Genomic DNA, 276,323 nt, shown 5'->3' with positions numbered 1-276,323 from the left:
AATATTGTCAAATGTGAAGGAATCCTGTTTTACAGCAAACACGTACATTAGCCAATTCATGGTATTTCTAGGATTAAACAGGAATAGTTTTTAATATAGATTCTGGACATTTGTATGTGGTCCTAAAAACAAATGAACAAACCCAAGAAGACCCAAGCAAAAATTCGTTAGCACTGTTTACTGTTTCTCCTGTAACTGTGTCTCCATGGACATCTTTCATGCCATGTGGGCACTGTGCTGGATTCATTGCTCTGATGTGACAATTCATTGCAGACAAACATTTTCAGCAAATTGTACCTGTGATTAAAGACTGCCCAGAACCTGGGAAGCTCAGTCTCTTCAAACTGAATGCAATTCAACTCCCCTGCACATACCACAATGCTGACACTTCCACTTTCCCCTTGCAAAAAAGAGGGTTAAGAAATGAACCACATCTACCCTGCTTCTGAAAATTGTTTAGGGGAAACCTACTTCTTTGTAGTAATCCACTCATGACAAAGAACATTTGTGTGATGCCACATTTTGAATTATTATGCATGTTGCCTGGTATAATCTCCATGGTTACAGATATATTTTTTGCTTCAGCACTTTATGAAGGAAAATTCTATAGAACAATTTAGGGGAGAAAATTCCTTTTCATTGTCATTTATATTGCATTTATTTTATTATATTTGCTTTCACTTTCTAGACAAGTAAAATTTCAGTAGAGATGGAAAAAATTGTCTCTGGCTGTTGCTTTATCCTGCCATAACATCTTTTAAACTGCAGATTCCTGGAGATGGGGACAGTATTTTTATGCATATATTTACTTTCTAATCCACTAAGAATGTAAGAGGGCAGTGTGTGTCACTGCCAGAGTCATAAACAAGAGTAAGTGTGGTGGGATGACTGAACAGTAAATATTTTTTCTTTGCAAAGATTAGGGCTCGTGCTTCCCTTCTGAGCAGCTCTAAATAGAAATTAGCTGAAGTTAGTTCCAGAAACTGGTGATGGGAAAAATGTAAATGCCAGATATTTAGCTCTTTTCCTTCACCCTTTGCACACCTGGTTGTTCTTTGATAGTATTCATAGGGGAACCAGAGGAATGCTTGGGGAACAGAAACACCACCCCCTCACTGCATTATCTAGAATGCTGTGATGTCCCATTTGTTCCCAAAACACACAGCTTTTTGCATGTGCAGAGTTCAGCTGCCAGAGTTAGTCTAGGCTCAGATCACTTGTAAGAAGAGGTACATGTACATGGTGTGCCCTCAAAGAGAGTTTGTTCTATATTAAAAATAAAGTAGTCAAAGATGATTTTCTATTTGGGCATGGATAGCCTAACAAGAAGTACATTTTACAGATTATTTGTATACTTAAGAGAATGCAGCTGACCTCACCATGAGTTATGAACTTCAGCATTCAAAAACCATAAAGCAATAAACTAAAATATATCTGAAAGAAGCAATGAAATATGCCTCTGCTTTTGGTCTTGTAAGAGATGATGGTGTTTTGACTGTACCATTCACTTTATTTTTGTTACAAGCAGCCGGAAGTCACCACACTAAAATAAAGTTCACTGTCAAATAACCTTTCCATTTCAGATACAGCTGGGATTTGTCAGGATCATATCACAAGGTCATTTTTAAGGAGATTCTCACTGACATTTTGTGAGGTAAGGGATTTCACATTCCAGTTTTACAAGTGTTACACTTCTGATCGTCATGATTATCAACACCATGACAGATTTAGGGCCTGATCTTGGAACTTTTACAGAAGGAGCTAAGTTTATTGTAAATAACTTGATAGCCAAGAATCAAAAGAAAATAAAGGGTCTACAGAGAGAAGAGGTTGTTCCATGGCCCAAAGCCAAGATCAGTTACACATATATAATTTTTGGCATGCCATTTTTTAAAATGCAGCTAAGATTGTGGTATTTTCATAGCAGTTTGTTTAAAGTACTGGACTACTTTATCATAAGGAAAAAACCCAACAACATTCACCTTACCTGTCACTTTCTGCAGATTAAGCATATTAATTAGGTCCATACTGGACATAGCCATGAGATTTTTTTTCCCCCTTTTTTGCACCTGTATGATAAATAGTCAAAAATCATTACTTTTTTCACTCTTTATAGTTCTTTTCCTCTTTCAAATAACACCTGATTTTGCAGCTGTTTTTTGTAGATCATGTTTCCTAACTGCCAGTCACTCTCCTTCCCCTTTGGACTCCCTCCAGCTGGCTGATGTTTCCCAAAGTCTACTGCTTCACCTGTGAAATGTAAAGTAGAAAATGTGCCTTAGTGTCTCACAGAGCACACTGAAGCCAGTTTGGTAAAAACATGAACTATTACAAAAATGGATAAGGCAGGAGGTTTTTGTTTTAGAATAATAAGCAGCTGACAGAGTTGAGGATTTACCTCCCTGAGTTGGACAGTACTACCTTGTTGAACAGCTTCTGTTGGAAGGCAGTGTGAGCAGACTAGAAAAAAGTTCATGCTAACAGATCTTGTCCCCCTTATTTTTAAATCAAATTTTCCAGATTAAAATATTGACAAGTATACTACATTAATAATGAAAATTACTGGCTTTTATAGCAGCCAGCATCCTAGCAGTGTGGGAGGAATACTTCAGGAAGAAAAAGAATTTTTAGTTAAAATTATATTATTTTTAAGTACTTACTTCTGTCTACAATCTCTAATTAAGGTGATGTAACTTAGAATGAGGTTAAAATGTCTTTCTGAAAATTAAACCAGATAATTAAACCAAACTTTTTCATGTAAAAATATTCTGACCACGAGAGCCCTTAATTTTTAGTCTATCTTCATTACTAGAAGTGCAGTTTTCCCTATTCCATGTTTAATCACAACATCTTTTGCAAATGTTTGGAAGCTTTGATGCCCCTTCACTGTTTAAGTGGCAATAGATTTTTTTTTCTAAAGCATCTCACAACTTAGCAGAGAGATCCTGGCAACTGAATTTTGTAACACAGTTTTTCATTCTGACAGTATTTTACCTATTCAAGAATGGCACTCCTTCTAGAATAAACTCTGACACGACTTGGATAAAAACTATCAGACTTTTCTTGCACCTACAACATAACTTTGCACTATTGTACTGGGAAATGTCTAATTTAAAAAGGTCTAAATTTGAACTTGAATGGAAAATCTCTTCTGGAATTTCTGTTTGAAGTGGTTTGGATGGTGAAACAAGTGGCTACGAATTTTGTCTACAAAAATTCCTCTTCAGCTGCACTTTGCTACAGATACTAGTCCCTAAATTTACATCATATAACACTTCACTGTTTGTTAATTCCTGTATTGAAACACAGAGATGAAAGCCTTAAAAAGTGGGTAAACTGGGTATAATCCTGTAGGAACTTATTCCACCAGTGAAGTCTTTGAGGAAGTTTGTGTGCCTGTGAATACATTGATGAAAGTATTGTATTATTATAGCATTACATTGTCCTCAACTAGAGAGCTTGTTCAGCACATTATGCACTCATATGATAACACTGCTGCATTTGAGAAACCTTCACTACTGAGCTGAGTGTTCCTGTGGTAGTTTATGCAGCATTCTTTTCTAGAAAAGACATGTTACTTGTGGTTGATAAGTCCACAAAGTCTACTAATACAGTCTACAAAGAGCCCCTCCTCCTTTTCAATGTTAAATTGATAAGAGGACAATATGCTTTACATTAGAGGATTAAGGAAAGCAATTTCAAAATAAGCATGCATTGTATCCTGTAACATTTGGGGTTTGGATTGTTTTTTATCTTTTCAGCGAACAGGAACACACACTTAGGATCTGTCAGGAGAGTCAGAGATTAATTTTTTAGGAAAAAACCTATTTGCTAGAAGCTAATTATATCATTAGTAGCAAATTGTGATTCAATATATTAATAGGTTTAATCAATATTCAGTCTGCTAACTCGTTAAAAATACATTGTAAATTAAAAAAAAAAAAAACACCACTACATTCTGTCTTCTGATGCAACTTACAGTAAATCTCCTATTCCTTTGGAAAAGCTTGGGAGGAGGTGTGCTGGTTTGTAGGGTCCTCAGTCTACAAAAGTAATGTACCTTGGCCAAAAAAATAACTACAGTACACTCTCAGTTCACAACCATGGCATAAGCTTCTCTTCAATCCTCAAGTTTTGCTATTTCATTATGATTTATTTGTGGACAAATTTTTTTTATTTCTATATAAAAAAATAAAACAGGAGCACTCCAGTAAAATGAAGGTTAAAAAATTGCCAAGAGCCAGGAAGTTCTGAGTTGAGACTTCTGATATTGTGGATAATGTGAGCAAGCAAAGGGGAAATATGAGGAGGGAAACCTGTGAGGAGAGAGAGAGATGCATATGTATGGGGGTATATGTACATTTCTAATTTAGAAGTTGAAGCTGTTGTGATTTTGCACAACTAAAATAGTGTTTAAGGGACAGAAATACTGTTTGTGCCCAAAAGTCATTGAATCCACACTGGATTTGTAGCACAAGAGAACTGCATTATGTAGTCACAAGCAAATCCACCCACTCTTCTACCTAGGCTAATCTCCTCAAAATAAATAACTGAAATCCCAAATTCACCTCACATTTGCAGCCTAAAAGGAGCTGTTTACTGGAAACAGTGAATATTTACTTTAATTTAGTCTGGCTTTTCCCTTCCATTGCAGGACTGTGTTTTAAGACCTTGCAAGTTGTGTTACAGATTTGCCTAGTGCAGAATGACCAAAGAATGGCTTCTTCAGACATTTTTTGATAACTACAGTTTATTGAATAGTGTCATATCTTGGCTCTCTCAAATTTTGTTTTCTTGTTTTGACATTTTAATAGATGAGAGCAGAATCTGTGTATATCATTTACTGCAAATCTGCACCTGTACTACTGCTGAATCAGTGTGTCTGTAATGCACATGCTGAGCAAATTAATGCAAAAAGTTCCATCTATTCAGAATGAAACTCTAAAAATTACAGAGAAAAATAAACCTATGTCCGCGTCTTCTACAAGTCCTTGAGAACTATGATTGCCTTTAATCAAACAAAACACCTTTGTGTAACTTTGAGGTCTTTAGTAAGAAGCTTTACACAACCTTTCAGGGAACAATAAATCAAACTCTGACTTTTCAAAATTGATTTGCTGCCCTCAGGCATGAGTTTTATCTTAAAGCTGGATTTCTTGAAGGGCAAAAACAGACCTTTAGTCTATTTTTCCTGATCATATTTTCAGTAGCAGAAAATGAATTGGTTTGATCTGGCTCACATAACTACAGTTATTCTCTTTATAATTCTTGCCTTTTTTGGGCTTTCCATGTTCTATGCAATAGTTCACTAACATTTTAAATGGAATGATAACCAGGTCATGAGATGTACAAGACCTGCTTTTCCCCTAATTCCTGTCTGTGAAAACACCTGCAAAATGCTAAATGTCAATTGATAGAGATTTAATCACTAGAGAAATGGTCACATAATGTGGGGAGGTGGCCCATAATCTTATTTTTCCATTCTCTGGAAGCAGTGCACAATGCATTAAAATGAATGTGGAATCTTCCTTCAGTCTTTAAAAAAAAAAAAAAACAACAAAAAAAGCAGTCCTTCATGCTCTTTGGAAAGCAAAAGTGCCTTGGATTTGGCCATTGTGGCTGCAGATATCCATCATGTCAGATGCAAAATGCAACAGTCATGTCACGTCCATGCCGGATTCAGCTTGAAGTAGTTCTGCCTTTTCAGTTTCCTTTCACAGAGCCTAAGCAATGTGACCACCCGCTGAATCCCTCTCTGTAGCATGTAAAGGATCCTTTGTCTGGATCAGCTGGGCTTCTTTGACTTCTTAGCTCAGAAACAGTTTCCTTGTGGCTTTTCTTCTACCTCTCCAAGGGTTTTCTTGGGATAACTTGGGAAACTTTCAATTCAGGACAAGATGGTAAAACTCAATTCCTTTTCCACTTAGCTGATTTGCACTTTCTTGCTTTGTTGTATATCAATGGAGATAGGTCTAAGCTACCATTTCTAAATACAGTCTGAATCATGGAAGAAACAGTTGCAGCACTATTCTACTTGCATTTCAAATTTTCTTAAACTTCAGGACTCATCTTTAATACTTTATTAAATTGAGCTCATCTTTACAATTCTTATAATTTCTTGCCCAGAGAGAGCTGTGATTTTACAAAAGTTTTTAGTTTCAATAAGCCACAGCTAGCTTTCCTGCCATTAAGGTTCCATGTATCTTATGCAAGTTTCATTTCTTAGTTCTTGTCATGCAAACACAGCAATTAAAAAGTAGAAGCAGGTAAAGATTTCAGCATGGGGAAAAAAATCAAAACTACTGATGGAGAACTATTTTGCAAATAGAAGTAAAAGATTCACTTAACTTTTACCTGTGTTAGAAGAATTGATTACTGGCACTAAAAGTTAGGAATCATTATAATATGATTCCAGAGAGCCTTAGGAGACCTCAGATCCAGGAGTCTATTCCAGTTAAAAGCAAATGAGATTTATTCAAGAGCTTGATGACAGTGTGGGAAACACTCTGTCTCATCCCCAGAATTTTCCAGCTTGGTTTAAAGCTCTCCTCATGAGGTGACTCCACACACAAGATCCTTATGATATGAAGTTTAACTGTTGGCTTTTGACATAGCATGACACAGGTGAACTACCTGATAATTATCATGTCTGCTTCTCAGGAATGGGTATAAATCAAAAATAATCTTTCCTGTCAGTTCCCAAAAGCCATAAATGTAAAAACAAGGTGTGATTGCCATTATTTGTCCTTGGTTGCTGCATCTACAGCATCAATTTCACTTCTCTCTTCTAAAATAAAAGCTCTTTTAATACAAGGGCTGCCCTCCTACTATGTCACTTGTACAAAAGCAGCTGTCATAAAGAAGGATACTGCCTGATTTTACAGATCTCAAGATCACAAATCAACAGTGAAAAAGGCTGTAAAATGTATTTCTCTAAAAAGATGGTTTCCATCTCCCTCAAGCTAAATATGTTTCTTTTAATTACAGAAGCAATAAGACTTTTTGTGTTTTTCCAGTCAGCTAAAGGAGGACCATGCTCACCTATCTCTTTAGAGACTTCTTTCAGTATACAGCCATAATTAAGAGGAAGACCAGCCTTTAAAGCTGACCAATAAAAATCTGTCATCTTTTAAAGATGTACATTCCTTCTCCATCTAGCAAATTTCAAAAATGTGTCACAGGTTTGGATTGTGGAGAGGCTCTAAAGTTGCTGCTAGAAGAGGTGTGAAAGCATGCTACTCCAGATTAGAAAGTGCTGAGCAGCACACAGAGCTACATTAGAAGGCACCACACTTGTGGCTACTCCTGATCTTATTTTAGATCCACACCACAGAGATATTTCCTATTTGTATTTTGGTCCATGTGCATTTTTAGTTCTCTGAGAAGCATGCTTTGTGTTCCAGCACAGAGATTTTGAGTCTGTTTTTATTCTTATTGACTAATATTAATTCTAACTCCATTTCTGTGAATTCCAAACTTTTGACTATTCATTTTCAGGAGAATGTCAATGGCTCATTGCTCCAGGACATAACTCATTTGTATTCTCAACTCACTAAAGTAGACTTTTCCAGCCTGCTGGAGACACAGCTCCAGTTATTTGGGTAGCCAGAGCTCTCATTCAAACCCTAAGTTTTGAGTGAACATTTTTCTCATATACTCCTGATGTTTCCAAATCTACCAAAACAGTCTGCTGGCAGCCTTGTTTTAGTTATATAAAAAAATGTTTTAGTTCCAGCTCTTACTCTGTTCCATGTACAACCATTTCATTCTAATTCTGCCAAAACTTTTCCACTCTTGTTCTAGTTCCTGTTAATAAAACGCAGTGTTTCCTGGTCTGCATCCTGTTAGTGCTGACACAGTCTCCTCATATCCAGTGTGGGTTCATCCCACCAAGGACAGGAAATGTTCTGCTTTGCTGATTCCAATCCAACCAGAAATAATGTGGACAAAGAAACTTTTAAGAGAGATAGTTTAGGTAAGAACACGAGAGTTGGGAATGTAACAGTCAAACTCAAAGGGACAAAATATCAGAACTGGCTTGAAAGTCCTTGATAAATGGTAAGAGTAATAGTAATGAAAGATAGTCTGACATTTTAGATATATTCACCTAATATCACCTTTCTTCTTTATGTGTTTTTCCTAAGGTTTTTATTTTGTTGTTTTTTTTTTTTTTTGTGATAGTTTTCTTTTTAAATGTATTCTAGTCTGTATAACTTATTACTTACAATGGTTTGAGCACATACCAATTTAAATTTATATTATTTAACAAATGTTTCACAAGTATTTTTGGAATTTTATGTTGCTAATAATAACTTCATGTGGAATCACCTTATGAGGTTGGCAGCTTTAAATCTTCCATTAAAGCTGCCCTTTGTGACCAATTGTCTAAAAAGACAACCAAATCCACTTCTAAACAGTAAAAACAATAAACTGTGACATTGACTGTGGTGGATTCTTGAAACATTAATATTACAAAAATGGCTGTGGGACTGGCAATTGCTAGACAAGAAGTGAAGGGCTATTAGGGCACCAGAGGCTGAACTCTAAGGACTCACCTTGGCTTAGGGGATATGGAAATTCTGTGTATAAACACAAACCATTGTTATTCAAACTCTGCTACTTAGTCACATTAAATATATATGAATTTCACAAATTATCAAATGGCCTGCAGGAGCTGTGCTGCTGAAAGAATGAAGGTTCTCTGCTGAGAATTTGATTGGGACATGGTATAAATATTTGCCAAGGCATAGCACAAAAAGGGGAAAACTGACCAAGTGTGCTTGTTAAAGCTTGATAAAGGGGGACAAAACAAAGGCAGGTAAACCCTCAGGTTCTTCATTTCACAGCTCCCTTGAGCAAATTGGAAAGTCACAGTGTAGGAGAGTGAAGTTTAATGGGTACTTTGCACAGCCACATCCAAAATCATGGCTTCTTTTTCCTAACCAAATCTGAATATCCCTCTGCTTCAACAAGGATGGGTAAGGGATTTGCTGTGTTAGTGGGGCCTCTTTAGCTGATTTAGCATGACTAGGCAGGATGCTGTCCTTCCTCTGAGATTGCTAACGAGTGTCAGGAAGTATTGCCTTCCTTCCTGGCTCCAAGCTTGCTACCTCTACAACATCCTATGCCTCTTCTGGCAGGGCTTCCTTGCCAGAGCACAGAGCACATATCCACATGCTGCTAAAAAATAGAGGGTACAGACATTTCTGGTGGATGCAATAATCTTATTTCTTTCTTCTTCTCTGTTGTATAAATGTCATGTTTTATCTAGTAGTGAGTCTTTTGGTTGTGAAGGACCAATCTTTATTATGATAAACCTTATTATGATAATTATTATAACAATGTAGAATTTTGGACATATAGATTAATTACAATTTTGGAAAGCAATAGTTTTGACACCTTTGGGTTTGAAATATGCTGTATCAACTGATTTGGGTATGTTCAATATACCTACAAAAATTAGAGTATGTTCAAAATACCTACACTTGTAGTTATTTTCTTTCAATTCTAGCTGTCACAATTACATGTTTCACCTCTGTAATAATGGATTTTCCCAGTTATGACTCAGAGGAAATAGTCTCTCCAAGCAATTTTTCACAGAGTAAATCACAGAAGTTTCCCAAAGTTTTCACTGAAAACAATGCTACTGTTCTGCTAGAGAAGGAATTTAATGCAACCCCAAATAAATACTAGCCTAAATATGTGACCAAATGTAATTTCATGAAGTTGTGACTTCACCAGAATAGTGCCTGGTTTGGGAACCTTTTTACACTGTTACATAGCAGATGTGCACTTCTGAGCTGTACTAGCAGGCTGTAACACAAGGCAGCACAGACTCAGCTTGTCCTGCTGACTAAGCCTTATTTAATGTCTGCATAGTCTGAGATACTGGGAATGAATCTATGAGCTGCAGTATTACTGACCTCCTCTCCCCTTCAGTCTCTCTGTTTCAAGAGTTATGACCATATTCCATTCCAGTGACTTTAGCACCAAATCTGGATATACACTGAGATGGCAGAGTGGATTGTGACAGCTATTCAAGATGGGGCTAATTTGTATTGTAAAATTACTTCTTGTTTCCTTCTTGATCTTCACTATTAGCTCAGCTGGTCAGAGTATGGTGCTAATAACAACAAGATCATGGGTTTGATCTCCATATGGGCCATTCACTTAAAAGTTGGACTCAGTGATCCTTATGGGTTCCTTCCAACTCAAAATATTCTGTGATTCTGTGATTACAGAAAGTTACAGACATAAATGATGCCTTAAAAGGCATAAATGATGCTTAAAGACAAATACCCCTTCCTTGTGGAGATTATAATCAACAATAAGTAATAAAAGCACAATATAAAGAACTACTGCCAGGAGGCAATAGATTCTTTCCAGAGACTCTGCTTTCCTATGGGACATGCATGCACTTAGTCATTCTTACTCTACAATCAGTCCAGATTAAGTCCTTTGTTTCTTTTAAAGATGTAAACAGCAACGCCTAGTGGATTAGCATAGAAACACCTTATGGAAGAAATGAATTTTAGGAAGGATTTGAATGAAGATAGATTTGAATGCAAGTTCTTCCAGAAATCTTATCAGAAAAGATTTTACATTCAGAGAAGAATAGTTGCTGCCTTTTCATCACAGTTACTTTCTGAAAAACAAGCATTGAAGAGAGATAAGGAGACTTTCTTGTAGACTATTCCTATTATCAAATAGCAACTTTGCTCCACCCTTCCCTTGGATCTGGCTTCTTACAGAGTGCCTGGAGCTGCTGTTTTGTTCCAAGATTACCTTCAGAAAAATCCCCTGCCATTATCAGACATTCTAACAAAAGAAAGAAGTGTATATCACTTCCAAAGAGAAAAACATAATTAATTGCCATTGATCAAAATCTGGAGAGGTACCCTGCTAGCTTGACTGAGACAATCAATAGCAGCTCAGGACTGTGATTTCATACCTCCTCCCATTCACACTGTCATACTTGGGCAGTGAATCAGGCTTGAGGGGAAGGCTGGGTAGAGCAACAGGCTGCAGGGGAAAATTACTGTCCCTTGCTCCCTACTCTGTGTCCCATCCCCCCTCCCCACCCCCCAACAAGCAGCAAATGAGAACAGCACTGGTGGAGAGGTGCTGCTGTTCTTACCTGCTCAGCAAAGAGATAAGGCAGCAGGCTATCTAGGAGTGTTTCTTGTGCATGTCCAAGCACTCCCAATCATTCAGACAGAAGCACAGCAACAACTTCTCTCTATTAGGGTGCTCTCCTTGCCCACATTTTCTTCTCTTTGGGATGAGGCAGCAGCTCATCCTGAGAATAGTCCTCACTCCTTTCCTTCTCTTTTGGAGGAGGCAGCAGCTTGCTAGCTAGAATTTCCATAGAAGAGGTGTTTCAGATGACAGAAGATCCTGCAGACCAGACTGGGCCAGAGGGCTGCATTTTGAACCATGCTGGTCAAGAATCTCCAAAATGCATCTGTGTCAGCCTGACTGCACCCACTGACTGTGCTCAGTGTTAGGAGCTTTTGGAGATCACTGTTTATATCTGGACATAAAGACTCTTACTCCATCCTCAGTCTTTGTGCAAACCTTCTCTTTAAAACAGGACACTGCTCACAGCAGAGCTACACAACCCTATCAGGATAGTCTCAGACACTGGGCAACATTACAAAGGAAATTGTCATCGCCCAAGAAATTCACACACAGTTTGTGGCTTTTGGAGTCATCAGTCCTTACTAGAAACAAACAGAGACCAATACGAACAGGCTGAAGAATTATATTGAACTCATAATTGTGACAGCTGTAGCCAGTTTGATTTTTTCTTGGTTACCTCATTTGTTGTCACAACACTTCATTCTGGAACAGAAACCCAGAGGATAAAGCATGGGATCAGTAAATTAGTAATGTAACTGCACCCTTAGCACTAGTCCTTATGTACTGTAACAATGTGGAGATTTTTGCACAGTATTCTGAAGGAAAGAGTTGTGTCACAGTGCTGAGGTGGGAAAAGTACTGTTTATGATTCTGATTGATACTGGGTTGCTGCACCATAGTTTTAGTAAGAATAATGCTGCAACATAAATGTTTGCTTCAGCTGGAATATACCTTGTTTGTTAGACTACAAGAGTAGAAGGAATTTCCAACATTCAAGCTCATAAGATGCCTTTTAAGTGAAAACAGAGACTTGGCTGAGACAAAGACTAAGGACTGAAGAAGCTTGGCATTTAGATCACAGTAGTAGCAAAACCAGATGACAAAGCAGAGCTTTAAAAAGCCTCTCAGATGGAAAGATTTAGGATGGAAAGGAAGTGAGAGGAATGCAGGGTGTCTCTTATTAAGGGGAGGAGACAGCAAACAATGATGCTGTTGTGGCAGCAGAGCTGATGAAGGTCAGAGACAATAAGCTCTGATTTGCATTCTTTCAAAACACTTATACAAAGTTGGTGATTTTTTAGTGTAAGATTAGGGACATTGTGGCCAGGGAGTTTGATGTGCTTGCATGATTGTAATCTGCACTGCTTTAGTTTTTCAAGCAAAGATCAGTGCCTTCAGCAATTTCATGCAAAGGATATCTGCTTTGCATTAGACTTGCCATAAGCCTTCTGAAGAATTAGCTATAAACCTTAAAATCTGCACTTTACAGGAGGCTCTGGGAAGGGTCAGCCCAAGCTCTGGTATCTGGAAAAGTCACTGGAGGACATGGAACAAGCAATGAGGTTGTCAGGTCTAACTCCATCCAAGAGATACTAAACAGAATATTTTCACTTTAAATACATGCTTTTCTGACCACCTATTGAAGAACTGTGCCAGACACAAGAGACAAATGTCTGAAGGGCATGGGATCATGGCTGGATCTTGTGAAATTAATAAGGGACAGTCCTACAGGGGGATCCATTTTAAATTTCTTTTACAGAAATAGGTTATATATATATCTATCTCCTAGGAAACAGTATTTATCTACATTAACATTCTTTATCTAGTACTAGATATATAGAATATGCCTAGGTTCACTGCAGTTTAGATTTCCCTTCTTTAGCATTCCTACAGCTTGCCAGAATGTCTGCTTCTGCAGAAACAAAGGTTAATTAAACACATCCGCCCATTAGATCAAGGAGTGAACATTATTACAATCTGGCCCCAAGCTACCTTCTTCAGCTGTCAGCACTGAAAGACACTTGGAACTACAAATTAGTCCTCAAGCAAAACTAGTTTCAGCAGAAACCACCTGTTTTATTGAACAGAGAAGGTCTTCCCCAGATTTATAGTTTCGGCTTGTACTCATCTCGCTGTTCCTAGTTCCAGCAAGACACATTCTAGGGGTATTTTGCAAGTTGTGTGATGATCCACAGTTCTTGGAACTTTATTGTGCTATGTTAACATGTAACAAGGAGTGTTAGAAAAAAACTTCATTGTCTGCATTGCTAATGCCATATTTTATAATTAATAGAGTTTAAGGTAACTCATATTGGATTTTTTTTTTTTTTAACTTGAATGCTTAGTTTTCCCCCTTTCACTGTGCTTTGGCCAGTAGAAGAGCTTGCGAAATAAACTGGCCAACTCCCTCATTATGCATTTCTTTTCACTTTCTTTTCCCTTTCATTTTCTGGCTCTTGTGTATAAGCACCATATTACCACAAATGCCTTCTCAATTCTGTGAATCAAATCTAAAGAATAACACATTAACTATATGAAACTCTTCAGAGCAGCACTATGGCTGTACCTCAGCTTTCCTCTTGCCATCATAGGGAATGAAGTCTAGCAGCATATACCTTTCACAAACATGTGCTGTTACGATGCCTATAATCCCCACTACTTCAAGAACTGACATTCTTAAAATGTTTTCTTTCTGTGCTGAATCAACAGAACAGGGCTGCAACAGAACTGCCAGGGAGCAGTGACCAATAATCTGATTATTCAAAGTAGGCAGGACACAGTGAGGTCTTCTCTGAAAGTAGGATCTTAAATAATGTTAATTATGTAAACAAGCACAGTATCTACTTAATCATAGAAGCTGGCTTGTATCTATTCTCTTCAATAATAGATGAAGCAAGTATAACTCTTTGCATCCAAAATTCAAGGCCCATATTTTGTCAGAACTCCTCTCAAATGTGATAATGTATTATGCATCCCCCATTCTCATTCAGATTATCCACAAGTAATTTCTGCTTTTCTCACACTGACTCATTCTTCATCCTTATTAGCTGAATTGTTAATGAAAATGAATCTCTACCCATGAACTGAATGTTCATGTATTTAATTTCTACTGGTTTGGGTAGTTTTGGTCAGACACACAGACCACATTCTTTCCCCTATCCCAGTCAGGAAGAGAACACCTGGGCATTTTATTTTGAACTCTGTTTTTTTTTAAATATTGCCTAATGTTTGATTAAAGTTTTCAACTACTCAAACACTATCACCATTTCACTTAATGGGTTAATAATAGGAACTACAGATAAAAGAAGACATGAATGAAGAGCTAGCAAAGCAAATCAGTTATTTGCATTGCTTTCTTGGGTTTGGTTTCAAAGTCTATAAAAGTCACAAAACTGTCTTCTTTGCCCAATTTGTACTGAACAACTCCTGCCTGCTTTTCTAAAACCCTTTGAAAGGCAGCATCTCTGTCCCTGATAGTGGTACACAGACACAGCGCTGTCCTGCAAACTGCTCATCACTTGGCTTCAGGATATTTGCTGAAATCTCTGAGAAAAACCTCTTACTCTCTAGCAAAAACAGAAAGCAAATCTGGAGTGGTACTCCAATGGATTTTGGACAGCTGATCACTGATTACACAGCCCAAGTGGCAAAGTGCAAAATATGCTCATAGTTAACATCTTAAGAAGAAGATAAACCCCAAAGGAAAACTACATGGTAAACTAGAAGTATTGACCCCAAAGAGGAAACAGAATGTCCTTATTGGAACATCTCTCCTTAGCATCTTACCTGACACATTCTGTCTAGCCTGTAATTCAGTAGGAAAGATGTGAGTGTCTTCTTTACAAGTACAACATGTTAAATTACTTTAGAGTTGTTTCTATAAATATAGCATGCCAATGCCTACTGACTGATTCTGCCACCTAGGAGCTTTATTTGCATTCAGCAATGAAGCAGTTGAATTTTTAAGGTATTTTGTCATTAAATTTCAATTAAGTTGTACGGCTGCCTACATCCCAATGTAAAATGTAAATTCGTTAAATGTGGCAAAAGTCTTTACAAAAATCTTGGAGCTGACCACAGCCTTTGCTGCTTGTCTCACCCACACTAAAAATATTGTATGACACAAAGTATTGTATAAGGCTGTGTAACAGACAGCTATGTTTGTACTCAGGTTTCATAGGGAGGTTTCACAGTAATATCATTCCCTCATTCCTCTTTCCTGAGCCTCTTTAAGTCTTATGCCTATGTACATATTTTCTGGGCCATTTATTCTATCCTATGCAGAAGAACACTATCAAACAGGTAACATGGCAAGGATTGGAAAAATTTATATATGTCCTATCAGCATAAACAAATCTGTGGATTGTGCTCAGGAAAGCTCTAAAACTGCAGGAGCATTTCATTAGCCTGAACATGGGTACTGTTCATTTAAACAGGTCTGCAAGGATGGCATCTCTTTCTCTACCAGTTTATTCAGAGATGCATGTAGTTCAGTACTGCACTTCTAAGCACATATTTCTTAATATGCTGTTTGCTCTTTTGTGCTTCAGGATACATTTTCATTTAGTCATGACAACATAAACAGCTGTCTATCTTTTGCTTTCTGTGGGCCAATAACCTCAGTGTGCTCCATTAATTAAAGCTATGGCTGTTATTGAGTGGAACAGCCCTATACTCATGAGAGTATGAAAAAAGTTATATTGACTGAAGGAGATTGCTCTGAGTTTTAAGTGCATTTTTAAAGTGCATTCCTTTTTTTTTTTTTTTTGGTGGAGATTTGCTTGATTATATTTTTGAAGTTCAGGATCACTGTAAAGAAAACAAAGAAAACATATTCAGCTAATAACCTGAAGCAACATCTGAACAAGAAAGACAAAAAGGTCCTAAGCAAGAAAAACTCTTTTAAATATTTCAGTACTGCTTAGGTGATTAAAACATTAAGCAAAATTTAGAACAATTATTTTAATAGACTAAGGAGTTTATTCAACTTTAGAGTTGAGTCTACTTTGATGATTAAAATACAGGGAAAAGAACCAGAAGACAAAGTCTATTTTCAGCATTAGCACTGACTCACTGTGTGATATTAAGCAAGTCACTTAATTGACTGCCTCACTCTGTCTCACCTGTAAAATGAAGGAGCCTGCCTCACAAGTGCTGTGTGGGATTACTTAATTAAACATTTGCTATGCACCTAACATTTCTTGAATGCAAGGTGCTGGAAAGTTTATTTTTGAAGATGTATAAAAACAGGATACAAGAGCAGAATCAGATAGTTTCTGTAAAGGAAAATACACATCTCTTTCATTTGATTCATTCTTTTCTTTGGATTTCTAAAGCATGACAACAACACAATTAACTACTGGACCTGTTAGTCAGCCACACAAGTGAGCTAATTGGTGAGATCAATATTGGCAGCACCCTGGGCTGCTGTGATCACACACTGGTGGAGTTTGCAGTCCCCAGGGATACGAGTTAGGTGAAGAGTAAAGTCAGGCCCCTGAATTCTAGTGAAGCAAAAAAAAATTTCCAGCTCTTCAAGGAGTTAGCAAAAGGAGCCCCCAATAAACCATCCTCAGAGAGAAAGGAGCAAAACAGAGCTGGCAGACCTGGACATTTTCCATAGAGTGCAAGAGCTCTCAATACCCAGGTGTAAGAAATCAGGAAAGGACATGTGGGACAGGGAGGAGATTTGAGATATTCAGCATGGCTTCATCTAGGGCAAGCAGCCAACCTAGTGGCCTGACTACATCACATATTCTAGAACTCTAAAACTGTGAGTCAAGCCTTTGAAATAAGTTTATAAGTTGAAAAAAATCATTGTCCCATACTAGACAGACCAAACCATAAGTAGGAATAAAAATATATCATTATTCTTCAGTAGATCACACAATCGAAATACTAAGTTGAGTTTTTTCTATGATGTATAAGCAAGTTTATATCCAATGGAAGTGAATGGCAGTGATTTAAATCCAGAGAAAGGAAATAAATGTTTTTTCTAAAATAGAATTTTTACTCAATTCATGGCCACACAACTTTGTTGGAACCAAGATCTCCGTGAATTCAAGAAACAAACATTTCTATGGAAACATGAACATCCACTGTGATATTCTATTAAATGAAAGAGTTACAAATCTCTCATGTTGCAAGATACAAGATGATTATTAACCAGTAGACATGTAAAAGTACTAATTGGAAGGCATGTAAAAACAACACCTGTGAAGCCTGTTTGCCAGCTGATCTCTGGACTGAGCTGGGTCAGGTCACTGTGGGAGGCAGAGCCTGGAGGAGGTGTTCTAGTGGTCACCTCTGGTACAGCAATCTCCATGCTCATGAGGCTGAGCAGCACACAGCACAGCTTTAGCCTCCTGCTACTCTTATCATAGCTGTGTTATAGAAAATGTCAGGTTTGATCTATCATATAGCCAACTCCATCAGCAATTTTTTAATTAACAGAGCAGTTATTACCTCACAGTGCAGTTTAGCAGACAACAAAAAGCAATGCTTTTTACTAACACTGTGCTGTGACCCCATGAAGGAGCTCATCAAAACCACAGTGAGCAAAGTAAAAACACAAAGTAATGTCATCAATGACATATGCAGAGGTTATGTGTTTCCTCTATAATTGCTCATATCACCAAGAACTTTTTTTGAAGACAATTATTGTTATCTTAAGCATTCACAGAAATATCACTGCTGCTTTCTGTTGGTTTCAGCTAATCCTAGATTGAGGCCTTTATGTAAAGCATGGTCATAAGTTCTTTACAACCTTGGAATGAAGTTAGTGCTTGGTATTCTATGAGGACAACAGACACAGGAAAATTCAGATGCTCTATCCTTTTAAAAGCAACTTTCTAGGTTAATAAAGGAGTTCTGCAAGTTCATTTGGTAGATATAAATGCATGTCATTTATTTACTTTCATGATAACATTTTCTATGCTGTGAAACATGGATCATACTACCTTACTCATACAAATATTAAATATAATAAGAAATCATGATCATAAATTTATTATTTATATATTTACCTTGTTTCTACTAAATTATCATGCCAGAGACATCTAGACAAAACCTTAGGCTCTCCACCCATGGTAGCAGAGCCTTTAGCTCCACATTTCAGAGCTACAGATGAAGATGTAAAAATGCAGCAGTAACACCACCACAGGTTATAGTTATGCTAAAAAGAGTCAATGACTCACTGTGAATGTGTACTTGGCCTGCATGCTTTAGGGATGAGTGAAGATTACTGAAGACAACTCTTTCTTTTATTCTCCTTTTATTTTGCTTATTACTAGCTAGTACTACTACATTCCTTATATGAAACCAGATTAAGAATAAACAAGAGGTGCTTGTCATCCAGTATTAATACAGTACCATGGGCTTGGGCACAGCTCCTTGCACATACATTTTAGCAGCTGTTTTTTTCCTTTCTGCCTGTCCATCCACAACAAATACGTATTGCTGCCTGGCACAATACAGGTAGCTTTTCTACACCTAGCCCACACCTTTAATCCAAGCTCTGCACCCTGAGAGCCTCCCATGTCACTGCTGTTCCTTTTCTCGCCCCAGCTGGGCCAGGGAACTCCCTTCTCCACTTCAGTGTCAAATACTGACAGCAAGTTTTGCTTTTACTTTTGTGTCCCAATCTACGCAGAAACGTAAGCACACAGAGCAGTGATTGCTCTCTGATGCAACTTTACAAGCTGGATAAATTGGTTGCTTTCTCAGCTGATACTCACTGTGCTTAAAGGATCCTTTGTCCTAGAGCAGCAGTTTCTTAAGGAGTATGAATCAGGCAGGCAGGAGGTGGCAGAAGGAGCTCCACTGCAGTTTTACAGGCCAATCCTCATGATGACTGGAGCTGGACTCCTCCTAGTGCCTCAGAAAGTTACAAGAAAAGGGAAGGGCTCAGGATATGATATCATGCACTCATTCTAAAAACAAGGAAACTGTTGTAGATAATTTAAAAAGTAACAGGTTAAAAATCCTGAATGGCCAATACGGAAAATTACTTTTTAAATTTATCTCCTACTTTTTCCAGTGAAACATTTCAAGAAATAAAAATTACGAAGTTAGAAAACTATGTTTTCATCATTAGTAGGACAAGCCTAGGAGACCTATTACAGCTGAGCCACCTCAGAGCAATGCTTGCTGCTGCCTCTGTCAGAGCTCAAGCTTTGAGCTTGTTGCCAGCTCTGCTGAGGCAAATATACCCAGGCCCAACACAGCTGGGTCTGCAGCCACAGCTGGGTCTGTGTAAGCAGCAGGGACCCACGTGTATCCACTCCTTGCCAGTATCCTGACTTGTTCATTGCCTTTCTCAGCAAAAGTAAAATCTTCTAAAGCATCTGAGTGATTCAGGAATCCAATTAACATTTTCTAAAGCAACGTAAGCAAACATTAAAAACCTTCAACAGGTTTTTAAATCTTATGAAAGTCATTTTGATTTTGTGCAGATTTGCCAGGTTAAGTTTTACTCCTTAGATCCTTTTCTAATTGCAAGTCTGCTTCACAAATTATTTGCAGGGATATATTACTATAAATGCATTTACCAGGTCATTGTCTACAGCTTTTAAAAAAGAAGTTAATAAACATTTGAAGCAAAGCAGATGTCCTAACTCAGCACAATTGTTCTTTACCTGGATTTAGCTTTTTCTGTTTTTACTTCAGATCCAAAGCAGCATTTGCATGCCTGGAAGCTTCTTTGCCCTTTCCAGCTTTATCAGTTTGTCTTCTGAGCCACTCATTTTTCTTTCAAGTTGTCAGGATAATTTTGTTTCTATTATAATCCCATAAAACACACTCATAGGAAAATTTAGCCCAGATTTCAAGCAAGCAACATTTTAATGCTGTGTTAGGAATCACTACATTCTCTGTTATGGAGGTCGTTGTGCTTGCCTTTCAAATTCTTCTTTTTGTATTAAAAATTTCCAGTGATTTTTGTTCATGCAACTCATCCAAGTCTCAACATTAAGGCCACCCATGAGTGATATTATAGTTTATAAAAATTTTCATAAATGTATTGGCTTTTAGTTTAATGGCTGGGATTTGGAGGACCCCAAATTATCATATTAAATCAGTTTAGGGATCAGGCATTCTGTGTTTCAGTATTTGTCAGTACTCTTGTACTGAGCTGCACAACAGGGTGTTGCTCTTGCAGCTCTATTGTTAAAGAAGAAATATTTTGCTGCCAGATTTCTTGTTCTATTTGTACCTTTTGTTAGTGAACTTTCAATTTCAGGAACTTGTTCTATTTAAGAGGATGAGGGAAGAACAATACTTTATAATATATTATTTATTAAACAAATGCTGGTATTATCAATGCTCGTTTATCCGGTGGTGATGCATCTCCCAAATAAACCAGCAGCAGCAGTAAAATAAACCAGAGCACAGAACCATTTTCTTCATGAAGATTCTGGGGACTTTTTAACTACTTGTACTCTGGAATGAAGGATCTGGGGGCAATGACTTCTCAAGTTGTTTATGAGTTGGAAGACTGTGATTTAAGATCACTAATACATTAATTTTTGTAGAATTTGGGAAGTCCTTCCAAAAAGCTGATAGAGTTTACAGATGTATTTTGGTTTCTCTGCTCTCACCTTGATTTTTACTAGTACTATAAAACTTATAGAGGTGATCACCTGGATCTGAGATTTCCTAAAAGTGCAAACACTTGTCATAGCTCTGGATTTGATTTGGACATTTCATGTATTCACACACTGGACTGCAAACCACACCTTTGAAGTGTTCATAGGACAAGAGAGCTGGAACTGCTGCTTGCCATGAAGGGGGCAGGGGCACCTCTGGTGTGCTCCTACTGCTCTGCAGCCCCAAGGGGGTTAATCTCCAGTGAACATCTGGCTGCAGCACCCAGGGCACTGCTCAGCCCGAGCTCTGAGGAGGTGGGTACTGCCTGCATCATGCTCCTACTCTGAATCTGCAGCAAATAAAACAGATGGTGCCTTGGAATATTTCAGAGGAGAATATTCTGAAGCCACACACTCAGTTCTAACCAGGCTTTGAGGTCAAACAGATGAAGTAAGCCTTGGTTAACCACAGACACGTTGGTGTTCATTCTCTTCTTGGTTCTCTGCAGATTTTAGCATCTCTCTGATTGCATCCTGAGTTCCTTCAGTGTGAGCATGAGAAGCAGGATAACTGTGCACAGCTCTGTTTTGTTTTGTTGCATTTCTTTTGCTTCTTGCCAGAAAACCATCTTTTTCTTAGATTCTTGTGTGTTCTCCTTCTTCCTCTTTTTCTTCAAGATTTAATTAGAATTATGAAATAATTTTGATTAAAAGGAATCACTGGAGATAACCTCATCCTTTACCTGCTAAAAACAGAGCTTCCAAGTTAGGTCAGGTTGCTTAGCACTTTGCCTGGTCTAGGTGTGGACATTCCAGTGTCCCTGGGCATCCTGTCTGACCACCCTCACTGTGAAGTCCATATGAAGTATAACTCATGTTCCTCTCTCATGTACATATAAAAGGCTGGGAGGTTTCCTTATGATAACATACAGCATCTGGTAGAAAACCTGGACAGGGAAGAAGTTTTCTTTTGGGAAAGAAGTGGAAGGGATTTGTAACATGGGGAAATGAGGAAAAGCCAAGATTTAACATTTATAGTAGGAGAGACACTGATGAGCAGCAGTAAAAGGAATCATGGCAGTGAGAGAGAAAAGCAAGGACTACTTCACAGGTCAGGCAAGGTTGTGTGTGGGAGGAGAACTTGGATGATGACAAGGCAGGACCATAACTGAAGTGGTCACCACCCCCAGATTTGGGTACCTCTTACAACCCTAAATAAATCTTCAAGAGTGTGTCATAGCTAAAAATATCTTGCCAGTTCTGGCATGAAGTTGATTGCAGGAGCTTCCAGAGCATTTTGCTTTCCTGGCACCCTGTGCAATTCCAGTTGGATAGTACTTCACATTTAAAACAGTGCTGATCTTTTGGTCTGCTGCTGTTCTGTTCCAGAGAAAGTGGCCTTTTTGAAGAAAGAACTACAGGTTCTGCAGCATGCAAACACAGGCAACATATAATATTTATACAGAGGCACTGTTTATAGGTAACTCCAGTTTCAATCACAGTTAATTCTCTTAAAGACTGCTGGACTAAAAAATGCTTTATAGATATATGCAGATATTCTTCTTCATAACAATACCAAGGAGTTGGAGCAGTGATAAGAAATTTTAGTAGTCAGCAATATGAGGTAGAAAGCATTACTGATAAAAAGGAGAACAGAAATTGAAGAAGAATTATTTTCTTTTGCTGATTATCTAAATGTTCAGGAAAATACAGTGTGATTGTTAAAACTGTTCTCAGGTGTATAAAAGCAGTGCTAGCAGCAATTGCACTTTGCAATAGCAGAATGCAAAGAAGAATACAGATGTGTGAAAAGAGGGAGAAGATCTTTAAGAAGGGTGAGATGAGTTTGTGTTCATAAGAACCAAAGACTAGGTGATTTATAATAGGAAATCACTTTTAGTGATTTAAACATGTTAACTGATGATTCCTCCCAAGACTGCTGTGAAGCAGGGAAGGATTATGCCTTGTTTTGACAGATGGAGAAAAGGCTAAGTTCTTACCAGGAACTTTGCCAGCTCCTTTCAAAGTAGTTTCCAAGGAAGATCTTTCCCTTCAGAAATCTTGAAGCTACAGACATCCTTCAAAGCTTCCCTCCGTTACCATGGGAGAGCAGAGATGGTCATAGGTGCTGAAGGTACTGGCCTGGCTTTTTGGAACTCTGACTGGATTCAATCCGAACAAAGAACAAGCAGAAACAACCTTTCCAATGTGATGACTCACCCTGCCAGAGGAAGATTAGTCAATGGAAATTTGTGTGTGCCTGTATTAGTCAGTAAATATGTACCCATGCCTGCACAGGGCCAGGGGCAAAGCACCAGGGCAGTGGGAGTGCAAGGCTGAGTGGAGCAGTCACAGCTTTTTTGCTGTTGGCACTCCAGCATCAACAGAAGTAAGAACAGAGGAATGCCAGGCTGATTTCCAATACTGTAACAGAGTTAACGTGTGAAGGATGTCAGGTACAGAGTCTCAGCTCCCCCATTTACCCTTTCTGCTCAAAATCTACCCAAGGCATAGTCCAACCTTTCCCCAAAACACGCTCTGACCTGGGGTCAGTACAGGACTGTTAATTTTTCCTAGATTTTTTCACAAGGAAAATTATTCACTCTAAAACTCAGGTAACTAGGTTCATTTTACACTGCCCTATTAATCAGTAAAGTGGTAATGTGGTAACCAGAGTCTCACAGTGGTAAAGGTAAGTAGAGATTTAAGAAGTTTGCATTTAATAAATATTCGTTAAAAAGCCAGTCTGCTTCTTTTCTGCTTCTTCATCCTGGTGATTGACCACACTTGCATCAGTTCATATATACAGTCAGGTGTACCTTGGCTTTGCCGTTCTTTCCCAGAAGTTTATGAAACAGAAAGAATTACTTGCCAGCTAAACCAGCTCCAGCTCATATTTTCCTAATACTAGTTTGAATGTTGCCAGCAACATGGTATATCCATGTTCATATCCTAAATGTAGCCTTCACTAGAGATCCAAACAGAAATCTTTCAAAGCTCTCTTCATGGCAACTTCTCTCTACAATCAACTGTTGTTGAAACAAATCTGGAGATAAATGGGATTCAACAACATAACTTGTGCCTCTTGGTTCACCTAAAAATTCAGGAGTTTAAAACCTGCAGATTCAATCACGTAAACAAAGCCTGCTAATATCCCACTCTAAAGAAATATTTTCATTAATCTTAATGATTATAAGATCATCCTGCTGCCATATTCTCTCCACTACTCATTAATTGTAGGGCATTAATAAAGTTCCTGCTTCCAGTGTATCTTGATGAAACAATAACCAATAACAACCCCCAGCAACACCAACCCGAACCACTGGACCCAGTTTCTCTTTTCCAAGCTCCTAATGTGAGCTGAGCAACTTTAAAATAACTGTTCCTATATCATTTTAATGGCACACACAGAGACTGAGAAACCTCCCTGACCCCTAACTGAGGGTCTTCAGAGGGGCTCCACATGGAACTGGGCTGGGAGAGCCATTTGGTTACTTATTCACGATTTCCTTAGCTTAACTACCAATGCCTACAAGCTTCCAGTTTAGTCTGTTCAGAGGGGAAAGGGAAGACAAATTCCTCCTGGTTAGCAAAGAAATTTCTTAATCATCACTCCTTACTCTTTTAGAAAAGTTCCCAAGTTACACATCTTTGCAAAATAACAAGCCATTCGTCTTTTCTCAGTCTACTCTCACTCCCATGGCTTCCAGGTTTTATCAGCATTTCAGGTGAGCAGAATGCCTCCTGTTGCTCTCTGAAGATTATCTGTCTTAATATTTGGCAATGTTTTGCTCTCATTTGCAGAGAAGCCTCCTTCTTTATATGCACGCTGCCTTCTTTAGTCATATGCCCCAGCCAAAATACTCCAGCTCTGTCTGCATCAATGGAATTTGGTTTTTTTGTGGGGTTAGGATGGGAACAAGACACATTCAGAGATTACATCTTTGACTACCTGACATTGGTCTCTCAGTTTTAGTTATTGCAAGTTGAGAGGTCAAACACTGCCCGGTCTGAGCATCACAATAGACTTCATCCAGATTTTTGTACAGACTAGAAAAAGACAGAATGGCAAACCTAGTGCAAATGGGCTCACAATACAAAACCAGTGTATAATTCAATGCAGATATTTTTGCTTCTCTTAAGTGCACCTCATTTCTCGTAATGAAAGCTATTGGGATGACAAGCAGTTGCTGGTTAGGATAAGAACAAAAGGGAGAGAGGAAAACATGACTCAGAGTGGGTTGCTTGTTAAAGAAACTCATTATTTAAATATTAAAATAGGAAACACACTGCAGAGAAAGAAAAAAGTTCCATTTAACTGCTCTACACATTTCTTTCTTGTCATTGAAAGCTATCAGGTATCATTAAGTCTAATTAATCACATCCTGAATTCCCATGCATAAAGTAAATCTGTTCATTTAGGGGATCAAAAAATATATGTAAGACTGTGTTGTGTGATTTGCTTCTGTTTCTTATCCACATATGCTGTATCTCAGCTTCTCCTAGTGCAAGAGGATGTTCTGCCCTCCTGAAATTAGGTACTGAACACATTTAACCTGTGTAAGTTTCAAAGCTAGCCCACATTTTCAAAGATAAAAACACAAAAAAAAAAAAAAAAATTCATCACTGATTATTTGACTCTTAGCTAAAGGAATTACAGATATTGAAACTACATTTCAACTACTGAGACAGTCTTTAGCTTAATTTTCACTGAACCGTCTTCTTTGCACTGCAACGCACCTCTGGGGCAGAACATCTTCCTTTGCCATGTTCTGTCGAGCCACTAGATGTCCCTCGTTCCTGCATAAAGCTCCAGGTGGGAGACAATCCATGAGGAAAAGCGGGACTCAGGTGGAACTCGGGCACTGCAGAAGCACGTTTGTGTTCACATCATGCATAAGTTTCCTGTAACAGGTGCCGGTGGTTTGAATCACACCGAGTGTGATTCTGTAAGTCACAGCAGTTCCAGATATTGGTGCTCCAAACAGACAACACCAGTAACTGTGTTCAGACAAATTACAAACTCAAGAATCATCAGGCTGGAAAAGGCCTCCAAGATCATCAAGTGCCTTCAAACAAGTATGGCCATGCCCACTAAACCACATCAAAAAATGTCATGCCTACCTGTTTTTGAACACTTCCAGAGATGGTGACTCCACTATTTCCCTGGACAAACTGCTCCAACTTAACTCATTCAGTGAAGAAATTCCTAATATTCAACCTGAGCCTCCCCTTTTGCACAAAAAAGTGCACATACGGCAAATACAAAAATCAGATGAGACTGAAGAAAGCAGATTAAGATAGCATTGAAGAAAATGGACCAGAAACCCAGGCATCACAGAAACCTGCATCATTCCATCCCAAACTACACATTGACAACAGCATTTTTCATATTCACACATTATTATTTTTTTGCAAAATAATGAAGTAAAATGGCATAGTCTCTCATGGCAGTCAGACTAGGTCTTATTTAATGAATCCATACATTTGTCTGTAGTTTAGTTGGGGTTTGGAAGGATCATATCACCATGCAGATTTAGATAACTCCAGTCTAGACATGGAATGGTCATGTCAGTATCAGACTGTGAATGCTGGGCAATGTAAGCCAGACATGACACAAATAACAGCATTTGACTTACACTGGCAATGATGAAAGCAAAGTCAAACACTGCTCTGGAGGAAACAAAATGTTTCACCAAGTAAATAGTGTCAGGAAGCTGCTTGCAACTGCCCACTAGTTGTTCAACTCCCTTTTCCCTTCCTGCACCCTATCTGCCTTTCACAAGTTTCCTGATCCTCCTCAGTTAATTTATACCATCAGCACTTTGCAAGACCCTGCCACAGAAAGTGCTGCATCTCCAATTGTGTTTTGGAAACTCTTCCTCTGATTAGGACTCACTTCCTCAGTATTTTAAATTCACAAAGTGGAAGGGAAAGGTCACATCTAAGGAAAAAAAAGAAGAAACCCTTCCTCTGGATTACTTTTGCTTTTTAAGTAATGTGAGTGATGCCAAATTATATCCATATAAGAAACAGGTCTCCAATGGCCTGTTGGCTTTTTTTTGTCAACAAAATGTTCATGACAGAAGGTCACAACATGTCCTTTCCCAGTTGTTTTCAAAACAGGAGTGCTGTCATTTTTCAGTAAGGATACATATAGAAGGTTCTGCCAACTCAGTGTACTTGTAACCTAATTTTAATGCCACTGACTGAATGATACAAATTTTTATTGCTAATTAAATATCAGATCATGGTGCACAATCTCAATGTTATTCATGCTTTTAATGCCTGATTATTTCAGGGGGACCATAAGTAGCTAAATGCCTTTATGAGTCTTGATCCTATTCTTAAAAGATGAAGGGAAAAAATATGCAGTTCTCAACAATGTATTCGTTTGTCCAAGGCATTGTCAAAGCACAGAGAGCTGGGAATGTAAGAACTTAAACCTACACAATATGCTTTTGGTCTTCTCTACAGGAGGCCTTTGAACTCTTCTTCTGATTCTCCTTCCCAGCTGTTCTCAGATTGACTCCACAGGAGTGAGTGATGGTTCAAAACATGGTTCTATACAACCATTGCTGGCCCTCCAATTGCTGCATCCAGTCTGGAGCTGTTCGGATCAGAGTTAACAACAGTTGCAACCAATATATTGTGTACTGGTGACCAGTTTCCAGCAGGCCATCTATCAGCAATAGCAGAGAGGGTCAGATCCAGAGCCCAGTGACCATCAGTGTGAAGTGTTGTTTTGTTTTCAGTGGGATTTGTATCAGATTGTTATTTCCACTGATGAAAGATAAACTATTTGGGGGCTAATAAATCTTACAGCTCCACATAATCCCTGGTGTTCATTGCAATGCTTAATAACTCGGCTCTCACCAGTTATCTAACTAGTCTGAAGCTAAATGGATTTTTTTTCACAGGCCAATACACACATTACACAGAATCTCCTTTCCCCTCATTCTGTTGGCCATCTTTTTAATAGGAAACTGAGAGCTAAGAAATGGAGAGAACAGAATGACCTATTGAACCAATTCTGCTGCACAGCAGAGCTGACAGGAAAACGGCTGCCTCAGCTCAGGGTTCCAGGAATGGGAAAACAGATGTTTCTTGACTGCATTTAACAGATGCTATTCCAGCTTGAAACAACATTTTAAAATGCAGATCTCAAGTGTTTATGTATTTCCAAAGTATTCAAAGAATGGGAAAGTAGAAATTTCTTGCAAAGTCTTCAAGTAGTGCCAAGCATGCCTTTTATTCTTTCTTTTCCCCCCCTTTATTTTCCCAAACTAACTTCTCCAGTTTAGCATTCCTGTGGCTGATACATGCACCTAAATATGCATTGGTGCCTACATGCCTTAGATAATCAGATCAGGTAGATTAACAGTGCCACAAAACTTGCATGTGACCTTGGGCAAATCCTTTATTTCCCTGGATCTCAGTTCTCCACTTATGCTACCTACAGCTTGTAACTTTTCTTTAAGAGCATCTCTCTCAACTACCAATACCTGCAATAGCTAATACATAGAAACCACAAACAAGAACACAGACCTGGGGAATTGCCACAAAATAGATTTTAAAAATTAAATTAACTATCAGCTATTCAGTGAACGGCAAGGGTATATACACCAAAGTGGGTGAGACACAGGTGAAGTGGAATTGCAGACTATCCTGTCAACTGGGAATGCTCTAAGTCCCAGCATCAGGTGTAAAGACAGAAGGGCAGAGATGTGAGAAAACAATAGTTCCCAGCCTTTTCTCTAAGTATATTCAAGTTGCTGTGTTATTCAGCCATTACAGTCAATTCTTAATTTAGAATTAAAAACCAGGGAGGGAAGGAAAGACGTGCTGAAACATTCTTACCCTGTGCTGACAGGTTTGCCTCTGAGTACGTTCAGCCCATGGAAGGAACTCTTCTGTCAAGCATCACAGAATTTGTGAGTTATTATTCTCGTACTACAAATAGAGAACTGAAGTGACAGCAAGGAATAACCAAAAATATACATTAAAGATCTCAAGTCCATGGAACTGTGCATTTCCCAAGAATAAGCTTTAGCCCATATTTACATAGTTTCCTTCTTCCAGTTATGCCAAGTAAATCACAAGATCTGGCTGTGATCAAACTCTGAGCACTTCCTTCCCTGGCTGAAACCAGAGATATGCTACCAGCCCCAAAATAGAAAACACCTCAGCTTAAATTGGTTACCAGCTCTCGTGATAGTTTTGGTGAAAGTGAAGGTAGGGAAGATGACTTTACTGAAGGAGTTCTTGAACTTGTCAGATATTCCTCATGTTCAGAGTACTGTGCAGTCTGGGGTTGGGGAACTGAAGCTCTTAGTGGGAAAGAGGTGTCACCATCAGTACCAACAGAAAAGGAGCAGAACCACAAATTTAAGGAAGATATTTCCCTGATGTTCAAAAGTACTTGCAGTAATTTCCTGGTGTTCTCCCATACACCCCATTGATACACAACAAGCACAGAGAACATTAAACCAAATGGGTTATCTTTACTAAAGAGTTATTGGGAATAGGATTCTATTCCACTAGAGAGCTGAAAAAACCACCACTTTTTAACAATGCAGATTTAGTCCAAAATTGATTCCTTTTCAAAAAACCTAAATACTTTCTGAAAAAAATGTTGACTTACAGAATGATTATTCTATGTGAAAAAAATGAGCCATTATTCAAATATTTCAAAATAAAAACATAATATTTGGGATTAGAAATTATTGAAACACTCTCCAAACATTTTAAATACATAGACTGGAAACTTTAAAACAAAGACTTCAAATGTTGACTTTCAGAATTAAGATAACTTCTTGTTTTAAGCCAGCCATAGTAGAAATTCTTTGTACCTTTAAATACTGTATAATACAGCAGTCTTAAGGGCAAAACCACTGGCTTGTAACAAGGCATTAAAGGTTGGTGATTAGAATTTAATGTAGATTGTAATAACACAGAAGAACTGATGCTGGGTGCTCTTGGTCTTTCATGGCCAGAGCCTCTGCTCTTGCTCCTTGTATTTATGTCTCATAAATTGTTCAAAAACTTTAATAATTGAATTAACAGTCAAAATATCACTTCTCAACATCTGGTTCATATTCTTGTCCCAGCTATGCTGGTGCAACTCTAAATTAAACTAAATGCCCTACATGGAGTACCTTTATGATGGTGTTTGGGAGAAGTGGAAGCCTTTAAGAAACGGCTGTGTTTGCAGCCAAATAAAATCACAGGTGGTTACAGCCTCTGTGGCACACGATTGCCATCCAGTGGTAATTCCCAAACCTGAATTCACTGAAGGCATTCCCAGAGAGTTGACCAGCAGCCAGTGCTGCTTATATCTACCAACCTGCTGGCTGCAAATTCAAACTCCTGAGTAGCTATTGCTAGGCTGAGAGGAACCTTTCTGTTAAAAATTGATAACTTATCTCTTTAAAAAAAAAAAAAATCAGCTTTCCATATTGAAATAGTTTAGATGTATGTAGATTTTTGCTTCCTTAACAGCAGCAACATGCTGAAGGGGGAGGCCCCTGGCACAGCCATATTCAGAGGTACTACCACCACCCTCTCTGCTACTTTTCAGCCCCCTCTGCTGGCATGGCATTAGTCAGATCTGAGAGGAACACACCAGTGCTCATTTAAGCATCCTTGTACAGAGCTTCACCACCTGCCCTGGAGTGCCCTGTGCAGGGGATGGAGCTGAGACTGTGAGTGATCAAGCTTTGAGGCTGGTTTCATGTGAATACTTACCCAGACATCAATATGGCTGCTGGTACCTCTGATCTGCAAAGAACAGGCCCTGAGCTCAGACCTTCCACCTCCTGGATAAATGCTCTACCTGCTCTAGTAGATCACAGAAATGTCTTTCAGCGGGAACAGGTACAGCTCCAGTTGTCAAGACTCAGTCTGATTGGCATCCTTTAGAGAGGTTTGAGGATTACCTCTTGAACTGAGCCTCTCTGGGGAACTGAATGAAGCAACACAAAGCTTTTAGTTCCTGATTGAGCCGAGATATGAAAGGGTGCCAAGCTGCCCAGCCCTGTTGAACTGGTGCAGATCTAGGCACACAGAGAGGCTCTATACAGCAGAATATTGCTCCTGTATAAACAGGAAATGTGGTTTGGGAATCTAGGCGTGATGCAAGGTCAGACACAGCTCACTGGGGTTTTTCCACTATCTCTGTTTTAGACATAGGAGCTCAAATTCTGCTCTAACCACTTACTTTTTGGACTTGGCCGGTAGCAAATAAAATAAATTCTGGTTACAAGCCCATGTATTTCATGCCAGATGTACTGATCTACCTTATTCTCTGTTTTACCCTCCCCCCATCTGTAATGTTTTCCCTTGTACTTAACTGTATCTCTTGCAATGCAGATGTGTAGGAATGATTATGAATGATTCATGGATTTGTTTGGCCTGATTGCCCACAGATTAAATAATTTCATACAATGTTCCCATTGGCATTACAGGCATCCTACTTCTGAACAGGAATTGAGTTATCTGGGGTTGTGGAGGCACCACTGCTGTTAATACTTGCAATCCCAATGAGCAGCCCTTTCTGCCAGGTCTCTTTAGGAGATGCAGAAACAGGAAAAATAATCCTTTTCTTTCTAGGAAAAATTCCATTTTGATGCACCTTTTGCAGTAACATGTGAAATGAGATGCTGAAGGTTCAGGCTGCTCCTAAGAGCAACACAACAGTAGAGTTTCTCCCTCTAATTTCTGAAAGAGATCAGTGGGTGCACATAAAACTGAGAATTTCATGTTTTTGTGGTCATTTACTTCTACTTCATATTTCACTCTGTTCAAGAATGAAAAAGTACTCACTAAATTAGTACAATTAAACTATTTTACCTACAATTGGTCTAGCCAAAGTAGTAATATTTGAAATTGTATGAAATATTAACAAGTGTGGAAAAAAATATACACAAACATTTTGCACTGAAGAATAAAGACTCAAATGCTGAAAATGAGATTTATTCTCCAGGACTAAAATTAATGTGATTTGACTTATGAATTTTGTGTGGTACAATTGCTTTGAGACACAGAAGGGGAGAGACTGGTAAATCAGCTCTTTGTGTGCTTTGTAGCCATCATCACATTATGGATATGTGGTGGAATAAAACAATGAGTAATTTGCATGTCTTAATTCCACAGCAGTTAAGTCAATAACAACAAAAAAAGTATCCTCAGACATTTTTAAAGCAGTTTGATTAATTTTCTGTTCATTAAACCCATGCTGCAATCCACAATTAATTAAAAAAATCAGAAAAAAATGTAAGAAGAGAAAAAAATCAGAACCCAAATGCTTATTATCAGAAACACAGATATTACTTGGTGTCTACGGGATCAATACAGTTTCCTCACATTTGACCAGTAAAACAGAACAAATATTTTGCTAGTCTTTTCTTAGGTAAGCTGCTTTCTCCCAGATAAATTTTTACTGCTGGCTCCTGTACACAGGGAAAGGAAATTATCTTCTTGGAATGCAAGTGCTCTGTCAGTGCAAAAGCCTGCAGTGGGCAGTTGCAGCAACAGGATTAATGAGTTGCTGGCAAGAGAAGCTTTGAGCAAAGGTGGGATATGGACACAATCACAATTTACATTTTCTGACACCTTTGCTGGGGCTTTCTACTCAGGAAAAAAAAATTGATTGGGGGGTGTCTAAATTTAGTGAAACCTTCATACCGTTCATATTTGATCAGACTGGAAATGAAAAGACAACTGGCAAAATCTCACCCTTCCAGGGTGCAGACCTCAAAGGAAGAGCCAAAGACAAGTGCAGATCTGCCACCTCCTGTTTCTAGTGTGGACAATACAACGACGGAAATAATTAGCTAATCTTTCATTTAAATAAAGCCTTTTGGGGGAAAGGCTAAAAATAAACACTGATTCATTCCTTGTCAGGGAAGTTTCTTCTGTCAATTATCACATTGTTACTGCTGTTTTTAATCTAGTCAGATGGTGAGATTGGCAATCCTTTCTGCAGGGGCTTCTGGGTGTTATTTTGTGGAGAATCTTACTTGAAGGACTGATTACTGCTTTTATGGGAGCCAGTGGGAGTTTGGCCACAGTCCTTCATGCATGTTAATTTGAGGGACTTCCAAATGTTAGCTAATGATCTCAGAGTTCTTTTTATGAAATATGTGTGGGTTTGGTTTGGGGTTTGGGTTTTGTTGTTGGGTTGTTGGTGTTTTTTTTAATCCCTAGGAGAACACAATTAAGGCTGGAGAAAGTGCTGCACTGTAGCTCTGGAGTGGCCTCTCAATAACACCTGAGTTCTAGAATAAAAAAGTTCAGACGTGCACATCACTACTATAGTCAGATATAATATACATAATATATTAAAATCAAATGTATTTGAATTATTTATATACTCCACCCCATATGCTTTGCATTGCTATGGACCCGGTCTATCTGTCGGCCTTCACTTGCAGCTACCTAAGTAACTCTTTTTTTAGGAACAATACTTAGGGGTAAGCTTTAGCCCCCGCCTCAAAGCAGGGAAATATGTCAGCATGGAAAATAGATGCACGTGTGGGTGGGGGAGTTTCATTCCTGTTTTCTGAAGCCTTATGTAGCTGTAAACGAGAAACAGGCAAAAAAGCGAGCGGGTGGCAGCCGATCGGAAAGCCAAGGACACAAGTCCAAGCAAGCGCTGGGGCTGCGGCTCACTGAGGAGCGTGCAAAGGGAACTTTGGCTAAACGCTGACTTGAAAGGGCTTGAAACGGAGCACACCAACAAACACCGCTCTCCCTCCTCCCCCTTCGCACAGCCGCTACCACAGAAAAAAACCCCAAAAGTTATAGAGATGTTTGTTTCTGGCTGCGTTCAGGCCAAAAACGAGATTCTGCACTTTCCCCGTGACTAACAGGGCAGTTAAGGACTAGGAGCCGTTCCTCCCGCAAGGAACGCAGCCCGCAGCGCCCCGCGCATCCTCGGCTCAGCCTCCGCGCCGCTCCGGCCGCAGGGACAGGGACCGGACCCGGACCCGCCCGCTCGGCCCCGAGCGCGTCCCCACCCGCGGGGCGGGCGGCCCCGAGCAGCCCCGGCGGCGCCGCGCAGGCTCCGGGCAGCGGCCGCGCCTCCGCCAGCCCCGGGCTCGCCGGCGGCAGGGGAGGGGAGGGTAAGGCCGGGGGAGGGCGGGGGCGCCCGGCTGCTGCCCCCGGGATGCGGGGGCGCTGCCGCGGGCTCCCGGCCGTGCGGGACGGGCGCGCTGCTCCCTGCCGTGCATCAGCCCTGCCCGCCGGGCTCAGTGCCTTGGGCGGGCCCGAGGGGCGGCAGCGGGCGCGGCCGGGCTTGGTGCGCCCCTGCCGCATGCCGGCTCAGAGACTGTTTTTCCTTTTCTTTCCTTGCCCCCGTCTCGGTGGGGACAAGCCCAGCCGTGTGAGGATCAGAGGCCTGAGGGGGCACCTGCAGCAGCCAGAGCCGGCCCGGGGCCCGCCGAGGAGCAGCGCCCGGGCCGCAGGGGGAGAAGGGCGATGAGGGAAGGCGCTGGGGGCACTGGGCAGCGCTCTGCACGCCCAGCAGCCCAGGGAACACCGGCACAGCCTGGCCGGGCACACCGCGGCACTGCTGGGCAGCGGGGCTCTGTGCAGCTGTGCAAAAAGTCTCTTTCACTCAAAGGTACGAAAAGAAACAAAGCGCATGAAAGGAAGGAAGGAAGCGCCCTCAGCGCTCAGCAGCCCGGAGACCGCTGGGGACAGGGACCTGCCGCTTCCGCGATGCTGCGCAGGAGGTCTGGGGTAGGAATTGCCAGAGCTCTTGCTGCCTGCTTCCAGTTTAGGAGATTCACCACCCTCTTTTTGCTCATTCCCTTTTCCACAGTCAAAGAGCATAAAGCACAAAATGCCTTGTATCGAGCAAAAGACAAACAAAGAAATGCAACCATCCAAAACCCAAGCCAAAGTGCATCTGGCTTGGGATGAATACTGGACCATGTCTGCTGGGAGTGAGAATTTTTCAGAAGGCTGGACTCCAGTCCAAAACGGACCCTGTCATTTGGAGTCTGAATATGAAAACAGCTTGCAAAACATTTTTTCAGGCTTCTGACAAAAGAGTTGGTCCTTCTTTTGCTCTGGTATCTAGGCTACATTGTGCAGGCTCATGCATATCACTGGTTTTATTCACATGAGTAATTCCATTTGAATTTGGAGCGACAACGTGTATGTGTAAAGTTACTCATATGCTTTCTGTCTCTTTTGTATATTGAAATGATGTGGGTTTCGTTTTTTTCCATTTGGTGCTGCAGCCCAGTAACTGTTGGCATCAAGGTTATAGTGAACCATCACAGTTATTATTACTGTTTGTCAGCTGACACCTTTGTTTTCCTTGCCAGACTAAAATGCAGCTATTCCTCTCTATGCAGTTTATTTCATCTATGCAATTATATCATGTTTTTATGCAACCGTCTTTCACCTGATGGTGTAAATTCATCTCTTCATAAAAGATCTTTTTGTACTCAGCTTTTTCTCCAGTCATGACTGACAGTCATTCCAGTTGTGCCATCTGAGTTTTTCTCACACAAGTCTCTCATGACTTCTCCCATACAGAATAATCTAAACTCATACTGATTCTAACAGGATATCTGGATGTTTTAGTATCTGCCAGCTGGAACATTTTATTTTTCTGATTGCCAAATGCCCTTTCTTTCCTCCTTCATATTTCTTCAAGCTACAGCTTCTGCTATTCTCATAACCTTGTATGTCTTCTCTATCTCATTGCTGCATTTTTGTCTAAGGGCAAAATGTCACGGGGACAAGGAAAACACAATGTCTATCTTCCATGAAGTGTGGCATTAAGTTTTAAGTGTGACTGAGTGTTTTATTAGATGCTGCTTTTCCTCAGTCAGGGGATATAAAGAACAACCAAGTAAAATTCAATGCCAACTTTTTGGTTTTAGTGGAAGATAACAGTTTTTCACTCAAGACTCTCAGCTGTCAGGCACATGCTCTAGTACCTTAATTCATGCCTGAGGAGAGTAGTCAGGCTGAGCAGTCACTGACTCCTTTGTCAACCACAGTCTTTCTTCCTAACCTAGAAAATTTTGTGAATTAGTGTGAGTAGAGTCTCCCTTAGGAAATAAAAGTATTTTGAAGTTACTTCAGCAGCAGGTCACAAGCTGTCAAGAAGATGCATTCAGTCACACCTAAGGACAGATTTATTACATTCAGTCTCCAGGGGACCTGCCTACTGTACCTTGAAAGAATCCAGCTAGTTAGTTTTTGTGAAATCCCCAAATGATGCCTTCTAGGAACACTGAGAACTGCTGTTTCTGGGGGAAGGGTGATGACCTGTGCATTGAAATGACCTGCTCCAGTGGTGACAGTACAAATTACTTCCAAGGAAAGGCTAAAAGGCCAAATACATCTTAAGACTGCCCTGAGAACATGGTGGGAATTTCTCATTTCTTTTCTCATAAAGTCTGAGGACCAGGAACTGTATTTCCTCCCTCTGTCATACCTGGAAGATGCAAAATCACCTGTTTGTCTTGGGTAATTTCTGCAGAGCTTCTCTGCAGCAGCACTGCAGAGTCAGGGTGTCCATTCCATTCTGCATTGTGCTGAGACCACAACACACACTGAGTTCTGCCCATGGGTGGAGTCACCAACAGGACCCTAAATAAGATTTAAAAAGCAGATTAGGTTCCTGAAGTGAATATCCCAGTAAGGACCATAAATAAATAAAACCCATACACACACTGAATATGAGCATAAACTTTTGCTCAGACATGGCTGCTGCCCTGGATTTCTGTATCCATAACATGCTACATTTGTGCCACCCATGGATGTGGATTTAGGGAAGCTCTTTGTCAGAAACTTCATTCAAAATTGAGATGCAGTTAAATAATTAATTGCAAATGTAAATTGTAATTAACAGATTACCTGGGGAGGTCTACTAATCAAAACTATATATTCTAATTTTTAGTTTTTTAAAAACCCCATTCTTTAAAAAAACCAAACTATCAAACAACTAACAAACAAAAACCAAACAAAAAAATCCCCAGCAAATGAAATCTTAATTTACTAAGGAAACTAAACTGGGAAAAATGTATTCACTTTCATCTTACCATAAAACATATTTAAATACAGTGGAAAAGGCAATTTCCTGATTCATATGCTAGAAATGTATTTAAAAATGTAACAATTCCAGAAATATTTAAAATACTGAATTTTTTTTTTCAGATACTTCCTCCACCATATTTGGGAAATAGATTAAATATTTACTGTATTATTCTAAATCAAGTGTGTATTTTTGTGTGTGATAAATTTGTTTACTTAAAAATAAGAAATATTCCTAGCATATAGGAAATACAACTGCATATATTTATATTTATTTAATAAGTTAATTTATTACTAGTTAAGAATTCACTTTGTAACAGAGATGAAGTAGTGTTACAAAACACTAACAACTAAAGGATTTTCATTCTTGGATGAAAGCTTCTAGAAAAAAAAGACAGTGTATTAATAATGTCAATTTGCAAATTTTAATTTTGCAATGATACACAAACATAAATTTATTATGAACTTCTAAAATTAAAGCTTTAATATTAATGTGATCTGAATTAAAGAAAAGCAATCTCTTGCCTGCAGAGCTGCAGAAACAGGCAGTGAGCTTTTCTCTGGGAGAGATTGATGAGGTTCTCTCTGTTGTGCAGTGAAGGTGCCAAAGCCCTCGGTGCTGTGGCACTGCTCTCTCCAGAAGGAGCAGTTACATACAGAGCCTTACAGCCTAGAGAAACTGTAATTATATGGTTTATAACATAGAACATATTATAGAAACTGCAATATATGCTGTTTCAGAAGAGTTGCCCCCTTTAAAATACCTGTTCATGTCAAAAAGCATTTTGAAGCACTGAGATATGGCAGTGATCATGTTTACAAATACTGCCCTAAAACTGTTAAAATTCAACTAAGAGTTATTCAAATAAAAGCTGCCCAGTTTTTCTGTCAGTTTTTAGTATGTCTGCTCTAAGCTTTATTCAGACAACAGGGTTGTTATTGTTGTACTTGAAAGTACCTGTCTTTCTTCTGAACTCTGAAATCAGGATGGAGCTGTGTCTTCTGCTTTGATTTGTCATTTTACAAACCCTCCTTCTGTCCATCAGCTTCTCCCTGTAAGAAGCAATACCTCTTTCTGTTCCTTTTGTCTTAACTCCTGCACTGTAAGCTCAGGCATGTGTAACTGCATGTTTTACAGCACGTGGCAGAGCCAGGCCCTCATTTCAGTACAGAATGCCAATAATACAGAACTGTCACAGACACCCAACACTCCTGGAGCCATTCACGTTTTCAGGGTGAAACTCTGAAGCTGAGCATCTCTGAAAATTACTTCCTGTATTTTGATAAAAAACCAAACCAAAACAGAAAAACCTCACCACAGAAACAGTTCAGGTTATCTTGAGTTTAGGAAAAAATAAAATAGTAAACCAGAGGATACTAGATTTACCACACATAGTGAAGCATTGCAAGTAAACATGATATACTGAAAAAAGCCTTTTCCTCTATTCTAAACAAGTTGGGTTTGTTTCTAAAACTTTGTAAGGGCCTTGCAAGTCTCCAGAGTTTCCTCATTCATGCAGGCAGTCCCGTTAGAACAAGACTTACAATAAAACCACCTCCAGAGCCAAGGTTTCTGGGATAAGTACAAATGGGAAGATCTGTTATTATTTTTGAAAAGCAGTAAAACATCAAGTTGCCTAGTGAGAAAATGCAGTGTTCTGCCTGGAAAGGCTCAAGGCTGGAGTTCAGAAAACTGGGTCATTAACAAAAAAGCCCCAAAACAGAACAAGGTTTCCTACTTGGGCCCCTCCCCATACGAGTGGTTTCATATCTCATTATATTCCAAAAAGCTTGATCATTTTAAAAATGAAACTTTTCTGAGTGTATTGAAAACAGATGGAAATGAATCAAGGGGCTGAGATAGAAAAAAGCTTTACTGAAGATCTATTTAGGCAATACTTTAAATAAATAAATCATTTGTCTGAGAAACCACATCTATCAGAAATATAAATAATTATATAATGAACATATAAACTACATTTCCTGATGTAATTCCTGTCTTGCTACATTTCCTGAATTATTTGTATTATGAAACAGTAGTGGGGCACCATTAATTGATACACACTCAGTGCTATAGTTACTGCACTAATTGCAGCTCTCCGGGCCCTCCACTCAGCTCCTCCAGCCCTTCAACAATTGGGATTGATTGCACAGAAGCTATTTTTAGAATGGAATGGCAGAAGACTTTGGAGAGCAGCAGACATTTTTGTGTGTGCTACAGCTGTTTTGGGGGAAAAAAAAAAGTTGAATAAAAATGTTCAGAGTTGTCTTTTTGGATGTTTTTTCTGAAGTCAGAGCTTCCTATTGGATAACTGATATTGTGTCAAGTTGAAACTGAGGTCAGTGGTGCAGGACACAGAGGACAAGGCTCGGTGATATTGTTCACAGAAGAGGAGCAGCTTTTCTTTGGAAATGGGACTGCTCAGGTTGACAGTAGATGAACTCTGGTGGGTTGAGTTCTGTAGACAGGCAATCAGGGACAGGACAAACTTGACAGGGAGTCAGGTTTGCAGTTTAAAATACCAATGATGAAAGGCAAGATTCATTATTAACTTGGTGGGGTTTTTTCACAGCTCTGAAGTGGAGCAGTTAACTGATTGTTAGGGACTGGAGGTCTGCTTCCAAGAATGCTTCAGCTGAGAGTAAATAGCCAAGATTCACAAGGGCCAGCCAATGCTGAAAAGGTGTGACTGGGAGCTGACACCCATTGAGTTCATCCCCACTTGGCCTTTTGTTATCCCATCCTGCTCACCTGCCTTGCAAGAGTTCAGCTGGGCTAGATAAACAATTGGACAGGACTTTGTTGCTAATCTGTTCTATGAAATCAGGGCTGTCATCATCTCTGAATGCTTGTACAACAGGAGGCAAGGCTTGGAGGAAGAAAAACAAGGAGAAATATGTAGGAAGAAGAATAACCAGCTTTATAACTGAGAAAGAAACCACAAACAGCAAGGGGACAAGCCTGTTTACCTATGTAAAGTATTGGTAACCTATCACCTTTTCAGAGTTAATGATATCAATAGCAGTAATACCTTGGCACTGTCACACTGCACTGCATCAGCACATTTGAAGTGTTGTCCTAAGGAAGTGACTGTCCCCATTTAGTCGTGGAAGTGAATGATTTGGCTGTGGTTGCTCAGAAGCTTGGCAGGGTTAGGGAGATAATCCCTGTTTCATGCCTTCAGCTGCTTTTCCCTTTTCAATGGGATGCCAGAAAGCATTAGGGACTTACCTATAATGTGTCATTACTTCATATCTGCTAATTCCCCTGGACATGAGAAATGCACCCTTAGTAACTGCCACCCATCTTTGTGTTCCTTCAGAGAAAACATACAAAGAATATGCTTCAGTTTCTACAGTAATAGCTTACAATACTGGTTTGCATAAAAAAAAAAATCCCAACAAAATTGAAGTAGTTAATCTTGCCTGAATATGCTGCAAGAGATTCTCTAGCATCTCTTTGTCACTGAATATATTCCAGTTCTAAAAAGGGTAACTTTTAGAGATTAATCAGCTGATAAATTAGGTACAATGATTTCATATTAATATGAAATATAACTAGCTTTTGTATCTAGCTTGCTTTACTGTAATCTTTGTTCTTCCTCAAGTTGAGTGCAGCTTGCCCTGGATTTACACATTACTCTTAGGTAAATCACTCTTTCCTATTGATTTCCCATCCTGGGTTCTCACTGCAGCTGGAATCTGGCTCCCACTGAAAAGTCTTGGAATTGGGAGACTGTCACTTCATTTGGTGATGTGCCACCTCAGACACATTATCAACACAAATTCCAAAATCTGGTCTTATGCTGGGGGCTTTTTGGGTGTGCTTTGCAAAATAATCTATGTTAAAATAAGCCACTGTTTTGAAGAGGGTTAATAGAAGAATGTTTTCCTGGTAGTTATGTCTTCACAGAACACAGTGACATCTTGTGGCATGGGAAGGGCTGGTGTCATTTTTTTCCAGATGCATCCTCATTTCAGCAGTTTTACAGGTAAAAGTCTAAACAAATTCTGGACAACTGCTAATGCATTACTTCCATCTGTAATATTCACTCTTTCCAAAGTTCTTTTTAGTACAGGTTTGTCTAAAGTACTCTTTTAGTTGTGAAAAAACGTCAAGTCCTGGTATTGTAAACATTCCTTGGAAAACTTTCAGCTCCAGGAATGTTCCTGTCCCAGCCTCACTGGTACAAGAATCTGAGTCAGAATTTCTGGTGCTTTACTCAAGTTAGTGTACTATCACAGATGGACAAATTGTCCACTGTTGCTTTCGAGGGGATTGAAAAGAAAACACAGTAACGTTTTATCATAAAGTGGAGATTTGCCTTTTTTCCTTTTTTGTCTTTTTGCAGACTAAACAGGGTTTAGCCCTGTCCCTGATATTTTGGGACCCTCCTCTGGCATGGCAGCCCTTTGCAGGCTGATCCTTGGATAGGATCCCGGGTATCAGCATGAAGGGAAGAGCTGCCGGCGGAGCGGCCGAGGCGCAGCAGCCGCGTCCCTGTGACCGCTACAAGCACGCCTGTGCTGTGTGCAGAGGCTTTGTTTATCTCTACGGAGGGCACGGCTGCACCACGCTGAGGGACTTCTGGAGATACCACACAGGTGAGCTGGCCCCTTCTCTTGTGTGCCAGGGTTAAAGCCATTCCACCTCAGTCATCGTGAAACTGAGGCTGCTCTGTGCTTAACAGATTATCCTCGTTTAAGGTCTTTCTGTCACAGGGCTGGATAAACTGCTTTTTGTTCATTGGGCAGATGGGGGGTGTTTGCTCCTCTTGCAAGTGTCCACAAAGTTTTGATTTCAGTTCAGTTCCTTTTGTTTTTGGGGTTTTTTCCCCTCGAGCAGAAATACTGAGTCATTTAAAGTATCCTGGTTCTAGCAAGAGATATCAATGAGCTTCCCTGACTCTCTAACACAGCAATAGTTCGTGCATATAAAAGTGCACAAGGGAACACGTGAATACAATACCTTGTAGGTTTGTAGTATCAATGCACTATCAAATATAAGCCTTGGTATTTTTTTACTTGATATATAGTTTTCCCTGTTCACTTGTTACTGGAATAAAACAAAATTGTGCTGGGGTTTGTGCTCATGGAATTGTCCAAATTTGATGTAGGTAACAATTAAAACACAAGCAGTAACAATTATTGTATTTAAATGTAACTATTACTGTTATATTTAAATTTGCTAAATAGAAAAATTCATATATTTCATTTTTAACAGAAGAAAGATGACAAAATGCTTCATTTTAAGCAGCACAGCCACATTCAAAGCCCACCTTTTCACCTTTTCCCTACTGTTAATGTGTTGAGTGCACCACTGTCATAACTTCAGCTTTGGTTTATAGTGAAAAATGAATGGGAAATGTTGGATTGCTCAAGAGACGGTCCAGAAGAACTGGAAGAACATTCAATGGTGGCTTATAAGGTACTAGACCAGATTATATTGTCCATATCCTGACATTTTATTTCCTCCTATACAGTGCAATAAAATGCCATAGGTATTATGTACTGAAATGCTGTGCCCAGAAAGCATTTTTGTGTTGATGCAGCTCTGGATGTAGCTGTACCTATGTTTGGAAATCCTTCTGAACAGTGGCAGTAATTCAGCTCTGCAGCAGCCCCCTGGTTTCCTCAGTCAGTGCTCAATAAGCAGCAGTAATACCAGATAAAGACCCTGGCAGCACTTTCTCTGACTTATCTGTGCAGTTGTAACAGTTGCTGTGAATTCATTTGCATGATCAGCCGCGGCACAAAAATATTCACTACAGAACTCGCGTAGAAGAGGGACGGGGGAGTAAAGCACAGTAAGAATTACAGCCCTGCCTGTGAGGGGAAGACAGAATTTAGGATATCAAGAGCTACCACACAAGGAAACATTCCTCTAAACATGCATAATCCAATACACCTGAGCAATGCCTGAAGAGAGCTCCAGATTCCCAGCCCTGAAGCTGCCCCAGGCTGACAAGAAACGAGCAGTTCTGAAATACTGTTCCCATTAAACAGCACAGTGTTCTTCAGGGCTTCCCACTGGGAGAGAATAAAGAGAGAATAATTAAAATCAGTGGCTTTTTGGGATTGTTATAAGATCATCATATTGTTAACTACATTTTGCTGATAGCAACCTTTGCATTTAAGAATTGTTTTTAAAATTATTTGCATGCTATGTGCCTTCCTGTAAGTGACAAATATTTGTGCATTTTGCAGGGCAGCCTGTATATTTTTGGTGGGATGGTGGATTCTGCTTTCACACAAGCAAAAACTCCTCTCTGGATATATGACATTGGTATGATACACAATAGCCAGTATTTTCCATGGGATATTCCACAGGCAGTAATAAATAATGAGAACCAAACTGTTTTCTGCTGCTTGTAACAGAGCCTTCCTTAAACTTTACAACAAGTAATGTGTGTAAAACTGTGTGCATATTTTCCCCTCAAAATTAGGCTGTTCAGCTATCAGAGATGCAGGTCTTACTTCAATTAGAGAGGATTTTATGGAAAAATTGTATGTATTTTAAGGTCTCAGAATTTCCATTCCTCCCTCTCTCCTTTTTACATTTAGTATTTGATCATAAGACCTGGTAATTAATGTATTATTTAATTTTTATTTTTAATGCCACATATGTTTTAAAACCAAGCTCTTATGAAAGAAAGTAGATCAATAAAATATATCTCATTTATACTTTTACTGAAGAAAAACATAAGCTAGAGCAAGAGAAATCAAATATTAAATAAGATGGGAAATTAACATCAACATTTTATAACATGAATTTCTTTTTTTTCTCCTAAGAACAAACATTTGGGATCTCTTAAGTGTGTATTCTAATAAAAACAGTGCAGCATTTGAATTTAATAGCAATGTCATACACCATGGATTCACCCTTTGGAAGTCCTGTGTACAGTAATAGCTGTTATTTTGATGTCAGACTGGGAGGAGAGAGAGAGAGAGGCTCTGTTCTTTTTGAGCCAGTAAATCTTGTGTCCAGACCAAGATTTAAGTTTCCTGGCTTCTTTTGCTACTTCACTATGTAACTTTAAGTCAATGGGGTTTTTTCAACCCTTCCTTTGTGTTTTACACCCCTTCCTTTGTGTCTGAGATAACCTGCTGGAAGAAAGAAAAGCCTCAGAACATGTTTTAAAGAAGAAAGCATCTTATTACTCACAGTACTTACCAGTGGAAATTGGAAATGAGTTATTCACCATTGGTTGTGTGTCTAGCTGTTTCAGTTATTATTTAAAATCTTTTGGCAAGAATAGCTTTAAGTAATGCAAGCCTGCACTGATTGCTCATTGTATCTCTGTGCTGTGTTATCAGATATTTCCTCTCCTTCACGGTGATCCCAGATCTGTGATTGCTGGCTGTTATTTGAGGGCTATTTAAGGGACCTTTGAAAAAGAACAAGAAGGAATAAGTCTGCCATAATAAGGTGTGTGTGGCAAGCAGAAGGAGTCATACATCCATAGGGAAATCTGGGATTCCTACATGTTCAGAAAATGATAATCCCAGGTTACTTCTGCATTATGAAATTCAGCTTCAGGAAACAGGAGTACAGTGTGGCACCTGTGTGATCCTGTATCAGATAAGGATAGAGGAAAACTGTTCAAACTGTCCCCTGAAGTCTCTCAGGGCTGCTATCCTAGCGGGATTTCTTCAGCCTTGTCAGTAGAAAACACCAGGACGAGACTTCCTTGAGAGTGAGCCGTGCCATTTGAGCAGTTACTGTGGGAGGAGTGTCCTCTTGTGGTGCGGGACCTGAACTGCGCTTTATTAACTCAATCCCCAGATTCCGCAAGATGGACAGAGAGCTGCAACGAACCAGCAGAGACGGAGGTAAGGAGCCAGGAAGTGGGGAATGTGTGAATCAAATGCCTGTTGCTTTGTTGATTAAACAGATTGCTTTGAAATATGTTCCCCCAAACAGTTCCAATCTCATCTCTTCAGAGACATGTGGCTGTACTTTATTTCTTTGCACTTTCAATAACTTAAGGCTTTTTCCTTCTTCAAAACAGTGTTTAAAAATACTGCTCTTAAATTTTAAGTCCTATATAAGAAGTTAAGTCCTCTCCTCTGCTGCTGCTTCTGTTTCTCTGAAATCCCTATCAAGAAAACTAATTTTAAATGGAATATTGCAACCATACGTGAAGCCTGTGCTTTTAAAAGTAGGGTTGTGAAAACAGATTGGCAGCCACGCTAATACATTTTGGAACGTGAAGTGCTGCAGCATTTTTCAATTCTTCAGTGTGAACACGTGGACTCACCAAGTTACTGCCACTTCTAATTGAAACATGAGTGGAAGCATTTGTGACTTGGTCTTTTGAGATTGATTTTGTATCACTACACAGTAGGAATCACTCATTTTTTGCTACTGAAACTTCATCATCACAATGCTTCTATACCTTGAAATTCCACCCAAAATTTTCTTTTAAGATGTGACACAGTTACCACTCTGGTTACCTTTGCTTGATGGAGGAGTAAGAGAAAGTTTAGGACTTCAGGGTCATTTGTGGGGAAAAAAAAGGTGTATTTCCCAGACAGACATTGCTGCTGATATGACTTTAGAGGTTTTTATTTTTGAACTGTTCTAGAGCTCTGCACCAGCTAACAGAAAAGGTCACAGTGCAGTCGTGTACCATTCCAGCATGTACATCTATGGGGGATACTTTGGCATCAAAGGCATTTCTCAGGAGTTTTGGGAATTCCATTTTGGTAAGTTAAAAAGCAGGATAAGGTTTTGATCCAGTGTAAAACAACAACTGCAGCAGGAAAGCTTGCTCTGCTAAGAAAATTCTTGTCAGTAGAAATGCTCCAAGTTAGTTTTGGCTTCTCTTTGACAACATTTAGTGATAAATTGTTTCAAATTCAATTAATTGCTAGCTGAAATTAATTAGACTATTAAACTGGAATACATTTTGCAGTATTTGCCAGTTTCACAGCTGAAAATCAGGGAGAATATTTGTTTACTACCCACTAAAATTCTTCAAGGATTACTTAAAACTTTCAGATCCAGCAGGGACCCTGATTTCAGCCTATTAATGTCATCTTTTGATCTCAAATCTCCAACTGACCACAGAGAGTCAAACCTGAAGGAGATATTTTATTAGCATATTCATGACCAGTCTGATTATTGCAAATGAGATGATTCCCAGAGATTTCCTAAATGCATAACTTCTTATCTGATGGCCATTCTGTCACTATTTTGAAACAAATGATGGCTTTATCTCATCCTTCCTTCCCTCACAGGGAGAATAAGCATAGACATTAACAAATTAATGTTTTTGTTGACTGATTTTTTCCCTCTAACAGCCAGGAAAGTATCTTTCTGTATCAGAGTCAATGAACTGACAAAGCTGCTCTGTAAATAAAATTTCCATGGCATCTGTCACACAGCATCTGACATTTTCATTAAAAGTTTATTTCAAAACTGATTTTTTAAAATTCACTTTTTCAGTGTCAGAATTTAATATGTTAACTCATAATAAGCTTAGAGCAGAAACCCTTATTCTCCAACTGAATAGCTGCCTCCTCCAGGAAGCAAATCCTTTCTCAAATAGGGTAAATTTGATCCATCTATAAATCAGTGTTTTTGTTTCAGATACCAGGAAGTGGCTGTGTGTCTCCAGCCCCTGTCACAGCAGCGGTCCCGGAGCGCGGCACGGCCACTCGGCAGTGGTTTATCACACAGCCATGTACCTCTTTGGGGGGCTGGTGGGGCTCACTGAACAGAGGGACTTGTGGAGGTGGGACTTTGGAAGCAGCAGCTGGTCCAGCATCAGAACAAGGTAAACTGTTGTATTTGTTACACTAAAAGAGCAGAGAAAGAGAATTGATCTTACTCTGATTCTGTGTGCGGGCGGAGAGGGAGCCGATGCCCTGTTGGTAATTGCGGGGATTGTTCAGTCAGGATGCAGTGCTGCTGCCATGCCTGGGGCTCCAGTTGGCTTTGCTCGGGAGAGCTGTTGGCAAGGCGTTGATGCAGCTGTCAGCAGTGTAATTTTGATGTCCCAATGCAGCTGTTCAGCAGTCATCCTTCTGAGTCAAAAGGAAAACAGAAGCTAAAATCAGTGCTAAGTTTCTTTTTGGTCTCCCCTTAACTGCTGGTTTCTCTTACCTTCAGCCAAGGACCTCCTCCAGTGGTAGGTCACGCTTCAGTAGTCTGCAAAGACTCTATGCTGATTTTTGGTGGAGGGATTTCAAATTCCAGCCCTAACGATGACCTCTGGAAGTATCATTTCCACACGCAGACATGGAAGAAGCTTAGCAGTACTACAAAGGGAAGCTTTTCTCCTAAAATGTATCACTGCATCTTAGGAATTGGTGTGGACTTCCAAACTACTTCAGATTTCACTGATACGTTCCCCAGCCACTGCAAGAGTGAGCAGAAGGAAGATCCCCAGCTGGTGCCCATCCTGAGGCACTCTGGCTTTTGCAGCTTCTTCTGCCCACAGCCCGCGGAGCGGAGCAACGCCATCGAAATGAAAACCTTCAGCCTGCCCCTGCAGCCAGCAGAATTCCCTGCCTCCCAGACCACTTCAGAGACAGGACTAGGCCCAAAGAGAGACAGGAGCTGTTTGTCCAAGGACAAGGCTCTCCCAGTGTTGGCCTGTTCAGGAGAGGCTTTTGCTGCTGCTCAGGGTGTGGGTGAAGAGGAGAGACCTGACTGGGGGTGTGTGGCCACGGGGGGTGGGATCAGCAGGACCAACACACTGCTGCTCATTGGGGGCAAGCCCTTGTCCAGCTTCTCTGAGATCTCCTTCAGGCAAATGGAGTTTGATTGCTTGTGATTGCTTTGCTTGCAAAGTGAAGGAATAAATTTCCACCACCGTGGCAGTAGGTGGAAAACCAACTGCTTGCAACTGTCTTCAGCTTCCTATCAGCACGCTGGGGAAAAAAATAATTAAACCTTCTCATACTTGCTGTGAACAGATTTTTTACAATGTTAACAAAACCTGACATATATTTAAGTCACAACTTGCATGTAAGTTGTGATTTCTGAGAGGAGCTTGTTGGAATGCTGCTCTTTTCGTTACTTTTCTCCTGGTCACTTCATACCATTTCAAATTGGCAATGGCTGAGGCTGCCTTGAAAATCAGAACTGCAGTAACCCATGCTGGCTCCACAAGATGCCATTTCAGGGACAAAGCTTGCTCATTTTGCACTGGCATAAGAGAGAAATACAGTCACATTTGAGAGTTTCAATTAGTCTTAACATGAATGTTCTCTAAGATTTTATATTCTTGAGTGTCCTTTGCAGAATGTATTTGCAACATGAAAAGGCCTATGATAATGGAACCCAACAAACAAATCAGCAACTGAATTCTAGAAGATATTCAAGGATTGTATATAACCTTGAGGAAGTGAAACAATGAGTGCCCCCTGGAAATCATCAACAAGGACCAGAGGAAGCGCATTATACCTGTGAGAACAAAGGGTGTGCCAAATGAGTGTTGGCTTTAATGGCTGAACACAGAATCAAAAGGATGTGATTTCCCACAGTGGGGTGGGAAGGGAACAGAAAAAGGAAGGCTTGACAGAGTGGCACAAAGCATGGGCTGTTTGCACTGGTAACTCATGTTTTAGTCCTAAAGAGATTTCTGCTTTTCCAACTCTTTTATCACCCTACATAGTACTTGTTACACATTTCCTCCCTGTTGCACTAAGTTCTGAGTTCATATATGGCTTTTCTTTGCTGAAAAGAAAAAGTGCTTGTTTTGCAAGGTAATCTTGTCCAGTGTTCAAAGCATTTAATTCCAAAGACGTTACTAAATACCCACCTTCTGACAGAACAGCAGCTGTCTGTAAGAGCTGCTGGTGTCTGAAATTACTTGAAAGTTAATACTTCCAAGTATTTGAAAAGTTCAAATACTTTCCAAAAGTTTCATAGGAATAATGACTTACAAGTAATTTACAGATTTCAAGAATATTTAGAGATACTTTCATCATCTCTTCACAAGTAACTGTCATGTGAATTCAATAGGAAAATTATAGATGGATTTGCAAAAGCTACTTAAGAGTTATTTGCACCATCCATGACCCTTACCTGGAAACAGAGAGGATGTACACTGCCACGTGAATAAAGCCTGCTCTGTTTCTTATCACTGTGTGCTCATGTTCACCTTTATGAGTCTAAAATATGTGTTTGTATTTTCTAACTGAACAAGGAACTTACCTTTCTGACCAAGGAACACGATTGTGCAAGCCCCAGTCATCTCCCTGCACTTCAGCCGGCTTCAAGGGCTTTGAATTTCTCCTCCAAGAACAAGAATTTCCCAGTTTGAGGAGGTTTGTTTGGAAGGGACATCAATACAGCGCCTGAGCTGAGCATGTACTCAGCACTGCAGTGTTAAATCAGCAGCTTGTTTTCCTGGTGCTGACTGACAAGTCTGTTTTGGCTTTATCCTGAGAGCTGCCGTAACATACAGCCTTTTATCTAGGATTGACAAGGGAAGGAAATTTAACTGGAAAGGGCAACAATAAGCCAGTGATTGTTCCAAGTCACGCGAAGGCCTCCTGGCAGGTAGCGGTATCCTGGGGATGTGCAAGAGCCCAGGAAAATGGCATCCAGCCTCTGCCATTCCTTTCTTCCTGCCCCCTCAAACTCTCTTCCTTTGGCAGCCCCACGAAGGGTTTAACATTTACTCGGAGCCAACGCAGGCGGGACAGAAGCCAGCCCAAAGGCAATGGCTTGGCACGGGCAGGAAAAGCAGCTTGCAGTGAGCCCATCTCCCTGTTGGCTCCCCTGGGCTCTGCCCGTGTGCCAGGTCAGGTGGGGGCACAGCAGTGGCAGCACCACACCCACTCCATCACTAAGGGGTGCCAAACCTTGAGCCAGCCCTAAGGGCCCCGCTGTTCCCTGCCCCGGACAGGACACCAGGAGGGCAGGGGCTCAGGAAAGGCCTGGCTGCAGGGATGGGAGCTCAGGGCTGGGAGGCTGAGCTGGAGCTGGGCCCAGCCAGGCTGTGCAAGGAAAGAGAGCCTTGATCCTGAAGTGGGGCTCTGTGCTACAGCAGCTTAGCTGAAGCCACTGGAGGATCTTTTTCCCCCTGTGGTCCAATCCCAGGTCTTCAGAAAACAAGGGTGAGCTCAAGCTGGAAGAGGGGTGCGTTGGGAAATGAAGTGACTGCGTCCCACAAATGCCCACAGGAGTGCCTGACAGCTCAGTCCACTCTGGCCATGCACAAACCATATTTCAGGTACCCTTCAGTGTCCAGACCTAGGGACACAATCTTTGCTCGCACCACTGTGAGACTTCCTGATCATATCCCCTTCAAACCTCAGCCAGCGCTATCAGCTCCACCAAAAGGGTTCTCAGAGCACCTCACTCCTCTTTTCCCACTGCAGGCACCTTTTCAGAGAGGCAGAAAAGAGCCTTTGTGGATATGCTTATGATATTTCTCCATAACTGTAGCAGTTAATAAGAATTCATCCCAGGCCCAAGCGAGTGACTAAAAGCTGCTGCCATCTGAAAGCTCGGTGGTGGCCTGCATGAAATAATGAATGGAATTACTTCAGCTAGTGGCAAATATTTAGAAACAAAACACAACACCCCATTTTTGGCTGGGACTGAAGGGGCTGCCACTGAAGTTGGCTGTTTAGAATGTCTATGAAGAGCAGGGAACCTTGCACATATCTGATATGCTCACAGAAATGCAGTCCATAGAACAAATGCAAAAGGATGCAGAATTCTTGGCAACCTCATCTGACGTAAGATGTGCTGTTGTATCATAAATTTTATATACGGGAAGAAATTGATCAGCACTAAACATCTCAACAAGCTCATTGTTTTAACTGACATTTGGTTTCTGAACATTAAAATGTATGAATGGCAGAAATATTATCTTCTAAAATGCAGATATTCACTGTGCAGTGTGTGCTCAAAGAAGGTTTTTACTAACAGAAACACCTGTTTCATTGTTTTGAGTTGTAAGTGGATTTGAAGAACAATTCAGTGATTTATCAGTGGGATCACAGTTTGACCTACACAACAAATTATGCCACAAGAGAAATTATCTCCTATGAGCTTAGTCATTAGGATGGAGTAATTTCTCTTCCTTTGATACTTTCCAAATAGCTTTTGAGAAACAAAGATGATCAAAGGGTTTAGTTGCCCTTTGCTACCATCTTTAGCATTTAGCCAAAGTTTAAACAATCAATCATTAGTGCTGCTGCACTTCAGAGCACAGCCCAGTCCCTGGCTGGAGACAGGAGTGAGGGTGCTTGGTGAACTGGCCTGCGCTGGAACCACACCGGGCACCTCGGGCTCCCCTTCTGGCACTGCACACCTGACAGTCCTCCTGGACACTCTCAGCTCTGTTGGGAAAAAGGCATTGAATTCTTTAGCATCTACCTGCAAGCTCTGGTGCTGTCCTAAGTTACACTTTAACTGACAACAGGCTAAGCTTAGAGCAGCAACCCAGTGTCCCAAGCCCCAGCTAACCCACCTCTGAGTGCTGTGCCATGGAACACAGCGGGCCCAAAGATGACTCTGCAAGACTTTTGCACTGACATGGTGTATTTAAGACAAAACTACAGTACAAACATTCCAACACTGGGTTGAGTGGACTACAGATCTACTTGTTCCCATGTACAGTTTCAATACAGATCTCAGTGCAGTGCCTAAGACAGTTCATATGTCACCAGTGTTGTGAAACAGAAGCAAGAGGGTGCACTTCGTTTTATAAAAAACCCAACAAATAAATTATACATTGAGAGCTATTGCCAAGCTTTACATATAAAAAGTAAAAATACAGTAGTTAGTGCGGCTTTAACAAAACAAATCTAGCTAAAAAAATATTCTTATATACTTTAAAAATAAGTTTGTCCAGTTATATAGGTGGGGGTGGTGTGTGTGTTTATGGAGCAGAGTGCTCAAGCCAAGCAGTCTAAAGGAGGTGAATTCTGCAGGAGAATCCCGTGGCTCCCGGCCCTGTGGGTGTGGCAGTGCCTGCTCCTCAGGCCAGCAGCCCCACGGAGCCGGGCGTGGCTTTAGGGGCCGTGCTGAGCATCCCCGCCAGCACTGCCCGCAGCCACCGCAGCTCTGCCTCTGCCCGGCGCTGTGGGGAGGGCCCTGCACTCCAGTCTGTGCTGCCAGCACCTGGAGCAAACACACCCGGGTCACCCCGGTGTCACTGAAAGGCCATTAGTATATAATCTTTTGGTTGAAAAGTTGATTGTCCAGCTGCATTTGAAAGCTGTGACATTACAGTGTCTAACAGCTACATATATATATATGTATGTATATAGATACTACAGCTTCCTAAACTCAGAAACAGAGTGCCCAGACAGAGCTTTAAATGCTAGCTGGCTGCTAGCTGCTATCGCTTCACCAGTAGATTTGGGTTGTACCAGAAAATGTTCACAATGTGAAAAAATACATCCAGTGCTGTTTGTGAAGGACAGGCTCATCCCAAGAGTATGTCTTTGCTTCATGAAATGAGAAGGAAGGAGGAGCAGGGTGCAGACAAAGGGAGAGGAGGCAAGGACTGCAAACAGCTTGTACAGAGACCCACACATAGCTGCACTGTTCACCTGAGATGCTCTAACAGGGCTGTAAATTTTCTTGCCAAAGTTGTCTCCAAAGATTGTCCAAAATTATCTTACATAGCTGTCTGTCTTTCACAAAGTATGAGAAAAATTTAAGTTTAAAATCAAATACATTCAAGCTAATTCATTAACCATGACTGATTAACAGGTAAGTAGGTAATTTATGTGCTATAAATTACCTAATATTAAACTCTATTACCACTGAACTAAAGAAGAGATTCCCTTAATTCTGGTGTAAGAAAGCCTCAACTCCCACATTTTAATGTCCATTTCCTAAGCCTGTAAATACACACAGCACATGCAGACTCTGGTTGTCCTAAATGGGTGAGACTGAAATGCATCTCTCTCAGGTTAATCAGTCTGAGATAAGGGCAGAGATGCTGTTATTATAAACACCAAGATTTCTGTAAAACCTTTTACTCCAGTCACAGAATGTGACTGGAGTAAAATCACTTTTACTTTCAGATGCAACCATTTAGCATTCATTCATTCACTCCTGTCAACTCTTACAGCTTTTCAGTGGTTGGCAGACCTGCCAACATCCTGACACCAAATTCACACAATTTATTTATAAATCTCTTTAAATAAATACCAAAAAATAGACTTTAAGAACAACCTTGGACCCTATAGCCAATCAATCAATAGTATAGCAATGGCAGGAAAATCCTTTTTTCTCAGTAGCACACAGGCAATAACTGATACTTTATAACACTAACTGTAGGAACTATTATCCCTATTTGTGTTTGATAAAATGCAGGTGATGAGGAATGCTACATTACCTGCTAGGCAGTCATGTTGTAAGACAGTAGTTCTAGCTGCAAACCAGAACAGTGATGCCAAACTGCAGGATGTTCAGATCACAAACCTGTGTCACCTTGGTCTCGCCAGGCTCCCTACATAAGCAATGGTTTGGTTAGATAAGTAAGCTACATCGAGGTCCAAGTATCAGATTTTGCTGAGAGAGTTGGGTTTGTAGCCCCAAATCTAGAAGATATTGCAAGTTCCCAACTTACCAGTTGAAATGTTTGCATTTTTATGTGAAGTTTCAAATATTAGTCCTCTGAAAGTTGAGGAAAGCCTCGCCCCTTTGAAGTTTCTGTGTGTGTGCATGTATGTAATTACAACATTCCCCTCCAAACATGGCTATCCTGACCATGCTGAAATAACAGTTGGTTATTTGGAACCATTTAGATTTCAGGGGACACACTCAACACATGCTATTTACTTGTTATTTGCTGTGATGGCTTGGGAGGAATCTAAGGATGGTATTCAACACACAGTGCTGGAAAACTGTAAACTTCTGTTATTCCAGTTTTGGGAGGGATTCAAGCTGACAGTTCGCAGAGCTCCTGAACCCAACGGGAAGAGCCAAATATCGAACATGCCTAAGAAAATGCTACTGCATTCTGTCTATTTACAAACCCAACACATGTAGCTGGTGAATGCCAGCTCAGCTGCTGAGCAAACAGATGAATAGCAAGTGCCAAGTTTCCACACACAGTCCTGGCTTTGTGCAGAAAGCAGACTGTTGCAGCCATTGCTTCCCTTTTCCTGCAGGAACTTTGCTGGCAACTGCATTATTAATCCAGACTGAGACATTTGATATTCGAATCAGGAATCTTCTACATTTTAAAAAGCAGTAAGGCTGAGACTTAAAAGTGTAAAAAAAGCCAATACTCAACTGGAAGTAGCAATGAGAGAGCTGAAGGGCTGGGAGCAGGAATCCTGTGCCTGGCTGGGGCAGTGGCTCCGCTCATCCAGCGGTGCAGGAGCAGGACCTGCCGTGTGCGGCCCTGGTGCTGGCTGGAGAGGCACCTGCAGCACCTGCCACTAATCCTGAAATCCTGGCTCTTGAGGCAATGGCTGCAAATCACTGCCTGCAGAGTCACTCTGGGATGTCAGTCCTAGGGGCTTTCTCTGGTCCCTACATTCCTCTGTTAAGGCCTCAGGGGTTTTGAGACGTGGCAGTGGGTCATGTAAAATCCAGATAAAATCCACGTGGCTTCTCCCTTAACACTCATTCAGCAGCTTACAAAGAAGAGCACAAGAACAACAGCAGCATGAACACCTTGGTCTGAATGCAGCAGCCTCGCTGGGCCCAGCTCACTTGCACAACCCATAGTGGCTTGGTCCAAACCCTTATTTACACTGAGATATGTGCACACAGCCAGTGGGCAGAAATGAAATTGTGCATACAGGATCCAGAACCAATTTTCACATTTAAGTTTGTTTCTAAGAACCACATGCATGTAAGTATGTACAAACAGCAGCACTATTCAGAAAATGCCCTCCAACCTCAGTCACAGGTTCAAACTTCTTCCTCAGAAAAAAAGATCACAGCTGTTTCATCTGTACTTCTCTGTTAGATGTGGGATTCATCATCTCTGTTTCTGCTCCCTGTGACTCTGCATTACTTTTCTCACAGGCTACATCATCAAGGTCCACGTGATGATACTGCAGCCCAGAGCTCAAATGATCTCTGAACTGTATGCACTGTACCCCAAACTTCACCTGGGCACCCAAATGCCTTCACACTGTGCAGTGTGTGCTCTTACCTTCCTTCTACAAAGAAGTGAATTGCTTACGGGAATTTTTAATCCTTTTTTCCTATTTTCACCCTAGTCTGTTATTTTTTCCACATACAACTATTAGATGACACTTGGAATAGGATTCAAAGTGGTGTTAAAAACTGATCTAGTTGTATCCTCAGGTTGCAAAAATACCTGCTAAGTATTCCTTAAGCCCAGTGTCTGGAAAAATCACCCAGAAACAGCATGAAGAGAAACAAGAAAACTGTTTTCCTTTCTAGTCTTAGAAGACAACAATGCTAATCAATAAGCAATTCCTGAAGCAAGCTGCACTCACACCTTCACTGCTTTGGCTCTTAAAACATACAGATCTCTAGTCTAAAATGTATTTGACTCATGTAGAAAATGAAATCATCAGTATAAGTATTCTGCTGTATTCTACTAATGCTACAACCTGTTTGGCAGGTAATTTCCATTTTCCTGGTTGCAGTGAGCAGCAGCTCAAATCCAGTCTACACAGCTGGTCACCGATGGACTAGACTCCATGCTTTCCATGTACTGTAACAGGGTGTGCAAGGATTATTAAGGGGGTTAAGGCCAAAAAGGAGAGTATGTGTTGGTACAACGAGGGAAAACCAGAGAGAATAATCACACAGAAGAAAACGTCCTTGGCTGTACGGAGGGACAGTGACCACCACGGAGAGCCCTGTGCAGGGCACGGCCACGAGGGGGCCCTGCGAGTTCTCCTCATCCCTGCTACGTTCATCATCCCGCAGCTATCAGGGCCCCGGCTCACACCCCACAGCTCTGACACCTTCCAGCACCAGAGCCAGCTCAGGGTAAGGAACCATCAACCAGCACGAGCAGGACACAGCTGCTTTCTTTTCCTCAGTTCAGAACTAGCGCCAGTGTGACAGTTCGCTTCTCCTGAAGGAGAAGATCAAATGTGCATGCGGTTTTACATCCCAGTTCAGGCTGCAGTTCCAGTTATTGTGAAAAATGCAGAAGTCTCTTCCTGGATCCTGGCAAACCAGCTGGCTGGCTGACTCCCATTCAGAACGAGTTTGATCCCAAGCAAGTCTTTTGGAAGGATCCCATGGAGACATGTTAGAAGATTTGAGTTTTTACAAGGTGAGAGTTTCAGAGACTCCTTCTTCTAGAGTTCAGTGGTGAGTAAACATTTTGTTCTTACTGTAGCATCCTCAGTAACTGGGCTAAAAGGGGTGAAAAATATAAGGCTCTGTAAATACATTCCTCCAAAAAGGTCTGCCATGATGCATTACAAGAGAGGAGTATTGCTTCAAAGAGCATTCATGGCTGTTCCCCTTGTAACTTAATGAGACCAACAGACAAACTTTTCTAATGGACAACTGCAGCAGAGCAAACAGAATAAATTTAAACAATGCAGCAGTAGCACCACTGCCATTCTTTAAAGATTGTCACTGCAAGGCCTGGTTGTCACTGCCATCATTCTGCCTCACCAGCACGGCAGAATGGAATAGCAAGGGAAAAGGCTTCTACCAGTTGGGTTTTCTGACACTCTTATAGCTTGGAATTAACTGGGGGGGCATCTCCCCCCTCCCACCAATCCTCTGGCAGGTACTGAAACACTGTAAAGAGATTTCTCAGAAAATTCTTCAGTACCATAACTTCAGTCTATCATTAGAACATCCGAGCAGATAAGGAAAGAAACTGAAGTGAAATTATAACATACACACATTCATTTATTTGTCATACTTGAAATGCTATAAACTGAGACAGAGCTACAGTTTATTAGCACAGCAAAACAAGGCATTGTGTCCAAATGGCCACTGTGACTATGTCAGTGGAAGCAGTAAGAGTGCCCACACAGATCTGTGGAGTGAGCTCACCTCACTTCAGGTGCCTGCTGGGATGGTGTCAGCCCAGCTGAGGGCATCAGGGTCTCTGTGCTGCCTTTGACTGCCTTCAAAGATAAGGCAACATTATTTCCCAAAGGCCCGTTGGAAACCAGTCCGGTCTGAATGGGGAAGAATGAGATAAGAAACTCAAAACACCAGCCAGGACAAGACAAGCTAACTTTTCAATATGATTTACATATAAATGGCAAAAATAAGATTCATTAAACTCCAGATTGGGCTTTACTAATACAAATTCTGTAAGAAATTTTATAGCATTTACCTGCAGTACAATACAGCAAAAATGAAGTTTAACTATTAACAGGGTATGTTGTCTGATTTACTCCAGCTGAATTAGTTTGCTTTGTTTTTGAAGGTCTATAAATTAATGTACCAGATCAAACTATAAAAAATTATTGTATTTTATTATTTAACTTGAACTCCTGTTTCTTAATCATGACAAAAGCTTTTGCTTTTTTCTTTAAGAAATGGTTAAGTAACTCACTGGCACTATCCACCTCGGTGTTACAATGGGCTGAGAAGACACCTACAAAAAGCAAACAAAAACTCAATTAAAAGGTTGAAAGCAGTTAAGAAACGTTGTCAGAACAGCATACCTCCCAAAACAACACCTCCCCCAAACCAACCTCAGATATTTGCCCCTTGTTAGCCTTTGAATCACGCTAGTGATTAGCTGGCACCCACTGAGCACAGAGCCAGACATTCACTGGGTGCAGTTTCAACTCAGTGCTCCCTTCCAAAGGAAAGAATCCATCATCTTTTAGTGCTTTGTGGACATTCTTAATCCAGAGAACACTACTGTGAAGAGTTTGAAAGTCCTCCTTCTTCCCCCTTTCTCTTGGTGCATACAATATAGCTCATTTTTGCCAGCATAGATTACAAAAGATTTCTTTTTATCTATATAAAAGGCTTGATTAGTATTACAAGTTTACTATTCAAGTATTTGTGTGTATATCTATACATACACAGACATATACACATGTACATACATCTTCAAAATATAATTTCTGAATTATGTATTTCTGAACCCTTATGTATCCCTTATCAAGTGTGAGAAGCAGGCTGGCACTTGCAGCTCTACCAAAACAGTACTAGAGCTTCCTGTGGTTCACTCTCCAGGCTCCTTCACTTCCCCTGCAGAGCTGTCACATCTACACCCCTACAGCAGCCACCCTGCAGGTGGGGGCCATGTAAGCAGTGATCCCTGTCCATCACTTGTTTCCATTGCTGCAGATCCAAGCCTGGCAGACAGACACTAAAGCCAGAGAAGAGTCCATGAGTAAAAATCACTGTTATGTGCAAAGGAAAAAGTCTGGGTTTGAAATACATTTACCCGAGGTGTGGCTTCTGTAAAGTCAATTAGATTCTCTGTCAGTGATGTTAAGGAAACGTCCTGGTCATCTGGAGTGCTCTATGGAATAAATCAGTTTTGAATTGAATTCCCAGTAGCAACCACACAGGTCTACTGAACACTCTAGTGGCTTCCTGAGTTATAGACCAGTATCTTTAATGAACACTGCTTTTTATCAGGCTTATTTTTTCATGTCTTTCCATTTGATCTTTTAAAACAGCCTTTTGATTTCCCTTATTCTCATTAATGTACTGGAAACAACATGATTGCTACTGTAAGCAAGCAGTGAAACTGCCCCCTCCCCTCTGCGTGGGGTGGGGTATGCACCATTTGAAAGCTCAGCAAGGTCTGGAGTGGGGTGTTTGAATTCAGGGAAATTTATGATTATTCAGTGGGATCAACTATGTAATACTGGTACAGCTACAGGGCAGGATGTTTTGGTCATCCAGAACAACCTGTCAGTCTGCTCAATTAAAGGTAGCACAGGTCCAATGCTATTGGACTCTGCTTTTCTTCTAGAGAGGGATGAAAAATTTTAATCCCTGAATTTGTGCTCCTCATGAAGTCCAGTTAAAAAATACCTTAAGGTAACTAGAATATAACAAATGAACATCTAAATTTAAACTTTTGCTTCTGTGGTTCTTTTGATGGGAACTGCCTATGTCAGAATTTCAGCCCTACCACCTTCTTACTGGAGCATGAAATCCTTGGGATGCAAGGGGCTCCCTCCAGTGTGAGAAAAACAACCAGTTTAGAAAAATAAGAGTTATGCCATGAACTGGAAAGGACACAAATAAATGGCCTTTGGAAAGATCTGGGCAGTGTCCCTGCCTGCTTCAGACAGCACTCCCTGGCATTCCCCAGCGGCTGGCATTCACAGAGCTATGAAAGGCATGCAGCAAGGTCTGCTGGGCTTGCCTGGAGGCATCAGAGCTCAGAATGTGACAGAAACCTTCCAGGCTGGCAGGTGGTGATACCTTTGAAACAGCAGCCTCCTCAGCTGGAGCCAGATTAGCTGGAATTAGCAGGTCCTCATGGTTAGAGTCAGCATTGTCCTCATTCAAGGTATTACTGAAAGGGGAAAACATCCTCATTAGCACTCTGCCTGGATAGCACGGAACAGGGCTGCTTCCCAGACAGCTCAAAACCTTGACACCAGTTCCAGGGAGGCAGACAAAAGACTGGTGTTGTATGTTAATGTAAATACCTTCCAACTGCCTCCACAGGTTACTGCTCTCTCCCACAGTTCCAGCTACAGCTGTGACCCAACGGTATCCATGTCCTCTATCTCGAAGGAGTTTCTTCAGCCCCTGTGTCTAATTTGCCTGAAGCGTTTCCTGTCATCCTCTTATCTTCCTCTTTAGAGCCAGGGGCAGCAGGATGTCAGGAATCTCAGTCCTTTCAGAAGATGAGGGAGATTCCCATACTGCCTGCAAGGATACTCACCCCGAGGCCTGGCCCACTGATTAACTGCTGCAACGGTAATTAAAAATGCATCCCTAAACCTGCTGAGATGTAGCCTAAATGCTCAGCAACTGTTCCTCATCTTTTCAGGTCTTTCATCATACCCTGCACGTGGTCCCCTGACCACAGAACCACGTTTCTCCTGAGTCACTTACGGAACAAAGGTGTTTGAAGCAGGGATTGCTCTCAGCAGCTCTCTTGGATCTTGAAATACCGGACTGGTTGCTGGGGGGCTGCTCTGTGATTTGCCTGACAGGATAAGGTTCCTGGCACAAACCAACAAAAAACAAAAAGAGAAAACAGGTACAACCTTCCATGGAAAGCTCTTTAGGAATCACTTGTTACAACAAAGTTTTGGGACTGCTAATGTAGATTTTATTTGTACATTTTATTTACAGTATCACCCTCTGCATCATCACAAATAGTCAAGAAGTTAGATGTGGTAACCTTTTACATTTTTCAATGCCTGCAGTCCCACTGGACCTGCAATCATTTCATATTTAGTAATTCTCAGGAAATTGTCACTGCAGGAGTTTGTATACAATTTTTTTTCCTCCACTGGAAAACACCAACTGTGAACAGACCCATCCCCTCTCCCCACACTGAAGCTGTTCACATTTCAGAAATAATTAGTGATTGAAATTGCTGTTGTAACAATGGTCATCAGGTATGGGAGAATAAAGAGCATCTGTATTATCTTGTATATAATAATAAAACTTAGCAGTTATAATTCTGGTTTTCTTCTCAAAACCACTTCACACTCATGAGGTTGGGGTACCCTATGCAAGGTAAAATGCAATGCTGACTGAGCCACTGGCAGACCACACTAAACTGCAGATTCTCAGTTCTGTAGTGAGGTAACTATATCACATGTTTCTTACAAATCTATTCACTACCTGGCAGCAGCCTCCTGAATATTGGAATTCTTGACACCCGTCACGCTGTCATCTTTTCCAACCTGAGAAGAAGAAATGAACAGAGACAGACATTTCTGATACCTGTTTGCATCTTGTGTCAATTCTGAGATTCACAGCAGAGTCAAGTATCTCTATCCCAGCACAAAAAAGTGCTGTTCATCTACAGCTCAGGGACTTAGAACATCAATTCCATGACAACTTCAGTGCAGAAATAAAAATAGTTCACCAACAAAACCAAATAAAATACTGTAATTTGCTAAGGAATTTACTACAACATGCAAAAAGCCCAGTCTTAGTGACTTGATTAGAAGGCAACCTCTGGAGGTTACCTATCTCAATGACCTCTCAAACCAGGGCTTGCACAGGGTCTTGTCCTGTTACCTGCTGAGTATCATCAAGGACAGAAATTCCTCCTTGGGCAACCATTCCAGTACAGAACCATTATCACTGTGAGAAGCCCTTGACTCTGCCTTGGACAAGGCTCCTGGAGCACTCTTATCTGCAAGGCACCTTCTCCAACACCAGTCAATTGAAGAGAAATAAAACATTTGAGAGTGTCCCAGCTCTGCTCAGTCGAGTACTTACCTTGTGCCCTGCTTCTGCCTGGGCCTTCAGGATATTGCTTTTGAGATCTGCTGGAAGCCACTTGGCTGCTACCATTGGGCTCTCGATTGCATTGTTAAGACATTTATCTGCCAACTTCACCACTTCATCCTAGACAGGAAAACATCTTTATCAGAAGCAGTTTCCACATGGACAAGTCTGGGCTGAAGTTTATCAACATCTCTAAATAACAATAAGGCTCTGAAGCCAAAGGGAAGTCAGCAGATTTATATTGAAATGGAAAAGCCATTTTTTTCCTTTATTTTGGAACTAGTTATAATGTCAAGCAACACATAAAGGAAAAAAAGCACAATGCTTGAATATGGATATGCAAACTGCTGTGCTAAAAATCCAGTGTGCAAGAAATGAAGTGCATCCTAAAACTGCAGCCTAGTTTACTGAGAGGAGATTAATAAAACAGCCATCATATCAGGTCAGTGTAGCCTTAAGTAAAAGTTGATAATTTACTCTCAGATGCAAGTTGGGAGGATTTTTAATTTAAAATCCACTTATAAGTTAGACCAAGAGTTTAATTAATGTGCTACTAACTACCTCTCCCACCACTGATTATATCAGAGCAAACTGGCAGCCAGATACATAATGAAGAGAAGTAAGAACGAGATACCTTTCATGACAGTATATTTCATTATGAGAATTTCATTTCTTAATTATAAAATGTTAATTAAGCATTCAATCTACTAATTGCTATTTGAGTAGTGGCAGAAGTTAATTAGCTGAGTGAAAACTAAACCCTGTGACCTTCCTTTTGAGGGTATGACTCAGCAGGGGGAGACAGAGTCCTGCTTTCCTCACCATATGCCAAGGTCTAGGGCAGGCTGTTCCCCCTAGGGACAATCCTGCTGCACTCCCACCTGCACCAACTGCAGCAGGCCCAGGAGGAATGGAGCCCATTGCAAAGAGAAGAGCAGAACAGAGGAGTTAGAAAGAGGTGAACACCTGTCCCCCCACAGCTCTCCATCCACTCTCAGATTTCTACATTCCCTGGAGACACTGCTGAGAACGTGTAGTTATTTGGTCTTTAGAGAGGGGAAAAACATTTCCTTTTTTTTGTCCCCCTCTAAATGGCCCTTTGGGATATCCAAACAAGATCTTAGAAGACTATCTAAAGGAGAATCCATTTTCAAATTTTGACCCAGTCGGCCATGAACTTCACAAAATATTCAAGGGTCACTGTCAGCATAAAAAGCTATGAGGACCAACAGTACTTTTAAATACTTTTATTTCAGAGAAGTTGCTGAATTACCAAAAGGAATAATTACAACTATATTATTATTATTTGTACAGCTGCAGCACCCACTGTGATAATCTTTAAGTCTCTACTGGACCTCACTGAAGCAGATGCCACGTGTGACACTACCTGTGCAGGATTTTGAATGCATTATTCCACTAATACAATAAATCAAATCATTTTAACTGAGCACATCAGTACACTGGTGCTTGAAGTACCATTTTATTGATTAACTTCCTCTCAGCTTCCTCCACCTGAAAAATCAATTTAATTAGGTCACTCTAGTCTGTTAACAATTAAGACTCCCTACTTTTCAAAAAACTTAGCACAATTACAGGATATTTTAATTTAATAGAGCATAAATTTCATACCACCAAGAAAGCATTTCCCTCATTATTAATGATCCTTTTTTTTGACCCTATTTTGCACTTGAAAAAAGCCTAGGTGTCTTACAGGTTTTTTTAATGAAAAAAGCATGTAGCTAGAGGGAAAAGCATCCAGCACCTGCTAATGCCTCCAGATGTCTAATTTACGAGATATTTCAGGTGTTCACACAAAACAGTGAAGCTGCTGGGGTTTGTCATTATTCCAGCTCATTAGGAACGCTTGCTGTTTCCATGAACCAGACAAACTACACTTGTACTGTGTTCTTCAATCAAAACATGGAGCTAGGCAGTGATGCAAAAAGGCAAGGAAAGATTAAAGGCAGTAACAAGGCATGTGATCCCAACCCTTTGTGCTTTTGAGTTCTGCTCCCTGTGCCACTAAAAATCACTTTGTGCAGGAAGATGGAGCCTAATACAGGTACATTTTGAACCAACTTCCACGTATTTACAGCTCACAACAATTCAGAAAAAGTAAACCCTCATGTCCTTGTATTTCTGACTCGGGAGCAGACTTTGAAGACGGGCAAACAGGGTGAACCTCTATTGTTCATTTCCCTTCAGAAGCTGATGAAAGCAGAGCACTGGTGTATTTAAAGCTATTTGCTCTCTTTGCCAGATCTGGTCACTGCACTACTGAAAGCTGGGAAAAGACAAAGTCTCATTCTTCCATCCCAACAGATTTTGGCAGTGAGCAGCAGAGAAAAATGAAGCCATTCATTCCCTGGCTTCCTCTTTTTCTCCAGAAGAACAGGGGTAGCTAGATAAATATTTCCCTATCAAAGGAATCAATCAGGATTGATTGATTGCAAGCATAGAATTACATAAAGATGACTGTCAGACCATCTCTATCTCCTGATGGAAAACAGTTAAAGATTTTTAATTAACAAAGCTGAAGCGAGTTGGCATGTAACAGAGTCATGAAGTTCAGGATGCAGCTCTGCCTTCAGGAGTAGAAAGATAACACTTTCTCCCAATGCATTTTCCAAACCTTTTATGTACTGTAACAGTTTCTGCATGTGCTGAAATTTGTAATCACACACATTCAGAGAGAATGCTGCAATACTACATTCCTCTGAAATAATAGCAAGCTCCAGGATCTAAACTTATTGCAAGGTTTTAGTGGATATATTGCAGTCTTATGCAATTCTGCCAGAAGAGGATAGCACAAACACTTTTACTAACAGATTAAGAAGAAAAGTAAGTACGGGAGAAGAGCTCACAGGTACATTTTATAACAAACATCATAAATGAAAGCTTCTGTGTTTTCTAAAGCAGCCTTCAAAGGCAGGAAACAAAGTATTTTTAATAGTAACTTTTAGGTCACTCTTTTCAGGACTGGTTTCCAAAACATTAACCTTCCTCTCTGAAGGGTGTGCTCATTTGGTGCTACTATAACCTATATGTCTTTGCAATCTGAAGCATTGGGAATTTCAACAATGCAGAGAGTCTCTAATCTTTGTCTATCTTTTTTAAACAAACACTCTCAAGTGACTTCTTGGCAAGCTACATCATAGGCGGACAAGTTTTATTCTGTCTCCTGTACCCTAAAAAAACCTCCAGTGATCTACTCTTACATTTTCATAATATAATTTGCACTTCCTTCTTTAAAGCTGAACTGTGTTTTACCACCTACTGGCATACTGTTGATCCATAATTCTCTGTTATGCAAATGTTCTTGCTCTCTAATCAGATTACTGTCCTCCCAGTATCTATAACCTATGAAGTTCCTCAGCACCTTATGTGACAGCAGCTGGATGACTGTGACTGTTCTGTATTGGCAGCTGTTTGTTAGATTAGCTCATTACAGGAATCTTAGCTTACTTATAAATCAGCCACAACTTAAAAACCTCTGAAACAGGTCCGGGCCAGTCTCTTCAATGAACCAATTAAATGTTTTTTCCTCTCTCTGTCTGAACTAAAGTGGAGCTCAACAGGCTAAAATATTCCTAAATAAACTGTGTTCATTTGCTTTAGTTTATGTAGAAGCAGTGTTTCAGCATAGCAGGACTGACAGTCTACTGACTAATCTTCTTAGAGACCTGGTAATCTTTGTAATGCACTCACCAAGCAGAGAGGTGCAGCAGGCAGCCCTGCCAGCAGCCCTTAAAGGGGACACAGCCAAGCAGCCTGCAGCACCAGCCACAGCAGCAGCCTCCTCTCACGTGGAGGTGGGAAACAAATGCTTAGGAGAGGGCTTAGCTCAAACACACTCTGCTGAACACCTCTCCTGGCACCTGGTTCCTGTTACTATTGAGGGAGCAAGAAAAATCATAGCTGCTTCATTCAGAGCTAGATAAATCCTTGGGCCTCCCTGCAAGAGAGGGTAGTCTAAACAGAGATAACACTGCCAGGTGTTTCACTCTCTCTCTGTTTTTTTCTCCCAAATTCTCCCAAAAATCTGCATCAGAGAAGGCAGAGTAATGAAAAATTGTTATGGTTTAGGCCTGGCAAAGAATACATTTCATTTTTAAAGCTCATTAAAAAACCACAGAAGAATATCCTGTCTGGGGGTAGTTGTCTGATAACCAGTGAATTTCTCAAAGTTCACTGCTGTTCTAAGGGAGGATCCTGTCTTCTCCAGCCCTTCTAGCAACAGTATGTATTTTTACTATGGCCCTGGCATTTCTTTGACCCCTTCCCTGAACCTATTTAACTCACTATTTACCAACTTAAAGAGCAAACTAAAAACCTAAAGAAATCCAGCACCTCAACAAAAAGTTCAAAACAAAGGCAGGAAAAAAATTGTTTGCCAGTTTGTAGATAGATATATTTGTTCACTGAAACCTGCAATGATTCCTGGTGGTGAGAGAGGAGAGAGGGAAGCTGGGGAAGAAAGAGTGAAGAGGGAGGAGGGAGAAGAGAGCCCTCACCCTGTTCAGGGCACTCAGGCTTGTACTTGGCTCAGCTGCCCATGAAGTGCAGCCTGGCTTGCTCAGAGGGATTTGAGAGCAGTAAATCAAAGCACATCACTCCTCTTTGTGTAAACACCAGCACCAACACCTCCATCAGAGAGCAGGTACAAACTGGCCACTTAACAGGAGGGATGGATCATCAGCAAACTTGACTCAAAACAAAACGTCAGAACAACCTTCTTGGAATTGAAAAATGCCAGGAAAGCAGCTCAGCCCTTCCAGACAGAGGGTGAACTACCCAGCACCATGCAGGTAGTAACCTACAGATAAAGACAACTGACAAACATTTCAAGCATTTATGCCTTTTACTCCCACTGATTTTAGAAAATCTCACCAGGCTGCAAGTCTGCACACATGCACCTCTGCCCCCATCTTTATCTCACTGCCTTGTCACACACAGGTTTATAGATCATAAAGCATTTGTATTTCCATTGCTATCCCCCAGTATCACTCACTCATTGCAAACAGAGCAAGGCAAGTGGAAGGCTTTTCAGAAGGACCTGAACAAGATCCAGGACTGTAACAGGGGAATGCAAGCCAGTTACCTGGATGTTTATGTTTACATTGGGACGCTCAGTCGGCACGGGGCTGCTGCGCTCTGTCTCCAGCTGTTTCAGTTTTAGGAATGTGTCTTCAAATGCTGAAAAAGACAAGAAAGGTATCATCTTTCTAATGTTCCATGGAGTTATTTGACTTTTAACTTGCATTACTCCTGAATACCAATTACATAATTTTGGAGTTGTGCAAAAAAGCACAGGGATGGGGGAATCTACTTGCTCAAGCTTCGGTGCAAATTCCAAGCTTGCAGACTGTGTGCACCAAATGACAACACTGCACTCCTGGGAGCTCACTGACCCAGCCATCCTCACAGTGAGCAACAAAACACAGAGTCAATTGCTTAGATGGTTGCACTTTACTGTATTTGTGGACAAAGTCACATCCAATGAAGAACTGACTTTTCACTTGTACATGTGTCCTTGTTGTTCCAGTAAAAGGTAAAATTTCTGCATATAATCTAAGGGAGCATCCTAAAACAATCCTGCATTTTTCATAAGGAAACAATCTCACATGAATCTATTATTTAATCTTGAGCTCACACATCACAATATGGCAAAATCTGTCAGTTTGCTTACGATCAGAGTCTGCTTTGTCTGCAGCAGTTTCCTTTGTGCCAGGAGCAGGGCAAGTGACAGCCTCTTCTGAATCTCCTGCTGCCAAGCCAACAACTGGACGGCCCAGGGCATCATCCACACAAGTTTCTGGCAAGTCTGTGCTGTCTAGCAAATCAACAAGAGGTATGCTGCAAGGGCAGAAAGATGGGCAGAGAGATGCACAATCATGTTACCACTCTTCCTGGAACAAGAAAAAGCTTTAACACATGCAATGCCTTTTTTCAAGCTGTCTTCTGCTGACCAGCCACAATCTAGAAAAACTGTTTCAGGTACCTAACAGACACTGGTTTTCAGCGAGCTTAAGAAACATGAAAAAGGGAACATTTCATATCTGTGTAAGAGACTTCTTAACAGAACAGGTCCATGTTGCCTGCTGTGTCATTACATAGCAGTGGAAAAAGCGAAGAGAGAAGAAGGGAAGTTTTTATCCATGAAATACACTCTTTGGAACAAACATTTGCAGTTTTTCTAAAAAACTTAATGTACCCTTTAGGATTTTACAAGAAAAAAAATAAAAGTTAGGGGAAGGGAAGTTGGTATCACAAAAAGCTGTTTGTGCAGCACTTCACTCAACACTGGTAAGCAGAACAGAGGGCAGAAGGGTGCACTGCACAGGACTGCTCTGACACTTATGGTCAGGCATAGAACCAGTTTCAGTTTTGTTAACTTAGGCCGAGCAATGAATGAAACTTTAGCAGTCACAGTGTTTTACAGAGCGTGTACTCTGTACCCTGTCAGGATCACTTGTTTCACCTCTCTTGGTTTCTGATGCAAATGTCTCCTTTTAATTTTGCCCTATGAGCTCTATTTTCAATGAACAAGGAAAAATAGTTACAAAAATAAAAATTATACTATGATGTTTATGTTGAGCAAGCAGTCAGGCATCTCATACATTTCTCTAAAGCTTGGTAACAGCCAAAGCTATCCTAAGAGCAAACACAGAAACCACTGCTGCACAATGCAATGGTTCATCAGACAGCCTGTGCACACAACTGCAGCTTTACTGCTGCCCAGCTCAATCAACAACCACTCTCCATCAACACAGTTTGGCTGCAATATTGATTTAAGAAGAAAAATCTATCAATCCTTATTGCCAGTCCAGTCCTGTCCCAAATATGAGAACAATGATATCAAGTCCATACCCACCACGACAGAATAGAACCTCCCCTTAAGCACAGACAAGAGACATTTTCCACTTGACAGCTTAGACCAGCTTCTCCCTTACCACTACCAGGTTAGAGCCTCATGCCCCCCTCCAGTCCCTGGAACCAATGCCCTGTTGTCACTACAGAGGCTGCAGGGAAAAACTCCTTCCCCTTCAGCTCAAGCACACAAAGAATTCTTTCAATGCTAAGCATATACTCTGAATCAGATGACAGGATATCACTGATCTAGTGCTAATAATGTATGAATAATTTTAAGTCAATTAATTGCTGTGAGGCAAACTGAGGCCACTGGCTTGATTCTCTTAAAGCAGTGGAATAAGAAGCTACTAGCAAAGCAAATAATAGGGAAAATTTTTCAACTTCCTGTGCAGCCTCTCTCTGCAGCACTAATGGGAAAAGGCAAACAGCACACAGTCTTGCAGAGAGGGAATGATGGATACAGAGATTTAATTGCTAGAACTAATAGACAGGAAGAGATGCTCTTCCAATTAAGGCAACAAGGAAAGTGGGACTGAATCCCATAGCTTACTTGGCTGATACATGAGTTGAAATGTTTTACAATCTTCACATGGAGACAACAATTTTCTTCCTATTTTCTGACAATTTTCTGTAAATAGTCTCCAATCTTTAATAGGACCACCATTTTAAGATGTTCAGATTTTACCTACATCATGCAGTTGCTGACACCATGACAGTTTGAAGGAACTTTCACCCCACATCAGGACAGGGCATCAGAGAAACAAAATGAATTTTAGATAAACTCAAGGAAGCCTCCTAAGTCAAGATTCAAGTAGAATCTTGCCTTCAGACCCACTGAAACACCTCCTGAGCCACCTGAGATTGGCAGTCAATAAGAGGAAAATCATACTTGGGAGACCCTCAGCCATTGGAATTTGCAGGCAGGAGTTCCCCAAAGAGCAGCAAAACCTTTGAAATTTCCCAGACCCTTCACCCTCTTCAGAGCACCAGCAGCAAGATTACCAGGCAGGCTTCATAAATGGCCCAACCATGAATGCAAAAAGCACAAAAAACTTGAATCACTGCACAGAATTTCTGACACCTTTTACAAAATACTGATGAACTGGCACACCAGCCATAAGGGAAATTGTCCAAGGCTTCCCAGGAAAAGTAGGGATTCTGCCAGTCAGCTCCCAGCACTCAGGAACTGAACAGGCATTAGCCTTCCACAAACCTGCATTTACCCACACACAAAGGGATATTTTGAACTTTGCATAGTAATAAGTGCTAGGCTTTATGTCTCCAATCAACTTCTACCATCATATTTTAAGAAACAGTCTCTGGGAAATGCTGATAAAAGATACCAGGAGTTCAAGCCACATAAATAAATATGAATATAGGAATAATGAAGGGTTGTAATGCATGCAAAGGTTTGTCAACACATTAATAAGTCATTACATGCTCAGGGAGCTCACACAGTTAAGGGAGTAGCTAATGCATTACCCCTTCTTTTTGCCTGGCCCCAATATTGGTATAAACAGATACCACATGGCATTCAGTGTATAACATGACTGAGAAATCTCTCAGTTACAAGTGGTGTGAGATACCTTGTCTTTTTCTCCCTCAACTACACAGACATTATATGGTACTGTAAAGGTAAACAACTTGTTTTCATTTGCATATTCTTATGCAACTTTATAAATAAGAAAGAAACAAATGGGTTTGCTTCACTCCAGAAGTTTACAACATCCACCTTTCCAAACCTAAAACTAAAATGAGCACAAGAGATTGTTCCAATTAGCTTGGTAGGTGTCACAGATCTTCAGTTTACAGCCTGCTCAAACTTTTTTTTCAGCAGTATTGTAAAATAGAGACTCATAATTCATTAGCAAACTCTTTCCCCCCATCAGATGTGGGGGTGAGGAGGCCAAAATATCTCAGGCAATATTAAGTTATGTCCTGGCTGACACTTACTTCTTGGTTCTTCAGGTCTGGATAACTGAAAATAATGTTTTTTTATTTCTAGGCTCTGTGGCAATTTGAAACACAGTGAAATAATTTGAAAATCATTCAAACAACTCCTTTATCCTAAAAGCTACACATAAATTAACTTCAAAATCCCTCTGTTACCATATTCCCTTCTTTTTTTTTTAACTAGGAAAAGAATATTGCAATTTAAAAGCAACAAAATACAGAAAACACAAGAAAACAGTGTGTTCAAGGGTAAAGGTTTGTTCTTCATGTTGTTAAAGGCCCCCAAGAATACCACTGACCCATGAAGCTGGAGTCTTAACCTCTGACTTAACAATTAACCTTGCGAATCATATGGTAGGACTGGTGTTTGTCAGGAAATCTGTTTCTTTTCAACTGGACCAGAAAAGCAAAAAAGAAAGAAAAAGTTGTAAAAAGCAAAAAATAATTTAAAAAATTACTCTTTGCCTTTTTGACAGTTCTGTTAAATTTATTCTTAAAAATTGAAAATAATTCTATTCCATTTTCAAACAATATTTCTCAGAAGAGGTCTTATCGAGAAAAAAAAGGTTGGTTTTCAGATCAACCACGTATCTTAGATATTTTTACATGATCATGGTTCAAAGAAGGGCCAGTTACATCCTCTGTTTCTCAGATTTTTGAAACCATATTATAACCCACTGGTCATATACTTAGTTTTAAAATAAATGTCACTTCCTGCATGGCTCTCAAACACAGCTAAAAAAATTGGATCTTTTGGTCATTAAGAAAAACCTTAACACAATTTTAAAAATATATCTATCTATATGCACACATAGATAGATATATACTGTTTATAAAATAAAAGTGATGTGTGGCTTCCGGTCTCTATGTCGTTTCTCTTTAAAGACTCACTACCAACAGCACAATCTGCAGAGCCTTTGTCATAAAAGCTTCTGCCCCTCTACAGCCAGCTCCGGGCGCGCAGTCCTTGTCGCAGAGGGAGCTCAGGAGGCGATTTCCCAGCCCGGCCGGGAGCACTCCCGAGCTGCAGCAGCCCCACGGTCACAGCGCGGTCATGGCGGCCTGCAGGGCGCCGGGCAGCGCCGCGCTCCTGGCGCTGCGCTCGGGGGCCCACGCGGGGCTCGGTCCGTCCGGGGCGCGGCTCCTCGGCGGGGCCCACGCGGCTCCACCACGCTGACAGCGGCCGGCGGCGTCGGGGGGCCTGGAGCGGTGGGGAGCGGGAGGGGGAAAATTAGTCAGCGGGAAACGAGGGGGAAAGGGGGGGAAAGGACAGCAAAGGCGAGGGCAAGGAGATTGAGGAGAAAAGACAAGGAAAAGAGGCATTCCTGGAAGGGGAATACTGGAGGGAAGAGGCACGCACATGATGAGTACAGGTGCACATGATGACACTGCCAAACAAACCCCTTTCTGCACAGCATCGTGCACGTTTCTGTTCAAGTCTGAACTGACTCTCATGTTTATGTTGCTTACACTTCCCAAATGTAAAGCGCTTCATATTTCAAAATACTTCATGGAAGTAAGCAAGAATTGTGTGCATTTTACAGATGGGAGAAAATAACGTGAATGAGGAACAGACCTCAAGTATACAGCACGTTTTATTTGCAGAAAATAAGTTTAAGTGGCAGCTCTAAATGTACACCTGAAGCAAACACCTAAAGCAATATCAGTTTTCAAAGTGACTGGAAAGTGCAGATTCTAAAGCAATTAAAAAAAAAAAAGTAGAAGAAAATAGAAGCTCAGAAAAAAATGAACATTACTGTGTAGGAGCAAACAGTAGAGCAAACGAATCATCCACAATTTAGGTGACTAAGGGATTGATACTATTGAAGAAGTTGCCTGCAGCTATAACTTGCATTAACATAAAAATTTAGCTGGAAAAGAACCATTTTATAAAAGGTCACAACACAAACTAAGACCTCACTTTCTAATTTTGCATATGAAAGCATAATGGCTTGTAAGTTTTAAATTTAGAGTTCCTAAAATCAAACCCATAGAAATGCTGTGCACAGTTATGGCCACTCTTTGCCACACTTGGTATGAAGTCCTCCAAAAGCTAGAAAGAGGTGCAAGGGAGAACACTCATCACTTTATTCAGTCTTTTGAAAAATATTATTATGCAGGAGCCCCTAGCTAGGAAACTGTAAGGCTTTAGGCACAAACATCTCCAAAGCAGCAGGGATAAGCAATTAATGGAAAACAGCCAAATTTTAAAATACTTGAAAAATGGGCAATGATCTTTTAACTGTTGTCTGTGCAACAGTTAGGGTCCTCCTAGGGTCCTCCACCAGTATATTTTGGGAGAGGCTGATAAAAGGTACAGTCATGTATCAAAAAAGTGCTTGGAAAAAAGAACTTCATAAACTACTCAAGTAAGGAAATTCCTAAAACAAAGGTATTCCTTCAGTTTAATGTAAAAGATTCGATTTAATGAGCCAAATCTAAACAAAGTGGAAGGATTGTTGCTGTTCACATAGAGGGGTCAGATGGCCTTCAGCTCAAATTCCACCTTCTCATGTTCCAGAACAGCCAAGCAGACAGCTGAGTTGGAAGATCACACGTGTTAAGGCAGGCAAGCAGAAAAGCATGCAGGATTCACAACAGTGGTAAATGATTAACATGTGGGGATAGTCCTCCTTTAGAAAAGAAACAGGATTTATACAGAGCTCACCCATGTGTAAATTCAGAATTTTGGTTTCTGTGAAATACACTGAGGAAGTGACCCGTGAATACTGAGGGCTCCAATCCCCAACAGTTCATTCTTTTATTTTACCATTTCTCTCATGGATGTGGTTAAGGAAAGCTACATCCACTAGCAAAAAAAACCCAAAGAACTTCCCTACTTATCCCATAGTAAGGAAGTAAATATTAAATCTCTGTCTGCTGTCCTAACTTAGCAAAAAAATCCTTTCTATCTGGCAAAGTACTTTCTACAATCTGGCAAAATTGCTGTTGGCAGCTGCAGCACTAACATTTTAAATTAAAGGAAACATTGACATTAGGAAGGGATCTAAGCTGCAAGGTAGCCAGTAGAGGCATCTGCCAAGCAGAGTACAGAAACCCAGGAGGTCAGGACCTTACTTCTAAACCCCTTCAATCTAACTATCTACAAAATCCACAGTCCAGAAAATTTTGGTGTTCTCAACAATCTTTGGCAAGCTCTCTCTAAAAGAAGACTATTTTTCTGACAGAAAGCAAAGATAATTCATGCAGAAACAGGCCAATTAAAGACAGTAGCAGTTGAAAGGAGATCTTGTTAGCAGCACCAGACACCCTTGCAGGCACAATAGCCAAGTCACAGCCCCAGCAATAAATATGTAAGTTCTGGCAATTCCATTAACCTAACCCCACTTCCCATCTAGGAAATCAGACTGTAGCTCAATTCCTGACTCAGCTCCAAACTGTTGTCTTTTTCCTACAGCTGGATTTGCCCTTTATTGCAGGCAGTACTGTTTCCAGTGAACACAGTAAAACCAGAAAACAACTACTTTCACTAACAATGTCTCAAAGAAATGTAACACAGACACAGTAGAAGCATTGCACTCTCAATTAAAATGCATCAGTTGCCAAGAAGCTTGTTTTCTTTAGGACACACTGTTTTGGGTTACATGCAGGTATATTTTGCATTCACTCCCACTCTTCTATACAAACACTACATCCTGCAGCAGCTAGCATGTAAGCTGAGATTCCTGGACAATGTTAAGACAGACTCAAGCTCTCAATCCTAAAAACACACATAAAAAACCCAAAACTGAGTGGTTATAGAGCCTTCTCTGCTTCAGACCCAAAGCAGCAGGATTTCAGTAAGCAACAGCAGCCTTGCAAACGTGAGCAGGAACATTAGCACAAATCAGGTAACCAAGAAGAGCTGGTCTGGAGCCAAGTCAAACATTTCCACCAAAGGAAATACAGGTGACTAGCACTCATCTTGCAGTTAGGCCAAAAGAATAAAAATATAACCATATTGAGAATGCTGAAGAATAAAGATGCCACCACCTTTCACCCATCACCATGGAAGGAATCGAGCGATCAACAGGATCCCACCATAGACAAGCACAGATTTCAGATACTAGATAAATCAAGGGTAAAAGAAAGAAAAACAGCATTTATCATCATATGTTCTGATTGAAATGTCAATAAAATGCAACTCAAAGCAGAATTACCATCCCCTTTATCATTCAAAATTGATAGTATTAGAAACCTTAAAATTATTACAATTTACACAATTGAAGTACATTTGTCACAGCACTGTTAGAAACAGGCACCATCTATTTGTAAGAGATACTGAAGCAAAGCAGATTCATATGGCTGACAATGGGAGAAAGACCCTTTCTCTTGAGGGCTGAAGCTGCTTAGGATAAGAGCTTTGGTGTCACTCCATTCCACCATGACTGCTCCTGAGGAGTCTGGCAGAAGCCAGAATTTCCCTTCTTGGAGAAGCCATAGGCAAGAGAAACCAAAGAAGTTAAGTTGATCTGTGCACAAGTACTGGGTTGATATACGCCAATTTTTGGACTGAAAATAGCTTTGCAATATAGAATTAGTTTAAGAAAAGATAAATGACATGTATATTTATCTATCTTCAAACTAATCTTCTTCATTTTGAGATGCATCTAATCCATAAAACAAATACTCTGATTACATGAAATCAAAGCTCTTATCTTCAGCTTGTGTCATTTTCCTCAAGCTCCCATTCTATACAAGCTCATGAGAAAAGTCAGCTTGCCTATTTCAGAAGGTTCAAAAGACAACTCACAAGGATACCAGTTTACAAGGTTCTGTTTTATCCTAAGGATCCAGGTTAAGTCCTTGACTCCATGACACCAAGCAAAGGGTTACATGCTTATGGCCAATGAGAAGGACCCAATTCTCTCCAAGACTTTAAAATGCTATTCCTCCTTAATTCCTTTAGCCCCGCCCCTGAAGAAATTTTCTTTTGGTTGGCAGTGACTAAGCCTGTTGTCCTCACCTCTCCACACACATTTCATAGGAAGAAATCAGCTGCATCATCCCTAACTTGATTGTCCACTTACATTAGAGATACAAGGATGGCAGCTTATTTAAGCACAGATAAAGGAAAAGCTACTTGAATCATGCATAAGTAATCAGAATTCATTTCCCAGCAAAGCTTAACATACCACTTCTTATCTTGCTGGCTGGCTCCTGGGCTCCTTGGGAGGTTTTCTATTTCCACTAAGACTGGTGCAGAAGGAACTGCTGTTAGGACAGGCAGGTTTGGCTTTGCATTCCAGCTCTTTAGAGACAGAATACAGACAAGTTATTACACACATTAATGAAGTGATGACACATTAAAGTGAACAAAACATATCAACACTTCTTCTTAAGGACAAAGCTAAAGCAAGGCCATTTTCTTCCCTTACTTCCCTAGCACTGGATATTCCAGTCTTTTCCAGCACTGTACACAGTTAACTATTAACTGTAACATTCAATTGGTCAATCACTGGATTTCAAGAACAAATAACAAAATCTTCAAATCTGTTGAGACACATGAAAATTGCCTTTAGAAAGAATGAGAGTCCTTACTTGTGATCCATTAGTTTGGCTGATAACAGCATTGTTTGCAGCACTGAAAGACAAGAAGAATTATAACTGAATCAGATCAACAAACTGCTTTTGCAGGCTGGTAGAACTGTCAGGGCTTTCAGAATGAAACAGTCTAAGATATTTCTAAAGTATTAATCTCTTTTCACAAAGGGTATCAAGTTATTTTTTCTTTGTTCAAGCTGTAGTTTATCTGCAACTCATCTGTTTCAACTCTTCCTTTCCTAAACCAGTTTGGTTTAAAAAGTCTTTCTGATTCAGCAGTAAGATGTGGCACTTCTAAAGCAAAAATTATATAATTTTAGTTAAAACACCCAGCAAAATGTGACATTGTGAAAAGCTCACCTACATGCTGTAGATATTATGTTTGTTCCATAACTAGAACCCCCCTGATTTGATGCTTCACATCACAAGAGTTTCTTCTGCAACCTCTAATGGACTTAAAAGCAGCTATTCAAATTTACATGCACAGCAACTCAGCGTAGCATTAATAATAATTTTATGTTATTAAATATTTACTATATTTGATTAATTAAATAAGACCCATATCCCTATTCTTGATGATTTCTGAACCTGCAAGAGACATTGCACATTTCTGAGAGACTTAAAAGCAGCAATTATGCATTATAGATTTCATGCAAAGCAAATTTTTTCCCCAGACTTCTAGCCTTTTAAAGAAGGCTCCCATCTCTTATGACCTGTTAATTTTCTGATTTATAGTCTGGATAACAGCTATCCAACCTGGCAAGCTGACAATTCAAATAGATTTCTGTATTTACTTCAGTGACTCTTTAGAATTATTTTATTTAAAACACCATTATGTCAACACTGAACAAGCTGTTCCTTGCCTGTTTCCCCCTTCACCCTTTCTCCATTGAGCAAATGTGGAGGCTACTCCAGAATTTTCAGAAATATTAAGGAATGCCTTCTGACTAGCACATTCTCCTGTGCTGGGTTAACACAAAGAAGGGAACACCATACATCTTTCATGATGCATTTCAATTAGCAACACTGCAGTGTAGAGTTTCAGAAATGGCACAGCTTGCTGTGGAGACAACAGTGCCACACCTATGCACAGATCAGGAGACTGCAGTCTTATCAGGAGGAGAAACTGCACATGGAGTTTCTCTTCCCACTCTCAGAATGACCTAAGCAACCTGAAACTCGGGGAAGGGCAGGACAACTCAGTGTGACAAGAGCACCAATCAAACAGGCACATTTTGCATGCAGAGGATCTTAATGACACCCAGCTTTGCAGAGTACTTTCCCATTGTATAGAAAGAAAAAATAATACAGGAAGTCACACTGCAGCCTTGTCCCCCCACTTCCAGACTTCTGCTCTCATGCAAGAACCAGCCCTGCTACTACAGGCAGAAAATGTTGGGCTGCATTAAGTCTGTTGTTCTGAAATGTTATTTTGGCATTCCATGGTGCTCAATATCTATGAATACCTACTTTTTAAAAAATAATTTGGTTGCAACTGCTCACTGAAGTGTTCACAAGTAATTAGGGCAAAGGACAGAAACCAGAACTGAGTGACCTAAGTTTCTTCACTACCAGGCAGCTCCTTTTAACCTGGTTTCCTCTCTTCCCTCAAGGAAGGGTATGAAAATCATATGATTCAGATACATCTGAGTAATTTACATTTCAACAGCAAGTATGAACCTACAGATCCAGGAACTTTTGGTAGAGAAATAAAGAACCAAAAGGTTTCCCTCTCAATGTTGATCATGCATAAAAATAAATGCAAGTGTAACACAGAATATAAACCCATCAACTTAGTTCAAAAATATTCATTTTACTGTCTTTTCCCTGTCCTTGACCTTCACTGAATGAGGTATTTCAGTCACAAACTTTTACCTGATCTCTTTACATGGCAGCACATCAACTACAGCTCATATCCAGCAAGAACCATAGCTAGTAATAAAGAAACTTCTTTGCTAGCTAGTAAACAAGTCTGGCAAAATTGTCTGTGTGCAGCAACACAGAAGCTTTGCTTTGAACACTAACTTTTTATATAAAGCAAACAATACCCACAGCAAAACCACAGTTAAGAGTCCAACATTATATCCTCCTTCTGCATGTGCTCAAGTACAGGTGCCAAACACCAAAGACAGAAATTCAAACACTGGAATGCATCTTACCTTGTTTCTTCCAGTTTAGCAGTGTATGCTGCAAAAAAAAAAAAAAAAAAAAAGAAAAAGCATTAATTAAAATTTAATTTATAATTAGGTTACCTGTTAAATATTAATTATATGGTTAATAAAAATAGCCTAGCACAGTCTGAAAGTAGGCAACCAAAAGAGCAAAAGTTGAACCAAAAGAGCAAAAGTTGCACAGATCTCATGTATAATGTGAGAAAAACAAAATCTAAATTGGAAAATAAAATAAAAAAATCTGAAGAGCAAACCAAAGCCAGATTTAAGCAAGGATCTGAAGGCAAACATGGCTGTCACATCTCATCTATGCAAGAGTGGGAGTCAGAAACAAGGTATCAGCTGCTGTCAGATCAGGACAACAAAGGGCAGCTCCTAACAACAATGGAAAAAGTCTCAATGACAAAAAATTTGAACTCAATTCATAAATTTAAAGTACCCTAATTAATGTATCACTGTTTCCTGTGTCCAAGTTTTCCATCTTCATACCAAGACCTACGGTGTAATTTTGATGGGCAAGCTGGTTTGGACATGCTTTGGACACAAGCTTTTTCTGGTAAATACATGAGATCTCTTAACTAAGTCAAAGAAAATCTATTGTGAAAATTCAGGAGAAGGGCAAACAGCTACAAGAGAATTCCTACCCAGAAATTTTAAAGGAGACGATTACCTGATTCTCACATTGGATTTTACTTCTCAGAATGGAAGTTCTTTTACCTTTCATTTGCAGGGTTCGTCGTGAGTATCTCTTGCTGGGCCTTCTTTCAAAGGATGCTGATCTCCTGGCTTTGTTGGTCTTTGTGGTTTGATATTCTGTTTTCCCACTAAAAATGTCATGTAAGAGCACAAAGCAGTAAAATAAATCACTTATTTTTAATGATGGAATAGAGATAATGTTCATAAAAACATCACACTTCTATTTTAAATTCATAGCTTACTATCTCATGTCAGTTCTAAAAAAACATCCCAAACTTCACACTTCAAAAGACCTTTCACAAAAGAGGGTAAGAGTTTTAGAAACATTTTCCTCTTCACCCAATTTCCCCAAGACAAATGGCAGAAGCAACGACTTTTTAAATACTAAATTGCTGACAAAAATATGTGAGCCCTTTGCATATTTCTGTGATCTCACTGCACCAGTTTTGGGAGAAGGTGAAAATTCTAGGAGAGAATAAAGCTTAAGTAATATTGCCAAAAGCCACAGAGAAAGCTGATAAAGGGACTGAACCCCAGCAGGCAGGAAAGCAAGGAGTGCCAGGAGGTGTGTGCCCAGTGCCAGTGGCACTGACCTGTAGCGGAAGCGAGAGCCCAGGCGGATGAAGCCAGACCGACTGGAGCTCTTCTGGACGGGCCCCCGGAGGCGGAAGAAGGCGTGGTGCTCCACTGCACACTTCCACAAGTGTTTGCAGGCTTTGGGATGATCCAGTCTAAAGACAAAAGTGTGCTCCTGCTCCTTTCCCTTAAAGCACACAAAGCACACTGATAACTTACAAGGGGTTTGAATAAGTCCAAGCTAAAATTCCATACAAGCCAAATAAAATTTGGTTTTTATGATTCCTAATAGATATATTTAAAAAATGTTTTAGGCAGAAGAATCAACCTTTGTAGAAGCTATAATGAACAACTGCTATATAGTCTAAAGTTGGAAAATGCTGGAGTCCATACATTGAACAAGCCAAACCTCTGAATAACTACAAATTAAAGATACTATTACAACAGGAAGGTACTTGTTGGTGAGGCTAACACGGTTTCACTTCCAAATCTAATCTTCTCAAATTACCAATGTTCACTTTTGAATTGTCTCAGGTGCATGCAACTTCTTCCCAATAGAAACAATTCTGAAACCTGTTTAAGTAGTTCATTCTACTAAATGTGGTATGTGGGATTTTTTTAAAAAACTTTGTTGCGCAATGCAGGCTGTTGCCAAAGTACCTGCTCTAGTTTCACCAGGCATTCTCTTTTTAAAAAATGGATGACAGAAAAGTTTATTTTTTACTTAAGTCCCTTCATTTCCCTCCTTCCCCCACAAGTCACAATCAAAAATCTTTCAGGCACCGGCATTAATTCTCAAAACTTAAATATAAGGAAAGATTAGGAACATGCACATTAGTAGTGTATAATAAAGACTGAGATTTAACTAAAAAGATATTTATCTACCTGTTCATCATCTTCAACAACAACCAGAGTGAGTTTGTTCTTCTTGAAGTCAAGCCTTGTTATCTTTGGCCTGCCAGATGAACAGAAAGTGCAGGTTATGTCTGACTTTCAGTAACTTAATGAGAATGTACCTCAAATTCATGGTGCTCCCACAACCCAAACAATTTTTTTTTTGCTATCATAAAAGAAACAAAAGAACCAAAATCGAGAACATATTCTAGTGTACAATGAGAGAACTTACCAGAAAAACAAACCAATCTTTGTGTCTCCTTCAAAGACAAGAACTCCTGTAGGTGTTAGTCCCAGGCTGTAATCATTGCCATCTCTTGCCTTATTGACACAAAATAAAAATTAGATTCATTTTGGTGTTTGACCCTCTATCCAATTTACTGGAGTGTAATTTGTTTGTCCAAGCAAAGTGTTATAATTACACACATGTCTGCTATCCTATACAACAAAACTCCTATATTTTGATGATCTCATGCAATGTATTTTTCTTGTTTGCAACCCTTCAATAAGGCTGACTAAAGAGGAAAATTAAAGTTTCTTGATCTGTTTGTGTAATAAAGAAATCCTTATGCATTTGCTGCACTTGTATCTCCACAGGAGATCTATGCTTATTTGTAGTTCTTCAGCTGGTAGCTGACTACACCCCAGCAAATAGGAGTTCTGTGAAAAATCACAGTAATTCAAAGTCTAAATACAAACTGTAGTACTACTTCCACATCAATCACACATTTAACATACAGCAGATATGCTTGGACTCAAGTTATACCTTCTAGAAACATATACCAAAGAATGGAATGTTGACACAAAGCCAGATCACTTATTACATAGATTGCAGGAGAACAATATTCCTTTTCTTTCCCCCCTCAAAGCAGAACCAGTGTTGAAATGCAACACAAAACTAACACTATCATTTCCTAAGGTCACCATGCTGTGGTTAAACATACCTTGACTATGTGCATGTCTACACCATACATTTCCAGCCACTTAGCTTTGTTTAAGTAGTTAGTTTCAGCCTGTGCTGGTGTTTGGCCCCTGAAATAAAATTTTTTTGCTGTTAGGTAGATGCCTGAAAAAGCACAGAAAGGAAAAACTGGCAAATGAGCAAAGAGGAAAGGAACTTCCTGAAAGTTCGTGAAAAACATAAACACTGGTGACACCTGTTCATTTATTGAAGATCAAGGTCATTTTTTAAAGTTTTAATCTGAAAATGCTGCTGCAAAAATGACTGTGTTTCAAGATTTTGTACCTCATCATTTTACTCAAACCTTTGAAAAAAGCTTCATTTATCACATTATATTCTTTTACAAAATAGGACAGAACCATATTAAAATTCTATTTCTGAACAAGACCGCAGAAGAACCATCAGCAGTATCTTTTTAAGAGATTCTTTTCACAGAAAAATCAGTGCAAACAGCATTCACTGGAAGATCTAGTACCTGCATTCCTTCCACTTCTCAAAAACAGCTAATTCCATCTCTTCAGTCTGAGTGGGAACAAATCTGAACTCAGACACCAGCTCAGGGACGTGTTCAGCAGCATCATAGTCTCCAAGTTCAGCTACAAAAGAACAACAGTGTTAGGCACTGTTCTCAATAAACACAGTGGAAATTTCTGCAGACAGAAGAATTTCTGCACACTTTTCGAATTAGTCGAAAATATTAAATTTCTTTTTGTGTTCTGTCTCCTCCATCCAGAAATGCTATGTAGAAAACATACAGGAACATACCAGTCAAGGGGTTTGCCACATCAAAGACACAACTCCATCTCCCACAGATGCTAACAAGTCCAGTTTTAAAGACAGATAAATATCTAAAATGCTGAAACTGACAATCAGAAACCTTTACAAAAATGTACTGATTTTCAGTCACTAAGCACTAACTCCTCCTACTAATTTCAAGTTGCTTCGTAATGCGCAGCTCATAGCCAAAAAATTAGGAATAATTCTGTAACTTGGATTTTGGAAGTCTGATGCAGGCCAATAGCTGCTCTGTCTGAAAAATGAAGCTATAGATCTTTATGTAGAGAAAAATAGAGAAATCACTGCGAAGACCTGGCAAAGTCAAATAAATGCCAGTATTCCACAGGTATAGAAATGCCACATGATATAAAACTCCATTTCTTGGATTCTGAATGCTGCAAGCATAATAACAGTCTTTTCACCCCTTCCTTTTTCTTTTTTTTTTTTAAATGCTGACTGAGGAAGTCTGTAATTCTATAATAATTTACTCCCACTAAAATGCCTGCCTCTGTTCAAAGGAATGCTGTCAAAGCCAGCTTAGGTTCCAGCTGATTTAAATAAAAGTACACAGCTGTCAGACAGTAAGATTAAAGCCCAGCTACAGGCCTCATTGTGGAGAGAGGAAAGAAAAGACCACCACATAAAGTAGTGGATATACGACCTAATTAGATCACTTTGTTCTTCCAAAATCTTATTTACTGAACCTGTATCTTAAGGCTCTAACAATGCTAATGTTTTTAACTGTGGAATGTATTCTAACTGCTTTCCTTCCACACAAAATAGCAGGTTAGAAAGACAAGTGTCTTCACAGTTTAGTCCCAACTCTTATACCTACACATGATTTAGGGCATTAGCACTTCCTGCATGAAAAGAAGAAAGTGTTTTGAAAAATACTCATAAGAGACCAAATTTCAGTGACTTAGTCCTACCTCATGCCGAGTAAGTACAGCAGATTCATGAGATAAATGTTGTGTGGAGAATTTGTGTGGCTCAAACACATGGCACATCAATTGGCTTGAATAAGGCCATATATCCATATACCTATATCCTTCAATAAGGACCCAAAAGCCTACTCTAGCAGGCATTTCTGAAAGTTCAAGCCTCCCCTGTTTCTTTTGTGAGCTCCTCTGCTTGAAACCATAGGAAACTCCACATTTGATAATATCACACTCTCATCCAAACAACACATTCTCATCTGGAATCAAAAGTTAAAGACAACTTATTAATAAAATCTCAGATGACTCAAACACAGTGCTGTATAGCTGAGGAAAAAAGAGTGTCACATCTTGTGGCTGAAGAAGGATCTGCAATCCCAACAAGTGTAGTTCAACCTGGAATGCTCAAGTACAAGCATGAGACATAGGGCATTAAGATGTTCCTACAAATCAGATGAAGTCAAAAGCTGGTATTCTGGTATTTTATACACAGTGCAAAGAAAACCAATTTTGTATCTGATTTATCTGACAACAAAGACAACACTTGACAGAACCTATATGATGAAAAAGAAGTGAGCTGTGTTACTACACCAAAGTGATTCAGGAAGGCTGCAGGCCTCGTATCTTCTGTGAAAGTGGACAGATTTGCACAGGAGCACCTGAGAAAACAACTTTAGGGCAAAGCTGTTTATGTTCAGAACCTCCTTGCTCTGTTTCCTGAGAAATTGAGCAATTTTCTCTACACACTCTCAAGCACAAGTACAATCTAAAAGATCTGCATTCATACTGGATCACTAATGTCTGGGCAGAGTCTATTTTATGGACATAACAAGGACAGACTTTTTTTAAACAGTTAATAAGAGTCTACACAAAATTATCGGTGCAACTTCACCCTTCCCTTGTTGCACCTACTCACCTTGCATGTTATAAGCTGCCAGCTGGACAGCAGTGTCAAAAGGACATTCCAATCTGCCAAAAGAGAAAAGCTTTGTTAAAACCTGAACTGACACCATTAGCAGACAACTCATGTAACTGACAGTAAGAAACTGCAAATGTCTGGGATAAGAAAATTTAAAAGTATTGGTAGGTTTTCAGAAAATTATCAGGAGATAAGCAATACATTATTTAAGCATTCCTTTCCTGATATTCATGCATAGAAAAATAATATTTTAGATTAAAAAAAATACACTACTATGAAAAACTTATTAATTATTCAAATATAAATGTAATAAACTCTATGCTAAACACACTGTAATGGTTTAAAAGGCTGCTTACTTTCCACTAAGAATATCCAGTTTCAGCTGCAGAACAAATAAATACCTGTAGGATTAAATAAGAAATAAGTCATTGAGTAATAGTGCTAATGTGTCACTCAGTCAACAGGAGTTAGAGCTTGACAAATAAAAATGTTTTCTACTTTTAACATGAGTTTCCAAGACGAAAGAAACTGCACAGTGACCTCTCAAGGCTTTATCAGTTGGGTTTGTGTGTTTTGCAGGCATTTCAAATGAAGCAAACCCAAAAGTACAAGTTGTCAGAAGCTGAACTACAGTGTTGCATGGAAAAATAAACAGGGTACTGAAGTAAATATATTTTTTATTCTCTTCTGATTCTACTTGAGCAAAGAACAACTTGCATCTTCCACATTCCCTTCATTATTCATACACATACCAACCTCAAAAAAGAATGGTTATTTTTAAGTCTTGAAAAAAACAAATGTTTCTACTATGGATTGCTTAGTTAAAATCTAACCTGGAATGCTGACTGCGAAGTGACTAAAAATAAATAGCAGGCTGCAGCCTTTTCAACTTGTTTACCCTTCAGAGCCAGCTCTCCTACACTGCCTTGCATATCCTCTACTCTTTTTGCCTAGAAATGGGGCAAATACTGACTATGAATCCCTTTGGTGTGCACTACCAATTATTCTGATCCAAAACCCCTGAAGAGCAGCCCCTTGCTCCATTATGGTACACAGCTTTCCTTTAACAAGAGAAGAGCTCTGATCAAGTATAAAACACTGGCATCCACCATGGTATCCAGTCTGAATTCTAGTAGAGATTCCTAGAGAAACCTCTATTAGAGGTTTCTAGTAGAGAAACCTTACACATAACTTCTGCTTCAACATGTGCCTGTGTCTCCTCACTCTTTCATACACAGACACAAAACTGGTGCAGGTTTTTCCTACAGGTTTCACAGAACTCCACAAATACTTTGCCAAATAATTTATTAACCAAAATCTTTTGAACACTAAGGCCTCTGCATGGGGAATAAATTTGGTTAGTACTGACCTCAGATATGAAAATGAACACAGGCCTCCAGTGTGTAGTGGGTGTGGCCAGTCTGTGCTTATCAGCCACATAACACTTCCACACAATTCAAGCACTTCCCATGCTGTGCTACATGACCACTGGCTGAGAACAGAGCAAGCTGCACCTGTGGAAGCTGAAAAGCTCCAGCTGGGTGTCCTGCTGTTTAAAGGTGGAACCCTGGGAAAGCCCAGTGACACAGCAAAGCTCTGCTTCCCACTGCTTCTGCTATTTCAAGGTGTCACACTGTCTCAAGACAGAAGGACAACTTGCTGCTCTCCTGTTCTGGGGGATTAGTTAAGCAGGCAGACAGTGTTTAAAAGCCCTCAGGTTTCAGGTCTGCCTGGCTAAAACCTGCACAGCAAGGTCTGACTGGCAGAACTCAAGTCAAAATGGATGAAAACCTTCCATAGTAGTAGATACAGATACAGGTCTGAATTTTGTCTGCAGTTGCTGGTTTTAAAGACAGTTAAATGATTATTCAGGAACATGTGTGGGGAGGTAAAACATTCTTCCCAGATCAGCAGGAAAGCATTAAAAAGCAGCAGTTACCACATTATGTTACCACATGTAAATATGAAGCTGCACAGGGTACATATGGCTGGAAGGGGTAATGCTACTATAATCTTCCTGGTAGCACTCCAAGGGATTTGGCTAAAGTGCAGATTGAAGATGCACACAGACATAAACGTGAACAACAAACAAATGCACTTCACACCCTTACAAATGGCTGAGGTATGAAATGTCTACAGCTATCATGAAAACATAACTTTGTTTACTCTCCAAAAGGGATCAGCAGCAGTAACAAGGCAAGGAAGTGCTGTGTTTTACAACAGATTTATACTCCTGACAGGTGGTAGGTTTCAAAGCTCCCCTCCTTGTCTCAGCCCATTCAGACATGCAGTTCTATGAATGGATTTGTGAAATGCTTTAATATACTACAAACCTACACCTATAGTAGTGTTAACTCAGCTCAACATGGCAGCAAAATACTACTTTCCCTTTCCATAAGCTCTCTGAGGACCACACATGCAATGAAATGCTAACTGAAATTCATTTTTTCAAAGAGAACCTCTAACTCGCAATTCAATGCTTTTCTGCCTGGAGACAGGATGATTGCATGCATTTGAAACTAACAGCTTAAGAAAACAAAAAAGACAGAGGAATGATGTCTGTTCTCTTCAGTGAAAACCTCTGTCCATCGTGTATAAGCTACTCAGATAAGTTGCCAAAATTGCCTGATGAAAAATGGTGCACTAAGTAATACATAAATATTTAGATCTCTCTGTGTCACAGCACATTTATTTCCACACACAAAATAGCCACTTTACAAAAAGAAAACTACATTTACAAAAAGCCAAGTAAGCAAGCAGTTCTAAAGAGTTGTCCAAATTGTTTAAATAAATGCTATGGAAAACATTTCCCTGGCCTTATTTGGGTCCCCCTCTCAGACACAAAATCCCTCTTACCTTGTTAGCTCTTCACGTAGATTGTTGGGCTCTGATGAGTAAAACTTTACACGAAAATGCAGACAATATGGGGGGCCAACTGCAAAGCACAATTCATGCAAGACAGCAGTAACAGTTACTGGATGAGACAGGTTATTTATTTATTACACAGAATCACATCACAAAACTTGACTGAAATTGGTTGGCTATGTTCTACACAAGGTCTTAAGGCAGGAATTCCTTTATGCCAGGGAGATCCATGAGGAACATCAGGCTGAAAGGACACTTAAATATGCACACAAAACAGTTTTATGTGTTACAAGACAAGCCAATGATCATATCACATGAATGTGATTCTTCCTGCCAAGAGCACGTGAATCCAGGTTAATCCCTATATTTAAGGGTTCTATCCATCACCACAAAAGCTAAGCATCTGGGCTCTACAGTTGACTAAACCTGCAGGCATGCTGTTGGTCTCTGCAACACCTTCCCAGGGCTCTGGGAAACACTGCTGACAACTCAGGCCCTTCTATTCCACAGAAGTTTAGACATACTTTGTGGGAATTTAAGAGACCCTTCCACAGAAGAAACATCTCTTCTGGAAACCAAAGAGTTAACTCAGCAAAAGGGTGGATTAATAGCTTTTTAAAAATGTGCATCGCTCTGCTGATTCTTGCATTTGACAGGAGGAATTTTCTCCCTCTCAGTGCTTCCAAAACCTCTCTTGCATTAAAACAACACCACAAATCCCTGAAGACTTCCCACAGTGCAGAGCAAGGAAGCTGCTAAACAACATCTTCCCCAAGCACACACCACTGCCACAACCAGGCCACACTGAAGCCTTGTGCAGCAGGTGAGGACTTGGTGGACTGGACACAGATTCAAGCAGGACTGTGCCATGCATGAGGTTCCAAGACAAGTTTTCCTATAGCCAGGAAAATGCTCCATAACCCTAGAACATCTTCAGCTGCCTTGACTCCACTTCAACTATAATTAATGAGCCCATAACATCTTTAATTAAGAACATTAGAATAAAGTAGTATGAGCTACAGAGGGAAGATGCCATTAAACAATCAGTAGCACCATGCTGGGCTTTTGTCACTTGCCACCCTCACCCCCTCACAGGACACTGCCCCCACCACCCATTTCAACTGCTGTGCTTTCTGTGTGTTAAATATAATGTACCAAGAGAAAATGGAAAGGACACTTACTTTTAACTTGCTTTTTAATGCTTTTGGTGTTGTCCAGCCAATGCTGAAAAACAAATTAATTCCACTGAATTATCAATACAGAAATCTCCCAGAAAGAACAAAAAAGAAGTGTCAGTGAAGACCGTCTTGGAATAACAAGTAGTTTGTTAAAACAACCTAATTCAAATCTTTCACAATTCATAGCTTTCTGTGCTTGCTGAAGATCATTTTGCTCAAAGTTTGTAATGCAAGATGTCAGTTTTGAACAACATAAACATCCTGTAGTACCTTATTTAAACCAAATCTTCAAGACAGCATTGTCTACTTAAAAGAAAAATAAACATACTAGCAAACCACTTCACTAGATTTTCATCCTGTCCAGACAAACACTTAATTCACACATTAGTAGGTCAGCCAGTAACAATCAGCCAGAGAAGCATAAATCATAGCTGAAGATTCTGGCACTCTGCTGTGTGTGATGTTTACTTGGGGCAGGAAGGGGAGAGACAAAATAAATATTGTTGGCTTTCAAGCATTTTCTTTTGATGATTCAAGTGCAGTAACAGCAGAGCTGTCTGTGTCCCAACATCAGAGTCAGCTCTACCTAATTCTCAAAAATCTATTCACAGGTGACATTTCAGGAACTGTCACATGGGAGGACAAGTTACTGCCTCACCTACTAATGCTAATTATAAGCTATATACTGGACAAGAAGCCAAAACAATGGCTTGACTTACACTGTGTACAACAGCACATGAAAAAGCTATATTTGGCAGATTGAAATACCTAAACATGTACACTGTGCTCCCCAAAATAATCACACTGCTGAAGAGTTTACAGCAGAAGTTAAAGCTGGAAATCCAACACACATCTAGCGGGACAGATCTCCTTTCTAGTGCTGGGCAGGGCCAACAGCTCCCTCCTCCTAAGGAGGTGACTCACCTAAACAGGAAACACGGCACCCTGACCAGCATAACTGCACTGACTCAACTGCCAGAGCCAACTACCTGACACACCATGGCCTGCATGGCTCACCATGGCCAGGGAGCAACACCTCATCAGATCAATCTCAAATGTCACCTTGCAACTAATACAGATGAATTATATACTTAGTAAGACTCCTTTTGTTAAACTGTGTGACATGAAGTTCACAGGGAGCTCCAGGGAGGACAGAAAAGCAAGAAGGGTATGAAAAAGAACCAGTATTTTCAGGTTGCACTGCCAAGTGTAAACACATTCCTGCCTCCAGAACAGCCCTGCCTTCTCAGAGAGCTGAAGCCAGCCTGTAACACAGCCGGGCTGTGACTGATTGCTATATTAGCTGCAGATGAGAATGTTAAACCATCTGCTGCTGCTGTGCACACAGCTGAGAATGCTCTCATTGCCTAGTCAAACTAAGTAGCTACAGAGAGCTATCTGAAATGTATCTAATACATTTTTAAAATAAAGTAGGAAGCTTAAGGAGGAATGAAGCAAATATTTACATAAATTTTGCTTACCCTACCAGTGAAATGGGAGTTAAGCAATTTTTTTTCTACAAGGAAATCATATAATCTTTTTTCCTATTCCATAAACTCACTTGCTGTAAGAGAGTTTACTCACTCCTTCCTCCACCAAAAAAAATAGAAACTACACAGCTGGAGGCTTGCAGGTGATTTAGATACTGAAATGGCAAGGGGAGCCCTGTCTAGGCTCCAGGGCTGGCTGTGCCCCCTGTTTCATCTCCCTCCTGTTTTCTCTCATCTCCTGCACATTCCATGGGAAGGCAACAGAGAGGCAGCCCCATGACAGCACCGATAGCATTTCACTCTGCTGGGCTCTGACTGCTGCTGCCCACAGGAGCTCTGCTCAATGGTGATGGTGTGCAAGGGAGAAGGGAAACAGAACTGCTTTTAAGTGGGGGTGGGAATGAAACAAAAAAAAAAAAACAGCCCCAAAACCAACACATGAATGGACACAGACGTCAAGAAACTTGAGATTTATTCCAAGTGATTATAATGGAATGCAAGTGGACCTGGAAAAGAAGTTTACTTTTGATGAGGGTTTGCACAGCACAGTGTATTGCTGAAAATCAGAGATAAAGTTTTCCAAACAGAAGGCATTACAAACAACAGACTGCACAGAGTACTGCAAGTCCTTACTAAAGGTTTGTTGCTGCAGAAATTAAAAACAAAACACATACAAAACCCCTCAAATCCTCACCCAGCAACATTTCAAGACGTTTGGGCAAATGAGGTTTGTTAGACAAGATGTTGAGGCTAAAATTGATCTCTTCCTGAACAGCAGACTAGAGTGAACACAGAAATCACATGAAAACAACAATTCTTTCATTTCACTAATGATTTCAAGAACATTTTTAAAGAAGCTATTATTTGAATACTAAAATCCAAAATGCCAGGTAGTTTCCATTATCTGGGTTTCCCCCACTCCACAGGAAATCTTTAACACGCAACTAGTGATCACTTCAGCAGCAGAAAAGAATGAAAAAAAGGAATTCTTCAGTTGTTCACAACAGATCTACTGAAAATTTATTTGTACTTAAAATAAGTGTGAGATTTCTAAAACTTTTGTGTAACTATGTATTGCTAGTTTGTATCAGTAAAATTAACTAGCAAGTATGGCAATATTCTTAGATTTAAATTGGATAGCAGAAAAGATTATATCCTTCAGAGCCAGTGGACAATTCTGCCTACAGTAAGGGACTCGATTCTTGCACTGTTTATTTAACAGGTCTCCTGAATAATCTTGGACAAGTCACTTGATTAGTCTCTGTTCTTTGTTTCCAGCTGCAGACTGGGTTTCTGCTAAAACTTGCCAGCTCCTTCTGCAGGAATGGCTGCTATTGCAACAGTTCTTCATTTCTTCAAGCAAGTAATTATCTCTGGCTGTTGCATTCAGCTCTTCTGGCAAAATTCAATCTTCTCTGCTTCATTATACACAGCTCATCATTAAGGTCCAGTTTAAACAGATTGTTATCTCTACTCTGCTGCTTTTCAGTCACACATAGTTAAAAAAAGGAAGCAAACCGAGTTTGAAATCTCCTGTACCTGGTAGATTGGGCAGTATCAAATATTCAATCATGTGCCCTCTGGACTGGCAGTAATAATTTGCTAGACAAAAGCAAGGCATGAGCCACTGCTGTGGCAGAAAAGATTAATTCTTATTAACACATTTCAAGATGAAATAGGTTTCTTTGCTAGCAGATCAGGAAGAGAAAAAAATTATCATATAGAGAATTCTACCAGTTAAAATTAACCCACTGTGATCTCTTATGAGATCCTGGACAATAGGGAAATACATCAGAAGCCACATGGCAGAAACTGAGTTAGGATACCTTAACCATACAGAGTACTGCTTTTCTGAAGCAGAAGGATAAATGCAATAGAGTACTTCACTATCAATACTCAGCATCTTGGACTGCACATGCTGAGCACAGCTAACATGATTTTGAGACATATAAAATGGTATGCAATAGGCTGTTTCCTCATTTCTGTTGTGTGCATGGCTCTGAATGCCATCCATCTGTTAGGGTAATGGTCTTTTCTCTTCAGTGTTAAATGTTTCTGTTCTGCAAGGGGTTTAAGACCACTTTCACTACTGGGTACTACAGACCACCAGCAGCTAATCCCAGTGGCTATGAAGTTTGCTTCAGATGCAGAACACCAAAAATTTTCTCTGAGGAGCACGATCTTTACAATTACATGCTAAGCATAAAATTTGACAACAATAATTCTGGAAAGAAGCCATCAGGTTAAAAGTGCTTTGGGGTGGAGCACTGCATCCAAAGCTATTAGCTTCTTTCAAAGGTTCAAGTTTGTGGATTTTTTTTTGCCTTTATCCAAAGTTACAACAACTAAGAGATCACCTTCAAACTGTTATGGACACAAATCTTCACAGAACTAAAGGAATATAAATCACTGCCTCCATTTTATGTATGCTGACCTTGAACAATTCAGATATTGAGCTCAACTGTCTGTGCTTTCCCTCTGCCATCCTAAGCATGAAATAATTCTGAAGTTGCCTTGAAACACAAAAACAATTAGGTTATACATCTAACAAATAAGATTGAGATACGAAGCAGGAAAAGACCGATCTCATTCTTCCTGGGGATGTTGGGCTAAGTGAATACAAGTTTAAGTTGCAGGACAAAGAAAAAAACACTCCTTGCCTAAAGGCTCACTTAACTTGCAGCTACCCTAGGTGGCAGGATTAAATACTTGAATATAAGAAGTACCTATAAAAAAGTGCATAGCCCACAAGTGAAAGAACTGTGGTTACTACTGACAATGCTCTGCTTCTGACTTCAAAACCTGTTACATTTTTAGAAACACACAATAAAACATCAACAAACTTGGGCTTGGAAGAACCCTCAACTCGAACAGATACATACAAACACACCTGTAGCCTCCTAAAAACTTACAATTGCAGGTCTGAGTCACAACTGATTTGAACAAATCAAAGGTATACCCTTCCTGCAAGCAGACATTAACAAAGTGACTTTTGCTGACAAGAAAGCTGACAACGTTTGCAAAGGAAAACCCTCTCCTCTCTGTATAGCACACAACAAAAGGGCCAAATACACACTCTGATTTTGCTCCATCCTCTCTGTATCATCAGCACCAAGAGTTTCTACACCACACACCAGGCTCTGGGGTCCAACTGGACCAGCCTGCTAGTGACAACAGAGTGTGACAGGAACATGTGGAAACAAGAAAGGAAGAGACAACAGAATGGTCATATGTTAAAGTGCAGGAGGCAGAATTAAACCTGGGGACACAGAAAATCTCCAGAGCTTCTGCACAAAACTTAATTCACAAAAGGCAGCTTTCTTATAGTATTTCTGTCAGTATTAGGATTTAACTTTTACACTGTTGTTTAAAAAAGAGCATGACTACTTACTGCCACTTGTGCTGAATCCATGAACCTCAACCCAAAGTAGTCGCTTTCGATAAGGTCCAGATGATACATGATCTGCTCAAACAGGAGCTGGCCTTTGGCTTTTTTCTGAAAAGATAACAGGACTTAGTACACAGCAGGTAGATTTATTGTAGCATCTACCTTTTTGTCTGCACGTGTTATATAATTCCAAAAATTTAGTTTCTGAAAATATAATGTAGACACCTTTTTTCACCCCCTTGTATTTTCTGATGACTTCTTTTCTAAAATGCAAATGTACACCCCACAAGAAACACAGAACATCCATAAAGAACTTGCATAATCTCTTTTCTTGGAAAATGTCAACACTGACTTGCCAACGGAGTTAAAATGTCATTTTATCATTTTTCCTTTTAGGTTTTCCTTACTCACTGACATTCAAAAGAACTGGAAACACAGCCAGTACAATTGCAATAACCATTGTACTGGAAAACTTTAGGAGCCAAGCAAACTGCTTATGAATTTCCTACTGTTTGGCATCTGGGTGTTTCACCTGTTCAGAAGCAGGTAGCAAAACCCATTGAATTAGCAGATAGCATTCCATTAGCAAGTGCTTTTAACAACTACTAGGAAACAGTCTGGGGCAAGCAAGTTGAATAAACAGCACTTAGATATCACATTTACAAAACTAAGTTCATAAAACTAACTTCCAGGTGCAAAAAGCCAGCTCATATGCTCATACATAATTTATGAAAAAAACAGCTCTAGCCCCAAGGAAACATCATTTTTACAGTGATGATCTAAAAAATTAAACAGTTGTTTTTAAAGAGAAGGCACATAAATAGCACTGAGCAGTTTCTACACAACATATATTCTTCATGCTGTGAGCTTCGTTATAACAATAAATGAAAATAATAGCTTAAGAGTTATTATACACAAGATGCCTAAATGTAATAAAATACATTAATAAATTATTAGATCAGAGTAAAGGTCATAGTGTAAAAAAAACTTAAATACAAGGAAATACAGACATTATTTATGCTTATTCTGCCAGCAGCTGAAGGGTTTCTCTATTTCTGTAAAACCACCATCTTGCAACATTTTACCTCAATATTTATACATTCACAACATGAGAAATGGGATAACTTTCTAAGCATATATTTAGTAAGCTAGCAATTAGCAGATTTAGTACAGCTCTGAAAATTCTGGGCCAGACAAATTTTTGTTCTCAGAAATAACCTGGTTTAATCAGTAAGTAATACCTAAGTAAGAAAAGTTGCATGCTGTAATTCTTGTCACCTTCCTGTACCCTGATCTTCAAATATTTTATATCCAACTTTGCAATCACCATCATTAGTTTACTTCATGTGTCAGTTAAATTCAACACAACATATCACAGCTTAAAGCAAAATCCTAAAGAAAGTTTGTAAACAGAGCCTGTCTAAGCAAATTCTCACACAGTTATTTCTTTCCAGGTACTGGGAAGAATAGCAGGAATGGAAGGCATTTGGGCCAGCAGGGAACCTCACAAACACATAGCATCTACAAAACATTGTATAACACAAATACTAAATGTCAACCTATCCAATTCATTCAGACAAAGTGTCCTCTGTTGGTCTCTGGAAAAAAATCATTTCTCAGGCAACAGCAGATTTATGAAACACCAGCTCAAACAAAAACCTTAAGGCAAACCATCCACACACAGAAACCCATACCTTTCTTTCATTAATAGAATGTGTAAGCCCCAGTCTTGAAAGACCAAGGCATGGAACTGTTGATATTTTTTCTCAACTCAGGATATCTTCTACTTAATCATTAATATAATAATACAAGTGCAATCAATTCAGCACCTGAAACAGCAAAACTAGAAAAACACTCTATATTACATGAAGCTTTCAGTAGCTTGTCTAAAACTAGTGGAAAATCTCCCCTTATTGAGCGGAACATTTGAGATCCTTTTCAATTCCTCTTTAGGTGATCTTTAAAAAGTGGAATTTACCAGTTATCTCAGCAAATTCCCTGCTGGTGACAGAAGCACTTTGACTCCAGCCTGGAATATTACACATACTACTTCAGACTACCCACGAGCAAAACTTCACTTTCTGCAGTGTCAGATTAGTTTCAGAATGTGTTTGGCATTTCAGAAATCTCAGCAGAGGACTCGAAGATTAACTGGACCCTGAAAGACTGATGTGGGATAAAGCCCCTGAAGGAGCAGTGGAGCAGCTGTGGAAAGATCTGCAGGACTTCTGGTTGTTCTCTGACTTAAATCACCAGGGCTGTCAACATGGAATTAATTACTTACTACTTTGCATATGACTTAAATCATCAGCAGCTGTACTTGGTGCAAGTCAGCAGAAGTGTCACACATGCTTTACTTTACTTAAGTCCTTCCTCCTTAAACAAATAGCAACCAAAAATATTAATGCTTTGTAACCAATCAACTTTCATGAATCAAAATTAATTTCTTTGTACTCAATAAAACTGAGATCTCAAGAGTTTTCAAAGAGCAAAGATAGACTTTTATTACATTTTCCTGTAAGAAACGACCGAACTAACTTTCTCATGGCAACATTGGTGCTAATAACATCAAGGTTGTGGGTTTAATCCCCATATGGGCCATTAAGAGTTAGACTTGATGATCCTCGTGGGTTCCTTCCAATTCAGAATATTCTGTGATTCTGTGAAAGTGACATTTTTATCCTGTTGCTGTCCTATGCTTTTTTCCCCCCTCTCCTTTCTTTCCCTTGCAGCAGAGCTCAGGTTGCACGCAAAGGACAAATATTTTCAAACTGTTTAATGGTTACTGATGAACTATTAACAGCCCCACTCACAAGCAGTCCAGCCAGTAGCTGGTCCTCCCTTCAGGGCACAAATTAAACTTCTCATGGGTCTGCAATTCAGTAAAGCCTGACTATTTGATTTACAGAGTTTGCTATTCTCTCTAGGAAGCAACAGCGAACATCTCTCAGCAGGAGGACGAACAACAGGAAAATGTAAACAAAATACATCATATACATAGGGCAGAACCTCTCCTGGTTTTGCCACACTGGATAAAAGCATCTTCTGATCACTTGGGAATGAATCACACGGCCCCCGCCCCCTCCCCCCCTTTTCGCAATGAAAGGGATGCTCCCAACTAATGACATCTCCTGCTGCTCTTAATAACAGCAATTGCTGCCTGAGTGGGTGTTCCACGGGCCGGGCTCAGCCCGGTAGCTCAGCAACAGGCTGGGTGTTCACCTCGGCGCGCTGCTTCGTCCCTGCACTGCCGGGTAAGGCGATCCCGGCGCATTCTCCTCGGCTCAGGATCTCAGCCACTGCCTAAAACTTGAAAGGCAGCATTTGTACCCTCTTCTCACGGCCTCAGAGTATCGGCCATTTCATGGACACGCATCCATGAGGAGAAGCCAGCCAGGTGCTCCAAACCTGCGTGATCAAAGGTCAAAGCCTCCTTCAGTACCAGCGCAGCCAGTACACCGCGCTGGAGGCGCAGCGCAAGCTCACAGTAACCGCAGAGGAGCTTGTGCTGGTGAGCACCAGCTGAATGGCTCATTTCACGTTTTTAACATCGCAGCAAAGTAGTTATTCCTTTTCCAGAACTTGAAAAAAAAACCCCAAGATCAAAATACCCGCCTAATGAATGTGCTAATTAAAATACTTATCAGAAAATAATCCCTCCTGTTTGTTTATTTCTTTGTGAAGAAATGGAGGGCCCTATACAGGACGAACTTGGAAGGTAATGTTTATTCATCAATTTTTTTCATGGAACTTACTATCCTTTGCATCTTTGCAGCTGTACTTTTTGTTTAGATTTCTTCAAATGATCACGTTAACATTTTATTAACAATAACCAACAGTAGCTATTGTCTTCAATAGCTACCAAGTGGCAAAAACTGTCCTTCCTGGTTTTTGTCAACTTATCAGGAGGGTTACCATTCACATGCATACGAGCTTCCTTAGAAATACACCATTTACACACACAGAGAAGGTACGGCTCCCTATTCAGGATTTACAGCTACCCAGTTGCTAGGATGTCACCTATGCATGTTTGCAGACCACAGCAGCACAGAAGCAGCAGATAAGCCTGCCCATTTTTTAAATGAAGTAAAACCTCTTCTCTGAAACCACAGGTTTCAAATACCTAAGCTTCAACAGTGAGAAAGCTTCAACACTGAGCTTTAAAGGAAGATTTCATATCAATATGACACAAAAGGTGTCTGTCTATAGTTAACACCATTAAAGTTTGCTGCAGAACTGGAGACTTAAAACCCCTTATCGTTAAAAGGCAGCATTAGAAGTACACATTATTTGTATCACCCTTATCTTCTTATGGCTTTAAGTTGTGACCTACAAATGGAGCTGCTCCTCTCCTCAAACACCAAGCACCACTCCTGCAAATAATTTTTCCAAACTCTCTAGTCAATTTTTTCATTCATCTAAAGATGCCACTGGCAGCAAAACACTAATTCTTCTAGTGCTTCTTTCTCTGGTTTATCCTCAGTTTTTAACACTGCTATACACACTTGTGAATATAAAACGCTGCAGTCTGGAAGGCTGGAGAGAATTTCTACCTCCAGAGACAGCTTATCAATTCTTGAATTTACTCAGTGTCTCACAAGTAGAGGAAGGTAAGCATTTGGGATTAAATATTTTGTTCTTTTATTCTCTGGAGAAAAAAGGCATTTCCCAAAAATCTTCATGAAGAATTTTTTTCAATACCCATCCTAACTGTACATTCATTAGAGTGCTATGTAGGAGGATTTTAATGTACTGTGCTTAGGTTTATTGACCCTATTACATAAGACAAAGCCTCAAAACATTCATGTCTGACAGTTTGTTTTGTGGAAGTCTCTGTTTCAACTTCCTGACAATTTTTATCTTCTAACTACCAATTTGATTTAATTCATTTTTTAATTCTTTCTAATACAGAATATATTCACATTGCTTGTTCAGTATTAAGGTTTACAGATTAAATGCCTCCCCCTATTATATTGTCAAACATGTCATTTGGTGTTCCACCTGCAGGTTTCTCACGAGCGCTCTGATTAAGAGCACCAGAGAGTCCCAAGCCTTTGAGCTCTCTGCAGAGGCAGCTCAGCAGGAAAGCAGGACTCCAGATAAAATTCACTGTGAGTTAAGAATGTGAAACTTCCAGGCAACTAAACCAGCCTGCAGCACAAGCCCCAGAAACACTCTGGCAGCACACTGCAGGCCAAACAATCTTCTCTTCAAGCAGCACAGATTGCTGCTAGCTGCTCCCTTCCTCCCTCCTTTCCACCAGTGCCAGGGCACGGAGCATTGCACCGAGCCTGCAATGCCTGCCTGCCACGGCCCCGGAGCGGCTGGGCTGCGAGCAGTGCGCGGTGCGGGCAGCCTGTGCTGCTCACAGGGCACAGGCACAGGGCACAGAGCCTGTGCTGCTCACAGGGCACAGGCACAGGGCACAGAGCCTGTGCTGCTCACAGGGCACAGGCACAGGGCACAGCCTGTGCTGCTCACAGGGCACAGAGCCTGTGCTGCTCACAGCCTGTGCTGCTCACAGGGCACAGCCCACACTGCTCACAGCCTGTGCTGCTCACAGGGCACAGCCTGTGCTGCTCACAGGGCACAGAGCCTGTGCTGCTCACAGCCTGTGCTGCTCACAGGGCACAGCCTGTGCTGCTCACAGGGCACAGAGCCTGTGCTGCTCACAGCCTGTGCTGCTCACAGGGCACAGCCTGTGCTGCTCACAGGGCACAGAGCCTGCGCTGCTCACAGGGCACAGTCACAGGGCACAGCCTGCACTGCTCACAGGGGACAGCCTGCACTGCTCACAGGGGACACAGCCCGTGCTGCTCACAGGGGACAGTCACAGGGCACAGCCTGCACTGCTCACAGGGCACAGGCACAGGCACTCAGCATCCCAGGCTCAGGTTCCATCTCAGCAAGGATTGCAGTCTGGCACCCCGGGAAGCACGGGCTCACCCTGCACTGCCGCCGGCCCCCTCCCACCGCACAGACAGCAGCGCCTCTGCTGCGGCTCATTAATCATTTTGCCCACTTTCAGTCCCCTAAAGCTCTCTCAGAAGTTTAAGCAAACACTCAAAAGCATGTCAATACTTTCAGACAGAAGATCACATGGGAAATAAAGTTTTAATCCAAAACTTTATAGCCTTAGCACGTACAAAAAGGGGCACATTCAAATGTTTATTACTACTTCTGTCAGCTGAGCTTTGTTTTGAAATTTTAGAGGTCAGCCTTGAACACTCAGAGTACTCATTTTATTTGATGACTGATTTTCCAGCATTTTTAGCAGTACTAGATTTTCTTGTTAATCAGCATCCATGCCAGGGAGAGCATTTTGCATTTCATATCTACATCCACAAATATTCAGCAAGTGGCCATAAATATTCCAAAAGTTTTTAATAAACCAGAGTGGATTACTGAGTAAAATCAACTACCACAATGCATCTCTGATCTTGCAGTCAGATCAACACCAATCATCTCTCTCCAAACAAAAGCCCCTAGCACTCGTTAATGATCTTTACATTCCAGATAGATTTCTTAATTTTTATTTAAATTAGTCACCACAGATACACTCCTTTTTTCATCTTGTTTTTTACTCCAAAAGTCTAAACAGCTTAGTTCAATTCCACTATTACACACAACCACTGGACTGGTTTATACAAGACCTTGTTCTAATGAAACTTCATTATAATAAGGACAAAACCGTCTCATTTTGCAACCTCCGTATCAAATTTCATGCATGTGTAAGTAAAGAATATTCCAAAATAAAAAGCTACTCAGAGAGAGCATCCATTCTCATAATTTCTGTCTTTCATCTTATACCACCAGGAAGCATTTACCTAAAACTTTGCACGTACAGAAACTGGAATACAATTAACGCTCCATTATCCATGAGAAGATTATGTAAATTGTGGGTTAGGCAGGGTCAGGTTTTTTACTGAAACACTGCTGGCTTCCACAAAGTGCAGTTCTGCTGTAAAAGAAGACAAAGACCCTCCACTTACTGTCTCTTGTGAGGCTGACCTTGCTCCCCCATAAAAAGCAAACCAAAAATTTTGTATTTCAAGTGCATGTATATACATTATTTATATTATCATTTTTCCCTCTATCTACGTTATCTTTTCCCTCTCCCAGTTGCTACTATGGATAGCATAGAATTAAGTAAACAAATACTCAATTGTAAAATATTTTGATTTTAAAATCCTCTGGAGCTCTCTATGACTTAAAACAGCACTTTATTTTAAACTCTTGACAAACATTTTTGTTCTTAATTATTTCATAAGTTGTTGGTGGGCCCAGATGAAAATTTTTTGTACTTTCAAGTTCCCCCTCACCAACTTGTCCTTCCCCACAAACACCAAGAGAGCTGCTATTCCAGCTGTTGAAGGGTTCCCTTGACAGACCAGAGTGGCTGATGGAATCCTCAGGTAATAAACCAGGGCTGTTCGTGGCTTTTGAGCCCTGGCAATTCCAGAGGTGCAGTGGGGGAAGATGTAGTTTAGTTTTGCATGGGAACAGGATGAAAAGTGAGATAAGGGATGTCAGCAAAAGAGAGTTCTTGTCCTCTCACCACTCATTCCACTTAGTAAACATTCCACCCACGGATCTTAAACAATGGGAAGAAAAAGCACAACCTGACGTTTCTCCAAGCTGAACTCGAGTTAACAGAAAAGCAGAATGTGTAATGAACAACATCCACAGCAGCATTTACAGACAACATCTATTTTATAAAAACTTTTTTAAGATTAACAGAGTAACAAGCTTCTTAGTGTTTCACTAGGCACATAAATCTGTAAAAATGGCTGAATGCAAAGCTTCAAAAGAGTGGTAAGAGGAAAACTACCAGGTCAAAAAGCAACTTTAAATCTGATATGAAGCTGTGAGAAAAAGTCTGACATCATTCAATCTGCCCCAAAAAACCACTGAAAACTCACATTAAGTTCATGCCTCCCATTTTGAACATACCAAGGTGTCAGTAAATAGCACACATGACACTGACATTCTTCAGTCATTGACATAGCTACAAAAGGAGTAGATTCTTGCAAAGAATCCAGTCTATGTACTGTGTATGGCTGCAGCTTTGGTGAAAAGTTCAAGTCAGGCATTTTTCTAATTAAAAACAACAGAAGACATAGAAAAGCAGAAAGATTAAGTGGCTTGACAGATACCAAAGATAAGATCAGTGGACAAAAAGCAGAGTTACTGCTCAAATCCTGGCTCTGTGTCTAATAAGTTAAATCTCAACTGCATCATTTACAACCTGTCCCTTCTGTCTCATTGTCAATATTCATAAAATATCAGCCTTTGCTACTTCATGATTCTCAAATGTGTTTGGCTTACATGGCAACATCCCGTGTGGTTGCTTCTTGCTGTTGTTTTTGCCTTTCCTTTTTTCTTTTTTTTAATTAAGGAGAAATCCAGCAATCTCAGGTTCAATTCTATCAATGACTGTAAATGCAGAATACTCTTCTCAGTAAAAAATAGGATAGAGCTCAACAGCTTTTTGAGCAAACTTGAGCCTGGTATCACCTCTAAATGCTTCTTCACCACATTTGGGGAGGCACATGGGGAACCAGATTGGAGAATCGCTCCAGCTGGAAACTCCATAACGAAATTATACTGATTATTTTCAGCCACAGCATTTTCTTGACTTAGCTCACTGCCTGGCTGCTAAAATGCTGTTTCTTCTGCCAAGGGGTATGAGAAAACAAGGACAAACGCAATAACGAAAGCAACATCTTTCCTTCCTGTGGCAGCAACAGCTTATGCCACTGTAAAGTATTTGTGTAGCCATGGATTTTAAAAGGTATGGCATTCATTCCTGCCGAGACAGCCCCTTCTCTGGCTGTGAACTAACCTGTTTGCTAAATGATTCATTCTTAAGAAAAGCTTTGTTATTTATTTTTTTAATAGAACATTTTCACAGTGACAATGGAACTGTGCACAAATGAACTGGCAGAGCAGGGGGCACCTCTTTGACAGAAAGAGTTCATTTTAAAGCAAATTTACTGCCAACAAAGTAGCAGTACCAGTCCTGGAAAAGACCTTATCTAAAAGAGCACAAAGATTCTCAAAGAAATCTTTGTAAAAGAAAAAAAATATACACATGTATTTTTAATTTAAACTTTACATTTTAGAAAGTGATGTTGTTTTGCCACGATTTTGTACCCTTCCCCACTTCATCACCAGTCTTCCCTACCCTTTTTTCTTTCCAAGAGTCAACCTCAAAATATGAATGATGCAAGTGGAGAAACAAGAATAAACACTCTAGGAAGTCTGAAATGAAACATTTAATTTACTTTTAATTTATTGTACTTTAATCACTGAAGAAACTGGTACATGTCAGGCACTGACGATGCACTCTAATTAACAAATCTGGCTGTGTCAATTTGGTTACTGTTACTCATAACTCAGATGTTCACAGTCAAGGATCTATGCTGCCTTTCAAAGAAAAAAATCTGGAGTGAAAAGAGTTTCTTAGAGAAGTAAATAGTTACTACTGCACCCTAGCCTGAGATTTATAGGCCAGGTGGCAGGTCGTGACACCTCTTCAGGTTCAATTTATGCTCCTCAAAGCCTTAGAAATGTTGTTGGAGCCACCAGGAATTTGCCTACAGAGCCAGCTCCAGCTCCAAAGATTACTGCTCAGCTCATGCAGAGACACCAATTTAAACTTGAGTACTTTTTAAGTGTTAACTCTTGCTATTAAGTGTTTGTGGGCATTCCTGGCCTCAAATCAAACATCCCAGGCACTAAGCAGCACTGGATATATTCATTACATTGCTTCAGAGATTTACAAATTGACTTTACCACTCTCTATAAACGCCTATCTGTACAGTCACTTTGCAAATAAAGATGTCAAAGGGTTTCTCTAACTCTAGATTATTTGGGGTTCAGGATATCACAAGTTATTTCTGCTATGTCAACAGCACTGCTCAATCAAGCTGACTTCCTTGCACTGCCTAAACACTGCACGATTAAAAAAGAAAGGGAAGAAAGCTGTGTGGAGCAGCCAGTCTTGAAATGGCTTTTCTTTCTAGTCAGCAGTTCCAACACCAGCACAACTGTGACTGCAGCCAAAATCCTCTGGAACTAGTCAGGTCCTGCAGATCCACACCTTCCCAACTTCCTAATGCTCTGCGAGCTTAAAACAAGTCACAAACAACTACAACACATGGCAATGGAAAAACAGAGCACATCACTTCTGGTGCTACTGCTCATCCTGTTGGCCAAAACCAGGTATGTAATTAGGCAAGCAGAACAGGCACGTGCATATTAAGGAAGCTTTAGAAATGTAAAACAGTGGCTAACACCTCACTGGGAATAAAGCACCATGCCATGAGACAATCCCTACTATATAATCTGCCCTGAGGAGGGGAAGGAAGCAGATTTTTCCTCTTCCCCTCCCCTCTCAAGTTAGCGCTAAAAACTGCATCCACCTCTGACACAAAACCAAACCAAACCCAACCCACACAGAAATTCCTGCTGGTACTTCTGCTCATCCCCCTCTTCAACAAGTTTCACCAAGAGATTCACCTTCTTTGTCAAGACAGATAGCTCACCAAAAAGAAAACCAATTCACCAAACAGGCTACTCTCTCTAAGTTATGCCCGGGCACAACAATTGCATTAAAACATTAGAAGGCATTCAGTGTGTAAGGCATGACGACATCCAGCAAACACTCTCGAATTTCAGTGAATGCCAAAGTTAACTATTCTTTCAGAACCTTTTCATGAGCAGCAGCTTAGTGGACATCAAGGCATGGGGCCGACTGCCAACAGCAAACAGCAATCCACATCAGAATAACACAACCCAAGTGTATTTCAAAAACCCACTTGGATCGCTCATACCGGTAAGTCCACGCTGACATCGGTGCCGTCCAGCAGCGCCACTCGGCAGGTGATGATGGATTTGGCGTCCCCAGCTGCAGGGATGTGGGTTGCAGCCCTCTGGGCCTCTCTCAGCCTTTCCTTCTCCGCATGCTTTCGCATGGACCGGCGGCCCAGCGTGCGGCGGAAAAAGCTCAGCATCTTTGCTACAAAATCCAACAGAGAAAATGAACAGGGTTAAGTTTTTTACAGAAGAAAAACCCCAAAGCCAAAACAAACAAACCTCAAACCGAGTCAGAAAAAAAACCCAAACCAAAACAAAACAAAAAAACCCCCCTGCAATAAAGTTGAATCCCAGACTTTGATAAAGAAACGTCAGGATCAAACAGATTTTCACTTCTATTTAAACACCCACAGTCTTTGGCTGTGAAAGTCTTTGAAAAAGACTTTTGAAAAAACCCCAACTCAGAACTTTGAAGACTGTTGGGTGACTTCTTGGGAATACACGAAACTACGCTTAAGGGAAAACAGAGCGATGGTGCAGATCACCTTCTGTTCTCCGCAATCTTTCAATAACACAAACGCCACGGCGCGCTCCTCAGAGACGGTGATCGTGCACAGCTGGGAGGCAACTGAGCGCTACATACCACCGGCTCCTCTCCTGGCTCACAGCTCCACCTCTCCCATCGAAAACAAGCGATAAGCGACCCTTCCCGCCTCACAGCCGCGCTCCCAGCTCCCCCAGCAGGAACGGCTCCGGCAGGACCGGCGAGCGCCCCTCGGGCACGGCGCTTCCCGGCACACACCCGGAGCTGTGTGGGGAGCCAGCCCCGAGCCTGAGGGGCGACCCCACACGAGACCCGGCCCCGCTGGGGGCCTTCCCCGCCCGCTCCGACCCCCGCCCTTACATAACGCCCCGGCCCCGCGGCCCCGCTCCGGCCCCACCTGCCGGGCTCACCTGCGGGGCGGCGGGAGCGTCCCCGCGGCGGCTCCTCCAGGCCCTGGGGGCGGGCGGGGGGCGGTGAGGGAGCCCCGGGAGGGGCCGGGCCGCCGGACATGGCGGAGCGACGTGGGAGGCCCTTAAACGGGCAGCGACGCGCCGGCCATTTCCTCCCCCCGCCCTCACTCACCTGGCCGGCTCCCCCGGCCGCGCTCTCCTGCTCGGTGGCGGCGCGGGGATGGAGGCGGAGGGCGGCGGGAAGGGAAGGCGGCAGCCGGACAGGACAAGGAACGCTCTGCTTGCCGCCGCGCCGGGAGCCCATCGCCCCTTTAACGGGGCGGGGCTCGGTGGAGAAGGGGCGCCCCCCTCCCGTGCCAGGTGGTTTCGCCCGGCGGAGGGGCCGCCGCGGGGGGTGGGGGGGCGCGGCGCCGACCACGTGCTAGGCGGGGGGGACACGGCAGCGGAGCCTGGAGCGGGCTGAAGGGCCGCGGAGCAGCGGGGGCGGCCCCGGGGATGAGGCACCCCTGGGGATAGAGCCTTCGGGACGCGTTCAGGGTATTTCCCAAAAGTTCTGGAGTTTTTGCTAACGCGGCGTGGAGCTTTCCCCTCGGTGGTTTGGCCAGCACTGTGACCAGCCTTCGGCTGCCCAGCGATAACTGGAACCTTCCGATAAACGCGCGCTTAAACCATAAAATTTGTAAGAAAATCTTACCTTTAAACAGTGCCTGAAAGAGCAGCAGTAGCAGTGTATTAAATCAAGCAGAGCCGTCTACAAGCGAACACTGCTAACATGTATACACTGAACTAACTGTATATTATACACTATTATAACTAAACCAGTGTATATTTATACACTGAAATAAGCGACTACAAAATGCAGTTTTGTACTTTAAATGCAGCCGCCCAGCCTGTGTCGGTGCCCCGCGCTTCCATCGCTCTTCTAAGGAGTCACTCCAGCCCGGGCCACCAGCCCCGCTCCTCGGCAGCAATTACTGAGGACTGCACTAGACTGTGCTTTTTTTATTAAATAAATATTTGTGTCCAAGTCAGTATTTGAGGAAAAGCATTATTAAACTTTTCGTGCGTAATGTCTGCTAAGAGTGACAACGCTCGGCATAAAGGAGCTCCAGACACCTCAAAATCCCGGGATAACTGGGACTCCAGCCTATCTAATAGCCTGGGAGAGCAGGTATTAGGCTAAAGATAAAACAACATTTTTTATGCTCAGCTCTGAATCGCGGGCTGACACCGGTCAGTCCCTGCCAGGCAGTGGAATTGGCATCACGAAATCCACATTAATTAATACCTCAGCTCCAGTGCCTGAATATACATCGAGTTCCTTTGATGTCATTTACTTAAATGGGGGGAAAAATTAAAAACGCTGGCAGGTAATTGCCCACCATTTGCTGACGAAGTAACAGGTTGACAGCCACTCTCCTGCCGCTGGGAGGAGCAGGGCGAGCTCTGAGGAAAGGTGAGATTCACATTCATGTGCCTGTTTATTTATTCAGAAAAGTGGATTACAAAACGGGGGGGAATTTAGATATTTACTGTTTTTCAGAGGAGCAGGGACTATGCTTGTTCTCAGTAGCCTATCATGAAATACCTGTGGGAGCTTGCAATAAAGTTCCCAAAGAAACCATACAAAATCTTACTATATTTAATGTGGAAAAATAATTTATCTTGAGGGTTTGCAGATATCTGATGAATTCTCAGATCAACTAACCAATGGTTTGCATATCAAAGATGCTTAGTTTGTAGTGGAGATCTGCCAGGTAAATGGGAGTCTCCTGCCTACTAAGTCTACAGCAGTTCACATTCTCTTACATGACAAAGAATTGTAGGGAATTCCCTGATTCTTGGACGTTGTCCCTAAATGTTCTAACCATCTTTCACTATTCCTCAAATTGAGCTTCTTTCCACTCAGCCATTCACAAAGGTTATGTCCTTCCTGTAGCTTTAGTGACACAATGACTCAGTTGCTCATTTTTGCAATTTCTACTTCACACCACCCTCTTGCTACTCTTCCTGTAACTACAGTCTGCTCCTTCCTCCCTCTTTGCTACTCAGATACAGTCCAAGTGTGCACAGTACACATTCAGCTGTGTTATCTGCTACTTGTGTCATATCCAGTCTTCCAGTTTAAACAAATCTCCTTCTATTGAAAAACCTCTTCTTACATCTGTTTTTCTCCTCAAAGTGCTTTCCCACTGGTTTATATTTTTGTACTTCAAATCCAAACACCCTGTCCTCACTTTAAAGTCCTGTATTTATCAGTGGAATTAAGACCATACAGGGGTCTCAGACACTCATCCCTCCCGAGAATTTTGTCTTGTGTTCCAAGTCCTTTCATTATCTTTATCCACTTTTGTTTTGAACATCCCCTCACTTTGTGGCAGCAAATACTTCATCACAACCTTCCATTTGGAGTTTTTGTTCTAAACATCAGTGTTTATCATACCCTCAGCTTTTTGATCAGATTATCATCTCTGCTGAACACTATCTCAAATACACTCACTGCATAAAAGGTAATTTAAAAGTTATTTTTCTATTAGAGTAAATCTTGCAGTATTTACATATTTTCAGGCAAAAACTTGGGCTGATGCTTTAACCAGGCAACTTAATTCCGAATAGTTTGCAACCTCTTCTAATGCATAATCCACAGGGGTGTATTTATGTCATACATACAATGTCAAGAAGGAAAATACAAGGTGAACATTATCTGGCACCAGACACATATAAATGTGGCACAGCAAAACCGTGTGTACAGTAGCAAGAAAATCACAAAAAAATATTAAACTTTAAATTACTAAAGCACATCTTTATTTTGCAATTAAACAATTAAGATCCACAAGTAAACTATATATATATTTTCAAGTCTGTACCTAGACAACTATTTGTCAACTGAAATTAAATATATCCACAAAATATGCATAACAGCATTTTTTCACATAATAGAATGAAATTTTACTTAAGACTAAAACAAGACTTGTTAAATGTTAATTAGCATATTTATCCTGGGAACTGCTGGTTTTCGGTAGAAGTTAGTGTATAATTTTAATGGCAAGAATTTTAATTTTATCAAAATGAGGACAAATACATAAGGCCCTTTAAAGCATACAGTAGCTGCAGTGACAAAAGCTGAATTTATTTTCACATTGTCCAGTGTTGACCAATTTCAAGTTTCCATCGTTTTTCATCAACCCCCCTGGCTGCTGAGCCAAGATGATGCATTTAGGTTGTTGGTTTGTTTTTTCCCTCCCCCTCATGTGCTTTTAAACAAATTTATAGGCAGAAGTCTACTTATGGGAAGAGCCTTTGCATCCCCCCAGTATTAATAAAGATACACAAGAGTTAGTCTAAACAATGCAAGAGCTGTTCAACTCTGAGATGATTTACTCCACATTGCAGTCCATCATTCAGCAGTATGAAACTGAGATGAAATCTGACAACTGAAATCCACAGCTGGAAATGCAAATTAATTACCAGAAGTAACTGGCAAAAATATTGCCACCATCTGATTGTTAATGATGGAACTAAAAAATACTCTTCCCTTTGTATTTACGCATAGTATAGCACCTGTTACAGAAAAAAACCCCAAACCTTACACAAACAGCCCTGCCAAATTGACTGGTTAAAAAGGGATCACTGGTAAATGAAGCAAACCAAATGGAAAACAAATCTGGATACACTGGATAAGATAAAACCTTCACTCTCTTACCTTAATTTTCCTGTAACATTATTATGGGCTGTTACTGTGGTGCCCCAATGTACTGAGATAATTGCACTGGATCATTTACAGTCTAGTCCTTGTGGATATATTCTAGTTAAAGAACAAAACAGCTTAACATAAACTGTTTAACCCTCTCACTCATGTCTCAGGCCCCTGGCCTAGGTGCAAAAGGGTGACAACTTCCTTAAACTTTGTTGTGCATTATCTTTAGTTATCAAAATTCAAATAAGTTAAGTAAAAAAAAAAAAAAAAAGAATACTGATTTCCAGGTAATTGATCTAATGTTAAAAATAATGCTTAGCAGAAACATTTACAGTAAACATAGCTAATTTGCAGCTAGATGAGAGAGATCACATAAATTTACAAGTACCCTGTAAGTTTCTATTTGCACCTTTTTTTTCCTTTTTTTTTTTTTCCCAAATGTAGGCGTCATATTTGTATTAAGACAGGAAAATTGAGATGACAGAATTATCTTATTAATATCTATTTTCTGAAAATCTCTCAGAAACACATGAACAATCAACAAGAAATGGCTGCAAGAACAGCAAGCATTTGTACCAGGGTGTAAGCCAAATCATCTCTGTACAGAAACCCATTAAGCATCTCTCTCCAAACCCAATTTATTTTGTCCAATAGTTCAGTCAGTAGTAAGCATGACATAAAGTGCTACTATTCAAACATCAAAACACTTTGAAAAAAAATTATCCTTTAAAATGTGTAAGCTTGCTAAATATGAAATACCACAACTAACAAGCTGCCAGCCAGTCTGTGAACCATCATTCTTCCTACAGCAGACTAGAATCAGACATTTTAGTGGCTTTTTCAAATAAGGCTATTAATCAAAATGTCTAAATTTTAAAAATGGAATATTTCAGCTTTTTTTTTGAGAAAGTTGCTAATGTCTCCTTTTTACCATGGAAATCTCAATGAGCAAAACATGCCAAAGCCAATAGCCAGAACTTAGAGCTTATGCACCAGATCAAAACTTGTAGCAGGAGAAGTCCTATGAAAAGATAGACACCTGTGGGAGTAACAAGCACAGAGGTAAAATCCAGTGATAAGGAACTGGCCTTCTTTGCAGACTTCTAAACAAACAAGTGACTAAGTGCAGTGGGATGACAGAGACTGGACAGAACAGTTACACTGAAACAAACCAACCATTTCCTCCTTCTAACAGCTTCCAAATCACCACTAATTATAAATACCTGCATATTCATGCAAGATCCACAGTTAATCAATGAATATGTTTTTTACCAGATCTTCATACTGGATCCTAGCACTAGAAGTAGTAATGGGAGAGAACTTTTTCAGTCTCAAGACAAAAGATGGGTACACTAAAATTAGCAAATACACCCAACCCAGCTAACTGGGGACCTGAGATGTGAGCTACAAAAAAGACTGCAACTGATATTAAAGGACATCATTCCTCTACTTGGTGGAAGTCTAAATATGCAAAATTTTCATGTGGACCATAACCAAATCACTCCTTTTATCCTCAGGGCTGAGGGGCTTGCTGATTGCCTGCACAGTGGCTCTACAGTCAAAACTACAGCACATGTACTGGACAACCTTCTTTTGCTTGGCTTGGTGGATCTGTAGAGCTTTTCATGCTCATGCTAATTCCCTGAGCCACCAAACATCACCCACATACCTGCACACACTGCATAAGCATAAAATATCACATAATTCAGCTCCACAGCATGCCTGGAGCTCCAACATCTCTGTGCCAGACCTTCCCTTCGTCCTGTTTCCCTGGGCAGCACAACTGCAGCACAGGTGCTGCATTTTGGCCCTCCCACAGGTACCATGAAGCTTTTTGGAAGGTCTCCATGGAAAGTTGCCAACTACACAAGTTCCATAACAACCTCCTCATGTTCCTTAATGTCCCAACTGCTTTCTCATCCTTTCTGTACTAGATGGTGTGCCAGACTGTAATCAGATATTCTAGAAGAAGTGTTATTGCTTTATCTATATGGCATATAAGCTTTTGAGATTTAACAGAGAAATGTGGAAGAAATGTCAGCTAGCATTAAATCCAGCGAGAAAAATCCCCAGGCGTTCTCTTTCTCATAACGGGGAGAGAATAGATAAAAATAAAATGCATAAAAGCAATATTTTACTGCTTAAGACCTACAAGTGATTGAAAACACTAAATGCTTCCAAGTTCAGGATAAATGAAATTTTCAGCCTTCAATTACCTGGGATATCTAATGCACTATTTCTCAAAGTGGACTGGCTGACAGTCTGTAGGTGGTTATTAAATAACACCTGTATCTTATTTCATATTTAGCAAAAGTAAAAAATGCTCCCAAAAACCACTTAAAGCCTCCACTAGAGCCCCATGTCTTTCTACTAAAAAAACCCCTTCAAATCCATTTTAAACAAGAGATGGTAGTGGTAGTTTTCAATCTGAACCTAAAAATAAAACCAAAAATCTTAACATTTTACATTGGCACAAATTTTGTCATAATATTGCTCTTATTTACAATGAAAACTACTTTTTTTTTTCTTTAACTGGATTTGCATCATGGAAGTGTTAGAAACATACTCTTTCCCACACCCATCCAACATTTTTCCTAATCAAATGGTATGAAAATAATTATTCATAAAATCCAACAGTCATAACACCAATCACATATAGTCTATAAGTCATTATGTCTGAAAGATACATTCATGTTTTGTACAGCATGAAACATACAAAAACTTCTTTAAAAAACTCTTAAGGATGATACAGATCTTCATAACCCAAAGTAAAATATTAAGCAGTTTTGATTTTTTTGGCCATATAAAAATATTTTAAAGGCCATTTATACCACAACAGGTAGAAAAATTTAAATGACTGATTTATGCTGCAGAAAGGCTTCAGTGCTATTCTCTTTCCCAAGCAGTTTTTGGTTACCTTTATCCTGGCTTTGGAACAGCCAAAAGCCACTGAGTTGCTAATGGCCAATTCATTAAGAATAGGTACTTTGTTTCAATTTTTTTCCCCAGTGCAGCCAGTTAATAAACTACAAGTCAGTGCAGAGAAAAATTTTGAGGAGATCTATTATTCTTGCCTGTGTTTGTAATCAAAACAGTAATGACAGATGACCAATACATATCCCACACTTAATTGTGGTATAAATGGGACTTTTGAACTCGAACTGCTATGGCAATTTTGCATAAGAATATTTAAATATGTGACATACCAATGCTATATAATGCTGCATAAACTCCATTTCTGATTTCCCTCAGGATAACAGGGCAAATGCTATTTTTGTTTGCAACTTAACTATGAAGAAAACTTCTTTCAGTATAATGGATGATTTTTTTTTTTGTACATTAAGTGCTGAGTTCAATATAACCTTCTAACTAGCCAGTAACTCAGCTAATGACTTCATCATATGGAAGTTAAAGAATTATAAAAAAGATTTTTTATTTGTTGCAAATGGCTTAAAATATAACTGAGATTAAAGCTACCATATTCCTCTTTTTCAGTTCAGTTCAGATCCAGAGATTCTTGTAAAATTTATTTTTCACTGAGGGATAACATTGACTTCAGCATCAAATCTAGAAATATAAGTAACAGGGCCACAGCCCTCCTAATATTATTTTGTTTTCTAAAAATATTTAAAACTCTCTTTCATTTGGCATTGTAGTTCTTGTTCATTACTAAGTCATAAGCCAGGATTTCACGTTGCCTGAATCCCTTTTCATTTAATAGTTCATAGCTGATCTGTTTCAAATGTCCATAGAACAAAGTATATTATACAATATAATTCTTCAACAGTTAAAAATTATTTAGCGTAGAACTTTGCATTTAAATTCTATGCTATATATATAGCTTACAACAAAATTTAATGGATAAACATTTTTAGGAAACCAATACAATAAATTAAAACTTTTAAATAGAGGGCACAAAGTTATGCTGTCAGAGGGCAGTCAAATAAGTGACTGGTTTTTTCTTACTGTATATTACACTGGGTACCTTGCTTCTGACTTGGTTTCTGCTATACTAGAAAAATACTTAAAAATGGGGATACTTATGCATCTTTAGAATGAGCTCAGATACTGTATCAGACAGACATTTCTTACAAATCTTCTACCTACTTAAATAAGATGCAACCCATACCAACTGGAACAATTTTGCACAAGCATAACAGAAGGCGACTGGGGCCATTATGAAATTAAAATTAAGTTCTGGGGTAACTTCATAGTGTTCTCCTCCCTTCTCCCCTCCAAACAAATAAAATAAAATAAAGGCAGACCTGTACGAACATGGCTTGAAATCAACTATGAGGACTGAACAGGTTAGTTAGAAGGTAATGGAATTAAGTCACATCTGATTGTAAGCTCAACTTAATTATCAGTGCTATTAAAGAGTCATGTCTAATTGAGTAAAACAGCTATTCTCAATAAAAGGATAAAACAAGGTATCAGCTTCTAATGACCTGCCAGCATTTTGTAGTAAGATGCTAGTAAGTTACTAGTTGGAAGGAATGAAGGAATGTGTCAGATTTTTGATATAATTACAGCACAGCAGCATACAATGCTCATTCAGTAAGTTGGCAGAGGTGCTTTTGCTACAGAGTAGCACACAGGTACTTGTATAACAAAAGAGGGAATGGTATTTCCATGACCCCTTGTGGTAACATACTCCAAGCACCAAGGGCCATTTAAAAATCTGAACCCATTAAGATAAATATGACAGGACAATACCACCCCCATGGAATCATGAGTGCCTTTCACTGGATGTATGCTGTAAGTCTGAAGGCACTTAAGGGGTTAAGACATAATGCATGCACTAGTTCCCATCACATAATCTGAAGTCACACAAATCAGAATACACCAGTGTATGACACACAAGCTGTGCCAAAGAAATGCTGTTTATTTATGTGTTGGTTTTTTAAATTTTTTATTGTTATTATTTTGTACAAGATGCTGGTAAGTGGGCATTATGCAGCTACTGCTGGGTTAACAGATGCCAGCTCTCCTCTAACAACCAGCTGGTCTCTAGTAAGGGTGTAGGACAAAGTGTGCTGCATCAGTAGGCAGTGTGTATCTATCTAGTATTGGCAATATTGCTAATGTTGTAAAAAACAAAACTGTGAGAGTCTGTACATAGTAAATAAACCTAGCACTGGAAAAAGACCATGGCTTAGTGTATTTTTTCAATTGTTTTTCATTTTAAGAGACATGGGTGTAAAACAGAGTGAAATAATTCCAAGCCTTGTTTGTAGCAATTCAACCAGAAGCGCAGTATATGGCACTACAATGAAATATCAGCGATTACCCTGAACACAATCAGTTCTTTCAGTCCATGGTTTGTTCGGAGCAAATCACGAAAATAAAGTCTTCAAACAGATGAAGGTTAGAAGAGTTTCAGAGACTGATTTTGTTTCAACGTAAAGTGCAACAGTGCTGAAGTTTTCAAAGTCCTTTGTCGATTCTTTGCTGTACTTCACTATCATTTCCTGCAAGCAGTATTATGGCACAAAGAATGTTGCCAGTTCATTATAGAGGACAGGATTCCTCAATTGATATCATAGGTTTTTTGCTCTTTACTTATGCAGTGATGCTTGTAAAGGTTTAATAAATCCTTCTTCATACACCTTCAAAATAGCTTCACATACAAATCTGTACTGACTCTGAAAAGGAAAGTAGATTCAGTAAATTGAAAAGAAATGTAATTGAAAAATGTCATCTGGAAACAGAAAAGGCCTCTAAGATTTCCCCACCCCATTCTCTTGACAGGCCAAGAACTGTGTTTCAAAGTTAGTTTAGGAAACATAATCCAAAAGGAACTTTAGATGAGAGCATTTTGTTTCTCAACAGAAGAATAGCATGAATGGCCCTTTGAATTATATACCAAAAGTCATAACTCAAAACCCCAGTATTATTATTACAGCATCACCTATTTAGCAATTTTCTCCTCTTTATTTCCTTGCTGAAATTTCACTGACCTGAGGTTTCCATGCCCTTGGATTTAGAAGCCATAGTTTCAAAGCACTTTTTCATACTTACATTAACTCAGGCATGTTACTGGCACCGCCCTGTCAGAATCTGATTTAAAAGAAATGTTTCATGTTTTAAAAACCCAAACCTCCCATTTCTTGACATTATATAATGTCTAACTCTTCAAGGCATTGAAGTCTAGCAGCTGCATACACAGAGGGGACTAACAGTTTGTTTTATTCAAATAACAGTCAAAAAACCCGACAGTAATCAAATGAGAATATAATGAAAACAAACTGAAATAAATGCAAAGCACCACAACTCACACTGCATCCTGCACAACGAGTCTATGCTAGTTAGAACTGCAGCACAGCTGCACTGTCAGTGTTGTGGAACAGCCCTCTCTATGCAGCAGTTAGTGATGTCAGATCTTGAGAGATGAACCTATGAACACATCTAGCACTAGAGCCATTATTTGCCATCCTGCCGCGTGTATATGAAACATTAATTTCTCTCCTTGGGGGTAAATGCCCGTTTGTCCCCAGCGCGCCCCGAGGGCGGCGGCGCGGCCGCGCACAGCGCCCCCCCGCGGACAGCGGGCGAACCGCGGCACACGCGGGCCCGGCGGCGGCTGCCGGGGGAGGAGCGGGAACGGCGGAGGGGCATGGAACCTAAAAAACCCCAACTGCTTCATCAGAGCTTCTCCCTCCGATGCACTAAACACCCGCTTTTCACTGAACCTTGAAATTTTTTTGTTTTCTAAGAAAAATTAAGAAACTAGATTATATTAAACCAGATTATATTGAGCACATACTGTGAAAAAAATGCAGTTAGAACTCTCACCACTGCAACTCCTACCTTCACTAATAACACCTTCTCCCCCTCTACATATGTTAGAGAGACAGCTATCCATCCTGAAGAGCTGTCACAAACAGCAAGAGCCATCCTTTGCTATTTTTCATGTATCATCACCTTTCTCATCCTTCCTGTGCTACCTGAATACAACTTAGTGAAACATGAGTACTGGAACAAGAATTCAGCAGCACTGAATGACTGATGAACTAGAAATGGAGACACATATATAGTTTTTGTCAGCCTTAATATTCTCTGAAGAACAAAAAAATTTTATTCAAATTTTATTCGAGGAACAGCAGCGGGGACATGAAAATTACTACAGCAACTACCTTCAAGTAATTGTGATTCAATACTGGATCTAATGCCTTTTCTCCTTCAAGATGCTTTTTCTCTAAATGCTGTATACTGTGAGTAAAACTACACCAATTACTCATGATTACTCTTTCAAAAAAATCTGTAACTATCCAAAGTTTGGAACAACCAAAAATCCAATCTTCTTTTATTCTTCTTTCTGAAAGACAACACAACTCAAACTTTTCACCCTTTTTAGGTACTTTCTAAAAATGTAAACACTACACTAAACTGCTTTTAGAGATAAGCAATACCTGACTGATACAATAACAAGTCTCTAAATCTGTTCTAAAACTCTTACAAATCTGAAATATAATACTCGAATTATCTCACAAAACCTAAACCTTACAGTTGCATGATAAGTTCTGGTAGCTTAAGGTATGAAACCCTCAAAAAAATCCTGTAGTAAGTTACTTTTTTATGACTAAAGAAAAAGGTACTTAGGATTGCTTTGATGCATCTCACATGAGATTTAATACGCTGACTTTTACAAATATTATTTCTCTGATAACTTCCCTTTAAGTCATTTACAGAGCATAATTAAGGCTTGTTTCCATTACAACTGAGGCATCATAAAATCACTGAATTTCATCACAGAAGTTTTTTCTTGCATACTTTGGATCTTTCTGTGTTTATCTTTTATACTACTCCCATTCTTAACACCTGGAATTAAGCTCCTTCTTTCTTCTCGGAGTGATTTTTACACTGCTTAAAATTGACCCTTTTTGTCATTATTTGCCAGGTATCCTTGAAACAGCTGCTGCTCTTTTTTCAAGTTTTCTCTGTAGAAATTTAAAGAATTGCTCCTTTCCAATAGCCTTAAGAATTTATTTTTACCTGGAGCCAAGGCTACAGCTACACTGGATAAAGGTGATCTCTGCATTATGATCAACAAAAAACCCATCCAGTATGACTGGATCACAGGAAATCATTGTTCTGCAGCCCAGAACAGCAGGGATGATACTCACAGGTGTTTGGATCATCATGGCTCTTTGATCTCTCATGGTTCTTACAATATCCAGAGGATAAACAGGCTGGTTGCACTCAATGAGACACATGGCTGTCTCCATCGTGATCAGAACCCCTGTCCGGCCAATCCCAGCACTGCAACAGCAACACAAACACAAAGGGGAAAATGAAATCAAGTGTCTGGAGTACTGCTCATGCTTAAAGACCTTCCTTCTCCTGGATTCTCAGGGCTGCCCATTGTGGCTCCCATACTGCTGGGGCAGGGACAGGACTGCTTGTGCCTGTGTCTGGAAGCAGCCTCAGTCCTGGCTGAACAGAGCAAAGCCCATCAGTGCCCACCAGAACTGCCCCTCCTGGGAGGAGAAGTGCCTGACCCAGCCACTCCCCTGAGCTGAACTGACAGAGATGTCTGGTAGGATCCTGTTACAAACCACACTGACATCTAGGGGATAACAAAACACCAGTGCGTGCTGGACACCTTGTGTCAGCTGGGCCATTGCTGAAATGATTTCTGCAATGTTGGGCCAATAAAGTCAGATTCATGTCCTTCAAGCAATGCATACCTTCCTATTTCCAAGTAAAACAACAATTACTATAAACCTCGGTAGGCTGACAATAAGGATTGTTTTCTTGTTATTAAAAGGAATACATGATAGCAATCCCTTTCAAGACAAGGAAGTACCATAACATACACATCTCAGAATGGAAAAATTATCAAGAGAGCTTACAGAAAAATATTTTTACTTAAAAATAAAACAAATCTAAAGACTCATCTACTTTGTTTTATGTACACATAGGCTTTTCCAGAAGTGGCAGGCCTTGAAGACTGAATATTTAGCCTTGAATTCAATGAACAGTTTCAAATCTTTCAATTAATGTTGCATTTTTGAAATGGACAACAAATGTTTCCCCATACTGGAATATAGGAACAAATACATATTTTGAAATGCCAGCATTATCCTAACTCATACAATAAATCAAATTATTTGGATCTAAAGTGATTAATATAAACATTTCAAACTTTGAAAGTCACTTGTTCTGATTTTAAAGAGTTACTTCAAAATAAGTCTGGCTAAACTACTATTTAAATCTTTGTCCAGGAGGTGGCATTAAAGCTACTCTAAATTTCAGTGATGTCATAAGAATTTTAAGACAAGCTGTACATGTGCTGGTTATATAAAATGATTCAGTAATATTTATACTTCTAGAATTTATATGCATAGAACTTAAATGCAGAATGCTTTATCAAATCCAGGCACAAACAAACAGTAACTGTAAAAGAACCTAATGACTCATTTTACAATTTCAAAAGATTCAGAGGGCAACCACGATGGAAAATGTGATCATTTCCCTATGACAAACATGAGGTAGGGGAGGACTCTTCAGCTTAAAAAATGCAAACACTGACTGACAGAGTAGAACACTGAGACAGGGCATGAAAATCATGAAGGGCATGGACAGGATGGGTGGTTCCTATCTCATCTAGAACAAGAATTAGAAACTGTTCAACAAAACTAGTAAGAGCTTGTAAAGATAAAAATAACCACATGACACAACATCAGAAACTAGTGGTTTATGCAGCTCAATATAACAAAAACCTTTCCAATTCCTTAAGGTATTGGTTGCTTTATAATCTCTATGGGTTTGGACCATTTTGTTTTTAAATTATTATTATTGTACAAAATAAAATAATTTTCTATTAGCTACTTGGATTCCTCACACTAAAGTTGGTGGCTTAGTCCTGAAAACAAATTTTGTTGCACTAATGCCCTGTCCCATTATACTGAAGAGATGTTAAAAATAGACTGCATGCACCATATGGAGCAACACCTGGGCTCCTTCTGCTTGACTCCCTGCTGGAATTTGGTTATACTTCCCAACAGCCACCAAGTTGGGCCAATTAAGTAAATTATGTTCAACTGTGATAATCCATCTCTTTTCTTCTGTGAAACATAAATTTTTCATAAAGCTTCAGTTGCACATTGAAATTATCAGTTTCGAGCTGAACTGGTGCCTCCTTGAGATGAATGAAACTGTTCCTACTCTCCAATGTTGTTTTTCCATTGTTCCTGCACTTTTTATAACATAGAGGGTGTATTTGGCTGCCCTTTTCACCATCTTTGCACAACCATACTAACCAGAAGTATATCAATAATGGAAGCTGAGAAGCAGTACCAGTTAAGACACTGGCATTCTGGTACTAGTTTCCCTAGTCAGTAAGATTCACCCTGACCTGCATAAAATGGAATTTGAGAGCAGAACTAATGAAATACAATTTCTGATACACAAGGTGTATTTTTCTTTTTCTTTCATCTCCTTCAATAAATGTCCAGTTTACTTGTAGTCTTCAAATTTGTTTTATCCCTTACACTTCTCAGCTTCTCTCTGAAAAGAACGATATATGCCTGGCTCAGTAACACTGACTCTTTGGGGAGTATTCAGAATTGAGAGGTCAAATATTCACAGAACTGCTCCTCAAGAATTGTGATAGCACATGTTCATTTGAAAACAATTGGTATTATTCTAGTTTGCCAATCAGGTATTTTAAAATGATTAAGGTCTTGAAATTCACTAAAGGAATGGAGAATGCTATAACAAAGTGTTGCACAAGGAAAAGAAAAATTACATTTCATGTGTATGTAAAGATCTAAACAACAGTTATTTTAACTCATGACAAAGGTAAACTGTTGAGAAAAATGTTTCATCTTAATGTAAGCATCAAAATACCACCTAGCCTAAGACTGCAGATTTGAGAGAAAATGTGTTTTAATTGATCTTTTAATAAACCACCCACATTTTCCACTATGGATTATTAACACAACTACTCTAGAGCTTTGTAGAACAGGAATCTATTCCTCATGGCTAGCAAGTATCTTTTGCCATTTCCCTGAATTATTATGTAGATTGTTACCACAAGCATTTAAATTGGAAAAAAACCCAAAACATCCCAGCAAAATGCCTGAACAGATCAACACATGTTGCTGTTCAAAATCTTGCTTATTGAAATGTGATTACCACATTAAATATTTGTTCTATTTCAAGGTTTGAGTTTTCCTGTCATCCCCAAAGCAGATACTATTAAATATTTATTTCAGGAACAAAGCAGAGAACAGCTATTTGATGATAAAAAGTTCCCTTTGATGATTTAATAAAATGGGAAAAAAATGTGATACCTGCAGTGAACAACAACAGGTTCTTCTCTGCCAGCCCTCTTCTTTCGCACGAGACACACGAAATCGAGGAAATCGCTGGAATCGTCAGGAACCCCATGGTCAGGCCATGCAATGTACTGGATTTGGGTCAGCTGGCGGCTTTCCTCTTTCTAATCAGAAACATGAAATTTCATCAAGGGTAATTCAAGTCCCATTTTTAGAAAGCACCAAAAACAATAATAAAAACATCAATAGTACATTTATAGCAACTTGTACCCATAATCAAAGTGGCTTCAGACAACTAGCAGTGCTTTGTGAGAGCTAACCATCAGTCATCCTGGATTTTACTATTACTTTTTTTTTTTCCTTAAAAGTAAAAAAGGAAATCCACAAATGCTTTCATCTTCAACAGGTGAAAAAAATTACAGAGCACGTAATAGAAAAGCAGTTAAAGGATGCCAGCAATCTAATTGAACACTAGATGTTTAAGAAGGTGGTCATACTCTTAGCAAACCAAATTTAACAGAACGAGATAGCATCTTACAAGATGAAATGACAGAAGTGGGGTAAGGAGGGGAGATCAGACATAAAAGCTTTCCTTCAGACCCTGTGTGAACAGCAGCAGTGTTTTGGCTTGATCTGAGCCTCCTACACCTACAAGGCACAATGACTTTGTTTTCCCCTCCATGCCGGCCCTTGCTGTGGTATCACAAATATAATCAATCGGCCTCTGGTTAGGGGAGGGGACAGCCCGGGCAACCAGAGTCGAATTTCAAAAGAAGAGGAGCTACTGCACTTTAAATAGCCTTTAGGCACTGAATCATTTACAGAGATTCCACGGCTGATAGCAGATGAGCAATTGTCTCAACAGGACACAGGGCAGGAATTTTAACTGCAAATTGACTAAAAGGCAGCTCTATAAAACTGGCTTCTCAACTGGCAACTCAAGCAGTGAGAAATAACTACGTGAACTAAATTCCAGATACTCATTTCCAAACATTTCTGACATTGAAATGCTGGCTGGGAAGGCTCTGAAAACTACATATGCCCTGAAAATCGTGCAGTGCATGTCCAAAAAGGTCCTTGTTTACATGTAGTTACCACTCCAGATTCATCTTTCAGCAGGATTTATCTTCCATCTTCTAGCACATACTGTTCAAGATGGAATTATTAAGAACTATTTGCCTCTACAAAGACTTTTCATCATCAGTGTGATGATGAAACACCTCTAATGTCTCACATGTTCTGAAAACATCAAGGGAATAACAAGTTTCTCAACTTCTTTTGTTACTCTTTTTCTTTGGCCCGGTTATGAAATACACCAATAAAAACTTTTAGGATAAATGACATATCCTTCATGTGATCCAATTAATATGATTATGAAAAATGAATCTCAGTGATATTTTCACTCATGAAAAGTTTGTTATCATTTTATGGACAGAATTCCTCCTAGGAAAGTACATGACAATTAGTTTTCTAGAGGGTTCTAGAAATAAACAGTCTCATTTATATGGATATACAGTCTCATTTATATGGATACGCCACCAAGTTGAAAAGAAAATCTATGCATGTTTTAGGTAGTATCCAAGGATTCTGCAGAATAATACATGAAAATATATTAAGATTTTACCTCCAGATTAGTCAATGTCATTTCTCGAAAGACATAAGCAGGATTTCCTTCTTCTGAATGGCAGGTAATCTGAAAATTCCCATATGATGAACTTCCCGATGGCTCTGGCCAGTACTGATGGCATTTAACCTAAGGTCAACACATTTTTAAAGATGCCTGTGTTTAAATTCAGAGTATAATTTCCATTTCCTCTAGTTTTTATACCTTTATTTGTTACAGTTATTTTGATCATTTTGTAAACACTATTTAATTACTTACCAAATAGACTTTGTTATCTAATTACTGTTTATAAAATAGGGTATCATAAAGATTTCCTGTTTCTCTTTCCAAGAGGACACATGCACCAGCTCTTGCATTAGTTTAACTGAAGATGGATGCCGCCTTTAACATCCATTGCAAAGTTTTAAAGACTTTGTCTATAAATATTCCATCTTAACACTTGACTGACAAAGATGCTGCTTTATAAATATTTCTGACCTTCAAAATCCTAATCTGATCTTCTCAAAGTACATTTATATGGGAAAAGAACAAACAAAAAAAAGGGAAATATGCAACAAAAAAGTTGCTAAGCTAATGCAGAAAATAAGGGGATGAGGATGGTGGACTTCAGGGACTCCCAATCAAGTCCTCAAATGTGAATGAAAACTTCAAACACTGTGATTTTCTGAAATATGGTTTGAATGCCTAATGACAGAGGTCATTTCAGCTCAAGTGTACTTTTGCATTTCCAACCCACCTGGCGAGTCTTTAAGAGCAGCCAGATTTGCAGACTTCCTGCTCCACTGAGACATCCCGGCATGCAGTGGGATAGTGATGTCAGAAGCCTCATGATCAGCTTTAGAGCAGGGAGTCTGCCTATGGGTATAAGACAGATAAGGCCTTTTATTTCATTATTAAGCAGCTCTCTAAAGAACTCCACAAATATCATTATTGAAGGGGTGGGGGAACCTCAGAGAACTGCTATTGCAAGTCTGTTCTTAGCAGATCTGCAAAGAAAACTCCAAGTAAAAGGGCACTTGTACTGAAATTCCCTCTAATCATGTTTATTTGGGAGCAGGCAGCATCATGCAAACATTGAGTCACTGAAAAATGGCTTAAAACCACTGCAACTTCCCTTCAATTATTTTAATTCTATATAGAGTCCTGACCTCACAGCAAGTATATGGTTGTTAAAAAGTCAGAATACATACAGACAGCTGAACTACAATTCAAGCTGGTCAGAACAACCACAACCCATTATAAATCCATCTTCAAAAGAAATCCTGATAAGGAGGAATTCCATTGCACTGAATTATAGCAGACAGTCATTTCTGTCCACACACTTAACCAGCCAGTGCTACTGTGAATGCTCCAGACTAAACCAAGTATCTCAGGAATTACACTGTGTAAGGCAAAACAATCCAGTGTGGTCAATCTCCAAAGGATAGAACTGCATGAAATCCAGAGTTATTAAGGAGAAACTACAGCTTAAACCAAAACCAAACAAGCCAAAAAAATTCACCTGAGGCCTTTTATAGCACCACACACAATTATTTTTACTAATTTTAACTCTTAATTACTCTGTTACTGGTATTCTGTTTTAACACATTTCATATACAAATTAAAGGGCAATGATTATTTCACATGATTAAACAAATCTTTATAACAGAACAATATTTTATGGGAAATTTTAGAGTTCAAGTTTTAGGAAAATCCTTGATAAGACACCCATCCAGGCATGGGATATTAACCCTACAAAACTGTATTAGGCTGCCTTAAAAATTAATCTCACTACATATCGAAGAAGTACTCTATGAAAACTGATGGAACTTCTTGGAGTTCCTTCATTTGAAGTTTGGAGAAAAAAAGTTCTATGAAGCTAAATTCTAGATGCTTTTTACTTTACAATAAGGAATCTAACAAAGCAGACTGAAAGTATTTGAGGAAACACATGAAGAGTTAAGTGTATTTCAGGACTGAACAAAGTTTAACTATTGGCTGCATTAAGAACTCCAGAAGGTTTAAAATCTCAGACTCATCATTGCAAAAGAAGTAGGAATGCACTGTTCTTATGAAAAACAGTTACAGAATGACAGAACAGGTCTGGTTGGAATGGATCTTTAAAGACCATCCAGTCCAGCCCCCTGCAGTGAGCAGGGAGCTCTCCAACTAGATTGAGTTACTCTGAGCTCCATCCAACACGACCTTCAGCCAGAGAGATGAACATTCACCACCTCTGGGCAACTTGTGCCAGTATTTCACCACTGACATTGTAAAAATTTCTTCCTTATATCTACTCTACCTACACTTTTCTAGTTTAATACTACTTCCTACTATCCCCTTGACATATTATATGCCATCACAATATATTCCTCTAATCTTTTAAAGGCTAATCACCAACAATTTGTTAGAAGATTATGGAAGTGGCATTTAAGGAAATGTTTTACTTACTCTGCCCCGTTCTACTTGAGTTGTTAACATCACAACCATGGAAGAGCCTTGCTCCCAAGTCATCTGCCAGAAATCAGGACAAGTGTTTGGTAATGGACCTTGGCAAGCAATGTACTGGTTTATTATTGTGGAAGAAGGGATTTCCATCTAAAAGAAGACAAAGTCATTATTTCAATTCCTACAGCAAATAAAAGTCAGGCATCAGACATTTACAGTTTAGCAACTAATTTTTTAAAAAGCACCCATGACGTTAATTCTATTTCTTACAGGCTAGCAAATATGAATTGGCACAGATAAAAATTCTTTAAGTGTTTCACATGCAAATTACTACAAAGATTCAAATACACTTTACACTTTACTGACAGTCACGTAGTTGCCATAATGAAGATTAATGGGTGAAAAAAGAAATTACAGAGCAGTTGGCAAATAATTCAGGTGCAACTATTTCTTGCTCTGTGGCTTTTTGACACTAGCTTTTAAAACACAGATCTCAGAATTTAATATCTGGAGTTTTTTTCATTAAAGTAAGCAGCTGTAATTTTTCTGTTACTAACAATGAAAAAAATAAGAAGCAAAAGAAATTGATGCCAAATTAAACTTTACTGTTGTTGAACACAACTGTCAGGAAAGTAATCAGAAAAGAAGAATTAATGGCTCTGGAGAGGGCCGGCTTCAGTTTGCATTTTTTCACATTAAATGCAGGGCTAGACTTTAAACATTTCTGAAAAGATGTGCCACCAAACATTAGGAAGGAAATATATCTACAGGAAATTTCAAATCACCTGACTAGAGGCTTAGTATTCCAGCCTGAACTAGATTAATGAAAAAAGATTTTTTAAATGAATTTTTTCACTGAAAAACTATAGAATTACTTAATATCAGAAGCACTTCTGAAAAATACTACTCACATTTATATAATTTGCATTGATGTAATCTTCATTACTTTTTAAAATAACCCGTGTAGCATCATCTGAAAAAAAAAATCAGGAAGATGTTACTAATTTAGTAAGCACAGTAAAATACTTTCAGAGCACATACAGACATAGCAATACTTACAAGGCGAAATGTCTCTGTATCTATTTTTGGAAATGTTTTGAGGTAATCTGGCACAAGACATTGTCATTCCAGGCTTTTTCCTATACAATTGCTAAAAGACAAAGCTGATGGTCAGAACATAATAAATGCAATAGTCTCATTATTATATTATTTGCCTAAAGAGAATTTGCTCTAAAAAGAGGTGCTTTTTAGAGCATAAACTATGGAGCAACAGTAGTTTCCACAAACATGAAAACACATTTAAAAATAAAGCACTATAAATTTAGTTATGCTCTGGGATCACTGAAAATGACCAAGATGTAGCCAAAACTTGGTTAAAGACAAAGTGAACATTAAATTTCAATCTTCCACTAGAACATTAATCCAGAGAAAAAGTAGTATTGTATAGTGGTAAGTGAACTCACTGATATAGACATCCCACTTGGTCATTTGGGACAAGCAGATTATGTTGTGTACAGGCATCAACCTACATTGCACTTCTTTCAGTTATAATTTCTGTTTTTTTCCCCAGATGTCCTTTTGTATTCCAATAACTTTAGAGCAAATCCTGGTTACCTTGCACTTTTCCTGCACAAAATTGCCTTTGAGAGGTTCCTGCCCTTTCATGCCTTAGTCATGCATTGCCACAACCCTTGTGCTACAAAAAACATCAGTGAAATGATCCAGGTTTGAAAAAAGCAGTTTAAAAAACTTTTACACATTGAACCTGCTAGGGAGAATAAAACTTGCATTAAAGCAGAATTTTAAATAACTTAGAAAAAAAATCTGCTCTTTCTAAATATAAAAGGAAATTTTACCAAAGTTCTTAAAGAATAGTATATAAAATGTATTTCATAGATATTTGTTGCAAAATACAATGCTAGGTCTCCATTTGGTGAGGAATTCACAGAATTTGCCCTGCTGTGTTTTACAAACCTACACTTTCCTGCTTTAAGCCACTTGATCTCATGCATTTAAGAGGCATATCACCAAGTCAGTGCTGAAGAATGCCCATGGCTATCAGCAGCTTAATGCCCCACAGAAAATGCACTACTGTTCTGAAATATATCAGTAAAAATCAACCATTTATAAAAAACACAGTTACATCAGCCTTTAACATTAGGGCAGTATTTTCCATTGGTTATTTTACCTTCCCTCACCAAGAATGCCTATAAAATGTCAACAGCTTAGTGTCATTCAGTTTCTGCAGCAACTTAGGTATGGAATGAAGGCCTGAGTACAGAACACATATTTTGGTAGAGATTCTTCAGCCTTCATCTTTATGAAAGTATTTTATTAGCATGTCCCTGATAACCACAAGAAGTGTAAGTAATCAATAGCACTATTTATAAAACTAAACCCCAGGATTAGATATTCTTAATTTGCACATACAATACAGGATTGATTTTTTTCCCTTGGTTATTTTTCTTTTGAGAGTGTAAGGCAATTGTTTTCCCAAAGAATGCTGACTGTACTGAAATTTAACTGAAATCTGCTTCATTTAAAAATAATTGCTGTCCCAAAAGAGGTGGAACTTGCCCCTGGCTCCAGGCAATCCAGTACTCACATCAAACTGAGCCAGGACAGTTCCAGTGATGAGCCCCTCTGCTAACTGAATCATGGACTCCCTCAGAGCATTATCATCTTGATGGACACCATCAAGGGGAGATTTCTCAGGGATGTACTGAAAATCAGGCTCACTCTCCAGCTTCTCTTCCACAACATCGTAGACAGCTACAACAAGAAAAGGTATGAATGCTCTGAAGATGCTGTTTCATTAAAGTTAGCTATAAGTTATTTATTTAAAATAGCAAAAGCACACATTTCTCCTGTAGAAAAATCCACAGTTATTAGCACATTGATTTTAGTCCCCATCAGCAAGGACAGGGAGCCTTTACTGATCATTATAATCCATGACAAAACTATTTTTTTTCTTAGGTGTAATAGAAATTTTAAGTGAAAGCCCATCACTGACAGCTAAAATTTTGATCAAAACTCACATTATACCCTGCCTTGTCTGATATAACTCTCAAATCTCAGATTCTCACACCATGCCTCTGATATCATTATAGCTGCATTTATATTTTACTTACAATTCACTCACAACTCATTTTAGGCTTCAGTAATTAGGGCAAGATGTGCAGACCACCTGAGAAAATTGCATTTGATACATGGCATTATAAAGCTATCAATGCTCTATCTTCTTGCCTATAAGCTCAGAAATTATATGCATCCTCTGCTACACATAATAGACATATGCTGTTCAAAAGCCTGTTTTTAAATTATTTTACATCACTACAAAGAAGGAAACTGGCAACTCCTCACTTCTACAACTCACATGTTTTTATCCAGAATACAAAGGTAATTAACATATGCAAGGGGAAAGACTGTTTTAGAAAATGTGCAAACAAAGCTGATAATTTTGTCTGAAAAGAAAGTAAGCACACAAAAGCTGCAAGAGAACTTATACACAGAATGACAGCACATGTAAGTGGGGAGTGCAAGTTAGTGAAAAAGGAAAAAATTTATGAGGTGAATGAGGTACTCTGCAAAAGTAATTTCAATTATTCCAATTAAACGTCAATATTTTTCACTCTGCTTTTTCCTCTCCAACTCCACTGTAGTTAGGAGGTGCAGCAGAATTAAATCCAGTGCCCATCTGCTGGCTATGATCCAACAGTGTATTTTGTGAATACACTACATAAGCTTTTACTTAGACTGCATTTTAGCACTTCTACTAAGACTCCTCAGTAGAAATGTTACCAGTGGTTTTGGATTGATTTAAAAATATATGGAAGGATTTTGTATGTATTGACTTCCAATGTTACCCAAACACTGAGTATTTGGTAAGGGGTTTTTTGTTTGTGTTTGGTCTAAATTTTCCTTAAGAGAACAATAATAACCTTATGAAATATATTCAATATCCATATAGCTTTCTGGACATTTTTATCAATGAGAGTGAGAACAAAATTTAAATTAGCTCACTGTTAGAAATATTTTATGCCTGACATTATTATTTTGCAACACTTAGTTATACACAGCTCCTTAGATTACGGGATCAATATACTCTGTTGTGACAATTCCTTTTCAGGGAAGGGAGTTATTTCTTACAGGTTACACATCCCATGCCAGGACACAAAATGGAGGTTAGAAACTGAGAGCAGGGTGTGGATTTTTATTTTTAATTATGATGCTCAAGCCACTCACCATTGGGTCGAACTAGGAGCACCAGTTCCCCTGAGTGTCTCTCACAGCTGGCTTTAATAAACATCACAACTTGGTCGTGGGTATGCTCTGCTATGTCCCTGCCATTAATCAGGACAACCTGGTCCCCTTCATTCAAACGAGGGACACACAGATCAGCCTGCAAGGTTGAGGGAAAAAAACAAAACCATCTGTAACACCAGTCATTACCAATGTTTTACCTTAAAATAACAACTTAAAGTAACTATACTTGGGCTCTCCAATCCTTACAGCCCTGTTGCTATGGCTGCTGCACTGTATTTAAATGATAAATCCAAGAGTTACACAATCCACTGGCAGTGCCATTCCCGTTTGCAGCTGGGAGGTGACTGGCACTGTAATGTGTCTTTCAGCAGCTGTTACTCTACCCCTCAGCTGATGCAGAAAGCTCCTCTGTTTGAATCACCCTTTGTACAGGCAATTAAAAAGCAGGATGTTTTTATCTTTGCAGGGAGGGGAGAAACACGGCAAAACCGTGTCCAAATCAATTTCACAGGCTTAAATGCTTCAGGTCTGAAATACTGCAATGGTAATGGCAAAAAACAATGCACAACTCCCAGTAATCCCAGGGAGAGGAATCAGGTGATAAAAATTTTTATTATAACCACAGTCTAAACATCATTGCAGAAAAGAAAGAGCACAAGCCATCATCAACTATCTTCTCCCTACAGAGTGAATGTTTAAAGCCAAAACTATTCATGTTATTAAATATTTCAGGGATAATAATTAACAAGATACATGAAGAATTATTTCAGCAAACATTTCAATACTTTCAAAGAGTAAAAAAAAAAACCAAAAAAACAAGGCAAATAAATGGTTAACTCCACTCTAACACCTATTGACAGAGCTGGCTCCAGTCAGCTGAATACCAGGTCAGGATTTCTGGCAATAAATTGACAAATATTGTGCCTAGTTTGAAGACACTCTTATAGTCACTAAACATGAGTAACAAACACAATCAGACCTGATGAATGATTCATAATGTCTGGTTTTAATCTACATGTTGGCTTTACTCAGCTACATCTGTCACTGAAGTAAGACATTTGCTATTTTAGTTATTTTTAACACTCTTTCAATATGTAATTTATGTGAAATTACTGAATGTCTATATCTAAAAAAAGCAATAAAGTAAAAGTATTTTTAGGATGGAACAGCTCAAGTACCAGTACATACTGAGCATCTGTAATGCCTTGTAATTTTCAGAAATTAAACTTTGTTTCAGCAGGAAAAAAATACTTTTAAAGATTGACATATTTAAAGATTTGACATACTTTTAAAGATTTAACATATTTTAAAAATATGTTATACAGCCCCACCAAATTTTTACTGCATGTAATTTGCTTTGTTCTGGTAACTTTATAGCAAAACCTAATTTTCATAGTCAGCTAGAAAACAATTTATAATTTTCAGTACACCCTTCAAGATACATAGATATTGCTACTAAGTCTGCTTTTTTGATAACTTACAGGTGTTCCTGGAGCTACCCTGGACACTATTACCGGCATCTTCTGATCATATCCGCCCTTTAAAAACAAATTAAATTAATGAGAAATCCCAAATGTCAGAAAAGAACCTTAATAAACATAAAAGGAATAGATGTACTGTTACCTTTACATTGAAGCCAAACCTTCCATTTTCATCTGGTTTCATTCTGATCATAACAAGATTGTCATGGGGGACACCACCATTGGGCTATTGGACAAAAGTGATATTATATTAGTATAGATTTTGTTCACAGTTAGATTTTGAGGATATTGTATTTAATAATTCTGCAGTTTCCTTATCAAATAACTGCTCCTGGACACTTGAGAAAATATCAAGCAAGAACACAAACATCTTGGGTTTGCATAAAAGGGAAAAATTACACATTTAAGAGTCTTGGACATAACTAATTTAAAGGCCTGTTCTGTCAAAGTAAGCTCAAAGTAAGAAAGAATATTAGAAAAGATTAACTGGCTTCATAACTCTAATAAAAATAGCTTACTAAATGGAAATTTCTTAAATTAATTTTAATTACAATCACAGTGAAAAGCTGCAATAAGGATGCATTACAATGAAAAGGAAGATAATTGAAGATGTCCTTTTGTTTCTCTTAACTGTAATATGCCAGTAGTAAGCAAGGAAATCCTGGTTCCCTATCCCTTGCTCCATTTTCAGTCTAGTGGATTCTGTGGTGTGACATATGCTCTGCACTGATTCACCTCTGAAAATTTTAGCTGCTTTCTTCTTGGTTTTATTGGGATGACAACAACACTAAAGGAGATGCCAATAAACTCAGGAATATTAGCTACCTCTTTAATCTGAAAAAAACCAACTTAGTGCCATTGAAGCGATTTTTAGCTGGTTCCCATCTATATTTATTTCACAGACTGAACATTCTGTGAATTAGCTAGCATTTCCATAGTTCCTAGAGTGAGAATGCAAAGTAAAAAAAGAAATGTTTTTCAAGAAAGTTTTCAATGTTACTAGTTACAGCAAAGCAGAAGACTCATACTCAGAAAAATAAACAAAGAACTTAGAAAAGCAAGTATTTTTATATGTTAGTAAGTTCAGAACCTGGAGTTTCACTAGGCTAAAGAAGTCTGCACAATCTGGCTCATTAGAAGTTAACTCAGCTGCAGGTGTCTTCTGTTCTTGGTTAAAACAAAACAAAATTCACCAAATGTATTCATAGTAATGAAAAAGTGAAACATTTGGGAAAGTAATGGCACAAGAGATATTAATGAAAAAGAAGGGTCTTAGGAAGCCTGATCATATGCCAATCACTTCAGCCTATGCTCACTGGTGTGGGAGATCAGACAGAATGAACATCTACCAAGTGCTCACCTGCAGCATTTGGCAGCTTTTGTGCCCCTGCATTTCCCAGACAGAAAGGAAATGCTAATTTCCTGCTTTAAGATGCTATTTTGAGCAGAAGTTTATAATGCAAGTATGCAGAGAGGACTGTATATGCCATCCTTAATGTGTCTGACTGAAGGGATTTTGACCACACCTGTTTTCAAGTACTTTCAAGTACTTCTGACATTCTCAGACTGGACACTTAGGGATTGCAGATGGAGTAAAAAGTTGTCATTCTCATATGTGTCCTACTACCTTTCAACACAGACCCTCCATACATGCAACAAAGAAAATTCAACAGTTTTATGAAGTCAAAATGGTGAGGGGTGCTCTCTAAAATATCTGAGATGGAAGAGCAGAAGACTAGCAGCACAGGAACCTGGATTCTGGTCAGAAAAAGCAATTTTGAAACAAAGTACCATTCCAAAAATTTCAGTCATGCTATGTTCCTTCTTCTGCAATCCCCAAAATAAAAAGTCATCAGCAGACCAAATTAGATGTTCAATTACAACAGTGAGCTGCCTTCAGCGAGCCTGCATAAATGTGTCCCACTGCAGCACAGCAAACAATCACACTGACAATGCTCAGAGAAAAAACCAGCTCATTCACACAGCTGTGTTGGTTTTGCAGAACTAAAAGGAGTTAAAAAAACAAGTGAAAGTTATTTTTGTCAATTTGGTAAAGATAACTGAATACAGGGCAGAAAAACTTGATGACTAAAGTAGTGCTATCTTTCAAAACAGAACAGTACTTTAATGTGACTCAGGTAAGCACTGCCTGAAGACAAAGCTGTTACAAATTCTGTTTCATTATTTAATTATAACAAAAAAAAATTTACAACATTCCCAAAACACTCAAAAACTTAAAACTTTCACTTTTTAGTCTTTTATTAGAACCCCAGCTATGAAATGAAACAGGGGCTTTATGGAAATCTTAACTTTGTTGTAAGGCCTGAGAGATCAGAACTCCAGAGGTTTACAGTTCAGGATGCAAAAAAACCAAACTAAGGCATTTCTAAACATCAGCTTGGGGAGGTGACTCATAATTTTGAATGCCTGAGGCTGACAAAACTGTCTACACAGTATGGATGTTTCCCCATCCTCCAACACATTTCTTGTTCTATTTACTGTTCACATTGGTATAACATCTAGAACCAACGGAAAACTTCTGGAAGGACAAAAACCACAAAAATGACCAGGGAGATCTCTCCTCAGTCAGACAATCAACTGACTATCTTACTCATCTCACACATGCTTGATTATGGAAAAAGAACTGGTGATATTTTTGTATTTGCTATCACAGGCCTCTAGATACTCTCTTTCTTGGAAATTCTGATGAGAAATGCAACCACAGACTCAAGAAGCTTCTCCTGATAAAACTACTTTAGAAGCTGGTAGGCATTTTCAGGTTTAGCTTTTTAGCTAAAGCTAGATTAAACACCTGCAATGTCTTTAAAATTTTTGGCAAATGACTTCTCAAAGAAGAGGTTAGGCAGAAATTTCTGCATGTGCTGAAAAGCTAATGCTCAAAAGGTCTGCAAAACCATCCCAATGTAGTGATTTGTTATCAATTGACAAAGCACTACTCCAGCAGCTAGAGTCAAACCAGCAGGAGCCAGTGAAGGGACAGTAGTGCTGCAAGGTGATGCACAAACACAGCAGCTCTGAAATGCCTCAGAACCAAGCCCATGTACAATAGGACCATCACTCTGATAAAAAGCAGAATGGTTCAACTGGATCAAAAAACTTACGGTGGATTTTTCAGGTGATGCAGGAACATCAAAAGTTTCATTAATATGGTTATCCAGTTCTTGCTGTGAGTGTGAATGATGAATTTGGTTCCAACTGTTCTTTTTAAATTGTTTGGGTGGTAACGCTGGAGGCTGCCCATCCATAGGAGTCTCTTGAGATCTAAAAACCAAAATAGAAATATGAAGTGGAACAATCATGAGATATTGACAGTTCTTTCAGGGCTGCAAATAAACTGAAAACTCTAGAAGAAACTCAAAAGTTTGAGAGATGGTTATCTGTAGGTATTTTTAGAACCTCAAAATGTAGTGCAGTAGAATATATTGGCAGCTTATGTTTGCACCTGTTGCAGCATTTTTCTCGACAAGTAACTGTACACAGAACCAGCAAGTTCATCTTTTACCTATAACCTTCTTAAAAATGGTTTTACATGCTTTAACCCATTACTTCTGACCTGCAAGCACTCCATTGTAGATTAATACAAATGTTCTCTGTGTTTTTGTATATTATGGTGAATTTCCTTTTGTTAGTCCTCTTGGAAAAAAAGCTAAACTCTGTAATTCGTATTACATAAACACATGATTCATCTTTCATTATAGGGATTTATATTTAAGAATTAAAAAGAACATTTGGAAAGGCTCAGAAGGGCAGCAAGCTCACAGTTCCCAGTTACTTGGTTTGAATGCCAGTTTCTAAATACCAGCAGGATATGTCTCCTCCACAAGCACCCCATGAAAAGGTGCTATTAAGTCATTTAACGATTTCAGACAACAGCCCACTGATACCGGATCCACAAACCATCAAGAATGAACTTACAGGTTAGAGCTGAATCTAAAGAGAATGCTACCACCAAAAATAGGGTGTCTGTTCTTTCACCCACATCCCTGGCTGCTTCCTTGAAGAACTGGTCCTCCTCCCTTGGCTAAGGCAGCTTATGCCAAGCAACCAAAGCCACTTTTTGGACAAGCCTGGGTCCTCCAGTTTATCTCAGGGCTGGCCACATGCAGGGAGGAAGGACACTCCCAGAGGCAAAAGGAAGACACTGCTCCTTTCATTATCAGCAAGCTGTAGTGGTAACTCATCACAAAACTCCTTCCAAAAGACACAAACATGAGCAGCCCTGCTGTATTTAGTAGTCTTGCCTCAGTGAACTGTTAGCAGGGCAAGACTCTCAGTATGAGACTGCACAAGGTTTCATGTTGCTGCAAATCTGAAAACCTAAGGCACACATCAAACTTGACACCATAAAATTTGTCTCTATGCAATTCAAGAAAGTCAGATCCCAGACACATGTTCAAAAATAAAAATCTCAGCAAAACGGAATATACGGATAAAAATAAAAAAGAACCTTTTTCAAAAAGCATGAAAACTGGGAAGTAGAACACTTCATTTGGAAATGCCAAACATTTTCTGCTTCAGTTTAAAAAAATTACTCAATAGTCTCAGAAAACAAAACTGGTAACATTTTTGTCAGTGTATGAAAGAAAACAGCACATTCTAAAAGATCCCAACAATATTTTTCTCTATTTTTCTGCTTTATTTCAACTTTCAGAAAATATTTTTTTCATGAAGTGTTACAAGAAAAAAAAAAGCACTAATTATTCAGTCTGATGTCTGAAGAACCTTATGTTCAAAACACAGTTGGGAAGAAAAATAGTATTTCTTAACACTTTTTAGTGCAAGTAACAGAAAAAAGAGCACATTTCATTTTTCAAGATAAGCAGCTTTTCTAAATTCATTTTTGTGGAGAGAAAAATATGATGATTGTCAACATTTGCAAAACAAATCTGCAAGGCAGCTATAAACTATTTAGACATCGACTTACAAAGGTCACCCAGAGATTTTTAGCTGCCTATGCACTCATTCATTCAAGTTTGGCCAGCACAGATTACTCAGTCTTTTAAGTTATGTATTTTCCTGAAAACAATTACTCCTGAGAGTTTCAAACCAAAGAAAAAAGGAACAGAAAACATGAATAGAAACACAAAAGAAGTTATTCTGATAAAAGCAGAAGATGGATCTGATGTTTGACTAGATGTCTGTACATACATGTCAACAAACACAAGTAAATTCCTACCGAACACACAAACTTAAAGAAAGGATTTGAAAAGTTACTTAAATGAGCATTTTACAAGCAGCAATGCAAGTTCTGTAATATATTAGCATAATGAACTGTGAGAACTAACAATCAAGCCTCGGGCATAAACTTCAGTGCTTTATATTTGCCCAGTCAGCTTTGAATTTCCTTATGAATGCTCAGACAATGGCAGTGAAAGCAGCCTATTTTGCAGGCAAAGCAGCTCTCTGTTACTGAATTCAGCAATTTACATAATAATAAAATAACATACAAACCCTGGCACTGGCAAGGTTTGGGTATTTTTGTTACAGATATCCGGTCTGATCTTTTTAATATATTTAGCAAAAGTTCCATACACACCCCCATAAATTTATTAAACTAAACACTTACCACGTGCTTTTGGAATTTGAGATTATAATTAGCTAAGGGAACTACAAGCATTATCTCTCCATTTAGTGTTGAACAGGATGTGCAGATAGAGAAAAGATGTGCAGTTAAAGGTGATATTAGCTAAACTATAATATCCTTCTGAACTGCATGGAAACTCTTAATTTCTTTTGCTATGTTGATTCCAAACTCAAAAAGATCACCAAACCTACTGCCAGTCAGGTTAGCCCCTCTTTTGCACACATATAAATTTGATCAATAAATAAGAGTTTCTGACAAATTAGCACATGGACTACTCAAATCTTTTCCACCAGAAAGGTCAAATTGATTTAGAAATAGCTTTTTGGACTGTAGAACAGTATAGTTTAAAATTATATAGCTACTATGAACTTCATGTCAACTATTTTCCTTCATAAATGGCAAATCTTGAATCAATAACATCAGCTTAAACCTTCAAAAGACCTTAATGGAATTCATATATTTTTGAAAGTCAAAGTCCCCATTCTTGAAAGTATCTTATACTAGAGATCTATACCGGGATATTAAATTTTAGTTTTAAGCTTCTAACAAGAGGAAAAAAAAAAACCCGAAATGGAACCTCTAACACTTAGTGCTTGGGCATAAAAAGTGCAAAAACACGAAAAAGAAGCCATAGTTGTAGAAAACCACTTCCTCTCTTTCTAAGACTCATTTCTATGGTGACTTACTCAAGAAATAAGTACTAAATAAACAAATCCTAAACACTCAGGAAGATCTTGTACAACTTCAAGTAAAGGTATATAAATAAAAGAGAGATTTAACAATTGTGCTTTCTTCACTGTATCCTTGTGTCATTCAGTAAGGGTTTCTCTTAACTGACTTCAGATGGAAGTCTTACAACAGAAGGAACCTGACCCTGTGTGGCCTTTGGACAACAAAACTCGAATATGAGAAAAGATTCTCATCTGTTCCAGTTCTGAGAGTCCTTTGGCATGTGAATATGTTAAAATTCCAGCAAAAAATGGAGAATTTACACGCCTAAGTCAAATTAATATTACGTAACCCCGAAAGTTAAGTAACTAGCTGAGTCAAATTGTAAATATTGTAGTCTATTGTAAAAAGCATCATGTGCTATATTAGAAAACTTTTATAATTTTGTATTCTATTTCCCTCCTAAAAATTAGAGTTGTTAAAACTGAAAGCATAGTCAGTCTAAGCAAGGTTTTAAAACTGTGTCTAAATAGTTTTCCAGAGTAATTTTTCCTGAGACATACCATTTGTTTATAAACATGTAATTAGCTATGTGCTGCTTTAGAGTTCTCAACTGAAACCATTTGTATGCTTTCTCTGCTAATAGAGATTATGATACAGAACTATGAGGGCATATCTGGCATTACATTATCAGCTATACTAACAGGGTACAGTGCAGCAATAAAATGGTATATATTGAAATATTTTTCCTTATTAATCTGTATTCTGAACACAATTTATTGAGTATTTCAGTATCTTTGAATAACTCAGTGGGGATTTTTGCTTGTCTTCCTTCTGGACCCAGTATGGAATAATAGTTTTTATTTCACCTATTGCATCCAATGGTAAGCAAGCTTACACTATAAAGAATATTCAGCATTATTAAAAACAAAAAAAAAATAGCCTGACTAAAAAGCTTATTTTTTAAGCCTAAGTGTCAGTTTAAAAAAATAAAAAATTAACTCTGTAACAATACTAGCAACGTCCAAATGCCTGGGTGCCAAAAAGGTACGTAGTTTGTAAATCCCACTTCTGTGCCTTGACAAAAAAGCAACATTTGCAGACTTGTGGGAATTAAAACTTTCCCTCAATTCCATCAAAAACCCAACTTTTGGTTCCACATCCAGACACTGATGGTCACATTACAGAAAACCCACAGCTTCAGTCGGTAGGGATGGTATTGTAATCCTGAATCTGGAACATGTCAGACACAGGTGTTCAGCTGTGTATATGTAGCTCTTTCTCACAGTAAGACCTACACTAATACCTCTAAATAACAACCACTTTTTATTAGATTGCCTGCCTCTCCCTGACCCCACATTCAGCAATAAATTCTTCAAGGCCAAGATCTCAGATTCCCTTTAGCAGCCCTGCATGCCACAGTGGCGTGGTAAGAGCAGAACTTACGGGGATGATTCCAGTATGATGCTGTTGGCCTGGGTGGAGGATGGAGATCTGTGATTTACAAACACTTCACTGGGGGAGGTGTGAACCACATGATCCACTAAATGTCCCACTGATGAGGGTCGTAACCGGGCTCCTTCTTGAGTGAAGGCAGAGTTTCGACTAAGAGGGAAAGCAGAGCAGTGCAATGTGAAATAACAACAATTTTATTGTTAATCTACATTTCTGATAACACCCACTAAAATGGGATGCTAAAAAAATTATTTTCTCTCAGTGCAAGCACATGTTCGTACACATATTTTTACTAAAATTTCAAAAATCACTGAAAAAATTATGTTGCCAGATCAACATGTATTTCATTTTTTTAAGTGTTCAAAAATTACTTTAATAAACACTAAGGGCTATTGAAATAATTTATTTACTTTTAATTAAAGAAGCCTGAAACCATTATGCTCCAATGAACAAGCCAGCAGCCCAGTCAACAAGAAGAAAAATAGATTCCTAAGAAGACAAATCCTGACTCTGCTCATGGCAGAACTTAACCTGAATTTATTAAGATGAACAATTTATCCCCTGAATCTTCCCCTAGAAGAATCACAAGCTTTGCACTGAGAGTTTTATAATTTCTGGAATCCAGTATTTTCCTATTTGAAAACTAGCATGACAATATTAAAATTCTTTTAAACATGTATGAATTAAGTATATTATGTTTTAAGCATCATTATTACACAATTTTAAAGTAATTTTTAAGTAATTAAGTAATTTTTAAGTAATAAAGTAATTAAGTAATTTTTAAATGCTACAGGTATTTACAACATTGATCTTGTGAATAATACGCTGTAGAATCTTAAAATCGTGTCATTTATGTAATACAAAATTGAATAATACTGATTCTTAAGCAAGTTTCAGCACACTGAAAAAATTGGTCACCCTCCAAAAGAAATCAGGGATGTTTTTTCACTCACTTAAAACAGAAGGCTCTATCATATGAAGAGTGAATATTGAATGCAAAGGCAGAAAAATTGAGAGGAATAAACCTGCAAGGATTTCCAATAAAGTAATTCTCCCCAATGTTTAAAAAAGTGGTATTAAGTGAAATAAATTATGTTTAAAATATCCCATAGATTTTATTATCAGAGTCTTTTTTACACCAAATTAATAACTTAGTGTTAACTGAGCTTGAGAAAACTCAAACTCTCAAATTCAGGGTAGTGTGACACATCCTACACTTTTTATAGGTCAAGTGAGAAAAGTGAGAAGCACCTAAAACTCATCCCTAAAAAAATTTTTTTTAATGTGAAGCCAAGTGTTACAGAGAATCATTTGGCACATATTTTTGGAAGTTATTTGTCTACATAACACACAAATCCCTTTATCACACAAGTAGGTCACTCCCATTAGAGGTAGAGAGTCACTTGCAGGGAGAGAAGATTTGATGCTACTCACTGATTTGGGGTTCCAGGTGGGGACCGTGACGGGAGGCTCTGTGTTTCCAGCCTATCATCAGACAGCGAGTTCCTGCTCACTACTTCCCAATCCATCCCACTCAGGACCTTCCGTGCCAAGGGTTTGCTGGGGGATCTAGAAGAACAAAGTCAAATGACTGACCAAAAATTGTATGATGTAAGAACAAAATTATATAAAACTCACCACAATGAAACTGATGTTCTATCACAGGAAACCAAATGATATGTAAGAAAGGAAGCATAATAATGCACAGCTGTATTTACATGGGCAGTTCTGTATTTTCTCCATCTACTGTACTTTATTTAATGTACTTTGAAAAAAAATGCCATTGAAATACTAATAAACTAGTGTTGGCTATGAGTGAGACAGGCAAACTCACTAGACTTTTAATGCCTCAAAGACAATCTGACTCAAACAGCATAATCACTGAGAGATCTGAACTTCATAAATGTAGAAGAAAACCAAACAAAAAAACAAGTTAAAAAATTCCCTCTAAGTAACACAACTGTTTAGCCACCTCAGGAAAAATAAAGCAGCAAAAACATCAGGCCAAAATACTCCCAAAGACTTTCAAGAATTGAAAGTGAAGTAATCAACAACATGGCAACAGAGTTACAAAGTTTTGTTCAGACATCAGGGATTTCCATCAAAACCACAGGCTTTCTCCCAGAATATGCTTTGTCACTTGCCAGGCAGATGCAATAATATTATTTAACTATTTAAACTTCTTTGTGGGTAACAGAACTTCATCTGGTTTTGTGCCAGTAATGTCCTTCAGATTCAAGGTCATTCTCAGCAGTGCTTTTATACAAAAGGAATTCTGCTTTCTACTTGATGCCCTCTCTTGACACTAACGAAACTTTTTCTTCCCATTCTCTGGTCATTCCAGGATGCCTACAAGCTCCTGCTGCTTCTTTTACCTCTTTCTTAAGCACAAATGAAACCATACTTGCAATCTCTCCTGAAATACAACATTTCCAGTTTATATTGGAAAGCAGCAAATGAATCATCTGTGGTTGCTTTTTTCTTAGCATTGTATTGGATGGTTCAGTCATCCTGCAACTAAAAACGTACCCAGATTTTCACATTTTGTTGTTTTCAACCGAAAATTCTTCAGCTAACAACAAAAATACTTTTAAACAATCCATACATGTCCTGTACATTTTGTGTTACTAGGTTTTTATTTTACTTCTACTGCTTTCATAGTGCTACATAGTTCAGATTTCTCATCTATCATTAATCAACCCTCTCTAGTTCCAGTGATACTTCAATCTTTTGTGATATAATAATTTCATTTCCATTTGCCTTCATATTCTATCACTAAATTCTCCAGTTTTGTGCAATGAGGTGACAACATATTATTGTATAAGCAGCTCCATACATTCATTTCAAAAAATAATTTCTCCCTCCACTGTCCTTGTGACACATGGTAACTGTTCTTTATCTTCGTCATTATTACTGGTTTACTGAAAGAGTGACTCCAGAAAGAAGGAACTTTGAGAAATTAAGGAACCACCTGCACACAAACTACATCCTCTGAAAACGGGAAACTTGCTGACGAATATGTATTTTTGCTTCTCAGACAACTTAAAACTCAATGCAAGTCACCACCTTGAGCAGATAATATTGTCCTCAACATTACCAAAAAAATCTACAACAATAAACCAATCAAGTACTATATTGAATAAGCTTCATAGACAGAAATAAGTAAGATGTCAATACTGTTTGGTACTGATGGAGTGATGGTGTTCTTGTGGAGGGTTTATTTTTATTTTTACCCCACCAAGCAGTTCTAAACATTTATTGCACTCTGCTTTACTGCTCTAAAGTCTTACTGAGGAATAGCTGACAAATTTCAGGCAGTTAAGCGAGGTGGGCTATTTTAATAATACTATTTCAGGTGTTATTTCACCTTGGGGAAAAAACCTAATAGTACATTGATATTTGAAAAGAGGGAAATATCAATTAATTCCTCCAGAGAAGCACATCCAGTTTCTTAGCATGCTTCACTATATTTAAGGAATATTAATTTGATTTGAAAAATAATTAGCTTGGTATCAGATCAATTAAACCAAAATTCCAATTTATGTAATTTACTTCAAATGTGAGCAACTCAAACCACTTTGGTATCTTTCTTCACAAACATGTACATGCAAGCAGTTCTGAACAGGTAAAGGAACATAAAACTGAAACAGCAGAACTGAAATGTGTGTCTGATTCCAGCCCTTTCCTATTCTTTTATTGATCAGGGCTCTGATCAACTGGACCCTGCTGACACTTAATCATCTGTTTGCAGCCAGCAGATGAGCACCAAGAGCCAGCTCTGCCAAGAGGTGGATTCTACTGCCAGCCAAAGAAGAGTCTGAGGGAAAAAATGTAGAAGAACGTAATATAACCAATGCTGAATTAGGTAAGTACAGACTGCAGATACAGTATTTGCTCACAGACATGTAAAGGCAATCACTGAACCTCATTTACCTTCAGTGAAAAAGCAATAAATGGAATGTAGGAAAGTTGGAAGTGGGGCATTTCTTTATTTAACATGCAACAATAGTATAAGTGCACCATCCTTGCCTGTGTGAAACTAGATAAATTACAAAGAGAGACACAGGAGCATATAGGGTGTGGAAAAAAATCCAAGTTTTTCCAACAGTTACATTTTTGACTGCTTGAAAAACCTCCATTGCTTTGTATCTTAAGCCAAAGTCTGTAACTATGTTTATGTAAACTTCCTCAATTGATACAACACAATTCCAAAATGAGCAAAGCATCACCTTCTTCCCTACAAAAATGTCCAATGTCAAGAAAACACTCACCTTTTATTGTGGATAGGGTCTGATCTTTCAGAAGATCACCTTACCACCATGATAAACAGCTGCAGTGTTTATCACCAAAGCTTCAGCTCAATTATTTTATTAACAGCTCTAACCTCAGAGTCCCCACCCACTCGTGTTTGTTGCCCCAATTTCCTGTCTTTGCAGAAATTTCAAAGAAAAAATTACCACACTGCAGAACTGAACTTCTTAGTGCTGTGCCAATTTTAGTTCTCCTGTCAACACTTCTAAATCCAACAATAAGGGTTTTTTTTTAATTAACATTTAAGATTTGTTGTGAAATATACCTATAAATTTGCCCTTTATCTCTGACTTCTAGCAATATTAAAATAATTTTCTCACACCAGAGTGCAGCTGAGTAGATAGGAGAGGAGAACTAAGGTGCATAAAACTTTGACATTTTTGAATTTTAAATTTCACCTCTGTCTGCTCAACCTGGATGCTTCTACTGCACCAGCACAGGGCACTGACAATTAACAGAATAAGCCATTTTCAGATTTAATTTAATACCTGCAGAGACATTTCTAAAAGTTGAAAGCAGTCCCATCTATTTGAGTAGTGACAGAAACTGAAAACTTTACCTGCCCCCAAGTCTTATGAGCTGCAGTGTTACAGCAAATACAAAAAATAAACCCAAACACTCAAAACTGAGTAGCAGGGATGGAATTACATAATGCAACTAAAAAAACCCATGACATTTTATTAGCTCAGCTACAGTACAGAAAGCCTTCAAATACAGAATTTGTTTGGCATCCACAGCTGAAGGGCTAAAACCTTGCACAAGGTGGGAAAGAATAAAGGTGTTGTTTGGGAATACAGGTGGGAATTTAAAAAATAATCTCTGTTCCAAAAAGAAACATAACCTGAAGCCACAGCTTTGCTTTGTATTTTGACAAGGAGTACAGGGAACACATTTCTCAGCAAATCTGACAAATACTGCTGCCAACCAAGAGGGCAAAACTATGGACAAATCTGCAAGGTACACTGCACAAATGACATATGCAATTTAAAGCACCTGAGAAATTATTTAATAGACCTCAAAAAGTGCATAATTAAAGCAAGGTTGAATTTTTGGAAACAGAGACTCCAATTTATGATAGGGAGTTTGCAGATACAAATGACTGACACCCTCTCACTCAAAGTCCCTGCTCTCAGCTCCCCGTGCACACCAGAACTGAGCAGCCCTAGAATATTTTGCAAGGACTCTAAGAGAAACCCTAACCCTTTAAGAATTCTCTCAATTCATGACTTGATTGAACCTTTTCTATTCTTATTATGTGCTTTTATTAAGTTTCTGGGAATTCTTATGAGGTTTCATGGATTGTGAATATCCTGCAATAAATGAGGCAAAGAGAAAAGCTGTAATGAAAACTATAAAAAAACCTCCCCACAACAACAAAAAACCCTAAACAACAACAAAAACCCAAAACCAAACAAAAAACCAAAACACCCACAAAAAACCTAAACAATTGCAGCAACAGTCGTCTGAACGCTGAACTTAGTGCTGCATGAAGATTAAGAAAACAGCACCTACATAATGTATGAGATTTATTACAAAATATATCCTTCACAGTAATGATAAAAATTCCATGTTTAAATGTTAAATGTAAAGGTTTCTACAATTTAGAAAAAAAAATCCTTCAGCTAATTTAAAGTAAAATACTGAGAACAAACAGCTAAGCCTGCTTCCTGTAGATAAAAATTGCTTGTTTTATTTAAATGGCTGTTAAAAAATTTTATTTCCCTGTCTCGTGCTCTGCACCCACGTTTCACTCAGCGTGTAAAGGCCAGAGCAGCTAGCCATTACTTGTGGCAATCAACATTTCCCAACTTAGAGCAAACAGATCACTCCAGTAACATCTCAGTGTAATTCTCTATGTTCATTTTCTCACCATGAAATGATTCAAAGGTTTGCTTAAACAGCATTAATTCAAATAAGGCAGTTTCTAATTAGGTATTTTGAAGAAATCCAAGTGTAAATCTGGATAACTCTACAAAAAACCACTGAAAATATTGCTTGAACTTATCTTGAATTAATCTTCCTATGCAATAATAATAAAAGCAACAGCAATTATTTCAACACATGTGCCCACCTGGTTCTCAAGAAAGACCTTGAAAAGCCACCAAAAGAATCCCACTGCCTGAGAGGTTAAAAAGCTGTTCAATGCTACCATGACTTTGCCTGATAAAGACACACCACAAAAAAGAAAGGCCAGTTACAGGAATAAAACCCACACTATAGCTGGAAAATCTTAGAAAACAAAATTTATCTTCTGTATGAATACAAAAGGGCTGACAGCTACTCAGCATGTCAACCTGAGATGCAAATGTTTAGAAGACAAAGAATTAATGTTTTTAAATTAAGTTTCTTGAACAACACTGCATTCTAGAAATGTTTTCTTTTTCAAGCTTTTTTCACTCTCGAAAATATGAAAGGTCTTTAAAATTAAAAATAAATTAATTGCACACTGTCATGAGGAAGACAGAAGAAGCAGCTGATTTGTTAAAAGCCTTTTGAGATGTATTTGTTACAATACACCATTATTTCATTTCACTGATATAAACATATATGCCTCAGACATCAATCATCAACACTTAGAAACTCAAAATATGTGGATAAATGCTCTATTTCTTCATAAAAAAGCAACAACAGAAAATAAAATTCCTGAGGATGGAAGAGCCAAGCATTTTATTAACTAAAAGAAGCCAAGATTTATGAAAATAAGAACAGTTCCAGCCATGGCTTTTGATTTTATTGACTTCATCCATTTTATCCAACTATATTTTATAAACTACAAGTGACCCCCAGTAGAACTTGCTGGGTTTTGCTGCAAAGGGAAGAGTGCCATCTACTGCATAAGAGTTTCTGAAATGATAAAAACACTCCTCAACACAAACTATCAGCTCTCCTCCACTCTCTTGACTTGTGGGGAATTGCCAAGTTTAGAGTGCACCAAGAAAAATAGTTTTTAACTGATTCACAACTGTCATTCAGTGAAGTGAAGCTCACCTGTCACAGTGCTGAGTCTCCTGAGTACTAAAAAAAAGTTGCTCCAAGTACAAATCTAAATTAACTCACATTTCCAAAGCAAATTAAATGGAGTAAAAAACAGTTTTACACAGAAAAAAAATGGTTTTATAAAATCTATTTGTTGAACCAGTATTTCTGCCCCCCAAACCTAGCAAGCAGCTATCTATCTTTGGTGGGCTGAGCTAAAACCCAAATTAGATTCTAATGCACAGAAAAGGGAAATAAGGGGTGGAGACAGGGAAGGAAATCAAGGCAGAATTCACCAATGCTCTTAGGAACAGTGTCTGCAGGCACTTGGAAAATGCAGGCACTTTGCTGGATTCACTACTAGAAGTCTGCAAGTGTGAATTTCAACTCTGGAGTTCCTTAAGGGGCTAAAAGACATCTCAGATCTTGGTAAAAGTAGAAGCAGAAAAAAAGGACAGGGCTGCCCCTTCTCTACAAGGACTCTATTCATGATCAGAGCAAACTGCCAGGTGGATGTAGAAGGTGCTTTATTATGGAAAACAGCATCATAATTTCTGAAGAAATAACTAAATTTATGTTTCAAATCTTTTATTGTAATCACAAAACTGCTCAGGAACCTGGAAAAAAATTAAGTAATATATTCCTGATTAGCCAACCACTCTGTGACCAAATACCTTCAGAAGCAGCTCACTTTTCATAGTAAAATGCCTCACAGAGACTACAGTGGTAAAGCTGCTCTCACAAGTAAGACTCACTGTACTTGTTTCTAAAGGAAATACACGTGTACAGTTGCAAGATATTATTACAGACAAAAATACCCATTAACTCAGTATTTTAATGGAGTCTTTTAACAGCAGGAGACCATTCTTTGTAATAAAAACAGCACAGAGAGTAATACAGGTAACAACAAACTATGCAGACTGAAGGCTATCCTAAGTGTTTAAAATACATAAATGGGGGAAATATTAAGGAACGTAAACTACTTACCTTGCAAATACCCTGTCTTTATTTGCTCTTTCTTTACCATACTGCACAGATTGCACCTCTGTTCTCCCACTGGAAAGCAAAACAAAATCAAGCCACTAAATCCAACATGATTAAATAACAATTTCTTTTTAAAAATTGAACCATCTCAACAAAATGCCTAAATTCTGTTTTCAGTCATGCTCAAGCAATTGCCCTAGCTTCAGTACAGCATAACCTTAGAAAGCATATGGTAGAAATATAAGTCTTCTTTCCAAATAATTTTAGATGTAACAAAAGCTTTCCCTTTTGTTTGCTTTTTTTAACCAAAGCAATAAGAAATTTCTGCTTGGATCTCTGGGTAACACATAATAATAGTTCCTGTTATAGCCACTGTTAAAAATTTACAGCATCTCTTCCATACTCTTCCCAAACTATTCACTGAATTGCTAGTAACTTAGTTGCTACTTAGTTTAGCAAAATAACACAAAAAAATTACATGATAAACACATTAGGATTGTATTCTTCTATGCAACTTGTCAAAACTAAGTTTAGATCTTGGAACTTGCTGACTTTTCATACAAGACCAGATGTCTTGTGTCAAATCAAAGATTCTTAATAATATTTCATCATTTCTCTTCTAGAAAAAAATACCATTTTTGAGTATCTATCAGCACTTAAGAATTGGTGACAAGATATCAGCAACACTCACTCTTGTAGCCACTTCTCCATTAATAACTTCAGAACAAGCACAGAGCCTCCTACAGGGATATTTACATAATGAAACCAAAGAATCAGCTATTTCCACCTTCATATTCCAGAACTAGTGGATGTGTGAAGACCTGAGAAACAGATCAGCTGCAATCTTATGAAATTCAGTGAAGGGAAATGCAAAGGCTTGCAGCTGAGGAGGAATAACCCCTTGCACAGGCTGAGTGCCAACTGGCTGCAGAGCAGGTTTGCCCAGCACAGGTGAGAGCACATCTGGAATGCCTGGTGGTGTTCCAGAGCTCCACAAGTCAAGCAAAGGACCACAAACACAACTGAGGCTCTGCAGCATCTGAGGGATGGGGAAAGGCTGAGGGAGCTGGCACTGCTCAGCCTCAGGAAGAGAAGGCTCAGGAGGATCAAATGCCACAAAGGGAAAGTAAAAACTACAGCCAGATGCTTCTTAAGGGAGTCCAGAGACAGGACAAGAGGCAATGAGCACAAACAGAAATATGAGACATCTTAATCAGGGCAGGCAGCAAGGACAGGGCTACAAAACAACAGCCTCATCACCCACCAAGACAAAAGAAAGGCTTTACTTTAAGATAGTTTAACACTGAACCAGGTTGCTGAGAGATGGTGCAGTTTTCCTCCTTAGAGACATGTAAACCTGGCTGGATATGCTCCTAGGCCATGCTACAGTGGACCCTGTTAGAACAGGGCACTGGACTCAACAGTGTCCAGAGCTGCCCTCCAACCTCTGCCATGCTGCAAACCCAGGAAATTTCTCTTTCCATTCCTGCTGCCAGCAAAATTGCTGGGGTTACACATTTTAAACTCCAACAAGCAGTAAGTTGGCTGTATTTGCCTATATTCCTTTCAAATAATTCTATCATTCTATTTGTCCTTCTATAACTGCTACTAATAACTGATTTAAGGTTTTCAGAGAATGCTCCTGCTCTTTTCTCTTTTTTCAGCACTGAACTTGAGCTACTATTTTCTTGCCTATTTACCCCTCATTGTGAAACACCACCAAAACCTACTGTGGATTTCAGATTTTACTACAAAACTCTGTATCACTGCAGTGGTAAATTCCCTCCAGTGTGAAAAAGGAACCTGCTTGTTTCCCATCTGGTTAAAAGAGATGCTAATACACAGTAAAACTCCTCATGTTTTTTCACAAGTATTTGGTGAGGAATACTGTAAGAACCACTTTGAAAAACCCAAAGGCAGTGTAAAGAAGTCACCTTTGCTCACTAACCATCTTCTAGGTCCCTCTTGGAAGCTCTATTAAAAAAAAATCCTAAATATTCTTTAACATTTGATGCATAGAAGTATTTTAGACCACTGGAAACAGATTATGCAACAATTCAATAGTTCAAAAATTTCATATCCTCAATTTCTTTCAAAAGTAGAGATAATTCTGTCTAGACCTGTTAGTTCTGTACTTTACTGACTGCTTTTGATCATACAGATGTTGGCTAGAAGTCTCTAGTCCAATCTCCTGCTGACACTAGGTCATCTCTGGCCATGGCTTTGTCTAGCTGACTTTTGAAAGCCTTCACTGACAAAGAACCCACAGCCAGTCCAGGTAACTTGCTCTGGCAACACAGCTCTAAAAAAAATTAAACACTTTGCCTCATGTCCATCCAGAATCTTCATGGTGAAATCTCACCTGCCTCTTACCAGCACCTTGGGTCCATCAGTAGTAACATCACCCTTGAAGTAGGTTTAGGATTGCGGCTGAATTCCCCCTTTGCTTCCTCTTCACCAGATTAAACAGGCCTAGTGCCCTCAACCTCTCTTTGTGGGCCATGTTATTACTGTTACACTGCCTCTCAACAAGCCCTCAAGCCACTTGCAGAAATTCCAGACTTTTGGCTGTTCCAGCAACTTTAATGACCTTCCTCATTTTTATGCAGTTTCCCTTTTCATCTTATGTTAACTTAAGTTGGATGTCATCATCAAAGAGCTGTAATAGTAACCACAATGATTCAGATTCAAAATCTTTACAGAAATGAAAAAGCTTCCTGAAATTCTCTACAGCAACACTGAGTCAAGTCTCAATGTTGAAATCATAGAATGCTGTTTCCCAAATGGGTACTGTGAATGCTGGTCAAAAACAGATGCTATAAACAGTTAGCCACTGAATTACTTTCCTCTTTATACATTTATGCAATTCACAAGTGTGACAGAAATAGCCTGTTATTCTGTTTTCTAGCTTTTCATCATGTCCCTTTGTACGTCACAGACACTACTGCCATTCTAGATGGATGATTAGTAGCAGCTCTGTTATTCTCTGTTTCAGGCATGATTTAAACCACTGGCATTCTGCATTACTTGCAGAGACAGTTAATTCAGTCACTGAACAGATTTCTTTTTTTAAATAAGAAGTATAAACCAGCAAAACCCAAAACCACCCACTCCAGCATTACAGGGATTATAATTACTCCACATTCATTCTGTGCACCTCCAAGCTTTTTGCCTATTATTTTAAGTTCATCCTTAAAGGTTATGGATTTAATTTCCTCCTCATTTTCTAAAGTTCTGGGTTTGATACAGAACGTGCATGTCCTTTGTTTTCACCTAATTCCTATTTGTATATATGTAGATAAGTGAGCTTTACTTGTACAAGCTTCTTTTCAGTGATTTCTATTTGGTATTTATTTAGGTCTGTTTTGTTGCTATTGCTGCATGCAGTACCTGAGACTCAACAGTTTTCAAAAAGACCGGGTCAAATACTTTGAAATTTTAAGACAACATTTTTAAGATAAACATAACCCAGCAGGAAAACAGGCCAAGAAATGCTGCTTGGGAGACAATCTCAGAGCACTAGTGCAATAATGACCACTAATAATGTAATAATTGTATTTTCAAGCTATCTTAAAAAATTAATGACATTTGAAACTCAGGCCAACAGGGAAGGGAAACAGTTGCAGGATTCAAAACCTACTTGAATTACATCTGAATATAGATTCTAGATCATTCCCTGAGCTCACTACTCATATTTTTTCCCATATATTTCAAATCAGCACTTACCAGTACCGGAACTTGGAACCCAAAGTGAAATAATGTGCAAAAAAGTTCTTCTGAGGCGGGAGGGGTCTGTCCAAACGGAAGAACGTGTGATGCTCCACACAGGCTTTCCACAAATTCTTACATGCTCGGTAATTCACCATGTTGAATCCCAGTAATGTTTCCCTAGATTCATGCTAAAAAATGAGAAAAATGTATTTCACATAAGAATTATTCAAAGTTCTTTTTGAAACTAAGAAATATTGTTGGCTTTGGGGTATTTTTTTAAATAATGATTTTGAAGTGGGACTTGAATTTTCTATTAACTTTATGTATAACAAACCCTTTTGAAATGCCTTTACAATTTCTATAAAGAATTTTTTTTGTTCCCCTGAGTTATTTTTATTTTAAAAACAGCCTGCTCAAAGGTTAACAGTCTGTTTAGTTATGTAGAAACAAATCTAAAAGGTATGACCCAAACAACACGGAAAGAATTCCCTGATTTGGGAGCTCAAAGACAATGTGCCTCTCTGTTCAAAACTACAGCTAAAATGAGTAATTGTCATGAACACGTGGCAGTTGAAGATTGGGAACAGGTATTGATCTCAAGAATAAATGACAGTTTCTACTTCTAAATGATTGACTAGATTCCTGGGAAATGCAAAAAGCAAAATGGCAAAGCAAGCTAAGCTGTTCTGCCTGTTGAGAGAGCTTGATAACAACCTCGGTAGGTCCAGAAATATCAGCAGCATTTTTCTTTCTCTTCACAGTACTAAATTCTCCCCAACATTTTGCACACCTTAACTGATTTAACTTAGCAGTAAAGTCCTTTTCCAAGTTAAGCTTTTGTCGGTCTGCTCATCTTCAGATCTGAGAAACCAAGGCACAGAGACCTGCAATTCTTTCCCCAGTGTTGTATTCAGGAACAAGAATGACATTATTTTCAGCCACCGGACAAATTTAGAGCAAAATAAAATTTTGTTTGTTTTAAATCAATCAGCAAATTCTAACTCCTTATTGATGAACTTTACGAAATTATATTCAAGAAACTAAATCCTGATATTTTAATTCAATTACAAAGATTACTTATAGCTGTTTTTAATTCGCAAGTATTGCCAACTGCTCCCCGTATTTTCTAGACATGTGAACAGAACGATTTAAAAATCAGAAATCAGAAACAAGATAACAGAAATTAAGCCCATTATCTATGCAGTTATAAAAGGCTTTATCAACAACCTAAAAGTCAAACAATATAAACAAGGTAGATTACTATTCTGCAAGAGAGCAACTAGGTATAATTATGGACTGCCTTCACCTGGATCCAGTAAAGGATGAAACAGCTAAAATTTTAGATTCTATCAACAAGTAATCATGATGTAGCAAATTTTCATGTTCTGTCAGCCTTTTAAACAGTTGGAAAAGAAAATCTGACAAGTTACATGAGCTGGTGATCATGCATTTAATGTCATTCAAAGTATTATAATTATGGGTTGGGGAAAAAAAAACATAACCTGCTGTTTCCCCTAGTTTGTATTCCAGAAACGAGTTGATGTGAATCTCATTCCACCATCTGATCAGTAGATCAGACATGAAGCTTGAAGGAGGAGCTGGTATGGCAGGATGAGAAGGAGCTGCAGCAAGATCAACTTAATTGTAATGCAAGACAGCACTTTCACAGGAACTTGGTGTGCTAGAGCTTTAAAGGTACCTTAACAATAGTTCTATTCACAGCTTTTAAAGCTTTCATTGCAGTGCAGGGAGAACTGATCCTCAAATCCTACCCTTCATCTCAATTACAGCTAGGAAACATTGTTTAAGATAAAGAATAATATATGATATTGGCTCCTAAGTGCACTCATCCCTCCCCTATTCACCCCTGAAGGTTTTGTTATATTCCACTGTAACTTGGGCACTTGAAATTCATCTTAGCTGATGATTCTGGGGTGCAAGGTCTGGTTCTACTGCTGGATTTAGAGAAAAGCTGCCCCTGTATTCCTTGGAAACAGCAGGCTTGAATCAATGTGGGCTCAGCACAGGACCCCTGGCTGACATTTGTAATACCCATGGTAGTTCAGCTGAAAACACATAAAATAACAGGACAGTTCTACTGCAGCCCTGCAGTCCAAGGAATGCTTTTACAGCACAAGGCTCCAGCAAGATGCAGCATGCTCTGTGGTCTGATAATGACATGCAGGCATTTCAGGGGGTTGTGTCTGCTATGTTAGACAGTGTCAGAGAGTCACAGCAGGATTCTGCTCCAAAATTATTATCTTACTAATTATGTCTGTGGTTTTTATTAAAGAGAGGAAAACAGTCTGCTTGCCATGGAGAGGAAGAGTGAAGCAGCTGGGATGCAATACTGGTAATGAAGATCTGGGCCCCAGCACAAAACATCAGTAAGACAAATAGAGGAAGGATAGAGTGAAGTCCAAGTCATCTTTGTGATTTCTGTAACTAAAAACGCAAACCCAACAAAAAAGCAGCCTGGATATTGGTGCTCCTCTCACACAGAACAGCTCAGTACTTGAATCAGCACCTTGAGTGGGGCCATTCATTCAAACCCACCTTTGCCTGTTTTGAAACAGTGACTCCAGAGCACTGCTCCAATCTCTTGCTGCTCAGGAAAGAAACTGGGTTGTAAAATTTACTCTTTTACTTTGGCTAAACAAGGAAAAATCCCAGGGGAAAAAAAGCAGAAATTCCCTACCCTATCTCAGAGAGACAGAGTTGTGCTTTATAAATTAGGCAGCAATCAGGTAGGCATCTAATGAATGCCAGTGCTACTTAAGATCTAGTATGTACTCGGGCAGATAAGCCCATGCACCACCTTGTGATTTCAGACGAAGTTCTTTCTAAAAGTCAGTCAAAAAAAGTCAGACAAAATTCAAAGCACAAACTTCATATACATAACCTATAATTAAAAAAAATAAAATCAATTATCTTGGCCACTCACTGAAACCAGGTTTCAGTTATGGCCAGAAACTTATAATATTGTTTAGTTCCTGACTCAGGTAGTTTTTCAATGGACATTTGCCTTCTTGAAGAGCAAAATAAAATGCTGAGCAGCTTCTTTGGCTGTCAAAGAATCAAGATCACAAAAACATGCTGGATGGTATTAAGAGCTTGATGCTGGCTATTGATATTACTACAGCCAAGGGTGCAACTGAATAAAACCAGAGAAGTGTAGGGAAACATCTAGAAAAATAAAACTACTGAATTATTCTTAAGCAGCTTCAAAGCATGTAAGGGATGCAGCATACAGAGCAGGCAGAACAAAGTAAGGTATGATGGAGAAAAATGCTATTGAAGTAATGGCTCAAGAGGCTTCTAATGTTGGATGAAGAAGTTCTACATATAACATACTTTTCCCCCACAAAACCATAAAAAAACAACGGGGAAAACCTACTCCAGTGGATATATGCTCCAGCCATAGGATTGTCAGAATGCTCCACCAGCTTCCACTCAATATTGTATTGTACTACCACTGGAAAATGACTGTGACATTCAACTGCTTCATCTCCCTTCATTTAAGTGATTTATTTAAACACTGATATAATCTAATGAAAGTAGGCAAATAATTCTTTACTTATGTTGCTGCCTTTAAGCTATGCCAAGTCAGCGAATAAATGTAATAGGCGATTATGAGATAAGGCACTTGCACTTTTGAGGGCAGTTGCAATTAAAAGCTCTCAACACTTATTAGCAGTATTTGAAAAATATCTTTTTAGAATTATATAAAAGTGTATGTAACGCAGTTGGGGAAAAAAAAACCAGTGGAAAATTCCTTTCCCAAGACCACTAACTTAATGTTCTACAGCATCTCAGCTTTGCATTCAAATAAATGCAGTTTCTCAGATGTACAATTTGTTATGTATTTACACACCAGTTTAAAACACATCATCAGCATACCATGAATGTATTTCCCCTGCCACATCGTAAATAGGTGATTTAAAATATGCACTCAAAGCACTAGACCAGAGATATTTTACATACCAAATGTGCAATCACTGAGTCACTTCACCTAGTTTCTGCTGCCTAAAGAGAGTCATTTAGGCTCCCTTTATTGTTAATGGGAGAGAAAACAAAAGCAAAAGGAAAAATATACCACCAGAGAACAACTTAATCCATCCTAAAACATACTTCCTGTTGAGGCAAGATATTTCAGCCTTTGCATGTGATTATTACAGAAGAAATGTAATGATGAGCTTTGGTGAGCCAAGTATCATGAATCAGAGAATATGTTCTTTTAACCAAACTGATGCTGAATATAGGTGAGATGAATCTTATCCTATTAATCTAGTCAGGGAAAGTAACTCTGGAAACAATAATTTTAATATTAGCTGTAATTAAAAAATTAGTTTAAGTATGACTTCTTTGGAAGCCAAATTTGAGCTCTGATCTTAAGATATTCATGATTTGGAATAAATGAAAATTAAGTTCTTGCCGCCAGTTTTCATCTGATACACAGAGTTAAAGGAAAAACACTACAAGGTTTTTTAATTTGTTGGCTTGGATAAGATGTCTCAGATGAGAAATTACATTAATTATATAAACTACATCCTCATGCAAGAAACAATATGTAGAGTATTAAAAAGCAACAGAGAAATAAGATGAGAAAGCTATCTTGGTATTACCTTCTATTATAAGTAGGTTTATTTTCTGCAGAAAATAGAGGAAATACTCAAGTACACAGTAACCCAATCCTATTTTATATCTAGGTATCTTAATCTCCAGGGTCCTGAACTCTGCTACCACAGCATTTTCATCAAGTTCTAATATAGGAAACAACTAAGTCCATAATAATTGCAGTCCATAATTTCTGAATTCCAAAAATCCCCCAAATTCTCATCTCACATGCAAATACAACTCTCCTGCAAAGGCAGTTACACACACTGGTATCATGACAAAATTTGACCTCAGCCTGCCTTTAAGAAGAAGCCTGTAGCTCCAGTGGAGTTTTACAAATGCTGTGTCACCCCAATAAAACATTCCCCCTCCACCTTTTTTGTATCACCACTTTTCAGCACATGCTGCATGATGTCTGCTCATATTGACAGACCTGCTCACTTCATGATTGTGAAGGATCTGCTTTTAAGATGCACCTGTTGCTACTCCTTTTAAGATACTCCTGTTTTCAGCACTAGTAGCAGTCACCAGACATGGGCCTGACCTGACAGAACAGGTGTTTCTCTTCTTTAACCACATTGTCTCGAAACCTGGAACAGCCTTTCAGTACTCAAGAGGCATTTCTGCCTAGAGTCATCTTTTATATCTAGTCTGTAACTCTGCATTTCAGGTCTTCAAATCACAGAATCACAGAACATTAAGAGGTGGAAGAGACCTTAAAGATCATCCAATCCCAACCCAGCTCCCACCAGACCAGGTCGTTCAACCTGGCCTTGAACAGTGCCAGGGCACCCACAACCTGCTCCAGTGTCTCACCATCCTCACAGTAAAGCCTTTCAGATGTAAGAATTGCAAAAAACCTCTTAACTAATCTGACAGGGTAATCACATACTCATATTCTTAATAAATTCCTCCATCTTTCCCCAGTGCTGTGTCTGTGATGGAAGCTCATCTCTCAGGGGCACAGAACAATCAATTTTGTGCTGAATTAAATGCTCAGTGGTCCTGTGCTGCTTCATGGGTAGCAAACACACACCTCAAGCAGTGAAACATTCAGCTCCAACCCTTCTCACAAGAAATTCAGAAGTAGGCATAAAAATATGCTATATGTAATTTAAAACTACAAAGGAATTCTTATCTCCTCTGTTTAAATATAAGTAATAAAGTCATCAAGTATTACCAAATCTGAATAATACAAACGAACATGTTTATCAAACATTAATTCACAAGCATATATACAACTGAGGCAGCACTAAGCACTACCTTTACTTTGAGTCTGGTTTTTCATGAAATTTAAATATAATATTGATTTACCTTTAACCTTTTCCACATTTATCTTACATAAACAAGTTACATTTCCTGCATACAAATGTAAAACTAGAAGTATCTAAAATATAAGGCATATGAAATGAAAAATAAAACTTATAAAGCATTGTAATGGTCTATTTGAAACATGAAAGAGCCAGAATGTTGGTGAAACTGGACTTTTAATTGCAGAAAAAACAAATAATCAGCATAGTATCAGTCAGTATAATGCAGACAGGCAGTAGAAGAAATGTCATTGCTTTCAGATCAAATGTAAGACAGTACTCACCAGTTCTTTCCTAAGTTGAATAAAAAACTGCTTGCACTTAAAAGAAATTTTTACAATCTTCAACCTAAATGAAAAACAAACCCACAATATTAAAACATTTCATATACTGAATCATGGTTAAAGGCTTAAATACACCTACTGAAAATATACTTTCTAGAGAGAACATATGGACAAAAAAATAAGGTATCAAAGATTATATAAAATAGTTTCTATAATTTGAAATTTATGAGCTGTGTCTTTATGTTATCCACCAAATTCACTTGTTTACATCCCAAACCCAAGGCAGTTGCTAATTTTGGTATCTTTTCCCCATTCCAAAGCCCAAAGAGCTTTTCTATCCTCAGGTCATTCCAGGCAGATATTCTCTTTTCTCAGGCTGCTTTCATTATCCCTTAGAATATGAAAAAAATCCTTTGAACTTCACCTGATCCCTGAAAAACATTCTTTCTTTCTCTATGTTATTACATGTCTTTAAATATTACCAGAACTTGTTTTAGTAAAATAGTTAAGATAAGATGTAAGCATAGAGATAGGACTCACAACCCTAAAAAAAATTATCACATCATTATGAGGAAAAAAACATTTACAATAACACATGAAAGAGAAAAATCTGCCTACAGACATGTTCACCTTCCAGGTTATTTATAAACATATAAAATACTGACACTAATTGCAGACTGTTTTGGATGGTCACTCTGATAGTATCTACACAAAATGGGAAAAGACTGGCTGTATTTTCATCAAGATCTAATGACACACTTCTTCAAAGAAATGTAATATGAGGATAGTCCATATATTTTATTAAATATACAGGAGTATCACTTTGGTCAAGTAAAAAAGTGAGGTTCAAACTGGAAAAAGAAAAACATAGTAACTTTTTTTACTTGAAAAATGAACAACTGATAAAATACTGCAAACTGACTGGAATTACTACTTGCATATTTATCACTTGCTGAATAAAAACCCCTTTAGACCAGGAAGGATGAGAAGCAAAACATTAACAGACATCTCAGTTGGATATCTATATATAGAAATTATCTTCTTAACTAAATCAAATAAAGACATTTTTCTCCAGGGGATTATTCAGAGCAGGAACCCATGTGGGATGTCCTAATTTGTGGGAGAGTCTTTATCTGCAGTAACATAAAGACACTCCATGAATATTAGTGTTTAAATTATGGTTATTTACATATTTTCCCGTTTCTTTTTTCTTTCCCAGCCTTGCCATTAGTTTAACAGTTAACAATAAAACATTTTTTTAAAAAAAGCAGCAGCAATAACTGTCCTATTTGTTAGTTGGGTTTTTTTTTTAATTCTTAACAAATTCTTGCTATTGGAGTTAGTTCTCAAGGATTTGACACTTAAAGGTGAGTTATATCTTATCTACTGAAATCACATTATTCCCCTGGCAATGCACCAATCTTCTTAAAACCTCCTGTGACAAAAACCTGCTTAAGGATAATGTAGGATGGGTCATATGTTTGCTGGATAGGACATACACTAGTGATTATTAACAGTCTGACTGTGGGAAAAACAGAAAAAAAAACTAGACTATTTAGGCTGCAGCTAATCAACAAGTGTGTTATTACTAATTTTTCTAACACTATGGTGTACAGGACAATTAAAAGAACATTTTAATATATACCTTTTCTAAAAATGGAGCTCCATACACTTTGCATACACATATCAGATTTACTTAGCAATTATTCCATTTATAAAATCATTTACAATCTCTCACTCTTTGGGGTTTCCTCTTCTGCTAAAGAAATTACTACCCTTGGTAATTTACAAACTCAAGGAGAATAATACATACAGGGTTTTAATGTCATCCCATAATTTAGGCTTACAGAGTGAGGTCAGCTGACTTTTAAGCCTGAAACCATTTGGAACAGACTCAAAGCTGTAACATTAGCCAATAAGGTCTAACTCAACTCAAAAGAGACACCACTCAAGTACAAAGAAATGACTCAGCAAAGCTGATTCCCAGCTATTTCAAAAAAATACAGCAAATGAGAGAGTTCCTATGCAGTGCTAATACCCTGCTAGGCACTGAATGAGCATATCCATACTGAGCCCAAGGAAAAGGCATCCTGTCCATGCTTCCTCTCTCTGACTGTTGGCAATGCTGGATAAAAAGGAAAAGCATAGGAACAGGCAGGCACCAATATTATTTTCCTGGTATGATTTCCCATCTCAGGAAAGATGTCTGATTACCTCAGACATCCTAAATAATAAAATATATCTTTTTTAATGAAGAGGTATTTGAAATTCTAGTCTAAAATGCAGATTGTCCTCGAACATGTGGAAGGAATCTCCTGATACCGAGCCCTGGTTCTCACAAGGACTTTGCCACCCCAGCCCTTGGGAGGTGATAAGGCAGCACATGAGCAATCCAGCAAATTCCTTGAGCAAGACCTCTTGGACACAGGTTCTGAACCAGTCACCCAGAGAAGATGCTCCTGGCAGCCCAACTCACAAACAAGAAAGGATTGTCCAGATTTAGTAGCCAAAGACAAAAAGGGCTCCAGCAGCTGGGAGATGGTGAAGCTAAAGATCTGAAAGGAAGGGGAAGGATGCAGAAGACTAAACCATGGGTTCAGGAGGGAACTCCAGTTTGTTCAGAGCTCTGGTGGGCAAAATCCCACAGAAGCTGCTTTTGGGTCAGAGGAACAGGTAGTCAGTCTTAAAGGACAATCTTCTCAATCAAGAACAATCCTGATGTGCTAGAAAATATGCAAGCATGAAAAGAGGCCAGCCAAGATGCACTCAGAACTGCTGATTTGGCTCAAAAACAAGAAGTGCACAAGATGTGTAAGCAGGATCAGATGACCAAGGAAGAACACAGTACCACCTAATCACTGAGGGGTAAAACCAGGAGATCCACAGCACAACTGCAGTTGCAACTGGCACTGGATGCAAAAGGCAACAAAGCTTTCCAGAGATAGAACCACAAACAACAGGCTAAGGAAAGCATGTTTCCAACTGCTGAGCAGGTGGTCTGGTAACAAAGGAAAGGCTGACCTACTCCATGATCTTCTCCTTTGGTCTTCAATCTCCTTGGACTCCCAGGTCTCAGTGCCTGGTAGCAAAGTTTAGGGAAAGGAAGCATTATATACAATACAGGAAGATCAAGTTAGGACACATGGATAAAAGGCAGTGTCCTTTGTTTTCTTCTATTCCACACTTGTCTTCCTCCTGTTTAATTTCTCCCCATGATCAAAAGGTTCATAAAAAGCAATTTAGATATAATATCAAATTTGAGAGTGAGAGGGCAAAGACATTTTACTTGAGTCTTCTCTAAGCAATACAGTTAAGTATTTCCTCCCATGTACATGCACTTCTATCCTCTCACTTGTCTCAAAACTCAGGAGTACTGAAAAACAGGTATCCAAATATCTACTCCACCTATAAAGCACTACATAGCTCCAGCTGCATAGGAGCAAGAATAAGTGGTAGCAAAAAGAAGTAGTATCAGTACTAGTGGCACAAGAGCAGCAGCATGATTATGGATAGAAAGAAAGAGTAATATGTCTATTATTGAGCTATATTGTGGAAATTGCCATTTAAGATTATCACTCATAGCAAAAGAAAGCCTCTAACAGGGTGAAATGGGGAAGGGTGGTTCTTTTTTTTTTTTTTTTTGGTAAAGACCAATTATGTTGGAACTATAGTCTTCACAGCAAGAAATTAATATCCCTGGTGTCAGCTGATATGGTTGAATACAAAGAAGAACTGTTTAGGTAATTACACACACAAAAAAAACACACTCAGAGAATTTAGATCAGCATCCCTGGCATGCAAACAATATGAAGCAGAACTCAGAGAAACCTCCAACTTCCATTAGTGACGTGTAGCTTAATTATGACTTAGATTGTACATACTCAGTAATTTACCAGTGTGATTTAGAGAACCTAGTTCTACTATTGCTGTTTTCCCAAAAATAACAGCAGTAAAATCAGACTGAAATAAAACCTTCCTGATGATTACAGCATTCCATTTGTAATGCAGCCTTAGCCCAGAAATGGCTCCAACATCTCAAAACTCTCACCACATGAAGGATATCTTTCCTGGAATGTGTTACTACTATAAGGGCAGGTCTGACTGACTGGTACAGTAGTTTCAGGTTTATCATTGCAAATTCCAGTTTTAATTTAGCCAATAACCATGAAGATTGGAAATTTAAATGCTTTGTAATTGTCCCAGTCTTACTTTTCTTCAAAGGCATACAGGTAAAATGTTCACCACATTCAGTTGTACTGGCTGCAGATAACACTTTGATATAGCTTCATTTTTTTTCTCTGCAAAAATCAACTAAAATTCAACCAATGACACTGTTTCTCAGCTTGGTAAACCACAAAATATGTAACTTCCTACAATAAACCTTGAGACTAAGCCTAGCACAGAAAACCAGAATATCTCAGAAATTCACTGGGTTGCAGAAAAGATCAAACACACATCAGCAGCAAACAAAAATGCAAAATCAGTAGCAAATGAACAGTTCTGATAATTTCTCCTGAACTAACAGCTTTTGTGCCTGGTGAACTAATGTCTGCTATGATAATCTTATATGACTGACTTCACCCACTCAGAATGCAGCTATAGCAACTCAGCAACACAAGTAATAAGGCTGTCAAAGTGAGCTCCAAGCCAGCAAAGGAAACCAAGGGAAGGTTACTTCTGCAGGAACTAAGAAAGGCATTTCCAGAAAGGTGACATAACTTCTGCAGAGCACCACAGAGGTTATAGAGTACTTCTAAAGAATTTAGAGATTAAAAGATTAACTACAGTAAATGCACTTTTTGGATAATATAATGAAAATGGTTATTTATAGATGAAGAGATGACAACAAATGCTCCACCTCAGTTATTCACAAGTATCACAACTACATTCAATTTCAAGCACACAGTACAATTAATTTAAAGGTCACCAAACCGGTAAAAGCAGTCAATATCTAGTTAATATTTTTCAATTCACCTGTCTCTTTAAAGACTGTAAGCTAGCCCACCACACTGGCCCTGGCTATATAGTTAAAGTATGCTTGCAAACTCCTGAAGAAAAAGAGTATTGAAATTCATTACAGTTTCATTAGAGTTTCAAAGCTGTTTACCAGCACAGCATGCAGACCAGGACAAACCCCTCCCCACCCCCCACAAAATTCCCCATGGCATGTGACATAAATAATTTCAACGTGATACAAAACAACATAAACTTCATCCTTTTAAGAGTGGTAAAAATATTTTGAAATAGCAAATAAAAACATTAAGCAGCTGTCCTTACCAGTGAAAGGTGTTAATTCGTACACGGTTCTTAAAAATGAGTATTCCACCTGACATCACTCCAATCATGATTTCATTGTTACTCTGATCCTTTAAAAAAATAAAGAAAATTATTTGAAGAACATTATAAATATCTTTTCAAACCTCATATATATTCATTCTCATCTCTGTCTAAATACACAAAATAATGTGAAAGGAAATGTGTTTTAATAAGACAAATAAGAAATTAAATTATTCCCTCCTCTTTAGGACAAACCTGAATGTTTGCTCTGAGTTCCTTACAAGCTACCAAAAAATTTCAATTTCCCAAATAGGATCTTCTGTCTTTCACCAACTTTGATGAAACAAATACAAGGGTATTCTGATTTATTAAGAATAGCAGCACTAATAGACTAGCTTGGCATTTGCTACACTAAAAGCAACCAGCAACTTTAATTCCTACCTGAAAGGAAACTGCAATCTCAGAACACAGAGAAGAGAGATTCTAAAACAAACAATATTGCAAGCATATTTAAGTAGCACTTTTTTCTTGAAATATGTTTGCACTCTAATCAAGCACCTGCTATGGAACTCTCAATATGGCATTCAAGGCAACAAAGCTCAACTTGATTAACACACAGATAACTAAGCACAAATATGAGCAAAGAAATGCCCTCTTTATGGTGAAACTGGATATTCAATCAGTAAACCCCAGTAAGGCACCTAAAAGTATAATATTTTTCTCTCTTATTTTCTCTTGTAAGCAAAAGCCAGAAAGGCTCACAAAAAGAAAAGTGTATTTTCCCATAAATCTCAGAGGAATACATTTTTACATTGCAACACTAGTTCATCCAAACTTACCCTTGCATAGTGCAATTCAACTCCATAAAGTTCTAAGGTACGTGCTGTATTGAGATAATTGAACTCTGCTTCTGCAGGAGACAACCCTCTGAAAGAAAGCAGCTGAATCAGAAATGTTCTGACACAACCTCCCACATCAGGCTCCCCAGGTGAGTGCAGACAGAAAATCTGCATTCATTTTACTACTTCTATCCCCACCCTGAAATCTGAATTTCCTTTCTTATGATAAACAGACTGTAACTCAAAAATTTTAACAGAAAAGTATTTATGTTTCCAGAAGTACAAAAGTCTTGACAAGAGCTCACAACATATTTTATCTTAATGTACTTTATAATTTAAATGTTTGTGGAGCCCTAGAATCTGGAAATTAGTTTTACAGTTCTGTATTTGGAATTGGTAATTTAAACTACCATCAACTCACTCAAGTGTCTTTAACATAGCTAAGAGAATTTTCTAAGCCTTTATCTGAAATTAATGCAACATTCTGTACTTTTGAAAGCAAAAATGACCTGATCAAGCAAATGTTTTATAAATATGGCTTACATTTTGTTACATTTAACTAACAAAAGGCACTTAAGTTCTAAAATAGGAAGGAACCATCACTGGAAGTACCACAATGTTACATACTGAAAAAAAATATTTTCCATTGCTTCATTGCCTTTTCCTCTTTCTGAAAGGTCAGAGACTCGTGTACAGGAAAGAGCAGATATTGAAGAAAAGGACTTTGTTACTTCTAAAGCAACTGTTTTACTGGAAAGAGCATCATGACAACAAAGCCCTTATGCTCAGAACAATCCCAAAGACTGAAAAAAAATCTTAAAGAAAATCTATCTGCCTAAGTTAATATCCAACATAATATGCACAAATACTGTTTTCAGAGAACCTTTAACTTAACACGTTCATTATTTCACTAATTTAGATATTCATATTTTGTATAAACCATCAATGGTATTTATTATACAGGTATTTAGTCTAGAAAAAGAAAAAAACCACATTATCTTAAAAGAAACAACCAAAACCAACCAAAAAACCCAACAACCCACCCACCCCAAAACCTTTAAGAAAAAACACTATTTTGTTTTGTATAATAGCACAGCATCAGCAGTCAGGATTTGACAAAGTCAGTATCTTCTGATGTAAATCCTTACATGTGCTGCTGATGTAATTTTGTTATTTCTTTTTCAAAGTCTTGAGGCTGGCTAGGGATGAAAGAATATTCTGAGAGGTAGCCTGGCAAGTTTTCTGAATGGTTGTAGTCTCCCAGCTCAGCTAAAATATTAAAAAGAGAGGTTATTGTTTATTACTGATGTATTTGGCATTGTGCAATGCCCCCAAATTCACATGAGTCTGCTCCCACATAATTTATGATCCACAGCAAAGAAAAACAGAGAAGACATTTGGACTCCCATTTTCCCTTTTGAATAAACAGTCACATTCTCAGTGGGATTATTTAGAGAGAGCTTTGATTATGCACTTATGAAGGAAGTTCATAAAGTGTTTAATTTTTAACAGACAAATTAATCCATAAATGCTGTCATTACAGCTAGCACTAAGTAGAATATATATATATATAGGAAAGTATTCCATTTTCTCTTACTATTTTACTTTTGCTTGTTTTCATGTGATTACACAATTTTATTCTTTTAACACTACAACTGCTATTTCGTTATGAAGATCTGCAAAGTCCAGCTACTCATTCTGCACCAAAATACATTCAGAAGCATTAGAAAAATATTTTTTGTACATTCAATTGTATGTATGAAACAAAGTACACATACATACACCTACATTGGAACTGTTCTACTTGAAACTACTAAAGTGTGTTTACATAAGTTGTAACACTTTCCTAAAATTATAAGAAATAGATTACAATCACATTTGTCAGAAAACAGCATATAAACAACATTTGCTTAAATTCTTTGAAGCTTTCTAACCACAGTAGAAAAAAATTCAGCTTTAAGTATCTGCAATCCATGTAGCAGATCGACAGTGATAGATAAGAAACATAAAATGAAAAGAGGAGAGATAAAAATAATATATCATGATCTGGGCAGGCCTAGCAGCACTGACAAGGCAGATGAAGGCACTTTTTGAGCAGGAGGATGAGGAAAGGAAGGGAAGGCACTTGCATCACCACAAACAGATCCTACTTTAAATAATTTAAAAACTAGAAAATTGGACCAGGTTTCATAATAGAATGCACTCCTTGCTGAAATCCAAGAGTAGAGGGCTGAGATCTGCTATTTACATGTATTTATAAAGAATCCAGGAAGTTTATTACTAGGCAGCTACAGGAGTCATTAGATAGAGCTCTGCACACTGGCAAACTTAGAAGCAGCAGGATGTCATGGATAAATGTAAATACAATGCACTGTGCATACCCACCACTTCTACAGTATTTCCCAAAAAAATGTTATCAAGTTTTCACAGTTCCTGTTATCAAATACTTCATCTTTTCTAAGACTAATTCCTATGGTATGACAGCATTTGCAGAACATTTTTCAGGCAGCTGAAGTGTGGGAGTTTTGTTTAAGAGAAACTGTTCTATTGATTCACCTACAAAAAGGTGACCACTGAGCAAACCATGCATAAAACATGACATTACCATTACTATATATTTTTTATGAAAGTATTAACATGGACACTGTTTCTCTGATATGTACAAAGTATACAAAATACTAAGGTAGATGTAAGTATCTTCAAGAGTAGAAAAACACATGAATGTGAATGAATATATTGGGATTGCTTCATTTCAGCTTATGAAGAAAAACTGAGTGAGGAAGAAAACTAAATCTCAGTTTTCAAAACTCATCTACTCAACTACTACTGGGTGGCTTAAAATTGTAAAGACAGGTATTGAACTTTTTGGCCAGATAAGACCAGAACTCCCTTTTCCACACCTATTTGGAGGTTCACTGTATAGAATGTTAAAAATGTTCTAGTATGTCTTAAGAAATACTTTTTAGTATCATTCTCAAGGCCACAATTCCATGCCTCAGAATGCACAGAAATTAAGGAGTATTGATTTGGGGTTTTGTAACAGCATGGCTTTAAGTATTTTTTCCATATCCAATTCAGCAAAACATACTGGGGGAGGACAACCAATCAATGTCCTTAATCATAAGAAAATTAGCACCATGCCCACAAACACCACAGTATAATACTATACAAAGTACATTCTTTAGAAACTAATCAATAAGACTTTTTATATATTTCAGTACTAATAAGTACACAAACACTAATTATACTTACATTGAACAGCATAGGAAGCCAGAAGAGCAGCAGTATTATAAGGACAGGGCAATCTGTTTTGTTTTTAAAATGATAAATAAATAAAATTACATATTTTATATGACATTTGATTATGAAAACTCTAGTCTTTTATAGTCTATGGAAAAATTTGAAAGGTAATTATTATAAACATTTCCATTGCATAGACAGTGATTTATTCTTAATATGTTTTTATTTTTGCAGGTAAAATCTCCCATTATGAATTTTTTCTTGACCAGATTTGCATTTAATGTTTAACACAAGAAAAATGTCTTACCTTCCAGTAAGAATGTCCTGCTTAATTTGCAAAAAGTACTGGTACCTTATTTAAAAAGCAAACAAAAAACACTACAATTAAAATCAAAATAATTCCATCATTTTTCATCGATTTAATATAATTTGCTATCAGTTAGCGTAAAACTAACACTTGACATTTTGCATGCTGCTTCCTTAACTCTAATAGGAAAGAAATGAAACTTTGCTTAGTAAACTAATACGACTTGGCAAATTAAATGACTTACAGGCTATGAAGTTATACTTCATATTTCACTAAAAGGCTACAAATTTCACATTTTTCCTGCTTTATACAGCAACCACAAGTTGCAGTTTGCATTCTGTGCATGGAGGTACCCTCATACGAATGATCTGTACTCCAGGTAGAAGTAATTTATTCTGAGTATTTGATACTGCTGTGTTTTCATTTATATTCACTATTTTTACCCATTATTTTTAGTATTTTGGAGTTACATTGTTATTACTAAAGTTGAGTACTCCATTATGTCAAACACCTCTCAATTAACTTCCCTTGAGCTTCCAAAGTGTTCTTTAAATTATGATGTGAAAAAAGCTTGTTTTAGAAATTCATCTAGCTTTTTCATGCCCACTCTTTCAAGTCAGGAAGGAGATTGATATAACAAAAAGAACAACCAAACATTTTAAAACACAAACTACTTCCCACCAAACAGGAGCATCAGAAACACCATGACTTTGAACTCCAACTAGCCAGAAAATACAAATTTCCCTCTAAATTACTTTGTTTCTCCAACAAACTCCAAATATTTTGTTAATGTCTCAGAATGAATCTTTTGTTCATTCAGTTTAGTTCCTTCATATTTCACTGAGAGGTTTTAGAAAATTTGACAAAAGTAAAACATGTTCATCAAGTGGCAAATCACACCTGCTACAAAACTTCAGTGAACTAGAGATTGCACTGGGGTACCAAACAAGATTTATCAAGGTGGCAGGATATTAGCAAAAGCTTAAACTTTCAGAATAGAAATTCCTGGAACAGAACATAAAAGGTGGTGTAGAATTTGTCTCCACTGCCTTTTAAATCTTTTAATAAAAGTATCACTGAGTGGCAAATTTAAACATCATTCCTGCTTTCTTATAAATTTAAACCCTACATTATTACTATCATAATAATCACCTGGTCTTCTCTGTGTAGTTCTGATTCAAAAGCTGGGTTATACCCATTCATTACAAACATCAATATTACATATGAAAAGCACTAAATATTAAATATTTATTTCCCAGCAACAACTTCAACTAAGAAATTAAAGCCAAAATATATCACTTTACTACACATAACATGACTTCTCCTTACTGTGTAGTCTCCAGAAAGTGGATTATCTACAAACATTTACAAATATTCACAGAGAAATCCAATTATTTACAAGCTATATAAGAGTAGAAAGCTATATATATATATATATATAGATATAGATATAGATATAGATATATAGATATATAGATATAGATATATAGATATATAAAACACATATAACTAGTTTGTAAGAATATAAGGGAAAACATTTGTGAACTGACAAGCAAAGATTAGTCCATGTGCTCAATCCCTACAAAAACATCTAGAGATGCTTTAACTGACCAAAAAGGCAAGAAGCTTTGTTTAAAAGATATTAACCTCAAGAAGTTAAAACTTAGACATTCTCCAGACTTTACAGATCTCAAATATTTCAAATACTTAAAATGCATATTGAAATAAAAAAATAGATGAAGCAAATTTCTTTACTGATTAATAAATACAATAAATTACAAGTTAAATTTATATATTAAATGGATATGCTTCCCATGCTTTTCTTGAGCATCTCTTCACAAATATACAGCTGCACTTCCATTTTATTTGGATTTTTTTGGTATAAAGCTTTACTAGAAATATTTCATGGTACTTAAAGGACATCTTGATTAAGGGACACCAAGCAGAATTCATCTTCTATCCACTGTTTTCAGTGAACAGTGAGGTTAATGGCTGGTTAGCCAATCACCACTTTGGACACTGAAGCCTCACATATTATTGAGCAAAATGGGAAATCAATAGAAGCTTTAGCAAAGCAGATCTGCAAAAGCCTGAACAACAGACTCCACTAAAGCAACAAAGGCAGCACTGCATGACCATGTTTTCATCTTGCTTATATAGCTATAGCTAGAGAAGGGCAGGACAGAATTACTGCTAATGGAGTCAACGTTAACAAGCAATTCTCCCTGCCAGGAGAAGCACTAATGAAGCTTCATTCCCTCCCCAGCCAAGTTCCAAGCAAAGCTCTGCAGCACACACTGAGCTCCTGCTGACCTCTCCTGACCCGGGGTATTCAAACCTGCCTCGCTCACGTGAACGCACAGAGAGCTGACAAGACACTGAACCTTTCCCTGACAGCTCTTCCTGCTGCTTCATGTGTTGAGTCATTCCTCTGTTCTCATAGAATTTGTAAAAACTGAGCACTTTGGAGCAGTCTCAGCTTCAGGTGGAATTGTCAGAAGTTTGCACTTTCTTTTCTTTCCCTTTTTTGAGGTGGGAATACTGATTATGTGAAAGAACCCATATTTGTGACATGGCATCCTAACTTCACTCCAAAGAAGCCCATGGATAATATCTCTCTCTTTATAATAATTCAAATACAAATGAGTTTTCTCAGGGGCAATTAGGCCTATTAGCAAAAAAGGCAGAGCTGACCTAGATACAGAAACCATACATTATTTCCCATTTAAAAGAAAGCTGTATTTATAGCTTTGTATTTAGAGAATAGCACTTCTCCAGTTCTCTCCTTCTTTATGGTTTACTTCACACTGATCAACATTAATCCTTTTTTTCATCTCTTCAGGAATATTACATATTTTCCTTTAATTCAGAAAACATGTTTTTCATTATTCATTATTTTGATAGAGTAAACTGGCAAATTTTCCTAGAGTAAATATTTCAGTAAAACAAAGTCTCATGCAGAATCTCTAATTCGTTTTAGTCAATTCTGTCTGCATAGATATGTGCAGAATTTTGTCCAAAATATGACAAATTAAAGGCAATGATAAACAAATGTGGACTCAAATTGTCACAGTTTTGGTACTCAGGTTTCAAAAGCTATCCTCAATAATTTTTTTGAATGGGGCTGACCTGTTTTCAGAATGGCCGACATCCAAAGTTCCAATCTGTCGATTCATGCCATTTTTGTAGAGGGCCAGAAGTAATTAAAAATATGGAAAATTTGAGGCATTTCTTCAGGGACTAATTGCAATTCACAAGCCTCTGATTTTGATTCACACTGAGCATTTTCTTTAACAGATTTCAACACACTGCTATCAAAATAAACTTACGTGATTCAAACTACAACTCCAACCACAGAGATTCATTTTATTAGTTTTAAGTAGAAAACTGGGGAGGAAAACATGCAGAACGTTCAGCAACTTTTTAGTCACTTGGAAGGATAGAATTATAAATTTGTACTTATTGGTAAATACTGGGATTAAGTTCTTCCTTTTTTCTCTATTTTCCCTTTTCTGTTTCTACTTGGTAGCATCTGCTTCATATAGTTACTTCACTTTGCATATAAATTCATAAGTTTATTCACAGAGGCTTTTTGTTATACTGATTTGGTACAACTGCATAGCTCATATCTGTAATTATTAGACAAAACTTAGAAGCTTGCACATACAACAAAAATGAGTTAAAAGAAAAATTCCATGTTATACCTTAAAGAAATTAATGACTGTTCTAGAGAAGTATTTTATTGACAAAGCAAACAGACCTACCTTGTATATTCCTCTTGGAGCTTGTTTGGGTCACCTACAAAAAACTTAACTCTGAAGTTCAGACTGTGAGGAGATCCTCCTATGGTCAAGAAAAGTTATTTCTAATTAATCAGGGCACCCTGGAAAAACAGCATAATAACAACAGATGAATTGACGAAATACATACATTACTCACTTTTTAATTGTTTCCTGATAGGTTTGTTTGGATCCAACCACCTCTGGAAAGAGACAAATTGTAACACAAACTTCAGAGAAACAAAGTTCAAATCACAGCCTTATACATCAAGAAACTGGTGCTTTTTTATTACTTTTTACTTGGTCTTTTACCAAAATGCCTCACTGGCATACACAGGCTTATTACTGATTCTGGAGACATCACCACTATCATCAACAACTGCTACTGCTCTTCTTTCCCCAAGATTAACCTGTGTTGTCCAGATATCTGTTTTACAGCAGTAATTCCGCTTTGAGTTGCTTCCATGACTGTCACAGGAGCCTGAGAGAGGTCAGAACCCAACTATGCTGTGTTTAACAACTGTCAGCTACTCTTTAAGAAGAACCACCAAACCTAGTGAAGAGCTGTAAGCAGGCTCATTTACCCAACTCAGAAGTTAATTTGTTTAACTACTTCCAGTACTTCTGACTCTGGATTTTGTGAGTCTGCCACATCCAGGGAGTGATCCCACTGGCTCAAACTGTCAGCCTGTGTCAGCACTGCTACATCACTAACTTGATCTTGGAAGCCAGAGACTCAGCACTCAGCCTCCTGGATTAAGGACTACAGAATAATTTTACTGAACAGTTCCAAATATTGATTATTTCTGCAAGAGAACACTGCTGTGTACAGGCAGAGCTTTATAAAAATCAATGTGGCAAATTTCAGCTAAAAGTACAACTGCCTGGAAAGTTCTGCAAGTTGTTTAAACCACTGCCCATCAGCAACCCAGCAGTCTCTGTACACACCAACTCAGTCCGGGTACCTCCTAAGTCTATCTTTGGTATAAACACTGCTCAATTCCTTGAGCTGCCTTGCAAGGCAAGCCCACAAGCCTCAGGAAATTGTTATATGGGCACAGTTCCTAAGCAATGACAGACACCTACCCCTTACAGCCTGCAGCTCCCTCACACTTGTCACAGGGCTTTTTAGTTTTTCAGGTGAAGGATAAGGAAGCAAACACACAGGTACCTGAGCTACCTAACACACACTGTGGATCTGAAGTTAGTCCTGTAATTTTTGTCATTTTTTAATTCATTAGCCTGAAGTTAGTAATTTTTTCATGAGGAATAACAAATAATGATGACTAGATCTACATGCTGTATCCTTGTAGCAGTCAGCTCAAGAGGAAGTAAAGAGACTGTTTGATACAGCCTCAAAAGTGTGAATACCTGAAAAAAAAAGCCTCATACAGTATCAATTAACTTTTAAGACAAAATGTAAAAGCTTAAAGAACACTCTAGCCAGGGATATATAGGTAATTTATATAAGAATCTTTCAAAACATGTCAACAGATACTTTTTTTCCTTTGATACTAATATTATAAGAAAACACAAAGGCTCTGCAATTCATGAGATCCATGTTTAAGCACAATGCTAGAGGTTTCACACTCAATTAGCAGAATCCCCTTTTCCTCATCATCTTTATCTGCTGCTGCATTAACTATATCTTAGCAATATTCTGCTGCATTATTTCACAAGTAACTAGAATATTTGTCAACCTAATATGGTTTCCTTGTCCAAATGAAACAAGTGTAAAAGTAAATGTGTATCAAGACCTGAAATCATTCAAACCCATGCATTCTTCAAGCTTGCATGACTAATATAGGTAATATTTCTTTTTAGCTCTGACACATTGTTTTCATGGCAACTAGATAGTGCTGAAGAGACAAAATATTTAGAAACTAAAAAAAATTTAAAAAAAACTTTAAAGTATGTGCTTGTACCAAATATCTGTTAAGTCACTGCTTCAGACTAACCCTTAATCAGATCCTTGTATTACAGTGTTGTGCTCAGCTGCTCCCAGAGAGATAAACTAAAAGAAAGAGAGCTTAGAGGTCTACCCTTTGGAAAGCCAGATAAATTTCTGTATGTCAAGTGAAATATTGAGCAATACTCAATTAAATACTTTTAAAAAGATGAAAAATAATTCAGCCTTTTCTTCTGCTTGCCTATGTTTTTTAAGCCTGAAACAAAGTTTAGAATAAAAATATTTCAGAGGCAGTCCATCAATGTCTTAACAAAACTGTCAACAAATGAATGTGGCTGACTTTTGATGCACAAATTGGGAAGTAAGTTTTGACCCTATCATTGCGCTGCACATATAATAAGAATTAGGTAAAGAACTGTCTTATAGGCAATAATGCTTAGCTAAACTGCACTTTGCAAAACAAGTATTGACTATTTGATACTTATAAAAGAAAATATCCAAGAAGTGCTCTCGAGGCAATCAAGATCCCAGCAGTACCACTGTAACTAGTGCAGTGAATGTTACATTTGCATCTCTTAGTTTCTACTCATGATTTACAAAGTTTCAGTTGTGTAGAGTAGTTTCAGTTGTGTAGAGTTTCCTTTCAATTAAGCCTATGAACTGTTGTAAATACAAATTTCCAAGGGAGTCCCTTCTTTGTTAAACTGATGAGATGACTGCCCTTGTCAGATACTGGACTATACCAAGCACTACTGAAGGATCAGCAGGTATCTGGGCTACAAACAGAAACTTCATACACAACAATCTAAAACCCCCTCATTATTCTGTAAGTCCTAATGACAAATACAACCACAAATCTAAAACAGATTCACTTTTTTTGACAATGATAATGCAATCTAGTAAACAGATATAACAAAACAAGCAATATCCTTTTAAGATATTACTTCATAAGCACAGAACTCCATATTTTACTCCAAACCTGGGACTATTAACATGCAATTTTATTGTAACTACAATAAAAGATGATAGAGGCCCTCACAAATGACACAGCTGGGGAAGATGGCACAATCTTGCAACAGCTTCTATTTACCTCTCTTGAAATAACACAAACCACAGTGATGAACATGATTATGAGTTTTAAAGACTGTACTTATAAAACAGTTTTATAAGGGATAACTTACAGGGTTATCAGTAGATTCATCAGCCAACTGTAAACCAAAGTAATCTCTCTCTGTCAAATCGAGATGCTTGAAGACTACGTCCAACAGAACTTGGCCCTGATCGTGTTTCTGCAGAGAAAAAATACAGACCTTTTCTTTAATCAATAAATATATATAACTGGACACATAGATTTCAGGCAGGTAGAGCACATATCAATTCTTTCAGATGTGCTCTAGCAGCACTTTTTAAAATATCACAAAGTGTATCCCAGTAGCACTATTTTTAAACGAGCTTCATCTCTTTTTGAAACATATGTAAGGAAATCATTTTTCTTCTCTGTCATCTTCTGACAGTAAGAACTTCTCACTTCTCAGCTAGCTACATGATTATTTCTGAAAGCCTTTCATTAGCCAAATGTGATATTTAAAAGGAGAGCAGAAAAGGAAAAAAACCAGTCAGGAATTAATAAAGAACTCGGTGCAAACATGAATCTTGTTTGGGTCACCGAATTCAAACATACAGGTCTACACAAAATGTCCTTCCTGATCTCAAAATCTATTCCTGACTTTAAATGAACCAGCATATTGAAAATGTTTCCAGAGTTTAATGGCAGAGACAGCTGAAACAGCCAAATACCTAACCAAGAAGTATCATTTACATACATTCTAAGACAGCACTTCACTCCATTTTAATTAATTCAAGGTAACTGAGTAGCATCACACTTCTTTTCAGAGTCAAGTGAATAAACCTGATTTCCACTACAGGGACAAATGTTACCCACAAAGTGATATAAAAAGAATCTGTAGTTGTTAGTACCTAGCAATTTTTTGCCTAACCTGGAAATACTGCCAACATAGTAACTGAAACTCTGAGTGTGCCATTATGACCGGACTCAATAAATACATTTGGTGAAATCTGAAGGGAGTTTCCCAAAGAAGTTAAAAGTGTCACAGCACCTTGAAATACAAAAGACAAGCAAAATTCTGCAAGAACTGTCAAACAAGAAGAAATGTGAAAGAGATGATTGATACATTTTCCACCCAGATTTTCTACTTTCTGTCACCAAGCAGAGAGGTTTCTAATAATCTTCTAGGTGCCAAGCATTATTGCAGCTGCAGTGGATTTGATACATCTTGCCTTGTTTACTGTAGGCAGTAAGAATAATTTTTAGAAATAGAGTTTTAGAACAAAAATCCCTGCTGTTCTGCTCCCAAAGGACCCTGATTTGCATACAGATTACATAACAGTTTACCTTTACAGCTGTTGAAATGGAAGTATGCAGCTAAAAGATCAAGATAATGTTGCAAGAATTCCATTAATATCCATACAAGAGAAAAATCTACACATCTACCTTCAGATATCTGTTAACATCTAAGAGCATCCTATCAAAACTAACTTTTTTTTTTCAGATGAAACTACACTGAATTCAACTGAAGTTTAATAAACTGTCAGAGGCAGTTATTTGAGCCTCAGAACTCCAAGAATCATGATAATTTATTTCAAAATAATAAAAAAGTAGAGAATAATTATACACAAATTATGTCTGAAATATCCCATGAGGACAATCATACCCATAACTTTGCATATATCTTTAAATTGAAATTACATAAGGGATATATTTCAGGTCCCATATAAATCTGGCTAAATTGAAGTGACCTAAGAATTCCAGTATTTACTTTGCAAAAGACCTTATTTTTCCTTAAATGGTACACAGAAGATGTCTTACAAAATGTAGGAGCACCATTGATAAGCAGTCCACCACTGAAAAATTTACTTTACAAATTACTAAAAACAAGCAAAGAAAAAAACAGATGTTAACACAATAAATGTACAACAGCATAAATGCATAAGGCATTTTTATATACAATCCAAATATAGTCACTTAAATTTTTACTAAATTAGAAGTTTCTGTTATATTTTGAAATAAACCAATAATCAGTACAGTTTTTACAGCAAATAAAGCTAATTTTAAAATTACATAGCAACACTAATTGCCTCTTGGCATTTTTCCTACGTAGATTTAAATAAGAACACAAACTAAGAACTTATAACAGAAACTACCAGAAAATGGGAGATGTCTGGAACCTAAGTTTAGTCTTGCCATTCCCACAGCTGACATGTTACTTCCTCTAACAGCATGCAGATACCATCTCTGTAGCTTTTTTCCAATCTAATCCTGCCAATGTATACTGTTTCTTAAAAACCTGAACAAATGTTTCCTAATGAAAAAGTTTAGAACTGGCTGATCAGTTTGAATTAAGAAACACAGAACATCATTCCACAACCACAAGGAAGGTGTTTTTCCTGCAATTGAGCAGCAAATTTGGTAAGAGAAGACAGGTTTCAACATGAAGCATTTGTTTGGATCACAATGTTTTACCTAGTGCAAAATAAAGATAAGCATCTAGCAAAACCAGACCTTAGCTTAACCCATCTCTGATATTTATGTAATGATGTTGCAGCTTGCCAAAGCAGGTGAAGGTCACAATTCTGCTTGTTGAGAAAGATCCAAAATACTTGTAATACTATCATAACATTGAACAGCTGCTCAAAAATATAAAAAGTATGAAAGCAAGTTTAAATATCTGGGGTTTTTTATAAAAAAGCAAACCAAATAAATGTAAATGAGCATAATAAGAAATTTGCTTTGTTGCTACAGATTCAAGTTAAACATTATTTCCTCACAAAACAAGAAATAATGAAAACATGTATGAAAAATGAGAACTATCTAAGACAAAACCATAAGAGTTAGACACAAGAATGTCCATTTTTTTCTGAATTGAAGAATTAGAGGGTTATATGCACTTATTAGTTATTGCTGGAGACAGAATGTGTCACAAATTTTGGCCTCTTAGGCCAAATTTGACATAGACACTAAACATCAATACATGAATTATGAACTATTTTATGAACGATATACCTAGTATCACTAGATATATACAGATTAACTTTTAATTGCAAAATGATTGTCACTTGTTCACACACACCATGCGTGAAAATTTAGGCAGACACCTGCAGGGTTACACATTACACAGGTCTGATCTCTGCTCACCAGCTCCCACCCTCTCCTCAGTCCCCATTGCTGACACTCTGGCTGTGCTGCTGCCCACAGAACTGGCTGCACCCACAGCGAACACCACAAGACGTTGCTGCCGTGTCAGCCCAGAAAAATTTGGATTTCTGATGCCAGAGGAAGGGGATGACAGGTTCTGGGCTTCCCTGGAGTGGGTCACAGCTCTGCTGCTCACACATTTGTGGGAGGCTGTGCTGCTCCTTCACTACTGGCAACACAAACCCTTTCCCTTGCAGCTCACCACAATGCCTGGGCTGATGCTCCAGGAGATGCACTCCCCAACACTGCTCAACTCTCTCCTTTCCTTCTACAACTGATACTATTCTTTTAATTAATTTTTTTTTTGGTCAAAGAAAAAAGTGCAAGTATCAAAGTAATGCTGAAGATTAAATTACTAAAAATTACTAAAAATGTCTAAAATTACAGAGGGGTGGTTATGGGGGTTTTTTGTTTGGTTTGTTCTTTCCTTGTTTGGCTTGAGTTATTTTACAGGTTTTTACATTTTGCTTCCATCAGAGTGTAAATTCATTAAGTTTGAAGTTCTGGGATAGTGAAGGCTCCAAATTGAAACATTTGTCCATGATCATTAGCATTTCTCACAGAACAACCCACCCCATCTACCTTGACATATTGGCTTTCAGGGAATGTAAGTAAGCCAGCCTGCATGGAAAAGATGTAATTTTAGGTATTTAAACAAGCAATTAAAACAAATTAAAGTAATTTGATCTCGAAGAAACAGTTTTACAGTAATGCAAATCATCCTGATCATGCTGTTAACTCACATCAGCCTTCCTTCTTCCAGCTACCTGTTCTACTGAAATCTGCTTTTCAGGATGGAAGGAGGATTTCTTCATTTGGTAAGCAGAGCATTTTAGAGAAAGGCTTTGTACTCCTCAAACAGAGGCACAGGTTAATTCCAACTGACTCTTCTGCCTGGAACCAGTGCAGCCTTTCTCTGGCTACAATCCATGGGGATTATCTGGTTTGATTTGTTATGCTCTCTACAAGGTGAGGCTTAGCACAAAGGTGCCTTTTGTTCAGATCAATGGAAAGGGCTGCTTGAATTGTGAACTTAGAACATCACAGAAATTATCAAGAGACATTGTCTGTGATCAGCACTTTGCTGTTGGAGAAGAAACAGCATTTGAGTACATTTTCATTAACACACCACTGCATCCTCCAGATGATTTTTACAATCATTAGCATACAAAATACCTATAGCAATCACCAGGAGAAAAAAAAAGGTGCTAATTTATTTGATGTTATCGTTGTTCTTCCTATTTTGAAAACAAGTCCATAAATATTTATGGCTAAGTATAGTGTCAACCACAATAAAGTAAACCAAAGCTATAAAACCTGAGAACCTGTATGGCATGTAGGTTACATTTGCTACAAATGAATACTTTATTACTCCCTATTTGTGAAAAAAACAGATTGAGGCTAAAACATGAGATCAAGATGTTCAGCACCAAGGAACTTTTTATTCCCTAGACTCAGTTTTAATAGACAAACTTGCAGGCTGATCTGTATAAGCAGTAAAGCATGATCCATGCAACTAAAATATTTAGTACACTAGGGAGGTGGTAAGAACATATTACATAATTTTTTCTTGGGAGAGACAGAACAGACATTTGAGGATTTATAGCTGGTGATTCTGCTTTTCTTAGAGGCATTAGTATCCTCTAAAAATGTACAGCTTTTGAACACCTAGATCAGAAAGAAGCACATCTCCCATACCTACTGCCCAACAATTATTCCTTATTGTTCCCTATTTTTACTTTCTTCATAAGAAAAAACCACAAGACAGATACTTTAATGGAAAACTCATGCACCTGAAAGGAAAGATGACAACCTTTAAAATTTCTTATGCACTTCTAATGCTTTATACCTACATTTTGCACATACTGCTTTTTGGCAGGCAGTATAGACTGGGAAATGTTAGCAATGATGAGAAGTTAAGAGATATAGAAAAGGGGAAAGGATATAGAAAAAATTATCTCAGAAGGGAAAGGAGGCTTGATGTTAATAAATTCAAGTCTTTAAAAATCTGTCCCTCAGCTCCATCATCCAAAATTCCCACACTTTACTACTCAGAAGTCCAGGAAAATTAAGTAATTTTTGAATGGACTACAAAAATGTCTCAAGAGACTATCCTAAACCCTTCCATCTTGACTGACATATCTAAAACAAATAACCACCAGATCTGCCTGTGAACCTTAAGCTCTGAATGCTGCATTCTTGCAAGTTTTTGCCACATAACAGCTTTCACTTGTGACTAGCAGCTGCAGGCTCTAACCACTGATTACAGAACAGAAAAAGGCAATCCCTCTCACAAATCTTCCCTGAAACATTCAAATATATCAATATCCTTGCTGAACACTGGGTATCAGAATCCAATATAATTACTGAGCATTAGGATTTCTTTAAATAGTCTGAATTGTATTTGTCCATATAGATTTGACAACTGCTTCACTTTCTCCCTCACTTCCAATCTGAAGTGCCACAGCCTTATTTGATACTCCTACACTCCATTTGCTGAAGTTCAATTTCCTTCTGAAAAAATTTAATTATTATGCCACCTGTTAACTTTCACCATCACATTATTCAACCTTTCTCTATATAAGTCATCAATTCTATAGCTTTCAAAGTAAAAGCAGAGTTCTACTACCACAGGAAAACCTACAGCTTCTTTCCTGTTGAGTTCTAGTTCTTCTCACACACAGATGACTTCAAATGCTTTAATGTTTTCTTGTGAGGTCCTTGCCTATTTTTCATGGGTTTTTCTTTCCCCCTCAGGAAGCTGAAAGAAAGGGTTGCACTTGTGTCACATATACACAACATCATGAACATTTTTGTTAGAAAATGGGATGAATAACCTATTTTAAATTCTGGTTCATGTGCAAAAATTGTTGATTTTTCCCATTAACAGTTCTCAGTATTCAGCAACCAGCTTTCCATTTTCCTTCCTGTCATTCTCATTAGTGTAGTAGAAAGTGGTGAGCTGAAGTGAGGGAAATCACAGAACAATAACATTATCTGAGGAAAGCAAAGAGCAGGGATGATGGCAGCTGTGACCAAGTATAACCATACAGGTGATTGAACACAGTCAGCTATACACCTACGGGAAGAGTTCCCACTCCATCTCACTCGTGCTCAAAATACAAAAACCAGAATGCAGCAGAACAAAAGCTGCATTCAACTCAATGGCAAAACTGTCCTCCATTTCCACTGGACAACTTTAATCCATGAAGAGAATTACTAGAAATAAATTATGCTCCATACACTGGATTTTGAAATGAAGATGTGTTAGTATGACAGAGGATGCCAGAATGACTAAGTTCCCAGTAACTGCACACGTGTACAAGCACGCCTGCCTGAACACAACTTCCCCTTCTATTCTCTACTTCACACTGTTTGAAAGTCAAACTGCAGCCATACAAACGCAGAAAAGGAAAGCAAGCTCGGGACATCGATCTGCAAGAAGGCAGATATTGATGTGCAGTAAGAGCAGTACTTACATTAACTCTGAAAGCCTGTACAGTGCTGTCCAGGAGAAGAACGTTGCAGACCACCTCCGTATGCTGCCTGTCTCGTGCCAGCTCAGACGCTCGGACATTGTAGGTTCTGCCAGCAGGCAATCGGAAACGTGCGGTCATTACTGTCCACACAGGGGCTGCAGGCAAAGCCAACACAACATTCACAAAGTGCCAAAAAATGCAAATACAACGTCTCGCTTCAAAGAAAGGTGAAAAGACAGCAAGTCCTTTATTTAAAAAGTCCATTACAGACAGAAGAAAAGTGAATACTAAATTCACAGTAGCCAATAAGAAGGCAATGCCTTACGTGTTACAACACAACCTTATACCAAAATACTCAGTCCTTTACTTTCTGCCCATTGTCCACACCCTCCCTATTTCAAGGTTGTTTTGTGGGTTTGCTGTTTTCTCATAGGGTTTTTGTTTGTTTTTAAAGATTCACAACAATTCACAACATTTTCAATTCAAAAAGCATTGTAATTGCTAGGCATTATGGCTACTAGCTTCCTGACATTAGATGCAATTAAGTAACTAATTTCAGTGCAAAACAGCAAAAAATGCTTACATGAAAAGCTTTATGGAGAAAAAGAAAACAGCAAACAAACCAGACTTTGCATTATTCTGCAAGGCCTGTGCATTCACTGTAAAATCACAAAATATGAGAATGTACAGTGGTAACAAAAACATTAGCATCGTTTCTTTCCCCCCCCTTTTTTTTAAATTACAACATGAATAGTTTAATGTTTGTCAAACTACTGAATCTTCTGTCTATGTCAATTTGATTGGATTTACACATTTAGTTTGGGAGCACAAACAATTCTCATCCTCTCATCAAGCAACCATGACCATCACAAGTGTATACCCTGTGCTGAGAGCCAATAAATAGAATGCAAGAATTGATTTCCACTTTTCTAATCTAAGATTCTTGTGATTATCATCCAGCCCCAGCCCAGCAAAGTCCTTATGGGCCCACCTGAAGCTATCAGCTCTATCCAATGATACCAGCTACTTTCTCAAGTGCCTCACAGGATCAGGGCCTGTGATTCACTTAATTACACACTCAGCAAACTATTTCTACATCCTTTGACAAGGGCGTAAGCAAACAGAAAGTTTCATAACTTAAGTAGAGAATATATTGAGACATAAAATTAAAATACCCTGAGAGTAGCAAAAGAACACAGGTACATTCAAAACTGAATATAAAGTGATTGATTTTCCTGATCCTGCATAAGATTATGAAGCCTTCAAACACATCTACATACTAACTTCACATTTATGGAGGGGGGCAGGAGCATATGATGACAAAAAAAAAAAGGGACAATTTAGCAGAGCAAACATTCCAGCAGTGATTAGAGAGCTTGCATGGATCATAAGAGGTATCTATGCTCCAATGTACATAAATGAAGAGGGAGGGGTAAGAAATGAAAGATCAATCCCTCCTAAATAGTTGGTAACTCAGATACATAGGCTCTCATGGGAAAGTGGAATACCAAGAACCAAGCGGGGACTTTGCGGTTCAATCATCTTCCCACTGCCTGCAGACAACCTCCTCAGCAACTGCCCTCAAAATCCCTGAGGTATTTTGCTTTTCTAGATCACATTTTCAGCTCTTTAAGTATGACCACACACCTAAGACACATAAAAATCTGCTTAATGGTCATCCATCCTTGCAAAATGCTTGTTCTGACTTACTCAGCATTTTCAGATTAACTAGTACCTTGCTTCCTCACCAGACAGCTTTTTTATTTTGGCTACTCAGTCACTGGCTTCAGAACTGAAATGCTGTATTCATGTAGAACTACAGCAAGCTTATTTTTGTTTTGCTAAACCAACAAGACAAACTGAATGATACAGACATCAGATAAAGCCACCAGCTGCTAAATTTATGACTATGTCTTAATTAAAAATTTATGAAAAATTGTGTCAAAACATTAAAACTCTCAAGTAAACCCTAAAAACAAAGTCCATCTGACAATTCCTCAATGAAAGGCTGCTTCTGCTCTACCTTCTCCAGACCTCAATAATAAAAAGCAGGAGAAAACCTTTAAACACCAAATAGGAATTGAACCTCCATACCACTGATCCAAGCCAACCATGTAACATTTCACAAACAGTGTTTTGCCACAGACACAATCTACAAGCCTTACTAGTCGTAATGGCATAAAGGTTGGCATTATCAGTGCAGCTACACAACTGGTAACTACAGCCAAAACGTTAGGACAGTATCTGCTGCTGAGCTGAAACTAAGAAGGTTTCAGGAAAGCACACAATTTGATTAAAACCAGTTTCTTTATACCACAGAAACAACTCCTTGATAAGTGTAATATACAAGGATTTGAAAAAGTTACAAATACACCAAGAAACTGTGAGTGTCATCTTCAGAGTGCTTTTCCACAAATACAAACACTAGTGCACAAAGGACTGTTCAGCTTTCAAATTTAAGTACTGCAGTCCTCACAAATGCATTTCGTAGTGAGCTGGGAGAGTCTAACTCAACAAAGCATAGTTTTGCAGCAGAGAGGGAAAAAAGGGCTTGTTTAAAACTAGAAAACAATCTTAAAACCATCATGTTTTAAGAGAAGAAAAAGGTAAGTCTCATCTTTTCTCCTGTTCTTTCCTCTGTTTTTGTCATACTTGCTGATCAAGACAAAACCAGCAATACCTTTTCCTTCCTCATCATTGCCTTAAACTAGACAGAAAACTGGGTTTCACACAGCAACAAATCCAAAAGAGTGAGCAAAGAGAAATCATCCTTTAGTGACCCTCAAAATCCTTAACACCATGAAACCATTCACTGTGTCCCTTCAGCAGACCCAACCTGCAGATCTATCAAGGTGCTTGCTGTAACATAGATCATCTTTGCTCCAGCCAAACAAAGAAATTTTGCATAGTTACAGACAATGACTGGATTTTTCTCAATGTACATAAATGAAATTATCAAATTCAAGAATGAGGCACTGTATTATGAGTTTGCTATGGAAACAGGAGCAGCTATACTGGGCCAGAACAATAGTTGATGTAGCTTGCAGACTGGAAGGGCAATGCCTTCTCCACTGTCTTTAAGGAAACAAACAGGACACACACACCTCTCATGCTGTTCCAATCTGGAGTTTAGCATCTTCCTGGTGTGAAGCTCATAGTCCCACCATGCTGGACATCAGTCATTCATGAATGTTTTCTTCATGGACTTAAGAAACTAAATTTTGTACTTTCAGATAATGCAATGAAACATTATATTCTATGTCCCATGTAAAATACACAGTAATAGGAACCACCATCTCATAGCAGACAAGTTTCTTGCATGAAACTAAGAGCTTTTGCAACTACAGAATACAGTTTTACAAGCAGAACGACTTAAATCCTGAAATGCACCTACAAAATGGAAATAAACAGCCATGAAACTAATAGAGAGGAAGGTGACAAGAGACTGACTGTCTTCTCTTATCCACATTCCAAGTTAATCTTGTCCTTTATGTCAGCAAAGAAACTACGGAAGAATGTAAGGAATATGTTAAAACACCTTCACCATCATATGCACTTTAAAAAATACTCCTCCTTCTAAGACCTGCCAGGGTTATTACACAGAACTGCTCTGTGGCCAATCATGTGCACACAACCCATATTTAAACCTCTATCAGCACATGTACACTTAACAAAAAGGACGTGGTTGTTAAGCACAGATAGACCCTGCAATTACTGGTTTTACTGACACACATAAACTTACAACATAATTGGCCCCAAACTGTACCCATATCATCTTTGTGACTTCTTTCTTTCAGAAATACATACACCAAGAACACAGACAGTATTATGTCTCCCAAACACATATTGCCATTCTTGCTATATATTTTGAAAATTACTAATAGTGAGATGGCTAGCTCTTGCTTGTAAGGTTACAAATTACAGCTGATTTCCTAACAAATATTGATATATAAAATGAGAAAATCTGATGGAAATTCAACTACACTCATTGCATACTTCTGCGATAAAAATATTATAGCTAATGTTAGTACGGAACAGAGGATTGCTTCAGGCTCCAAAGTAAAATCTGCATCCCCAAAAGAAATAGGAGTAAAAACAAAAGCTGAGATTCAACAAAAAAAACCAGTTTGGGAACATCTGGCTTAAACAGCAGGCTAACTTAAGCAAGGCACTACTGTGTGTGCATATCCATGTTGTGGGCAGTGCCACGGCCACTTAATGCTAAAATATTTTTATACATGTAAGTGGATTATTTAAACCAGACAATCTTTGCATATGATGAAGGTTTTCTGCTTATAATTTTTCAGCATCTTCTGGTAAGCATGTAATATTTATGAGAATTAACAGTCTAAAGAATGTGCTGCTACAGCAACTGGAGAAGGACAGAACTCGTGCAAAGTAACTCCACTTACCTCTCAGGTCTGTGGAGGGAGTAAGTTGCACATTTCCTGCCTGAGCTCAGGTTTCAAGTGGTGAAGCAATTCCAGGGAGTGTTCCCTATCAAAGGGCAGAACATTCCTGCAATACTGGCTTGGTTAGGGCACTAAAGAGCACACAGAAGCTTCAGAAGTGAATTTTCAGCCTCCTTTATTCTTTTATGTAAATGTATACAGTATAATGACAATTTGCTTGGGCATACAATAAACTAACTGATTTTAAGCAGCTTAATAAATAAGCAGTTGGTTAAGCAGGTAATTAACTGAAATTTAATTTATCCAAGAGTGCAGCCAATTTGCTGACTTGATGCGAACTTTCTTTAAAAGAACTCTTGATGTAATGCACAGAAAAACAACCACCTTAACACATTACTGCATGCACATGTGCATGCAAGCACATGAGAAATTTCATTTTTCATGGCTCATCTAAAGCAGTCAAAGAAGCTCACGCATTGTCAGATTTCCATTTGTTTGGGAGTCTGTATTTTAGCAACCCAGAAGGCACAGATCTGCACTGTGGCCCACCTGCTCATTTGGGTCTAACACAGTACATCAATTTCCTACAAGAAGTAGAAAAGTAGGTCAGACTCACAGAAGACCCACGTCCTTAAACATGATGCAGCTGAATATATTAAGTAAAATGCAGACCCCATTGTTACTAAAGTTATCCAGACAACTTAATTATATATATACATATATATAACAAAAAAAAATCCTTTTAAAAGTACTGGACATACAAAGACAATTATGAAGGTTTCAACAGAATAATACAACATACTGCAATTCAGACAAACACTGAGATACACCTAGAGCCCATCTTCACAGAGGTTTACTGAAAACACATTAGTGACACTACATTAAATGTTTCAATCCAAACTAGTTTGAAAATGCTAAACATTAGCTGGTCATGCATTTTCTGAGGGAATTCCACATTAAATCCAAAGAAATTGTTCTTGTCTTGTTTTTTTTTGTCTTAAAAAAATTTGTTTTGAAAGCTTTCAGCAATTCTGATGCAGTACACAGCTTCAGGACATGGCTTATAAATGAAAGCAGAGCAGAAATGCATTTTCATTTAAGTGACTCGACCCATGCACTACAATCCTGAAACTGTTCCAATGAGAGTTGGACTTGATGATCCTTGTGGGTCCTTCCCGACTCAGGATAGTCTAAGATTCTGTGATTCCTTCCTGCTTTATGCTGACCAAACAATGGAAAGTATCATTAAAGTTGCTATGTAAACACTGACTTATTTCACTTAGCAGTCACAGGTACAAGGATTCCAGCAAGACTTCTGGCCAGGCAACAGCATCCTTAATGATTCCAGGCTCTATCAAACCCTTTTGCTTTATTTCTAGTTTATTTAATATCAGTTATATATAAATCAACCACATTCATTCTACATAAGGAAGATAATATATTTCTGAAAAGTTATCATATGGCCACTTATTAAACTTTTCCTAAAACTCTACTGAAAAAGAGGGATATCATATCTTTACAGTTGACCAGCTATTATTCTGACTATACAAGGTAACTACAGCCACTGGTCCTTCAGTGCTACTGTGTTCCCAAACAGTCATGGGAAGGGCATTAGATACAAGAAATGCCTTTAGAAGCTAGGAAGCTCAAGTTCCCAAAACCCCCAGTACTTCTCCCCACTGGTGGGTAACCAGATCGTGCTCTTTAGCCTGGTACCTGCATGGGCTGGCAGCTGCCAGCTCCAAACTCTCCTGCTCCTGGGTCAGGCATTCCTGCATCCTCCCTTACAGCCTGGCACTGAGCAGTCTCCACGCTTCCTGTGCAAAAACAGCACACAAGTTGAGCTCATCTGCAGCTGCTTCTACACATTCCTCCAAGATCTCTGCTATCTGCAGACACTGAGCTGTTTGAGCAAATCCCTCATGGATGCCAGAAGTATAGAACAGTAAAGGAAAGTCCTACTTCACTTCTCAAAGTCACCAAGAGAAACATACTCATGTTCTCCTCAGAACATCCATTATCTCACCTGCATTTCAATGCACAAGCTACTCTGACATCCTCCTTTCCCACGTCCTCAGTCATAAGAAGAGCCAAATCTAACAAAAAAAGCATTAGTTCTTAGTTTATATGACAGTTTCTGAAAATATTGGACCAAAACTTCAACAGCTGAGAGAAAAGAAGTTGAATTTAGCCCCTCTCCTCCACCATCAGCTTCTCCTATACAGGAACCAATGACAGAGAACTAATTTAATATTCTAGCCACTTACTCAGATAAATTTCTAAGACTGTTAATGCACCTCACGAACATGAGCATTTCATAGGGTTGGCTATGGATCTCAGTGCAGTCTTGATGCCTAAATTAATAAGCATTCTCAGTTAAAAAATTACTCAAGGATTTTACTTAAACTAAGACCTCCTTGAATAATGCTTTTTATCTACTTCTCTGGAATGAAATTTCCAATTTGAACAACTGCTGTGTGATATCAGCAAGATGCTCACTGTTATAATCACATAATTACTGATAGAGACAAAGGTTAAAGATGAAACACCTTGCTCTGTCACGCCCAGATTTTCATACTTTCTAACATAAAAATAATAATTAATGAGTGTTCAATCACTCTACACAGGATCTGTTAGAGACAGCTGGAGGCTGTACACCAGAACACAGCAAATTAGTGAGACAGTACTGTAGCACGCTACTGCTTTCTCTGAGAAATAAACTATTTGGACAATTTGACAACTCCCTCCCTTGCTCCTCCCTGCCCCCAAGAAGAAGGGCACAGCTAACAGAGAAGCCTATTATAAATGACACTCCTATCTAATTAAATGTCAATACTCATTATGCTTGAACTGCATGCACCACACTCACAAAAAAGCCTCTCAAATTCAGCTGATCCCTTTCTCTGTTTTGATCCGGAAGCAGGAGAGTACAGAAGACTGGTATCTGCTTTGCTCCTGCATGCAACATTTCAGGAAACATATAACAGCAAGATAAAATCCATTAGTTAGAGATTACAACACCTGCTGGCAGTTTAGGAGCAATATTAATAAAAGAGTTCTTAGAAACCATGCCTCAACACTGACCATTATTTTGAACTTTTGAACTTAATTTGAGCACTTTCTGTGCTCAGCCATGTTTCACATGCAGACAATAACCTTTCCATCCTCACTATCCAGGACTCTAGATGAGATAACAGCCTGAGAAGATTAAAATTTCTTTAGCAAAGAAAAAAGAAGTGGAAAAATAAAACAGGCAAATAGACTTATACATTCCAAACAGCTCAATATGGTTCAAACCCATTTTTAAACTTCAAATTTAGTCTTAGTGAACACCTGTCCAAACACACTACAGCTTTGGATTGTCAGAGAGGCTGAAGAAACGCAACCAATAGACTAAGTCTGCAACCAAGAAAAAGCTAGAATTAAAACAGTCAGACCTTTCCCCCCCACCCCATCCTACTTCATCAGGGCCCCCATCTCCTTTTTCACTGCATCAGTTTTACAGGCCAGAGTGTGAATAAATGCAAAGACAACAGAAAGCCTCCTTCCAGCTACTCCTGCCCGCTCATGGCTCAGTACTCACTGCCCTGATGATAACAATGCTGCAGAAGAGACAAGACCTTTCACACAATACAAGAAAAATGCCTGGAGTGCACATGCCTTTAGGCAAAGCTTCACAGGGAGCACCTGTGGTTATTCACAAGCAACACAAACCCATCTGTCCTGCAAGTGACACACTGAAGCCACAGAGTGGAAACATCACATGAATTTGTGCAGCTCTTTTGTTTCTGACCTGGAGAATTTTCATTTCTAGGTGCTATTCAGGGGTTAGGGAGGTTTTACAGAACAAGTCACACATACATGTGAACAAGATGTGTGAAGAACCTCACATGAGGTTTCAGAGGTTACTATGAGCAAAACCACAGAAAATTTCTCTGTAATATGCAATACACCCTACACACCTTAAGGACCAGAAAAAAGAGCACATCTATCCCCCTATTAAGCAATGGCCTACAGCTGATCTTCAGGAATCACCTGATCACAGCGTGACTGCTTTACAGAATGGCTTAGGGAGCCATACCTTGGTGTGAAGAAACAGAGAGAAGGCAGCTGAGGCTAGAAATGCCTTTATGTAACAATACCGGTATCATGTAAGGCCTGACACATGAAAACACAAGTTGATGGCAAGCAGCAGCTCCAGCAGGGCCAGCCTGTGAGGCAGTAAGGCCACAGAGAGGGAAGAGGCCCCGGGGCACAGCTGTGGCCACTTCAGGGAGGCAGCAAACACACACAGACACCACGGCAGCAGCAACCCACACTCCCAACGAGCCACTGAGGATGGAAACAGCAAAGAGAGCAGGGGACAAGATTAAATCTAACTTTATTTTTTAAAAAGCCAATCAAACCCTCTGGGAAGGGCAGATAGCTGAAGCAGTCAGTAAAGGATTTGTCTGCCAGGAAAAACAAGAACAGGAAGAGGAGCAGTGTTTAAATATCACTAAATGGCGATTTCAACTATCCTCCTATATTTAAAAATTTTTCTAAATTAAACAAATATGCAAATGCATTTATAAGGCATAAAACCTCCTTGTTTGCCAGTATGCAGCTCTCAGTTCATGATATTTGGAGGTGTTTATCACGTTAAAGATTACTAGGAATAAATAGAAAAGTTTTCCAAGTGAGTTCCACCTCCATTATTTTAAACTTGATTCTATCCATAACCTGCCCTTGTTTGAAAGTAGCATTACAAATGGTAATCCATGACCTTCACACAGATGATCACTACACCCATCTCTTCCCATTCCTGGAGCTGGATCTCTTATTCTTGCTTTTATGACTCAAAGCTATAATAAGATGTAGTAAATGAAGACTATAACGAAGCATTACTAAAATATCTTGATAGAGACTTCTCAAAATAAATCCCCAGTACTTTTTAAAACATGTTCTTAAACTAGGTTAAATAGATTTAAATAGATCTTTCATTAAAGGGAAATCTGGCTCTGATACAACTCTAAGATCAGGAAGCCTAAATATCACCTATCAAAAGAAAAAAGGGCTGAAATCAGAGTAAGTTCAGAAGCACCAGGTGATAACAACTTAGTATTTAATGTCTTGCTTAAGGGGACAGAGAATATAGACCCCCACCTCAAAACCCCCCAAATCCAAATTTCTTCCTACAGTTTTCCTCAAAGGTTTCAAAGCATAATTAAATTTGATTCCCCTTTGCAATATGACTTTAAAAAAAATTCTCCACCTATTAAAGAAAAGACTTTACAGTTCTCCACAGACCTAGTAGAAAACTAAAGCTCCTCAATATATAAAAGGAGTCTTTTAAATTTTTGAGCTTTTAATGACAATGCACAATTGCCTGTAGCTAGAATAACCAAGTACAGTCCTTTCATGACACTAATTATTAACAGCTCTAAATTTGAGCAACAACCCAACTACACACCCTGAATCGAGGAAATATAGCAAGTGAAAATTAGGTTTTGATTTCAGCTTTTCCACCAACAAATAAGAGGGGTTTTTAAACACAATTTAAGAATTCAAAAAGAGAAAAGTTACATGCAAATAGCAACTGATGGTCCTCAACAGTTGTACACAATTAAGCAGATAAGACAGGTAAAACACCAAATGATGCAAAATTACACATTCTAATTTGGTGCAACTGTAAATGAACACCAAGTCCCACTGTATCCTGTAAGTGGTACAAGCCTCAACCACAATTATCTGAAAACAGCACTGACAGAAAATATATGATGGAGAAAGTCTGTGGGCTTGCCATTAGGCACTTGAGCACCCACAGATCAATACTGCTGCACGCTGAAGGACCCACAGGTCCAGAGCAGCCAGTGGAACCAGCAGCTGTAGGCCCAGCTGTGGCACCTGTGCTGTGAAGCCTTTGAAGTTAAAGGCACTCTGAACTGAAAACAAACTGGCAAAACTCAGAAAAAAGCTTGTATTCTACTCATAGCCAACTTCAAGTTGAATTTTGGCTGGCACTAAAACTGAGGTATTAGACAGGGGGAGGAAAAGTTGTCTGTGAATATTTTGTTCAGAGTTGCTAAACCTAAGCCAAATTATCTTCAATAGATTTAAACACAGCAGATGCTAATTCTATGGCTCAGTGTAACCAATTGGACACTTTCCATCAAGATTAGCTTTTAATCAGAAACACCATTTCCATAAAATAGAAATTTTCACGTGGAAATTTTCAGTTTTGCCAAAGCCCACCGATTTTCTGTAGGAAACATTGAAATAATGCCTGTCTGGCCACCTGCCTGGAAAACGCTTGTCAACTCCGCTTCTTCCTCCAGCAGAAACCAAATCAAGGGATGTCTTCTGGCAGGGCTGCCCAGGAAAGTGACCTCAGCCCATCCTGGCCCTGGCTTGCAGCCACCCTGCCCTGCACCCCGGCACTCAGCCCCTGCACAGCGCTGTGGCTGTCAAAGGCAGCAGGGCACCTTTGGTTGGTTGTGGGATGAGCACTGCAGAGACCCCAGAGCAAACCAGGGAATGGAACAAGGAGCTCCCCACACGAGGCAAGATCAGTTTAGCTGGGGCACCTGCACAGTTGCAAAAGAACCATCCTATTTTACATCACCCCAAATTTTAAGGCCTCCTTTTATTTATTTATTTATTTACTACATTTCACAACTTCACCTCAGTTTTTCTTCTGACTTCCGCCTCTTCTCAAAGACTTTCTTAATAGGAAATAATTTCCATTTTCAAGCCAGATCAAGATTAGAAATTCAAAATTACTTGAATGAATCTGACAATGAAAATATCATGCATATTATGTTCAAGCAATCAAATCTTATAATCATTCACATGCAATGGAATTTTGAACAGGAAATACAAAATCACATTTTTGTGTGTTTAGTTTCTTTAGCAAAGTATCTTAAAGATGTTTATACTCCACAGATTTGTAAATTGTACAAATCCATTTTGTAACAATTGTATCTGTACTTCTTACAAAGTGAAGCTCTGAGCCAAATCAAAAGTTTCCCAAAATCGTGGCATACTGACCTCAACAGGCTCACCCTTGTCAAGGGTTATGACACCCTTACACTTTAAGGGCAGACTGCAGGCCCCCTGCACTCATATTCATGCATTCAGAGGCTTGAAAATTGTTAGACTACACTCAAGTTTGGACATAAGTAAGAAGATAAATGATCTTCATGCATATTTCTAAGAGTATCTAAAAATACTTTTCATTTTGGGATGTATTCCTTCTCTTGAAAATAAATTGACAAATTTACAGAAACATCTGTAAAAAACAATGGGAATAACGCAAGAGGAAAGACAAGATCCAAAATTACATAAAAGTTTGTAATTCTTACCAGAGTTCATCAAACCAAACTTCAAAAACTCCCTTAAAGTTTAATTTTTTTGTTTCTGAATATGACTCTTTTCTTCCTTTTAGCTTTTGTTCTTTATAGAATTACACAGTAATACTTGACAGTTTTCACAAAATTAACTTAACAAAAATAGCAGATGCTATTAATGGTGTGAAAAGCAACATAACCCTGTCATGGCTAACTATGAATATACTGTGGGGGGGGGGGGGGGGGGGGGGAAGCAGAAACCCCTACATTCCTAAATCCAAAAAGTAAAGGCACAAAGTTGAAGGTATACAACTGGAAAAGGAGGAAGAGCTAAAAACACAAAGTTTATAATGCACTATAGCTCCAGACTGAAGACACCATGAAACTAAAATTCACTGACAAACTGCATATATATATATATATATATATATTTCTGCATTATACCTCTCATCTATTCAACCTCAAACCTTTTATTAGAAGTAGATTTCTTTTACTAGCATATTAGTAAATCACTTTACAGGTATAGAGTACACATGTTCTATAAAGAAAAAGCCAGCTAGTGTATTTGAATTTAATAAAATACCAAATGAGAAAAATTACCTGACCATTTTGCTTGGAGCTGGAAACTTCTACCATCAGCTGCCATTCAGAACCAGCAAGAAACTTCCAATTTGGTTGGTCTGAGATTAATTGAAGTGAATTATTCTATTATTTACTGAGTTTATTTTTAGAAGGAAAACAACTTCTACCATCTCCTCTAATGCATTCATGTTCAGGAAGACACAGAGGCTTTAATGCTTGTTTATGATATTGACTCAGTTCAGTATCAAGTTTCACATCCGCTGAGAAAACAGCACATAACCATGGTACAAACCAGTTATTCAACTGAAAACAAAGCAATAAAAGAAACATCACAACTCCAGTGGAATAAAACATTACCAATAAGGGCAACTGCATGTGAACCCACACATGCAGAGTTTGTGTGTGCTGAAGTTAGGGAGCAAAAGGCTATTAAAAGGAGAAAGTACTACAAAATTATAAAAGGCTATTTATAGGCTTCATGTCATGCTACTATTTCATCACACTGCTATTTATGTTTTCTCTCATGCATTTACCAACTCTAAGCAAGAACAAAACCTTGAATGCAGTTTATTCATCTGCATGTCACAGGGCCTTCAATTGCATTTACTTCTCTGCTGCTCCCAAGACCTTCCTTTCACCTGGCCAAACTGATTCCCTGCTAGGACACAAGCACACACCTCCTGCCACAAACCAGTGTGGGGAGGGCTCACTGGCACTGATGACTCCGTGGCAGTGATCATGTTATCTCTTATTCTTCCTTGTAAGACAACCAGAGGTCTGGAAGGACCCTGTAAAAACATGTTTTCTGTCACTAAAACTGCAGTATGGTTCAAATCCTCACCTCGAGCCTTTTCACTGTGCTGCAGCTGAGAGCACAGTTATGTTTCTGCCAAGAGGCTGGGGGCAAGTTTGGGTTTTGATTTTTTCCTCTAGAACAGTTCTAAATGCCAACTTGATTGTAACCATAGCCCAATACAGAAGTCCATGTAATCACTTCAAATTTTCTCCAACTTGTGGTATGAAATACCTGACCAATTATTTTTTTTTCTTCTCAATAAAGCCTAACCCTAAGAAAATCATGCTGTCAGGGAAGATTATATATCTAGTCACTAAACTCTGATTAAGTGTAACACAAATGAACTTTTATACTATAGTGCCTATAACTGACATCTACTTCTACAGAATAAAGTAATCCAAGCACAATAGTTACTCTCAGAAGAAGTCTTAATCCAGTGATTAATTTAGCTTTCTATGCCAGAGAATCATTGTACTTGCACAGAAAATTGCTGTCAAAAATGAACTTTACTGTTCAGCTGTATACAGGAGAGATTGCCATGTTTTAGTCTTCAACAATCTTTTCCCACTATAATAAAACTAAGAACATAGCACTCTTTTTTTAAATCGAAGGACTGAAGTTGTAAACTAGATTTAGAAGCCTTGTATGCAAGCTAATTCACCTTTCAACACAGAGCAGCTTTACAAAATGCTTAGCAAAAAATCCATTTGGATAGTCTCTTCCACTATATTGCAGGTAAGAGAGATTGTAAGACAACAGAAGCAGTTCTAGTCCCCAGGCTGTCAGAAACCAGAACTTTGCAGGGCTCTCCCATTTTCCCTGCAGTGAGTTCTCTGCTGCCTCAGGCAAGTGCTCAACTCCCGGCCCCAGCCCTGCTGAGCCAGGGGCTATGCAAGGCAGCAGCTCTGAATGACAGATCTGAACCGAGTGCTCTCAGTTCTCCTTTCATTCCACTGACAAAGTTCCTAAGAACGTGTGATTATGGTGCATGTCTCTCTCAGTTTCAAATTCGTAACAACGACTGGAAGCACGTGGTAGCCTACAAAACCCTGACAGCAGAGACCCAAAGCAAGGCTTAGTAAGCCTGCCTGCAGCGAAGTGGGCACACTATAAATACCAGAAAGGAATTTCATAGTCCAAGGAAAAAGGTAATGTAAATCTGCAAGGAAAAACAAACATCCCACAATTTCCAAAAACATGCAAGGAACACACACTTCAAGCAGCCAATCTACTGTTGGCAAAGACAGCATAAGAAACTGTCAGAGTGTAAAACTCACCCTGGTATCATATTTGTTATTTTTATACATGGGGCAACATCCTGACTCCAAAGCTACTTGAGAAGCATCTCAGTTACACAAGTCAATGTACTTTCATGATAGTAGACCTTCAACATTTGGTAATTCATACGAGCTTTATGTAGATGTGCTGATGCTAAATCACTATGAAAGATGGCAATAACTCCTTGGTCAGAACTAAGCACAGAAACTGTGCTGCAGTCCTTAAATCTAGGACACAACTACATCCTCAGGTGTAATTATGGTAAAGCCAAACACAGCAGTGGACTTACATCAGTAGGCAAGTTTCTGCCCAGCATTACAGTTCTCAAGGATCTCTATGACCCATACTTGCAGTGTGAACTGCTTTGTGAAGATGCAGATCTCTGACAAATGGAACTCTGAAATTCCTACAAGCCTGCAGAGCCAAAAAACCTCAAAACTCTTTACAGAAATTATAAATGTAAGTGTCCCTACAGAGAAAAAGATTTGCAGAATGCATCCAAGTTTCCCAACTTCTTATCCTTTTGGTAAAGGTGAGAATAAAGATTTTTAGCTGTTGTCTATAAAAGCAGTGGGAGGGAAGCTGCCAGCAAGTACAATCACCACTTCCTTAAATACCTTTCCTTTAAATCCACCATTAAACACTTTTTTTTCTGCTTAACTACCAAGCAGTCAACACTCTGGGACAGATTCATTTCTCTTTTCTAAAAGGGAACAGAAGCTACTGTGGGAGAAAAAGGGAAAAAAGCCTCCACCTCTCAAAGTACAGAGCACAAATGACTGTCCAGTGCTGCCCTCTGAATAAGGCCAGTGCAGAGGCTGTTGACGGTCAAAGGAAGGAACATCTTCAATTCAACCCAGGGTCAGCCTGGGCCAGCCCCAAATTACCAGCAGTCCTTAGAAGAAATGTCACTGCTAGATCAGGGGTGATTATTCACCCCTAGTGCTACCTTGAAAAAATGAGAAATCTTACCTGCAAGAACAATTCAATAAGCAAACATCAAAAATAATGAATGGAGCAAGTTCTGACAAAATTCTGGCTTAGTTTTCCAAAAGCTCTAAAAGAGCTTTCTCAAGACATTTTTGTTTTATATAAAGGAAAGTGCAGTTCTAATATTTCCCACTACAATTCTAGCTTACATCCAGAGTTTGTTAAGTCACAATAAAAAGCTCAAAGGTATCAACACAGACTTGCACAGAAATGAAACAAGTTACAACAATAAATATTTAAGTTATTTTTATGAATACCATTATGGTCAAAAACCAGCCTACTAAGTTGACAATATAAAAAATGCAATTTTTTCCAATATATTTTCTTGTTTTATAATGACACATGGTGTCCCTTGGGAGAATCATTCTTCTATAAATATTTGACATGAAAAGCAAGATTTTTTGTCTTAGCAAGTATGTTGTGATTCCTGACAGAAATAACAGATAACAATGGACAATGGAGATAGCACTGTTAAGCTGAACATAAAACATAAACTGTTAAGATTTTTGGACATTTCAATGGGGTCCTTTAAAAGTCATTGGACATTACTAGCAATTTAAACAATATATTAATTAATCTTAAAATAGCCTGGCTCTTGCTCCTGTTGTTTTCCCTGGATAGGCAGGTACAAACATGGGTCAGATTCCCAGGTTGATGAGGTAGCCATGCTGAAACCACAGAGGTAATAATTCAGGACTTAAACCATCAGTTCTCTACCATTCACTTCCTGCAAATACTCCAGATGTCTTCCATGTGTGTTCTTTCCTTCTCAAGGCTCTAACAGTCCCCTTCTTATTGTTCAGTTTCCTTCCTCACTCAAATCCTTTCCTACATTTTGTCCATTTCTCTAATCACATCTCAAATTTCCTCTGGCTTAGTCAATGCCCTGTTCCTTTGGGGTGGCTACAGAAGATGGAACAGCAACAGAAATCACAAGAATGTCCCCAAATGCACAGAAAATCAAACAAGTTCTGCCTGAAGGCAATAAGAAAAACTGTAGCCAAGAGCCATGCCCAGGTCCACTCCCAAGGTTAACACAGACCTGCCAGGTACATCTAAAGTCAGAGTTACAGCACAGATGTCTGATGCATTCTCCTGAGATACTTTCCATGTGTTTATGAATGAAAGGGATAAATGGCAACCTAATCATCTAGGCAGCATTACCAAAAATCATTAAAAGGCTATTAAATTTCACCCATTTTAACATGCAGTACAGAAAGATTTCCAAACCATTACAAAAATCCATGAAGAACATGCAGTGAAGTTATTTCACCCTAGCAGTCTCCTACATACATACATTTTTACTTATATCTGTGGTTTATTTTTCTACCATTTTCACCAACACAATTAAGTCAAGCTTGTAATGCTTAGGGACAACCTCCTTCAAAACAAAAAGACTTTCAAAACAGAAGACCCAGAAGGAAAACTGATTAAGTACATGTTTATTCTCAACATGCACAAACACGTTGACAGTGACATGAGTAAAGCTGCTAAGTTTTCTGATGCCTAAAAACAAAGCTTTTTATCTATCAAGCTGGACTTAGATATCTAACCATTGGACTTGATCTTGAGAGATCTTTCCAACCTAAACAATTCCAAAATTCCAAGTGTGAAGAGACACTCAGATTGACAAAAGATAACACTCACCTATCTTTACAGTGAAAATATTGTACAAAGTGCACTGAGAAGGAACAGTCTACCAACATACAAATGAAGATGGCATTAAAAGGCAACAAGCTGAGTCAGCACATCCACACTGCTCCTCTTGGGCACTGTGTTTAAGAAGTCTGTTCATTCATGTGCCCCTGCAGTCAGGCCAAAATGACTTTCTCACACCTGCCTCTTTAGGCACTCTTTTGTAATTAAACTCAGCTTCTCCAACTCTTTACCTCTATAGCATCCCAGAATTAAAAGGCTACAGAAGAGCGACATATGGCAGGATATGGAAGGTGCACATTAACAAAGAAAACCAAGCAACACGTTCCTGCTATTTCCCAAGTCTATTCACAGGCACTTTTCCCTGCTGGCAGCTCTGCAGCACAGCCCAGGTCCCCTAGAAACAGCTGCAGGAGCCACAGGTGGAAGCAGCAGGAATGTTGGTCTGCAGCAAAGGTCTCTCTGAACAGTGGCACCATGCTTCTCTGAGGACACAAAGCTCTTCCCCATGCTCCCAGAAATGCTCAGAAGAGGTATTTTCCAAAAATAAAGACACTAACCATAGCCACCACACTCACCAGTGAGACACAGTCACTTTCCCTCTAAACAGCAAGACAGACTCATCAGAGCATCAGAGATCAGAGTCAGTTCTTCTGGGGACTCAGGCCTTTCACTGCAACAAGTACTTTAAATTGGGACCTTAGGAGATCAAGTACTTTCAAAATTGCATTTGTAAACTCAGTTAGCAACAAGCTTCCTCTTCACATAGATGTACAGGACAGCCCAGAATAGCAAGGCTCACCAAGTGCAGAGCACCAAACCAAAACCAGTGGCTTCTTAGTTCAGTTTTCCCAGTTATGTCTTCTCTGACACAATCAGTGGTTCAGTGACAGAGATGAACAAGTTTGCCATATTATGAAAAAGCAAAAATCTTCAACCCACAAAAAGGAAAGTATTCTTTTCCCATTACAGGTTAAACCTGGGAACAGACATAGAAACAACATTTTTAAACAGAATAAAAATCGACATCTGAAGCCACCGCATTTGCATTATGATTATGCAGAGCACTCTGTCTGACAAAGTCCAGATTGAATCAATCCTTCTGAACTCCAGCCACCACCACCAGCAGCATCAGCAATACTGACTACAGAACAAGTACACTTGAGCAAGTGTCTGCTGCCATGGATAAACACATATGGAGTAGTTACCTAGGTACAACCATGCAGTTGTTGAAATGGGATGACAGGAGAATTCAAGAGTCTCAGAACTGTCGGCACACTAGCACCAATGACAATGTACCATGAAATTGTTAATACCTTCTGTGGAAAGACATGACAAGACACAATTGGTTCCCTAGATCACAGGAAGCAGATCCTGATGACCCATGACTGGAAATGTTTTGGTAGCTCCAGGAAGTTGCAAAGAGAGTAAAAACCAACAGATGAATGAGCCCCTTTACAGTCCAGTAAAGGTTTGCCAAGTTTTGGCTCTGTTCACTGCTGTAACAGGTCCTCTCCTCCGAAGTCAGTCTTAGTGGGTCCAAAGCTGGAGTCTGTGAAAGCAAGGAAGAAGTGATGCCCCTCCAGATGGATCACACAATTACTGGACTGAGGCTGCCAGGAATATGCACTGCCCATGGAACAGTGGTGGCCAGTGCCATGCACAGTGACTCCTTCAGCATTACTCGATGGCAGGGTGTCTCAAGCTGAAGAGTATCTGAAGAGTTCTTCAGTTCTGATATTCAGGAGAGAAATGTATCAAGGTTTGTCCTTTCCAGATGCAGAAACTGGTGCCAGGGTGCTCTGGCAACTTGTTAAGAATGATGAGCATGATGTTATGTACATCACAGAGAGAGGCAATGGTAAAGAGCTTAATACCATCACCACATTATCCTTATGAAAAGTAGCTCCCACCCTCCAAGAACCAGCACAGCATGCCTATTTACCAGGTCACCCAAAAATATCTGAGGGAGCTTCTCAGCAGCTAAGAGTATGAACAATCTACAATGCCCATCTGAGAATTTTCTGTTCTCAAATTCTCAAACCTAGAGCCCAGAGAGCAGAAATCCCTGTTATTTAACACAAAATCAGCAAGAAGCTTCTGTCTGCTATTGACAGGCAGGCAGACTGCTACAAGCTATTCTGATTCCTCATGAAGGATGTAACATAAGCATTATTAAATAACAGACATGTCCATCTGTCCTCTGGAAGTATATAAAGAGAAACATAAATTAGAATTTCTTCACAGTCTTAGATCATCCGCCTTTCTGTAAGAAAATCTGCTGAAAAAAACAGAGAGAAATGAAAAGGTGCCAACTAGACTGAACAAGTGCTGACAGAGCTCATGAAAGTGCAGAAAAATCTCATCTAGCTCTCAAGAAATCCAAAATAAGTAACTCAAGAACACATACACCCAAACCTACAGCTTATGCATACTTTGTGGTAGGCTTTGTTTTTTAACAGATAGAGAGGCTACACTACCTGGACATCTCTGTCACATGGTGGTCACTATGGCAAAATAACTCAAAAAATCTACAACTGGCCGCTGATATTTTTGCCACTATATATTCTATTAAGCCACTTTGTAAGATGACTGTAATACTCCTCTGAAAAATGATACAGGTAGATGCTGGTAGCTGGAGTAGGAGCAGCCATGCCACCATTACATAGCAAGTTTTAATACCACTACAAATCTGGTTCTTACATCTCATCTTGCAGTTCCATGGACTGGTGAATTTTTAGTCTCAACCACAAGGGATGAGAAAAGTGTTAAAATTGTAGGTGTTTGAACATTTATCTAAAATTCACTGTTGTAGTTAGCTTGTTTTCCTGTTTTGTTGGCTTCACTAAGAAGTTTCTTTCCATTTTCTATTGAATATGATTGAGAGTTTAGGCGAATAAAAAATTGCTTTCCAGAGTAACTATATCAGAGTTAGAGATGATCAGAGAGCTATTACTTAACTGCTGTTTTCAGAACAATTACCGATAAAAACACAAAACCACAACATCTATGGGAGCTATATGAAATCCAGACAAGGCAACAGGAGACAAATAGCTGAAAATTTGTCAGTAACATTAAGGTAAAGAGAACACAACCATTGTCTCCACTGGCAGCAGATCCAGGAAAGTATTACCTGAGAAATCTGAGAGCAACTCCTGAATGAAGATCATGCCTTCCTTTCAGCTGGGAAAAAAGTACAGGGTTCAAGGGCTTATGGAAAAGAGCCGGCAGTAGGATCTATGTTATCAGCAGACAAGAGCAATACAGAATGATACAGGCTAAAAAGACATTACACAACTACTGAGAACAGGAGGGAGGTGATGGGAAGAGCTCCCAGAGGAGTGCTGCCAGCCTGATGATCTGAGCATCAGATCCCCAAGTTGCACATAACAAGGCCAGAGGATATTTTGGGATAAGAGCTAGAGAGGAACCCACAAAACGTCATATTTATTTACACCTTATGTGCCACAGACAGTTTGCTTTCTATTTCCAATTTGGGATTATACTTCAAGACACTGGAATTTGGTGGTTCACTTTCATCACATGCATCCATTCCTGGCATTAAACTTGGGAAAATGACCTATTTACTAAAAAAACCCAATACTGAATGATTGTGTGTAGCCTGAGTGAGCTCATGTCTGTTTCGGTGCATTAAGCTCACATTCTTGTCTTACTCAGTCTTTGAAAGAACCAAACATTAATTCATTTTTAAAGAAACAAATGGAAATTTACAAAGCCAATAATTGGGATCATGATAGCCAGAAAGAAGGCATGGACAAGACAATGAAATATAGAACATATGACTGACCAGAGGTTAACTAATATCGCTCCTTTCTGGAAAGTTGTACACACCAAGCTGCAGAAATTGTCTCCATGGTGTGCATCACTCTATTAAACAATGCCACTTTTTCTGTTATTTTTTTCCAAACAAGTACTAGAATAGAAGGAACATAATATACATTAATTTTTAGGAAAAACAAAAAGATATTCTACTCTTACATCAGCTGAGACGTTTTGAGACTTCAACACTTGTAGCCACACCATTACTTACAGGTTTGGAACAAGTGTATTTACATGGGAGCATGCAGAATTGCATTTAGAGGGGAATTCATATTTTTCCTGCACTTTAACCTAAGTTCAGGAAAATTATACTTGCAGGTAACTTATATTCAGATGTACATTTTATCATTTCAGCATCAGTTTAATATCTGTAGAGTAAAACTAACATCCCCCAACAAACATAGAAGAAAAAACACCAAACGCTTTCATGCTGCTTGTTAATAACTTGACTGCAAAGTAATGAAGTGCATCTCTGTAGACTTAGGAAAAGGAAGGGATTATTTAGTGCATTGGTTTGCCAAGAGCATCTTGTGATTAATTTCAGGGACATTAAATATTTTGTTGTCAAGATATCCAGTCACTGCTGGAAAGACACTATGAAAGCAGGTTAGGTTGCATTACATTTTTTTTGTTACCAATGATTCTACCACAATGGCTAAAGTTTTTCAAATTTCACAATAAGCAGGTACCATACTGTACTGATGTGGACAATTACTGATTTAAATAATTTTTTATAACTTATACATATCTAACTCAAACAGCTTGTCAGTCTAAACCTCACTGTAATTATTTTATGGGTATGAACAGACAACAGTACAGGTTTAACTAATGATGTCCACACAAATTATTCAAATAGGAGGTTTTCAACCTATACTGAGGGCAACAGGCTCCACCTCCTGTGCACACTGAGAAATGGAGGCTTTCTATTGATGCTGTTATTGATCACTTATTCTAAGAAAGAGATAAACAAGGAGCTTTGGAAAATATGTCAAACAGTAAGGGGGAGAGGTTAAGGAAAAAAGCAGCAGAGATCAGGAATTCTAGAAGTAGGATGTGACAGTATCACCAACAACTAGACTTTACTCTGACAAACTCTTTTTATTTTGACATAACCTGGCAGTGTTAGCTAACACAGCATCCCTGACCCACTCCTGAGTCTGGCCTCTTGCTTCCAGCCTTGCATCATCCTCTCCCTACTGCTGACATAGCCATTTGGACAGCCATATGGTAAACCAGAGTGGGGAAATAAGAAGCAACACAATTTTGGCAAAATTATTCTTCAGTCAGAGCAATTCCCCAATCTGACTCACTGTGCAGCGGCAGAAGCACTACAGCAGCACAAGGAGGGCAGCAGGTGGCCATGAGGAGAGGAAGGCTTCCTTCATGGTCAAAACAAGGCAAAGAGTAATGGTATGAGCACCCAGCCAAATTTATATCATTCACTCCTCCATTTTGTTAAATGCCTTTTCAAGAAAAGAACAAAAGGGTGGAAAATGTTGAAAAGGTGAGGAAAATGTGAAGATAAACTCAAAACTGAAGCTTTTGACTGTGCATTTCCTGAACCTGGGGCAGAACACAACCAGATAAAATGGGGTGATAACTAGAATCATCTACAGGATTTTTTTTAAAGTATGAAGCTAAAGCGAGCATTTCATGTGATAAAAATATCTAAGAAAGTGAGCAAATTAAAAAGGAATTAAGAATGATGACAGATTGGAAGGAGATGAAGGTGCAAAAACAGCTCTGGAGACCAGAAATTTCACGTATTTCCCATTTTTTTCCATAAGTACCTATGGACCATCACAATAAAAGTACAACTTTATTAAAAAAAAAAAAGCACACATCAAACCTGTTAATTTCCATATGTGAGTGCTGAAATAATACCTTTCTTTTTATGTTTATCCAAATCATCTTTTATATATATACCTGAAACTGTTGCATCATTTCCCTACTTATCTGCTACAGAACTCCCTTAAAATTTCCTGCCTTATTTAGGTCCCCTTCACCACAGAACACACAAGGACTTGCATACAATACAGCAAACAATGACAATGAAGAATCATTGGGAAGAAACAAGTGGCATGTGATTTGTTTTGTGGTGTCTGAATCACTAATTTGTATTTTGTTTCAGGAGGTACCGGGGAAAAGATTAAGACTATAGTTTAATACAGACAATTCTGAAAAGGTCAAGTCCCCAAAACATGATGAAAATTCAGTGAAATGCAGCCAAAGACATAACATGACAGAGGTGATGGAGATTGACAGTGAGCTACTCTAAGGGCTCCCTGCACTGTTTCATCTGAAGGCGGTGCCACGTCTGGTGTATCACAGAAAATGGAAGGGTAGTTACCCATGCAGACAGAAGAGAAGTTTTATTGAAGCTGTACTTAACTACAAAAAGAAACTGAACAGAATACGCCCTGAAGTGCTGAATCTGACCTAAACCCCTAGTTTTGTTTGTGCATTAAGAGGTCTTCAAAAGTACAACATGGCTTAATACAATCCATAATGAGCAGCAAGACTCACCCTACTGGTAAAAAGACTTGCACAGAACCTGGTATTTGCTGCACTTTCTATCTTCAAATTTATACACTCAGTAGGCGTACAAAAAATATCTCCTTTTATCCAATGATCTCAGAGTTTTACTGGGAAACTATTTCTCATTTATAAAGGAATAGAACAAGATGCAGAAAACCAAGTAATTTGCCTGTCATTACACAGTGAGTCAGTGGCAGCAGCCCACACTGGTCATACATCTCTTGCTGTTCTTATCAGGTACTGGCATTAGAATAAGGTCTTTTATAATAGTTACATCCATATGTATCAACAATATGATCCTCACAATTTCAAATTTATGCTCGTTCTTTCTTTTGCTCAGAAAATGAACACTAAGCTTATACAATGCACTCTATTTAAAAGATAACACATTAGTGCCTTCTTTTTTCAGCCCAGTATTTCTTTGACTGAAAGATACCAGAAATGCTTTTGTGTTTGGGTTTACAATGAACACTTAACAATAGTTAAATATTCTACAAAATAAAACTTATAGCTATGAGTAGCTACATGTTCAAACCACACAAACCTAGGAATGGATTTATAATCAGTCGTATGTGGTTACACCAAGGAAGATTCTCTGTACACAGGACACGAGTCTGATACATCTCCATGTTATTCATCACTGTCAGGATTACTGAGTTCCGGATCTTTTATCTGATCCCAGAGTGCACTCCCATTCTTATCTGCAGCACGTGCTGATAACTGTGCCAGCCCTTTGGATGCAAAATTTTTCCCCCTGTGGTATGAAAAGTGACTAGAGCATGAGGGGTGGGGGGAGAATGACGATGACAGTACAAATGAACAAGGAACAGTAACGCATAAACAAAAGATGAATTGTTAGAAAAAAGGTTAATTTATGCAACTCAAAAATCTCCTCTAGTTTAAGCAATTCTTAAAACCCACAGAACTTGGCATCAATTCTATGATCCCTTTAGCATATCATCTTTGGCACACAACCACGGGAATGATTGCATTTTATCTTCATCAATGGCTTTGGAGACCTTTCCAAAAAGGAAGACTGTTGTAATTGGTGCTAATACATTTTCCCACAACTAGTCTCTGCAGCAGAACTTTCACTGAAGTTTCTTACTGTGCATTCAGTTTTACCATTTGCCAGAATACTGATGGAGTCTAGACTTTTAATTCACAATTTTTCTTATCCTGCACACGTCCAAGTCCAAATAGGTAAACTCATATTGGACATAATGACTGCCACTTTTGCCGATGAAAAACAAAGAATGCTATTCTGATGTATAGAAATACAGAGGTTGTGCTATGAAGAGTTTCATGACAGTGCACTCAACAGAACTGGCTTAGAGCTCTCAGCTCAGGCAACAGAGGGTGAGTAGGCAAGGCCAAGTTGATTATGTAGCTGCTTGATACATCTACTCCCACCTGAAAATGCCATGTAACTGTACAGACACAGACTCCAAAGACCTATTGTGGGTAAAGCAGAAAACCACCAGCAGCTGAAGGAAGAGAGAAAACAGGATCTGCTCCTTCCTTTCCAAACATCTGTCATTATTTCAAACAGATATGGTATGGCTCTTTCAAACAGATATTTAAATGTAGCTTGAGCCCCTGCGTGGTTGTTTCTGCTGCACCATGCCAAGCAAAACCCTATCAATCCACATCAGCAATGAGCACACACCCCTGTCACACCCTGGTGACAGAAGATCACGACATGTACTGGGATGGTGGCACTGGACTTACAAAGGCAAAGGCAGTTGGACGACACAACCTCCCTCCAGGGACGCTGCAGGCTCCCACAGGCGTGGGGAGCAGCCCCACCTGTACACATGCCCTTAAGCTTCTGATGTACAAATACAACTCATTAGCTGCCAGCGAATGTACACATTCCCTTGAGAAGGCAAAGTATGCATAACATTTAGAATAATTCTATTTTAAAAATGCACATTGGAGTCTGCATAGCCATAGATAACTGTGTTTCACAGTTTCTGCAGTGCTCAAGGGATGTATTACTGCTAGTCAATGGCAGGCAATGCAGCAGTGAGAAGAGCTGAGGGGACATGGGCTTAACTATGCATGGCTAAGCTAACATCTTCTGCAAAGTGGCTACCTGGCATGGAACAGTAATTGCTACAGAAGAAAAATATTTATACACAGAGGCCAATGTTTAATTGGCATAGGGAAAGGAGAAGAAATATCCCCATAAATTTTTAGGTGTACTTGTCTATTACACAGCCTAGTTAGCTATATGTTACAAACTGAAAGATGATTTGCAGAGAGCAATGTTTTCTTTCTAAAACAGAGACTGACACTGAAATAATATTTTAAATTTACTTTCCATAACATAAATTCTAAGTGCTTAAGAATCGATGTCAAGAATTAGAAGTTTTCAACTATCACATGACATTAATTTATTTCTTACTTGTTCAAATATTATGTTCCATATGTATTGATATTTTCTGCTTCCCTCTATTTTTATACATGAGATGTTTAAGATGCATAAAAGGACTCCACAAAATCTTTTTCCTCAAGAAATAAAAATAAAAAAGATCAAGGCAAGTGGTTTCAGATGTTCAGCTTTCAATCCAGAATAATAAAAGAAAACTATTTTCTGAAAACATACATTTCCTTCATAAGCTTGGAGAACTACTCTACTCTGTCAAGCAGGCACAATTCACTACAAAAATACTGGAATTCATACAAGGTGGTTTTACACCAATTCTGCTGAAAAGGATCTTAGAAGGTAAGTGGGAAGGCAAGAGAATATTTTTAGTAGGTCATAAGACACAAACATAAACCAACTATGTCATGCTGTTGTAGAGAGGGAATTCCTCATTTGAGGATACTGAGTCAGGCACACAGCCCACAGGACAGATGAAGGTCCTCCCTCATGATTCTCAGCATTGCAAAACCTCAAAGGGACCTGGGTTTAAGCTTCCTAAACCAGATGCAGGTCAAATAAGAACAGTCTGGTTACTTCATACAATACCACAGAAATTGAATGTACCACAGCTTTCAAACACTGAAACAATTGTTATCCATATATAGCTGACAGAATGCTTACTAAGACATTCAATGTTACATCAATTAGATATTAGATTCAGTTCTTTTATTATGGTAAGGAGGAGTGCAACACACTCACAAACCCTGCCCTAGCAGAAGAAAGCACTTCTGGAAAAGGGATGACAAGTACAGAACACAGTAAAGTGGTCAGGGAAGGATTTAGTTCAAATTTAGGACTGCATTTTTGTCCCTGAGATAAATTTTTAACTACCTGTTCCACAAACAAGGTATATACTTGTATATACTTCAAAACAAAGTTCAATAAAAGCAATCACCTGACAGTGGGGAGCTATGAAACACACTATGCTGTATCAAATAATAACTTCTTTCTTGCTCCATACCAGTACTATATTTTATTATATCCCTGCTTCAGGTTTTCTGGCACCTACTTGCATGAGCTGGATAGATTGCTGCTTTCCAAGTCATCCTCATCTCTTACCACTTCTGGCATTCTCTGCTTTTTCCACTTCTGTTTCTTCTTCTTGCATTCAAAACAAATTATAAACATTTGATGCAAAATGTATCAAAATGTTTTCTGATATATTTGAGGTTGGCTGTCTAAGAACAGCACTGCCAAAGAAGACTGATAATACCCACAAATATTTGACCCGTGTCAAATAAAACATGTGGTACTGGGTTTCTCTTGCTTACTGCCATGAACTGTTTTTCATAAAGAAACAGAACACAGATAAACCTAAAAATACCGAGTGATGGTCACTTTTAGAGAGATTTAAAATTATTTTTTGCCCTTTAGCAAAACCAAGTTTCCCTAACTAAACTATTTTTAAATGCCCATGATTATTTCTTCCAGCTTATAAATTTGTTACATTCAAAGCACCTAGAAGAACAGAGGAAGGGCAAGAATGTGTTTTAAGAAAAAAAGTCATGTTTAATAAACTTTAAACATTAGGATTACAAATTGTGCCAGCAACGCTCCATTATCTTGTTTTGATAAATGCAGAACAGCCTGGGAAATTAAAAAAAGCTTCATGTTGCAGTGACAAAATTAAGATAGGTTTTGGTGTACCTATCAGTCAGCTGAAATGCAGACATTAACATACTAACTTTGTGGATCCTTGAATGACATAAGTGTCAAGATGAAAGCAGCTGATTCAAATGCAATCTGAATTAGAAGTGGAAAAGGAAATGGGGAAGAACTTTGAGGAACCAACAGAAGATCTAATTTCATTTCACTTTATTATTTTTTTTAAGGTAACACCATGACAGGATTTAAATCCCAAATGCATATCATTCCAAATGAGACCACTGAACACCAGTGGCTCTGCAGCTATGATATTGTCTGTGGTACCAATCTTGCTCCTCACCATACTCCATCTTGCCCCTCTTTCCCTCATCACCAGCAAAACACTTCTCAGGGTGCAGTGTAAATTTCACCTGAAGAGTGTTTCCACTCCAGGTGTTAGGAGAGGGAAGGACCAGAGACAGGCCATGCTTCCCTGTGCCTCCACCGAGCTGAAATGCTTCCCAAGTGCCAAAACATGCAGCTGCTCCTGCAGCAAGGGAGGTGAGGAGGGGACTGTGGGGCTGCATCTCAAGGTGACTGGGCTGGTGGCAGCAAGCCTCAGCATTAGTTGGTTCTCAAGATGCAATTGCAAAAAGAAGCTCTTAACACCTCCTTCTCCTCACACAGATCCAGACTGTCTGGTGAGCAGGAATTAAGAGACTGGGAGGGTGGGGAAAGGCAACTATCATCTAAAAGGTCCTGCTGGTACCTTGACTTGGCTCTCTGAATTCTCAGCAGCAGTGAAAAGTAAAACTAGAACACAGAAAAATCCATTAATCTGAGTACCCTGCTGACAAGCAGAACAAAACTCTTCCCTTGCAGATGTGCTCCCCACCCCAGGTGTAACACTGCACCATTACCTGAGGGGAACTGCACCAGCTGCCCAGGAGCAACACCACTCAAAGGGCTCCTCTAGAAAAGTAAAGCATTACTGAGCACAGAGTGCTGTATTTCACATCACATCATCTTTGGACTACTTCAAAAGACAAACATCAATTTTCTAAAGCCTCTGGTGTGCTCAAACCACGTCCCTGAAGATAAACTCACTTCCTAGAATCCACCTAAAACCTTCAGGATCAAAGGAACTGTTCCAGAAGCCATGACCTGAGGTGTAATATGAACACTAGAGGCTGGAAGCAGTCCCAGCCTAACCCTGCATGACCACAGGTTGGTCACTTCTGTGATTGCTAGCATCAGAAAATTGAGTGTTTTGGAGGAGAGGAAATGCTTTACACTGCATGAGTTGAACAGATGAAAATTAACCAAAGTCCACTCTTTGAAGACTATTTTTACATTTTCATCACAATATAAGAACAGGAGATTGTGCCTAACATTTGGTTGATCTCTGAGGAAAAACCCACCAGTGAATATTTCACTAACAACCTTAGCACAGAGCTCAACATGCAAAATAACATGAATAGAGCTCGAGAGAAAAGATAAAAATTACACTGTTTTGGAATGCTGAATGTAAATACATCATTTTCAAATGAAACTGTCAAACATCTTGTTGTGGTGGTAAAAACCAAATCACTATGCAAAATGATAATACAAGAAAAGTCAATTGTATGTTTCTAATAATAAATGCTCTTGTGGCTTTTGAAGTCACAAAAAAACTCTTGGCTGAATTGAAGCATTGATTTCTGTAGTTATTTATGTGCAGTTCCTATTAGAATGCTATTGAATTCCTTGAATGGTGAATGGAAGTGCTTTTGAAAACACACACAAAAACTGTTAAACAAGGGACAAAATAAATGGAGAGTGTCACATTGCCAAAAAGTATCAAAAAGTCAACAGAACATTTCAACGTTTTTTGAAGTGCAAGCATGTATGACATGGCTTGACAGAAAATAAGTCTAATACAAAAACAATATTCAAAATACATTTCCCCAGCACTCCTGAAGAGGAAGCATAAACACTGGTATTTTCTTCTCAGACATTATTTCTAAATTACTTGCTATAATCTTGAAATATAATCTATAGTAAAACATAGTTTTATTTTACAGAATTTTAAAATGCAATCACTCCATCTTTTTATCCATCACCAATATGATGATATTTTACTTACTATGCATACAGATATATCCAAAGTGTATATTATGTTAATTATGCTAAGAAAATAAGGATATTTATACAATGCCAAAAGAAAAGGTTTCACTGTGGGTTTTTCTCAGTACTAACAAGAGTTAGTCTGGAAAGCAGACTTTTAGAATGTAGCTTTCTGTCTACAGCAGAAAAATAGTAACATTAATAAGTTTATCTTCAGAACTTCTGTATCAGCCTATTTTTATTTTAATAGAAACCACATTTGTTTTCTTATTGAAAGTAATGAGCACTTCTAAAATAATCTTACCACGGAGTGCTCTTCAACAACTTAAGTAGTATCTTATTTTGAAGCAATTTAAAATTATTATTATTACAGCATTACTCAATACATATATTAATTTTTTTTCTATTTTTCCTAATTACTCATGGCACACTCATTCTGCTGAACTATAGCAACTTCTTTGAATCTGCAGTTACACATCTTTGTCCCTAACACAATGACATAATTTGCTATCACACACCATTATCCAATGAGGGATGGATCTCTGGTCATGTAACACATCCCAGCTTATTGCACACAACTGCTGGAGCACACACAATTATCATGGCACACCACAACACAAAATATATCCACATGAATATGAAAGACTTCAGTGGAAAAAGGCTTTTGCAGATACCAGAGCAGCTACAATCATTTCCCAGTTAGAATGAATCTGTTTGTCTGGCAAACAAAGGGAAAAAATACTGTAGAGAGGTGGATTGGAAAATGCTTACATCAATGTAACTTAGAAATAGAAAACAGATTTGACAAAGTAGCTTCACTGGCAGCATAAGTTCTATTCAAAGGTGGCTGAACATGAGCTGAAGTTTCAGATGTTAATCAGGTTTCTCTTTCAAGCTACTCTCTCACATACATTTCATTAGTATAATTTCTACAAAGCACTTTTATTTCTGTTTTCTCAGGACTGTGTATGTGCTTCCAATGCCAAAGAAGTTATTATCCACATGACCCTCATTCAGAGAAGGATGCTTTTTATGAAAATGCTGCAGAAAAGCACCCAGCATTAATGAGCTCCCATACAGCTTCCCTGCAAAAGGAGGGAGAGCATCTGTAACTGGGGAGGGGACAGCAGCACCATCATTAAAGGGAGGCAATGCTTCTGCTGCTAACTACAACTGAGCCTTTTAATTGCTCACTTCAGTTTTATTAAATAGCTTACAGCTATCTAGAGAATTTCTAATCTTGCATTTAATTAATCTCAAGAATGAAGTTCTCCTGCAGGAATTTCCTCTTGGAGGACTTTTTGTCAGATGTTCATTTTCAATCTATTTTCTAGCCCTCAGCTGAGGAATTGTGTTCTAAGTGTAACTGTATGTACACATCCTTAGTGGTTACTCACACCTCATTTTCTTACTGTACAGCTCTCCATCCTTCAAGTGGCACGTCTTTGAAAGCAGTGATATTTTAATTAATATCTTTATGATGTCTCTTATTCAATCCTATACAATTTACTTAACTATTGAAAAGCTTGAACATAATCCAGAGTTTCTGCAAGCATGGGGATTGTGGAAAGTCAAAAACAGCTTTACCAGAAGAAGCCAGGGAACATCCACCACAGTGCATCCCTCCCCAGGCACACTCACATGGTCACTTCCCCAGACAGATGCAGGAACTGCAGAACAAAATACTCAAATCTATACCATGAGAAAAGGGAAGAGACAGTATCACCAATACCATAATTCTCTTAAGTAACAGTAAACCTATTAGGTGAAGGTGCCAAAAAATTGTAACCACATTACACCAGCCAGAAAAGCAAAGCAAAAATAACCCTTTCTCAACAACAAACTCCAAAATTATTTCCTTAGTCCAAATTTGAATATCTAAGGCCACTTCCAGCCTGAGTAGTTTACAAATCTGACTTATATGGTATATTTTAATATATCATACAATGAAAGGAGAAGCAAAATGTTAATTAGGGAAGGGTTAAGAAAGGTAAGAAGCTTTTGCCACCATTAATGCTCTGTCCCTCCTCACCCAGCTGCATGTGTAGCCAACTTGAGAACAGGTGACAGAACCACAACTAGCAGCAACTGCATCAGCTCTTAGTGCTGCCGAATCTAAATCACTAGTCTCACTTAAGCCCACAGGAAACAAATAAGCCCAAAAAAAAATTCAAATCACTTGGAGGTAAGACCCCACAATGTAACCATCTGGTGTGTTTGTTCCATTGTAACACAGCTTCTGCATTTCAGTTTCTCCCTCCTGTGGTGGTGCATGCCACGGTTATTTCAGCACAAGCTTCACAACAGGTCATGAGACTCGTGGACAATAAAAAAACAAAAAATTTACCTCTCCTTCTTCATTATGTTTACCAAAACCCAACACACTTTAAAACTGTTGCAGGGCAGCTGTCCTTCTCTTTCCCCTCTTTTCTATCCCAGCTTAGACAAAGATGATACACCCCTTCAGTTTTAGGGGCAGACACATTTCAGTCTTTCAAAACCTTCTTTTCATAAATGCTACACCCTTGCAAATATTCAAGAGATGTGCTCCATGGAAAGCAGGTGCACTTGGATGAGCTAACAGGATGCACTCTCTCCTTACAGAGCCAACACACAAGCCTAAAACAGAGTAAGTGGGGAATTACTGGTAGATGAGGATTCCCATCCATAGCCTCATTTGCACCCAAGCACTACAAACAGACTGTGGCATCAATCTGAACTGCAGCCTGCCTCCAAAAAAAGGCAAGGGCCTCTTCCAAGGGAAGTCAACAGCAGCTCACAGTTTGGAGCTTACAGGCCACAGATTTCAAACTCAAATGCCAAGTTCCACAAAATTTTATTTTTAAGTCAAACAAATTGATACACATCCCTTCTCCCAAAGTAAAGCTTTTCTAAATAGGGGCACTCAATAAACTCAGAAAAACATTTTAAGAGCAGTACTGAGGCTCAATGCAGTTCAGAGACAACGCAAAACTGGCATATGCAGTGCAGACACACAATTTGTATGGGAAAAAACAACTTACAATGCAGCACATCACTGGACATCAGCACTGGCCATCTTTAACCCTATTTACACATCAAAAGACAAAAATATGTCTCACTTTTTCAGATGACACCAAAAGCTTGTTGCACGTATCAAGACAGACAAATGCAAAGTGACATATGTTAATTTTAACTCTCTCCAAAGCCAATTTTTCATGGGAAGACTGCAGGTTTTTTCCCCAAAAACATCTCTGAATTCACTGACAAGGCTAACAGAAACAAAACAAATCCAGTTTTATTATGTGATCTTCCTCATAAATGGTCATTTTTAAAAGCAAAAACATTGAGTCAAAGCTGTAAAATCTGAGAAGCAATTTTTTTTCAGTACCAAAAGCAATACATTACATTTTTTTTTTGTTCAAATCAGTTATAAGAACTTTAATTACAATTAATATGTTTTGCAACATCATGGTCTAGGAAAATATAAGGGAAAGCACCATCAAGAAATTCTCTCTTGGCCTGGATAAAAAACTGTGCTAAGTTGGAATTTCAGAGGGCATCAGCAGCAATAACTGTTCTTCCACTGACTGGTGTATTTTCCAGGTGCTTTTACTGACTATGTGGTAATTTCTCTACCCGAAGGACAGGAATGAACAACGTTTCCAGTTCTAGTCAAGCCTGAACTAAGTATGGAGTTACTTCAGCCCTGTGTCTCTGCTGGCACATACAAGAGAGCACAAGCTCTGGTGTGTCACACTGAATTTCTCCTTTGAGAAGCACAGCTCTGCAGGGTTATCAAACCCATTTGGACTCCTTTGCACATACACCTTCCAGAGAACACAGAAATCTCGCTTGTTCACCTCCTCCCAGACAAAGTATGCCAGCCCATCTCTGGGACAAAGGAGCCACAGCAGGCTCTGCCACCAGCTGCTGCGTGGACAGGATCTGCTGCAGATACAGTTTCAGTTGCTGGTTTTAAACCTGACATAAAAAAAAAAACAACTTAACTAAGAATCGTTTTCTCATTTAAGAAAACACCACTTACGGAACTTTCGTTGCACTCAATAACTGACACAAGCTGCAGAGCACTACTGATATCATTTGTTTCTCATTTCTGTCTTTTGCAGCAGACACAAAACGCTCCTTGGAGGTTTGGGTGGGTGGGTGGGTTTTTGGGAGAGTGGGGGATTTGTAGGTCAGAGAGATGTTGGTACACAAACACAAAAAACTGGCCAAAGGACTCAGGAAAAGCTAAAATACACTCAGCTGTCTTAAAAGTGAATATCCTTCTGGAGACAAAATGAAGATCATTTTCTTAATCCAAGCACAGTTTACAGCACAAAACCAAATCAATTCAAATTGTTACTTCTAGCAAACACCAGAAAAGACCTTATATTTAATTTTTTTTTTCAATTGGCTTATTAAAACTATCAAACAAAATAGCAAAGCCATATAGAACTCAATACCTTCAGACTTTAACTGATGTTTCCCAAGAAAAAGCACCAGTAGAACAAGGTTCTGACTAGCAGATATTGAGCAATTTTTAATTTAAAGTCCAAAATCCAGGCTAATGAGAGAACTGAATACATCCTCCTTAAAGCTTATCTACACCACTCTAATTTTAAAAAAGTAAAAATTCCAAGTATGAAAATGTTAATCTCTAGCAGCACTACATTTGATTGTCATTTGAAGATCTGGGCTTTTGGTCATGCAAAATAATTCAGTTATTATTCTCTAATCTAGTTACCCTGAAAGAGATAAGAAATACCCAGAAAGGCAATGTAAGAATGCACGTGTCATGGGAAGTGGATTGTCTATTTCTCCTTCATCAGTCTTAGGGTCAGACTGAAAACTGTCAAGTGGCAATGAAGAGCTCACTTCACACTCCAATCGGGAAAAATATTTCCCAGAGCATTCTTCATTACAGGTCATAAACACTCATAATCAAAAGACTGTTTATTTGAAAATGGATATTAGCCATTTCCCCTTCCTCATGTAACTGTAGAGATGGCAGCGTCCCATAAACCACACAACTGGAACTGCATTTATCATCCAATAGTCACAGGAAACTTGTCCAAGAGTAATTGCAGTGTGAGACAAAGCAGGGTGCCAAGAGAGGCCCGATTGCATCACCCAACCAAGACTTTGTTTGAAGGTGCATCAGCTGAGAAAGGAGAAGCTGCCTCAATTCTCACATTTCAAAGAGAAATTCATCAAGTTATGTTTGTGTGACCTACTGAGAATCTCTGTGACCACCAGCTGTAACATTCTGTGCATGTACTGGGACACTGCACACAACCAGAACACACTTCAGCATGCTGTTAACCAGATTCTTTTAACCTGCACATCTGGACCCTGATCCTGCTATGTCAGCACATCAATAAAACTTCTCTGAACACTTTAACTGCTATAAACTTGAAGTAATTTATTTTGCGAATAGCAAACAGCAATAGTTTTCTAATTCTGGAATTCTCCAAAATAAAGATGGAGATTTTGAATATGTACCTGCATATATAACACTGTAATAATTATATATATGTGTGTATATATATATATATATATATATATATATATATATATAGACTTAAAAGGAACTCTAAAATTTTAGAAATTAAAGGTTTTCCAAAGCCTACAGAAAATTGTTTTTGTGCTCCTTCAGGGGATTACAAGTCCTGAAGGAAAACCAGCCTCTGTTCCCAAACAAGCATATATGAACAGCTGGTGCAGCCAGCAAAGACCTGCTGTTGTATTACCAGCACTCTGCTGAGCTCCTTGGGTTTTGTCTCCTGCTCAGGCCATTCTCCCCTCCCTCTGCTCTTCCACCTTCACAGTTCCTTCTTTCTCCCATGAACAATTCCATACTATATACATACACAAACCATTTTTACAGTTATTTAGGTTGGAGGACATTAATACCCATGAGAATTTTGTCTGGGCATTTAATGAAAAGTGACAGCACCAGAGTGAAAGTGTTGTATTTAAAAAAAAAAAAAAAAAAAAAATAAAAAAAAAAAAAAGCACAGTCAACCATCTGCTGAAAGATTCTCTTGTTTGGCCATTTTTTAATTGGTGAGAATGGAAGTGAGGTGACACAGAAACAGGATGTGAAGGCATGGGATTCATATGATCTTGCACCAAATTTAAACCCAAACTGGGGGAGGGGAGGAGCAAGGCACAATCAGGGTGAATCAGAGGATCAAACTATTGGTAGTAAGAAGACCCAAGAAGACAAACCATAGGAATGCACTATTTATCGGTTTAGGGAAAAGAGTCTAACATTGATTCCAACACCAAAAAAAGCCATGCACATGTCTACTGCTTGTTTTAATTAAAGATTTGACCAGTAGAAAAGTTAGAACAGACTATTAATCCACTGTAATTTTAAGAAGATATTTACCCAACCCACTGACTACATCCAAAGCCTAAACTGCCCCAAGCAAGCTGCTCTTGTTCCCACACACAGGTGAGCTGAGGGCTGACCCATCCTGGCTACCTTTGGTGTGCATCCCACCTTCTACATGTGCACACAAACCAAGGCACACAACTCCCATGTACACCCAACAAAATCCTTACAAAGTAGCAACCATAAATAACGGCCCAGTGAAATGGAGCCCCCAGATGCTGAAAGGGGGCTGTTTCAGCAGTGCTGTTACAACGTGAAAGCAATCTTTTAGAAGTGCCTTTATCCCCACAATCATGTCACACACTGCTGTATGAGGCTGCCAGCCCTGGAGCTCTGCATGCCCACAAGTCCCTGTGACACCATACAAACACCACCAAGCACTCACACACAGCAATGCCCAGGACAAACACAGGCCTGATGCCTCCTGAACCAATGCTGGAGCTCAAACTCCTGCAGCAACTTCTGTGCAGGTGGAAACATCTGCCCTCAGAGGCGCCACTGCAGGATCTGAGCCATCTGATGTACCCTGAGTATTAACTTACCATATATTTCAAATATGCTAATGGCAGTGACATGTAAATAGTACTGCATGAACCCTGCTCATTAACAGAGAGCCATTAGCACTACTTCTAAGGTTATAGGATTTTGGGTTTTATTCATGTTTTAAAAGTATAGCTGCTAATAATTAATTAATTCTAGTCACAGAAAAACTGTATTGGCTGAACTTTCCTGCTACTATGGTGTAAGTGTACCCAACCCTGAAAGTATTTTTAGCAAGGGTGTTCAATCAATACTGCTGTGTACATCCTAAATTAGACATTAACAGGACATGAGAACTGTAAAGCATGGCAACAAACAATACATTCCATGGCCAATTTGGCTGAACAAGAAGTAACCATCGAAGTAAACTCTAAACAGGTAAATCTGATTCCAAACAAATTTAACTGCAAACGTAAGGAAAACATACTGAAAGGTAAAATTACTTAATACATTTCAGCTTGTGAAGAATATGCATTTGTATTTCAATGTTTAATCTGACTCTGAAAAACTAAAATTAAAAACACACACATCATCTAAAAATACAAAGAAACTGTAATGACAACAAAATTATAGCAAAAAAATCGGACCGACAGTACACTTCTGAGTTACAAAGTATAAACTTGCCTGGGAAACATACTGACACACATGTACATATTTGTAAGCTTATCACCCAGAATCATTTTTTATCAACATGGTGCAAGCCAGAGTCGTGCCAATATGTAAAAACAACTTTTTAGGTCAGTGAAGCAAGAAATCCATTGTCAAGAAAATGGCACCCATAAGATTACAATAGTGAATATATTATGTTCAAGCAATGAACTGGAAAACTTTCCTACAATACACATATCTAACAAAAAATGGTTTTACCAATTCTAATGTAACTCGTTCCTGTACTCCTGCAACGCACATTTCCAATGTGAGGAGCACACCATGTCTGCATGCGTGTGAACACGTCGGTGGCTCCCAACATTACAGAGCACTTATTTGCCAAAACAAGCAGCCAAACGTGCACTCACAAACCCCCCTCACCACCGAACTCTGAGTTTAGCTCAGGGCAAGAGAGATGCCCCGTGGGTGAGCAAATGTATGTGCACACCGCAGCCTAAAAATTATCCTTCAGCTGAGATCCATTAGCACTTCTGTAATACACCAAGTCACACAAATATTTTCTACCTCACAGTTTCAAAAATTGTAACAGCTTGGCCAAACTGAAGTCCTGGATGGCTGTAAATAACAGCATAAAGTTCGTTCACGTGTATTTTACATCCGAACGATGTATATCCTTCGAACAGACCAGAGGTGGGAACATCTCACGTACACCGGCTGCTATCTAGTTTTAGCTACTAGCTCTTGGAGATTTTTGAAAGGAAAAAGACGCTATGCTTCTTCCAGCCGGTGCTGCAACAGCATGCACGAGTTAACCCATCACCAGGTACACGAAAAGCCTCTGTCGCATATAGACACAGCGATTATACAAGCCTTCTGCTCGAGGGAGACACTAAAAATGTACCAGAGGAATGCAGCGACAGCACTCAAACCTATTTTCCCTGCCCATAACCAGGGCAACGCGCACATGTGCCTAGAAAGCACAGGATCGCAAAGTTTTTTATTAAACACGCTAAAATAAAAATCCGTTTCGGGCGTTCGGCGGAGTTCAGTGCATTTTGGAGACCCCGACCTGCCCCCGCAGCTCGTTCCCCTCGAGGCTATTTCCCCCCCACCCCCACACACCCCCTTGGCCGAGGGGAGCCGGCTCTGCTGCTTTTTCGGAGGGGGAAGCGGAGGGAGAGCGCACGCACACGGCCACCCCCCCTCCCAAAAGGGCTCAGGGCAGTCGCTCTCCGCCCGCGGCGAGCTGAGCGCGAAGTTGCGGGAGGGGGAGCGGGGGGGTCACAGCACACACACGGCCGCGGCTCGCGGCACCCCTCGTGCCCCCAGCCCGGAGCCCCGAGCGCGCCGGCGGCCGCCTTTACCTTCATGTACCGTCCACGTCCTGGTTCCAGATGGAGCGGGGAGCGCCCAGGCGAGAGGCGCGGGGGCTGCGCGCTCGCGCCGCTGCCGCCCCACGCGACCCCCAACCCGCCTCCGCGGGCGCGCGCACGGGCACGCGCGCCGCAGACGCTCGGGCACGCGCAGCGCCCGCACCCCCCCGCGGGATCGGGATCGAGACCGGGAGCGGAGGCGCCGCTCGCCGCCCCCCCCCCCCCTCAGTCTTCCCGCAGCGCCCGCCCGAGCCGCAGCCTCGGGAGCAGCGACAGCAGCCGCCCCGCGCCCCGCCGCAGCGGCGAGCGCCGCATCGTACTGCGGCGACTGGGCCGAGGGAGCGGGGGGCAGGAGAAGGAAAAAAAGCTGGGGGAGAAGAGGACGGAGGAGCCCCGGGGGGAAGGCGGAGGACACCCCCACCCTCCGGCCTCTCCTTCCCCCCTCTCCTCACAGCGACCGGCCGGAGGGGCCGCACGGGCCGGGGCTGTCCCTCACGGGGCGCGGCACTGCCTCGCACGGACCGGCGGCTGCCCCGCACGCAGCCCCGGCCGGGAGGCAAAGGGGACCGGGGGGAGGTGGAGCGCCGGGGCGCTGCGGAGGCGCCTTCCCTGCCGGCGAGCGAGCGAGCGCCCGTGGGGGAGGAGGGGGGAGGACCTGCAGCCTCCTCCCCTCATCGCCGCCCTCCTGCCCGCCTCACGCGGGCAGCATAGCAACCAACATGGCGGCTGCGCAGTCACCCGGCGGAGGGCGGGAGGCGGCCCCCGAGAGCTCGCGAGAGCCGATGGGGGGCGGGCGCTGTGCTCTCCTTTCTATTGGTCCGTCATGTGTCCGTAAAAGGGAGGGGGCAGGACCGAGAGTGCAACTGGCGGTCTGATTGGCTGGCCTTACCATGGCTGAAGCCGGCGGTGAGCACTGATTGGTCAGATGAGCCGTCACTCATACCTGTGGCGGTGCGCTGGGGCGGGCGGTCCCCAGCGGCGCTCGGTGCCTCAGTTTGGTTCCCGCCGCCCCCAGCTCGCCCGGGGCCCGGGGTGCTCTGAGGGACCCTTGTGCCCGTGGGAACCGCACGCTGCTCTTCTGGCCCGCTCCGTTCCGAGGGAAAAATGAGCCACAGTGGAGCTGTGGGGGTGTGTAAATGTCGTAACCCTCCGTCTTGGTCACATGGCCGCCCAGCCTCACCCTGCAAATGTCCCAGGGGGTTATTAGTGCCTGTAGGTCCTCGCCGGAGCTTTCCAGAGCATGAGGTGTTTGTGCGCCCTGGCCACATAAACATTTTCATATGTGGCCCATGGGAAGGTTTGCGTTCAAAGACGTGGTTTAACACAACCCGGTCCTTTGATGTACTTACATTGTGTATGAAAGGGTTTGGTTAAAAATGCCTTTAATGTCCACTTATTAAAATACAACCTCTCACAAGCTGTTTACTGAGTAACAGACACATAGAATATATAGAATCATTTAGGCTGGGAAAGACCCTTAAGATTACTGAGTCCAGTGTTTGGGAATGAGTTCTTGGATTTCACAATTAAATTCCTAACCATAGCAAGATGTGGAGTAATACTGAAGGAGTTTGTATGTTCTCCTCTAATTAGGAAGCATTCTAAAATCTCATTTGTTTGATGTTTGCAAACTTTCTATACATTTCCAGCCTAAATTGTTCTTGTGCCAGTTTTGTTCTTTTGCTTAAATATTCCTTCCCTCTTAGCAGTGTTTTCCCTCAATTGCTTTTAATAAAGCAGTCATACCCCTTCCATGATAATGGGCTAAATAACCCAAGGACTTGTAACCTTTCCCATTTACTTAGTGAGTATTATGATACACAGGATATTCCATATGACTTCTTCCAGGAATAATGTGAATCAGGGGTGAGAAGACCGAATTTGGGGAAAGCAGTCAAGCAGAAATTTCAGATCACAATCTCTGGAGCTCTTTTAAATAATAGACTTCTTAATGATAATGAATAGAAAACACTTATAAATTGCTGAGATTTACATTTTATTAACAAAAATCTAAAATATGACAAAGCTTGAAATGTGAATGATTCCCCTAGATTGAACAATTCCTAGACTGATGATTTCATAAAGCCCCAAAATAATACACACAGCATCAGTAATGCCATTCCTTGTTGCACTCCTGTTCTTCCAGCTCTTCCTGAACATCCCTGTAGTTGACAGACTGATTGTGGTGCAAGCAGAGACATCCCACCACTGTATCCTGCATTTGTGAGCTGCTGCCAGCCTCTCCAGCAGGGCATATGTTCCTCTGGGCATTAAAGGCATCCTTGGCTGCAGAGTTGCCTTGGTTGCCTGATAATTCTTTTTCAGTTCATGTCAAATTCAGGCACAAATTGCACACATACATTTCAATCCATTTGCACTTAAGATTCCAATTCTGCCTCTCACATTTTCATATAATTTCCTTGTGCATGGTTTGTGTCAGACATACAGTTATGTTCCATCTGAGAAGAGCAATAATTAATACATTGCTTTCAACAGGGTGTGTGATGGAGGAGCAACCCAAACCACTCCTTGTGGTGATTGTACAACTACACAACATCATTTTGGCAAATGCAACCTTGCAGTAGTACAAAGGGATTTGTTTTGCTGATCTAACACAAAATTAGTGACACATACAGATATTATATGTGCATTCCAATGTTAATTCCTTGCAATGCATTGTCTTTTCTGCATTTTGTTGTTTACAGAAGACTTGATTGAAAGCCCTAAATCGAGGCAGTAGAAGATTCCCACCATGTGCAGAGTACCTCAGGTCAGGCCTACATTGCAAGAGCACTACACAGATATTGAGACAAAGCTCTCCAGCTCATGCTCTTACAAAAGCAATGGAGCAAAATTGCACTGCAGAATGTTTGAGTGCAGACATTGCTCAGACGAATTCAGCAAAAAACTTACTTTGCAGAATTCTGAGTTACATGTAATAAACCCTGAGCAATCACTTCCCAAAATTATGAATGAAAGAGAGAAAGCAAACTAAAATGTCACTTTGTCATTATTTACTCAAAAAAGCACATTCCTTTCTCATGTAAAAAGTGCATTCAGCTCAATTCTCTTTCAAGAACATGGCTCTTTCATATAACAGCAAGTTTCTGGCTGTTGTCTGCCTGTGTACATAAGCAATGGAAACTGCATTTTGTGAAAATATTTTGCATAGCAAGAGTTTAATTTTCAAACCAGTGTGTGGGGATTTATCTGTACTCTGTTGATGCTTTTTGGGGAGGATATGTTATCTCACAGCCTGTTGTGTCCTGCTAGTAAAGCACCACTATCTTAAACTGTTTTGTACAAGTTAAACCTCTTGTGTAAATATAGAAGCAAACAAAAGTGTTTCCTTTACCTAACAGACCCGTGGTATGTGTTTGTGCCAACAACCTTATTACTCATGCAAGACCTGCCAACCAAGCTGTGATTAATTTATGTGAGAAAACTGTATATTAAAAATGTGAATGGGATTTTAAGCCTCTCACTGAAATACATGCAAACTGCTTTGTGGCCAAGAAGACATACTTAAACATTGCATTAAAGCAATTCAAGATAAATTACTCTCACTACAGGTGGAGTTTAGCTGTGAAAAGAGGAGACAAGGCACTTAATACTAAGCTTGATCAAGCATAACGTGTTTGTTAGCAGATGGGTTTTCTATAAAGTAAGGTCCTAATTCAGCAAAGCCCTTACAACATACACACATTACTCAGGGAACAACCTTAAAGTTGGCCAAATTCCACATGGGCAGTGCCACTGCTCAGCATTAATGGCAGAGCAGTTTGTGCTTTGGGATCACTGTTACTGTATCCACAGTGCATTGTATGGATATAAATACTGAATGTGAGTGTTAGCAGTGTCCTAAGCTATGGGGATAGAAGAATTTTGCTGCTTGGGACAAGGACTCACCTTCTCTTTAAGTTTGTGCAATACCTGGTGCCATACAGCTCCACAGTACTAATTGTTAGAATACTGCAAAATAGCAATTTGTGGTAATAAGCTTGTTGCAGCTATCATCCAGTCTGGAGGCTGGCTGTATTTATTTTATAAATATATGTTATAGATAATGCTCAGAAATGATACAAAAACAAAAAGATAATGGAAACATCAGTACTTACAGTTTCTGGACCATGTTTCACCAAGTCCTTTTTTTCTCCAGCCAGCCTTTGACAAACTTCTTTGCCTTTAATGCACATCAAAGTACCACAAGGTTGAATTTCTAGATACCCACTGCAAACAGCCCAGTGATTCTGTGAAGTCCACTTGTGCATTCACTCATGGAACACTGTTATTTTCTGCTTCTGTCCAAAAGGAGAAATGCTGGCAAGTAGCATAAACTGGCAAAACAAAACCATAATAAACCAGGTAAAAAAATACTTTGAAGCATAATTTTTTTTTCCCAAACACATCAAGAACAGATCTGCCAGAGAATATGAGGAACTAGCAGGCAACAGAGATGAAACAAAAGCATTCAGGGAAAACAGGAGAAAACTAAGTACCTTCTTTCTGTCACTGTTCTTTTTGGCAGATTTTGAGGTGATTGCTACAACTAAACCTTTTTTAGGGGCATGGTCAGAAAAAACATATGTGCAAAAGTGGGTTTCTGTGGTTTTGGAGCCAGTCAGTAAACTGTACAGTACCTGACTGCCAGGACAATGTATTTTTCACCCCAGGGTTCAAAGGGAGCTTGGATCTGAAATCGCCAAACTATTAACTGTGCTTTGCAATTTATGGTTTGGAGTGAACCCAGTTCTGTAAGAATAGAAGTTTTTAGACAAGACTTCAGAGAAAACAGAAATGACAACCCAGTCAAACACATGGCTCATCACCATGTAATGAGAAGTGGAAACCGCAAACCTGGTAGAGCTTTAAAAATGTCAGCAAAGTCAGCAAATATTGATAAAGAGGAGCTGGCTTATGTAGACTTTGTATAAATACTGGGACTCCGGATCTTCAGCCTTAATCAACTCCCTGTTGGAAGAAGACCAAGTTTGTACCAGCTCCTGCTATCTTCTTTCTCCTCTCCTCCTCCCAGCTTGCTTTTACTCTCAGTCTAATTGCCACAGAAAGGAAATCCAAATGTGTGGCACCAGGGGAGACAGAGCATGTTCGGGGTATCTTCCCAGTCCAACCCATGAAGGAGCTATGGACATGATTGAAGAACATTTAACATGCAGCCTGGATGAAGCAATCACATTTGAAGATTTGCCCAAAGAGTTTTTCAAAGCCCAGGAGGCAAGCTCTCTGTGTGATTGGTAACTGCTTCAAAGGGAGGATGGATGGGTAAATGATCACAAAGGGAGTAACCATTGAGATACCAAATGCACCCGAGCTTTACAACATGTTCACAAGTGGTAAGTGAAACAGGATTGGACAGTGTTTTCTAGGGATTCACAATTCTTCAGGAAAATCAAAGCCAAAACTGCTGACACAAAGTAGCCAAAAGAAAAATCAATCATGATAAAAATGGAGTAGGTGATAAAATAACAGCTAAAATGCAACGATCATTCAATGAAATGAAAACAAAAAAATACTTGTGCAACATAGTAGGCTCTAATTAGTTCATATCAGTCAGCAAAGATATTTTGAAGTCACTATGGATAAGTTTTCTGAAATTGTTATCTCAGTGCTCAGAGAGGCAATTTGGACTGATAAGGACAGAAGAGAATGAAAAAGCAACAATAAAATAAAATGCTACTGTATAAATCTTCAGGAATCGTGTTCTTTCCTTAAATACAAGACAAAATTCTGCTTATAGCATCTTGACATGTGGTAGCATCTTCAGCATTGGAAAAACACGAAAAAACAGGAAAGAGTGACCAGATTGATCAGAAAGGCGGAATACCTTCTAAGACAGGTTAATTACTCTGGAACTACTTAGAATATAGATGAGAAATGGCACATGTAATACAGGTATCAAAAATCAAGTCTGACATGGGAAAGGTGAATAGTGAACAATTACTCATTTCTTACGAGAACAACGATGAATCTAATAATATTTTTTCAAATGGAAGTGTAAAAAAAGCAAAAGGAAGTACTATTTAAACAACATCTGCTTAATTTGGATAATTCATCATCATGAGATCTTTTAGATGCCAAAAATACTTAGGGCTGCAAGAAGTTCCAGACAAATTTGCAGAAAAAGAGGCTGCTTTACAGAGAAATGGAGAGAGCCTCCAATTCCATCCTTAGATATTCAGAGATTGAACTGGTAAATAGGAGGAGAAATTAGGCTGTAACTGCTCTCTCCTTACATTTCCACTGTAGGGAACTGCAGGGCAGCAGGTTACCTGGACTTTTGGTGTGACTTGGGTCAGCCTTTCTTGCATTGCAGCTGCAGCAGAGAGATGTCCCCACCTCAAACCTCTTGCTTCCTCTCATATCCTGTGGGGACTGAACCTGAGAAATCCCAGTAAAACATTTAAATCAATGGAACATCTAATGAACGTTTTTAGAACTTTAAAAGGGTTTTTATCAACATTTTAAGATCTTAATTTAGAACCAGTTGCATAGATACAAAGCCAAAAATGATGGTTTAGTTAGACCTTCATTTTGACTTAGCCCAAAGAACCTCACCCAGTAATTTCTGCAACAGGCTATAACTTTGGTTTGAGCTGCGTTGCAAGTTTTAGAATAGTTTTTTTCCTTTTTCTAAGCCCATCATTAAGTAACCCAGCACTGACAACTGCCACTAAAGCTTTCTGGATTTGGAACTCTTCAGAAAATTTCTGGAGTATTTGGGAGGAGAGAAAGACACATGCAAAAAGCAGAGTATGAGTGGGCTCCATTTGTGTGGAATTGGTTCAATCCTACTATTGATTTCTTTCTACAGTGATAAAAAATAATTGAAGTAATATTTGAAATGAGCAGCTGACACATACAGGTTTCACCTCCAAAGGCTTTGTTTTCCCCTAACTTTACATTGACTTTTATTTGACTGACTTGTAGGTAACTATCCAGAAAGTAGACAGTTTTCTTTCAAAGCTGGAAGTCAGATAGCACTGGTTCTAATAACAATGATGTAAGTGCACAGGTTGCTGTGTTTTGTACTCAATGCTTTTTACATTTCTGTTGCTAAGATCCCTGAGTGAAGGCCATAGCACTTTATTCTCTTAAGGTGACAGCAACTTGTGTAGATAAGCAGTGCACACTGTACATCGGTAAAGAAGTTGCTTGAGTTGGTTTTGCTTCCTTGATCTACAAGACAAACACTGGAATAAGGTCACACTTTCAGATGGGCAGTTTCATATTTCAGCCCTGTTTCCAGTACAACATCAGGAAGCCTTTTGAAAATTACCAGTACATATAGAAGAAGAGAGGAGAAAATGGCCTCGCTGTCATCCCTTCCCATTTTTTTTTCCTGAGGATTTAAAAAAAATACTGTAGTGCTTGGTTACTTCAGCCTTTCCCAGGCTTCTTTATAAAAGTTTGCACAGAACTCCTCACCCATGTGAGACCCAGTGGAGACCATGTGTCACCTCTCTCTGCACCACAGTTTCACAGTTGTGGTTTTGAGGTCAGCATCGTCTGCCTACAGCCAGCAGCAGTGCAGGGCTTTTCCCCTGCTGGTGAAACAGCCAGAAATGCACCCCCAGTCCTGAAAATGCCTTTGTCCATTGCAGTGTAACATGACATGTTACTAAAGTAAGTGTTCTTTACAAGTATTTCTGAAGAGGAAAATAAAAGAGCATCTATTGACTGTTGTGGTTTGCTCTGACCTTGAATTAGAGTGCGGTACAGAAAACTGCCAAATTTGGCCTGTCCTAAGAAAAAGACAAAGATGGCACAGCAGCAACTCAACTAAACAAAACATATGTGCAAAATACTTCCTGGTACACCCACGTTCTGGCCTCCTGCAAAAAAATTTGCCAAGACAGATTTTTTGACTGGTTAAGTTCTTCCAATATATATAATGTATAACCTGTTCTGCACTTTTGATTCATAGAATGTTCACTTTCTGGCTTCCTGAAGTGGTTCCAAAGTTCATGTCATAAGCAGAAAAAATTTTAGAAAGCTTGGGCTGATCATGTAGAAATTAGCCAGACCAATTACAATAAAAAAGCATCAATATTTACAGAAAATTCAGCTCACTGCATTTTCTAATCAGGCAGAAAAATATTTTCAGATCAAGAATGCAAAATGTTGTACGTGTTGCTTTTTATATAAAAATATTTGTATCCTAACAATAGCATGGGTAGAGTGTACCAGCTAACATCTGAAACTTCCAGCAAAGACAAGAGGACCAGAGAGCCAGCAGGAATTTTCAAACTATTTGCCATTTGGTGAATAGAACCCTGGAAAGATGCTTTCACAGACACAAAAGTGGCTTCTGGGTTACCAGGGAATAGAAGAAGAGAGGTGCCAGTGAAGGGTGAGTTAGGAGCCCTATGGACTGACAACATTGACACCAGCAAAGCACAATATTGCTCTTACACCACTGCTCTACCTGCACCTTCCTTACTCAATCCCAAAGGGACCACACACGGAGGACAGGATCTCTCAGTGACACCACCACCAAGGCTGGCATTTATTTGCACGTTGAATGTGGCTTTTATCTGATCTATAGCAGGTCTGTAATGTTACCCACAGCTCATAAAATTTGCTTGTTATCTAAGAATCTTAGCTTTCATGTGCTAGTGTTACCAGCAGCCATGGTATTGATGATGAGTGATAATGATGATGTTTCTAGTCATAATAGTTGCGGGGACTTGAAAATGTGGAAGTTTAATAAGTCAGAAAAAACCCCAAAGAACAACAGAATGAAAATTAAAATGCACCTATATTATTTCACAATCTTGGAAACAAACTCTTTTTTGAACACTTGCCTTTACCAGTAATGTTGTTACTGATACTCCCAAGTCATTTTTAAGACAGTAGAAAGTGTGATTATATTCCTCTCTGCATCAAAAGGTAAAAATCTGTAGCTCTTTCTGTCCAGCTCCAGGCTCAGCAGTCACTGGACTGCAGTGAGAGGGATTTTTTGGTGATGTCTGCTGCCATTTCTTAAGTATTCAAAACCAGGATAGTTACCCTCATTGCAGTGAACTAGTTATGGGATCACGGGACAGCACCCTCAGCAGTTCAGAGGAGCAGGAAAACATCAAGTAATGAGGGGCTGGACTGAGATTAGCACAGAGCTGAAAGGCACTTTAGATTACCTGGGAGGCATTCTGGAAGACAGCTGGGCAGTGCCACTGCTTGCAGGCAGCACTATCAGCTCTACTCTTTGCACCAAGGTAGGAAAACAGGAATCCCCCCTACTTGACACCTTCCAATGTGCTAATGGGGATTCAGGAGGTAGCAGTCTGGCCTGTCTTGCTCCCAAGATTTAGTAAGGGCAGATACAGAATGGGGAACCCTTGAGTCTGCTGCCTATTGGTTAGTGCCACAAGGCTAACGCAGATTCTTCTGTAATTGCTTGCTACACATATGTGGCAACATACAAAGGCCTCATGAATTGCAAAGAAATTGTATCTTAGATAATTTTGGATTTGTCACAGTTTTCTCTAGAGGTACTTTTAATGAGGGACATACCCTCTACTTTGTATTCCTGCCCAAGGCAGCACATTTCCATGCCATATCATGAGGAACTGGCTCTACAAAGCCATCATTAATTTCATAGCTGTCTCCCCTCCTAACAGTGGAGGACTCTTCACTATGCACTGTGCCTAGAGGCAGACTCTGGTGTATGGATTTGTGCTTCTTTGTTCACCTCCCCATGAAATACTGAAGACGTTATGCACTTAAAAAGTCACAATAAAGTTCAAAGAAAATAATTATAAAACAAGCCTTCTATTCTTTACTCTGTTAAGGTCACAGTTATTGAAAATTAAGATTTCTTCTCTTTTACATGGATATGCTATTCTAATTTGTTTATAAACAGAATATAATAATGACATTCAGAAAAAATTATATTAAAAATGTTACACTAAGCCTTTTTTGCTGCTGTTAAGTAATTACAAAGAGGAGCCCATTTTTCAGGACCTGCTGAGATTTGGTATGTCTCGAAAGCTAAGCCCTTGAATCCCAGATTAAATATGCAAAGGCAGCGGGAACAATTCCTGCTTTGCTTGTGCATTCACAACTTCCCTGAGCCCTGCAAGGTCTGGCTGCACCACGGGTCCTGGACCAGTCCTGAGCCAAGTCTCCTGTGAGCCAGATCTGGCTGTGGTGTTTCCAGTGTGACCAGCTGCTGCAGCAACACTGATATTGTTTGGGTTGTGCAAGGGCTAAGTCAGGACAAAATCTGGGGAACAGCAGCTCTGGCTCTGTAGTTTAGTATTGGAGAACAGGATTAGCATGTACTCATAAAACACAAAACTGACTAAGCCAGGACAGAAACATTATTGCTGCAGCAAAAGCAAATTTAAACCAAGTAGGGAAGTTTCTAAAGGACAATTTGCCTTCATAGCAATTGTGTAGCTCAGACACAGAGACTCTCCTGAGCTGAATTCAGGCCAGTGATACCATCCTGCTCTGCCTGGATTAGAAGCCTTGCACTGTACCCAGTTAACTGCAGCCACTTTGCAGAAACCCCCAAAGTGTTCCACTGAATGATCTGAGGGAACATTCCCAGTATTCCCCCTCCCCAACAGGACACACTTTCATGCCCACTGTGCACCAGGGTTAATGGCACTGTTCTGCTTTGCATTTTTTCTGTTATTTACCCTTTCTCCACTAGATGCTACACTGAGACCATCAAACATTTGTTGAGTCAAATAACGTAAATTTGAAGATTTAGCACAGAATAGTGTGTTTAAAACAAAACAGTGACAGCATTGCTCTGTGTGGTGTGAGGGTGAGACTCGTGCTTTTCACTTTGGAGTAACTGCTCTGACTTCATCAGAGATTCTTACTTGGCACTGCATAAAAGAGGGATAAAGCAAGTTTGTGTTTACTGGCATTATTATTCATATGCAATTGTATCAAGAAATTACCTAAATGTGTGAAATGGTTTACTGAGAGTGCCACAAAATCTGAAATTAACCAAATAATATATGCCAATACAATGAGCTACTCCTTTTTTCTCTTTATATCTTAGAAATTCAAAATTGCATGCTGAGCTGGAAAATTACACTAGATTATATTTTTTATGAAGCTTCTTCAAATAATATCAGAGATACACATTTCTTGATGTTATGCAAGCCCTTGACCCAGGCAGCTGGGGAAGTGCTATGCAGTGTGGCTCCCACAGAGCCTGCCAGCCTGGTTTTAACTTGTGCGTTGTGCAACACCTTCTGGTAAACAACCTGAGATCCTCTTACCTCTCAGTGCAGGCAGGCCCAACCAGGCACTGCTGCAGAGCCTTTCTCATGTGACAAGTTTATTGGATAAATGTGTTCCAGCCTGTCTTGGAGGCTCTGCTTGGACAAAGCCAAGTGAAGGTCGGAGATGGTTTCAGCTAATTAAGGTCTTCAGGGCTGTGTCTCTATCAGGTCTTTGGTTACCCCCCATTCCTAAAGGTCGACTTATTATGTACCACACTATTCAGAAATGTGCTGTGTGTTGTAACCCAATTAGCAGCACCTCTATTGTTTCAAGAAAGGGGTAAATGTAATTTGAGAAAGCTGCAATATGACCTGGTTAAGGTACAGCATCAGTGATACACTTCCTTTCTAGCAAAAATCAAAACACAGCTTCAAAACCCTGCTATATTGGCCTGTCCTGCTGTGACATACTTTAATTTGCTTATCTGGTCTTAATCTGGGAAAAGAACTAGAATAGAAAAGAATGGTTTGTTGAAGCTCAACAGGGCCTAATGGCAGTCAATATTTACTGTTCAGGAACATAATCTGCTGCTGGTGTGATGAGGTTCAAAATATAAATTATATACATCAGCTGAGGATCTAGGCCACATGCTCATCAAACTGGGCCCTGGCCTCCTTATTGACCATTCACAAGCTCATCTTCAGATTAGTATAGAGAAAGGTGGATTAAGAGCATGGTGAGGGGGAATCTCCTTTTTTGTTTTTCTTTTCTTCCTGTAGACATGGTTAAACTTAGATCAGTTTAGCCAGTGGCAAGATGAAGCATTATTTATTCTAAGCTATGGACTCTACAGTGTTTCAGGCCAGAGGTTTCATTTTGGCAGAATTTCATGTAATACTCTGCAGTGAGGAGTAAAAGTCAAGGTTAGGAGTAAAAGCCACAGATTTACAAAGAAGGGCCCTAAATATTTTTACATTGCACTGGTTATACCGAGAAGCTATTAAAAATATTAAAAATAAATTATTAAAAGTACTAAAAATAAATGCTTGTCCTCAGGTAATTAACTTACTTACTATTTACTCCATCTGAAGAGTTAAAAACAAGCACAAAGCCCAGCCTCAAAGTAGGTCATAATTCTCTGAAAAATCAGACATAAGGTCATGACCTAAATGAAATAGAGTTTGCTTCATAATGATCCTGGGAAGGAAGGGATCGGCCAGTGGTAGGGAATCAGCATGTCAAAGGGAATTGTAAATGGGAGCTTTGCAGAGCTTTTATCTTTTCCAGATGGGTTCATCTCCAGCTCACGTCAGTATTGATTGAAAACTGTTACTCTGCACAGTCTGTTCAGTGCCCAGTGACTCTGGGAATTGAATCATGTTCCCAGCACACAAGCAGTAGCATCTCGTAAAACCACCACTAGACCTGAAATTAATTTCTAGTTTTGCTGGCAGCCTTCCAACAGAGAGGTCAGGCTGAGGAGCAGCTGTAAGGATGAGAATTCCTCCTGGCAAAGCTGGAGGCATGTGGGGGGCACAGACCACAGAGAAGGGCAGATGTGGCAGGGCAGCAGCAGATTTGCACCTCTGCTCTTCAGGCAGGGATTTCAGTCTTCTGAGTGCTGGTGGAGCAGCAAGTTCAAGGGCTGCTCCAGGTCTCCCCTGTGAGAGGTGCTTCATGGCAAGAGAACAGGCTGGAGAGAGCCCATCACAGCCTGACATGAGAACCAGCAGGGCTGGGCAGCCTCTCCCACAGCCCTGCTGAGCACCTCCACCAAGCTGCTGGTAACTGCAGGCAGGACCACACAGGTGACTCCGGGAGTCAGACCAACAGAGGCAGCGTCACAAGGGGTGACTTAGAGAACTCGTTTGGTGGCATGTTATTGCCAGTGGGGGAGGTAGGAAGAATACAAATTTGATAGGGTATTACAAAAGTTTAAGTGATCTCATGTGTGCAGATAAATATTGCTCTTTATCTGCCTGTACTAGGGAAGAAAGCAAAAATATTCCTGTGTTTCTTTTCCACTTCTGCTGGCTTCTGTGTTTGCACAGCATCAGACAATTTTTGGGTGGAGAAATTTTGCTTGCTAAGGAATACCAGGGAGGAAGCATTTCATTTTCAAAGTCCCTGGGTTGGAGCTTATTCTTGCCATTTGTAGGGAGAAACCCAAATATTATGTGGACCTTTTTTGCTCCATACAAGAAACAGCAACAAAGCCAGGAAGTGTTGCAGTTTGCAGTATTGGAAAGTTTGCTGAAAAAGAAATAGTAATAGGAATTACTGAAATCAAGGAAGTCATTTTTGGGGCAGAATTTCTTTAACACATTTATATTCCTATAAGATTAGTTAATATTCTTGCCTTGCATATGATGCATCACACTGCCCCAAGCCATGTAGAAGGATGCACTGCTGATACTAAATAAATTTAACTTGTCTTCAAATCACAATTGTTGAGTGCCTGTCATTTTATGGTAGAACTAGTCTCAGGAAAGTCTGGATGAGTGATACCACTTTCAGGTATCAAGCACTGGAAAATGCATGCACACATAAACTGACCCTATGATACAAAATCTCAGCAGATTACCACTTTTCCATTTAGCACATTCAAGAAATACTGCACTGCTCTTGCACTGTGCTGGCTTGAGCTGGGGTAGAGCTCACTTTCCTCACAGTAGCTGCTCTGGGGCTGTGGTTTGGATTTGTGCTGCAAGCAGCACTCATAATTCACGGTGTTTCCATTATTGCTGAGCAGCACATACACGGTCAAGGCCTTTTCTGCACCACCCACCAGTGAAATGGCTGAGAGGTGCACAAGGAGCTGGGAGGGGACAGAGCCAGGACAGCTGACCCCAAATGACCCCAGGGATGTCCCATCCCATATGGCATCATGCTTGGCATACAGAGCTGGGGAAGGTTGGTGAGGGGCCACTGCTCAGGAACAGGCTGAGCACTGGTCTGTTGGTGGTGAGCAGTTGGGGTTTTATTCATCACCTGTCTTTCTGGGGTTCTATTTTTTCCTCTTTCATAATTTTCTTTTCATCGCAAATAAGATAAAATTTTATCTTATTTTGGTTATTTAACTGTGCTTTCCTCAACCCAAGAGTTTTCTCACCCTTCCAATTCTCTTCCCCCATCCCACCAGGGGCAGTGAGTGAGCAGCAGTGTGGGGCAGAGTTGTTGGCTTATAAAAAGCCAACAACTACAAAAACTTATTCCTTCTCATTATCCCCTCTCACTCTCCCAATCCTCCCTGCTTCTCTCCTGATTCTACTCTATCTTTTACTGACTATCTTCTTGCCTGTAATCTCTTGAACTTGAGCAAGTTTTACCAGTTTTTTGGGCTGGTACAAGACCATTATTTCTGGATTTATCCAAACACTGCATAGATTCTGATGCACTCCCCCACCTCTTCTTACCAGCCCTGTAACCACAGCATCTGACAGCACATCCCTGACTCTTGTTACACTTTGTTCCTTCCAAAAATTTCCACCTTTGGAAGATGGATAATCCAGTGTGCCACTGACTCCTTTTGCTGTCCTTTTTTGTGGATCTGAGGATCCTAGTGAGACACCTCACACATATTTTAGGGAAAGTAAAGAACCTCTGAATGTGGGGCAGAGAGGAAATTAAACTTTGTGCAGGATGGCTAAGCCACACGAAGCAACCATTTACCAAGTGTGTTTCAAAAGCAATTTGCTGAAGGTGGACCAAGTGGATAACACAGAAGTTATATTTAGGGATTTAGAAAATGTTCTTACATAGAAATAGGAACTGTGGGAATGCTCTTTTTTCATGCATGCCTTGGATCAGTGCATTCATATGAGGATGAGACAAAGGGCTTCACCCAGCCCCAAGCACAGCAGGTTGTGCCCCACATGCAGTGCCAGGATACACTGGCACACTGGCAGCTCCCCATCTCAGGGGATAGATTCCTCATTTAATTCCTGCCCACTCTGCCACCCCCTGACTCCCTTGCCTGCACCATGCAGGGTGCTGTGGCAGGTGCCATCTTGCACACAGGATGTGCTGCCATGTCCCCTCTCACTATCTGGCTTCTCATGTGCCAAAGTGATCGTTTCTCACACCACTGCAGTACCCCCTGGCAGAGCACAGCACAGGTTTGGAGGCTGTTGGAGGGCAGGCACTGAGGCAGCTCTAACAAGAGACAGATTTTTATATCCACCCACTGAAGCACTGTTAATGCATCATACACAAAGTTTAATAGAAAAAGTCAATGCTAGGATCACACTTCCACCACAAGTGAAATGGTTTGTTGTGCACATCAGTAATTACACTTCTTGGCATTTTACCCAAGGCTCACAGTATTCTTTGTAGAGCTTTTTGTCACTGTATATTAGTGATTTTGCCAAAGCTGAGGCACGAACAAAGAGGGAAATATAGTGCTCAATTGAAAGCAGCCCAGGTGCAGCAATATCATTTGTATGAAGCAAATTTACCAACTGCAGTGGGTGTAGTTCTCTGATGGATGGTCAGATTGACTGGTCCCTGTAACCTCATCTGGCCCCAAATATTGCAACTAACTCTAGAATAAGGTCCATGCAGAGAGGTGCTCTGAGCCCACCTGAAGGCTCATCACTTGTGATTTCTACCTTCACACCCCACCTTAGGAGGAGAATACAGCTCTATGCTATTAGCTTTGACATGCCAGCAGTACTGCATATCTCAGAGTAGCCTGGGGGGATGCCCTGCCAAACTAAGTGTAGAAGTTTGGCCAAATGTGCCTCAAATCTATTAATTTCACAACTGAAGGTCAATTTTGCTAATAGTTATAACACACCATGCTATCTATATCTGGTGAGAGTAATGAGGCCTTGGCTAATGCATCATTTAATACTGTTAAAATTTTGCTGAAACTGCCAGGCTGGGGATTTTTTTGTTGTTGTTTGTTTTTAGTAGTGTGAACATCTTGGGTTTGGCTTGAGTGAAATAAAGAATTAGATCCTGCTAGAATAAAATTGAAACATAGTTTCTGAAGCTGAGAAAAGGCATTAAAGTAGGTCTTTTCAGTACAAAGCAATTCAGGTTATTATTGCATGAATAGCCTCTCAAGAGAAAATATAAATGGAAAATATATATTTAAGATACAATTGCTCAGACATTCAGCAAAATAAATGCATTTTTGCTTTTACATCACACAGCCTGTTAGAGCTGAGGTGACTAAAACACCCTGCAGAACTGTGACTTGGACTACATAACCTCGTGTCAGAGCCTGGTCTGAAGGCACTCTGCCCTGTCCCAGCATGGAGGCTGCAGCTATTTATTCCTCAGCTTGCCAATAGCTCCTCATTTTCTCCTAGAGGGGTCTTTGGAGGAAGTCAGGTACTTAGCAAGCAAAGCTTTCCAGAATGAAGGCTGCGGAGGGAGGCAGCATGAATACATTAGCCAGAGGCCAGACACCAAGGATAGGAAGGAAAAGTGGAGAGGATTTTGCCTGTTTGAAACAGGTCCTTGATGAACATGCTAAGATTCGATACAGAAGAGATCAATGACTTCCTAAAAACACAGACTACTTGTGTAGATAACATCAGGGGTAACACAGAGAAAAAACCCCAAGGAAGAGCTCTGAGAAGGGATCTCTCATAGAGAGTTTAAGTGTCTCATTTAGAATAGCATGTAACACTAGTTCTCAAAAAGAAAAGAAAAAGCAGGTCAAACCTGCAAAAGCGGTAAGGAAAAGGTCTCAAAATGAAAGAGTAATGCCTCTGGCAATGAGGTGTCAATAAGAGCTGAAGTGTGAAGTTGTGCTGTTTCTGCAGGTTGGAACTTCTGTCTCAAGGGAGGGGGAAAGCAGATTTGCCTTAACGCAGAGTCCTGTGTGCTCCCAAGGGAGGCTGGCTGCCGGTACCCACGGCTGACATGCACTGAATCCTGCTCACATGATTTCCTAGTCAAATCCTTTATTATTACTTTGAGAACAAGGTGGTCATGGAGTTGTAACACCAGCCCTGTACCAAATGTCTGCACTAAAGAATCATTTCACAGATACTGTTTTTCAGAACTGTCTGCAGATAAAAAATGTGGGCTCCAAATGAATCCTTACAGGATATCCACTAAGTGGATTCATGGCTGATCATTCACATTTACTGCTGTCTCCTGAGGGGATGCTGCTTAACAAGCTCACCGGATGGCACAGCTAATTTGTAAGTCAGTGTTTCAGCTTTGTCACAACATGCAGCATCTTTTTATGCAGCAAGAACATCTTTAATTTACATACTCAACATCATCAAGCTGTTCAGGTGTGACCATGCTATAAAACCTACAGGATTCTAGTACAGCTTTGTGCAGACATTATTTATTTATTTGCTATATCAGCCTGTGTCAGCACAAAATAAAAGCAGGTAGAAAAGGCACATGAATTTTCTTTAGCTTAAAAATCAGTCACAAGAATTTTGTTCCTACAAAGACCATATAGGCTGTAAACCCATATTTTATGTCTAAACATATCTGCTTCTTGCAGTCTTTTCCAGTGATTTACAATGCCAATTATGCTAGCATTGGACATATGGAATGGCATCATCGGGGATGATGAAGGTCTGCAAGCTTTGTATAAAGCAAAGGTGTTTCAAGCAATACAGCAGTTAGATGTTTGTTTTCCAAAAAAACCAAAGGGTTTAGCTTTCTGCATCCAATTTAAACCAAAGGCTCAAACCAAACAAAAGCAATACATCACAAGAGCAAATACAATGATGAAATAATTTTACATATGCATCCATAGAGGATATCAGAGTGATCAATTTGCATACCCAGTTCTGAAATAAGATTCCTGTGTGACTAGTTGGTTTCATTGCAATCTTTTGTTCCATCTACAGGAGCCTCCACCTGTGCTGCCAGCCAGCTGCAATAGGCTGTTACACAACTCAACACATGTCCCACTTAGTCCCTAAAACTGGTTTCAGCCAGCTCTCAAGATTTCATTTCTCTTGAGAAAAGTAATTTACTAATTGTGATGTGTACTTTAGGCTTCTGGTAATGTCCTGTGCCTTCAAGGCCCTGCTGACATCGTGTTCCTGTGCTTTTGGTGGCCTGCACTGTATTTCTCTGCTTCCTTGCAGTGAACTTCAAGGCCTGGCTTCCTGATAAAATAACTCATGTTTCACTAGCACAATGTGTACATCCCCACTCTAAGGTCACTGGATAGTTCAATGTACAGAAATAATGGTCAGTTGGGATGTGCATAAAGATAAGCAGAGAGATATAAATAGATACAACACTTTCCTAATGTTCTATTATTAATATATCTTCATTATGGCAGTATGACTGCTGTGTTATCAAAACTGCTTTACAACAGATGAAAACTTTTAACCAGACATATGGGCTGATACAATCTAGAGAGTTCTTTGAAGTCAGAGGGTGAATAATCGAACCAGCTTAACTTTAAATCCTCTCAAAAAGCACACAGTTTTTGGAATCAAGCAATTGCAGTTTGCTTTAGAATGACAAGCTTTTAAAAATCTAAATCTAAAGGAAATGTTATTACTGTTCCACAATATATTTTTCTTTTTTTTTCTCTTACACATACCTCATATACATCTCTGTGGCTTGGAACATGGGTTTGTTCACTGCCTGTCCAGGGCATAACAACAGGATGCCAGATTCACAGCTATTTACATTGCTTGACTCCCACTGCCTGCCTAAATCTCAATTATAATGAAAGAGAAGAAGAAACATGGTGGGGAGATCTTTTTGAGTGAGCTTTCTAGATTACTGTGTCTTGTTTTTCACAAGGGTTTCATCTTTCATCACAGTGTCCAATAACCAGTCTTATCCATCCTTTGGTATTTCCCATCAGCAATCTGTTCAGATTCTAATCATCTTTTAAACACTAAATTGTATCCATTTTAAGCATGCCTTTTGTATTGGTAAGAAAAGGATGTTTAGGGTGAAACGAACACACACAGAGCCCTACAGAACATATCCCTGGTTTGGGCTGCTGCATTGTTCCTCCATGCAGGTCCCAAACAGCCTCTCTGTAACTAACACCACCATGGCCTGATTTACACACAGATTTAGTATCTGCAACTCATTATCATATTTAAACTTCTGGGTGGCTCAACTCCTTTGAGAAACTGGACCTAATAGCATTCTACGCAGAAAAAGATGTAAGTACCTATTAACCTGTAGCAATTTACCATAGCATTTATAAAGATATGAATAACGTGCAGAGTCATGCACATCTTACTAATGCAGACTGAATTATTCATTGCGAAGCTGGGCAATATTTTTATCAAATACTTATTATGGATAAATATTTTCCTTATTCAGTACCTTGATGTATGTTTGAATAACACCTTGCAAATAATTCTTCATGCAAATGTTGCACTGAAATATTAGCTCTTTCTTCCTTTGAATAGTTATTTCCAAATCAATTTCCTTTGTGTTATTTATTCATTACAAATGAATAAATGGTATTCATGGAGCTTGTTTCTCTCTAGGCTAATAAACAGACTTGGTGTTAGCCCCAAAGTACTTGTAATCTCAGCTTCATACATGCAAATTCTTGCACACAGTGGATCTCTGGGCTATCACAATATTTCTGGCATCAACAGGGAGATAAAAGAAACACAGGAAACCAAGGAAAAGTGACTCAAAAGTTCAAACTATGAAGTCAATGCACATGTATTGGTTATATACCTTTATTCCATTCACTGTCATTCTTTATGTTGGTTTTGGTCTTTCTGCCCTTTTCTTGCTTTAATGCCTGAACACACTCAATCTCATATTTTCTTGTCTATTTGTTTGAGATTGACCAGTTTATATTTGCTGGCACCTTAGTCCTCAATTTCTGGTCAAATGCTTCTCTTGCATTTAGGACTGTAAATACAAAACTAAATAATTCTCCAGTCATGCAAATATTCTCCAAGACTTAACCCCAGGCATGCAGGTGCTACTTTTGTCTCCTTTTCTTTAATTTTCAAATATAAACACACCATCACCATGATCAAAATTCACCTTTGTCATCCGTGGCCAAAACAGGACAGCCTTGGCATTTTGTGGTGCAAAACTCTGTGGACAGCCTGTACTTCCTAGGTTTCAGGGATAGTATTTCTTCTCATAAATTATAGAAGATGTGCATGCCATGAGGTAAAATGTGGCCAGTGATTCCCAGCTCCTGGAGGCACAGGCTGGCTTGTGTCCCTAAGGATCAGGGCTCCCTCCCTTGTAGAAAGGTCACACACACATTACAGGATGGCCCTTCTTATTGTGAGACACAACCATTACTGTCATTATTACTGTCATTACTGCTGCTATGGCAATGCCACCAACTGGAGCTGGCTTTTTTCAAATGCACCGTGTGAAATAACGTGGTGCCTGTGCTGCAGCCCTCTGGGGTGAGGCTTTTACAGCTCAGGCTGTTGGCCTGCTGTGGGGTGTGCAGGAACACGGGGGCTCTGGGTGACACTGGATAACCAGCCAAGGTGATGGGGAGTCACACTGAGCAGAGTTAGAGATATTTCAAAATCATGCTCCAGGCCAAACAGAAATGCTGGTGCAGCTGCACCTACAGCGTGTGCACAGATGTTACTCTCCTGCAGCAGATCAAGCTCCCCCCTGCCAGAATGGAATACTACTTTAAAAATGCTTCTAGCTGCAAGCTGGCATTACTGCTTCCTCCCAGTAATGAGGCTCTGGCAAGCCATTTACTAGCATTACAATTTACCTGTACTAGCTTTGCACTTGCATTTGCTGATCACTGCAGCTGGAGCAAAAGAAAATAAACATATCAAACACATGCACACATTACTTAAATATAATGCACATTACTACATGTTGTCCTCAAAATAAATAAAAAACAGAAAGCAAATTCACAGAACAAAGTCTCTGTCTACTCTGCCAGCTACCTAAAAGTCTGTTGTGATCTCTGATCAGACAGATCAGTCAGATATTTATGACTCTGTAATTTTTGAACATAGAAAGATGTAAGTCATAGCTACTTTTAAAACAAAACACTGGTGTGTCAAGAAGGAAAAGATAATAGCAGCACAGGTTCTGGCCAGATGTAAATCCCAAGTGATGGAGAGACAGAGGGGATTAGGATAGGATCCTGTGGTCCAGGGATGGCCAAAGTAAATGGTGATTATCCAGTTCTAGTTTAGGCAATTTTCCATTCACCTATGTCATGTTTTTTAGAACAATAACCATAGGAATTACTTAACATCTTTATTTACTGCCACTCTTCTGCTTACAGATGAAGGTCACAGCAGTTACCATCATGAAACAGGACCATATGGCTTCAAGATCAGAAACAAATTTGCTAAACCCTGTCTGCATTATTTTAATTCCTATCTTGATAATGAAACACCAAATGGAACAGAATTCAGCCTAAAAGATGAGGTGTCAGAATAATTTTATATCTTGTCAGTAGGTAATGACTGTAATGGTATCTCTTACTTAGGTACTTTCATTAACAACTTAATGGTGAGAGCATGTTTTAGCAATTGTGAACGTGTGGAATACTCCATGTTCTGGGGCAAAAGATTAGTTTAATGAGGAGAGAGCCAATTTCCTGAAGAAGTGCCTTATATAGTTCCTGCTTTTAAAAGAAGAACAGTAATATGGACAATTTATCATTACAGCATATAAAAACACTTAACTTCATGGTTTGGTGCATTTATAGCACTCCTGGAGAGGGGAGAGAGATTAATAGATTTTTCTCACGTGGTAAAATAGGTGGAAATTTGTTCTTCCAAATCCTTTTGCTCAGTAGAGAAACATTCATTACCAGGAGATTGGGTTCAAAGAGCAAGCTATCACTTAGCCTCTCAGTCACTTCATGTTTCTCTACATGTTTTTTATGTTTTTAGGCACCTTTGAAAATGTGACCCACAGACACCCAAGCCCTGTGAATAGAGCTTTGATAAATGCTCATACCTTTCAACTACATTGTACTTCATTTTATTATAAGCAAGTAACTTTAACTTCAGCAACAACAACAAAAGTGCTGCAATGTTTAGCAGAAGTAAAGAAGCTGCAGCAAGGAACAACCATGAGCATTATGTCATCTAGTCCATCTTGCCAACAAATGATGTTTCTCTACAGCCTTGGCAAGCAAACCTCGTAATTAGGCAGGCCAAAATAAAAACTGGCAAAAGCCTTGGTACCTGATGTGCAAAGAAAAGAAATCAGCACAAACCTAGTATTTACTTTGTCTGCATCTTTTTCAGAATTGAAGCAGAAAGGCTTCAGTGTCCTTGAATATTCATGCCCAGGAAAAAGCTGATCTAAATTTGCTGTCTTGGTACTTTACAGTTCATGTCATCTTGCATTTTTCCAATAAGTTTAAGTAGAAAAAATTTTCAGGGAAAGTTTAATTTTCTTTTCCTATTTGCTAAATATAAGATTATTTACCAGCCTACATCTGCAAGTTATGACAAGCTCACCATAATATAAAAAGACTGAGTTCAGGGAACTGAGATTTAGCACATTAAAAGATTATAGTTTTAAACAGTCTCAAGCTCTCCTACTGTTCTGCAGCAAAATCCTTCTGAGCTCTCTAGCTAGCAACTCTTTTCCAGTGCAACCATTCTATTTCTTGTTGACTCCAAATAACATATTTGCATAAAGAAAGTGGATTCTGTCTGTCTAGAAAACTATATCATATTAGTGGTCCTCTGTTATACAAGAAAGATTAAATAAGCTGGACAGACATCAGACAAATAGAAGATATCCTCATCCTTACACAGAAGTGAAATTACATGAGATACTTGGAAAGTTGGAGATGGTGAATACTTGACTGGACAAAATGCTTTTCCCTACAATAATAATTTTTGTTAACGCCAGTCACCAAACAAACCAGACCAAATACAAGATCTTGAGGCTGATGGTGCACAAAACCCATTCTGCTTTGAGCTCAGGGGGACTGGAATGGTGCCTGCCACTCTCCCCAGCCCATGCTGGGCTGGCACACACAGCACTCTGAAAATCCAGGTAGGAGCCATGGCCAGGATGTGGCACCTGCTCCCCTGCTGTCTTGGTAGGCACAAACTGAGAGCTGCCTGAAAATAATCTACACATCAAGCCTATGGTACCATTTACTTGGCCAACAGATACCACAGAGTAAAAGCAATGCTCTGCTGAATTTTTTTTTTTTATTATTGGCCAAACAGAAATTTTTAGGGACAGAACATCGTAGGCACCTTGAAATTACCCTATTTTTTTTGAGAGAAACTTGGCACAAATAAAAGTCTTGAAGGGTCATTCAGTTCCTTCTGAGGGACCAACATGAGGGCTGCTAAAGGGCCAGGGCTCCACAGGAAAAAGAAAATGGCTCAGTTGGCAAGACAAGACACTTGCTGCATATGCCTTACACCAGGCTTTAAGCAAAGCCACTGTCTGGCCAAACCCTCTTGACTCAAATGGCATCCTGTCCATCTGTGGTAACTAAATAATTCAGAGTTGCCACAGTGCAGACACTTCATTTTTGTCTTATGAATAGATGACAGCAACCTTGGGCCAGTCTCCCTTCCCCCTGGTTTGACTCTCATTAATCAAGCCCTCGAGCTAGATACTAGTTTTCCTATCAGCATGGCCTTGGCACTTAAAATCCCAGGATTACACATGGCAGATGTAACATTAGGTGAACCAAAGAATCTCAGCCTGCAACTCCATTCAGCCTGTTAATGCCAGGAAATGCAGTCATGTCCTCAAAGTCTTTGTGCTTTGCTGAATTCCTGAAAAAAAAGTTCTCTTTCAGAGAGAATGTCAAGTGTTATCCCCACTGGGCAGAGTGACTCAAGCACATATGCTCATCATTGATTTGCTGCCAGTGCACGTGTGACTGCCTGCCTGCCAAGAGGGACACAAAGTTCTCATCTGACACACAGAGGCTTCCCCTGGATGTTCTCTTCCTGGCACACCACTGCTCTTTGGTCCACAATATTATCATCAGAAACAGGGCAGGGGAAAATTCTGAATTTGTGATTTTCCTTAAATTATTTATAGGGACATTGAGCAGTAATTTTTAAGCTAGGGAATCACTGTTTCCTAGCTGACAGCCCATGAACCCATCCATGAGCTGCAGGGTGGAAAACCTTTAATAGCTGAGTTACAAAATGTGCAATGAGTTTATGATGGCATGACTGATGCACACATTAAACACCAAGAAAATAAAACAGCTACAACATGATCTGTATTTTACACATTGCTTTTCATGGAACCTGTTCATGCAATAAGAAATTTATATTGCATGCTTTTTGATAGCCTGGATAGAAACTAATCCAAAGGAAATTCCAAGGTATTAGAAAGTACTGTAAAGAAGAAAAATTGTAAAAGACACGAGGAGATAATATTTCTGTGCCAAAGTCTATAGAAAGGAGCTTTTTTGATCATAATGAAAAATTTAGCAGTCTTTTTGCTTTCCATAACCTATTTAGTAGCAATGAAAATGTTGGTTTGATTCTTTTTTCTTTTTTTTTCTTTTCTAGAAAGCCAACACAAAAAGAAAACCCAAGGTAAAATAAGACTTGAGAAGGAAGCAGAGGGGACACTGTTCCACACTGCTGAAAATAATCTGTCCAAGGAAAACCCGATTAGTGCTTTGTGGTGAGGTCAGCCACCTTGTGGGATTACTTGGTTTCAGTCCCTTATTTCCCAAGGAGTTAAACACTTTCCACATTAGCTACAATGAATATGATGGAAATATTCCTTGGATTGCATGACACAAGTATCCCAGTCCCCATTCTGTTTAACCCACCATAATATTCCCTCTGTCTCTTCCTCTTCCAAAGCCACAATTCCTAAATTTCCTCCTGCACCATGACACTGGGATCCCCTTCATCCATTCGTGCCTGCAACTCCCTCTTTCATATAATCTCCAGGAGATTATGGTTTAAATCTATAAATCATAAGCCTGAAGAGACGATTCAGCACAGATCTATATTCTCAACACGCACGCTAACACATGGTGCAACACAGGGGGCACAATGTCACCTCCTGCAGCCATGTGACATTGATATGTCCATGTGATAAAAGCACATCCCAGATCCCAGTGGTAATGGGCGAAGCTTTGGGTGGCTCTGAGCACAGAGCAGTCTGATCCCCTCCCCAGATCCAGCAGCAGTGACCCAGGGGCTGAGCAGGAACATTCCTTCCCTGGTTGGCAGCAGCACGACCGGGTCACTTGCAGAGCCTGGCTGCATTCTGCCTGCCAGGTGAGCAGAGCTTGTGCTGCGTCATGCACCTTCCATGGCTTCCAATTTGTACCCCAACATCTGCCATGCCTCCTGCTGGTTTGAGGCAAGCACCTCTGTTGGATTTGGCCATCAATATTGGCTCTCTGTGTACCATTCAAAGCCAAATTGAGTAGAAAATATTTAAGATTAAAATCAGAGCAACACCATTACATAAAACTAGTGCATAGTAGGTCTGTTCTTTTCCAGAAGCTTTCATAGTTTAGGCTAAAGCAAACATGCACCCAACACCCATAAAAACCAGCTAAGGAACAATTATTTCACACCAGACAACATATTGCAAAGTCCAAGATGACAATGTTCAGTAAAAGGAGAAAAAATTTGGACATATCTGCTCCCAGAACATGCACACACACACACATTTTTCCAAAGTTCAAAGCTGCATCAAATCTTCCAGCCTCAGAATAAAACAAACTTCAAAGACAGCTATGGTAAAATTTGGGAAATCTGTGCAACAGGTAAACTTCCCTTTAGTATTTCCACATAAGACTTCTCCAGTGCAAGCAAATTTTTAATCTGGATCAAGGAAATAATAAATGTGTGTGCCAGCTGAACTGCTTGTTCAGAAAATGGCATCATGCTTGGCTACTGCATTTTTTTCTGCATAAGCAGAAAAAAAGATCTAGTCACCACGTGACTCTAGAAGAAAATGTACCTTTTTTTATTCATCTATTGTGAGGTCTCAGCAGAGATTTTTTCCTTTAATACTAACTGAAAGAAATTCCTAATACGTAGAAAATCCCAATTACTCTTCTTCTCATTCAGCTCTCAGATCATTTCCATGCCTCTGTATATCCAGTTCTTCTATTGGAAGTAAAAGAAAAAAATGGAAAGAAATGTTTTTAGAGTTCAGTTTGTAATTGCTAAAGCATGACTTCAATTTGCAATACAACTATGATCAATACAATCAATTTGCAATAAATTATGTTCTGGCCAAAAAAGCAAGAAAAAACTTTTGCCTTTTCACCTGCTTCACAGGTGTAAAGTCATCATACACATGCCAAGTTTTCATCCAGCCACCTGCAACTGTGCCACAGCTGTCTTCATATAAGATATAGGCAAACATGATTAGCATCTCTAAATTGCAATTGCAAAAAAACTACTGAATTTATAACTTCCATGAAACGATGTATTCAGCATTTCCTTTTATAAGGTGCTACCATGCTTAATGAAAACTTCAATAAAAAGTTTGTCTGGTTGCTGACTTGACTTTTTCAATCGTAGTATGATATCTTTAGGTTAAGATGAAGAATGTGGAAATCAAAGGGAAATAACTGTTAGTGGATGAACACAATTTTCCAAATTGCTTAAAAGAATATATAAAAATAATAATCTTTGGGATCACTGGCTTTTATTTTCCTATGGCAACTTCTAACCATCACAGGCATATAATGAATGTCTGAACATTAAGAATTTATGTGTGCTGCCTTAGCTGAGCATAATTCTCAACTATTATTAATGAGGAACTATAAAACACACTTCAAGATTTATGCCTAAATTACATGAAGTTTCCAAAAACCATAAATACATCTGTCTATGGGTATCTACAGAGAATTATATAACATGCTTTTAAAACATGGTCACTGAGGCAGTGAAACTCATCCCAAATGAGAAAAGATCTTACAAGGAAAACTTTCTACAGAGTAATTCTTACCCTGCTTTGTTGTCTGAAATATTTATATAGCTGCCTCCAGTCTAGTCAGAAAATGAAGAATAAAAAAATGGAGAAAAAAAGATTTTTTTTTTAAAAACTAGGCTTGTTATTTACAACATGGCTTGATCTGAATTGTAAATCTTCCCTGAGAAACTGATCAAGTATTTCATTGTGCAGTAATTAATTTAAGAATCAATGTAGCTTTAAAATACTAATGCAGGTTATAGTTTTATCTTTACTTCCTCATAAGTTGTATCTCTTAATAGCTACAGTGGTGTGATTTAAGAACTCACAATTCTCAAGACCAGCACATGGATGTGCCTGAGCTAAGTACAAGCAGCTAACAGCACTGCATTAGTTATAACTTCTCAACTCACAATACCTCACCTAGCTAGCAGGATATGAAATACCCTGCAGTTTTCAGGAACAGGAAACAAAGTTTCTAAGGGCTTCAAGGGAATAACAGCTTAAAAGTGACAGAGGCAAATTAAGATCAAAAGGAAACTGGGTGCCATAGACAGCGAACAAGAAATACATCTTTTAAAGAGTAATGCTAAGTGGAAATTTCAAAAGTAGCATCAAATTATTTTCTTATGACAAAATAGGAAAGGTTTTAACTACAATGCCTATTTTTCATGTAGTCAAAAGCATTTTTCACTGAAAAAACCATGTAGACTAAATGTAGTAAAACACAGGAGAATGGAAGCTGCTGCAGTCTTTGGCAGGTAAGTACTGTAGGAAAAGGTAGGAGGTGCAAATGAAAGTGCAAGCAGCAAGTGAGCACTAAAAAGTTCACAAATCTTGCTTGAGCAAGCTAAAGCAGCTTGTAAGATGAGTCAGCAGGCAGAAGAGGCAATTAGAGTAACAGAGCAAGGGGAAATGAAACAGAGAATGAAGAAACAACAACATTCCCACTGGAAAACTTCCAGCATATGATAGAAACAAAGCTTCCAGAGGTCAGCAGGTCTGCACTAAACCACTAAACAGTTACTGGATAAAAGTTGTTTGGATACTGCATTTCCTTTCTTCATGTTCACTCTGCAAGAACTGCTGGAACTGTGAACCTGGGATCAGGCTCACAATGTCTTGTGTTTTCTAAATTCTCTTAGTCACCCTCATGAGACCTGCTTTTGCAAGGCTTCTACAGAAGTAATTTTATTATACACAAAGGAGGACACAGCTTCATCTGTTACTCATTTATATGGAAAGAAGCTGTTAACACCTTGACTACATTAACAGGGTAATGCTCCTGCAAACCCAAGCAGAAATTGATTCTGAGAAACCAGGTAAGGACTGGAAAGGGGACCAACTCTCCAGATGATGCAAGTTCAACCATGGGAGGAAAAAAAAAATTAAACAGGAGAAAGTTCTCCAGTAAGCATGATTTGGGGGACAAATATATTTTCAAAACAAGCAGAAAGCACCACAAATTCTTCCAGCAGTATGTTTTTCCTACAGAAAAACTAAGGCAGGAATCAAAAAAAGTACACCTGGGTTGGCTGTGTTTATCAAAATGCATTTTTGGACACAAAGCTGTGTTTTTAAGAACATCCTTTCTCTCAAAATTGAAGACCTGGATAGATTTTGGCAAACTTGGTCTTACTAAGGAAAGTAAATACTTCCAACTGCAGAGATATTTCAATGTTCATTTCTGGCTACGAAACTCAAGAGTTTGGCTTGTACTTTTCCATATGGGAAAAACAGATGGATTTCTGGCCAAATTTTAGTAATTTTCTCCACTTTATGGATTTGGCAGTTTGAGCAGCCTGAATATACTCACTTCAACTTAACAAACCAATATATTGTCAGTGAAAAACATGCCCAGCAAAACATCCATAAGCCATTTTTCAGTGCCTTCAGTTTAATTTGTCTAACATACCAATTCCCGGAGAATAATAAGTTTTTTCTATTCTTAAGTCTGGTTTTGACAACAACCAAATTTCTCTCTTCCTCAAAGTGTCCTCCTTATTCCAAGATCTTAAGTATGTCTTCCTACATCAGCATTGTTCTGCTAGAAAGGCAGAATAATACAGACTTCCAGCTGAGATGAGTGAAATCAAGGAGGAACTGGATGCATGGACAGCAGATTGTCTGAAGGTACTGATTTTTATATGAATGTAATCACACCTGCTACATGGAGCTTTTATTGAACAGGAGCAGATAATAGTTCCAGGACAGGGCCCACATACTGCACATAGCAATACTCACTCCTTGATGGATCCTCTGCATTTGCTCCTCTGGTGAAAGCCACTTGTGTTTCAGTCATGATGATTTGATTCATACATTCAAATTCACACCCCACCCATGCAAGCCACACTTTGTCACTGTGGTTGTTTCACAACTGCTACCGCCAAGGGCAAAACAGTAGTAGGCCCTTCCCAGCATCACCTCTCCCAACACCAGCAGCTTTCCCTGCAGGGCAAGAAGCTCCACAGCTCTGCAGTCAGCTCTCTCACCATCTTATCTGTCAAATTATGGAAACCACTTTAATGTGAAATGGGGTGATAGCAGTGCTCTACTGTAATAAAAAGGCTGTTTTCTAAAGGACCACTACCCTTCAACTGCAGCCCTCTGGGCAAGTCCACATGCTTTACTCAGTGCCACCTGGGTGGAGATTTCCCTCTCTCTGAAGCTCCTGCTTCTGTAAACTGCTAGAGAAGCCAGATACCCATAGCAGCTGATTCATGAATTGCTGTAATCAGATGAATTCCACAGCTTGTTTGTCTTCAAGAAAACTGTCTAGCTCTCAATACTGCTCTTTTCAGACAACTTGATGTTTAACCATTAAACAATCTGAAGATACCTCCACAACAAGAAACTGCAATTTTTAGGATAAATAAATATGCAAGTCAGGTCCTGGAGTACATTTCTTACACTTCAGAGGGAATTCTGAGCAAAGCACCTTGGTGACCCTCTTGCAGCATCACCCACTAAAGCTTTATGAAGCAGCAAGAATTGCATTTATATAAAAAAGAAGTTACAAGGATCATTTTCTTTTCAGTTACACAGAACATTCAGGATAACAACACAAATAAACCAGTCAAGCAAATCCCTCTTTAAACTAGATTTTATCTAAATATAAACTAGCAACTCATTTTGGTCATTTGCTACTTATACTTCTTCATCCTTTAATCACTCTACCAGACAGAGAGGTTCCTATCTGTAGATAGTATCCATTTTTATGAGAGCTCATTATTCCACTGACATCCCTGCTTTTACAGTTTCTAGACTTAGACTTCTTTTATCTACATCTCTTAGCAATTCCTTTTAGCTTAACATTTTTGTTGCTTTTCTACATAAAAATTTTTACAAAGTGTGCCTTGTCTGAGCTGCAAAAGACAAGCCAGTTAATACTAGAACAAGTTCTTCAAATTCCTCAGATTTTCAGCTTCAGAGCTAGAGGAGGCAATTCACTGACATGATTTACTGAAAACTGATTTGTTTGGCCTTTTCTGGGCCATTGAATGAATTGCTTTTCTACATCAGACCATTCTTATGGAACATTTCCACCTTTAATTCTAGGATGCTTGCTTCTAGTGAACTCTCAAAACCAGACCATTTTTATTACTGGTATGTGGAATTCATGTTTGATTTCAATGATAGTTCTACCTACAGGAAAACATCTGCAGTACAATAAAAGACTTTTCATGAGTACTGTCATGGCCATGTATTTGAGTTGTGCTATTCTTACTTGCCAAACAGCATGGGTGATCTTGCAAACAGCAATTACCTGGCAACACACACACACACAAAAATCTTTTCCAGGACAACCTGCACATTCCCAAAGCTCAGGGAAATCTTACAAAGCAGTTGTGATTGCAGTTCCTGTTTTCCCTGTATTGACACCATGACACTGTGCTCAGCTGCATAGAGAGGGAGGTGTGTAAGCCCTTGGCAAGAATCTTTGGAAAGAAGGGTCATGCATCTTGGTGCTAGCCAGCCCTTCCTTACCAATACCAATGTGCCACAGCCAGTTCAGAGAAGGGTAAATGGGACACAACATTTAGAGATACACGGAGCCACTGAAAGAGTCAAGTGAAGTGCACAGCTGCAAAACCCATTAGCATCACTGGGGCTTTACACCCCAACAATGTCAAATAACCACACTAGCTGCAGGCATCATGATGAAAAGCAACAGTAAGGAGTGAAAAAAGACAAGTAGATTACATTAATTTCATTTTGTTTAAACTGTTACTTGTAAATCTCCAAGAAGGCCTTGATTTCCTCTCTGAACTCCTTTATGTAGCAGCAGCTCCTTCAACCACATAAACTAAATGGGTTAAGTTCTCTCTCAGAATACTTCATGGAGTTTAGATTTGTCTGAAGGAATAACAGGATAAAATAAACTCACAGACTGTATAAACCAGGAATTATATTCAGTCTTGAGTCACTATGTTACTCTACCAACAAACTTCTGTGATGTCTTATATTGATTTATCTGGAAGACAAGTAAAAAAAAAATTCGCTCAAAGATTTAAAGACACCTGCCTAAAAGTGAAGTCTCTTATTCCACAGATTAGGAAATTTTATCACTCTTTCACAAAGGACACAAAAAAATAGCTTTAAGCCTTACAGTCAGAAAAACACCAGAGAGACATCTCATGACCTGCTGAGGACAAATGCAAGCAATAGGTGATGTTTCAGAAGCTCATGGCACAGATTACTTCAGCAAAAACAGACACCTCACAGACATGGCTTCAGCAATGGAAAGCAACAGCAGTGCTTCAGCAGCCAGAATATCAATTTTATGTCACCATGTGATTCAAAAGGGAAACAGAACTCAGTAATGCTTTGAGCAAACACAGGTGTAACAGTTCTTATTGAAGGAGATGAAGAAAGGACAAAGCCAGGGCAGAAAGGACACTCAGCACATCTCTGACTGAGAAACACAAAATAATAGAGGCTGCTGGTGAGAATGACAACAGAGATGAGAACTAGGCTGACATCACCAGGGAGAGCTACTGGAACAGCAACAGAAACATAGGAAAGAAGGAACCACAAAGTTGAAAACTTTCACCTTGAAAATCAAGGTGAGACTATAGTGGAAAGCTTACTGCCCATGCACTAAACACTTCTCCAGGAGATTAGTAATCCTGGGCAAAGCTTGGCCTGCCAGACAAAATCTTGTTGAGCCAGAAGAATAATCTCCTTTGGATACAGGAGAATAATCTCCTTTGGCAACTCTGCATCCCAGACTTCACCAGTTTGTGCACCAAATGCCAGACTCATGTCTCATACCTTGCCTTCACTGATAAAACAGGTGACACACATATTTTTAAATCAAACAAAAAACTATACCAAAGCAAGCCAAAAAACCTTTTCTCAACACGCTTATCCCACTTGTAAGAAAACAAGCCAGGACTGTCCTGTTACATAGTACCAGTCCTGGGGAACATTCACAGTCACCATGTACTAGACAGAGCAGAACTAGATTTAAGCAAATGATGCAGGTGCTGGTAATAAACTGTACTGGTAGGAATTGCACCATAACTAATGTCTCCTACTGAAGAATGGTGATTGCAGCTAAGAATATACACAGCACAAGAACTTACACAGAACAGAAACACTCTGTCTTGATATTTATGTCACCATATGATACAGACTGCCCATTTCTTTAAATATCTGTGTTGTTCCACAGGAGAAAGAGCAAACACCCGAGTTTAAATTATAATGATTCCAAAACCTCTGCTGGACTTGCACCTCACAATTTGCCAGACTGAAATGGTAGGAAGGCAAAGCAGCACAGCAGAACTTCCAGATCAGTGTTTGAAAAGTTTCCCTTCTCAGCAGTCTTGTGATTTGAGATGCACACAGAACCGAGCACTTTGGAAGCAAGTCTTTAATATTTTAAGAGAGAATTCTTTATTCAAGAAACGTGCAATAACTCTTTCTGAACTATATGCAAAAATAAACCCCAAAATTCTAATGAAGATACAGAAGGAAAAAAAGAAAAAAGCAGCACAGTGGTGTTCCAAAATACATAATTCATGAGTTTAAAATTCAAGCACTCCCATCAGATGCCTGGAGCTCTCTTAAAACATGAAGAATCAAAGTTCTCCGGTAAGTGTATGGGGTATACTTTAACCTGAACCAGTGCCTTGGGAAAAGGTTACCACTTGGGGCATACATTTTCATCCCTTCTTTGCCCATCAGACCACGAAAGATCCTGTTGCGGGACAAGATTTTATCATAAAACTCAAGGCCACCGCTGGCATAGTCCTTGGAAAGCCGGGCTGCCTTGGAGTCGGCCCTGCAGTCCAGGTGGTGGGTGATGGCATCAGAAGAGACATAGTAGCAGAGCAGTCCTCCCATGGCAGTGACAAGGTTACAGAGGCCCCGGAGGATCACAGGGCCACTGGATAACCCCAGCAGCAGCTTTAGAGCACTCCCACAGACAACAGTCCCAGCCAAGCAAGTGGGAGCCACAACTGCACTTGCTAAAGGGCTGCCACTCTGCAAGTACACAACTTCTCTGGCAATGGCAAACTTCTGAGCTTTAAGGGAAAATGTGAGAGCTTCCTTCAAAGCCACACCTTCACTGCTCTCCCAGTCTACCTCCTTGCCATTTATTACAACAACATGGTTGACTATTCCTTTTTTATCCTCAGCTGTGCTATCAAAGTTAGGCGGGATGCCCACCAAACAGCCTTCGGGCAGCCAGGGAATTCCAGCGCTCACAGGGTGGAAGCTAGAAGCTGCAAAGGCTCTGTAGGAGCCAGTGGACTTCACAGCAGTATCTTGAAGGACATCCTGAAACACACCACAGAGCTTCTCCGAGAGCTCAGCTGGCTGCCCCTCAGACCAGCACTCGTGCAGCAGTTTGAATGTCTGCTCAGGAAAGACGTGATAGGAAAGGTTAGTGCCAAGCAGTCCCATGCAAGAAACGGCCAACACAGCGATCTTGTGCTTCTTGAACCACACTGATGCCTTCCACAGGAACCGCGCTGCCATAGTCAAATCCTAACCTGTTCGTAACACAAAACCAGAATTAAAGTGTGCACAGATAGATTTGTCATCTCTGTAGCACTGAAAAAACCCCAAACAACCAAAGCAGAAAACATGAGAAGAAGCAGAGCACAATAACCAAAGAAATTATTTTTTACATTAACAAAACACAAAACATCTTTACAGAGGAGGAGATACGCAATAATTTTTGGGCCTTGCAGCACAAGATAATTGATATGAAGAATTAATTTCTCCCTTTCCTCCAGTCAATCAATTTACCACAATAAAGACAACACTAAAGCCACCACACTTCCTCCTCCCCCAGCAATCAATACACACCCTGTACTTACCCAACATACTTGTCTAGTCCTTGCTAGCACAATCCCAGTCCTGCCTTCCCCTATACAGTCTACAGGTACTGAGGTCAGAAAGAGCCAATAATTAGATCAGTCTGTGCCAACCTCCTCTACAGTACAGCTGCAAAAATTTTAATCAGTACCCTGAATACTAAATTCAATAAGCTGAGTTTGACAACAACTTTCCAAACAGGATCACATTTTGATTTGAAAAATTTCAGGAGACAGAATTTTCCTTTAGGAGTTTGTTCTCATGGATAGTCAAGCTCAGTAAAGAAAAAAAAAACCAACCAAACAACAACAAAAAACAACCAACCAAAAAACAACAAGAAACAGTATGTGTTTTTTATACATTTTGGGTTTTTTTCTTTTCTTTCAGTTTTAAGCTTCCAGGCAGTGGTTCTAGCTTACTCAGCAGAAAGGTATTTTCAGAAAACAGCATGCTTTCAAGCAGCTACTTTTAAAAATTATACTCTTAAATAATTTCTCTGACAAATACTATGTTCAATCTAGAGCAGAAACTGGAAGATAAATTGTTTCAGGGCCTACGACTGTGTTACGACTCTTTAAATAAGCAAATAACTTAAAAACTTTCAAACCTGCCAACTCATTCAGTTCAAGAGTCATGCTTCCCTTGGGAAGCATCAGTTCTTTTTATGGTCCAAGCTCTATTACATGCTCTGCCCAGCAAAGCTCCAATTTCCTCTTAAAAAAAAATTCTATTGGGTACAAAATTCCCGCCTAGAACGATGCTACTGGGAAGGTATAAAAATGAATTAGGCACCTAAATCCAGCAGAAATCAGTGAAAACTGGACACCACTCTTTCCATTTGCAGAGTCTCTTCTCTCAGGGCTTTCACATACGAGCTTCACAGAATCTTGCTGCAGCTGTTAAAGACATGAGTGTTTCCAGCTGTCCTCACAGGAAGCCGAGGTGGCAGAAGGGAATTGAGCTTTGATACAACCACCAAAGTCTGGGCATGCAGTGCCATCAAAGGTGGGTCTCAGCCATGCTGCTGGGCTCTGTGTGGCAGCAGCTGAAGCAGGGACACGTGCTCTCCTTCCACATGGGCTGAACAAGAACTTCTCACAGAGGGGCAGAGTGGACAACTGGGGTCTGTAACATCATCAAACAGCACCACAGGACATGCCAGGATACACCAGCCATGATCAACAGCAAATAGTGTTAACCACAGGGAAACAAAAAGAGATTAATTTAAAGGTGGTGTTTTAATGATATGTTGTTACTACTCCTTCCTATGAAGATCTTTCAGACTGTAAACCCACCAGGGGGAGAATAATCTTGTTTAATATTTATGCTGCACTAAACACACACTGAGTGCTTAATAAAAACAATGATGTATGTAATCATACAGTAATTTAATATGTATTTCTTAGTGTAATAACTAGTGGTGTTCTTACATTCTGCTGAAGACAGAGGTGGTGAGTTTTTTGACAATATTATTTAAGAAAAACATGCTAAAGAGCCAAGACCTTGGATGAAACCAAATTTCAGGAGAAACGCTCTTTGATAGTAGAACTAAAAACCAGAAAATGGTAATCCTTAATATCAAACGACCATTTTGAAGTTTATGACCTCTCAGCAAATCTGGTATCTAGATCTGATTGGAAAGGTCATGTCATTTACAGTGCAGGGGAAGCACTTCCAAGGAGATGACTGTAGGGAGCCTATCACTTGATCCTCATGTGAAGCTGAGGAAGGGACTTCACAGGTTTCTCCTGTCAGAGAATGCCCTCCCACAGGAGCTGGCTAACATAGTTTTAAGATTAGAAATGCTTCAAGGAAAAAAGTCCCTGTTCAGCTTACATCCACACCCATGTGGGGAAGGACAGACCACACTGAAAACTCTCCTTTCTTGCACTGCCTAATGAAAACTCCTCCCTTGCATGATCAAATGTGACTGTGCACATCAAACGCAAAAGTAAGCAGGAAATGCCGCATTTGTTTTCTCATAATAGCCAATAGTCAGGAAAATAAAAAGAAAACTGCTCACAATACATTTTAGCATTTATGCTTTCAAACCTTCCTCAGGGGTCAGTGCAGATACTCAGCTCCTGCAGATATCCCACTGCAACCCTAACCGTGCACGGCATCTTTATTTTATTCATACACTTTGTGCAATTTATGTACGAGGAAAGCAACCGGAAACTGCAAGGGAATTTATATGGCCCATATCCCGCTAATTTAACCGTTTAGTAACCATGAAGCCATGCTTACATGGCGGCCTCCCCCACATGCTGAAATACTTTCCATCTCTGCGGTGTCACAGGCACTTAATTCTCACTGAACTCAGAGATCTGGATCAGCTAAAGTTCAGATGGGGGATATCTGGGCAGGTTCGGCCATAACACGTGTGTATTACTGAATTTATTGCTTTAAAATCGCACGTAGTCGAGGGGAAAGCCCAGCTTAGAGCACGATCAATCAGAAAACGGGGCGCGGGCCGGAGCCGCCTCCAGGGCTCCGGCTGTCACGAAATTAAAAACACAGAAGAGGAGAGCGATACAAATGCACAGCACCGGGGCCCTGCTGCGGGAACCGCCCGGCTCCCCCCGCCCCGCGGCCGCCCAGCACCTACCGCGGGTCCCGGGCCGAGGCGGGGCTGCGGGCGGAAGGGGCGGGCGGGGGCGCCATGGCGGGCGGGGCTGGGCTGCCCTCACAGCGGCCGGGTGTGGCTGCAGCGACACAGCCCGGGGCTGGCCTGGGGCGAGCGCACCGAGGGGAGGGTCCGACCCTCTGAACCTGGCCGGGGCGAGCGCACCGAGGGGAGGGTCCGACCCGCTGCCCCTGCAGGCGAAGAGCAAGAGACACCGCCCCTACCCCTCCGAGGGCAGCCGCAGCATGAGGCGGGGACTGCCGCTCTCTGCCCGCCTCATGACTTAATTCTCTGCTCTAACTCCCAGCGTTCTTCCTGCGAGATACTTTACATCTGTGTTATTAATACAGCTCTCTCCACTGCAGGGCAGGAGTGCTTGCCACTAAGGCAGCAAGTGGCAGAGCTGGCATCCGTCGCGTAGGATTTGTTTTATCTCTCATTCCTAATGGTAAAATAACATAGGCAGGGATTTTTTTTTTTGTTTAATTTGCTGTACAGTTATTGTTTGCTCAAAGCAGATGGCCAGTGTGGTTTCTCAATAAGCCCGTGTGGATTTGATCTACAGCCTGGGCAGTCTGAAAGCCCTGGAAAGACGTGGAATAAGAGGAGATGTGTGGCAAAGCAGCGCCCTTTGGAAGCGCTGGTACCCGAGGGCTGAGCTCTGCAAAGTCCAGCCTTGCCCCTGGGATGTGCTGTCCTTGCAAAGCCAGAATACAGAACAGCTTTTGGCCAGGTTAGGGTTTTACTTGGGTAGGGGATAGTAAAAGGGGGTGTTTGTCTGATTTATAGGAAGTTTGCACTTCATATGCTGGATGATTGTTTTAAAGTGTTGCTTCATTCCAGGCAGTGATAAGGTAATAATTTTTCAATATCCAAATGGAAGTTATGCTGGGTGAGAGGCAACAGAATAGAAATAAAAGCAAGCTGTTCTTACTTTCTGCTTGTGATTAATTTTGACAGATCTTGCTTTCTTTGCAGCAGCCCTTGAGTGAAGCCTTTCTTACCAGTAAAGGTTTAGTTCCCAGACATTTTAGCATGACACATGAAAGATCATAAACTGACTACTTAGGAGTTGTAATTCAAATGCACAGAGATTTTTAGGACTTTCATGAAAGTACCATAATGAAGAAATTTATCCTATGTTTTTCCCACTAGATGATATGATTTTTAGAAATGCTAGTACTAAACAGGCCTGGCTAGGCATAGCCTGTTGTGAACAGAATCTGGTAATGGCAACCTTGGTTTTAACTTCCAATAAAGAGGTTGCTAAGAAAACACACTCCTTCATGACAGGGCACAGTTCTAGGCTTAGGTTATGGCTTTATGCAGTATGGCAAGGCAGATGAATAGTTTGCTGCCGCCAAAAGGGAGAAGTCAGAGAAAAGATCCCACCTTTTTCACCTGTTCCCTTCTGAGCCACTTTTTGCCAGCTCTGTCACCCATCAGACCCTCTTATGCACCACATTTATCTCACTATTAGCAGAAAACATAGTAACAGACAAAAAGGCATAATTTTCTGCTAGGTTATCAAGCAGAATGGAGCATTGAAAACTGAGAAGTGCCAAGGCTCTAACAAGGTATGAGGCAGCCAGAAAAAAAAAAGATTGCCAAACAAAAAAAAAAAAAAAAGAAAAAAGACCGACAAAAAACCTGACCAACAAAAACCAAAAAACCCCTCACAAACCAAAGAAAACCCCATCTTCCCCTCTATAGCAGCAGAGAGCTGTTACAGTCTTCATTCTGCAGCCTCAGCATGGCGCTTCATCATCTGCCAAAACTTACAATTTGTAAATTGGCATTGGTATTCACACTTCATGCAGATGCACAAAAAACTGTTTATGTAGGTGATGATGGACAACAAACTCACACTAGCCAACGCACACAGACTCTCAGGCTTTTAAAGTCCCTCATCACACTGAGACTTGCTTATCCTGCTGGTGAATACAGAGAGAAGGTTGGGTGGGTGTGTGAAATCTGACTTTGAGAGGTGCTTCTGCACCAGGTGGAGAAATCTAGAAAACAAGGGTTTCTTACACTAAACCTCAAAAATCTGGCATTGCATTCTTACTATGGTTTCTCTTAAGAGATTTATAATTAATACGACTGGGGAAAACAGACACCCCAGCTTTACTAATCACCACACTGGCACAAGAACCGAAGTGCACCCTGGTTTTGATGCTCATACCCATCGTTGTAGTCATGGTTCCAGGGATATGGACCACTTCTAAATTAGCCTGCTAGGTGGTGCTGTAGGACACGCTCTGCCTTAACTCATTCAGGAATGTGAGCGAGCTCTCTTGCATATTTTCCCAGGAGATAGAGGTACCTACCATCATCTGCCTCTCTAACTTGCAATCCATATGTATGAAGCCTTGTTGCTACATTAGGAAAAAGGCTGACATTTAAATACAGAACTGAAAATCACTCATTTTGCTTGAAAATTTATATGGTCTTGCAGTCTATTTTGCTCCTGTGATTTCCAAAGTGGAAATGTAAATGTGGTCAGTGAGTGTCCACCAGCCCAAGATGTAAACATGTCTCCCCTCAACATCATCTTCCTTTATGGAGTCTGTTTATCTGCCCTTTTATGCAAGGTTTTCCATAAGCCATCCTCTAGATATGAGCTTTAACAGAGGGTAGTAGGAACCTTATAATTTTGGCACAAATTTATGCAACATTGCATGTCCCAGGTGTCAGATGAAAGAGATGTTGCAGGAGAGAGATTTCAAAGTCTGTAGGACACAGATAATTTGCCAGTCACCTATGGATGCAATCATGAAAACCAGGGAACTGGAGTGTGGACATTAGGGGGTTTTACAGGACACGAGGACAGAGAAGTCTGATGAAGAACAGAGGAAATGTTAAAGGGCAAAAAGATCCTGGAGTGAGATGTGTTGGCTGATCTGGGGGAGATCTTACTGTGAAGGAAGGGTATGACTTGTGAGCCTTCTTTTAAAAGCAGTTCCCTGGCCCACTTTTCAGTATTGCTGAGTGCAGTGCTTCAGTAATGAACATGCAGAAGGAGTACAATGCTCTGAAGCAAAACATATGCCTAGAAAGCACCTGTACTAAGGTGACTTACAATGGCCTGTGCTGAAACCTGCAAATACACCTGCCTACACTTCCAACTCAGCAGAAAATGCATTGAAAATTGCTATATTAAGTGACCTTTAATGTTCTTGACAGGTGCCAAAAGGCTGAGCCTGTTCATACTTGAACAGTCATCTTACTGCACTGAAGGGGAAGAAGAGCTTGTGGCAAGATGGGCTTTCCAGCTGTCATTCTGAGCAAGTTGCCCATCTCCAAATTGCAGCAAATAGCACAGTGACAGTGGGATTGAAGTGTACAGCAGTTCAGCAGATCTCAGCAATTTCTGTTGCTGGAAAGGTAGCAGCCAATATTGATAATATATCCTTGCATGTCCCATTCCCACTGTGCCTCATAGTCCCATGTGTTCCACCCATGGAACAGTCACACTCACCAGCTGATGGGGAACACAACTGCAAATTTTACTTGCATGCCAGGATTTTGCTTTTGGCACAGTTAGGAAAATGTGCTTTCTAATCTGCACTTTCTATTGGGTTTACAGACAAGGTTTGGCTGACATAGCATTCTTATGCTGAGAATCAAAGCCATGTATAAAAAATAGTAGGGAAAAAAGTTCCCATCTCCTTATTAGACCTCCTCTGTTGAAGAAGATGACTATTCACAACTATTTTTCTTATTCTTGGGATGTGTGCATGTTATTAAAGATAAATACCTTGTGTTTCCTCTCAAGATGGGTGATGTAGACAAGCATAATAAAGGATAAACATTCAGAAACACATGGGAAGAGTGAATTCTATTTCTGGTCTCAAATCAAACCTTCAAACCCCAGTATCTTTATATATGTCTATTTAAGGAGGATTAAAAAGATGACTAATTTTGTTGTTGGTATTGGCAGGTATATAGATCACAGTAAAGAGTAAAGCAGAGTCTTTAAAGAACAGGGAAGATATTTTCTTCCCTAATGTATCACAGCTTGGAACTGATCAGGGATGAAAAACTAGTGTTTTGGAAGCCATAAAGAGGCTGCAAGTCATTTGGATGGCTTCACAGCTCTGGGACTAACTTTTCTTTCCAGAGTCTTTGAAGTATTGATCTGCTGATCCAGACCTGCCTGAACCTCAGACAGGCTCTCTATGGCAGCAGACATGGAAAAGGGAAAATATGCAGCTTTTTATCTCTTTGCTACTGCATTTTCAGATCTGGGGACTAATTGTACAAGCTCACTCACCTCTATCTGGATGCACCAGAAGTTGATAGAGTGAGCACCCTGTGAAGTAAAATACAAAATCCTTCCTTCAAGCAGGACTCTTTTGAGTGTAATCATCAAAAAAATCCTTGATCTGAATGTGCTTTGCAGTCTCTGCTGAGGCTAATAGACACACATCCACTTTGTTTAGGGGTGACTGTGGTGGTGCTACATTGATGGTTGGACTGGATGATCTTGAAGATCTATTCCAACCTTGCTGATTCTGTGATATCCAGGTGAACACAGGTGCTAGTGGAAAATCTGGACACCTGCAGCAGAGAGCTGAGAAGCAAAACCACTTGCAGAGTCTGGTCAAATCAATTCATGCTGAAGCCCATGGTTCTGCAAGCAGTCTACTGCTATTTAAAACTGCTTCAGGTGTATCCACATTGTGCACAGACCCTATACCACATTGCATTAGTTGTATTACAGACACCATTGTGATGTCCTTTGATGAAACCAAATGAAAACTGACAAACACAAGTTCATTGTCTAGCCTGGGATTTCTGGGCAGTGCACATGAGCCAAGCTGTTAACCAGGACAATTGTTCACTGTCTATAACTAATACAGTTATTTTAAAGAGCTCTGGTCCTGCATTTAGCTAGCTCTCCTAAAAGGAAGTACTATAGTGAAGTAAGATGTCATATCTTCATAATATAGCTAATTAGCACCTTTTCCCTTCAAAATTGGAAGAAGTGTGTCTTGGGAAGGAGAGTATGCCAATTTTTTGAGGCAATGCTATAATATTTAACAGATTGAATCATACTGTCTAACCTTGGGAATATTTGAAATTACTGCAAAGGTAATGATATTTGAAAGCAAGCAGAAGTTGGGGCTGTTTCACTGAGTCAATCAGCCTAGGTGGTCACTGAGCACTACTCCATGGTTGGATTGCTTCACAAATGCTGTGACCTTCCAGGAAGGTCCTTATCACTGCAGATAAGGGTAATTTTCCTGTCTCATTAAAAGCTGTGTAAGCTACAAACAGAATACCAGCTAGTCTAAAAAACACTACATTCTACTGTAGTAAAAGACAAGAGATTCCACTCTGCCTCAAGTCAGTTGAAAAGACATCCCAGTTCTAGGGAAGAGCTGTCACTAGAAATAACAGAATTGAATTATGAGAAAATGCAAGATGAACGTTAAAGTGAGATCTGTCTGGAACATTGGATTCCTATTAATTCAATCTGTTTAAGACTTTTCATATCCAGTGTTATTACCAAAGCTCAGATCTAAATTTTTACTGTTTAGGAAAAGGAGACCCATGCTGATAAACAGTAACAAAAGACACATTCTGTTAATGCAGAAATAATTTTCTTTGGCACTGGAAATGCAGCATTTTCTCTATGTTACCTGACTGATTGCCTAGTGCTTTGGTGGGGAGCTGGAGACTCAGGCCCAATCTGTTGAGTTTCTAATTCAAAGATACCTGCCTACAGTTTTATTACCTATTCTCAAAGTGGCACCTAGGTTTTTTTTCCTCAGAGGTCTTACTTTAAAATACTTCAGAAAAGGTCATCATGAGAAGATGGGATCACATATAGCTGTAGCACACAGCTTTTTTCTTGGACAGCATGTGTAACAGGAGAAAAACAACAGCTTCTGAGTGGGAGCTGATCATGTCTTACACAGAGTGTGTGAAGCAGAGAGCAGCTACAGTAAACCAAAGCTGTTCTCCATAACCAACCACCCTGCAAACCAGGTGAAATCTGTCTGCTTTAGCACTGTGGTATGGCAGCGAGTAGGAGGGAAGGGTCTGATCCCACACTCTCTTCTTGGGAAAACGTGTTCGGCCACTGAACAGTCCATGTTTTCTATTGCATCAGTCACTTAAGGATCTTCCAGTACTTTCAGAAACTTTTTGAGCTGTATTTCAGACTCCACAGATCTCTGAGACTGCACATATTGCAGCTTTATATATGGCTGGATCAGCTCATGTGTGCTTGCAAATGAATTAAGTTTTGAAGAGATCCTCTCTCAGATAAAAGGTCTAAAGAAAGCAGTATCACCCAGAGAGACTCGTTCCTGTTTAAGCAGTAAATTTGTTTTGAAAGAGACAGGTTTGTTTACATGGTTTATGAACATCTCTAATCAAATACTAGCTTTCTGGGTCAATAGCTTTTTCAGGATAGCTGCTAAAGTGAAATCCAGATACCATAATATCAAGTTCATTTGTACATCTACTGCCACTCCAATTATGTATTGCTGGTGATGGCTAATGAAGTGCAGGCGACACACAATTTCCTATAGCTGGCTTGCAGCATGAGCATCCCAATCTGTGAAAGTAAGCTCTAAAGAAAGATGATGTGATTACCTTTTAAAATAAACACTGAAGATCTACACAGCTGATGTAATTGCCACCCACAGTCATACCACAACAAATTCTTATGCTGTCTTCCAAGAGTTGCCCAAAACTAAAATCATCCAGATCTCAGTATTGAAAGGTGAAGGACCACAGGTTCTGTATCATTTAAAGTGATAAAGCATATTCATAGTATAAAACAAGAACCTTTCTGGATTTTTTCACATCCCACAAATAACGTTGCATAAGGAGAAATAACCATGAAAACCCAGAGACAAACTTCAACCCATCCAGCATCCTACAAAAGGGGATGTGCATTGGCTTGCAGAAACCAGTTTTGTTTCAGAGTCTGTTGTTTGTGTCAGTAGTGTTACAGTCTCTTCAAGCCTCCTAACAATTTATTAATAAAACCCAAAGTAGAAACCATTGTTTTTCTCCAACTGAAGGTATTCTTCACTTTAAAATATAAACAGAGGACTGAAAAAGTGGACTGTGGTAAGGATAAAATGCTATGTGCAGATAAACAAGTATGAAACTCTACGACAAAGAATATACAGGGCTGGGACCTGTGTTTGTTAGGCCACACCTGCAAAAGGCTATTAGCACTGAAGTTTACATTTGTATGTCACAAGGGAAGACACAGAATAATCCACATTCTGAAACAGAAGTTGGTAAATGCCAAGAATACTTCTGATGAATGCAAACCAATCTCCCTGCTAATCTGGAGCTGATAACAGTGACTGCACAATTGCATCTGGAGAATCACATGGGACCTGGCAAACTGGAGAGTCAATCAAAAACCTGGAAGCTGCATTTGAAGGAGCAGTCCACATAAAAACAAAGGAAAACTTAACACACAATATGATAACTACTCACTGGATAGCTTGTCATAGATAATTTAGTGCTAAAAACAAAGTCAGGAGCAGCCGTATCAAGTGCTACAGATAGCCAAAGCAGTTTACAGAGAGCAAGTTCACAGATGAGGGACAACACCTAAGAACCAGGCGAGGAGTCATGGTGTCCACAGCTCAAAACCAGAAAAGAATTATAATAAATGTATCTGTTTCTATCCCATTATTTACTCACTCAAAGTTAACAGATTTACATTTAGGAGAACTTGCAAAACAGCACTCTAACCAGCAAGAGCTGACTAAAGCTTACAGATCCCTCTGATACCATGATTTTCTGCACACACATGTCAACATTCCATCCAGTTACAGGACAGGAAGACTGTTCCTGAGTACTCTTGGAGACCATTCAGGTACTTGTTTTTGCTCCATGCTAAGGAAGAACTGGAATGAAAAATTTAAATGGAAACACACACACAGACGGAAACCATAGTGCAGACCAAAAAAAATTTAAAAAATGAAAAAAAATTAACAAACCTGTTTGTTGTCCAAGCCTATCCTCAGTAATGCAGTAAGTCAGGAGCAGTGTGAAAAGCTTCATTTGCAGAACAACCAGAAACATAGGGAGGGAAAAAAAAAAAAAAACCCAATATGAAGACCAAACAGAAATACCCCTTCTCCCAAAACAGACTTCATTCTCTAGCAACTTCTCTCTCCCCCTTAAATGTACCCCAGGTTAATTGATTCATCTCATGATCCAGGCCACCTGAGTCTTGTTTCCTTTCTAACCTGCAAATTTACAAGCATTAAGGACCATTTCTAAAGATGTGAACAGTACTAGTTAGCCATTTTACACAAAAATCAAGATCTCAATTGTGTGTATACTGTTGTTAGTGTTGGGAAAAGTCTAATAAAAACTCTAAACCTAAAAACCCTGTTCTGATAATGACCACAAGGACAATGTAGTCCTGGCAGACCTTCTAGCCAAAAAGCTCTGTGCCTGAAAGGTTCAACCTGCTCCTTCATCTTTTATTTGGCCATTATATCTTGCTTTACTCTGTAAAGCTGTCTATGGTACAAAATGTAGGCTATGTGCAATCTGAAATAAAGCTGCTTATTGCACAGAGGATGCCAAAATTATTAGCTCTGAATTTTAATGAGGAGATGCTTGATTTCTATGCCATTGGGATTGCAGGAAGTAAGATAATATGCATGAAAACAGGGCAGGGGGAAATAAATAGAGTAACAAACTTTGTTTGTATTAGAGTTAATCCATTTAAATGGCTGTAACAAAACCTGCCTGCAGGTTTGTTTTTCAGAGGCTACATGTTTAAGCGCTAACAATTTGCATTCCCAAGTAACTCTAGGTCCAGACAAGAAATAACAGAATCAGGGTTTGTTAGGGGGAAGTTTGCTGCATTGAGGTCATTGAAGAATCAATCTGTCTGGCCAAATTGTGCCAGATGGACAACACAACATTTGAGCACTCGTGGTACCACTCTTTATCCTGCCAAAGTACCTCAGGAGTGACCTAGAGAGCCTCTTTCTCCAGTGTGAAAGTCTGTGCTGAGCCCCTGCTGTCCACAAACACTGTTTAACATCTCTTTGTAAGATTGGTTTTGATTCCATATGCTAGTAGTCAGTCTGTGACTAAATGACTTTTGGCCAAGGTACTGAACTGAAACCTAAAGAAATGGAAACTTTCATTTGGACTCCAGTGGGCTTTGGATCAAGCATAAAAAGAATAAGTACTCTAAAGCAAATAAAGCTAAACTTCAGGTTTCCCACCATCTAGTTTCTTGTAATCAGAGGTGCCAATCAAGGTTGTTCAGCTGCTAGATGCTATCAAATGCTATCTCAAACCAAGGTAAATATTACAAGAGATTTTCAGAAAAGCAGTGGAGAAAAAAAAATAAGTGCACTTTTGTTGACATAATCAGTTTTGGATAAACAACACAGAGCTGAGTCTCAATTCACAATCTTTCCCAGGAGGTCACTAGGGCTGCATGTGCTCTTCAGTGGTTTAACCTGGGGTTTACTCTCTTTTTCTAAGCAGAAGAGTGATCTGCTTAGACTTGTCCAAGAGATCTTTTCTTTTGAGAAACAGACTGTCTTCAATCCTTCCTTATGCTGGTCTTGAATGAATACTATCTTAAAGTAGCTGGGGACTTTGTGCAACAACCAAATGTGTTCAGAGCCCTAAACGCTGTTTAGATAATGTTGGACACAAGGCTCCAAAAAGTCAGTGTGCCAAGTAAGATCACCATGGGGGGAAGTACAAGTAATGGGATTATTGGTTATTGTTGCATTATTATGGATAAGAATGGTTTCAAAGCTCATCCCAAATTCCACCTCCATTTCATCTGCTTGAGGAATGTCTGTTCAAGGGGAAATGCCTTAACAATGATTTATTGAGTTCTCCCATTTTACTCACCCTTAATGCACACATGGCCACCTCCCTCTTCCAGCTGACCCCTGGCATTTTACCTGTGCCCCTTCCCTGCAGCACCTTCTGCTGGGCTCTGTACCACTCATGCCCATTTCCATCAGCTGCCAGCCAGCCCTGGGCACCACCATTCCAAAAACAGGCAGCAATTGCCAGAGGTCATTCTTCCCTTCCACCTCTTGGAGGGTTTCACATGGCACTGCTGGAAAAAACACCAGCAGGTCAGGTAATCCTTGGCACATTTCCCTGTGCTTTATGGTCCAGGCAACAGGAAAAGATGTCCCTGCGCTTCCCAGCTAGTGAGTGAGAGGCATTTGTCAGCTTTGGCATGGGCATTGATGGTGCATGTGATGAGAGAGTGGAGAGGATCACAAGCTGGCAGAAAGCAGCATAGGCTTCGCCCTGTCAGTTCTCCAGGGGTGGTTTCATATTGACACCCCCAGTGGCAGCACCTTACGCACTGAAAGAATTAAGGTATTTGGAGGAGTCCACAGGGTTTTCTATCTGATAATTATTCTTAGGAGAAAGGCTTAACTTGGTACCAGAGAATCCCCCGATGGCAGGAAGGGAGAAAGGGCAGCTGACAGAATGTCCATCTCTTGCTATTTTTCATCCTCCAAAGCTGAATCTGATCCAGTTCCTTGTGAAGGGCTGTTGGACAGGCACTCTTGACTAATTTTCACTCACCTCTTCCCAAGTGACTTTCTCCTTCCAAAGATGATGAGGAAATCATCTGTTTCAGTTGCAGTCTCTGGGAAATATCTTTTGCAAACTTTAATTTATCTTCATTGAAATGAATTGTTTTCATTTGAATTTAACTTCAAACTTGGCTGCGTGACTGGGAAGAGATTCACTGCAGTGCACAACAAACAATGTATGCTGTGCCTCTTCCATCTTTTAATATCTGCACAATAGCAGGACCTGGAAAGCAGAAACACTGAATCATCTTGGTCCAGGAGTGTCACTCGCTTCTCTAAGAGCAGCCTGCGGCGTCTCACATATCACGTAAGAAGTGAGCCCGTTCTTGAATGCACAGAGCACACAACATGGCTCATTTAACTTGCAAGCTCAATGCTTCATAAATGATACTTTCCTCCAGGGGCTGTTGCAGAAAGATATCAGAGCAGAGAGCTGTGTTTCAGGCCTCTGTTTTCTAAAGCTTTGTGCTAACCCAGAAAGTCTCCTCTTCTCTCAAGTACAAACAATAGCTCACTACAGATCTGTTCTTTCCAGTTTTGTACCCCTTTAGATTTTATGGGAAGTACCTTTGTTTGACAGATGAATGCACAGGTTTAGATTAGATATAAATTCTTCACTGTGAGGGTGGTGAGGCACTGGAGCATGTTGCCCAGAGAAGCTCTGGATGCCTCATCCCTAGAAGTATTCAAGGCCAGGTTGAATGTGGGCTCTGAGCAGCCTGGTCTAGTAGAAGGTGGAAGGGTTGGAAAGAGATGATCTTTAAGGTCTCTCTCAACCCAAACCATTCAATGATTCTGTGATCAGAGAGTTCATTCAAGAACTAGTACTGAAAGCATTGGAATAGCATATTAGATAGCCTAAAAATGCCCTCTGGGTTTAAGAGAGCAAAACATCAACACATTCTGTCTAAACAGAATTATACAAATCACTTAAATTGGCTATATGGGTCATGAATAAGTCAAAAATGAAAACCCCCTCCTTCTGATGCCATCCTGCTGCTGTGTGTTATGGTTCCTTGCTTGCACAGTACATCTGCATAGCTGAGAGCAGGTAATGTTATCCATTTGAAGGACATTGAGTAACTATGCGTGGGAGCACAGTTAAACACAGGCATGAAGCCCCAGTTCTCTTTGTTTGAAGGCACTGTACATTTTAGGGACAGTTTCTGAAGCAGAGAGTGCCGTGTTCTCTCACAGAAGTCATGACATCATGCTTTTGTGTGTACTTTCCTGGAAAGTCTAATTGTTATTTGGAGAAAGTCCCAGGTACAGGAGGTCCTTGTACAAATTCCCATGCTGGGAGTTGCCTGTGAAACACCACGGTGCTTCTGACCTGTAGTGTCCATCCCCTTAGGTCCTCCAGCCTACTCTACTCCAAGGGAAGGACTGACACAAAATTGTGGTTTTGAGGAACATACTTGGAAGTACACTCTGTGCACATCCCACTCTGATTGCCACCATCCCAAAAGATTCTTGATCCTGAAAATTTGCATTGCTAAAACCTGAGTAGTGCACATAGGATGATGTGCTCTGTCTCTAGAATGGAGGATCAGGACAATTCTGCTGTCTTCTTGGCCTTAAATTTGGATACTTCTGGGCTTGTTTAAGTACCTTTTGGGTGTTTCTTGATAAATAACAGAACAAGACTTAGCTGCCATGAAAAAATTTGAGAACCTTTATAACCCCTAAAGTGTATCTCTCTCTGATTAAAATTTTTCCAGCTTCATCAAGAGTCTAAGAGAAGAGTACAGATAATTTTTTAATAGAGAAGGATTCTGCAGTTCTGATAAAATAGCAGGTAAACATTGCAAAGAGAGAACAAAATGACCTCCCTTCTGTTTTTCCTTGCAGTTTAGAGAGTAACATGTCTTATTCCACTTGCTGCTAAGAACCTCCCTCATGGACTAGCCACTTGATCACACCACATCCCACACGCATGAAATCTTCTCACAGCACTGGCAGGGGAAGAGGAGAAGCACACCCAGCATTTCTTTACCAGCCTATTTCCAATCCCAAATTAATCCTGCCTGGACATCCCAACAACTAATGGGGTTTTGTGACTCAGCTTTAACAAAACCTCGAGTGGATGAGTACCCACTCCATTAATCCTCTGCTTGATCTCCCAGTGCAGCCCTTAGAAAGGAGAAGGGGCAGGCACGCTTTGAAGGCATTAAGTTACAAGCCGTTTGCAAACAGATTTTCTCTTTTCCCCTAAACAGACAAGTGCTGAGTGCTGCTCAGCATCCAAATTCAGGATAATTATAGTGACCTCCCAGCTGTCAGCGACAGAAGTGCGGGAAGGCGGATTATGCACATGAAGTCCTCTGCAGCTAAAGCTACCATATGTGCAGGTTTCACTGGGCATGTTTCACAAAGCCAACTTTCTCCAGGCTGAAAAAATACTTTGGCCATTTGTCCTGAACTCATTTGTGGCTGGAACCCCTCCCAGGCTGGCTGACATTTGGACTGGATCCATGAAGCACTGAAGCACACTCAAATCCCCTGCATATGCTGGCTTCAGCTATGCTGGAATCACCACGTTTGTGCTGCCCATCTGCTGGAGCTGAGCCTGAGGGGCCCTGAAAAGGCAAAGAGAAAGGGATCTGCCTGCAGCTCCTGCAGGAAGCTCCCAGCATGGGCAGGAGTGATGTGGGGCAAGAGGTAGAGCCTGAGCTCTTTGACAGGAGGCTGTTTCTCCAGACAGGAGTCGTGTCCTGTGTCACTGCTGTGAGGAGTGCTGTGGCAAGCTGTGCCTGCACAGGCTCTCTGCACAGCTGCTGCTGTGCTGGATGCCCCATGTGAGGGCCTGGCAGCCACAAAGATCTTGTGAGCCACAGTTTATTACAGCATCAGCTACATCTTGACTAGAAAACCCCCTCTGCAATGCACTGCCTGTAGCTCAGCTACAGATTCAAGAATGTCTTCGACTGTAACTCTTGGGGTTTAAAAGGCCCAGCTGTATTCTTTGACTTCCAGAGATTCATAGATGTCCTGCAGACATCTTACCATAAAATGAAATCACCTCCCTCATCATGTCTGCATGGAAAGATTCAGGTTGGTGAGTCTCAACTGGTTTAATTCACCAGGAACTTTTTGAGTGCTGAGCCTGAAGAAATGTTTGCTTAAGCTTTTATAAAAAAAAAATAAACCTATGCCAAGGAAACTGAGAAGAAAACAAACAATTAAAACATGCAGAGCTTGACTTTTTCCCTCCAGTGAAACAACACAGGCATTTTAATAATTAAGCAGCTACATAATGTTTGTAGAAGGAAACAAAAGTTTATTGCTTTTGCTGTTTCTATAAAGGCACAGGGCAAAGTGTAGGGGCTTGCAGAGAAGAAGACTTAGGGAAGGAAAAAAAGTGATGGTGCTATAAGGTGAAAGAACAAATCTCCAAATCCCTAGGTAATATTTACAGTACTGCAGTGGGAATTCAGTGAGTCAGGGTTTGGGGCCTCACTTGGTAAACCAGTACTTTTGCACATGAGGAACTTGAGTGAGTATGTGGTTTAAAGGAGATTCTTTAGGCCTAGCCCAATGAAAATTGGGTTGTGCAATTCTGACTCATATTTCAGGATCACTCATGCTCTAATTTGAACCAATGGGAATTTTTTATTGACTTGAATGAGAACAAGTATAAGCTTTTATTCCATTGTGATTCCCTCAGAGAATGTGGGACTAAGGTAAAATTAGCTGATGGTCACTAGAAGTATCAAAATCAAGTGATTGCATCTTCCACCTTCCTCAGAAAATGTATGAATTGGGAGAAACAAATATGTAATTTCTTTAGACAGATGTACCCTTGAATTAAACTCCCTCAAAGTTAGTAAGATTATTCTGCCTTTGTATCTATGTAAGAGAAAGGCAGAGTTGATTCAAGATGTAAAAAGCTAAGAGATTTAAACGCTGCCAGTTCCTACATAGAGCTGAAATTGATACAGTATGTCTGGAATTGATTTTTCCTTGGATGCTTGCAGACAGATCTCAGAGATGTGTTGGTGCCTGCCCTGTAAATGAAGGAATGGCTGTAAGTTTACAGATACCTGCTTTGTACTTGCAGCATTTGGGAACAAAGAGAAGGAAAGAAATCCAAAGCATGAGCAGCAGATAATATGAAAAGCAGGAAAAACACAGAGCAGCAACTGACAATTATAAAGCAAATGTAAGAGCCTGCTCCTAAAGGGTAGGAAACCACACTGCTCAACATCAAATTGACTGAAATAATACATAGCATGGTTGGGGAAGATGATGAAAATAAAATCAGCTAGATCCCAAGAGAGACTGGTAATGCTGGAAGTTTAAAATTTTTCTAGCTTTGTTTTTTTATATAATTTCAAGGTTTTAGTTTTTGTTAGTTTTTTAATATATATACAGCATGATAGAGCAGTTACTGCTGAAATAATAATTTCATTTCCAACAAAAGAGATGGCATCTCACAAATCACAGTTCAGATACAGAACTGCTTTACCTGTGTCCTCATTCCTGCACTGACTTTCTTGTACTTCTGTGAAGGATGAGTCTTGTTTGGGGGCATTGACCACAGAATTCCTGGGGCAGGGTCAGGTGTGGAAGTGCTGCTGGACATCTGTCTTGTGACTTAGTGCCACTGAATGCAGCTGTGAATGGGCACAGTGGGAAAAGTTGAGCTGAGTCCTTAGATCCTCTCATATCCCTCTGATTCATTCTGTGCTTGGCAGAGTAAATTCCTTTGTGCACATTCTGGTCTGGAAATAAATATACTTTATTGTAGAGTAGGAAGCATGGGGATAAACCCTAAATTGTTAGCAACATAGGAGGAAACCCTAATTTAATAGAAGTTTAAAGTTTGATCAGCCTTTCGTCCATCCGAAACATACAAAATGATACCAAAATGCTTTTTTTCTTTTTTTTAATTTTTTTTTTTTGTGGTGGTGGTAATTATTTTTAAAGTCCAGGCTTCATTGTGTGTACATTAGTATTAGTATTTTATAGCATAGTGTAAGAGGAACTCTTACTTGCTTGGCAAGAGTAGTTGTCTCTGTGACATGCTACATTACAGTTTCCCAGAAACAAATTCACTTAAAAAAAAAGTTTGAGGGCATAACTACAGGAAAAAGTTAAGTTAGCACACCTGAATGGGATGAAGCACCTGTAGGTGGGAGCTTGAACTCAGACAAACCACTTGGACAGGCTTTGCTGCCAGAGCATTCCTGATGGGAAGCCATCCCCTCAGTAGCAGAAGAGCCTTGTCATAGGGGCAGCAATGAACTTTGTGCTGTGAAACATGATGAGGTGACAAAGCTGTAGGGAAACACAGATGTGCTTGCCTTGCAGCCTCAGGTAGTGAGATCCTGCTTTGACTGTAGTGCCAGATGTCCAAGCAATGGTGAATTACCAACCTGAGCTAACTAAGGTGGGGGTGTGGGGGAGGAAGTGTGAAATGCTGGTGTGTGAGCATCATGTGAAATGCACTTGCTCTGTAAAGGACAGGGCCCCAAAGGTCCACAGCAAATGCATGGACCTGCTTGGACAGCATGGTCTGTGCAAGGATGCTCACACTTGTTCGGGGACTTTATCTTGTAGGAGGTGACCTGCAACGAAAGAGTGTTTGGAGTACTTCTGTTGTAAGCATAGAAATACATTTGGGATTGGAGTGAACAGAGGTGGTAAATGAGGGTTGCTCACAATGTCCATGGTGTTTATGCTTCTCTGGGGTGGAAAAGGAGGAAGGAGTTGCTACTGCTGACAGGGGAGGAAAATGGAGGAACAGAAACCCAGATGAATGCACTCACTTGTTCGTGGTCCCATCAGTGATCTGTGGAAATAATAGAGATTATAGCCCACATTAGGAGGATGCCTTTTCAACTAAAATGTTAAATGGGGTGGGAAGAAAGCCATGCACAGAGACATCAAAGCCTGAGCAATGAAACCACAGACATGTTGTTCCTGAGGGTTCATGTACAGGCAGAGTTCCAGCATGGACCCTCCTAGATCTAGGAAGGGGAATCTCCATCCCAGCCTTCCCTTCACCCTGCACAGCAAGATGAGGTCCTTAATAGCATTTGTCTTCTCCCCTTATTTAATGAAATATGTGGGCACTGCACAACATTTCAGATTCTATTTTCCTCCCCTATCAGTTGTTTTAAATTTGGGTGATACAGCTGACAGTGATAGGACTGGGAGAAGAGGGATGTGGGTGACAGTGTTATTACATAAGACTGTTTTCAAATGGTAACATGGCTAAAAACTGAGCACTCTGGGGTATTTTGTATTGTCATTATAAAAGGCACCATCAATTCTCTGCCAGTGAGGAGCACTGCAAGGTGTTGAAATTGACCATGTTTTTATCATCACAAATATCAGTGTAACAAAGTAGCCACTCCAAGAGTGACTTTTGGTTGTTTAATTTAGATATCAGCATAGTTTTTACACAGGGGAGGGTTGAGTTAATTATTAAAGCAGGTTCCTTTGTTGCATGTTCACTTTTGCAGAGATATTATTGCAAAAATATTGGAGAAAAATTTTGAAGCCTGACGACGACCCTATTTTTCATGCCCTAATTATCTGGTTAAAAATCCTACTTTCCACTGAGTCAGTCTTTGCTGAGATTAGTGGAAATGCTTCTGGTTTACAGTGAGATACGAATTATCCAGAATGTGCCCTGAGGAGAGAGAGTGAATGCTATTTAATATCATTAAAAAATAAGAAAGAGAAGCTCAAGTAGCTTTTGTCAGTGGCATAACACTGTTCCCAAAGAGTTGTGACATCTCTGTATTTCCCAGGGCTACAAAGGCACAGTGTTTTGATATTTTGTCCTTCAAGTCTCCTTCCCCACTCACAACCTTTTTTCTGGGCTGTAATAGCTCTATATCCACTTCAAATTAGTTGAGACTGAAGGCAAAGCACTCAGTGGGGACATGGACTCTTTAAAGCTCCTCCTTCATCAGCAATCTAGGGATCCTGGCAGTGCAGGGGTTAACCTGAGGCCAGGGAAAGAGTCAAACTGGGGAAGCCTTGGATATGTGGAAAAGCCACAGCACAGGGAAGAGGGAAGCAGCAGCAGTGTGGGCAGGGTAAGGGTGCCTCACCACGAAGGAGCAGCACCAGCCCTGAGTGACAGCAGCTCTGACAGAGCCCCTGACAGATGCCCTGGACATACAACAGTGTCAGCAGCCTTCTGCAAGAAACAGTGAGGAATTCAAGCACAGACACAAGGCCTTCCCATTTCAGTGCCAGTTTCTGGGACATGCTTACTCCTCTCAACCAAAAGGCAAATGAAGAAATACAAAATCTGAATGCCATGGCTAAAAGAGAAACACTGATTGCTGGAAAAGTTCCCAAGATTTTTCTGATTATCATGTTGCCCTCATAAATCAGGCAACAGCTGAGCAATTGGGGAAGAGAATGGAAACTTAGATGACACAAAAATTTGCCTTGAGGACTCTGATTTGAGACCTACTTTAACCTAACCTTTCCCCTTACTTCATTTGCTGTCCCTGGTTCGTTTAAGCACGTTGCCTTACCAATGCAGCCAGAACAAGGGACTTGCAGTGGGTTGAGAGGCTCCTGTTTTTTCCCTCTTTTGGAAATATCTCAGAGCAACCATCTGTCAGCTCCCACCAGCCTGGAGAGCTGCTCTGAGAGCAGATACACACAGCATCTCCCTGCTCAGCACTGGCACTGTGAGAGGAGGGGATGAGGGAAGGCTTGTGCCGGGCTTGGGAGCAGAGCTGAGGGATGCAGCTGGTGTGAGAGCTTTTTGCTGAAGTGAAAACCCACCAAACGGCTTTTCTCTTCCACATGCACCTGAAATGGCTTGTCTGCTACAGTCAATAAGTGGAGATTTCATTTACTGCTTTCTGTGAAGAAGGGGAGGGTGGTGTGGCTGTCTGACAGCCACCTGTGCAGGTTTGGTGAGATCCCCAGGGTTAGCTGGAAAGCCTCCCAAGTGAGCAGCATGCTGTAGGAAAGGGGCTGTGGTGGCTGTCTCCTGGTGAACTGACAAGAGATGAGAGTCACAGATTAATGATTTCTTGCATCTTAATGGGTTTTAGGTGAGAGTTTGCCAGAAAAAATGATAAATAACATAACAGCAAAAAGTCAGTAGCAAAGCCAATAAGCACCAAAATGTGATGAGTTTCTGCTGTGTTTATGAGGCACATGAACAGTGAGTCTGCTGTGCAGGAGTGAGTGCCACTGCTGCACATGAAATGTCAGAAATCAAATCCTTTAGCCATCTATGCAAGTATTTGTTCTGGAGGAGTTGTTGTAGTTATTCACTCAGGAAATGGAAATCTGTCTTGCATTTTTCTCTCTACCCCATAAAACTGCTTTTGAAGAGTTTGTGGCAGTGTCCTAATGGAATACAATACTTCCGAAATTTGGTTACCAATAATTTACTAAAGCCTTACCTAATGCCAAGAACAGGTTGGACATGAAAACTCCTCATGTTTTATATTTCAAAGGTTCCCCCCTAAAGTTTTAGCCAATCTCTAGACTCCAATGATTCCACTGAGCCTTTATGCATTTCCCCTCCTGCCTGGAAGGTGATACCCATTTCCCTCCTTGCCTTCACATTCCCTGCTCAAGCTGCTGTGTGAACAAATACAGACTACAGCCACTCATTTAACATATTCCAAGTCCTGCATCCAGACTAACAAAATTATCCTGAATTATCTTTGGCTCTAGGCTGCAAACAGTCAGCTGGTACTGGCTACCAGTTGCTGGTGCTTTTGATCCAGGGCTTGCAGAGGTAGTCAGAGTGGATATAGCTGTGCCAGGTGCTATAGATGCCACAACTGAAGCTCAGATAGCTTTTTTCCCTATAGGAACTGAGAATACATGTGAATTTTATGTGGCAATATGGGTGCATATTGTCAGAGGCTCTAGGTAAATGCAATTTTTAAATCACTTTCTTTTTAGTGAAGCTTTAATGCTGTGGAAATCCATGGAGGAAATAGAGGGAAAAGATCATACTAGATACAAGAAAAGCTCTCTCACGTTTGATCTGTCTCTTGTACCCTCTGGAAGCAGATATATTTATTTGCAGCACAATCTCAGCTCCACTGAAGCCAGCAGGAAGTCTCCACCATGTTCACAGGCTGTGCCCGGAGGGCTGATGGGCTGAGCAGCTCTGCTCCTCTGCTGCAGAACGAGCCTCTGATGCCTGCCCTGGCTGCTTGCTGTGCCAAACACATTTATCTGAAGCATGGCAGCAGAAGAAGCCGTTTTAGTGATTAACTCCCTTTTACTGCTATAAAACTCATCAAGCTGCTTCTTTTTTATTTACTAGTGGAGTCCGTTTTGAGCTCCCAGATGCTCAGCTGAAGTGGGGGAAGGTAAGTTTTGCACGTTTAAAATGGAGTATTGTATTCATTTAGGGAACAGGAGGGGAAGGGAACAGCAAGTGATCCTTTCCCTGCCTGGAGACTGACAGCTCCCAAAACAGAAAAGCCTTTGTTTGTTCCTTCACGGCCACAGTGCCCACAGCTGTCAGGTCCTGTGCTCCCATTCTGGCCAGCTCCTAATATTAGGAAGAACCACAGTATCCAAACAGGCATGGACGAGCTGAGCAGATCCATCAAAGCAGGGCACAGAGACAAGGCAACAGGTCAGGCTGTTGAAATCAGGCAGCTGAGTTCTTGAGATGGGAGACCCTGAAAATCCAGGAGGGTTAAGATGCTCAACACGTCTATAAGGCTGTGAACAAATCTTCAGGGGAAATAGGAACTCAGTAAAGCTTTCAGATGTTATGGAGGAGGATGGTTAGAAGGTACAGCTTCTCTTTGAAGTGGGTTAGCAGCATTAAACGTGCCCTTTAAAGATCTGTTAATGTCTGAAACTGTAACAGAACTCACTTCCAACTGTCCTTTGCTGTCTGGGGGACATGAGCAGCTGCTCCCTCTAGCAAACTGCGTGTGGATGGAAGGAGAGGTTGGGAGGTGAGGAAGTCCTAAACCATGTGCTTATTGTTCATGTGAAGAAGTCCCAAGAGGTGCCAAGCTGAGTTATCCCTGCTGCCCTGACAAACAAGAAGCTCTGCTCTTCAAGTTTCAATAGTAAGAGGCCCTTAAAGCACAACCCATCCTATCCTCTGGATTTCTGGCAAGAGCAGCTCAGATGAGCACCCCTGGGAATTAACAGCTCCCTCAGGGCCACAGAGCCCACCTTCCCCCTGCTTTATAGCCCACAAGAGCACTGGTGGTTCCTCTAGGCTGTAGCTGGTGGCCTGCTGGAGGGGTTAAAGCTCTTTCCTCAGCTCTGACCCAAGCAGAACCTTGAGCCAGCACCTAAACAAAAGAGCTTTGCCTGGAGCTCCCCTCAGCTCACACAAACAGTCCTGGCAGCGACCAGAGCGCCGCTCCCGGGCACACAACCAGGACCTGCCCTGTGCCTGCTCTGTCAGCTGGGGAGGGCCCTTCTTGCTCCTCACGTTTTCTAAAGCACACTAAAGGCACTTCTCCTGCCTCCTTTACCCCCCAGGAACCACGACAAACATCTACTAGAAATACCACTGAGACTTAACTCATCAGAGCCACCCCACTGCCCTTGCTGCCCCTCAAGCATTCACCTCAGCATTTGTAGCAGCCCTGCTGCTCCTGTGTTCCAGCTGGGGAACCTTGTGCAAAACCAGTCTATCAAATACTGTCCTGAAAGTATTGAGGTCATTCCCAAGATGGGGACCTTTCAGAGAGACTCCAGCAAGCAAGATTGGGGCAAAGATTTGCCTTGCAGGGGCCAATTGGCAAGAGCTCAGGCAGCAAGGTAAACCCTGACCACAGCTGCTGGCCTAGAGTGAGCCACTCAGAGTGCTTGCTAATAAAATAAAACAAAATAAAGCAAAATAAAATAAAATAATCATTAAATAGCCCTCCTGTATTTTAAACTCTGGGAATATGGACGACAACTGATTTAGACCCTCTGTTGTTCTGTTCCTATTAGCTGCAAATATCAGCAAAACTGATGAAGACAGCAGTGGGAAAGCAGCTTTGTGTGTATCAGTAATTGGTTCTGAATTGCTTGACAATTCCAACAGCTTTCAGCTGACTTGGACAAAGGGCCAAGTCATGGACACTACAGCAACAATGAAGTGAGATAAGGCAGTATGAAAAGGTGACAAATATATTATAAACCTTCTGAATGAAGAAAACCCTACCTTCATTTTCACAACCTTTTTCAGATATCAAGCAGGTGCCCACAGCAGGGGAGAGGGGTCTGAGAAGCCCTGGTAGCACTCAGGAATTCCTTGCAGGAGCCATGGACAGGCTTTCAGAGAGAGTTTGCCTAAAAGCAGCTGGCACATTGCTTGCTTTTGGGCTTTGAGGCCAGGTAGAGGCTGATGAGGCAATGGAAACACAGGTCCATCACCACTGAAATGAGTCTTCCACAAGAAGCAAACCCACTGAGAGTTTGTGTCCATGCTCCTGTGCTGCCCCCTGCAATAGTCCATCTCTTTGTTGCTGCTCCCTGGAGCATCCCAAAGAGCACATCCTGCTCCTCACACCTCTCTATGCTATTTTCTCCATGTTTTTCTCTCCCTTTTCTCATTTGTTTTTTTCTTTCACTCCGTGATACAACTTCTAAGCCAACTTCCCAGCTGCCTCCTTTCCCTCCATCATGTATTTTTCCTCTTGCCATGTCAAAAGGCATTATGGGATTTGGCTGAGCTGAAGCTACACAGGGCTAGCTCGCAATCAGCCATCAGCAAGCAGAGGGATGGCCCTCAGTTTTCCCTCAACTGAGGCATTAATAACTTTATCTTCTCTCCAGCCACAGATTTCTACATTGAGCTTGTAGAAACTTCTCTTGGAAGACTCCATTTGTCTGCCTAACATGTTTATGTGGACAAGAAATTCTGATTATCACAGGCAGACAGAGGGACTGCAAGGATACAATTGTATTAGGAAGCTATGTTAAAAAGCTAGAATGTTATATTTATGTATGACTGGAAAAAATAAAGAAATCTATAATAAATTAAAGTAGACTTTTACTAGCTTCAAAAGAAAGATTTCTGGGGAGCTGACAGGTTGCAAATAGCTTTATATGCATTGTCTGATGTCTGGCAGGTGCCCCTAGAGAAGCAAAGTCCATATTTCTACATGCTCTGTTCACTCTTTGGGAAACACTTCTTCCTCAGACTGACATTTTGGTTACATTCATTCCCTGAGGCATTTCACAGGAAAACACAGGAACGTATTTGATTGTTCAGGAGGTGCTGAACTTTACATAGATGAAACTTGGAAACAGAGATCTCACGCCTGGGATCTCCAACTGCTCAGAAAGAAGCAACACTGCTGGGCTCAATTATTTAGAAATGTACATTTGGGATGGCAGTAATACCAAAAGAGGGAGAGAAGTTAGCACTGATGGATTACACTAACCTTGGCTGCAAAGTGTACTGGAACTTCACAGTAAAGTGCTAAAAATGAAGGTTAGAGAT

At 39.6% G+C, this 276,323-nt stretch overlaps 4 protein-coding genes across 18 annotated transcripts; 1 reads left to right on the top strand and 3 right to left on the bottom strand.

Annotated features, from left to right (window-relative positions):
- The first annotated feature begins 33,779 nt into the window (after nt 1–33,779).
- LOC128938140 (leucine-zipper-like transcriptional regulator 1 homolog) lies at nt 33,780–48,863 on the top strand. 4 transcript variants are annotated; one of them, XM_054278192.1, is made up of 10 exons: nt 33,780–33,850; nt 34,351–34,469; nt 40,685–40,777; nt 41,138–41,390; nt 42,134–42,213; nt 42,993–43,071; nt 44,572–44,618; nt 45,374–45,494; nt 46,381–46,567; nt 46,903–48,863. In XM_054278192.1, the coding sequence occupies exons 4-10, from the start codon at nt 41,237–41,239 to the stop codon at nt 47,567–47,569; spliced, it is 1,335 nt and encodes a 444-aa protein (XP_054134167.1). In that variant the 5' UTR covers nt 33,780–33,850; nt 34,351–34,469; nt 40,685–40,777; nt 41,138–41,236; the 3' UTR covers nt 47,570–48,863. The 4 variants fall into 4 exon arrangements, with proteins under 4 accessions (XP_054134167.1, XP_054134166.1, XP_054134169.1 ...); XM_054278191.1 differs by lacking the exon at nt 40,685–40,777; XM_054278193.1 differs by lacking the exons at nt 33,780–33,850; nt 34,351–34,469; nt 40,685–40,777 and having other exon boundaries at nt 41,316–41,390; nt 42,121–42,213.
- Nucleotides 48,864–53,271: 4,408 nt separating this feature from the next.
- EPB41L5 (erythrocyte membrane protein band 4.1 like 5) lies at nt 53,272–104,145 on the bottom strand. 5 transcript variants are annotated; one of them, XM_054278186.1, is made up of 26 exons: nt 104,076–104,145; nt 103,139–103,323; nt 92,304–92,408; nt 87,426–87,468; nt 86,236–86,314; nt 83,736–83,780; nt 83,377–83,429; nt 81,224–81,344; nt 80,732–80,819; nt 80,020–80,108; nt 79,779–79,848; nt 78,911–79,080; nt 78,339–78,445; nt 77,610–77,637; nt 75,448–75,490; nt 75,042–75,157; nt 66,770–66,936; nt 66,182–66,276; nt 61,072–61,200; nt 60,466–60,527; nt 59,725–59,835; nt 59,083–59,176; nt 58,088–58,165; nt 57,239–57,280; nt 56,728–56,855; nt 53,272–56,070 (listed from the first exon to the last, which is right to left on the bottom strand). In XM_054278186.1, exons 2-26 carry the CDS (start codon nt 103,316–103,318, stop codon nt 56,013–56,015), a joined length of 2,301 nt encoding a protein of 766 aa, XP_054134161.1. In that variant the 5' UTR covers nt 103,319–103,323; nt 104,076–104,145; the 3' UTR covers nt 53,272–56,012. The 5 variants fall into 5 exon arrangements, with proteins under 5 accessions (XP_054134161.1, XP_054134163.1, XP_054134162.1 ...); XM_054278188.1 differs by lacking the exon at nt 104,076–104,145 and adding an exon at nt 103,765–103,814; XM_054278187.1 differs by lacking the exon at nt 104,076–104,145 and adding an exon at nt 103,667–103,725.
- A 2,712-nt stretch (nt 104,146–106,857) lies between these two features.
- PTPN4 (protein tyrosine phosphatase non-receptor type 4) lies at nt 106,858–216,412 on the bottom strand. 2 transcript variants are annotated; one of them, XM_054277560.1, is made up of 27 exons: nt 216,320–216,412; nt 177,881–178,035; nt 171,310–171,417; nt 168,380–168,422; nt 168,205–168,283; nt 164,441–164,485; nt 164,146–164,198; nt 162,042–162,162; nt 160,894–160,981; nt 160,055–160,143; nt 154,778–154,841; nt 148,582–148,754; nt 144,859–144,927; nt 138,019–138,153; nt 136,576–136,734; nt 131,978–132,137; nt 128,998–129,081; nt 128,856–128,912; nt 127,354–127,510; nt 125,714–125,880; nt 124,168–124,258; nt 124,020–124,081; nt 123,112–123,258; nt 120,682–120,810; nt 119,073–119,221; nt 115,899–116,034; nt 106,858–113,417 (listed from the first exon to the last, which is right to left on the bottom strand). In XM_054277560.1, the coding sequence occupies exons 2-27, from the start codon at nt 178,016–178,018 to the stop codon at nt 113,331–113,333; spliced, it is 2,790 nt and encodes a 929-aa protein (XP_054133535.1). In that variant the 5' UTR covers nt 178,019–178,035; nt 216,320–216,412; the 3' UTR covers nt 106,858–113,330. The 2 variants fall into 2 exon arrangements, with proteins under 2 accessions (XP_054133535.1, XP_054133534.1); XM_054277559.1 differs by lacking the exons at nt 106,858–113,417; nt 115,899–116,034; nt 119,073–119,221; nt 120,682–120,810 and adding an exon at nt 121,447–121,536 and having other exon boundaries at nt 216,320–216,395.
- A 32,823-nt stretch (nt 216,413–249,235) lies between these two features.
- Nucleotides 249,236–253,344, bottom strand: TMEM177 (transmembrane protein 177). Of its 7 annotated transcripts, none has more exons than XM_054278147.1 (3): nt 253,299–253,334; nt 251,483–251,815; nt 249,236–250,362 (listed from the first exon to the last, which is right to left on the bottom strand). In XM_054278147.1, exon 3 carries the CDS (start codon nt 250,346–250,348, stop codon nt 249,398–249,400), a length of 951 nt encoding a protein of 316 aa, XP_054134122.1. In that variant the 5' UTR covers nt 250,349–250,362; nt 251,483–251,815; nt 253,299–253,334; the 3' UTR covers nt 249,236–249,397. The 7 variants fall into 7 exon arrangements, with proteins under 7 accessions (XP_054134122.1, XP_054134126.1, XP_054134124.1 ...); XM_054278151.1 differs by having other exon boundaries at nt 251,483–251,586; nt 253,299–253,320; XM_054278149.1 differs by lacking the exon at nt 251,483–251,815 and having other exon boundaries at nt 253,295–253,344.
- Nucleotides 253,345–276,323: the final 22,979 nt, after the last annotated feature.

The sequence above is a fragment of the Melozone crissalis genome, unplaced genomic scaffold, assembly GCF_028551555.1.
Source record: "Melozone crissalis strain CALT ecotype California unplaced genomic scaffold, PUWL_Pcris_2 ptg000023l_1, whole genome shotgun sequence".
In the NCBI taxonomy this organism is placed as follows: Eukaryota; Metazoa; Chordata; class Aves; order Passeriformes; family Passerellidae; genus Melozone; species Melozone crissalis.
This window is presented reverse-complemented; position numbering and strand designations above follow the sequence as displayed.

What these genes read in the sequence shown, in the direction of transcription:
- LOC128938140 (XM_054278191.1), top strand. Translation starts at nt 41,237, where the DNA reads ATGAAGGGAAGAGCTGCCGGCGGAGCGGCCGAGGCGCAGCAGCCGCGT. An exon ending in TCTCTGGATATATGACATTG is followed by an intron (nt 43,072 to 44,571) that starts GTATGATACACA and finishes CTCAATCCCCAG; the next exon opens with ATTCCGCAAGATGGACAGAG. An exon ending in ACGAACCAGCAGAGACGGAG is followed by an intron (nt 44,619 to 45,373) that starts GTAAGGAGCCAG and finishes GAACTGTTCTAG; the next exon opens with AGCTCTGCACCAGCTAACAG.
- EPB41L5 (XM_054278186.1), bottom strand. Translation starts at nt 103,318, where the DNA reads ATGCTGAGCTTTTTCCGCCGCACGCTGGGCCGCCGGTCCATGCGAAAG. An exon ending in AGCCAGCAAGATAAGAAGTG is followed by an intron (nt 66,937 to 75,041) that starts GTATGTTAAGCT and finishes CTGCCCTTGCAG; the next exon opens with CATACCTCTTGTTGATTTGC. An exon ending in CAGCAGGCACCTGAAGTGAG is followed by an intron (nt 56,071 to 56,727) that starts GTGAGCTCACTC and finishes CACCCCTTTTAG; the next exon opens with CCCAGTTACTGAGGATGCTA.
- PTPN4 (XM_054277560.1), bottom strand. Translation starts at nt 178,018, where the DNA reads ATGACCGCACGTTTCCGATTGCCTGCTGGCAGAACCTACAATGTCCGA. An exon ending in GGGTAGCTCCAGGAACACCT is followed by an intron (nt 127,511 to 128,855) that starts GTAAGTTATCAA and finishes TCAACCTTGCAG; the next exon opens with GCTGATCTGTGTGTCCCTCG. An exon ending in GCTCCTAGTTCGACCCAATG is followed by an intron (nt 125,881 to 127,353) that starts GTGAGTGGCTTG and finishes TTCTTGTTGTAG; the next exon opens with CTGTCTACGATGTTGTGGAA.
- TMEM177 (XM_054278149.1), bottom strand. Translation starts at nt 250,348, where the DNA reads ATGGCAGCGCGGTTCCTGTGGAAGGCATCAGTGTGGTTCAAGAAGCAC.